At 38.4% G+C, this 288,358-nt stretch overlaps 1 protein-coding gene and 2 long non-coding RNA genes across 8 annotated transcripts; 2 read left to right on the top strand and 1 right to left on the bottom strand.

The window, feature by feature from the left end:
• The first annotated feature begins 4,260 nt into the window (after positions 1-4,260).
• Positions 4,261-196,227, top strand: IPO11 (importin 11). 5 transcript variants are annotated; one of them, XM_042987619.1, is made up of 31 exons: positions 4,269-4,487; positions 23,880-24,023; positions 27,602-27,702; positions 40,354-40,426; positions 42,021-42,224; positions 54,534-54,666; positions 57,333-57,391; positions 61,304-61,352; positions 63,011-63,081; positions 65,717-65,909; positions 66,571-66,723; positions 68,058-68,101; positions 69,528-69,618; positions 72,464-72,511; positions 73,313-73,418; positions 76,028-76,154; positions 80,388-80,421; positions 80,737-80,777; positions 82,129-82,245; positions 87,831-87,944; positions 93,225-93,340; positions 102,241-102,317; positions 110,106-110,185; positions 110,562-110,642; positions 122,975-123,070; positions 123,995-124,108; positions 131,409-131,530; positions 153,704-153,763; positions 163,178-163,273; positions 169,540-169,624; positions 169,869-170,028. In XM_042987619.1, exons 2-31 carry the CDS (start codon positions 23,886-23,888, stop codon positions 169,908-169,910), a joined length of 2,865 nt encoding a protein of 954 aa, XP_042843553.1. In that variant the 5' UTR covers positions 4,269-4,487; positions 23,880-23,885; the 3' UTR covers positions 169,911-170,028. The 5 variants fall into 5 exon arrangements, with proteins under 5 accessions (XP_015392061.1, XP_042843553.1, XP_042843550.1 ...); XM_042987616.1 differs by lacking the exon at positions 169,869-170,028 and adding an exon at positions 194,807-196,227 and having other exon boundaries at positions 4,300-4,487; XM_042987617.1 differs by lacking the exons at positions 4,269-4,487; positions 169,869-170,028 and adding exons at positions 6,548-6,860; positions 194,807-196,227.
• LOC122238859 lies at positions 48,853-75,162 on the bottom strand. Its single transcript, XR_006218021.1, has 3 exons — positions 74,922-75,162; positions 60,902-61,030; positions 48,853-49,187 (listed from the first exon to the last, which is right to left on the bottom strand). It is a non-coding gene; the product is annotated as an uncharacterized LOC122238859 (long non-coding RNA).
• Positions 196,228-211,450: 15,223 nt separating the features above from the next.
• Positions 211,451-233,282, top strand: LOC122231369. Of its 2 annotated transcripts, none has more exons than XR_006208576.1 (8): positions 211,451-211,571; positions 212,579-212,697; positions 215,335-215,607; positions 218,866-219,017; positions 219,623-219,712; positions 231,115-232,066; positions 232,298-232,519; positions 232,708-233,282. It is a non-coding gene; the product is annotated as an uncharacterized LOC122231369 (long non-coding RNA). The 2 variants fall into 2 exon arrangements; XR_006208581.1 differs by having other exon boundaries at positions 231,115-231,603.
• Positions 233,283-288,358: the final 55,076 nt, after the last annotated feature.

Genomic DNA, 288,358 nt, shown 5'->3' on the forward strand with positions numbered 1-288,358 from the left:
CATGACTTACCTGTAACACCCAAAGTTCATCCCAACAAGTGACTTTAACGCCCATCACCCATTTATCCCATCCCCCCAACACCCCTCCAGCAACCTCAGTTTGTTGTCTATAGTTAAGAATCTCTTATGGTTTGCCTCCATCTCTGTCTTTATCTTATTTTATTTTTCCTTCCCTTCCCCTGGATGTTCATCTGTTTTGTTTCTTAAATTCCACATGTGAGTGAAATCATATGATATTTGTGACTTATTTCACTTAGCATAATACATTCTAGTTCCATCCACATTGTTGCAAATGGCAAGATTTTATTTTTTTTGATCGTCAAATATATATATACATATATTTATATATATTCTGTGTCTCCCTCTCTGCCCCTCCCCCACTCTTACTATCTCTCAAAATAAAAAATAAACTTAAAAAAATTAAGAAAAAGACATTTATATTGTTTCAAGTTTTTAAAAACTCGTAAAACTGAATCCGCTACAAATATTAATATTATTACCAAGGGCAGATCAATTAGTTTCCCGAAGACTTATTTTCCTAACCTGGTTAACATTGATGAGTTTTTTGATAAGCATGTAATGAGAGCTATCTTAAAATAACAGAGTTGCCCAAGACCTAATTTCACACAAGTTGCATTATTAGCTCAAATGTAGCACACTGGAAAGCCTATGACTTGGAACATGTGTTAGTTTTCTTTTAAATTTTTATTTATTTATTTCTTAATGTTTGTTTATTTTTGAGAGAGAGAGAGACCATGAGCAGGGAAGAGGCAGAGAGAGAGGGAAACAGAATCTGAAGCAGGCTCCAGGCTCCGAGCTGTCAACACAGAGCCTGATATGGGACTGGAACTCACAAACTGTGAGATCATGTCCTGGGCTGAAGTATGCCGATTAACCGACTGAGCCACTCAGGCGCCTCATTTTTTTTTTTTTAAATTTTTAACGTTTATTTATTTTTGAATTTTTTTTTTTTAAGGTTTATTTGAGAGACAGAGACAGAGTATGAGCAGGTGAGGGGCAGAGAGAGAGGGAGACCCAGAATCCGAAGCAGGCTCCAGGCTCCAAGCTGTCAGCACAGAGTCTGACATGGGGCTCACACCCACGAACCGTGAGATCGTGACCTGAGCCGAAGGTGGACACTTAACCAACTGAGCCACCCAGCTGCCCCATTTTTAAAAATTTTTAATGTTTGTTTATTTTTGAGAGACAGAGACAAAGTGTGAGCGGGGGAGGGGCAGAGGGCGAGGGAGACACAGACTCTGAAGCAGGTTCCAGGCTCTGAGCAGTCAGTGCAGGGCCCAATGTGGGGCTGCAGCTCAGGAGCCTAGCTGTGAGATCACGACCTGAGCCAAAAGTCAGGGGCTTAACTACTTAACTGACTGAGACACCCAGGCGCCCCCATGTGGTAGTTTTCTATTGCTGCTGTAAAAAATTGGCACAAACTAGTTTAAAACAACACAAATTCATTATGTTAGAATTCTGAAGGTCAGAAGTCTGAAATCCTCTGCAGGACTGAGTTTCTTCCACAGGCTGCAAGGGAGAATCTGTTTCTTTGACTTTTCCAGCTTCTCTAGACTGCCTGTATTCCTTTACTCATGGCTTCATATCACTCCCAACTCTGCTTCCATGGTCACATCTCTCCCTGACACTCCTCCCTCCCTCTTATAAAGCACCATTATGACTACATTAGGCCCACAGGATAATGCAAAATAATCTTTCCATCTCAAGATTCTTAATTTAGCCATATCTGCAAAGTACCTTTTGCCATGAAAACTAATATATGCACAAGTTTTGGGTTATTAGGATGTGGATATCCTTTTATCCTACCAACTATAACGCATATATCTAAATTTGATTCTGGGTTCCTCCAGAATTTGAACCTAGACAAATGACAAATTCCCATCATCTAATCTGTAAAATAAGGAAAAGGATACTCTCCATATAGGGTAGGATGAAAATCAATAAAATTATGTGAAATGTCTACAGTTCAATGTCAGACACTTAAAAGACACTTAGAACTGGCACATAGGAAATATTTGGTAGTAGTTAGTTGTAATTATTGATGCAAAATGAGTTGCATTGTTGTTACACTTATTTGCATCTTGGAAACTACTTGAGATTGAGAGGTGAGTAAGCCAGTGTTTCTTTAGCATTTGCTTCCTCAACTTTCTTCTTTCTCTTCAGTTCTCAGGTATTTAGGGGGGAAAACACTGAATTTATATTTATATTTCAAATATATTCTGAACAGACCCAATGATTTAATTATTTGTTTGCCCTTTCCTCTAAAGAATCTGAGAATATAAGGACATAGCAATGAAATGCAGTAATATGAGGTTATTTATCTAGGTGTACATATTTCTCTTGTACATAGTATGTGAGTAGGTTTTACATTCATAACAGTTGAAGCTAGGACTTCCCAAGTGCATTTTATTGGGAGTCCGGGAGTTGTAGGCAAAATTTGTATGTGTGCATTTTTCTAAGTTATACCTTTTATTAAATTTCCAAAGGATCCATTATCCCATTTCATATATATATATATGTGTAGAATTTAAAAAATTTTTTAAAAATGTTTATTTTTGAGAGAAGGCGTGATTAGGGAAAGGGCTGGTGGGGTGGGGGGGAGGGGGCTCTATGGTGACAGCAGACAGCCCAGTGCAGGACTCGAACTCACAAACTTCAAGATCATGACCTGAGCTGAAGTCAAATGGTTATCTGACCGAGCTGTCCAGCCTCCCCAGAAAAGATCTATTCTTCTAAAGCAATTTCTTCATTTTAATTCAAATTAGGTTTCATATGTATATTTATACACATACACACACATATTTATTGCATATTCCTAATAAACTTGTTACTCATTGTGTGATCTTTGGACCAGTAGCATTGGCATTAACTGGAAACTCATTAGAAATGAAGACTCACCTCAAACCAACTGAATCAGGATCTGTATTTTAACAAGACCCATGTGATTCTATGCACATTTAAAACTTGACAAGTATTACCTTAAGTAAAATCAGCAGATACAATCAAGCAAAACAAATAAATAAATGAAACATGTCCACATTACCATTCAACTAGTGACAAACCTTGTTAACATTTTGGCATATATTTATTTATTTTATTTTTGGCCCCATATAAAAATGGGGCTATACTTAACCTAATTTTTTGTAAACCACTCTTTTCCCAATGCATTGTGAATGTGTTAGCATGCAACAAAAACATGGCAACATAATTTATATTGGCCAATTTGTAATTTATTATATATGCATGTATCATGATTAGGCATTCCTTTCTTGGTGGTTATTTAGATAATACTGTATTTTTACTTTAAAAACAGCCCTAATGTGAACATCCTTGTAATGTAGGTCTTATGATTGATTCAAATCCTAACAATGTCCCTTACTAGCTGTGTGACTTTAGGCAGATTACCTGACTTCTCTGTGCTTCAGTTTCTTCACCTATAACAGTAGCATAATAGCACCTCACAGGTTGTTTTGAGGATTAAAATACATGATCATGTTAAGATTTTAGAATTGTACCTGGCACATTCTAAATGTTCAGTAAATGTTTACTATTATTTTTTATTATTAATGTTTATGAACCCTCAACCATGTCTTTACAACTTCTCTTTCTAAGGAAACCTTAGAGGTGGCGCCTAGGTGGCTCAAGTCTGTTGAGCCTTAGACTCTTGATTTTGGTTCACCGTCCCTGAGTTGGGAGTCTGGGATCCGGCTCTGCTGAACAGTGCGGAGCCTACTTGGGATTCTGTCTTCCTCTCTCTCTCTCTCAAAAAATAAATAAAAATAAAAACTTTAAAAAAGGTAAGAAAACTTAGGTCACTAGCTAGTAGCAGAGGCAGGCAGAACTATACTTCCACTCCTGCTATCGTTCTGGAGTAGAGCGCCCAGCAAATTTAGGACTTGAAAAAAAATATTCACGGGAGGTTTGACCAATGGGAGTAAGATTATTTTAATAACTCATTTACGCTGAGACGCACTCGGAAAACAATGCAGTTTAGAACCGATATCCGGAACGGGGAAGGGAAAATGGTTCCGATTCAAGCAGGCTTCAATCAAACCAGGAGACAGCGATTTGTCCTGGGAATTGGGCTACGCGGGGTTAACGTTTCCATGGTTACAAATCCGGCTGGCTCCAGGCGCCACGCTCTGTAATGCGCAAGCGCAGATAGCTGCTTTAGCCCCCCGGCGCCTTCAGTTTCGAAGGGGAAGCACCTCCCTCCTCTTGTGCAGTTCTCCTATCGCCTTCTCACTTTGCCAATTCCACGCGTTCCGGGTGTCTGTGACGCAGTATTCCTGCGTCCGCGTCGTTTGGAGCCGCGACGCTGAACATGGCGCGTTCCTAGAAGCCGCTTTCGGCATCAGTAGGCGGCGGCGTGTGGACTGGAAGCGTGAGGCGCGGGACCAACCGACTTCGCTTCGTGTTGGGGACTGGAAGCGGGAGAGCCGGGGTATTCCGGACCGAACCAAACGGTGAGGCCTGAGAGCTACAGAGCGCGCGAGTGGAAGGGAGGAGTGGGCTGGGCAGCGGAGACGGGAGAGGCGAGGGAAGAACGTTGGGCTAGTCGGAGAGGAGACAGAGCAGAAACGCGGCGAGAGCGGCCTGCAGGCTTGGCTCTCTGCGTAACCCTAGGAACTACTTGCAGCTGGGGCCTGGCCGAGTCAGCCCTGGGAGGGGGAGGCTTGGTCGAGGAGGAATGGGGGTGCAGGAAGACGGGCTGGGTGCCAAGATGAGGAGAGCATAGGGTGCCCATTGTGGCTGCGGTTGCGGGCCAGGGTGGTGTATTTGCCCTTGGGGCATAGGTGATGCCCATTTTGAGAGAACGTGGTCAGTTTTAGTAGAAAGCCACTGTATATTGTTAGTGCACACAGCACATTGCTGCTAATAGCAATGCTGTGAAAGCTCTAATTAAACATTAGACCCTTCCTTGCCTTTAATGAACAGGTGCAGGAAGTTAACACATTTTCCGAGGAGCCGCTTGCTGAGGTATGGCCGCCAATGCTCAAGCTCAGCGACTTCTGCAGCTTTATATTGAGGGTATTTGTGATTCAGCAAAACTATTTTGAGGCCCATTGCATTTGTCATTCTTTTTTATTCTGTTGTTACATAGTGGTGAATGAGGGAAGTATTATTAGTTGAAAGTGATTTGAGTAAATTAGGTAGGAGTGGTAAATTGCCTGCAGGTGACAAGATTGCAATGGACATACCTTCTCCCCACCCGAGTGTGAGCGAGCTCGTTTGTAGTGCTGTAGTGCTTTTGAGAATTGGTTATTCTTCAGTGTAGGGTAAGAAAGAGCAGTTTACAGCCCTAATTATTTTTTTCTTTCTTTCTTTCTTCCTTCCTTTCTTTCTTTCTTTCTTTCTTCCTTTCTTTCTTTCTTTTTTTTTTTTTTTTTTTTTTTTTTTTTTTTTTTTGGTGTGTGTGTTGGTTAGAGAGTTCATGCCTCCGTTTTAACGTTATTTTAAACTTCTCTTTTCAGTATAGAAGCTTCAGGTTAAGGGTAGAGTGACTGTAAGGCTTCCATTGCATGACACCTTTTCTTCTATCTTGCATCACTGAAGATTGCTATGAAATTAGAATGAAAATCCTTGTTGGTTGTGATACGATTGTGGAATTTTTTCCCTCCTATAACCTAGTACAGGGAATAGTAGAAACAGTTTAATTAGAGCAATGGTTTGTGGCCATATATTATAGCCCTAGGTCAGCTGGGCTGTCTCTGTCCTAGTTACGCTTCCTGAAGCAAAAGAAAATTCTCATCACAGATGAATTTAGTTGTGGTAATAGGATTGGAGGTTCTAAACAAATGCATGAAGATTATTTGGTAATTAGTATAAAAATCTTTAAATTTTATGACATTTAATGTTAGTATTCAGAATCCAGAATGCAAAAGAACCCTTGTAGGCATGTGGCAGTTAGAATATACAGACTTGTCTAGAGCTAAATGTTTTTCTAGAAATAAAAATATTCATGTTTTGAGAAAGATAACATGGTTAGATGGATTTTGACCATTGTGTTGTGTGTATGTGCATATATGTGTGCATGGTGTGTATTTATATTGTTCTTGTTGAAGTATCGTTGACATACAGTGTTACATTGGTTCATGTGGTGTTCTGATCAGTTCATGCTGATTCAACACTTCTATACCTTATGCTGTGCTCCCCATGATAAGTGTCGTTACTGTCAATATACAGTGTTGTTACAGTATTATTGACTATATTTCCTGCACTGTACTTTTCATCTCTGTGACTTACTTTATAACTGGGAATTTGTACCTCTTAATCCCCTTCCCCATTTTCTGTGCATTGGTATTTAATCTTGCTTCTCCTAATACGGTGTTACTGATTCCAGTATTATTCATTTCTGTGCTAATCCTATCTGTACCAAATGATGACTATCATCAAGTTAATTTCAGAGTGTTTTAGGGAATGGCAAGACATACTTAGTGCAGGTGTGAGTCTGGAACATCTTTGTTTTTGTTTTCTAAATATCAGGCTGATTACAGATAAGCCCACAATTATAAGCTTTGTAGAGCTTGAGTTGGATCAGTGTTCTGCACCGTTCCTACTCTGAGTATGATGTATGGCATCACGTCAGTGTTTGCTCAGAATGCCCAAGCTTAAGCTTAACCCTAAACCTAATGAATCAGAACCTGCATCTTAACAAGCTTTCCAGATGATAGGAATTTATGTTAAAACTTGAGACACCCTACTTTGGTTGGGAAGAGTTGGAAGACTGAGGTCATGGGTAAAGCTATGTACAATTAGAGCATTTATTTTGATCTGAGGTAATCCTTTGCTGCTTATTGAGTCTGATTCATCTGGTTGAAGAAACAGACCTGGCAGTGGTAAGTAACTTGCCTGATGTTCATAACCCGGGTTCAGACTTACTCGAACGCTTTTCTTTTGCTATTTATTGCCATTTTAAAATGGAACTAAAGCTTTCGTGAATGAGAGCTAGGAATCCATTCCACAACAAACATTTACTGAGTGATGGGCAAGCAGTCCAATAATTCTGTGTTTCTCTAGAAACTGCTGTTTCCTATGGTGGTTATGAACCCACCACATTCCCTCCTTATTCTTTCCTGGATAATGTCACTTCTGTATGACAGAGGGGGGCACCTGGGTGGCGCAGTCGGTTACACATCTGATTTTGGCTCAGGTCATGATCTCACGGTCTGTGAGTTGAAGCCCCACGTCGGGCTTGTGCTGACAGCTTGGAGTCTGGAGCCTGCTCGGCTCCCTCTCTCTCTGCCCCTGCCCTGCTCACACTCTGTCTCTGTCTCTGTCTCTCAAAAGGTGAATAAACACTAAAAAATATTTACATGACAGAGGAAATGAAATACATTGGTGGCATTGGTTACTGTTTTTTGTCCTCTTGCACTTGCAAACATGTCTACTTCTATCTGGTCATCTCTCCTGGGCTCTGAGTTTTTTCTCCTCAGGGACAGTGTTTCCTTGGTGTATTATGTTGTTTTTCCAGGGCTGCTGTAACAGTACCACAGGCTGAGTGGCTTAAACAATGGAAAATTATTTTCTCACAGTTCTCGAAGCTGAAAGGCCACGATCAGGGTTCTAGCAGGAGTGATTTCCTCTGAGGCTCTCTCCTTGACTTAGAGGTAACCACCTGCTTTGTGCACTAGAATCTCTGGTATCTCTTTCTTATTAGGACATCACTTGCATTAGATTAGGGCTCTACTCGAATGACCTCATTTTAACTTAATCACTTCTTTAAAAATCTTATCTCCAATTCTGAGGGTCCTGGGAGTGAGGGCTCCAACATGTGAATTTTGGGGGAATGCATTCAGTCCATAATATTTGGTTGGTCCTGTTTTACTTTGAATGGGCACTAACTTATTAGGGTTTAAAAAAAATTCCTTTAAACACACTCTCACTCTAGATTCCTCTTCAGTTTCATCTGTAATTATTTCCTTTAAGTTTCTGGAAAAGTTACCTATATTAATTTTCTCCACCTCCTTATTATTTGCTCCTCCTCCCTCCCCAATATATTGAAGTCTAGCAGTCCAAGTCCCTGAATTTGGCCACCATTGATCGCTTTGTGGTGAAATCTAATGGAATCTGTGTCATCATTTGACATGTTGACATTTCTCTTTGAAATTCTCTTATGCTTCTGTGACACTGTGGTCTCCTTATTTGCATGTATGTTGGCCAGTCTTTTCCTTGGTGCAGTTTTCTGTCTTTGACCAATGTTGACCAGTGACGCACAGTCTTCTCTCTTCTGCCTCTACCTGCTCTTAAATGGTCTTATCTCTGATGACTTCAACTATTGACTTTATTTTGATAACTAGCAGATCTCTGTCTCTTTAGCACAGATTACCCTCCAACTGTGACACATTATGTGGTTGTCTTAAGATATATAAAGTTCAGGTAAAAAATTAGATATATCACTCTTTCTGAAGTTGCTTCTCTTCCTCCTATGATCCATGCCTGCCAGTCAGTTGGAGATGCCCCAAGTCTTAACTCTACCCTCTAATTACCCTTATGTACCACCCTGCCCCTAGTCATTTACCAAATCTACGTCTTTCATCTATTTTTCCTTGCCAGTTACTACCTTGGTTCGGATTATCATTAGTATGTGGACTTTGGTGTAAGCATTGTAAATAATTTCTTTGAATCTGAGAATGGATATAATCCCTCTAAACCCTTTCTTGTTTTGTAGACAGATTGTAGTGTTCTTCTGCCATGCAGGCTTTCAGATTAAAATCCATACTACCAAATTTAGGAAATAAGGACCTTAGTGATTTGGACCTTGCTTGCTTTCATCTTCTGTTTCCTGCCTCACATGATTCTGTCATGCTGAACTATTTGCAATTCTTCAAAAGTATTTGAATGTTTTTTAAAGTTGAGACATCAGTACGTTGTGTGTATTCTGCCTAGAATATACCTATCACCTTTTTGACAACACATACAACCTACTCATTTGGATAACTCCTACTCAGCTTTCATGACCCAGCACAAATGCTATCTTGTCCCCCTTTCCTGCCTCACCAAGCTTTCCCCAACCTGTTTAGGCTGAGTTAGGTCTTTCTCTTAGGTGTTTCCAAAACAGCTTTGTTGTCTTTTTTTCTCTTAAGACTGGAAAGCAAAGACTCTCTTGTTTGTTTGTTTGTTTGTGGACTAATCTAAGTTATTTATTTAAGTTATATCCTGCCATAACCAAAGGGATGGAAGATCAGTATACTGGTCATCATTTGAGGCAAGTAAGGAAGGTGCACTTAATGTCCCGTATACTTCTGGTCCATGTGCGGAGTCATGGTCCAAACCGCTGCTGTGGTCCCTGCTGGGTAGTGGTCCAGGTTCTCTTTATTCATCCTCATAGCCAGTTGGGAGTGGACTCACATGAGGGTTAAAGGATAGAGTAATCATACTCCCCTGGAGTAGGACTTGGAAAAGAACTCCCCCTGGAAAAGGACTTGGACTTGATGTGGAGTTGTGGGTAGGTGATGAACTCGGATCTCTCGAGCTCTCCGTGATCAACTTCAGGAAGATGTTCAGCATGCTCACTTTTACGTATGAGAGTGCTATAAAGTAGTGAGTGGAGCTCTCCCTGCTGTGGGTGCTACTTGACATGGATTGCTGTAGCTGTGCCCTGGATCATTCTAGCAACCCTGAAACCTGGGACCCAGCTGCAGTCATTTTTGAACTGGAGCTCAAAGACTATTTATGTTTGTATGTATGTATGTATTATGTTTAATTTTATTTTTGAGAGAGAAGGAGAGTGCATGCACACGCGGGGAGAGGCAAAGAGAGAGGGGGACAGAGGATCTGAAAGGAGCTCCGTGCTGACGGCAGAGAGCCTGATGGGGGGCTTGAATTCATGAGTGGTGAGATAATGACCTGAGCCAAAGCCGGACGCTTAACTGAGCCACCCAGGCACCCGACTCTTTTATTCATTCTTTATCTCTCAGAGTAATGCCTGGCCATTAGAAGCTGCTTCCTTGTTGAGTACCATGAATGCAAGTTGAACTACCAGAGAGTTTACGGGAGCCCGGGTGGCTTAGTCGGCACAGCATCCGACGTCAGCTCGGGTCATGATCTCAAGGTTCGTGAGTTCGAGCCCTGGGTGGGGCTCTGTGCTGTCAGCAGCCTGGAGCCTGCTTCAGAGTCTGTGTCTCTCTTTTTCTCTGCCCCTTCTCTGCTTGTGCTCGGTCTCTCTCTCTTTCAAAAATAAATAAACATTGAAAAAAAAAAAAAAAACAAGAATTACCAGAGAGTTGAAACAAAGTGGGATGTTACATACTCTGGAGGTTAGTTTGAATGGGCTTGAAAAGTCAGAGATGGGTTCAGATTTGAGACTTTACACAACTGTATGCAGAGATTGGGATTTAGTAATTGAATTCATTTATTTAACAAATATTTATTTATTCATCACTTTCATATGTGCCAGGTGCATTTTTAGATTCTGGTGATACACCTTTGAACAAAGGAAGTTCCTGGTGTCTGGACCTTAAGTTTTAATTGAGGGAGTCTGTACAATAAACACATAGATATTAGAATGTCAAATAGTAAAAAGTGTCATGCAGAGAAATTAAGAAAGATATCCAGAAAAGAGAGATTCTGGGTTGAACGTAAGAGGGTAAGATACTTTAGATTGGGTGGTCAGCAACAACCAACTTGATGAGTCAACAACTTGAGCAAAGACTGAATTGAAGTTAAAGAGCAAAACATGCAGGTACTTAGAGGCAAGAGTTTTCTAGTCAGAGGGAGCAAAATCTGTAAGATAGATTTGATGTATCTATTCCACTGAAGATGGACCCATGTTGTCTCTTTCTTACTATAGACAACTCCCAGGATCAATGCCCTTATCCTTGTCTGCTCTTATAAGCCTGTATAGGAGTTTCTTTGGTTATAGCACCAAGTGTGCGATTGCTGGGCCAAAGGATAAAACCTGTTTGGTTGTAGGATACACACACACACACACACACACACACACGCATACACATACACATACACTTTTAGGTTTTTTAGAGATGGCAGGATTGCTCTCCAGAGTAGTTGTACCAATGTATATATACTCTTAGCAAGCATAAGGGTCTCTCTTCCACAGGCTAACGTTGAATATTTTGGGGACTTTTTAATTTTTGCCAGTCTGACTAATTTTGCCAGTCACAGTCGCATGTTCTTCCGACTGAGCCAGCCAGGTGCCCCCACCAGTCTGATTATTGTAAAGTAATATATCTGTTTTTTTAAAAATTCCTGGGGCGCCTGGGTGGCTCAGTCGGTTGAGCGTCCGACTTTGGCTCAGGTCATGATCTCACAGCTCGTGAGTTCCAGCCCCGCGTCGGGCTCTGTGCTGACAGCTCAGAGCCTGGAGCCTGCTTCTGCTTCTGTGTCTCCCTCTCTCTCTGCCCCTAACCCACTCGCGTTCTGTCCCTGTCTCTGTCTCTGTCAAAAATAAACATTAAAAAAAAAATTTTTTTTAAATAAAAAAAATAAAAATTCCTGATAACTAGTGAGGTAGCATCTTTTCTGGTATATATAACCCATTTGGCTTTTTCTGTGAATTGTCTATATGCTTTGTCCAGTTTTCTTTTGTATTTCTTGTTGATTCACAAAAGTTTCCTGTATGTTCTATGTAATCTATCATTGTTTAGTCATTTAAAATATCTTCTAATTTTTATTTTGTTAATATTGCCAATGATATTTTCGTTAACTCCTTTAATTTTGGTTTTCAATTTTTGATGTAGTATAATTTACCAGGAAAATGAGCGATAGTTTTGATGTATTCCGGTTCTCAAGTTTAGAACTTTATAAAAAAAAATCTGTTAATTCCACTTGAGGTATCAATGGACAACACGGATCAAAAGGAAAATGTGGTAGTCCATGGAGTATTAGGCTGGGGTAGTAGACTTCTTTCTAGTTCTAGAAATGTCACTAATGAACCTGGGACTTAAGAGAAGTCACAGTTTATCTTCTTAATCTCTTTGAGACACAGTATCTTGGTCAGTAAAATAAAATGCTTAAATCAGATGTGCAGTTGACCCTTGATCAAATGGCTTTGAAATCTGTGGGTCCGTTTTCAGGTGTGTGTGTATTTTTTGATACATTATAGTACTATAAATGTATTTTCTTGTCCTTATCTTAATATTTTTCTTTAGCTTATTTCACTGTAAGGATATAGTATATAATATATACAATATGACATACAAAATGTGTTTTATTCAACAGTTTATTGTTAAGGCTTCTCATCAGCAAGCTATTAAATTTTGGGGGAGTCAAAACATTTAAGCATTGTTTGAGGGTCAGCTATATTTACTATTTAGAGAACTGATATGCATAGCTCCAAGATGATAAAAAATTATTTTAATGTTTGAAAACATTATTTTAATGATAAAATGTGTCATAGTTCCGAACGGTGGAGACATTACTGGTATGCATTCCATACATGTTTTAATGAATGAATTTTTATAAATGCAGTGACTCTTTAGGCTAGACTCTCACAAGAGAGACCCCAAGCAGTCTCCGCGCTGTTAACACAGAGCCCAGCGGGGGCCTCGAACTCACAAACCGTGAGATCATGACCTGAGCTGAAACCAACAGTAGGACACTTAACCTACTGAGACCCCCAGGCGCCCCTAAAAGAGAGTATTTTTAAGTCCTGACTGGTTTAGAAGGGTTTAAGCTTACTTGTAGTGTCTGTCACCAAGCAGGAATTTGTAGGTCCTTTAAAATTCTTAATTACATGAGATATTTTATCAGAGAAGAGAAAGCAGACAAATATCTTCTCTTTTCCGTGTTATGTATGTTCTGTTTCATATCTCTTATTCCAAAATAGATCAGTCTTTGACAGTCTAGCATGAGGTCTCATGGGGAATGCTTTAATAGCCTTGGTGATTTAAACTTGATGGTATTTGGACATATATGGAAGCATATCTAGTCAAAACCATTTCTAGGAAGTGTTATTAACATACAGTATACAAGGATGCTAAACAGCCTATAACATGTGCACAGGGAAGACTTTTCTTGTTCAAACTGAACTGACCTCTGTTGAGAAGTGTAAATGAATCCGAATGGTGCAGTATGGATTTGAATGAGGCTAGTGTCTTTGCTACCTCCTTGGTTTGTGTCAAAAATCTTAAGTCCTTTGATCTTGCTTTAATTTTTTGAAATAGTGGTGTTCCCTGATCTGAATTAACATCAGTTATGGTTGTTGATAGTCCAGCCACATATTTTTCATTTATTTAGTAACTTCCTTGTTTCTTGCTGATTTGGCATTTACGTAGGGCACTTAAAAGAAACAGCTTTATTAAGGTGTAATGCACAGACCATACAGTTCACCCACTGGAAGTGTATAATTCAGTTGTTTTTAGTGTATTCACAGAGTTGTGTGACTATCACTACAATCAATTTTAGGACATTTTTATCAACCCAAATAGTAACCATATCCCCATCAGCAATCGCTCCACCTTTTCCCCCAATCCTCTGGCCCTAGGCAACCACTTATATACCTTTTATCTTTATAAATTTGCTTATTTTGGGCATGTCATTAAAAGAGACACCTTGCAGTCTTTGTGACTGGCTTCTTTGACCTAGCAGGTCAAATGAATCAGGGTTCATTTGTGTTGTAGCATGTTGCAGGATTTCATTCTTATTAATTGCCAAATACTATTCTATTGGATGGAATACGACATTGAGTTGTTTTCACTTTTTGCTATTACGATATTGCTGGTCACGTTTTTGTAGTGTACAACAAATGTAGACCTAAATCTTCATTTCTTTTGGGTATATATACCTAGAGGTAGAATTTTTTTTCATATACTAACTCTGTGTTTAACATTTTTAGACCCTGACTTTTCCGAAGTGGCTGCACCATTTTACATTCTCACTAGCAAAGAATGAGGGTTCCACTTTTTCAACATCTTCACCAGTATCTTTTATTATGTCTTTTTGTTTTTAGTCATAGTAGTGGTTTTGATTTGCATTTCTCTAATGGCTAATAATTTAGGCATCTTTTCATATGCTTATTGACCATCTGTTCATCTTTGTAGAACTGTATATTCAAAACTTTTGCTTTTTTTATATATATATTTTTTTTTTTAGAACAGTTTTAGGTTTACACTAAATTGAGAGGCAGGTACATAGATTTCCAATAGACTCTGTCCACACACGTACACAATCTCCATTACCAACATCCCTCACCGTAATTTTTTTTTTTTTTTTAAACATCATTCACCATAATGGTGCAGTTTTTTTTTGTTGTTGTTTTTTTTTTTACCAGGATGAACCTACATTGACACATCATAATCACTCAAAGCGTGTAGTTCCCTTAAGGGTTCACTCTCGGTGTTGTGCATTCAGTGTGTTTGGACAAATGTTATAATGACATCTATCCATCATTATAATATAGAGTATTTTCTCCATCTTAAAAATCTGTGATCTACCTGTTCATCTCTCCTCCCACTCAACTGGTCTTTTATATCAGTTTTGACTTTACCATAATGTTATATAGTTAAAGTCTTATAGTATGCAGCCTTCTTGGATTGGCTTCTTGTACTGAGTAATGTGTGTTTAAGTTTCCTTCATATTTTTTCATGGCTTGATAATTTCTTTTTAGCACTCAGTAATCTGTTGTCTGGATGTACCATAGTTTATCTGTTCACCTACTGAAGGATGTCTTTGTTGCTTCTAAGTTTTGGCAGTTAGAATAAAGCTTATGTGCAGGTTTTTGTGGACATAGTTTTCTTTTATTTTTTAATGTTTATTTTTGAGAAAGTGTGTGCATGCGCACGTGAAGGCAAGCAAGGGAGGGGCAGAGAGAGGGAGACAGAGGATCTGGACCAGACTTCACACTGACAGCAGAGAACCCAATGTGGGGCTTTGAACTGTGAGATGACGACCTGAGTCAAAGTGACGTTTAACCGAATGCGCCACCGAGGTGCCCCTTGTGCATAGTTTGATCTTCTTTGGGTAAATACCAAAAAGCACAATCACTGCATTGTGTAGTAAGAGTATGTTTACTTTTGTAAGAAACTATTAAATTGTCTCCCAAGGATATTTTGCATTCTTTCCAATAGTGTCTGAGAGTTCCTGTTGCTCCACATCCTTGCTTGGCATTTGGTATTATCATTGTTCTAGATTTTGACATTGTAATAGGTGTATAGTGTTATCTTACTGTTGTTTTAATTGTCATTTCATAGGTGACATATGATGTGTATCTTATTGTTTCAATTTGCATTTCCCAGGTGACACTTGATGAACATCTTTTCATATGCTTATTTGCTATCTGTTTATCTTCTTTGGTGAAGTGTCTGTTAAGGTCTTTGTTCTCGAAATTGGATTCTTTTTTTATTGTTGAGTTTGAAGAATTCTTTGTATATTTTGGATAACAGTTTTTTTGTTTTTTTGTTTTTTAATCAGGTATGTCTTTTGGAAATATTTTCTCCCAGTTTCTGGCTTGTCTTCATACTCTTTTGATATTGGCTTTTGCAGAGCAGAAGTTTTTAATTTTAATGAAGTCGAGCTTCTTAGTTATTTCTTTCATGGATTCTGTCTTGGGTGTTGAATCTAAAAAGACATCACTGTACCTTAGAAAACCCATTTAGATTTTCTTCTATGTTCTCTTCCAGGAGTTTTATAGTTTTGTGTTTTACGGTTAAGTCTTTGATGCATTGTGAGTTAATTTTTGTGAAGGGGTTTAATTAACGTCTGTCTGGATTAGTTTTTTTGAATGTGGCCATCTAGTTGTTCTGGCACCATTTGTTGAAGACACTGCCTTTGCTCCATTGTATTGCCTTTGCTTCTTTGTTAAAGGTCAGTTGAGGGGTCTATTTCTGGGCACTCTGAGCTGTTGGAGTGATCTCTTTGTTTTTTGCTAGTACCACGCTGTCTTGATTACTGTAGCATTAACACTAAGTCTTGAAGTTGGGTAGTGTCACCCTTTCACCATTTCTCTCTCTTTTGGCTCTTTCCAACTGGAAGTTGGGTCTAGAGTCTTGGTTAATTAAGGCTGATGATATTTGGTATTTTAGAAGTAAGGTTGTATACTAATTGCATCACATCAGGAGGCACTTAAGGTCAAGTTGTGCAGCTGTTGTTGATACTAAGTTTGTTCTTTTGGTTGAGCTGGTGACTGACAGATCTCTTCATTTTAAAGGTCTGTTTGTTCACTGAATTTAGCAAGTCATTGGTGGGTGGTATTTGAACATACTGGGAATATTCTGTTCTTAATTTGTCGTTCTTTCATCTAATGGTTTTAGCATCCTTTGTTGAGCCATGCCTCAGTAAATTATTTCATTGAGGGAGGCTTTTTTGTTTTTGAAATTTTTCTTCAATTTTTATTGTATTTTTTTTCTAAGTCATTTCACTTACAGCTTTAATATTTAATAGTGGCGTGGAGTTATTGTTTGTGTGGCATGTTTTCAAACTAAGGACAGATACAGATAATGGGACAGCCTATTGCCTATGGTTATGGCTGCAGTGAAGGTCACTGCAGGCCAGGGAAATCTGTTTGTTGTTGGCAGGCAGAGGTGCTGAGTTTTCCCTTATCTAATTGTTTCTTTTAATGAAAACTAGAAAGTTTCCAACTGTAGGCACATCTGTATGTCTTTGGATTTTGGGTTTTTCCAGGATTTGGAAAGTAACTTCCAGGAATGGGCCTAGAAAGTCCATTTATAGGGTATGAGTATTTTTAGGCTCTTGGTCACTTATTTCCAGGTTATTTAGACTTAAAAGTATCAAAGACTACAACAAGTTCAGTGATGAATGAATTGAATTGACTAAATTGTAAAATAGTGAGAAGATTGAAATGCCTCCCCTTTTAATTTGCACCTTCTCTTTTCCTATTATTGTTCTTAGGGAAAAAGAATTTGCATTTAGATTTTTAATAATTCTCTTCTATAGTTTAGTTCAGAGCTAATACAGTACTCAGAAGCACTATCTTTCTTGCTTATGAATTTGAAGTTATGTGCAGTAACGAAAATCAGAGCAGCCTCATTGTGTGCATTATGTTTTTATTTTTTTAAGTAGGCTTTGCACCCATTGTGGAGCCCAGTGTGGGGCTTGAACTCAAGACCTGAGCTGAAATCAAGAGTTGGACGCTTAGTTGACTGAGTCATCCAGCCACTCCGTATTGTGTACGTTATTAATTAGGAAACCGAGGCATCCATTCTTTTAATACGGTTAGAAGATTTCTTTCACTCTGTATGGACATCTGTACTGCAGAGACACACCTGTGCTTCCACTGTGAGGGAGGGACTTGCTTCCCGGGCTTTCAGGCTTATCTGGTGATGGTCTCCAGGAAGATTCTTTCAAGTTCTTGGAGACATGCCTTTAGCTCTTCCCGCAACGTAGTATTTGTCTCTCCCTATTCCTTCCACCTGCTTCCCTCACTCCCTCCCCTTCTTCCCTTTTCATCTTTTGCTATTTACCGTCAAGTCTTCAGATTTTTTTTTTTTTTTTTTTAATGGAGATGAGCTATGTGTCTGGATCATTACCAGGTGGCAGTAACAGTAGCAACCCTATTAATTTCTGTATTCTAATTCCAAAAAAGGGTATTGAAGTGTAGTTTGCTGTGTGTACCACCCTCTAACCTGACCACCAGTCATCAGTAGTCATCTTTTTAAAGATTTTATTTTTATGTAATCTCTGCACCCAACATGGGCTTGAACTCCACAACCCTTCGATCAAGAGTTGCATGCTCTACTGACTGAGCTGGCCAGGTGCTCTGGTAGTCACCTATCTTTTATTCAAATAAAAGTTTATTTCTGTAGTGTTATGTTTGAAGGTCTCACTACATTATTCCCCGTTCTTTGTCACCATTGCTATCCTTTCAAATGAATTCTACAATTGAGTACTCTGTTAATATTTCCTACATAGAAAATGTGATCCTTTTAAATTATTAGGGATTCAGGAATCTTTTTGACAGTTTCTCCAGGAACCTATTAGGTGAGAACACGGTGTGTTTGTAGGTGTTCGGGAGTAGGGTGGTGTGGTGAGTGCATTTTATGTTACAGTAGGAAGAGCTTGTGTTCTAAAGACTTGGTTATCAGGCCTCACTCTGCCATATACTAGTTTGCTACCTGACCCTGGATAACTGTTGATAACTCTAAGTCCTTCCTCTTATAAAACAGTGATATTAATCCACATGCCAGATTTGCTTTTATAGGCTTGTTATGGCATCTTTAAAAAAGTTTAATAGGCTTTAGCATTGTGGTATTTTAAATAATCCATTATAGGTCTGTCATTCCTGAATCGTTATTTTTGATGATGCATTTAATCTGCAATTTAGGAAGTGATAGCTTTTTAAAGCTTCCTTTAAAAGTTAATTAGCACTTTGTAATCTTTCTAGCAGAAGTTCTGAATGGTGGTTTCTCAGGCCTAAAAGCCTTTTGCCCATGAAATAAACCATTCATAATATTGTTTGTGTGGAGGAAATACACTGGATTCCAACTGGTATTCTAGAATCTTAGTTTTTACAGTTAAAAAAATTTTTTTATTCATTTTTGAGAGAGAGAGAGAGAGACAGAGGATGAGTGGGGGGGGGTGGGCAGAGAGAGAGGGAGACACAGAATCTGAAGCAGGCTCCAGGCTCTGAGCTGTTGGCACAGAGCCCGATGTGGGGCTCAAACTCGTGAACTGCGAAATCATGACCTGAGCTGAAGTCTGACACTTAACCTACTGAGCCACCCAGGTGCCCCTTTACAGTTTGTTTTAGTGATTAGAATAGTTCTCTCTGCTTCACACCTCAGTATCTCCCAGAATTTGGGTAGAGAAAGAGACCCTTTTTGATTCTTAACCTAACATCTATTATAGTGCGTGGCACAAAATTGGTTCTCCAGAAGTATATGAACTGAGCTCTTTGTCCCAGACTGTATGGGCTTCTTGAGAACAAAGTTCAAAAGCAGGGGGAGGAAGGACAGAGTATATACTTCTGTGGAAGACCTGAATGGAGCAAGCTACTGGAGGGAGATAGGGATGGAAACTCTAGCAGCTTCCAGCAGAACAGGTGAATGGTGATGGTAAAGTGAAGCATAAAAGATACAAGTACATAGGCTTAAGGATTGCCTTGCTCTGAAGGTCCAGACAAGTGTGAAGCTGTGTATGTGTGTGTGAACACTCTGCACTGTCTTTGCTGTAGGTAAGAATTGCTCTGGAGGCTGACATTAGTCAGTGATTTTATTTTTCAAGTAGTAGTTCCCAAAATGCTAAAACCAGTAAGTGAAAGAACAACTGTTGAGAAACAGAATAGTTCCAGCCATAGATAATTTGCTGAGTACAATGTAGAAACAAACAGACCTTTAGAGTGAGGATGTCTATCAGTCACCAGCTCACCTAGGGACATGGCCTTTTTCTTTTTTGAGTTGGGTGGAGATGAGTTCTGCCAGAACCTTTTCTCTGTTATTTTTGAATTTTTTGAATTTTTATTTTTTTTTAACGTTTATTCTTGAGAGAGAGAAAGAGAGTGTGAGTAAGCAGGGAAGGGGCAGAGAGAGAGGGAGACGCAATCTGAAGAGGCTCCAACCTCTGAGCTGTTAGCACAGAGCCTCATGTGGGGCTTGAACTCAAGAGTTGTGGGATCATGACCTGGGCCTAAGTCAGATGCTTAACCAACTGAGCCACCTAGGCACCCTGTTTTTCTCTGTTATTATATTCATATATTCACATATTCTTCCAGTGACTTTGTTGGTACAGATGTAAAAGTCCAGACTTTTTTTTTTTTCTCCTGCAAGGTCACACATGATCTGTTCCTGTCTGCTTCTTCAACCTCATCTGGTTCCATTTTCTCCTTTTCTCATTAAGTGTCAATCGTATTGGCCTTCTTAAGTTTGTTTCTGATCTTAAGGCCTTGTTTTCATTTGTTTTCCCTGTCTGTCTGGAGCCCTGCTTTCAGATCTTTGCCTGCCTGGGTCTCTTGTCTTTCACGTCTCTTTTAAATGTCACTTAAGAGAAGCCTTCCCTGAAGACCCAATCTAAAGTAACACATTCAGAGGCACCTGGGTGGCTCAGTTGTTTGAGTGTCCGACTTTTAATATCAGCTCAGGTCATGATCCCAGGGTGGTGGGATTGACCGCATTGGACTCTGTGCTGAGTGTGGAGCCTGCTTAAGATTCTTTCTCTCTCCCTCTCTCACCCACTTGTGCACATGCACACTCTCTCTCTCTCTAAAAAATAAAAATATAAAATAACACATTCACTTATGGTCGATATTTAACATGATTGTATTTTCTTCATATTACTCCTTCCTCCCTCTCTCCCTCCCTCTCTCCCTCCCTCTGTTTCTTTCACAGAAGTACCTTTTTCCATTGGAATGTATGCAGCCTGAAGTTAGGGACACTATTTTGTTTGCTGCACTATTTTATTCTCAGCACCTAGAACAGTGCCTGGTACATAGCAGGCTTTCAGCAGTTTTATTGAATAAATCCATTAATTAGCTGTCATGTGGTACAGTGTAAAGTACTCTTTTGTTCAAAATTGATCACTTACTTTATTCACCAGATACCAATAAAGCATATATCCTGTATTTTGTTGGGCTCCTGGTACTACAAAGTTGTCAGTTTTGTCCCTGGAGGTAGACAGTATTAGATACTGATTAAGACCATTGGCTTTGGTGTTCAAGTTCAAGCACTGCTGCTTAGTAGATTGTGGCCTTGGAAAGGTAAGGTCTCTAATCCTTTAGTTTTTTACCTAAAATATGGGGATAATTGGGGAGCCTGGGTGGCTTAGTCGGTTAAGCATCTGACTTCAGCTCAGGTCATGATCTCACGGTTCGTGGGTTTGAGCCCCGCATTGGGCTCTGTGCTGACAGCTCAGAGCTTGGAGCCTGCTTCGGATTCTGTGCCTCCCTCTCTCTCTGCTCCTTCCCTCGCTCATGCTCTGTCTCTCTCTCGCTCTTTCTCTCTCAAAAATAAACATTAAAAAAATTAGAAAATGGGGATAAAGATATCTACTACATAGATTTATTACTAGGAATAAATAATAAAGCATTTAGTACAATGCTTGGCATATATATATATATATATATGTATATGTATATATGTATGTGCTCAGATTGGTGCTTTTTTTTTTTTTCCTTTTTTGTTTTTAAGTTTATTTACTTCTTTTGAGAGAGAGTGTGTGTGTGCGCACACAAGCAGGGGAGGGGCAGAGAAAGAGGAGGAGAGAGAATCCCAAGCAGGCTCCATGCTGTTAGTACAGAGCCCAATGCAGAACTTGATCTCACAAACTGAAATCATGACCTGCGCTGAAACCAAGAGTTGGACACTTAAATCAACTGAGTCACCTAGGCGACCCAGATACTGGCTCTTTTTAAGAAAAATTTTTATTTTGAGATGCCTGTGTGGGTCCTTTGGTTGAGTGCCTGACTTTGGCTCAGGTCATGATCTTGAGGTTCATGAGTTTGGGTCCCATGTCGGGCTGTGTGCTGACATCTCAGAGCCTGTAGACTGCTTCAGTTCAGATTCTGTGTCTCCCTCTCTCTCTGCCCCTGCCCTACTCATGCCCTGTCTCTGTCTCTGTCTCAAAAATAAACATTAAAAAAAATTTTAAAAAAGAAAGAAAAATGTTTATTTTAGCCAGGTGCTCTTCCATTAATTGGGGGAGAATCACTGAATTTAGTGTTTTCCATACCCTAGACAATTCCTTGTGAGAACTACAGATCAATGCTGGTCTGTTCTTCTTTTATAGGAATGTATGATCGAAACTACTGTACATTTTGACATCCACTGAGTTGCTGCAGAGCTGGGTTTTCAGGTGTACCTCAGTTGTAGATGTTCAAAAGTTGTATTTCTCATACTTGGGCAGTGATAAGATTTACCTAGAGAACTTACTACTAAGGCACTCATTTTTGACCCCCAGCCCCTATTTTCATGATGGAAGTTTGGAGAGAGACTTGAGAATTTTTATTTCTGTGAGGTGATGCTGGTATTTCTAAAGTAGGGCTTTTCAAAGTTACCCAAATACAGTAGCCACTAGCCACATGCGGCTATTGAGTACTTGAAAGGTGGCTAGTTCAAAATACAATGTGCTTTAAGTGTAAAGTACACAGGACTTTGTAGACTTACTATTAAGAAAAGCGTAAAATATCAAAATTAGTTTTTTCAAAATATTGATTATATGTTAAAAAGGTAATGTATGGGATATATCCAGTTAAATATAATATTAAAAATAATTCCACATCTTTTCACTTCTTAATGTGGTTGCTAGAAAATGTAAAATTGCATACATGACTTGCTTTTGTGCCTTGTATTATATTTCTCTTAGAAAAACATACTGCCCGTCTCTTGAAAATATCTTCTAAGGTCTCCATAAAGTAAATTTCTCTGAGATAGCCTGTTTTTGAAATCATACATTACCAACAAGCCCTCTAAATTGAGTGAAAATCCATTCACTTGTTTTCAGGTGGTAATGAACACAGAGACTTACATTGTTCAAGGAACTCCAGGTTAGGGAGGGAGGCAATATATATTTACAAGGCATCCTAGTCAGTTCTAAAGTACAGACCAGAACAGACTACTAATTTAAAATTTGAGTTTACTTCCGTTGCTAATTGGTAGTATTTTGTGTTCCACTTATCGTATCCTAGCCCTGCTTTACTCACACAGGCTTTAAAATTGTTGGTTTTCCTGGGGCGCCTAGGTGGCTCAGTCGGTGGAGCATCCAACTTCAGCTTAGGTCATGATCTCAGTCTGTGAGTTTGAGCCCCACGTCAGGCCCTGTGCTGACAGCCCTGAGCCTCAAGCCTGCTTCAGATTCTGTGTCTCCCTCTCTCTCTCTCTGCCCCTCCCCCACTTATGCTCTGTCTCAATCTCTCTCTCTCTCTTTCTCTGTCAAAAATAAATAAACATTAAAAAAAAATTTAAAAAATTGTAAGTTTTCCTTGAAAAGTTTAATATTTTGTGCCATTTCTTGTTGAGTCAGCATTTGGATCCTCCTTTTCATTAGTCTTTGCAGTTTAATTACAACTCTTAGGAATTGGTTGCTTTGGTTGTGTTTATGGGTTAATGACCTTCATACTTTTACTATCTGGAACAGTCTTCAGTTTTAGATAGAATTACAATCACAAGGCTGATTCTCAGTCACTTTTGCTTTGAGATTTATTTTCTGTTTTTAGCTTTCAATTTTTTGAAAATTGCTTCATATAAGCATTTTGTGTACATGCTTCATATAAGCATTTTGTGTACAATTATACGTACTTGGGTCAGTATACAATTGTACACTGTTTCGGGGGTGATTAGAAACAATGCTTAGAAAACTATCAATAAATTGCTAAATGTATTTTTAGAATGGCTTCAGATATTTGGTATAGGATTAGATGATCCAGTCCTTAAGGTTTATATTTTTATATTATATTTTATGTTTATTGATTTAGTTCATTTTTTCCCCACAGTATTTCTTGAATATACCTTTGTCTTTTAAATTTTAGAAAATACTTTGAACACGTGTTATTGATGGAATATAAGATGATGTTATGAGGTACTTAGCAATAAGTCAAAGAATAAATTTCTTTTTCATTTTTCTAACTTTGGTCTTAGTAGGGATAAAGTGGTAAATTCTTATAACACTTAATATTCTTCTTTTAAAAACTAGGAAGGTGTTATACTTAGCCTTAGGCAGACCGTGATATTTAATCAGAATTTAGTCCTTTGGTTTTTGTGTGTGGGTTTCTTATTTGCAATTTACTATTACCTTCTAATGGGACATTGAAGACAGTTTCCATCAGAAATAAGTTGATTTAAGCAGAAGTTAGTTGAATTACCAAAATTCTAAGTTAGAAATCCAGCAGAAACATGCGAGGGTAGGTGAATGAAGTACAGGAATAATTCAGATCATTGAACCTTTTTCTCCACTTATGTTACTGTTGATTTTTTATGTATAATGTTGATTCACATATGTTAACTTATCTTTACCAGGTGTCCATGGATCTCAATAGTGCCAGCACTGTTGTTCTTCAGGTCTTAACACAGGCCACCAGTCAGGATACTGCTGTATTAAAACCAGCAGAGGAGCAACTGAAACAGTGGGAGACACAGCCAGGTTTCTATTCAGTGTTATTGGTAAGTTGTTGTAAAATAGTTGATTACTATTTTTAATAAAACGAGACACCATTCATTTAATTGTTCTCAGAATCTACTTGTACTGGTGGTTTACTTTAGTGAAACTGATCCAGATGTTTGCCTGTCATTGCCACTGCCATTTATTAATTCAGGGCATGGCACTTGAGAGTGTTGAAATGTTTGTTGATTGTTGAATAGATAACTGAACAGGGTATTGGTAATGTCTGCTCAGAAGGCAGGACACTGCTGATACTCTGTTTTAGCATGTTCATGCTGACTTCAGGACTGTAGACAGTACACTTTCATGTTTTGTCTTTATTCTTGCCCCAGTTAATTTATGTTGTCACAGTTGTTCAGTCTCTCTACTGCAGCATAAGTCTTTGCTCAGTGTGTTGCTTTATTATTATTATTTTTTTATTGCTTATTTATTTATTTTGACAGAAAGCTTGGGGGAGGGGGAGAGAGAGAATCCCAAGCAGGCTCCATGCTGTCAGTGCAGAGCTGGCTTTGGGGCTTGATCTCAGGGACTGTGAGATCATGACCTGAACCAAGATCAAGAGTAGGATGCTCTACTGACTGAGCCACCCGGGGGCCCTTACTCACTGCATTGCTTTAAAACATGGTTTTCTTTTCCCCATCTAAAAATTTCATTTTCTTGACACATTTGATCTTATGGGTGTTATGGAAAATAGTCTAATAATTAGCAATATATGCTTTAACTAAACTTTTCTAGGAGTTCAAAGCTTTGGTTTATAAAAATTATTTTCTGAATGCCAGAATAAAAGAATGTCTTTTTTTGTATTGACAGTCTTCTTTATTCTTTTCCTTCTTATGAAAATTTCGCAACTCTGATGAGTGTTTTTTGCATTTGGCAAGGGCAGTAAGGCTGCCAATTGGATCACAATTTGATCCAGTTTTGAGACTTGGTTGTAAATGCCGAACAAACTCTTCACCATACCTTTTTTTTTTTTTTTTTTTTTTTTTTGGAGAGCATGAACAGGTAGGGTGGGGAGAAAGGTGGAGTGGGTGGGGGGAAAGAGAGAGAGAGAACAGAGAAAGAAAGGAAAGAAGGAAGAAAAGGACAAGAAAAGGGAAGGAAAGAAAGAAAAGAAGGAAGAAAAGGAAAAGGAAAGGAAAGGAAAAAGGAAAGGAAGGAGAATCTTAAGCAGGCTACATGCCCAGTGTAGAGCCAGACATGGGGCTTGATCCCATGACCCTGGAATCATGACCTGAGCCCAGAATCAAGAGTCGGATACTCAACTGGCTGAGCCACCCAAGCACCCCTTGTTTACTGTATCTTATAAAAATAGAAGATTATGAAAGTTGACATACATATTCTTGATTTCATGGCTAAAATGCTTGAGTTACTTGTTAAACTTAGGAAGATACTAGTCATACCTAGAATCATACTTGATATTCTGAATATAAGTGAAAGTTGGGTGTTTGGCCCAGTGGAAAAAAGGTAAAAAACATTGATTAAAAAATAAAAACAGATTGCTTTTTAAAGATACTGAAGATAATATTCTATCCTTTTTTGGATAACCCTACTGTCACGTTTGTAAAATTTGGGTACAGAATATTTCTGAGTATCTTTATTCTTCATATGTTTATTTAAATGAATATACTGGATAATTAGCCTTGTGTTTTTTCAGGTCAAAATATAAAACACTTGTGGTATTTCTAATTTGGGTTACTCCCAGACCCTAAAAAAAACAGTAGCTTGCTGATTAACTGTTTGCTTCTTGTGCAGTTATGAATTGTTACTTTTAAGTGCCTAAGCCTTTTGTTTTTATATTTACTAGCTCTACTTTTCTTCTTAGAGGGATAGTAAAATTTCTTTTAGATGGGATAGATTATAACAGATGGAGAAATTAAGTTACAGGCAGGAATTTTTTAATTTTCCCTGAACTCACTGTCTTGGTACTTTTAATCTCTTGTTGCCTTAGCTGTTCTTTCTAGTTTGGAGGTGGAAAATTTGCATTCCTGATCTTCAGACTTGTGTTCCTGTCTTGTTCTTCAAAGTACTTCAGGAATATTTCTACTTGGATTGACACCTGCAGCTTGACTTTTCTTGGTTCGCGAAGTTTAGGCGAGACAGGCAGATAGCCACCAACTTTCCACATTATTTCCATCCATTTGTTCATTTGCTCCTCAGGTATTTATGACTCTGTCTTTTGTGGAAGGCAGACATGTAAAGTGTTAAAATCGAATGCGATTAATGTGGTGGAGAAGTCCATTCTTTCTTTTGCAAAGGAGACCTAAAAGAGGGTCTCTGTCTTAGTTGTCAGGGGTATTAAAGAATAAATGGACATTACACAACTCTCTTTGTAAATTTTATTTCTGGTATGTACGTGGTTTTCTAAAAATGGGATATTTCTAAAAACATACCTGTTTTTTATAGTTTACATGTGATGTTTTTCTGTAGTAAGGAACATATGTCCACATCATTGCTTTTGGTTTTGAGGTTTTCCCACACAAGGTTGTGTTTAGGAGTTCAACTTTGGGAATTTGAGTAGTTTTTGGTCTGAAGTGTAGTGCAATTTCAGTCAGTTAAGATACTCCTCATTTCCCCTATGTAACCACTAACCTAGATAAGTTTTTTATAAAGAAACAAAACACTTTATGGGCACCTGGGTGGCTCAGTCGGTTGAGCATCCTGAGCATTCGGCTCAGGTCACACTCTTCATGGTTTGTGAGTTCAAGCCCTGCATTGGGCCCTATGCTGACAGTAGTGGGGGCCTGCTTTGGATTCTCTGTCTCCCTCTCTGTCTGCCCCTCCCCTGCTTGCTCTTTCTCCATCTCTCTCTCAAAAATAAACAAACATTAAAAAAAAAGAAATAAAACACTTTAATTCTGTGTTTGTGATGTCTTAGTGTTAACATTTGTTGTATTTTTATTTCCATATACAAGTGTTATGAATTTTTGTTAATTTTAGTAATGTTTTTGGTAAAAATGTATAAAGGTCACAGAACAGTTACAATTTTCTCCTTGATCATTAAGACCTTGTTGCATGCTTTATTTGCACAGTCATTTTTATGATCTCCTGCAGCTCTGCAAAGCAAGGACTGTCTGTACTTGAATTAATGTTCTGTCACATTTATTTGTAAGCTTGATTATTTTGATAAGAGAATACTTTGAAATAACTCCTTTCATAGGATGTGCTGATAATGCAGGGGCTTTGACTCCTTAGAATCTTTGAATGTATGCTTTGCTGGGTCTACTTTTTTTTTAATTGAGAAGATATTTATTTCAGTGTTTTGTGTGTAGGTTGTGGTATATAATTATGTTTCTTTTTTTCTGAGTTTAATTTTTTATTAGGAAAATTTTCAGACATCTAAAAGTAGACTAAATGGATCCCAAATATTTATTACTCAGCTTAAAAATGAACATACTTCTACCACGTGTGCTTTCTTACATGAACTCTGGAGCTCATAGAGATTTAGAAAACATGTTCTTTGTAGCGATAACACTTAAGTGAAACATTTAAAGTGTTATCCATATTTAACTATGGGTAAAGTAATTATACTTTAACTTATGACATGTTCATTTTAATGCTTTGTTTTTTGTTTTTTTTACAGAATATTTTTACAAACCACACTCTGGATATAAATGTAAGGTGGCTTGCTGTGCTATATTTTAAGAATGGAATTGATCGTTATTGGAGACGTGTAGCACCTCAGTAAGTTCTGTCACTCTCCCTGGCCCATGTAATCCTTTCCAGATTCGGGGCAGTATACAGATGTTCCTCTTAATCTTTATTCTTTATGTGGAAGAATGCATTTGTGCTTGCTTCAGCACACACATTAAGTTAGAACAGTGCAAGGAAGGTCAGCATGGTCCCTGTGTAGGATGACATTCACTTTCTTAAAGCGTTTGATATTTAAAAGAAAAATGTGTTAACTACTGAAGAAGTAAAGGGTTCTATATGTCAGTATTCCTATTACTGCTTTTCTCCCCGAGTTATTTTTATTTAAGGGGGAGGCTGTGGATTTCTTGCTGTCTTTTGCTTTTGAGGGTATCTAATTTTATGGGCACAAAAATGCTAAGTGAATGAATTAGGTTGCAAAGTTTTTTTGTTTTTTTTTTTAAGAGAAGTATGAGGTTAGGATTTTGAAAAAAAGTTACTGAGAAGGAAATCCCAGGTCATTTTACCTTCCAAGTCTTCTGCATAATTGCCTTTGTGGTGGGAATAGGGTCGTAGCCATTTGTCATCCCTTCAGATTGAGTTGTAACTGCTCTATAGATGGTTAAGTGAAAAGATATCTCTTGATAGTTAATTATATGTTATGTAATAGATGGAAATTAAATATAGACATGACCCTTGAATTCATTTGATAAAATAGAGTGAACTTTGCTAAAGAAGTAACTTAGTCTTTGTTCCCCAGTAGATGGCACTATAGCTCTTTATGTTCTTTATATTCATAAGTCCTTAAAAAAATAAACTTGTCAGAGTACTTCAAGGTGTGTATAGAATATGCTCTTGAATAATATTAGAAGCAATTAGAATATTTAAAGAAATTTTTTTTGATGTTTATTTTTGAGAGAGAAAGGGAGAGCGTGAGCAGGGGAGGGACAGAGAGATAGGGAGACACAGAATCTGAAGCAGGCTCCAGGCTCTGAGCTGTCAGCCCAGAGCCCAATGCTGGGCTCAAACTCATGAGCCATGAGATCATAACCTGAGCCGAAGTCAGACACTTAACCGACTGAGGCACCCAGGCACTCCAAAACAACTAGAGTATTGTAAGGCTGCACTAAGGATACTGTAATATAAAATAAACATTTCTCTTACTTTAGAATTCATAATTTTGAGAGAAATGAAGTAGTGATGAGGAATTGTGTATTATTGATTTACTGGAACCATTGCAGCACTGCACACCTTTCTATTGCTCTGTCCAATTAAATTTTAGATAGCTCTGAAAATTCATTCTGTTTTACCAGTTAATATGAAGAATATGGTTACCAATGACCATTTTGGAAGGTAGAATTAAAGGTAGATTCAATTAAAGGTAGATTCAATATTTCAGATCATACATTCACATAAAGAATTAAAAATGGGAATTTAGTTTAAATATGAAAAGTTAAAGGGGATATATGGTATTAGGTACTTAAATGCGAAGCTTTTTCTTTTAGTATAGATTGAGATATACCCTGGAATGGAGATGAATGTGGGGAGGGAGCAAGGATGGTAAGAATGTACTCAGAAACGCAGCAAGGGAGCAACACTCAGTTATAGAACTCATTTAAATTTAACACACTTAAAACATCTGCTTGTGTGTGTTCTTATCTAAGTTTCATCTTATGTAGTTCCTGCCCCTACCGCTATTTTCACGGAATGAGCATCAGTTTGAACTTACAGATCATTACTGTATATAATTCAACTTTAACTGGGTCCTAATTAATTAGATACTATGCAGTTTGTGCTTGGAAACTAATCTGAATTCATCTAATGATAGCATGTGCATGAAATTAAAGGTGCAGTGTTAACCATTAGTGGAGAATTGCTAAAGACATGAGTTTTCTCCAGGTTAATATCTAAGTTGGAAGTACAACACAATCATAAAAGGATTAAAGAGATCATTTTTCATGGGAAAGCCTAGACTTGCATTAGGCTTTGACTCTTTTTCACCTGAATGTTTATCTTAATCTTGTTTTCTCATTTGTTTACTCACCTGGTCATAGTTAAGGTTTATAGAGACTGTTATTGAAGTACAATATACAACATAACTGAGAAAGTGCACAAATGAAGGGTACAGTTTTAATATTTATAATGGGACCACATCCATGTAACTAGCACTTGCAAGTAGGTGGAACATTAGTAGCGCCCAGAAGCCTTCCTCCTGCCTGGCGGTCACCTGTGCACCCCTCCCCAGCAACATTTGACATCTCTTAACCATACATTAACCTTACCTGTTTCTGAAGTTCCACAAATGGAAATCTTATACTATGTTGTTTTGTGTGTCTTTCATTCATTTTTACATTTGTGAGATTTACCCATGTAATTGCCTGAAAAGTTTTCTCATATGTAGGAGGAAAATATTCCATGTTAGGAACATAGCATATCTATTTGTTCTGCTGCTGTTGGGCGTTAAGGTTGTTCCTAGTTTTTGTCTACTAATAGTAATGCTTCTTGAAAACTCTTCTGCATATCTTATTGCACATAAGTGCATTTTTTGGTCATGTGTAGTCAAATGTGTGTTCAGCTGTAGTAAATACCATCAATTTGTTTTCAAAGGTTCATACTAATTTACATTTCCACAGGGGCATATCACTGTTGACATTTGCTGCTCATTAGCACATTTGGTCTTATCTGTCATTTTGGTAAATTTTTCATTTTTCTGACCAACAATGAATATCTTTTTCATATACTTATTAGCCATTTGAATATCCTGCTTTTATAAAGGGCTGCCATTGTGCAAAAAAATGGGTTATCTTACTGATTTCTGGGACTTCATAGGTTTTGGACTTTTGTTGAAAATACACATTGGAGGGGCGCCTGGGTGGCTCAGTCGGTTAAGTGTCCGACTTCAGCTCAGGTCATGATCGCACGGTCCGGTCCGTGAGTTCAAGCCCCGCATCGGGCTCCGTGCTGACTGCTCAGAGCCTGGAGCCTGTTTCAGATTCTGTGCCTCCCTCTCTCTCTGACCCTCCCCCGTTTATGCTCTGTCTCTCTCTGTCTCAAAAATAAATAAATGTTAAAAAAAAAAATAAAAAAATAAAAAAAAAAGAAGAAAATACACATTGGAAATATTTTCTCTCTGTCACGTGCCTTTTCACTTTCTTGTGTTTTTTGAGGAGAAATTCTTAATTTTAATGAGGTTCAACTTAGCTATTTTTATATTTTTTTGGAGCCTATTATAAAATGTTTGCTTAGTCCAAGATTATGAAAATATTCTGCACTTTCTGCTAGAAGCATTGTTTTCTGTTTTACACTTAGGTGGATTATCTGTCTGGAAGTGATTTCTTTGTTAGGTGTGTATGCGAAGTGAGGCTGCAGCCGGTATTCCTTCTCTAACACATTTCAGTGGTTCCCTTGTATGTGCTGTTCATATATAAGGATCTGTTTTTGGATTCTTTGTCCTGTGGCCTTTCTGTCTTTGCTTTAGTTGTTACTACTTTCTTTACTTTTTCCAATTTAACTTGCTGGTTTCTAGCTTTTTGAAATGGAAGCATAGATAATTCACTTTTAGTTTTCCTTATATATGCATTTAAAACATTAGGTGTTTTCTTGTAATCTTAGCTTTAATTCAGTTTTATTACCACTCAGTTGATAAGATTTTAGAATTCCTCTTGTGATTTCTTTTTATACCCATGGGTTAATTAGAAGTATATTTCCTGATTTCCAGGATGTGGGGCTTTTTAGTTATTCTTTTGTTACCGATTTCATCCTTGGAAATGTGCTGTCTTGTGTTACAATCTCAGTGTATTGTTCTGTGTTAAATGTTATATGTGTGCCTGAAATGTTATATGTGTGCCTGTTACATGTGTGTTTTGCCATAATTGGTCAGTTATGCTATTCACATTTTCTATATCCTTATTGATTTTGTTGTTGCTTTTTTCATCATTTTCTGAGACAGATATGTTATCTCCAAATAGGATTAAGGATTTGGCCATTTCTTCTTTACATTCTGTTTTTGCTGTATATGTACAGGGACTATATTATTAGGATCATACAAGTTAAATGTTTTTACATTTTTGTTGAATTGACCTTGTCCTAATCATGAAATGTTCCTCTTTGTTTCTAGTAATGTGTGTGGCATCCAGCATAGTTTGTCTGATTTTAATAGAGGTACATCAACCGTCTTATGGTTGCGTGGTACATCTTGTTCTGCTTTTTTCTTTCAATTTCTTTGTTCTATTTAAAGCCTTTTTTAAATTTTTTTATGTTTTATTTTTTATTTTTTTTAATTTTTTTTTTTTAACGTTTATTTATTTTTGAGCCAGAGAGAGACAGAGCATGAACAGGGGAGGGGCAGAGAGAGAGGGAGACACAGAATCGGAAGCAGGCTCCAGGCTCTGAGCCATCAGCCCAGAGCCCCACGCGGGGCTCGATCTCACGGACTGCGAGATCATGACCTGAGCTGAAGTCGAACGCTTAACCGACTGAGCCACCCAGGAGCCCCTAAAGCCTTTTTTTTAATGCTTATTTATATTTTTTGAGTGAGAGACAGAGTGGGAAATGGGAGAGGATCGGAGAGAGAGGGAGACACAGAATCTGAAGCAGGCTCCAGGTTCTGAGCTGTTGGCACGGAGCCCTGTGTGGAGCTTGAACTCATGACCTGTGAGATCGTGACCTGCGCGGAAGTCGGATGCTCAACCGACTGAGCCACCCAGGTGCCCAATCTTTGTTGTTGTTTTTAAAAATAGTCCTTTTGTGGGGCACCTGGATGGCTCAGTCGGTTGAGCATCCGACTTCCGCGCAGGTCATGATCTCATGGTCCGTGAGTTAGAGCCCCGCATCGGGCCCTGTGCCGACAGCTCGGAACCTGGAGCCTGTTTCAGATTCTGTGTCTCCCCGTCTCTCGGTTCCTCCCCTGCTCACGCTCTCTCTCTGTCTCTCAATAATAAATAAACGTTAAAATAAAATAGTCCTCTTGTAAGCATCAGAGGTATTGGCCTGTTGTAGTTTTTTGTATTATCTTCATCTGATTTTGTTATCTGTACTCCTGGCCCCATAGGCTGAATTTGGAAACTTTCCCTCCTCTCTTTTTTGAAATAGTTTGATAAGAATAGGTATTAATTTTAATATGTTAAATTTGATGTTTACCTTTAAATGTTTGCTAGAATTTGCCTATGAAGCCGTCTGGTCCTGGACTTTTGCTTGTTGGGAGGTTTTTGACTACTGATTCAATTTCATTCCTGGTAATTGGTCTTCAAAAAATTTTGTATTCCTGATTCACTTTTGGGAGGTTCTATATTTTTAGGAATTTATCCATTTCTCATAAGTTGTCCGTTTTGTTGTCATGTATTTTTTCATAATATTCTCTTATAATACTTTATGTTTCTGTGGTGTTGGTTGTTATTTCTCCTCTTTCATTTATGATTTTGAGTCCTCTCTCTCTCTCTCTCTCTCTTTTTTTTTTTTTTTTTCTTCTTTTCTTTTCTTTTTTGGTCTAGCTAAAGGTTTGTCAATTTTGTTGATCTTTTGAAAGAACCAGTTCCTGGTTTCATTGATCTGTTCTATTGTTTTTTTTTTTTAGTTTCTGTTTGATTGATTTCTGCCCAAGTGTTTATTTTTTCCTTCCTTCTATTGGTTTTGGATTTTGTTATGTTCTTTCTCTAGCCCCTTTAGGTATAAAGGTAGGTTGTTTATTTGAGATTTTCTTGTGTCTTGAGGTAGGCCTGTGTGGCTATAAACTTCACTCTTAGAACAGCTATTGCTGTATCTCAAAGTCAAGGGCTTTTCATTTTCATATGTCTCTGTATTTTTTAAATTTCATCCTTGATTTTTTTGGTTGACCCATTCATGGTTTAGTGTATGTTGTTTAACCCCCTGTATTTGTGTTCTTTCTCGATTTTTTTTCATGTGATTGATTTCTTGTTTCATAGCATTGTAGTCAGAAAAGTTGCACGGTATGAGTTGAGTCCTTTTGAATTTGTTGAGGCTTGTTTTGTGGCCTAATAGGTGATATGTTCTGGAGATGTGTTCCATGTGCACTATCTTGTTGGATTGTTCCCTTTAAGGTTACCTAGTGTCCTTCTTTGTCTCTTGTTACAGTGTTTGTCTTAGAGTCTATTTTGTGTGATGAAAGTATTGCTACCCCATTTTCTTTGGCACTCATTTGCATGTTACCTGCTTTTCCATCCCTTTACTTTCCATCTACATTTGTCTTCAGGTCTGAAATTAGTCTCTGATAAGCAGTGTATAGATGGATCTTGCTTTTTTATCCATTCTGTCACGCCATGTCTTTTGATTGGAGTATTTTTTCCGTTTGCATTCAGAGTATTTATTGATAGGTCTATACTTACTGCCATTTTGTTACCTGTTTTGTGGTCGCTTTTGTAGTTTTTCTCTAGTCCTTTTTTCTGTAGCTCCTTTCTCTGACAGTTTGATGGCTTTCTTTAGTGATGTACTTGTTTTCTTTCTCTTTATTTTTTACATATCTATTCCAATTTTTTGACTTGTGGTTGCCATTAGATTTACATATGACATCTGCAGATAGCAGTGTATATTAAGTTGATGGTTGCTTAAGTTTGAACCCTTTCTTTACTACTCTCTCTTCCACATTCTTTGTATATGGTGTCATACTTTACACCCTTTTATTGTGCTTCCTACTTTTCTTACTCCTACTTATGGTCTTTTTTTTTTTTTTTAACTACGAGGATCCCCTTTAACATTTCTTGTAGGGCTGGTTGTAGTGGTCATGAATTCCTGTAAATTTGGTTTGTCAGTGAAACACTTTCTCTCTCCTGATCTGTGTGACAGCCTTATTGGATACAGTATTCTTGGTTGTAGTTTTTTTTCCCCCCCTTTTCTTTCAGCATTTTGAATATATCATGCCACTTTGTGCTGGCCTACAGAGTTTGTTGAAAAATCCCGATTATAGCCTTGTGGGGTTTCCCTTGTATGTAACTGTTTTTTCTTGCTGCTTTTGCAAATCTTTCATCACTATTTTTTGTCATTTTAATTACTACTTGTCTTGGTGTGGACCACTTTGGGTTGTTTTTTTTGGGAGCTTTCTTTGCCTCCTGGTTTTGGGTGTGTTTCTCTAGATTTGGGAAGTTTCAGCTATTTCTTCATGTACATTTTCTGCTTTCTTTTCTCTCTGTTCTCCTTCTGGGATCCCTGTAATGTGAATGTTATTATGCTTGATGGTGTTGCTAAATTCCCTTACTCCATTTTCATTTCGTATTTTTTTTTCTCTTGTTCAACTTGGTTACTTACTTTTCACTACTCTGTCCTCCATTCTTCCGCTTCCTCTAATCTATTTACTGCATCCATTGAATCTTTATTTTAAGTTACTGAGTTGTTCATCTCTGATTGTTTGTTTTTTGTTTTCTGTCTCTTTGTTAAGACCACTGAAGCAGTTCTCTCTTGTCAAGTCCAGTGAGTAGCTATGATCATTACTTTAAATTGTCCTATCGGGCATATTACTTACCTCCATTTCCTTTAGCTCTCTTGCTATGATTTTGTCCTGTTGTTTCATTTGGGACACATTCCTCTGTGTTTTCATTTTGTCAGACTCTCTGTATCTGTTCCTGTGTGTTAGGAAAAGTCAGCCACCCCTCCTGATTTTGAAAGTCGTGGCTTAATGAAGAAGAGATCCTGTAGTGCACTTTCCCATTCACCACAACATGGCACCTCAGTGATAACTCCTGTGTGTGTTGTATGCACCCTGCTCTTGTGATTGAGCTGTTTTGCTCTTAACTTCCCTCTTAGAACCACTTTTGCTGCATCCCAGAGATTTTGGACCATTGTGTTTTCATTTGTTTCCTTGTATTTTTTTTATTTTTTTATTTCCTGGTTGCCCCATTCATTGTTTAGTAGCTTGTTATTTAACCTCCATGTATTTGTGATCTTGCCAGATTTTTTCTTGTGAATGACTTCTAGTTTCATATCATTGTGGTCATATGTGTGGAATGATTATAGTCTTAATTTGTTGAGGTTTTTTTTTTTAAGGGCTAATGCGTAATCTATTCTACAGAATGTTCTGTTTGCACTTGTAAAGAATGTGTATTCTCCTGTTTAAGGATGGAATGTTCTGACTATATCTGTTAAATTCCTCTCTTCCTCTTGCTGATGTTCTGTTTAGATGATCTGTCCATTGATGTAAATGAGATATTAAAGTCCTTTATTATTATTGTGTTATTATGGATTAGTTCTTTTATGTTTGTTATTAACTGTTTTATGTATTTGGGTACCTGTATGTTGTGTGCATAAATATTTACTATTATTATATCTTCTTGTTTGATTTTTCCCATTTTTTTAAAAACTTTTTAATGTTTATTTTTGAGAGAGAGAGAGAGAGACAGAGAGACAGAGTGCAAATGACGGAGGGGCAGAGAGAGAGGGAGACACAGAATCGGAAGGCAGACTCCAGGCTCTGAGCTGTGAGCACAGAGCCTGATGTGGGGCTTGAGCCCATGAACCATGACATCATGACCTGAGCCACCCAGGTGCCCCTTTCCCATTATTATTGTATGGTGTCTTTCTTTTCTCTTGGTTCATCTTTTTGTTTTAAAGTTTATTATGTCTGATATAACCTTGGCTACTTTGGCTTTCTTTTGACATCCGTTTGCGTGATAGATGTTTCTGCATCCTCTCTTTCAGTGGTGGGAGCCCCTTTGGAGTATTCTGGCCCGTTTTGGGGCTGTGTGCACACTACCCGGCTTGTGGCACTGCTTTGTATGGCTCTAGCCAACGAGGTATTGTACGGGGCAGATCCTCAGGAGAATACCGGAGTGGGGCACACTGTTAGCAGGCTAGGTGAAGAGCGTTGGTGCTGACTGGTTCCATCATTTGTCTGCATTTCTAGGCTGTGGTTAGGGGAGGGAAATGGTGCCTGATATCTCCTTTGTTTTTGGAGAAGTCTCCCAAAGCTCCCTGCCTCTCCAGCACAGGCTTTGAGAGTAGTAAACAAATCTCTTTCCCATGTTTTTCAGACTGCTGCCTCTTTGCTTGCTGTTTGTTGTGCTGTCTCTTCAAGGGCAGGGACTCCTACCTTCCCAGCTTTCCCAGAGCTTGCCCAATGATTTTTAATGTTCCAGGGGTAAGCCTCACTGATTATGCGGCCTCTTTGGTTTTTAAGCCACATGTTACAGGGATTGGTCCTCCGTTTGTGTACCTGTGTGTGTCCTTCATGCCTGGGGTACCTGGTGTGGGGGTTTGCTCCTCTTCCCTCTCTGTGCCTATCTCATCCTTCCCTCCTTAGGACAGTCCTGCAGGTCTCTTTTGCTCTTGGCCGCGCCTCTGCCCAGCCTACCCTCTTCAGTATTGCCTCTTGTCTACATTTAGCTGTGAAGAGTCTGTTCTGCCATTCTTGGGGCCGTTTTCTGGATTATTTACACAAATGTGGGTGTTATCTCGTTGTATGTGTGGGAAGATGATTTAGGATTCTCCTTCTCCGCCATCTTTCCCTGAAAAGCCAGCAGCAGTAGTGCTTTACATTTATCTTTCTAGTGTTCTTCCTTTCGGTGGTATTGGGCTTCCATCTGGATCCATTTGTTTTCAGCCAAAGAATTGCCTTTAGCAGTTTTTTGGTGCACATCTGTCAGTGAACACCTTGAAACTAGAAATCTAGTTTTTTTTCTTCTCTTCTTCTTTTTTTTTTTTTTAAAGTAAGCTCTGTGCCCATGGTAGGGATTGAACTTATGGCCCAGAGATGAAGAGTTGCATGCTCTACAGACAGAGCCAGTTAGGTGCCTCTAGAAGTCCATTTTTCCTCATTGTATTTTAATCTGTATATTTTCTGCTGACTTCTCTTTAAGTTTGTTAGCTTTATTTTGCTATTTTTTAAAAAGTCAATTCTAGGATTTTCCTTTGGTATTTTTTAAAACATTGTTTTTAAAGTTTATTTATTTTGAGAGAGAGAGAGAGCATGGGCAGGGGAGGGGCAGAGACAGAGGGAGAGAGAGAGAAAATCCCAAGTAGGCTCTGGGCCTCAAACCCACAGACTGAGATCATGACCTAAGCTGAAACCGAGTTAGACACTTAACCTACTGAGCCCCCCAGGCACCCCTATTTTTGTTTTTTGTTTTTAAATGAATTCCAGCTCTGTGGTGAAATAGTACAGTTTTCACCTATTTTGATCAACTAATTAATAATTTTTTTAAAGTGTGATTTTGATAATTACAATGTCTGTATTTCCTGTGTGTGTGGTGTTTTTGTTTTTTCTTTTTTCTTTTTCTTTTTTTTTTTTTTTTCTTTTGTTTTGGCATGGCGCCCACTGTGGGACCTGAACTCAGTACCCTGAGGTCAAGACCTGAGCTGAGATCAAGAGTTGCATGCTTAACTGAGCCACCCATGTGCCCTGTGTATCTTCCTATTTAAAAAAAAAAAAACAATTTTTTTTTTTTTTTACATTTTATTTATTTTTTGAGAGAGACAGAGACAGAGCACAAGTATGGGAGGGGCAGAGAGAGAGGGAGACACAGAATCGGAAGCAGGCTCCAGACTCTGAGCTTTCAGCACAGAGTCCGACGCGGGGCTCAAACTCATGGATCGTGAGATCATGACCTGAGCCGAAGTCGGGTGCTTAACCGACTGAGCCACCCAGTCACCCTTGTGTCTCCTATTTTTATTTGTGTTTTGATTTTAATAACTTTTACCTGGTTTGTAGTATACATAGTCAGTTTTTGACTGAATGCTAAGCATTGTTGAGGGAAAATTGGAGAGGCTTGGAATTTTGTTATTTTTCTTTAGAGAAAATTTTAATTTTTTCCAGGCAGGCAAATAGAATATGACTTCAACCTTGACTTAGTTGAGGGTGATCTCTTTTTGGTTTACTTTTTTTTTTTTTTTAATTTTTTTTTTTTATATGTTTTTATTTATTTTGAGAGCCAGCAGGGGAAGGTCAGAGAGAGAAAGAGGGAGACACAGAATCTGAAGAAGGCTCCAGGCTCTGAGCTGTCAACACAGAGCCCCATGCAGGGCTCAAATCAATGAACCACGAGATCATGACCTGAGCCGAAGTTAAACCCTTAACCACCTGAGCCTCCCAGGCACCCCATCTTTCTGGTTTACTCTTAATCCTAATTTTTAGCCTTCTTCGGGTTTCAGCTGCAATCTTTGGGTGTTTACCAAAGTATTGCCTTACTGGTTCGCCCTGAGCGTCAGTTTTTGCCTTTTCAGCACTTGAGACTTAGTGAAATCTCTTAGCTCATTAGTCGTGTAGTTCCTGCTTTGATTTTTTATGGGCAGATAGCTCCAGGGGAAATGTTCTGGTTCATCACAGTTCCTCTCCCTTTTTTCTAGACCTTCATCTTTCAAGTCATGGCTGCCTACATTGTTTTAGATGCTGCATTAGTTTCTTCAGTCTGCCATAACTAACTACCAGAAACTGGGTAGCTTACAACAACAGAATTGTGTTGTCCCGCAGTTCAGGAGGCTAGAAGTCTAAGGTGAAGATGCTTGTCAAGGCTTTGCTTATTCTGAAGGTCCTCGGGAAAAATCTTTCCTTGTCTCTTTTTAGTCTCTGTTTGTGGTCTGCAATCGTTAGGGGTTTTTGGCTTGCAGTTGTAATCCCGATCTCTGCCTCCATCATCACATGGCCGCCTTTTCACGTGTTTGTTCCGTGTCTGTCCACGTTTTCCTTTCCTTGTAAAGGGCACCACCAGTCATTGGATCAGGGCCCACCCTAATTTGTTATGACCTCATTCTGACTTGATTACATCAGCAAGTGTCCAGTTTTAAAATAAGGTCACATTCAGAGATACTTGGGGTTAAGGCTTGAACATATCTTTTTGGAGGGACACAGTTCTACTCGTAACAGAGAGATGCCTTAATACTTAAAAAACAAAAAGTTGTGTAGCACTTTTATAGCTGATCTTACTGGGATGATTCGTCTGATACCATCTACTCTATCATAGCCATAATGGAAAACCTTAATATGGGGGCTTTAAAATGTAATTTTTAAATAAACAATACATTCATATATTTCAGAAATCAAAATGTGTATACTCTAATAGTGAATATTCTCCATCCTGGTCTTTTGCTCTTGTAGTCTACTAACTCATTTGCAGGCAGAATTGTTAGTATTGTTTTTATCCTTCCTGGAGGTGTAAAATGAAAAATTATAAATTAGTTGATTTTTTTTAATGTTTATTTTTGAGAGAGAGAACATGTGCAGGCGTGGGAGGGGCAGAGAGAGGTGGACAGAGGCTCTTAAGCAGGCTCTGCGCTGATACAGCAGGGGGCCTCCAAGGCCCCCTAAACTAGTTGATTTCTAATAAGTCTTGAATTGCAAATATCCTCTGATTCCTGATCCCTTCCCCTATAGAATAACCTCACTCAGATTTTATAAAAGAAGTCGGTGGAAGGCTAATATTTATTCATACACACTTTTTTTTTTTTTTAAGAAACCATTAATTTTTTTTAGGCAACTATTTTTATATTAATGAAGCAGATGTCACAGTACCACATTTGTCATTCTGGATTTGTCTTATTTCCTGTTGCTTACTATTTTGTACTTTGTATTCACTTGTGAAGGAGCTTTACACTTAGGAATTACTTGATGTGTCAATATACACGTAATGGCAATAATTCTATTTATTTACCAAAACTAATGAGTGGCCTCTTTTTTGAAAGGCTTTTTATTGTTAAAATTCAAAGTAGTGCTACCTATGTTTATTGTTAGGTAGCATCCTCTTGCATAATGAATTAATCTTTTTACAGTGCTCTCTCAGAGGAGGAGAAATCCACGTTGCGTGCAGGGCTAATCACCAACTTCAACGAACCAGTAAACCAGGTTAGTGAGAAAATGAATACTAAGTATGCTTTCTGTTCCCCTACTTTCTACTTCGTTTCCGAACTAATTTTGTTTTTTGGCAGGAAAAATGCAATTTTATCATGTCTATTTGTAATATTTGTGGGTTTTAAATTTTGAGGTTAATTTCTAGCTGTCAAGAATTTTCGTTATATTTGGCTGTTTTAAAATTCAGAAGTCATTTTAAGAAATACAGTATTGAAAGCAAGTCTCTATATATTTCTAGTCTTATTGCATAGAAATTAATTTTGATGATTTGTTATTCTCTACCTCCTTTTTAAAATTTTATTTGAATGTTTATTCATTTTTGAGAGAGTGAGCGAGCAGGGTAGGGGCAGAGAGACCAAGGGACAGAGGATCTGAAGCGGGCTCTGTGCTCTCAGCAGCAAGCTCAGTGCAGGGTCTAAACTCACAAACCTGAACCCATAAGATCATGACCTGAGGGGAAATTGGATGGATGCTCAGACCACCCAGGCACCCCATTCCCCTCCTTTTTTTAAACTACAGTATATCTTGTCTATTCCCGACACCCATGACATTTTCACTTCTCCCTATATACTGTAATAGATTATTCAGTTCCATTTCTTTCTTCCCTTTACAGTGAGATTTTGCGTGTAAGAATGTTTTGCATATGGATTCAAAAATTCGTAAATTTTTACAAGTTACTGTTTATTACACTTAATTATTTTAATTTGAATATTTAGCCTCACTGGATTTTGTGATGTATCTAATCCAGTTCTATCTCAATCTGTTCTACAGTGATCTTAGTTCTCTGCTTTGTAGTCCCTTGAAGGAGGTGAGGGAAGATTGGGATTAAAGAAGTATTTCTCACTGGGGCAGGAGATGGTTGGGAGGGGTTTGTGATAAACCATTGCTTAATATGTTCTGTCAGCCAGCATTTGGGAAACACTGATCTGTACAAATGTCATTATTTACAAATATAATATTTGATGTTCATTTCTACTCTTAGGTCACTGATTCTCAAACTTTGTGGTCTTATAACTTCTTTATCTAAAGAAATAGATAACTTCTTTATCTATTTATTTTATGCTAAAATAAAACGGCACATTATATCTTGATATTTACTGTTATCAATTGACACAAATTTTTTAATATTAATTAACATAAATAGAATTAAAAAAAAATGAAGCATAGTTGTTTCCCCCAACAAATACATATTTAAAGAGAAGAGTGGCATTGTTTTGCATTATTGTTTATCTCCATAGTGTCTGGATATTTAAAAGAAAACATCTAGATTTTCATATCTGCTGCTTCCTATACTCTGTTGCCAAGTATTATTTTAGGAAAAGTTACATGAAGAACATCTAGCATCACAGTGATAAATTAAAGAGAGACCTTGCAGATCCCTGAAAGGGTCTTAGCCCCCTTCCCCTCTTCAAGGGATTCATAGACCATACTTGGTGAACCACTGTCTTAAGAAGTTTTCAGTGAAATTGTATTCACTTTTGTCAAATGTATAACTGACCAGAAGGTAATTTTCAACTGTGAATGCATTCCTTATCTGTTGCTTTGATTATATACGTGTGTTTCTGATGACTACTTTGTTTCCCTTTAGATTGCAACTCAGATTGCAGTGCTGATTGCAAAAGTTGCTAGATTGGACTGTCCTAGACAGTGGCCTGAACTCATTCCCACTCTTATAGAATCTGTGAAAGTCCAAGACGATCTTCGACAGCACAGAGCATTACTTACCTTCTATCATGTTACCAAGACTCTGGCTTCCAAACGTCTGGCTGCTGATAGGAAATTGTTTTATGATGTAAGTGATTTAACATAGTTAATTTTGATTATGAAAACTACTTGTGTAGAAATGTTTGTAATTTTACTTCTCTATTGTATCGAAAGATTATGAATTCTTTCCATTTGACCTTAGAAAGTTTAGAATAATAGATAACACCTGAAAGATTTTAAACTGGATAGTGATGCGACCCATAAGATGGCTAGGTTGCCAGAAGTGGGGTATTGGTTGGTAGAGAACAGTCTGAAGGCAGAGACTGTTATGAGGGTATTGAAGTTCACATGGGAAAAAGAAGCTGCGGTAAAAGGGAGCATTTATGAGGGATAGAGCTGAAATTCAGAAAGTTAAAATTTTGACTTGCTTGGGTAATTGATGGATGTAGGTCAGATATAGGGAGGGAGTTTGACATAACTGGTGGGTGAGAGCCCTTTATTGGTTGTTTTAACACCATTTGTTGAAAAGACTTTGCTTTTTTCATTCACTTACTTTGACATTTTTGTATTTGACTGTTTTCACCTTACTAAAGTAGTGATTTTCATGCTGTTCAACCTGTTTTGGACTGCACCTTGTAACACTGGTGACTCTCATAGTATTTTTGCCTTTTGTAAGCCTCACTTTGACCATATAATTTGGGAATCTGCATTTTTAACAGGCTCCCCAGGTGATTCCTACGTACATCAAAGTTTAAGCCAGAATTCCATTAGGTTCCCTATACTTTCTTTAAAAAAAAAATTTTTTTTTAGTGTTTGTTTATTTTTGAGGCGGGGGGACAGAGAGAAAGGCAAAGATTCTGAAGCAGGCACCTGTCTCTAAGCTGTCTGCACAGAGCCCGATGTGGTGCTTGAACTCCCAAACTGAGAGATCATGACCTGAGCTGAAGTCACATGCTTAAGAGACTGAGCCATCCAGGTGCCCAGGTTCTCTTTACTTTTAACCTAGTGGTTTTAAATAGCCAATCTTAGATTTATTCAAGGATGTTGAATATAAGAGAAATTGTGTTTGTTGAAGATTGCTTTTTATTTTTTATTTTTTTAATTTTTTTAAAATGTTTATTTATTTTTGAGACAGAGAGAGACAGAGCATGAACAGGGGAGGGGCAGAGAGAGAGGGAGACACAGAATCTGAAATGGGCTCCAGGCTCTGAGCTGTCAGCACAGAGCCCGACGTGGGGCTCGAACTCACAGACTGTGAGATCATGACCTGAGCCGAAGTCGGACGCTCAACCGACTGAGCCACCCAGGCGCCCCGAAGATTGCTTTTTAGATCATTGTTGCTTTTGCTTGATAGCCAACTAGGATTTTTTTTAAAAAGTTTATTTTCATTTATTTTGAGAGAGAGAGCGTGCACACACACCCATACACACACACTATTTGGGGATGGGCAGAGAGAGAGAAAGAGAATCCCAAGCAGGCTGTGTGCTGTCTGTGCAGAACCTAAGGCAGCGCTAGATCCCATGAACCATGAGATCGTGACCTGGGCTGAAATCAGGAGTTGAACACTTAACTAACTGAGCCCCCCAGGTGCCCCAAAAGCCGACTAGGATTTAAAAACTGGACTGTTTATCCTCTTAGGTTTTTCTGTGAATTTCTTGCTGATTTTTCTCACCTTTATCCTCATCTTACACCTTTCCACTTAACTTTCATATTTGCTGTTTTCCGAAATCAAGTGTCTAAAGATTGTTACAGTTATTTTGTCAAAGAGTACCCTTCTGTAAAGTCTCAATTCATAGTTCAACTTTCCCGAGTTGTACTCTCATAACGTGTTGTTTTAGTTTTAGGTATAATTTATATTCAGCTTAAGCAGTCTCTACAAATTGTATTTTTTTCCCCCTAAAGTCATGCTCATTTATTTTACAAATTGTGCCTAATCAGAGGCTGTATTCTGAATAGCCTGTTTGACTTAGCTTTCTCACCCTTTCAACTTTCTTGGCTCATTTACTTGTAGTATGAGGCTGTTTCTACTGTATATGCAGTAAAGTATAGGTCTACCTAGCATCTTGTGTGTACTTTCAGCATAGTATCAGTTCCATAGTGCTGACTTTCAGTTGTTGACTTATCTTTCTTAGATCCCCTACACTATGAGTTTCATGAGAGAGGAATGTAAACCTTTATTGTTACAGTCTTCCTGTCAAGTTCAGAAAAATGCATATGAGTGGGTGGTGCTCAATAAATGTTAAATGAATATATAGAAGAGGAGACTTGTTCTACATACCTTCTAGGTTTCAAAGTGGCACAGTGCAAAACTTAAAAGAGCAGGAGTTTTGGGAAAATATGCAAAAACTTAAGATACCTGGAAAAAAATTCAGCTTAACGCCTTCAATTTAGATTGAAGTAGCCAAACCTGGAAACGTGGAGCATGAGTGAGTTTGGGCCCCATGTGCGGGGTCGGGGTGGGGGGGGGGTTCTGTGCTGACAGCTCAGAACCTGGAGCCTGCTTCAGATTCTGTGTCTCCCTCTCTCTGCCCCTCCCGCATTCATGCTCTTTCTTTCTCTTAAAAATAATTAAACATTAAAAAAAATTTAAGAAAAAAAAGGAACTTTGCTAGTTAATAATGTTATTTAGGTAATCTAAAGGTAGGAAAGTTTTCTATAATAATACTTTTACTATAATGCTAAGATGGTCTTCATGTACTAAATTAGTTTCCTACAGAAATAAATAAAATGTAAGCTCATAGCTGAGCTAGTTGCTATAGCACAGTATTGCAGTGTGCACTTAAAAGTGCAGCCTGCTTCTCTTTGTGTGCCAACAATTTCTATATTCTGTTTTTCTTTCACATTAAAATAATTTATGCTCTTTTCAGGGGTGACATATTAGAAAATCAGCAGTTGAGAGAAAATTGTTTTGCAGTAACAAAATTGAGCTTGATTTGACACACACAAGATTTTGTTTTTTATAAACAGTATGCTTTTCATAGAAACTTGAATATAAAAATGTTGATATAAAGTACTGTTAAAATCAAAATCTGGAGTCTATGAAAACAAGGAAACTTAAGGTACGAATAGTTATTCTAATGTAATTATAAATGTTTTAACCAAATAATATTTTGTAGACATGATGTGTAACTTGTAAAATTATATGCTGTGGTAAAGGAAGCAATCGAAACTTAAAAAGAGGAAAAGATCTTTTGAAAGCAGCAATATATTGTACTTGTTGTTAGAAGACAAGTGAACAGGTTAACAGGTGTGAGAAGAAATGTTTTCCAGTGTAGAATACTTTTCTGTACTGAACAGCTTTGGGATTTTGAGCAAGATACTTAAACTTGGTGATTCTTTAAAACCCTTTCAGTTCTAAAGTTGTGTAATTCTATGAATTTATTATCTCTATTACTCTAGGTTAATCTGTATAAGCACCATGAAAGTTTTGAGATGAAAATCTGAGTTACAGCCTGATTTAAATACAGATGTTAGTGTTTTTAATCACTGTTTTGGTCTAGAAGCCAAGACCTTTGTACACTTAGTTTCGTCCCAAGCAGGCTCTGCACTGTCATCATGGAGCCCGATGTGGGGCTTCGACCATGAGGTCGTGACCAGAGCCAAAGTTGGGACGCCCAGCTGACTGAGCCACCCAGGTGCCCCAGTAGTTTAATTTGCTGGAGCAAATCCTGACCTGTCCTTCCATTGAAAAGTACTTCTGCATGAATCTCTAAAAAGGACGTTTTCCATAATTTGTTTTTGTTAGGAATCTTTCTAGGCTGGAAGTTAGGAATTAATCTTAAAATTTTTCTGCTTAAGGGTCATTGAACAGATAATTGATTGCTTATCATGTACAAGAGATACGTCCAGTACTGAGGGAGATGAAAGACATGGATAGTCTTGTGGTGTTCATTGGGAAAGTCCTAATATACAAACTCTTAAAAGTCATTTAGTAAGCTATTAAAATCTGCTACAGAAGAAAACTAAACACTCTCTTAGGTTGTTTATGTGGTCAGGCTAAAACTTAGACTTTTTAAAAACTCAAGGGTTAATGATAAATAAATTCCCACTAAACAGCGTGTGTATTGTTTTCATGATGAGGGTAAAACAGAACTGAGACGAGGTGAAACCGGGTTACCAAATATAGTTGATTCTCTAACAACACAGGTTTGAATTGTGTGGATCTGTTTATACAGATAAATTTTTACAGTAAAGTTTTATAAATGTATTTTCCCTATGGCTTTCGTAGTAACATTCTCTTTTTTCTAACTTAATTTATTGTAAGAGTAGTATATAATACATATAAAGTACAAAATACACATGTTACTCAACTGTTCATGTTGCTGATAAGGCTTCTGGCCAACAATAGGCTGTTAGTAGTTAGGTTTGGGGGGACGTCAAAAGTTACTCATAAAATTTTGACTGAGTGTGGCGGTGGGAGTTGGCCCGAACTGTCATGTTGTTCATAGGTCAGTTGTACTTCAGAATAGTCTTCCCTCACTTGTTGGGATGAGCACTTGGATGGTATATGTAAGCGATGAATCACTCAATTCTGTTCTTGAAAAAAAATTTTAAAAAAGTGCTTCCTCAGAAGGAAGAATCCCAAGGATTCCAAGGGAGAGAGAATCCCAAGCAGGCTCTGTGCTGTCAGCATGGAGCCCAACTTGAGACTCAAGGTCATGAACTGTGAAATGACTTGAACAGAAATCAAGAGTTGAATGCTTAAAGGACTGAGCACCCAGGTGCTCCTTTTGGTGGGAACTTTTAAGGAAGGAGAGACTCAACAGGACTAGCTTGATCAAAAACAAAACAAAAAACTGTGTGCTGAACACTGAACAGGAGAATTTTATTTTATATATTTTGAGGAGTGAGGGGGAGAGAGGGAGAAAATGAGCAGGAGAGGGGCAGAGAGAGACAGAGAGAGGGAATCCCAAGTAGGCTTTGCCCTGACAGTGCAGAGCCCAATGCTGGACTTAAACTCATGCACGATCAGATTGTGACCTGAGCTGAAGTGGAGTCAGCCGCTTAACAGACTGAGCCACCCAGGCGCTCCAGGGAGAATTTTAGTATAGCATGGTGCTTATCCTTTCTGTAGTACACAATCTCTTACCTGACTCCTAGGAAAAGGGGCTCGTAAAAAGGAGAATAAAAACTCAGAAAATTTATTGCTGAAGTCTTTATAAGTTGCTCTTGAAGTAGTGTTCCTTGCTTTGTCCATCTGACAAATCCATTGTATTGGATGCCTGAGACACAGCTGTGAACAAAGATAAGGTCCCAAATGGGGAGGGAGGGTAGTTTCACCTTTTCTTCACTCCTAACGAATTGTGATACTTTGGATACATGAGAGCATCATGTAGGCACCAGTGGCAGAAGACAGGTTTGTGGCTGTGTTAGGATTAGAGGACTTTAGGGATCTGTAAGATGGGTCACAGCGACCCTTGTGGGCCTCAGTTATACCGGTGGCGTGTTTGAGAACAAAAGGAAAATGAGAGTTTGCTAAAAGATATGTAGGTAACATGTGTTACTGGTCTTTAGGAATGTCCTTCAGTGACAGTGAATAGGTATCAGTTGAGACATTGGCAGTTTGATTGGAAATTGTTTTTGAGGTAGATAGATCTTGTACCCACCAGAGTTTCTGTCGTGAAACATTTTGGTAATTTGAGATATATATATCTATATATATCTATATAGATATATATATATATATATATAGATATATATATAAAATGAGCAAATGGAAGCAAATTTTTATTTAAGCCTTATATTAAAGAAAAAATGATGACTACCAAAATAACTACCTTTTTTGTCATTGAGAACATACAGGTGTTTTTAAAATTTCTTGTTATGAAATACTTAATATAAATTGTCATGTACCCATCACCAAGATGTAGCAGTTTGCATTGTGTCATTTTTGTTTTATCACTTTTATCCTAAGGTATTTTAAAGTAATTTAAAGATTTCATGAGATTTTATTATGAAATACTTGAGTATTCATCTGTAAAAAGATTATTTTGTTTATTATCATTTAACTTTTACCAACCTAAGAAAAGTAAAAATAGTGATTTAATACCATTTGATACTTTCAGCACATTTTCTACATTGTTCTCAAATATAGTTTAACAAGTGGTTGGTTTGAGCCAGAAGAATGACTAAGGTGGATACATTTGGTTGTCTCCTAAGTGTGTTTTAATTTAGAATAATATTCATTTCCTTCCCCTTTTTTTTTTTCCATGCCACTCACTTGGTAAAAGATTTCGTTCAAATGTCTTACAGGATGTTGTACATTATGTATCTGTTGATTTTACGCCTTATTGATTAGAATGAGGTTAAGCAGGTTTTACCACTATTAGATTATGGGTAATATTTTGTGCCCCGCTATTGGTGATTAATTACAAGACATTGATTTTTAAAGTTTTTCAGGCTAATTTTTCTTGCGGGAAAGTTGTTAGAACAGTGGTCTTGAGGGTAAACAAGCATAAGAATATTTTAAATGCCAGAAGAAATCAAACGTCCTGTAATGGTTCCCTTTTGACATTCAAGGAATCAAGTCTTGGGACTTATCAGTTAAAATCACTCAGCAGCCAGTGGGTGGCGCTGTTTCTTGTGGTTTAGGAAAAGAAAATGCAAGTATTGATGGATCTTGTAAACCAGTACCTAAAATGTTTCATTAAATAGCTTATTTTCATATTGTCTTACTGAATTGTCTCCCTTCTGCCTCTGTGTTTTTGAGAAGAAAATGTAGAAGAAATATTTTTTATTTCACCTATTTCATTTTTTCCCCTTTTCCCACTGAGCCTTCTATAAGCATACATCAGTTGGTGTTTTCTGGAGCAGGTAGAAGCTTGAGTGTGTAGGATAGCTGACAGTGTTTCTTCCCAAGTTCTTTTGGTCTCTTTCTTAATTATCTGTCTTTGTCCTTTTACTGTTGGGCTGAGAGGGTAGTGCCATTGTTGCCTCTTCATTTCAGCCATCTCTGTGTAGAGACCTTTTTTTTTGTAGGCTAGTTAAAAAGAATCTTGAATAGAGCTTTGATAGATGCCTAATGCCCTTAACCACGTGCTTAGCTCCAGACCTGGAACATAAGACAAAGGAGAATATTGATTAAAAGTTTTCCCCATATACTACTGGTTTTTTCTTGATTTGTGCCTTAAATGCTGTATGGCTTCATTCAGCAATACACGCTGTGTGCCAAAGCTACTTAGGTGCTTTTCATATTTTATGACGATTTAAAGGGGCACTTTCATACTATTAACTTTTCAGGGCTAGAAAGAAGGAAGAATTAATAAATAAAGATCTGTGTCCTTAATATCTAAAAACCTTATGGCATTGTTTTTTTAGAAATGGGGATGCAAATTCCAAACGTTGTTGAAAGTTTCTTAAGGCAGAATGGTAGAACTTTGGATATTCTGAGTTACGCAACTTTCTTACACATGTTTAAAAAAGGAAAAGAGGATGATTTTATGGAGCAACATAGAATTTTATTAGGATGACTTTGATTCTACCATGATGAAATACTTCCTTTTGTTTACTTTTCTGACATTGAGAACCTTTGGTTCAGTATTCACAGTTGTTCTGTGGTATATTTTGTTTTTTGTGTTGGGTGTGAGTGGGGAGGATTTTATGTTTGGTATGTATATTGTAATTTACATTGTGCATATGCAGGTGGTAGCATTCTGTAAAGGGATATTCTCCTGGTAATAAGAAGTAGTGCCTGAAAAAACTATAACAGTAAAATAGTTATGCCATTTTGCTATTGTTCTTATAAAACACCTTTAAAAATAAATCTGACGTGTTTTTGCTAGCTAAGATGCAAGGAGAAGTTACTCAAAGAGGGCTAAAAGTTAACAGTAGAAGGAAGGAGGGGAAGGGACAAAAGCAGGGAAGAAATGTGTTTTGTTTTGCCAAACCAGCAGTTCTAGCCAAGGAGACTCCCAACTGGGTGTTGGATCTGAGAGCTCCTTGCTTTGTGTATCTCCCCTGATAGCCCCTTACATGAGTCAGTTTGAGCTGGGTTGGAGCTGAGGACCTGCACAGAAGCCCTTCGGAGTTGTCCTGAAGTTACATTTAGTTCATTATAATACTAAGGTCTCCTATGGGCAGAGTTTTCTCCCATTTTTTGAACATGGGATATATGCACTAGCAAGCATGTTGACATGCTGTGCATGTGTACTTGAACCAAGGTGTGTATGGGAGCTCCCTGCCACTGCCCTTGATACACTGAATAAAGGCTTCCTGCACTAACCCCACAGGGACCGAGTTCTTTGAGAGCCATCTCCCTGTCTTCTTACTTGTAACAAGTGATATAGAATTCATTACTTTCAACACTTCCTTGGGTTGTGTTCCATTTGATGCACTCCCAAGCAGTGGACCTCTCGAATAGGGTCACAGTTTGAAAATATGCTGATGGTTTAGGCTGACAGGTTATCATATATATATGATATATGTTTGTTTATTTTGAGAGAGAGGGACAGCGCACGCGTTTGAGCCAGGAAGGGGCAGAGAGAGAGGGAGAGAGGATCTCAAGCCAGCTCCTTGCTGTTATCACAGAACCTGATGCAGGGCTTGATCCCATGAACTGAGATCATGACCTGAACCCAAATCAAGAGTTGGACACTTAAATGACTGAGCTACCCAGGTGCCTTTCGTTATATATTTTTTTCTTGAGCTGGTGTCAGATTCCATTTGGTCAACTTTTTTGCTCAAGCTTAAGCTTATTTTTAAGGAACTAGGGAATGGTTCATTTACTATTTTCTTTCTGGAGTCTGGCATGTACTGTTTGAGGAGGGCATTGAGAATTAGAAGGCCCCATGACTCTTAGGATTAATGAATGGAACTTGCTCCAAATTTTATATGTATATAAAAAATATATAAGAAGAATGTTCAGTTTGTATTAGGTATTCCATGTAAATAATGGAACAAAAGTACATGTTTTTCTGTTGAGTGGTGTAGAAAGGGTGAGATTTGTAGAAGAACCTTAGGTGAGATTCTGATTCACACAATTTATTGTATCCATATTAAGAGCATTATTGATCTTAGTGAATTTGGGGATTTTTTCCTTTTTGTTATGACAATAACATTCTACCATTATTGAATTGTTATATAACTTTTGGAAAATAGGATATACTCTATTGACTCTGCCTATATGGGTATTAAGAGATATTAGAACATAGCTATTAAAAAGGTAATAAGCTCTGAGCACCTTCTTTGGTTTCATTCCTTCCTCTTCCTCTTAATTATTTATGCTCTTTGCTCTTGTGCAAGTTTACTTCATCTTTTTGTACCTCAGTTTTCTTATTGTAAAATGGGGATAATACCTACTTTGTAGGAGTTGATGGTTAAATAAGGTGATGAAGGTAAACCAAGAGCATTGCCTAGTGCAGAGTAGGGTTCAGTAAATGTCTGAATGTTGAAATGTCTGAATGTCTAAGTTATAATGTTAGCTTTGTTATTTTTATCATATAGTTAACATGATCTGCATAAATACTTGTTTTTTATGAAACAGAAAAGAGTTCAAGTGACTTCACATAACAGTGATAGAAAATTTTTTTTGTATAGACAGTCCTGCACATTAAACATTTTTTTTGTTTTAATCCCTATTTTTGGGAGGGAAAGAGGCAGTCTGAGCAGGGGAGGAACAGATAGGGAGACACAGCATCTGGAGCCAGCCAGCTGTGTCTCCCTCTCTCTGTGCCCCTTCCCCACTCATGCTTTGTCTCTCTCTCTCAAAAATAAATAAATGTTAAACAAACAAGAAAAATAGAGATGTGAAGGAGACTAGAAAATAATTTGTAAGCAAGAGGTTGGTTTAGAATGCTACTGTTTTCGTATTTGGAATTTGGGTAAGGCACCCGTTAGATCTTATTTACTAAAGAGAGTATAAAACGGATGTAAAAATTATAGACAAGGCTATAGACTTCAGTTAACCTGGTTGAAATATTTGCTACCATAAGAAATTTACCTTAAAGCTTTACTTTCAGATCTATGTACAATTCCTACCCTTTTCCTATCTCTAAATCTCTTTGTTTTCTTTCACTTTATTCTGGCAGATAAATACTTTGATGATTTATATGTTTGGAAAAGTATATGATGCTCTAACTTACAATTACACAGCAAGTGTAATAAAAATCAAAAAGATGTATTTTCTGATTCTTAGGCATATATTTTAGCCTCATGTTTTCAGAAAGGATTCGATTTACTAAGAAAAATACTGAAGTTCATTACTAAGAAAAATACTGAAGTTCATTATAGTTAGAAAATCTTACAAATTTTTGATTTTGGTTTTCAGCTTATATCCCTTCTGATTATTTACTTCTCTGTCATAGCAGTGTTTCATGAGATGATGTCAGTTTTAGATCCTTAATTTTTTTTTTTAATTTTTTTTTAACGTTTATTCATTTTTGAGACAGAGAGAGACAGAGCATGAACGGGGGAGGGGCAGAGAGAGAGGGAGACACAGAATCTGAAACAGGCTCCAGGCTCTGAGCGGTCAGCACAGAGCCTGATGCGGGGCTCGAACTCACGGACCGTGAGATCATGACCTGAGCCGAAGTCGGACGCTCAACCGACTGAGCCACCCAGGCGCCCCAGATCCTTAATTTTTTATGATACTGCTGCTTGTGCTGTAATATGGTGAGGTAATTATCACTACTATATTTTGGCGATCAAGAAATATTGGGATTAAATATTTTGATTACTTGAGAATATGTTGAAGTTACTTAATAAGTAGTCGTCATACCTGTTGTCGAGCATGTACACAAGGCAAGGGTGGGCCAACTGCTAGCCCTGACTGATCAGTTGGTGAAGATAGGACCTCTTTTAGATTCAGTCAGTTTGTTACTTAGAGAAAAGGAGTCAGAGATTGGTACCACCAACTCCCTGTGGCTTTTGATACACACCAAAAAGAATTACCAAAGCAATATGGGCGAATGACTCAGGTGCAAATAGTGGGATGCACCATTGCTGAGGAGCCAGTTCTAGACCATAACTGGTTTCATTTTCTACAGCTGTGTTTGAGAGAAATGGGTTAGAAAACTTTACATCTTACCAGAACCTAGGAGGTGAGAAGCTGTTTTATGACAGCTTAACTGAGGAGATAGGGAGGTGAGCAGGAGATGCTCTTGTAGCAGTTCCTTATAAGCCTTCCATTTCTTGTTTTTCAGGAGGATTGTAATATGTTGTGCTGATAATCCTCTTTGGGGTTCAAGCCTTTGTGTGGCCTTTGTTGGTACATGCAAAATCACTAGGGAGATTTGACAGAGCTCTTTGCCTATACCTGTAAGCACATGCAAGTCATTAAAATGACTGAATTAAGGGGCACCTGGGTGGCTCACTTGGTTAAGTGTCCAACTCTCAACAGCTCAGATCGTGATCTCAGGGTTGTGGATCAAGCCCCATGTTGTGCTCTGTGCTTAGGGTGGAGCCTGCTTGGGATTCTGTCTCTCCTCTTTCTGCCCCTCCCCTGCTTGCATGCCCACATGCTCGCTCGCTCTCCAAAAATAAATAAATAAATAAATTACTGAATTAAAATAACAGAAATGGAATTTGTTTTTTTCATGGAAGTATTATTTTGTTTGCAGGATTACATTCCTGACTGGTTTCTGATGCCTAATCTTATCACAAATCCAGTATTGAGTGGAAATGATAGACTTGTCTGGATTGAGAAAAACTTTTCCGAAGTGTGCTAATGATAACTAGTCATAAGTACTTTCATCTTATTTTTATTTAAAGTAAATGTCCATGTAGACTCAGTTGGATTACTCTTAGACCTTCTGGAAAAAAAATAATACAGGATACCATTAGAAATGGTTCTGCCTCAACTTGGGAGGCAGAGGCCAACTGCATCCCAGTGTGAGTCAGATGTTTTAAATACCAGTACAAAATCAGAAAGCAGCATGATAAGCATTGTGGCTTGTATGTTCCTGGCTTTTAAATGCCCCCAAACCACATGGGTAGAACTGGCAGGACACCGAAATCTTTTCTATTTCTTAGTATATTGTTTTATCTGCTGTTCTCACTGATAGTCTGTCAGTGTTATAAAGTTTTTTTAAATTATTTAACTAATCTGGATACCCATTGTGGGGCTTGAACTCATGGCCCTGAGATCAGAGTCGCATGCTCTTCCAACCGAGCCAGCCAGAAAAAAAGAAAATGTCAGGCTGCAATGCAGGCATGAGACTAGTGGTTTGAGAAGAACGAGTCTGTTAAGGTGTGTGTATGTGTGTTCATACCAGCAGCCAGCAAATGGTCCTTGCTGCTGTGTGTTTGGCTTAATACAGTTTGAAATGTGATAAGTGACTTAACTGTTTCACATCTTACTGAAAATGTGTGTTCAGGGTAAAAACTGAAATGTATTACTATATAGAGCTAATTGGTTACTGAAATCAATATTTTTTGTGAATTTGTTGATATTTCTTTGCAGTTAGCTTCTGGAATTTATAATTTTGCCTGCTCTCTGTGGAATCACCATACAGACACATTCCTTCAACAAGTTTCTTCTGGGAATGAAGCTGCAGTTCTAAGTTCATTAGAACGAACTCTGCTGTCATTGAAAGGTACTGTTCAATTTGACATGTTCATTTCGGAAATGACCTATCTCAGAAGAGTCACCAAATAGTTCCTCTGGTGGATTTTCTGCTCTCATTTGCCCTGGGAGAATGAGGGGTTAATCTCTCCCTCACAGACAAGGTGTTATTTGTGGTTGGTTTTTCTTTTGTGAGAATAGCTTTCTCTCTAATTTGTAAAAGTGTGGGATAGTTTTCTATTATATTCACATTACTGAGGTCTCATGGCTCTGGACACATACCTTTCAAATAATTGTACTTCTTTTTGCTTCTGCTTTAAACTTCTCTTTCTGGGTAGAAACCTTGCTTCTGCTTTAAACTTCTCTTTCTGGGTAGAAACCCGTTCTGCCCTTATCATTGTCATGTTAACTTTACTAAACTTCAAGCATTAGTTGAGTGCTATGTCCCAGCTCTGCCCTGAGAACTCAGCTTCTGTCTTTCTTGTTTGATCTCAGGCCCACCTGGGTTTTCAACGGTGCTTGACCGTGTGTCATCAGTTATCCTCGGTTATCCTGTGCTTTGCTTGTAGGTATTCTCTTAGCATAAATCTTCATTTTACTTGCCCTGAACTATTTATCTTGATGAAAGTATTCTGAGATTCTTTTCCTTGGTAAAACACTGTTTTGGCTCTTTCTCTGTCTTCCAGTCTCTCCTCTTCTGCTTACGCTCTTTTAGTTTGAGCTCTTCTTTCAGTTTGATCTCAGGCTGCCTTTAGTTCTCTTACTGTGGCTCATTTCGGATCCTTTTGCTTTACTTGTAAACCCTTTTATCCTACTCCCTTAGTACCTTAGGATGCTGTTGTACACTCTTGGTACTGTTCTCCTGCATCACGTATGTTAACTAGACAGTGGATGTACAGACTTCAGGTTGTCGGCACATTCTGGTGAACTTTGTAGACAAAAGTGGAACTATTTTAAGGGACTATTGACAAGTACAGTTCATTGTACTGGTGGTTCATTACACAAGTGAGTGGAGATGGTTTTGTGACCATTCTGGAGAAGAAATTAAAAGGGTCTAGAGAGAAACATTTATCCAGAAAGAACTAGAGAAACTGGTATAAGGTCATAAATACAAAACTTGTGTCAGTTTTGTGTTTGATGATTAAGGAATTTTCATGAGTGCTTTCAGTTGATTTTCTTGCCTTAGTGATTTCAAAGTGTACTTCCTGACAAAAGGGATGCAGCCCTACTCTCCATTAGCCTGCTTTTTAGCTTTTCATTACTTCCCTATCTCAGGGTCTTAGATATACACCTCAGCCTTTTTAAGGTATCCTAACCTGTTACAATCCCATAGTATTTTCCTTTAAAATATTTGTTCTGCCTAGCTGTACATTTCTGTGCCTTGAGCAATGCTTAAGACTACAGTTTTTGTTATATATAATCTGAATTTATACCTGTGTGCATTTAGTATCTTTTAGACACGCATATATTCATTATTTCATTCAATAAATAAATTAGGTGTTTGACACTGGGTAGACAGGCATAATAAAATGGTCATACAAATACATGTAAAGTCACTCGCGACAGTGGTCTTACAATGTCATGATAACTGGCAACATGGTCAGAAAGGACTTCCTTGAGAAAGAATCATCCTAGGGTAAATAGAAGTTAACGAGGTGATGACTGGAGAAGAGAGGACCTTCTCAGGTGATGTGGACCAAGTTCTTTTGTGGGAACGAGTGAATGCAGAATAAGGGACTCATTATGAATTCTATTTTCTCCTTTTGTGATGATGTAACTTTTGAGTTGTATATAATTGGATGTGTGAAACTGATGATTCTATAGAGAGTTGAATTCTAAACCTATTTTTAATATACTGCCTTTAGGCTGCACCTCATGAACACTAACTCTGAATTGTAAAGATCATGGTGGTGTCTGTGTTTTCCTAAAATGATGTGGCTTAGAATTTTGTAGTCTCATGCTGCCATCATTTTGTGTTACTGATTTGTGCTGAGTGTTTTACTCTTGAATCCTTTAATAACGCTGTGAAGTAGGACTTGTTAACCAGTTTACAGACGAGCAATGTGAGATCTAGAAAAGTTGTTCAGAAGAATGTAGTGGTAGACCTTGGAGCTAGCTTTTTAAATCTAGATCTGACTTCCATTTGTTTATCCTGCTCGTCTCCTTGTGTACACCAGTTACACATAAAATGTGATGCTTATACTTGAGCACTGTAGTCTATTCCAGATTTAGAAATAGTTGAGTTTTTATATCCCTTTTAGGTGATACGGTATTTTCATTAATGTAGCCTAAAACTAAATGAAGCATTTTGGTCACTGTTGAGACCTATTTTCAAGGTTGTGGAATAGAGATGACCATCTCAGTTTCAACCTCTAGGGGTTATTTCAGGTGAGAAATACTTATAATTAGAGAAGTTAAATGTTGCAATATAGTTTTAGAAACTTAAGTAGTTAAGATAAGTGAGAAGAACTCAGCTTTTGAGTTAAAAAAAACTTGGCTGTCATTCCAGCTTACCTACCTGGAAATGAACCAGTGACCAGGGATTACTTTTCTTTATCTATTATATGAAAGGATTAAGTTAGATTAACCCCCAGTCTTAATGAGGCTTTGTGATTCTGAGTCTTTATTATGATTATGATTTTAATAGGATAAAATGTGAGAAAATCAGATGCAGTAAAGCTCAATTTTACTTTTCAGTGCTGCGTAAATTAACTGTTAATGGATTTGTGGAACCTCATAAGAATATGGAGGTGATGGTAAGTGAAAGAAGTTGCTGATTGTGGCTTTGGGAAAGTGCTTGGTATTTTCCTCAGTGTTTTAAAGCTTATTCTTTTTACTTGGCATTGATTTGTAAGTTTTTATACAGTGACCGTTTACCATTTGTATATGTTACACTATACCTTTTTTGACTTGTGGCCTTTTTTCAGTATATCAAAGCAGCTCCTTTGTGAAGAGAAGGAAATAGGCCTAGGACAGTTCTCAAGGGCCATGATGATACATTGAGAGTGTTCATTTCAATCTGAATTTGGGTGAACCTCTTGAATTTGAATGCTATTAACAAATTTCCAGTTCCATTGTGGATATTTATATCCTTGATATTTCTCTTCATCTGATGTTATATATTTAAAATGAGTTTTTTTCTTCAATCATAACATACATCCGTGCTCTTTGCAGTCAACTGAAAAATATATCCAAGAAGGGAAAGCCCTCTTGATAAGCCCAACATTTGTGATTATATTCATGGTTGGTATAGCATCATCTGCTTTTTCTGTATACAAAAATATATAGCTGTATATGTTTATCCCAAAACAAAATGATACTATATTATATATTTACCCAGATCTATGTTAGTTTTCTCAGGAAAGTTCATGTTCGCTAAAATGTTGCTTTCTGTGGATTGCTTTGGGGGTACTGAACAGGAAGTTTGAAAAAAGTACATCGAATTGGTCTTTGGGTCTGACCTACCCTATTTGACTCGAGTTACTTGTTTGTTTGTTTTAAATCTTTAGTATGTTTTGTATGTCAGATTTAGATTGCAGTAATGATTTTACCGTTAAAAGAATTTAAAAGCTGGTAATTTGAATCATTCAGTGTGCTATTTTGTTCTGTAAAAGGGTTTACATGCTTTTTTTAAAGTTAAAAAGTAAGGAAATAATCATTTGAAAACTTGCTATCAGAGATCTTGGTAAAATTTGTAAGTATATGTTAAGACATTTTATGCTTTTCTCTCTTCCTCAGTATTCTGTAAAAGGTACCCATATGCTGTTTCTTCACTTGCTTTTTCCTACACTTAGTATGATAGTTTTCTTATGTCAGTAATATTATATGTTATGTTTTTAATGATTCTTTGGTAAATCCATGCATTTACTGTCAGCGAGCTAATTTTTTCTTTAAATTATAACATTAATATAGGATTCCTGTAAATTACTTGCCCACTTATCTGTTGGTGGATATGTAGGTTGTTTCCAGTTTTTAATTGTTGGTAAATGATGCTGGAATGAACACTTGGATGGATATGCGTATGTGTACATATATATTTCACTCACTGTTCATCCCAGAGCTTGGAACAGTCTCTGCCAGTAATAAAAGCTCAATAGTTATTTTTAAAATGAGTGAATATATTATATAGTAGAAACATTAGGTCACATGGCTCAGTAATTATTTTTGTATGTAATATTCTGAGTGTCATAAAATTATGTTAACTAAAATATTGATGATTTCATCAGGGTTCTTTTTGTTTTTTAGTAAAAATGAATTGTTGATTTGAATCACATTACCATAAATTGCAATAGTGGTTTTCATTGAAAACTATCAGTGTTTTGTGAGCCTTTGGCTTTCTCTTAGGAGTCTTTCTTCTGTCTGCTGAAACTGTATCAACTTTCACTCTGTTATAAATGTTGTCTTGTAGCAGTTAAGGTTATACTGAGTAGTTGGAAACAAGATAGAATTTTAACAAGTTAAGGATGGTTTTTCAAATAACATAAACATCTTAAAAATAAGATGGAACATAAACATCTTAAAAATCAGATGGAACTTAAAAGATGCTTTAGAAGCACTGTATGATAGTGGTGAGATTTTGATTTCTGGAGGCAGATAAACTTGGATTTGAATCTTGACTTGGGCTTTTCCTGGTAGCATGGCCTCCAGCTATTTTCTTATCTTACCTGGTACTCCCTTTCTTCTTTTGTAATATGGAAATGAAATATACTACCTACCTTACTGAATGTTGTGGGGAGTAATAGAGGTAATGATTTTTGTAACTAGTTTCAGCTAATTAAAGCACTCTGTAAATTACCATTTAATGATTAACTTGAGTTCTTATTCTGTTATTATATAAACAGAATAAATCATAAACTTATTTGTACTACAAATTAGTCCGCTCTCTCTGATTTTGTAAATTCCTCTTTCTCTTCTTCAGCTTACTAAAATTGATGGCTTTTATAGTTTTCTACTTTCTTCGGAGTACCCCTATTGATAAACTAATTTTATTTAAAAGTAATAGAATAAAATTCCTTCTATGTTGTCATTACTTTAAGGGACCATTGGACTACTGTATAAATTTAAAATGTGTATGGAATCTCGATGATCTTATTCTTCCTATAATGAAACCTTTTGCTCTTTTATCATCTTAGGATTTATTATTATTTTTTACCTAATATTTTTCAATTATTCTCAATTGTGGTTAAAAAGATTGAAATACTGTGAAAGTGGAAGAATGATGAAATTGCCAGAGGATGAAGCGGTAGTGAAATTGTCATCCTGTAGTTTTCTTACTGTGTTGTGCATTGCATTCCATCTTTCAAGAAGGAATAAAAGAAGACTGGAAGCACTGTCTTTTTATTGTACCTTCAGCTTTTGTGTAACACACTGAGAATTCAAAATTCATTTCCTGTCCACGTGGCAGAGAAGAAAATTGACAAGAGAAAGAGGTTTCATAATTTTTACATGAGTCAGAAGATGGATGCTTTCAGACAGACTGAGAGCAGCATTCTAGACCCTAAGTGTGACGGTGAAATTCTCCAAGTGAAATCTCTTTCTCAGTCTTCAGATGATGATATCCTAGTTAAATGGTCTCAAACTCACGACTGAATGAATGAAGAATATATCTCTAAGAACAAAGAGGAAATAACATTCTATTCTAGTCATTTGTAATTAAGGCCTTTATCATGTGGTTATTTTGTGACAAAAAGGTGGACCATCCTGTTTGTTGAAAGAACATGTGACATCTTGTATGATGTTTATACACCAAAATCTATGGAGCCAGAAAGTCTGAGATTTTTAAATTCTTAAAAATTAAAAAAAAAAACCTGTTTATTCATTTTTGAGAGAGTTGGGCGGGAGAGGGGGGCATAGGGAGAGGGAGACATAGAATCTGAAGCAGGCTCCAGGCTGTCAGCACAGAACCCTATGTGGGGCTCCAACTCATAGTCTGCGAGATCATGACCTGAGCTGAAGTCAGTTGCTTAATCGACTGAACCACCTGGGCGCCCCTTAAAAATTTTAATGAAGTTGTTTTTTACTATCCCTTTATATCTGTAAAATTTTTATAATATTTCTTAAATACCTATTAACAAATAAGGGTTGTTTAGATTTTTACCAGATGACAAATGGTGATACTTGTCTTATATCTGAAAGCTAATATATTTAATTATTATATAATTATATTTAATTTATAATTTATATATTAAATATAATATTTAATACTTGAACTTCAGAACCTCTCCTTTCAGTAATTGGTACCATTTATCCACATACTGTGTACTTACTGTTCCTGAATACTGCTTCTGGTTTCTGGGGTAGAGCAATAAACACAGACAAGTTCCAGTTCTCAGAGAGTGAACATTGTAGTGGGAGGAGGCACATATTACACAAACAGTATGTCGAGATTATATGAGCTGTGAAGATGGAAAAACAGGAGAATAGAGATTACTTAGAAATAAAATACTCAATAAATAATGTTTTATTGTAAAGTGATTTAGGTAACTGAAATGAGACTTTGGGAGATGAAATGTTCTATTTTCTTTGAAAGGTTTGTTTATAGTAATAGAATGTTTTTTACTTTATATAATTTTAACTTATTAAAATGATATAAATCTTAATAGTCTTGTAAAAAGTATAAGGGAGATGTTTACGATGATAAATTGAGACATTAAAAAAATCTTTCCTAGGGTTTTTTACATGGAATATTTGACCGTCTGAAACAATTTCTGGAATGCAGTAAGTACTTCTTTGACAGTAGATTTTACTTGTAGAATCTTTATTCATGGATTGCTTCTGCTCTGCGCTAAGAAATCTGGAGAGAGGCTAAAATCTTGTGTCTTGATGGTTAATTCTCTGAAGTTAAATTGGAGCTCATCTTTGTCTTGATACATCTGTCTTGTCCTGAGTATTGAGGAAACTTTTTTAAAATTCTGTTTTGTGTCCATTCTTTGTAGATGCTTTTACTGCTATTGCTCTTTTCCATGCAAACATGTACAACAGTCATATATTTAACAAATACTTATTAAATGTAGCTCCTCTGCCACATGCTGTTTAGACTTTGTATAGATTCTTTTTTTTTTTTTTTAATTTTTTCTTAATGTTCAATTATTTTTGAGAGGGAGTGAGTGAGTGTGAGCTGGGGAGGGGCAGAGAGAGCAGGACAGAGGATCTGAAGTGGGCTCCATGCTAACAGCATTGAGTTCAATATGGGGCTCAGGCTCACAAACTGCCTCATAATGACCTGAACTGAAGTTAGACGCTAAACTGAGTGAGTCACCCAGTTTTGTTTCTTTCAGTACATTTTACATATATGTATTATATAAATTACTACCTTAAGGGGTACTTTAATTTTGCAGATCTCTGGTTCAGAATTTTCATTGGCTTCTCTTTAGGACCCTCTCTAATTCACTACCCCACACAAGAGGATTTAACATCTATATTTGTGTTGTGTTATACTGTGGTCTTATTGTTAACCTTTTCTCCTCCTTGTGGTTGTGAACACCTTTGTTGAGGATAAACACACCTACAGACACAAAATACACACCCATGTGCTTGCATGCCCACATACACATGTGTACCTCCTGTATATATGTATGTATTTGGAGATTTAATACTCTGAGAAGATACTTTAGTGTACTCACTTTTAGGGAGTTGTTGATTATTTGATGTCAGTCATTTTCAGTAAAAGCATTGTTGAGTCTATTTCTAGACACTGTTCTGGGTATTGTGCGTGCAAAGATAATTAAGACAACTTAAATAAAGTAATTCATTTTAATAAAAGTCATTTTCTTTGGTTACCTTGTGGAGATGCAGAGGGAAGAGTAGGAGTCTTCCCAGGAGAGACTAACGTAAATGATGAGATGAATAGAAAGAATTTGTTTATAGAGCAGTTAATGGGCTAGTGGACAGTGTTCTGAATGTTCTGAATGCACAAAATTAATTATGCTAGGCAAATTATCCAAAGAAAATTGTCAGAAGACCTAGGAAAACTAATGAGTATTTTAATCTTTCAGTACTTCGTTTTTACTTTGCTTGAAAAATATTTCAACTATAACTAATTTAAATTTTGAGAATATGATAAGCTATTCACAGATTAAAATTGCTACTATCCTTTTCCTTTAACACGGACTTAGTTTGTATTTTAGGATTAATTTTGTGAACATGGCACTACGAATTACTGTGTGTGAAAACTATAAATATTGGTAATGCTTTTTAAGAACTTTAGTTTTATGATCAATTTTTTAGAGTTGGGAAAGCACAGTACAGGATTTATAATGCAAAATAGGTGAAAACATGCCTGACCGTATTTTTCCAGCAAGTTTTGCCATTGTTTTGATTGTGAATTTATGGAGTATTATAAACTTGTACTAGTATTTGGATTGTATTTTTAACAGGTAGAAGTATAGGTACAGATAATGTATGTAGAGACAGACTGGAAAAGACCATCATTCTTTTTACTAAAGTGGTAAGTTTTCTTTTTACCTTAAGTATGTTTTCTTACATAAAATATACATAACTCAGATTTGATAAGGAAAATGACATAAGCATGCATTCTCACTTTAGTGTAAAGTACCTTATTTTCTGACTACAGTAAAGCTAAAAAAATGACATCTTGAAGTATTTATTTATTTTTTTTTTAATTTTTTTTTTAACGTTTATTTATTTTTGAGACAGAGAGAGACAGAGCATGAACAGGGGAGGGGCAGAGAGAGAGGGAGACACAGAATCTGAAACAGGCTCCAGGCTCTGAGCCGTCAGCACAGAGCCCGATGCGGGGCTCGAACTCACGGACCGTGAGATCATGACCTGAGCCGAAGTCAGACGCTTAACCGACCAAGCCACCCAGGCGCCCCTAAGTATTTAGAATGAATGTAATAATTAAGTTTTATATGCTATATCAGTATAAGTCACTTTGATGAAAAAAAATAATAAAACAAAACCACAAACCTAATAAATAGTAGAGAGGTTGAGTCTTCTGAAGCTTATTATTCTCAAGCCTACTGGATGAAAGCAAAGATAAAGAAGATAACAGTGTAGCTAATCAGGAAATAGATCATATATAGCAGGCAGTATATTATCAGGAAGTTATTATATTCATAAAGACATTGTCATCATTAATATGAAACACCTTTTGAATAGAATTATATGAGTACACTGTGCTAGGCAATGTGTCTAAATTTCTGATAACACTAAATTTTATAGAAACTGATGTTTCTGAAATTTTGGGCTGAGGATGGTTGGGAGAAGTATATATAGTTGGGTTGTAGCAATCAGGAAGACCTGGTTTGAGAACCGCATTGAACTAAAACAGGTTGTTGAAGACAGCAGTATGTAAATTTGTAGCCTGTTGTCTGTTCCCTGGGAGGGGAGAAAAAAAGTAGAAATGAGCTGTTCTTATTGCTGTGGTTAAGTAGCAGTTACCTTTGGTTTCAGTTCTCCTTGTTTCCAAGTTATGTTCTAACTAGCCTCAACAGCAAAAGTCCACCTAATCTTCCAAGATCCAGTGTAAAATTGACTCAGGTATTTTAAGTTAAAAAAATACAAAGCAAAGTAAAATCACATCATGTGATTAGTGGGGCTGTGTGGTGTTGATGAATAATTTTATTTATAGAAGTTTTCATATTTATAATCTCTGACTTGATTAAAACTTTAAAAATTGGAACTTTCAAACATACCTCCAAGTAGAATTGAGTGACTTTGAGTCCCCATGAAGTCATCACTTAGCTTCAGGAATTATGAACTGTTTTATCTCTATACTTCTCTCTCCCCTCCTTGCTGGTTTCTTAAAAGCAGATCTCAGATACCATATTAGTATTATCTGTAAATTCTTGAATATTTGTCTTTAAGTGATAAGGGGTTTAAAAAAAGAATCTAACACAATGTAAGAAGTAGGAGTGACTTTTTGTTTATCATCTAAATATTTAGTCATTATTTTGGTTTTTCTCAAAATTTTTATAGTTCTTTTGTTTGAATCAGGATTTGATAGTGTCCAAATTCTCTTTCCATTTTTTTTTTTCGTTGCTATTTGTTGAGGTAATAGGTAATTTCCTTGTAGGATTTTCATGTTTTGAATTTGGCTTCTTGCATCCTAATATGTTACTTACCATGTTCCTTTGTCTCTCTACCCCTCCTCCTCCAATATTTCTTGTAAATTTGTAGAGGCTTGATCATATTGAGCTTTATTTCATGGAGGAGGGCGAGGACAGCAAGAATACTCCACGGGTGGTGCTGTGTATATCTTGTATTGCATCACATCAGGAGGTACAATGTTGAGTTGTTTAAAATGATGAGGGAGCTCTTTAAAGTTCCCCAGCAGCTTTTCCCCTATTATTTTAGAAGCTGTTCATGATCATGGCCTAGATCTGTTTTTTGGTAAGGGATTACAGAATGATGACATTCTATTGTATTTGCATTTATTAGCAGAAATTCTGTGAAGAAGAGATCTGACTCATCAACTTATTTGATAAGTTGAATCGAAATACAATTCATGCAGGAAAGGCAGGATAATTTTTTAATTTCTTGCTCTTACTACTTTTTTTTTTTTTTTTTTTTTTTAACATTTATTTATTTTTGAGACAGAGAGAGACAGAGCATGAACAGGGGAGGGGCAGAGAGAGAGGGAGACACAGAATCTGAAACAGGCTCCAGGCTCTGACCTGTCAGCACAGAGCCCGACGCGGGGCTCAAACCCACGGACCGTGAGATCATGACCTGAGCCGAAGTCGGACGTTTAACTGACTGAGCCACCCAGGCGTCCCTCTTACTACTTTTTAAAGTCTTATCTTTTATATACTTAGAATTTTTGTTTCATATTTACCCATTCTTACTGAATTAACTATGAAGTGGGTCTGTTTTGGACCCTCTAGTAGAAGTAATAGAAATACCTGTCATGAGATGTAATTTGACATAATCCACATTATATGATATACCCAAAGAAATCAATTACATGTGTATTACGTGCAAAACTGCATGTATGTGGACTTGTGACCAAGGTTCAAAACTTTACAGATGTATATTAGCAAGTTATAAGATGTACTTATGGATAATTATATTCCTATATGAATTTGGGGTAAATACACTTTAATTTTTTTTCTTTATAGCTTTTGGACTTCTTGGATCAGCATCCGTTTTCATTTACTCCTCTAATTCAGAGATCACTGGAATTTTCTGTAAGCTATGTATTTACAGAAGTTGGTGAAGGCGTTACATTTGAGCGATTCATTGTTCAGTGCATGAATCTTATTAAGATGATTGTAAAAAATTATGCTTATAAGCCATCCAAAAATTTTGAAGGTAATGCCTTACTGGTAGTTTTTTTTTTTTTTTTTAATGATTATTATTTCTTTATTTTATATGTGAAATAATTGGTATTCTTATGCTTTTTTTTGAAATCTTATTTAAGTCTGAAAAACGAAATGTTGCTGGCACATGAAATAGAGATAAGTGTTAGAGACTTTAATATGTGAGTGCCAGCTTTAAAGGCCATATAATGCACTTAGTAACTATCTTTTGTAGCACAAAGAACAGTTGAAGCCTGCCGGTTTAGGATTAATTACTCCAGTAACCATTGCAGTTAATGTTGTACTTATTTGCACAATTAAAATTTTTCTCTGACTTGATGTGAAGTGAGTTTACTTCTAGACACGGAATTCATTTGTGTGTGTATATACAAGATGAATGAGAAATTATCTTAGAGATGTATGTATATAAGTCACTGCACTGTGGTGTGTTAATACAGCATGGTAATGTACAGGCTGTAGTGAGAGGATGGCTACAAGATGATGTGTGTGGGGGGCAAATAAGAATTGTCTTTGAAATTTGCCCTTGATAAAAATGAAAATCCGTACACCACTTGCTCTTTTCCCCCAAGGGTATATTTTTAATTCATTTAGTTACATAATCCAATTTTGGTAAAATGTTTGTATGATTAACTTGGAAATTTTATGTTTTCTAGACAGCAGTCCTGAAACTTTAGAAGCACATAAGATCAAGATGGCATTCTTCACATATCCCACTTTGACAGAGATATGTAGAAGATTAGTCTCTCATTATTTTCTGTTAACTGAGGAAGAACTGACAATGTGGGAAGAAGACCCAGAAGGCTTTAGTAAGAATCAGTTTTTCAGTTTTCCCATGGCTTTTCTCCCCCTTTCCTAAATACATATTGTCTCTTTGAGTGATATATATAACACTGTATTTTTAATATAAAACTTTTGTTCTGAGAATCATGGCTTTTAAAAATTAATATATCCTCTCTTTATTATCCATTGGAACAAAAGCAGAAAATGATTTTTTCAAATATGTGGAGTTTTCTCCAGAAATAGACCTTTTAAAATTGTTAGATGTTCCTATGAACATATCATATAGTTTAAATCAAAAACACCTCCTGTCTCTATTACCAGGTGTGTGATTCATCCTGTCTTATACTTTATTTGTAGAAATTTTTATTTCAAAAATAAATTTGGAAAATTTCTGAATTGCTGAATGGATCACCTATTTAAATTTTAATTTAAAATGAGTCTTTTGATGATTAAAATATTTTTCCAGGAGATCTTTTTTATCTCTTTGAATTTTAGTAATAGAATAAATATATCTGAGTCATTCCTACAGAAAATCAAGAAATCGTCTGCTTAATAAATAAAGTACCTGGTGTGTGTCTGTAAAGTGCCTATGTGCAAATTACTTCGGCCATGGTCAAACATAGGCTAAATTTTAACCTTTTTTCATCCCTTTGGGTGACTTTATGTAGTTCTGTTCATGTTCCCTAATAATTTAAGAATGCCTTAAACATTTTGGAAGACCTCTCCCTCTTTTTGTTATGTAAAAATAAATTTATTTCATTTAGAAAATACAGCATTACAGTGTATCCTTTTGTGTTTTTGCTTTTTCTCTTAGCTAAAATCTTCTGTTTCATATTGCTTTCTTTGGGTAGTATATATAGTAATGTAATATGAATCATTGAATTTCTCTATCTGTAAAAGTCCCCTAAAGTATTTTATTTTTTCACAATTTTTCTTTAAATATTGGGAATTTTTGGAAAATGTGACTATTTTAATTTACAAAACATTGAAAAAAATTATTGAGATGAAATAATACCAGGATTATAGCTGTATTTGAATGCTTATACTATGTACAATCAGATGATATCAGATACTTTGAAAGTGACAAACATTTTGAGCTTTCCTGCATACAGAATTTTTAATGAAAGTGCAAATGCTATGTCAGCACTTGATAGGACACTGATATTCACAGATATGATCTGTAGTGTATAATAAATATGTGTAAGGTGTTGTGTTCCCAAGGATTTGCTTTCGGTAAAATGTTTAAAACCACTCATGGAAATAGACTGGTTATTTAAAATCTTGATATTCCAAACCTTGATTTTGGAAACATCATTATTGCATTTCTGGAGAGCATCATTGGTCATATTTTTAATTACAGCAGTGGAAGAAACAGGGGGAGATTCTTGGAAATACAGTTTGAGGGTAAGTATTGATGGAAAGAAAAATTGACAGGAAAATATTGTCAATTTCCTGCTTAAAATATTGTGCAAAAATATGCTTAATATTTCTGTAACTCTTAGTAGAGAATGATATTCTATTGATGATTCCAAGCATTAAACTAGACAAATTGAGAGGAAAGTACTTAATTAAATTATGAATTTTAACCTGAATTTTTTTGTTGTTAAGTTGGGGGTTGGAAACGGAATTTTTCTTTATTTTACAGTCATACTGATTGGAAAATAATTGTCATTGCAGAAATAAATGTTTTTGAAAATGAAAACTGTCTTTTTGGCTGGAATGATTTTTTCCCTCTCCTAAGTATTTCAGTAATTCTAAAGCTTTTTTTGATACATTGTTTCTTATACCACCTGGTGTGATTCTCAGAGACCAGCCTACAGTTTTTAATTTTAGAACGCTTTCTAAGCATGCATTATTGGTATGGCCAACATTTGAGAAAATTTGATCAAATGTAGTCTTTGAACTATTTTTTTAATGAAAACTTGTGTTTATATAATTTACATGATTTTTTAATTTTTCTAAAAATGTAAATGTTTTTAGTTATATAAGGTTACATGGAAAACCAGAGAGATTATTAGAAAAATTATTAGTGCTTTAAAATTAAAAAAAAAATTAACCACTTTAATTTTTTTAAACTTTGTATCCCAAACTTCATTTATTCGTCCTCAACTCATGGCTAGTCTTGTTTCATATAAGTAAACCCCCAACCCCAGTTGGATTATTTTAAAGCAAGTATTTGAGGTGACATATCATTTCATCTGTACATGCTTCAGTATGTATAGAAGATTTCTTTTAAAACACAAAGCATAGTACCTTCAAAATGTGTAATTCTTTTATATCATGAAACATGTAGTGATTCAGTACTTTTAAGAACCAAAAAGAATCATTCTTTTTATATACTTAACATTGACTTCTGTTACTGTTTGTGTCTATTAAAAGGAATGCTATTCTGTGTAGTGAATTGAACTCATGAGTTATGTCATTGCTAACAAAATTTATAATTTTTAATGTATTAATTCCTGGGTAGTCCGTTACAGCACTGAATCTGCAAATGAATGTGGCTTCAGATTGCTTTTTTAATTTAAGGAGTTGTTAATTAAAAATGTTATTTTCTCTTTGTAGTTTTACTTTTTGAATACATAATGCTAAATGATTCAAATAGCGAAATAAACTTTTTCTATGTTAGGAATCAAATTAAATTTTGATTCCCCCCCACCCCCCCACAGTATATTTATAAAAATTGTAATCTACTTTATGTAAAGATACCAGAAATTGGAAACATTTTTGGAGTTTTAGGATTTTAAGAATGGGTATTCTTTTCTTTATTGTAGAATTAATCAGTACAATATACCATTGTTGTCACTGGAAATTTGGTTTTTTTCCTCTCTAGCCTTGCACTGAAGTACTATTTATAGATATATTCCATGAATATAATCAGACTCTTACTCCTGTACTTCTAGAAATGATGCAAACACTTCAAGGTGAGGTATATTTTATGATACTTTATCTATTAATGTATGTTGACTTAAAATAGTTTGAATGCCTGCTATGTGCAATGCACTATTTCCTACACCATATAATAGAAATCTGAGAAAGACCCGAATGTGTTCTTTTGTTTTTTCTTTTCTTTTTTCTTTTTTTTTTTTTTTAAAGTTTATTCATTTTGAGAGAGAGAGAGAGAATAGGGGAGAGGCAGAGAGGGAGAGGGAGAATCTGTGGGGCTCTAATCCACAAACCATGAGATCATGGCCTGAGCCGAAGTCACGAGTCAGACACTTCACCAACTGAGCCATCCATGTTTCCCGCAATGTGTTCTTTTCTGTTGGATGGCTTTCAGGACGGAGAACAAGAATGGGCAACTGACGAAGGCAACCTTGAGATAGGCATTGAACGTGATAGTTGGATTTTGTTCTCATAAACACACTAGCCTCAGAAGCGGAATAGTGCTTTACATGGTCAAGTATATTGGATGGGGAAATACTCTACCTGGAGCGTGCTGTGGAAAGCAGTGGGGAAAAAAGATGAGAGTAACAAATGTTAGGCTCAGAATGGCGGTAGTGGGAATGGAAAGAAGGTAACGGATTTAAGAGAGAATGATGATGGGAGAATTTTGTTATTTGATCTTTGTTTGCAGCTACACAAGTAATTAATTACTTAATTATTAACTGCGATTTATCATTTTTGACTTCTCTGCTATATAGTAAATTCCGGGACGAGGGCACTGATCACATCTGTCTTGTTCACACATAATTCCCGGTGCCTAGTACACTCAGTAACTGTTTGTTGATTGACTTTTGGCACCTAATTGACTACTGAGCAGGGGAAAGTGATCAGACATGATCCTGAACTTTAGAATCTTAATGACAGGGAGACAGTTGTTAGTAGTGGTTAGAGATAGAGTTTTCCTTTTGGAGTGTGTATAAGGAGGCTTGGGAGAAGAAAAGCAAGTTCAAAGACTGAACACTGAGATTTTCACCTTTAGGCATAGGAAGAGGTGAAGGTCCTACAAAAAAGCCAGGTAAAAAACTAATGCAAAGATATAAGAAACAGTATGGGGGTGAATCCTGGATAGAAGAGCATGTTACTAGAAATGTCCAGTGATGGAAGAGGCAGAAGGCAGTAAAATCCCCTGAGACAAAAGATTATTTGAATTGTTGGGGCAGGAATCACATTGTAAGGGATGAAGGATTGAGTAGGTGATGATACAAGGAAATAACAGCAAGAGAAGCTGCCATAGGGAAGGAGATGCCTGATCTTGTTTGTAGTTGTGCGAGAGTAGCTCACTTTTCAGGCTTTTGTTCTCTCAGAAACCTAATAGATAGTTTTTTTCCCTTGGTTTATAATTTAAGCAAGAACACTATCAGTCAGGTTTTGAATTTGAGTGTTATTGTATTTTCATATGGATTGATTTCTAAGGTATAGTTATGAACTAAATTCTTAAATTTGATGGTATTTAGACTGCTTAAGTTACTTTTTTTTGTTGAGTTGAGAATGTCATTTCCATTTTCACCCATGCATTTATTATTATTTGTTTAAACCACTGTAGTAAAGTGGATAAGTTATTTAGGTTACCCTCTGATAAGTTGTTGGATGCTCGTAAGGTTTTCAGTGATTACTAAGTTTAGTTTTCTTCCTAGTTGTGGAGCAGTTTGCTTATTTAGGGCTGTATTTATTCCAGCGGATTAGCCTGGTGAGCTTAAGAATTCATACTTAACAGCAGAAGAGTGCTTTGATAAACTTGTTCAAAATCTTTGTATCCTAGAGCAATAGACTTACTAAGTAAACTGCTTTTCATGGCTTAACCATCACACACTCCTTTCTGGACAATAGTGTGAGACTGCCAACTTTTAAAAAATTTTTTCAATGCTTATTTTTTTATTTTGAGAGAGAGAGTGGGGGAGGGGCAGGGAGAGCGAGGGGAAGAGAGAGAATTCCAAGTGGGCGCCATGCTGTCAGTGCAGAGCTCAATGTGGGGCTTCTACTCACAAACCATGAGATCATGACCTGAGCTGAAATTGAGTTGGATGCTTAACCTTAAGACTGAGCCACCCAGGTGCCCCAGAGACTGCCACCTTTTTATTCTGAAGGTTCCACTTTACATGATGGCTCTCCTGTTTCTGTTTGCACTTTTCGTTGTGTTGTCATCCTTTAATACACTGTAATGATCTGACTTATTTCGAGCTGCTTGTGTGAATAGCCTGTGCTTGTTTGTTTGTTTTTTTTTAATGTTTACTTTTTTGAGAGAGAGACACATAGAGTATGGGTGGGGGAGGGACAGAGAGAGAGGGAGACACAGAATCTGAAGCAGGCTCCAGGTTCTGTCTGAGCTGTGAACAGAGCCCGATAGGGGGCTCAAATCCACAAACCGCGAGATCATGACCTAAGCTGAAGTCAGATGCTTAACCACTGAGCCACCCAGGTACCCTTGTGCTTGTTCTTTTTAAAAATTTTTCTTTTGTGGGATTCATCTTTTTATTCTTTCTTTTAAGAGGTTTTTTTTTTTTTGTTTTTTGTTTTTAATCAGGGTGTAATAAGGTATTATGTGCTAGTTAGCAATTTGTGGCATATACTTTGCTAGAATGTTGCTGACATAACATTTTTCAAATATGTTATAATGATTTTTAAAATTGTAATAAGGTTTTACATCTTGTACCTGTGTTCTCCATGATGATTAAAAACTTAGGCTTTCCATTTACATGTCCATGTATATTTAATATCGTGAAATTTTTTGTACTTAACTGAAATGGGAAACTAGCAAATTGAGTTGAAATCAAATATCTTTTAAAAATTAGTTTGATTTACCCTTGTTAAAACTTATTTTCACAGGGCCCACTAATGTGGAAGATATGAATGCACTATTAATCAAAGATGCTGGTATGTTAAACTAAAGTGATGTTAAAACATTTCTTGAGTAATAAATGTTTGGTATGTCTAGTTTGTGGCAGGTGTTACTCTGGGAGGTTGGGATACAGGGGTACCTACAATGTAGGAACTGTGTGGTGGGGGAGATAAGCAGACAGTTGATTATAACATAGTACCAGTTGATTAATTCTAAAATAGGTAGCAGTTAAGTAGTACATTGGAAGACCAAAAGGAGTTTTGGTATGCCTAGGGAAAGGCTCCTAAAGAAGTGTAATGCGAGAACACCAGGATCAGTGGGAGTTAGCAAGGGGAGGGGGCCTGTGTGAGAAGAGAGTTTCAGGCAGAAGGAGCAGTATGTACAAAAACTTGAAGAGAAAGGGAGCAAATGCAGTTAAGTTTTGAACTGGGAGTATTTTGGTTTAAACAGAACGGAACATAAAGCCTAACGGTTTGTGCTGAGAGATGAGGATGGAGAGAGGTAGGTATGTAGGGACCAGATCATAAAATACTGTGACCCTTTGGAAGCAGATGTTGCTTTTTAATTTTTATAATTTGATTTGAATAGTTTTAATTGAATGCAATTTTCTGTTTGAAAGCACTAAGGGCTGTTTAGGAAAAAGTGTCTAAAGAAACTTTAATCTTTCTGAAATTGCTATTTAAGTGATTTGTCTGATTAACATTGTAAATTTTCCCTTATTAGTATATTACATGTTTTAAAGTAGTTCCTAAGGATTAGTTTCTTACATAGGATACTTAACATTTGGCCCAGCATCTGAAATTAAATTTTTTTTTTTTCTCAAATCTTCTTTGTAGTGTATAATGCTGTTGGATTAGCAGCTTATGAGCTGTTTGACAGTGTTGATTTTGATCAGTGGTTTAAAAACCAACTTCTTCCAGAATTACAAGTCATTCACAATAGGCAAGTATAAAATTTGGTGTTTATGATATACTTATTTTACTTTTTAATTTTCTGATGAAGACAAGACATTAAAATTGCATAAAATTTTTAAAAAGTTATAGTATGACTTAGCTGGTAGTATCAAGTGTAAAAAAAGACGTGCTGTTTACAGCTAAGAAAAATAAAGACAGTTATGTTATTTTACTTCACATGTGAATTGTAACAAGTATGAAATGTTTGTTGTTAGATAAGATACTTTGCAGGAGGAAATTTTATGCAAAGGTAAGGGAAGATGGAGGTCACTGAAATGTAGGAAGAAAATGTGTACAAAAGAAAGCCAGTGGGATACTTAGCCTGAGCTGAGCCTGGTGTGACTAGTAGTCTAGCACAAGGGGTAGCCCTGAAAAGTGACTGACTGTCTTGGGACCACACAGCATGCTGCAGGTCTGGAAGGGGGTGGATAGGATGAAGGGACACCATGGCGGAAAGAATTTGGACACCCTTTAGGGCTGTGTTGTGTTGCCTCACTGAGTAGGACAGACCTTTCTGACACTTAGTAGGACTTTTCCCAGTTCTTAGGTTTCATATACATTTAAGTACTTGACTACTTGATTTTAGGTACCGAGTGACCAAAATGTAAGGGAAAAGGACTCTCATAGTTTCTATAATTTTTTTCTTCTGCTGATTTATTTCTGTAGATGCGGTACCTATCAGAATGTGTTGCATGTAGTCTTAGATCAGATAGCGTTTTTTAACTACAATAATGAATGAATAGAAGACATCCACGTATGGCTCATTTTATAAATCTTGAGAGCCATAGAACTGTAGAGTTGGAGATGCTTTAAAAATAATTTTGACAATGGGTGGCTGGGTGGCTCAGTCGGTTAAGGCTTCCATGTTGATTTTGGCTCAGCTCATGATCTCACAGTTCATGAGATCGAGCCAAGCCCCAAGTCAGGCTCTGTACTGGCAGCGTGGAGCCTGCTTGGGATTCTGTCTATCCTCTCTCTCGCTCCTTTCCTGCTTTCGCTTTCTCTCGAAATAAACATTTTTTTTAAAAAGTAATTTTGCCCAATAAGTAGCTATTTATTGGTTGAGTTAATCATTTATTCAGTCATTGAATATTTTCAGTTTGCCATGAATTTGCTATGCCCCTTAAAGTGTATGTTGAGTACGATGTATTATGACTCTGCCCACAGGAAGTTAGTGAACCTTTGATCTAGAGAAAGCCTTCAGTAGAAAGACACATGTGTGCTTTGATTTTCCTTAAAGCCTAGAGGCTATTTACTCTAGATCTGTGTTGTCAGGTACAGTACCTGCTACATATGGCTAATGAGTAGTTGAAATGAATTTAATAAAAGTGATGAAATGACTTTAAACTGAAAACCTGGGGAGTGTAAAATATGTATTGATGTTGAAATGATAGTATTTTGGATATATTGAGATAAATAAAAATATGAAAATTTTACTTTTTACTTATTTTAATGTGGGTAATAAAAAATGTAAAATCACATATTTACTTACATTATATTTCTTCTGGACTGAGCTGATCTAGACCAGTATTTCTCAAACATGCGTATGAATCTGTTGGTGATCTTGTTGAGATGCACGTCCTGATATAGGTTATATTTTAGGGTCTGGGTCAGATTGTATGATTCTGTCACGCTTCCAGGATAATGATGCTGCTGGTCCAGGGACCATATTTTGGGGAATAAACTAACTGCTAATTTTAACTCTGCCCAGAAGTGACTGTGATCTAAGTGAACTTAGAATTTGACCTTTCTAAGCTTCCTTCTGTGTATCCGGAATAGAATGTTGACTGTAGCAGTCTCGGAGATCTCAGTTCAAAATTGATGGGTCTATGGTTCCTCCATTACACTGTATACAAGTCTTGTTTACTTCCACCTCTGTGACTTCGTTTAAACAGTCCCCGTCCCTTCAAATAGCATCTTCTCGATTTTCTACCCAAGTATTGTTTAGCTTAAAGGCTATTCGGATCCCATTTCCCCCACCCACTCCTTTCTCTTCCTTTTCTGAAATCCTAGTATATAGCTTTACATTCTTTAATTCTTTTAGGTGAGTTGTAAACGTTTTGAGGGCAGGGAATACTTAAACAACTATTTTTCAACTTTAATGAGCAGTTCTTTCTATGTGCTTGGTCATCATAAAATTTTATAATTTTCTAAAAAATGTGGAATCTTCATTAGCTTATTCCATTTATGTACAAAACAGTTAGCATCTCGCCACTAAAATTTATATAGTATCAGTAAGAGACTTTATGGGTAGAATTCTTAAACGTAATTGTTTATAGCTTTGTGGGGTTTTTTTTCTTGCTTTAAAGAGCCTTCATTTCCTTTAGAAAAGATGATCATAAAGAAATGTGTATAATGTTACTGAAAATGGTTTACAACTTTAAAAATATCATTATTTTTGAGGATACTTAAATTTGAGAGCTTAGGTGGTTTTGTAGTATGTGTACTGTGGTACATTTAGAAGTGGCTTTTAAGTTTTTATATAAACAATACAGATTGCTTCCTTACTATCATTAAATTTAAATGATAAAATACACTAAATGAAATATACTTTGTAGAATATTTACCATTTTAATTTCATGGTTTTTCCCTATTCAGATATAAGCCATTGCGACGCAGGGTGATTTGGCTCATCGGTCAGTGGATTTCTGTGAAATTCAAGTCTGACTTAAGACCCATGTTATATGAGGCAATTTGTAACTTGCTTCAAGATCAAGACTTAGTGGTATGTTCCTTAAATGTTTTAAGACTATTTTTTATAAGTTTAATTTATGTTAAGCTTCATATTCAGGAATAGTTTATAGATTTAGCATGTTGGTAACCTTTCACTCTTGTAGTTATTCCTTGGCGAGCAGTTTGACTTAAGGGAGGGAAGTTCTTTGATTATTATTTACCCTTATCACGAAGAGTCAGTGAAAAGACGTTTAACTAAACTCTAGTTTTGTAGAGTCAGATGACATTTTTTTTAAAGATTCGTTTTTAGCTTACATATTTTTTTTTCTTATTCAGTATGGATTTTGTCATTCTCATACTTGAGGTACCACCATCTAGTTCATCTTGACTGTTAATTTTTTCTTTGTCTCTCATTTTTGAAGGGATTTTTGGTGTGTGTGTGTGTTTTAGCCTTTGGAATTGTTTCCTTTATAATAAGTGTTGACATAATATTCTTTTTTTTGGTAGAGTCAGAGAGGGCACAAGTGGGCAAAGGGCAGAGAGGGAGAGAGAGAATCCCATGAGGGTCAGAGAGAGAGGAAGAGAGAGGGAGAGAAGAGAGGCTCACTCAAAGCGAGGCTCAGGCTCACCCGAAGCTGGGCTCGAGCTCACCCAATGTGCGAATCAAACTCATTGAACGGTGAGATCATGACCTGAGCTGAAGTCACATGCTTAACTGGCTAAGCCATCCAGGTGCCCTGATAGAAAATTCTTGATATTTCGTCACTGAAAACTTGCTGATGGCTTCTTGGTTGCTTTATTCCCATAAAAGCAGTAAGTTTGCTGTTTTAACATGTGGGTCAGTTACTTAGAGTTGTGGGTTTGTTTTTTTTGTTTTTTGTTTTTTTTTTGTTTTTGTTAAGAAGTTGAACACTGTGTGGAATAGTTGCTTCTTCCTTGTGGTGCTTTATTTTATGCCTGAGTGAATATATTCATGACTTACTGTATATATTCCTTGTGTTGGGCTTAGACTGGACCCTAGCATAGTCTTGAAAAGATGGAGTTTAGTTGTCTTTTCCTCAGTTTCAAGTTTTTTTTTGTGTAAAATTACGTGACTTTTTTTTCTGCCCCCGAATTAGGCTGAGGTCTTGTTTAATCATTTCTCAGTATACTCCTTTAAAAAATTTTTTGAACCCATTCTATCAGCCTGTTTTTCAGCAAAAGCTTGGGCCATCCTTTTCTCATTTCCACGTGTGTACATGAGCTACTTTCTGTGTTCTGTGTGTGTGTTTGTGTGTGTGTGTGTGTGTGTGTTTTAGCCATTGGAATTGTTTCCTTTATAATAAGTGTTGACATAATATTCTTTTTTCTTTTTTTTTTGAAGAGTCAGAGAGGGTCAGAAAAATAATGTTCTGTGAAGGAAAACATAATTAGGAAATGAATTAGAAAAAGGAAAACATAATTAGAAAAAGGAAAACATACCTTCTGTGAAGGTAAACCTGTCGGCGCTCCTGGGTGGTTCAGTCGGGTGAGCATCCAGCTCTTGGTTTCAGCTCAGGCCATGATCCCAGTGTTGTGGGATCAAGCCCTGGATTGGGCTCTGCACTGTGTGTGGAGCCTGCTTAAGATTCTCTCTTTCTCTATTGCTCTCCCAATTAAAAATAAATAAATAAATAAATAAACCCATTGTAGAAGCTCAATGTATTCCAAAGGCAGATAGAACTGTTATTTGGATTTGTCACTTGGCCATTATCTACTTTGTGTAAATAGTTGGGAATTTACTCTAAATATAATGCTGTAACTATTAAATAGTTTAAACATGGGAAGTTACAAGGGAATCCAGTTTTATTTTACCATGTCTAAATTCTTAAAAGTTTATTAATAAAACTGTTCAGGGGCGCCTGGGTGGCTCAGGTTAAGCGGCCGACTTCGGCTCAGGTCATGATCTCGCCGTCCGTGAGTTCGAGCCCCGCGTCGGGCTCTGTGCTGACAGCTCAGAGCCTGGAGCCTGTTTCAGATTCTGTGTCTCCCTCTCTCTGACCCTCCCCTGTTCATGCTTTGTCTCTCTCTGTCTCAAAAATAAATAAACGTTAAAAAAATTTAAAAAAAAATAAATAAAATTTTAGATTACTATTTGCTGGAATGAGTTTACTTTTTTAATACCTTTAAAGTATTTATAGGTTAAAGTTTTTCTTTTCCCACTTGGAAACATTTGCTCTTTTCTCAGAGGTATCAGAAGACATTAAATGTTTTATGAAAGTATTACAAAAGGATTAAATTTCACTTAAGTTTTCTTAGGGAAATCAAGAAATTTTTTGAATCTTTTACTCATTTTTGAGGTATCTGTTCAGAAAGAAATAAGAGAAATTTAATTCTGCACTTTAAGAGTGGAACATTAATTACATCCCAATAAGTATTACTGGAGAAAAAGGGTTTCATGGCTGGATAAGTTTGGAAAACACTGGGCTAAATATTCCAGTAGTCCTCTTTGCTTTAGGACTGAGGAGAACCTTTGAAACATACATTTGAATAGTGACTGTCCAAGATGACACATACACTAATATCTAAGGAATACTCTTAGAGGGAATGCTGTTGTAGGTTCAGCTTTTGCCCTTTTCCTGTGTGTCTTCTGGTGATTTCATCTCAGTTTTACATCTTCTACACTTGTTTGATCCTGCCACCGATATTTTGTTGATACTTCTTAAGACTTTGTTTAGTAAGGTACCAAGTTAAGGTTGCACACTTTGGCCTTCTAGTGTATATAAGATCTTTAATTTCAACTTGTGAGAAATGCTGGCTAATGTGGGAGGATACTTTATACACATATTTATGTACACGGCAGTATACAAACATGTAGATATGTACATATATATAGATGTGTTCATGTGTGTATATATGCATGTGCTTATATAGATACTGCTGAATCTAAATGTTCTCTGGCTTTCATAATCTACATTATCTTGCTTGAGTGCTTTTACAGGGTTGGGATAGATTTAATCCTGAGCAACTACGGTTATCTATGTGGCTTCCTAATCTTATAACCATGTCATCACAAGATTGGCTGCAACAGAGTAGAGATAGTGCAGGTGCACCTGGGGCACCTGGGTGTCTCAGTCAGTTAAGCATCTGACTTTGGCTCTGGTCATGATCTCACGGTCCATGAGTTCAGTCAAGCCACATTTCGGGCAAGCTTGAGCCACTTCGAGTTCTACGTGGACAATGTGGAACCTGTATGGAATCCTCTGTCTCTCTCTCCCTCCCTCTCTCTCTGCCCCTTGTTTACTTGTGCCCCTCCCCCAAAATTAATAAATAAATGAATGAATAACTGAATTTTAAAAAGGCTAAATCTTTACAAAAATATATAATGCAGTTACTGGAGAAAGCAACTTCTCAAATAGGACTCCATAAATTTTATAGTATCCAAGGCCACTGGGTGGAGTACATCTCTATCTCTGATAGTTGCCTGACATTTTGACATTGTCATTTGATCTGGGGGAGTATAATGCATATTGAGTGAATTTCTTTCCTTTAGTTGAAACATAGTAACTAGATATAGAATTTAATCATGGCTTGAGTTCATGTTATGTTTTGTGGAAACTCTGGATATTGTAGCCTGTGCCAGTTTAGCTGACCAAATCCCAGATAACCCTTGAAAGAGAGCGATAGGGATGATGCTGTTGTGGTGTGATTTGCCCGGATAACATGCTGACACACAAAGAAATTAAGATTTGGAAGTGTCAGGAACCTGTACAAATCTTTGTGTATTTGTGAACTTTGGAGTTTAGAAAATCTCAAAATAGATCTTTGGATATTTCACGGATTTCCTGTAATTGTGGTTGCAGATGGGAATGTGTGTTCTTCCTTCTCCCTCCTCTTTCCATTTTCTCCTCCCTTCCTCTTCACCAAACATCTGCCAGCTTCACCAGCCTCACCCATTTGCCTGTCTCTCATCTGTGATCTCAGCCTTCTCTCCCCGTGTGGCAGCACCTTTGTACTCTTCTCTTAGTCCCACCCTTGTCTCACACTTAGGGCAAATTATCCATTTTCCTGGAAGCACCCCCTGGATTAAAGACTGTTGAAACAAATTATGAGAAACTGAGAAGGGTGGGAATGGACACTAGTTGACTTTTTCAAGTCTTGTTGCAAAATAAGAGGAATATTCTTTTATTTCTAGATGTTAATAACCTCTGTGACTTTAATATTAGCAAAAAGTAAAAGTGATTTGGAATAAATTTCCTGCCATTTGATATTAATGATATTTAGTAGTTTCAGAATTATTAAAATCTCATGATGTACTTTCTTTTAGGTCCGTATTGAAACAGCGACAACACTGAAGTTAAATATCCTTTAAAGAATTAAAAATACTTCATTGTGATGGGGTGCCTGGCTGGCTCAGACAGTGGAGTGTGTGACTTTTGATCTCAGGGTTGTGAGTTCCAGTCCCATGTTGGGTGTAGAGATTACTTAAAAATAAAATCTTTAAAATAAAAAATATTTCATTGTGAAGAATTTTAACATTATTTTAAGTAACTGATTTTTTTGTGAAATTTGTTAGATCGCTTAAAATATAGTTTTTGAGTATCATATTTGGGTTTTAGATCTATTTTATTCTGATTAACCTCATACATCCTCAGTATTCCTTAACTGCTCTTTACCTGTTGATGATTTTGAATTTAGAACAGATCAGTTTCTGCCGGTGAGAATATTTTTAAGATTGATCACAATCTGCTATGTCTTTTGCAAATTAAGTGTTATTTTATAAATGAAATTATATGTATGTGATACTTATTGAAGCCAAATTTAAAAGTACATTAAGATGATTTTGGAAGTTTACTACCTTTATTGGTAATTTTTTAATTCATAACTGTTTACTTATATTCTGCTTTTTTTTTTTTTTTTTTTAGCTATCTTAACTGTTTTGGAGGTGACTGTTAAACCTTTTTTTTTTTTTTTTTTTTTTTTTTTTTTTTTACCTTTTTTCCAATTACAAAACATCTAGTAACTTCGTTTTATCTGTGTCTGTTACTTATAGTCCTCAACTATTTCTTTGTGTATATATGCCTGTATCCTGCATAAATTGTAAATTACTTGAATAGAACACCAATCTTTTTATCCTTCATTTAATTTCCAGAAGCCTACATGGTGTTTCACTTAACAGGTACTCAGTAAGCACTTGTTAAATATGTTAATAAGACTATGGCGGTAGTATTTATTCTTAGGAAGACTAGGCAAGAAGAAAGTTACATGATAAAGTGTCTGTGTGTACTTCTTGTGGAGGTCGTACATGGACAAACTTGTAGAGAGGATTTTCATTAGGAAAAGAATCATTAGGTATTTTGGGATGAAATAAATATGTTTTAGAAATCTGCTTAAAAATGAACTATCTGAAAGATCAGATGTGTGTTTTATTTAAATATGTGGCATTCTGTGACCTATTAATCCCTACTGTCATTTTGTAATCTAGGCGTTAACAGCCAGACATGGATATTTGTTTCCTATTTCCTAATAATAAATATTCGGTCATTCTTTGAATAACATATATCTATGGAAAGTGAGATCTCCATGCAGCGTATCTTAAGGGCCACATCAGAGAGCTGGTATGCGAGTATACTTACTGGTATTTCTTTTGTTTCAATGAGTAGACTTTGCAAAACAAAGTATCTTGTGATTGGCAACAGGCACACAAGGACACTGACCAGACAACGTTAGCAGCTTAGTTTAGCGGTATAAAATTTAAACACAAAATTTAGACATGGTTTTCCACTGAAAACATGATTCACTTTGTGGATGAGTTTAATTCTAAAATGGACCAATTAAGGAACAATAAAGAAAAGAAAATCCCTCCCCCCCCCCCCAAAAAAAAAAAGAATGCGATTCCTAAATGTTGGCAACTTGAACAATTTCAGCTTTCTTTAGGTAATGCTGGAGTTCTGGTTGCTGATCTTTTATTTATTGCTTTGACATTATGATTTAATTTTGTTATTTCAGTTTGTGAAGATGTTTCTATTTCTCTTATGACCCTTTGTTTTTTTTCTGTTTACCTGCAGTATTTGGAAACCATGTTCACACTACTTTTTCAGCTGCTGCAGCAAGTTACAGAATGTGACACAAAGATGCATGTTTTGCATGTCCTTTCCTGTGTGATTGAAAGAGTCAATATACAGGTAATTTTAATGTAAAACATTCAATGTCAGGTGAGTGGAGTGTATGTAGGATTGCAGTAATAGCTTTGCTTTATCTACATTGTTTAAAAGTTAACACATTAAAATGCTTATAACCTATACGGTTGTGATTTCGCTTATATTGACATGTGTACTTGCATTTTAAAAAAATGACTTGAGAGGGGCGCCTGGGTGGCTCAGTCGGTTAAGCGTCTGACTTCGGCTCAGGTCACGATCTCGCGGTCCGTGAGTTCGAGCCCCGCGTCAGGCTCTGGGCTGATGGCTCAGAGCCTGGAGCCTGCTTCGGATTCTTTGTCTCCCTCTCTCTCTGCCCCTCCCCCGTTCATGCTCTGTCTCTCTCTGTCCCAAAAATAAATAAACATTAAAAAAAAAAAAATTAAAAAAATGACTTGAGAATATTAAAATCTAAAATATAAAAATTTTAAAATGGGATCAGTAATGTAGAGGGGTTCAGAATGCAGAATTTTATCTGTCTTAGTAGATCCAGTTTATATTTAATAATACTTCTTAAAATTCAGTGTGTTTGAGGACATAGCCACAAGTGTGTCAGCAAATGCAGCTATTTTCAGAGGTCGGTTATATTTACCTTCAAAATTTAATGTGTTTTGCAGTTGGGTCCACATTATGTCCATGTTTAGCTTAATATAAAAATGATATGTAAAGTTCTCAACAGATATTAAATGTTAAGTTAGTTATTCAGCTTCCCTATGTCTCCTAATTTGTGTGAAAAACTAATAATCCAAGAAACTACCTTATAATTAATTATCCTTGTGGTTTCTCATATCCTAGTTCACCACTTCATATCCTTGTTTGAAAAGTACTGAAGTAAATCTGTGAGTTACTAGGGAAAGATAACTGAATTCATGTCCACAGATTTGGAGTTTGTTCCTGTGTCTTTTAGTGAATTCTGATTGCTTGAGCTTGTTCTAAAGTAATTGATGAGAATTGCTAACAATTACTGAATAATACTAAGTTACCAACTTCCGTGCTAAATAATTTGCATATATTTCTCATTTAATCCTCACAAAAACCTTTGGGTGAGGGTTGGAATTTATCATCTCGAACAGTTTGAGATTTTAAGGAACTTGTCAAAGTACATACATCTTTGTGGTATTACCAGCCTTCACAGTCAGCATGCAGCTCCAGCGGCAGTTTTGAGTCACTGTTAACCACTTTGAGCAGATCTGGGTTCGAGTGTCTAAAAATAGTGTTACCTTACAATTTCCTTAGTGTTTGGGATTCTTATTACGTTAGTTACGTTGTTTCATTTTGATACTTGTTTATAAAGAATACTGAGAGATTTTGATCATCCAGATAGTTAATTGAGACTCTTTTAAACTCCTTTCAAGTGCCTGTGTCTCCTGTGTCGTTTGGGTAAGGTCTTCAAGTTTGTGTCCTTGTGTGTGTGTGTGTGTGTGTGTGTGTGTGTGTGTATACACATACATTTTAATGTTTATTACTGAGAGACAGAGAGCGCACGCGCGCGCAGGGGAGGGGTAGAGAGAGAGGGAAACACAGAATCTGAAGCAGGCTCCAGGCTCTGAGCTGTCAGCACAGAGTTTGATGTGGGGTTTGAACTCACGGAGTGGTGAGATAATAACTCACGGAGTGGTGAGATAATAATCTGAGCCGAAGTCAGATGCTTAACTAGTCGAGCCACCCAGGTGCTCTGTTGTGTCTAAAATAATAAAGATAATTCTGAAATCACTTGACTCACAGGTGTCTTAAGTATGAAATTATTACACATATGCAGTATGCTTTAGATCATTATACAAATGCAGTAAATTATAGTTCATTAAAAAATTGTAGAAACAAGATATGACCATTTTTTGTAATCTTATTTAGATACCATCTCGCTAACGGAAATGTATTAAAGATTTCTTTCTGTGGAAATGAATTTTCTTACCTACATCCTCCCAAATCTCTAAATCTTTTTAATCCTAGGTTGAAATTCCTCATGCTTAGTAAAATTTAAAGTTTATTTAAATTTAATTAATTTATTTATAAATAAGTTATAAATATTTATTATAATTTATTAAAATATAAATATTTCTATTTATAAATTTATTTATTATTTATTTTGAGACAGAGAGTGTGTGCTTGTGTGTGCGCAAGTGTGGGGGAATGGCAGAGGGTAGGAGAGAGAGAGAATCCCTGTCAGGCTCTGTACTGTCACTGCTGAGCCTCACGTGGGGCTTGAACCCGTGAACCATGAGATTATGACCTGAGATGAAACCAAGAGTTGGACACTAAACTGACTGAGCTACCCAGGTGTCCCCTCATGCTTAGTAATTTTAAAAGTGCTTTTGTGTTTTTATCCATATGCACTTTTTAGAACACAGATAGCCTAAGCAACTCAGGTGACTCTGTCACCAGTAAATAGATAGAGTTAATCCAGTAGTATTTTGTGTTTTCAGAAATCAGGAAATCATCATGAAAAGTATTTTCAGTAGTCTGATTCTTTAAATTTCCTATGTTAAAAAAAAAATAAATAAATAAATAAATAAATTTCCTATGTTAACCTTTGAACAGTCCTACCGCTTATATATCATTCACCTGTCTTTCATATGCTAATTTGATTTTTGCCCCTTGGGTTACAGACAGTTTGAGCCATCTTAACAACAAACAGTAAGATAACACATAATGGTTTAATTTTGAAGATTCAGTGAAGTGTCACCATTTTTATAATATAATGTACAATTATTTAAAGATTATATTTTCTCTACTTTTTGAAAAAGTAGTTGATAAATTATTCCATTGTGGCAGTCCAGTAAATACACAGAAGAAATAGGTAATCATCAGGTTTGGATGTCAGGCAGATAGTCTTTGAACTTCTGCATTTCTGAAGAAAAAGAACAAAATTAAAGGGCCTGTGTGAAGTATTAAATATTTTATGAAAATTATATCTAAAAGACGAGGTGTCATTGGTACTTACTTTTTAAAGTCCCCATGTATGGAAAATCTTCTTAGAACATTTCTTAGGCTGTCACATACTTGATTTTCAGTAATGTGTTATGAAGGAAAGTGGATACCTCCCTGTATATGATGACTTAACTCATATTCTATTTTCTTTTCTTTTTGAGTATAGGTGCCAAAAGATGAGTGTATTTGGTGTACTTTTTCATCTCATTTGTGTTAAGCTGATAGTTTAATATTTTATAGGGTTGTTATTTAGCCCACTGTCTAGTAAACATTGCTAATTCCATGTGATTTTTTAGGTGTTGACCAAATAATTGATATTGGCCTACCGAAATAGCCCATAGATGGTAATCATTTTCAGGATTGTATATGAGCAATATTTTTCCTGAAGTCTTTTCATTGAAATATTTTGAATGTACAGAAAAGTTACAAGACATCAACACCCATATATCCTTCACCTAGTTCTTTAAGTTTTTAATTTTTACTGAATTTTCTCTTTTTTTAATCTGTGTGCATATACAAATTCTTGTTGTTAAACTCTTTGAATTTTAGTTTCAAGCATCATGGCACTTTGTCCCAGAATATTAGACTTCTCTTCTTAACATAACCATGATTAGACTCAGGAAACTTACATTAATGTAGTATTATTATCTAATATCAAGTCCATATAAGATTTTCTCAGTTTTCCCAATAACATACTTTTTAACCTCCTCCCTTTCAGCCTCAGGGAACATATTTTGCTCTCATGTTCTCCCTCTGTTTTCTTAAAGTTTATTTATTTTATTTATTTTGAGAGTGAAAGAGAGTGTGAGCGGGGGCCGGGGGGGGGGCGGCGTGCAGAGAGAGAATCCCAAGCAGGTTCTGTGCTGTCAGTGCCCAGAACATGAGATGAATTGTGAGATCATGCCTGAGCTGAAATCAAGAGTGGGATGCCTAACCTACTGAGCCATCCAGGCGCGCCCTCACTGTTTTTTGATCTCCAGCTCTGCACCCTTGTTTTGGGGGTCTGTCTTTTGCAACAGTAACTCTGGGTGATTATTGAAATTCATTTTTGAAGCAATAATTTAAATTTAGAATATCATCAATTCCAGTGTACAGCTACGTTTGGGATGTAAATATTTTCTGACTTTCGAATGTACTCCCTTTGTGCCCTTCCTTGGAAAGTGTTCTCACTTGAATATTAAAACCAAAATTGGTTTATTTTCCATGTCAGTAGAACATGCTGTTATACATTGTTTTCAGTTAAGTATGAATGAGCTAGGTACTTTAAAACCTGTGTTTTTACGTACTAGTTGGTGTGTTTTATAAGCTAATTGGAGTGATCTCTGAGATAAAGAACACTTAGCAAGATTAAGTGCTCAATAAATAATAGTGTAATTAAAAATTTGAAGATAAGGTGATATATAATAAATAGGCTTGTAATATTTTTTCAGTTTTATTTCGCTTAAATATTTGGGCAAATACTTAACTTGTCTTTTGTAACCTTCCTCGCATCCCCAAGGGCAACAGATTCTACACCTTTTTTGCTCCCTGTTTAGTGTGTGGCATTTTGTAAGCAAAAATGGGAATCTCATTTTTCTGGGAGTAATTTTTAGTTTTAATATGTGGGATTGAAATAGCTATTGCTGAAGTTGTGAAGGTGTAGTATTTCTGTTTGTCATGAGCCTACTCTTCATCAGAGCAATTCCCAATACAATGACCATAAACCAACTGAGACACTGGAGCGCGGTCCAGCTTCAGTGTAGATCCCTTTTATTTTTTAAGAAACTCACTGTCAAGCTGTGCTGTCTCTCAGGGCTTATTTTTAAAGAAATATTTTTATTTTTAATTTTTAAAACTGGTTAGCTTAATCCATGTGGTTTTAAGAATCATATCTTTTAAGAAGGATTTTCTTGGGTTGCCTGGGTGGCTCAGTCAGTTAAGCGTCTGACTTCAGCTCAGATCATGATCTCTTGGTTTGTGAGTTTGAGCCCCGAATCATGCTCTGTACTCACAGCTCAGAGCCTGGAGCCTGCTTCACACTCTATCTCCCTCTCTCTTTGCCCCTGCCCTGCTCACTCACACTCTGATGTTTGTCTCTTTCTCTCTCTCAAAAATAAATAAACATTAAAAATTTTTTTAAAGGATTTTCTTCTGTGTTTTCATTATACCTCCTGTACACCTTTATAATTATACTTATCTTTTTTCATTGTAAGGGTTTGTAAGTGTACCTTTACATTCTTTTCTTTCTGGTGCCTTGTCCTCAGGGCCTGTTACTGGAGGATGCCATCAGATAATTGTTGAATGTATGAGTAAATGCTGACTTTTTAAAACAGTGTAATTTCCAGTTAGGTAAGCTGTTTTATTAAAAAAGAACTAGGGTATAATAATGTGTTCTGTTAAGCTCTCGATAACTGGCTACATTATGTTGTTTTCCTAAATTTTATTTCATGCAGTAAATTTGGTACTTATTTTAAATTCTTGAAAAATCATAACCGTAGAGCTTTATGTCTCTGATTTATTTTTAAAAAGATAGATGCATAATATATTTCATCTAGAAAATATTAAATACTTCCTTCCTGGGACTTAATGTTCTGTCATTGTGTCTTGAAGGAAATTGCCTTCTTTCCTAATACAGTCTTTTGCTTCCGTTCCTTCTGTTGTGATAGATACGACCGTATGTAGGATGTTTGGTACAGTATTTGCCTCTTCTTTGGAAGCAGAGCGAAGAACACAATATGTTGAGATGTGCTATTCTGACAACACTTATTCATCTTGTTCAGGTAAGTTACTTTCCAGTTTCTGAATTTAGTATATTTCTTTTTTTTATTGAAGTCTGATTAACATACAGTGTTCTGTTAGCTCCATGTGTACAACAGTTGATCGGACCGTCCTGTACGTTACCCAATGTTCACCACAAGGGGTATAGATGCCCCTTGTCACCATACAGTGTTGTTAGAGTATTATTAACTGTATTCCCTGTGCTGTACCTCTCATCCCTGAGGCCTCTTTGTTATATAAATGGAGTTTTGTACCCATTAATCCCTTTTTTGTATTTCACTGATCTTCTCCCTCACCTCCCCTCTGGCCACCACCAGTTCTCTGTGCTTAAGATTCTGGGTTTTTGCTTTTTTTTTCCTTTTTACAAATTTTTCATTGTTTTCATGTGCTTTATTTTAATGGTAGTGAAAGGCCTCCCGGTTATGTCTTTTTCATAAATTATCTTAAACAGTTTTAAAAACTACTTTAGTGTGTTGGCTTTGGACATTTTTTGACATGTAGGAAATACTCTCTCCTTTTTAAAGACGTTTCTTTCATTAGATGAAGTGGTCTCTCATGGTGATAGACTCATGATTTGTGCAGTCTGTTATACTTTCCATGCACTTTGCTTGGTATTCAGAGCTTTTCTGTATAAACTTGCTCTTCATTTTCACCCTTTTTTTGTGATCTAAAATCAAAATTTTACTCTTTCATAAAGTGAGAAGGTAGACAATCAGGTGAGTTACTTTTGAGGGAAGGAGTGAATATGGTTTTCGTCCTCGTGACTTTGAGGTGTCAGGGTTGTGCAGCAGGTAGAGAGGAATCTCAGATTTCAGAGAGTGATGAACAGGCTGTAGTTGTCATTTGAACTGTTACAGTGACTTACAGTCTGACGGCGAGAGGACAGAAAGGTAAGATTTTAATGCCAAGTCTAATATCTGCATCCAGGTATGCTCAACTCAGTTTTACTGGCCTTGCCCCAAATTGTGATAGATTGTCCAATGGAGAGAGCTCTGAGTTGATAGTTACCACTCTCCATTTTTTGAATAAGTTAAAAATAGGGGGGAAAAAACACGTGAACACGAGTTTTTAAAAAACCTTTCTCAGACATCCTTTTTTTGAAATGCAATTTTTTTTCTTTCAGTAAACCTTATGGATGAGTTTTATAGTTAAAAAACCTACGTAAGGCAGTTTCAAATAAATGAATAGTGATACAAAATTCCTGTGAAAGCACCTTCTTTTTAATAAGTGTCTCATGTAGCATCTCTTCTTATCTACTATTTAATTGTTGTGATCTCTTGCGAAGATTATGTCCCTTTTATAGAAAAGGGTACAAAGGTTAGGATAAGGTTACTGACTGTCCTGAGATTGCCCTCAGAAATAACAGAACAAACTGTGATCCCACCTCTTTTGTGTTACATCTTTGCCAAAATGTGTTCTTATTAGACTCCTTTTGAGAGTTTTGTGAGGGAGGTGTGAAAAAACCCAGCTTCTCTGTCTCCTTAGGTAGGATTACCTCAGGAAGTCTGAGGAAGCCACAGTAACCTGCTTGGAATGTTTGGAGTGGATAGGGCCTTTTCCTTCCATTGCAACCCATTCTCACTCTGTATTTGTTTAGGCCAGAGGTGCAGGGTTCCAGCCAAGTGCTCATCGCCTTCTTGGAGAAAGCATACGACGTTTAATATAAAGTTGAGATTATAGCTTAAAATGTGTTTTTCAGTCATTTGAGAAAATTATACTAAGGGTTATTGTTAAGGTTCATTTTATAGAAAACACTGCCATCTTTGGGCTTTTCAGATTTGAGAGGGAGATAATAGTTTATTTGTATGTTTTTGTTTTCATTTTTTAAGCTCTGGGAACCCAGACTAGTAGTCTCTGGTTGAAGAGATCATCTCTTGATCCTTGATTGCCTGCTTTTGTTATTACTTTTTAAGTTGTGAAAAATTTGAAGCATACACAAAAGGAAGAACAATATAATCAGTCTTTAGGTAACTATCACCCAACTTCCAGAATCATCAATATTTTGTCAATAAAAATTTAGGGCACTAAAAAGCTAATTGGGGGGTTCCTGTGTGGCTCAGTTGGTTAAGTGTCTGACTCTTGATCTCAGCTCAGGTCTTGATCTCCGGGTCATGAGTTCATGCCCTGCACTGGGCTCCAGGCTGGACCAGAAGCCTACTTAAAAAAACAAACAAAAAAACAAAAACGCTAATGGAGAGAGTTGAAAATGTATGGGGAACTTACATTTACAGTAGTAAATTGCAAATTTTTCCTTTTGGATATAATCTAGCTGGGTAGTTTTGTAGGGGAACCATCCTTGTTTTTGATGTCTTTTCTTAGTAAAAGATCTTTCATTTTCCTGTCTCTTGCATGTTACATCTCCCTTTTTTTTTTTTTAATGTATCCCTGCTTTTCATTACCGGGTATCTCCTTGTCTTGAGATAATTTGTTTTACGTTATCAGAGAATCAAACGGGACCAGTTGTTTGTGGACTTGGATGAGATCTTGGCATCATGCTGCTTTGTAAAACTCTAGAGGCCCTCTTAGTTTTAATACCTGACCTTGAACGTCACCCTTCCCAAAGTACCTGGTGCTACCAGTTCCTGTGTCTTTTGGAGTTTCTGTAATGTAAATCAAGTTGCTTCTTGACCTTTTCTTACAGCTGACTTTGAGCTTGGTTTTCTAAGTTTGCTAAGTTACTGCTTGTCTTTTCAGTCCTTATCTTTTCTTACGTTATCTTTGTACTTATGGTTATGGAATCTTTGTACTTATGGTTATGGATCTTTTAAACACATCCGCCTATATTCTTTAAGTGGATCCTGGCAGAGAAGAGTAGTAAATGCATGCGTTAAATCTGTCCGCTTCCTCCAGATTTTAACATTGTGATTGATAATACTGAGTTGTATGGTGTGGCCGGAGCATAGTACAGAACATGGTTATAGGGGCCTGGTCAGGAAGGCCACAAGAACATCTCTTCAAGTTCAGAGCAAGGAGTGTTAACATTTTTATTTTAGTAAGGTAATCAGGGTGCCAGTGGAGACAGGGTTTGGAATGGAGTAAAACTAAGGTCAGGGAAAGTGGTTGGTACGTTTTCTGTTAACCATGAAAATAGATGATGCAGTTCTGAAGTAAAATGCATGGAAAGAAGGGGAAAGATTTGAAAAATAGTAGAATAAAGGATTGTTGAGATGTGCGGTGAGTAGGAACAGGAACTAGGAGGAGGATGAGAGACTGTTTACCACTAAATAGGTAGTCGTACAGGTCACTTGAGTTTGGAAAGGCCGGACAGGAACTGTTTTTTAGGAAGACTGAATTGGTTCAGTGGTCACCTTAAAGAGTTTGAGATGACTTCTGGGTGATGATGTCCTGTAGTTATTCAGTGTCTGGAGTTCAGAGATCTGTGTTTGGAGATAATATTTTGGGACATTTTCCGCATGCACATGACACAGGAGAAGGCAGTCAAATACGTTATCCTGTGAAATGCCAATATTTAGGGGGTTTTATTCTTTTTTTCCCTTAACCAAAAAAATAATAATAACCTTATAAATTCACTGACTGTTGCAAAGATAGTACAGAATACCCTTCACCTCATTTTCCCTTCTGTCTTATGTAATTATTATACAATAAGATTTCTGCTTCTTGAAGCATTTCTGATCATTTTAATAACTGATGAATTTAATTTTGAGCTTTCATACTGTTGTAGAAAATGTGTTATGTGATTTTTTTCATAATGTTGTAGACAATGTCTTGTAGTTATGACTGTGGGCTGAGAGAATGTTCACATTTAAAGTTGTATATCTGAGATTGCACACATTCTTCAGGCCATTAGACTACAAAGGTAAATGTCTTCAGGCTTTGGCCGAGAGTCTTACATGTTTAGCAGAGGCTTTAGTTTTGTGAAAGCTAGCATCTCATGCTTCTTGGGATGTGCACTAAGTAAGTAGATAGATTTTAATTTTTCTAGGAAATTTTAAGTCTACTTAATAATCAAAATGAACTTGACTAGTTTATCTTAATGTTCCTTTTCTTTTGTTGTTGTATTAAAGATTGAACTACAGAGAGTGAAATTGAACTTAATTTTAAGACACAGTGTACTACTTTATTAAGTGTGACATTTTAATAACTATCTTCCTTTAAAAAGATCTTTAATAAGGTCTTTCAACTGATTTTTAGTTTTAGAAAGAACCAAACTTACTTAAGGATAAGCTTTATGCATTTCCATTTAGGTATCTGTCCCACTAATAAAGATTGAACTCAGTATATATATGGCATGAGAAGATGTATACATACGGATTTTGTTTTGCTTAACATAAAGGTATTCTACCATTAGCTATTGATATTTGAATTACTTCCTAAATGAGGAGATGTTTGATATTTATTGGTTTCCTTTCTGTGTTTGTCAGATTACAGAGATTATTATGGATTAAAAATTGGCTTCTTATCCTTTATGTTTCCTTTCAGAGTGCTTGGACTTAGTGTGATACACTGAGTCAATCTCCATAAAACAATAATTAGGTAAACTAGAATTTTAGATAAACCCCCCTCTTCTTCCTCCATTTTTTGGGTCATTAAAAATACTAGCAAAAATTGTTCATTAAAAAATTTTTGTGCATTTTTTTAAAACAAAGCTTAAGAAAAAAATAATTTTTACATTCTTTCAGCATCCTTTCCCCCTTCCCATATTTAATTAGTGTTAATTTTTTCTGTATACTCCAAAGAAACATTTTTATGTGTATATCTCTTTGCATGTGGTAGGTATGTTTAAAAATTCTTGGGTTTTTGCAGTTGTTATATACACACTTCTTCTGTACTTTTAAATCCAGTTTGTAATTATTTTTGAGATTGTTTTTATTCCATGCCTAATACTTTTTCATTGGCTAGTCTCTATTCTGGAATATGAATGTACTATGATGTAATTATCTTACTAATGAACATTTTGATTGGGTTCATTTTAGATTACTTAGGTGAGATAATTTATGGAATTTAATATAGCAGTGTTAGTACCACTTTAGTAGTCAGAGGGGAAGATACATATGGAATCTCTTAAAACAGATGTTTATACCATTGGTGTATATGATTCTACTACCACTGGGCAATTGAATAGTATTTTTTTGCTACTTGCTGTTCAATTGTAAACAGAACTAACCTTGTTTTAGTAGTGCTTATAGTTAGGACCATCCCAGAAAATCTTGGATTTATTTTTTATCAGCTCATTTTAGGACATTTTTATACGATAGGTTATTTTTTGGTGGGGGTGGGATCTTAGAGTGTCTTATGTTAAGTTTTATTTATACTTCCCTTAGGGATTAGGAGCAGACAGCAAGAACCTGTACCCTTTCCTGCTCCCAGTTATCCAACTGAGTACAGATGTTTCCCAGCCTCCACATGTTTATCTTCTGGAAGATGGTTTAGAATTATGGTAAGAGGAAAAATTTGATTCCCTGGATTTTTTTTTTTTTTTTCCCCTGGCCTTCCCTACTCTCATGCCAATAAAGCAAAGGTCATGTAACAGGCCTTAAAAACCCAGTATTTAAAAACAGAAACATAAAACCGTTTTCCCTGAATTGGGTAACATCATAGTTCCATCTATTCTTGGCAGCTGTCGCTCAGTATAGGCTCATAGTAGTCAAAGTTGAAAGGGGAAATTTCAGTAACGACTCAGCTGCCTTTAACCTTTGGAATTTGAAATGTAAAATGGGGAGAGTTCAATAAAACTTCAAAACTAAAAATGACTTAAAACTTGCAGCCTGTTAAATGAGATGTTTTGGGGGATGTTGACTCATTTTTCAGCCTCTTGCTACTTCACCTATTACATACTCAGATAATATATCTCAGCCCCAAATGCTGAGGCTTCTTGGCCTTGACTAATTATTTTGCCAAGTGAGTAGTGTGTCGTGTTAAAAGTTAAAAAAGAAAAACTCTGTTTCTGAGGCAGCTCACTGCTGCAGACCTTTATTGACTGCCCACTGTGTAAGGAACTGTGCTAGAAAATCCTTTGGCTTTACTAAGCTTATCTTACTGATGACAGCAAATTTCTGCAGGTCAATTATAATACAGGAAAGGCTCCAACATTGTAATATATAAACTGACTATTGAAATTAAAAAAGAAAATCACAGAAATTAAGCATGGAAAAAATGAACATTTCTGGTTTCCTTTTTTCTTCCTTCTCTCCTTCCTTTCCTTCTTGCCTTAGTTTTTCTTAGATGTTTAGGAATGAACATTTTTTTTTATTTTTTAGAAACTGTCTTTGGTGCAAATTACAAATTAATGATCTGTAGCAGACTACTACATGAATGATTTTAAAATGTTAGGTAGATACTCGATTTACAAGTTAACTTTCTGATATTTTCTAGGTTGTGTTGTTGGAACCTAAATGACTTTGGGTGGTTTTATCATAAATTAGCATGTGTTGAAAATACATATTCATGTATTTTTGTGTGTACAGGATGGATTACTCGAGATCAGATGTTGGCAAATTTTTTCTGTAAAGGGGCAGATAGTAGATATTTTAGGCTTTCCAGGCTGTGTGATGTCTTGACTATTGACCTCTGCTGTTTTAGCATGAGAGTGGTCACAGACAATATGTAAAATGGTTGTGTTCCAGTAAAACATCATTTATAGAAATTGAGTGTGGGTTGAATATGACCCATGAACTCTAGCTGGCCAATGCCTACTCTAGATTACAAATTAAGACACTAGTCTTTGGGGGCACCTGGGTGGCTCGGTCGGTTAAGCATCCGACTTCGGCTCAGGTCATGATCTCACGGTCCGTGAGTTCGAGCCCCGCGTCGGGCTCTCTGCTGACAGCTCAGAGCCTGGAGCCTGTTTCAGATTCTGTGTCTCCCTCTCTCTCCGCCCCTCCCCTGTTCATGCTCTGTCTCTCTCTGTCTCAAAAATAAATAAACATTAAAAAAAAAAAAAAAAAGACACTAGTCTCTGACTAGTGTCAGACACATACTTTTCTATAAATATGTAGACAATATATGATGTTGACTATTAGAAAAATTAAAAGTATTACTTACAGTAAAGAGATAGACTCTGATACTTAACAGTATTATAGACTTAGCATATTAATGTGTTTATTAAAGGTATATAAATTTTTTAAGGATTACATGAACAGGCAGTAATAAATGTACATTGCTCTGTTGTTATCTCTTGTTTTCTTAGCCTTTAGTTTATGTAAACAAAATGAAATTATTAGAATACCTTTTTTCTTTCTTTTCTCTCTCTCTCTCTTTTTTTGTTTTTTTGTTTTTTTTTTTTTTTTAGCTCAAATGCTTAATAGCTTAGATTCTTTAAATTAGAGTATACGGAGTTAGAACTCATCTTTTGAATCAGATATAGGTGCCAGTCCCAATTATGCCACTGCATGAGGTATGTAATCATCATCTATGAGCCTGACTTTCTTAATCTGTAAAATTAGGAAGTATAATTCCTACCCCACATGGTTGTGAGGATGAGATAATGTGTGTTAAATGGTTAGCTCTTTGCATATGAGAGTCTGTAAAGTTGCCTAAGAAGGAAGGGCAGATGTGGAACATTCTGCTCCTAGCAGAATCCCAAGGAACTTAAGGCATTTGTGAGGTCACATGGGGGGCGCCATCAAGGGTGACAGAGTAGAGCTGTCTGTTGATAAGAGGAGGAAAACAAAGCCAAGAAAGAATATTTCCTGAAAGAGTGGTCAGGTACGTCAAACGTTGCTGATTATTCTAGGTAGAATCGTACAAAGAAGTGAATTTGGCCACATGGAGATGATAGCAAAGGTTTCAGTAAAGTAGTAAGAACTGAGTAGAATTGAAATTAAGTAATTACAGACTGTGACAACATTGGGAGCACTTAACAATGAAGAGGAATGTCGAAATAGGGCAGCAGTTGGCTGGTGTGGGGAATGCAGAGTCTAGAGGGATGGATGAGGTTCTAGAGAACGACTAATTGGAGGCAAGAAGGGATGCGATTTAGCATATGTAGCTGTTTGTTGGTTTTGGTTTTAAGTAACATCAGTGATACTTCATCCATTTTAACTGGAGGCAGGAAGATGGATTTTTGTATTATAGTGAGATGTGATAGGAAGGGGTTGGGTCTAATAGATTCTGTTTTCTCAAATATGAAGCATAGTCATCACTTTAATATTATTGGCTGAAATGGAAGTACATAGAGGATAGAGGGATTTGTGGAGAAAAAAGATTTAAATAGTTATCTTGGAGAATGGGAATTTGAACTTACTAGGGGATAATTAGTAGTAGGAGATGTTTGAGGTCCCATACACAGAGGAAAACTTTTTAGAGTGATTATGTGTTTTTTCCCCCATGTTCCCCTCCCCCCATCCCCCTTGATCCAGCTTGCTAGAGATTTGCCAGTGTTACTAATCTTCTCAAACAACCACCCTTTGGCTTTCTCTTTGTTGTATTTTTGTTACCTATTTGTTAGTTTCTGGTCTTATATTTATCATTTCCTCTTTTTCTACTTAAAGTTTGTTTTTGTCATTTGACTTAATATTCTGAGATTTGGCTCAATAATTTTTCATCTTCTTTCCTAATATAAACCTATTACTATAAAATATTTTTAAATAGAATTTGAACAAACCTTGCATTAACAGTTTTTTTTGTTTTTGTTTTGTTCTTTGTTAAAGGAAGTAGGATCAGGTAATGGATGCTGGTCCACAATAAGCGTGGGCTATATGCCATTAAGTGTAATATGGTCTTCATCATTAAAAAACAACAACAACAACAACAACAACAACAACAACTGATGTGACTGCCTTTTGCCATCTACTCAGGAGATTAGCATCTTAAAACCTCAAAATCTCTCTTTTTAAAGAGCTGACTTCTGAGATAAACTTTTCTTGCTAGGGTGAATTCTACTTTTGATAAATTATACAAATCTTTTCTGTTGTTCTGTGGTATTTTATCAGATTTTATTTTTTCCTGAACTCTTAAGATCTTTTGTCCATATTTTGTGATACTGTCTGATTTCATATCAGTGTCATGTGTGTTTTACCAATTCACTATTTTAAAAAATGTGGGTTTTTTTCCATACTGGAATGATCTCTGTGATATGGTAACTATTCTTTGGATGATTTGAAAATTGAGTAGAAAAGGGAACTGGAAATGGACTCATGGCAGTGGCTGGGAAGTTATTCACAGTTTGGTAATATTTTCAGGTTGTTTCTTAGGTGTTAGTTTGTACATACTTTAGTTTTGATTTTCCATGTCTGTTAATTTTGGTACTTCCTCCCTTAAGATACTAATAAAAAAAAAAAACATACAGGTATGTGCTTTATCTCTGTTACTTGTAGTCTTATTTTTGATTTATCTCTTTTTAAGGTATATTTATTATCTCTTTTAAAGTACATATATTAGTCAGGCAAAGATGTAGAAGCAGCACTTTATATGCTAGTACGGATTCATAATTAAAAGGTAACTGGCAAGATAAGTAAAAGGTAACCAAGAGAAACATTCTGTGCTTTGGGCCCAGTACCATAATTAGGTTCAACACATGCCTTACCAACTAGAATAGAGTATGCATCAGGTATTGCATACTCTGAATGTAATGAAAATAAATTGGGCAAAGCTGGTGGATGTTTCTGATAGGCTTTGTTATGAAAATGGCTACTCTCTTTGCCAATAAAAATTAGAGATGTAAAAAAAAAAAAGTATATTAGAGATTTTTCTTTTTATTAATATGAAAGAACTACATGTTGCATTTTATGAGTTCTCTGTTTCTGCCCTTTGTTACTTTACTGCTGCTTCATATTTTCTACTTCCTACCCTTAACTGGGTGTATTTTTTAAAGCTATAAAAAAATAGTTACTTCATTACCTTTTCTTAAGTGCTAAAACATTTAAAGCTATGAATTTGCCTTCCATTGTAATGGCCTGTTTCCCTTAAGTCTTGTTATTTTGGTAGTAGCATTAGAGTTTTTTTAATGTCTTCTTTGACGCAACCTCATTTATTTTTTGCTGATATTAAAGCACATGATTCAGGTCTGGATTTATTGCATTGTAAATACAACCTGTCACTTGTACAATTTTTAAGTTACTAAGAATTTTAATGACTCGAGGCTGTCTTTTTGTAACAGTCTCAAATAGTGATGATATTAAAGATGCAGACTTTATATATATCTATTCTTTCTAACTAATAGGTTGTATGGTTCAAATCAGTGTTTCACTTCTTAATCTTGACAGTGATTTATTAAAATATCTATTTAGTTTGCTTTGTGTCAGTGTCCCTTTTTATTTCTATTTCTTTTTATACTTGAATGCTAGAAATAAAATTATTATTCACTGCACAGAGTTTTGGTATTTTTCTATATTGTTTTAAAGAATTTAACAAATAAAACACAGTATTTAAAATTTAAAATATTATGAAGTGTCATTTGATACATGTATGTATTGATTAATTTTTCACCTTTTAATTGTTTTGCATTTAAATTTTGATACTAATATTGTCATATGGTTTATTTTGTTTAGATTTGATTTTTTTTGTTCAACTTTTACATTTTAGCTTTTCTATTAGAACTTTAGTTGTATCTCCTATACAGAGAAAATTTTTATATTTTGTATTTCACTTAACCAGAGAGGCTTTGCCTCAAAAGAATTTTCATGCTCTTATATTTATTTGTTGAATTGCTATGCCTGTGTTTTTACTTAATGCTCTTTGTTTTCTGTATTTTATTTAGAGGGGTAACATTAAAATTTACATTTCTCTAGCTAAAGATGTTGGTATATACAACTTTGTCTAATTATTCATCAGCATAACTTGTCCCTTAACTTTCCATTAGTGCCTTGACTTTGTTTCTCTTTCTTTCCTTTCTTAGCATTCAGTTGTTTAATCTGGAGTGGTCGCCATGTCATAGTACTTTTAAGTACTTTAAACTCTGCAAGATTTTTTTGCCTTTTTGTTTTTAAGTTTATTTATTTTGAGAGAGTATGAGCGGGGGATAGCCAGAGAGAGGAAGAAAGAGAGAATCCCAAGCACGCTCCACATGGGGCTGTAACCCACAAACCGTGAGATCATGACTTGAGCCAAAACCAAGAATTGTACGCTCGACCAACTGAGCCACCTAGGCGCCCCAAGATTTCTTCCTTTTTAGAATAGTATGGCTTGTATTTGGGAAGCTAGCATAGGTAGGTAGTGAGAGTGACAATGACCTGAATGCTCTTTTTACTAAGATAATGACAGTGGGAGGGAAAGAGTCACATGGAGTCTTAATTTGGACCCAGTGACAGAGCTTCAAACGTATTCTGAGATTTAGAAGATGCCCATCAATTGTTTTCTCACTGAAATATCATGACTGGATTATGGTTTTTCTTTTGGTTTCATTTTTATTTTAAAGGGGAATAGGAAAGAATTTTAAAAATCTTTTCTTTCATTTTATTCTTGAGAAATGGAATCATGGAATCAAATCCTCTTCTTGTTGATCAAAGTATCTAAAGCTACCACTGCTTGTGTGTGTGGCCCGTACTTCATTTTGTGGGTGGCTGCTTTCTTCTATGTCCCCCTTCTTCTTCCTAATTTTGATATTTAAGATTTGTGAAATAATTCATAGATACAAAGTAATAGGGAAGTCATATTGTTTGTAATTATTTATAACTTACATAAAATGAAAATCCATTTTCTGTACCCTGGTGAAGCTGTGGGAGAGTAAGAATGTCTGTGAAGCCCATGGTGTGGGATGTTTGTTGGATTCTCCTGTTTTCATTACAGGGATGAGCCGGTGTGCCAGTATTTTTTGTTTTCATTCCTTGGTTTATTTTCTTGTGGCTTGCTGTTTTTACAATCACGTTTGTATGTGACTCTACACAATGTATCTTACCTTCATATAAATTTTACAATAGGTGTTCTAACTTAATTTTTTTAGCTCCCTGTTCTAAGATTCACCCATATTGCTGAGTTTAATGGTGTGAATGTAACAGTTCGTTTACTCATATGCCATTTTGTCGGATGTTCAGATAATGCACCCTGAACATTTTTGTACATGAAAAAGTATGCAGATGTATGAGGCCTTATTCATGAGGTCATAGGTGTGTGCACATAGACATATTTCACTAGTTCAGATAATAATACTTACTTTCCAAGTCTTGATACCAACTTCTTCCTGTCAGCAGTGTGCAAGAGTTTTCACTTTTTTATAGCTTTGCCAGTATTTATTAGGTCAGACTGAAAATCCTGGTAATATGGTAGGGGTAAAATTGTACCTTGTTTTGCTTATAATTTGCATTTGTAATTTTGGCTGTGATTTGATTACTGGTTGGGTACAATATCTTTTTATACTTTTAATAGTCAAGTTTATTGCCAATTTTTGTATCCTCTGGATCGCTTGTTCGTGTTTGTTCTATATGTTTTTCTCTTTCTAACCTCTTTTGTATATTCCTTTGAATACTGTTCCCTTTTCAGTTATATATATTAGAAACAGTTTTCTCCCACCATGTGACTTAGATTTTGACAATTTTGAGACATCTTTTGACATAGAGTAATTGTTAACTTTAATGTAGTCCTATTCATCTTTTTCTGTGGTCTTTCTTAAACCTAAAGCTATAAGTATGTACTGCTAACATCTTATAAAATAAAGACTTACACTTCTCATATAAATACTGGAATTAATTTCTGTATTTCGTGTGGGGTAGAGGCCCGGTAGCTTCCCACCAATGCCTGAGTTTTCCAACCTTTCTTAACCTAGGAACCGCCTCTGTCATAAATGAGTGGGTCTGTTTCTTGTGGTATTCTTTTTATGATATTAAATACATTAGTTTTAGAGTGAGTCATAAAGCAAGTGCCCCCCCCCCGCCATATGTTTTTTTTCTTGATAAATTTCTTGTTTATTCTTGGTCATTTGCCTTCTAAATCATTTTAGGATCCATTTTCCTAATTTCTAGGGGAAAGTCTATGGAGAGTTGAAGTTTTATTGATTCTCTATAACAGTTTAGAGAGAATTGACATCATTATGATGCTAGATGTTTGTATCAGTGATTCTTAAAATAACATCTATTTAAATACTTTGTTTCTAAGTTTTATTTGAGAGAGACAGAAACACTGTAAGTGGGGGAGAGAATTGACATGATTATGATGCTAGATTTTTGTATTAGTGTTTCTTATAATAACATCTATTTAAATATTTTTATTTTGTTTTTAAGTTTTACTTTATTTGAGAGAGACAGAGACCTTGCAAGTGGGGGAGAGTCAGAGAGAGGGAGAGAGAGAATCCCAAGCAGGCTCTGAGCTGCCAGCACAGAGCCCGACAGAGGGCTCAAACTCACAAAACTGGGAGATCATGACCCCAGCTGAAAGCAAGAGTCGGACACTCAACTGACTAAGGCACCCAGGTGCCCCAACATCTATTTAAATCTTAAGTATTTAATGTTTTGAGTGTAGAAACTGAGTTCATTTTTGTATGCAGTGTATTGATATTTACAGCAGCCTTGTTGAAGTCGCTTAGTGATTAAAATACTTCATGAATTCTTTCTCTCTTTTCTGTCTGTCACACCTGTTGTAAATAAAGCCTATTTAACTTTCTCTTCTCACCCTTGTGTCTTATTAACTTAGTTGGCATATCATGTGAGGAACCGTCCATATATACACTCAGTAGATGGGAAGGTAGGCAAGGTAATAGAAGAAATTTTTTGAGATGTGATTCTGTTTTTCCAGAGAATGGCTTCAACATATCATTAGGTGTGTTTTCTTTGAGTGTTGGATAGGTCCTCTCTTACCAGATTAAGGATTTACTTTCTGTTTGTAATAGGATAAGCGTTTTTATAATGAATGTTAGATTTTGAATAGGATCCCCTCCTACTCCTTTCTTGCAACTATTGTGACAATCATGTTTTTTTTCTCCTTTAACTTCTTTGGGTGAGGGGTGAGGAGGTAAACCAAATGCACACTTAGGTGATAAACCACAACCCATATATATTTTATTTTTTATAGATTTATTCTTTCATATTGCCCAGTGTCTTGTTGAAAGGGCACATCAGTTACATGTGACAGAACAATATAAAAAGAACAAGACAATTTTATGTTTCCTTGACAATTCCATAATAATCATGCTTTTGCTGTATCATTAAAATTTTATTGTAAAGACATTTTGTAGTTGTAAATATTTTAATATGTAGTTACTTCCCTTACTATTTTTGCTGTGTATATAGAAAATAATAATGTGCGATGTGTAGATACGTTTTTCATTTGATACAGAAAGATAACTTTTGTAACTTGCTGTATTGTTCATTTTTCTTTCTTCCTTTAGATGGGACAGTTTTTTAGTAAGTTGTATTGTTAAGAGCTTAATGGCTATAGAAAGAGATTCAGCTATTTGTTTTTTCTTCCTAGGTTAGTGACTTTGGAAAACAGCCCATGTGTTACACCGGAGTTGCTTCGCATATTTCAGAATATGTCCCCCCTTCTTGGTATGTATTAAAATGTAAACTTAATACTGTTTTTGAATGCAGCCCTCCTTTGGGGCCTTATTGGGTGACTTTAAAAATTTTTTTTTTTTTTAACGTTTATTTATTTTTGAGACAGAGAAAGACAGAGCATGAACAGGGGAGGGTCAGAGAGAGGGAGACACAGAATTTGAAACAGGCTCCAGGCTCTGAGCTGTCAGCACAGAGCCCGACGCGGGGCTCGAACTCACAGACCGCGAGATCACGACCTGAGCCGAAGTCGGCCGCTTAACCGACTGAGCCACCCAGGCGCCCCTTGGGTGACTTTAAATTATACCTTCCATTTTACACAAGTCCCTGATACTCACAAGTTTAATAGTGTTTTAATAGTTTGTGGATTTTTTTTCCTATATAACTTTGTAAAACCATTTCTACTTTGTGAAGAGTGAACACTAAATTTACTAAATCACTAAAAAAAGTCTTCTTGGAAATCTAATTCTGTGTTTAGTTTTAACTTTGTTAAAATTTCTGTGTTTCATAGCAGATTCTATAAAGTATTTAAAAGACAATATTATAAAACTGCATCTGTATACCGTGGTTTCATCCAGTTTGTTTTACAAAGTGATTTTATGCTGTCAGATTTATGCTATCACAAATGAGCTCTGTACATATTTTTTTTTTCTTTTTTTTAATTCTTAAATTTATTTTGAGAGAGAGACAGTGTGAGTTGGGGAGGGCAGAGACAGGGAGAAAGAGAATCTCAAGCAGGCTCCCAGCTTCCAGCACAGAGCCCAGTGTGGGGCTTGAACTCATGAACCGTGAGATCATGACTTGAGCTGAAACCAAGAGTTGGATGCTTAACTGACTGAGCCCCCATACGTGTTTCTAATTTAGCCTAAGGAAGCAACAATGTGAAGACTGTTAACTACTGGCAAATATTTATTGTTTGTTGATGTGTTACTTATGTATAGAGATGTGACATCATGAAGCTTAGTGTTCTTTTTGTCTTTTAAGGTTTATTTTGTGAGAGAGAGAGCATGCGAGCAGGGGAGGGGCAGAATGAGAGGGAGAGAGAGAATCCTGAGCAGGCTCTGAGCTGTCGGTGCAGAGCCATTCGTGGGGCTCTAGCTCACAAACAGTGAGATCATGACCTGAGTCGAAATCAAGAGTTGGATGCTTAACTGAGCACCCAGGCACCCTATCCCGAAGATTGATGTTCCTGGAGCATCACTTGTGGCACATGGGATAGGGGAACTGGACACTCTGCAAGGAATGGGGCCTTAGTTTCTTTCAGCCACCTTGAATGAGATCTAATTGTTGTTCTGTTTTTCAATCTGAACATGGATTATGATGATAATTCCCAAGGAAATAAATACTTTTCTGTTAGATATCACTACCATTCACAAGTATGTAGTATTTTACATTGAAAAAATGAATAATTGTTTATGGAGATTTTACTTCGTGAGGGATTTTATCATTGGAGATTCACATTTTTTTTCTTTCCAAGATTTCATTTAAATTCAGGTTGGTTAACATTCGGTGTAGTATTGGTTTCAGGAGTAGAATTTAGTGATTCATCACTTACATATGACACTCGGTGCTTGTCACAACTGCCGACCTTAATGCCCATCACCTGTCTAGACCATCTGCCCACCCATCTCCCCTCCAGCAACCCTCAGTTTTCTGTATTTAAGAGTCTTTTAGGGTTTGCCTCTCTGTTTTTATCTTATTTTATTTTTCCTTCCCTTCCCCACATATCATCTGTATTTTTTCTTAAATTCCACATGTGAGTGAAATCATATGATATTTGTCTTTCTCTGACTGACTGACTTCAGTTAGCATAATACAGTCGAGTTTCATCCACATCAACTCATGGAGTAATACAAGGATTGTATACGGTGCTATTTAGTTGCCTTTCTGGTTCTTTTCCAGTCTGTAAAATACTATCATTTATTTATAAAATGTAAAAATTTTTTTCCATTCATAGTATTCTTCAAGCATCTTTAATTCCTTCATTAGAACTTTGTATACACTAACTGAATATTGTCAGGAGAGGGCATTTATGGCAATATCTGAAGACTTTTTTCTGGGAACTTATTTGTAGTGAGCAGTTTTATTAGAGGCAGAAATATTGAGGTACAATGATGCACTGGAAAAGTAGATAAACTTTTTGAAAGTATCAACAAATGTGGATTAAAACACTATTAAAACTGATTAGAAAACATCTCATTTGCTGGGTGGTATTAGTGGGCAGATAATATAACTAGTCCTTTGTGTTTTTTTCTGAGATCTTCTGTTATCCTGTTCTTCATATAAATCTCAAATAATACCAAAATACCCATTGTTTTCCATTATAGAGCCACTTGCCATTTATCATAAAGTGTCCTTATAAAAATGTTGAAAAAATTCCCAAAGATGAAGACTGTGTCAATAGACCACTTATTGCTAGTCTTGTAAGAAAAGTTGTGTCTGTCTTTAAGACACCACAGAGAAATAGAGTGGGAATCCTTTCATTTCCCTTAACTCTGGCAGAGGCCTTTTAGCTCTATTCTTCCTAACTTGGAGACCACATACAGTGCCATTCTGGGTAATCCACAGTTGTTCTTTATATTTGACCGAGGAATAGAAACCTCAACTGGAGCCATTATCAACGTTGTCATGAACAGGATTCAGACATTTTCCTTTATGGATATCTTCCTAAGTAAAAATGGCTGACTCCTGTTCACGACAAAGTGGATAGTCACAGTGATTTCACTTTACCTGTGTTCTTTGACCCCAAATTCAGCATACCTGACCTTTACAGTATAGCAGGAGAAGGGTTGGTACACTGGAAAAAGAGACATAAAAGCATTGACTAACCCTACTGTGATTTTATGACAGTATTTTGAGTGTAGATTTAGGTAAACACTATGGTACAGTTTACCATAGAAAGCTTTGTAGTTGATGCATAGTCTTTCCAAATCAGTAAGGACTTCTCTGTGTTAAGAACATTCTCTGGCACATACTAAAGATTATTTAAGTATTTTGCAATTATATGTGTTACTGTTAATATTACTGTTGTTTTAAAAGAAAAGCTAACCAACCTTTTTAGAATTTGTTACTTAACTGGATCAAAAACTAGTGAAATTGTAGAGCACCTGGGTGGCTTAGGCGGTTAAGCATCTGACTCTTGATTTCAGCTCAGATCATGATCTCACTATTGGTGAGATCAAGCCCTGCCTTGAGTTCAGTGCTGACAGCACTGAGCCTTCTTCGGATATTCTCTCCCCCACCGCCCCCACTCTCTCTCTCTCTCTCTCTCTCTGTCCCTCCCTCCCTCCCTCCCTCCCTCCCTCCCTCCCTCTGCCTCTCCCTCTCCCTGCCTCTCCCTCTCCCTGCCTCTCCCTCTCCCTGCCTCTCCCTCTCCCTGCCTCTCCCTCTCCCTCTCCCTCTTTCCCTCCCTATCTGTTGCTCTCCCCCACCCACCAAGAGTACTCATACATGCACTCTCTGTTCCTCCCCCACAAACGCACGCCCTCTCTCTGAAAATGAGTAAACATTGTTTAAAAAAGATAGTGAGATTTCATCCTTGTGATATTGATATTTGATGTAAACTTTTTTAATTTTCAAAAGTTTTAAAAATTCTGTATTTTACAGATAGTAGCAGTGAATATAGATGATATAGATGCTTTTGAATTAGTTTATTCCCTGCTTTTCTCTTTGAAAGCAAATATTATGTGTAATTTGTTTTATGTATTATGGTATGTATATTTGGTTTGGTAATATGAAGAAATCATGTTTACACGTTTAGTAACCTTGACATCAGTGTTAACTTTTTTTTTGAGTATTGTAAAACTAATTTCCACATACAGCATTTTGCATATACATTCTTTTATATGAGGTTTAAAATTTACTTTGAAGTCCAACCAGAGTATTAATTTTAATCATTTAAGAATACAGATCAAAAGAAAACTTGCTTATCTTATCAGTGAAAACACATTCTTTCTTTTTATATCTGTGATTTTTATTTATTTAAAAAAATTTTTTTTAACGTTTATTCATCTTTGAGAGACAGAGTAAGACAGAGCATGAGCGGGGAAGGGGCAGAGAGAGGGAGACACAGAATCCGAAGCAGGCTCCAGTCTCCGAGCTGTCAGCACAGAGCTCAGTTCGGGGCTCGAACTCACAAACTGCGAGATCATGACCTGAGCCAAAGTCGGATGCTCAACTGACTGAGCCACCCAGGCGCTCCAATATCTGTGATTTTTAAAAAGTTACTTAGTCAATATGATAGCTATTACATTTTTATAAGTAGAAATAAAGCTATTGGCAGGAATTTTCTCATTTTCATTTAAAATCCATAAAACCAACAATATTGAATATTATTAGATGTTTAAGTTAATGGTTTTTAAGATATGTTAATTAAGTGTGAATAAATCCAGGGCTAAAATTCATTTTATATCCTTTTTCCTAAATATATGTAGAATCAGAGGAATTTAAAGTAGAACCAGAGGCTATAATTAAAAGTAATTCAGATAATGTAGTTCTAAAGGCTTGTTTTTAAAATCCTTTAAATCTATTTTATAGTGTTAACTTAGTATTCTCATTACTTACAAGATACATATCTGACTGGCTCTTGTCCATGTTACCATAAATGTCAAACTAATGTTCCTTGACCCATCAAATTTTTCTCCTGGTAACTTGCTTTCTAATTTGGAAGGGACTTTTCCCTCTCTAACTTCATGATAATGTAGGCTCTTTTACACATTTTAGCCCTCATATATTATCACAACTTGAAATAAAAAGAAATTGTGATAGTCACATTTCCAAACATAAACATTAAGTAGTATGGTTAGAGTTTTCTACTCAATTTTATTAACATTATTCAATAATTTGTTCTCTTTGTCCTATTACAGAGACTTTAAGAAAATAAATAAAACATAACATGAAGGTGCAGATTACAGGAGCAAAAGAATAGAGGGGGTAAAAAAAAGGATTTGCAGAGTATAAATTATAATTAGACTAATAGATACAAATCATACATGGACATAGCACAATTAGATACTATGGGTCAGAGATTTGCCTCTGATTTCATTCACAAGCTATGAGAGAAACACTTGACCACTTAAGTTAGGCGTTTTCAGTGTGGACACTGTTGACATTTTGGGTCAGGTCATTTTTTGCTTTGAGGTGCTGTCATGTGCATTGTAGGAAGCTTAGTTGCCTCCTTAACCTCATTCCACTAGACAGTTGTAATAACCAGAGTTTCCAGCCCTTGCCATGTATCTCCTGGGAGGGCAGTAGCCCCTGCTTGATAGCATTTGATTTAAATTATTCACAGGGTCTGAAAGTAAATACAGGGCACCTGGGTGACTCAGTCGGTTGAGTTTCCAACTCTTGATTTCAGCTCAGGTCATAATCCCAAGGTTTTGGGATTGAGCCTTGCTTGGGATTCTCTCTCTCCATTTGCTCCTCTCTCCTCGGGTGTGCTCTCTCTTTATATGTATATAAAATAAAACAAATAAAATAAATACGATCTCTTGCATGGTTGAAGTATGGCTCTTTTTTTTTATTAAAAAAAATTTTTTTAACCTTTATTTTTGAGAGTGAGGGAGGGAAAGAGCAGTGGGAGAGGGCTAGAAAGGGGGAGACGGAGGATCTGAAATCGGCTCTGACACGGTGAGCACAGAGCCTGACGCGAGGCTCGAACTCACAAACCATGAGATCGTGACCTGAGCTGAAAGCAAGAGTTGGATGCTTAACTGACTGAGCCACCCAGGCACCTTAAAGCATAGCTCCTTCTGATATTAGACTGGACAGTAATTTTTCTTCAGAGTGTCCGTAGGAACTCATGGATATAATGAATAACATTTGTTATACTTTAAACTAGATAAATTTATTAATTTTAAGTGTATTTTTAATGTCAGTATTTAATACTTGCTGATAATAGCATGTCCTAGAAAATTCAGTCAAAGCTAACCTTGGCATGATAGAGGCATGGAAAACAGTATGAAGTGAACTAGTCACTTGAGTGTTTGCCTCTCTAGATGCACCCAGGAATAGTGTTTAAAGTGTCTGCAAGAAGAGATGGACACTGTGGTTTTGGAAATTAATCCTTCTTAAATATTGTTCCCTTCATCGTATATATTGATAAGATTTTAGATGTCAGTGATTTAGAAATTACATTCCCTGATGTGCCTGTATTGTGGCCTTTTTAAGCTCTTATTTAAGCAAGACCTTTCTGCCTTACTTGTAATCATTGCCCATCTCTTTTTCAGGGTGGTCTGCTAAACAGTGTGCCCAAGTCCAGACTTGACTTTCTCCTTGAGGAGAAAAAGACAATGAATTTCTTGTAAGAATTATTTTATCCAGGGGTGCCTTGAGTGGCTCAGTCGCTTAAGCGTCCTACTCTAGGTTTTAGCTCAGTTCATAATCTCACCGTTTGTGAGTTCGAGCCCCATGTTGGGCTCTGTGTTGATAGCTCAGAGACTGCTTGGGGTTCTCTCTCTCCCTCTCTCTGTGCCCCTCCTCTGCTCCCACGTTCTCTCTCTCAAAATAAATAAACTTTAAAAAACAACAACAACAACAGCTTTATCCAATATAAAGGCGTGCTCCTTTATCCAGAGATTTTGTCATCTTACGTGAAAAATATTTAGATGATAGCTTTTATTATTTCTATGTCTTTTCATTAGTATGGTAACAATTTCATCCATCTCTGTCCCTTCCACTTTTTTCATTTTAAACTGGTCTGTTGAATCCTAAAGTATGTACTGAATGTGCCTTTAAAAGACGTTTTGAGCTGGAAGTAAGATGGTCCGATACTTTTGAAAGTACATGGGAAGTTCTCATCCAAATAGAATGTCTTCTCACTTTGCTAGGATGGGAATTAATTGAGTGCCAGAGCCTAGGCCAATATTTTGTCAGAAAAAAAAATCTTTTTTAATCGTATTGTAAGTAGAATTTTGAAAATATTAGCAACAAAGAATGGCAGATGTTAAAAGTAGATTTTGGGGTCATGTTTTGATCTGTATAATTATATACATAAGATCTGTAGTCTGTTGTATTATACGTGATAAGATGTAAAATAACACTATGAACATTTGATGATATACAATTTTAATAAAATAGCTTTCTACTCGAATAGCTAAAACACAATATCCTTGTGCTATTCTGGTAGTTACAGTTTTTTAAATTTATTTATTTTGAGAGAGAGAGCTTGCATGAGCAGGGTAGGGACTGAGAGCGGGGGAGAGAGAGAATCCAAGCAGCCTCAATGCCATCAGTGTGGAGCCCAATGTGGGGCTTGAACCCATTAACTGAGATCATGACCTGAACTGAAATCAAGAGTTAGACGCTTAATGGACTAAGTCACCCAGGTGCCCCTGGTAGTTACATTTTAAGAACATCTTTTATGTGTAAGTTCTTATAGGGGAGGAGATTTGAAGATGATCAAGGATTGAGAATTATCTAAATGGTTTAAGTTTTTGGAGTGTAACAGGGACTCTTTCCATAAGTAGGGCACTAGCAGTAGAAATGTAGTTTGAAACAAAAGGTTGGTTCATTTGGTTACATAATTCTTTTCTGAAGGGAAAAAAAGCCTGGTCCTTAATATCTTTTTCTGAATTGTTTTAACTAGTGGAGGTGTAAGAGAAAGTACTCAGGTATAGGTTGATGTCAGTTTTTAGATAGCTATCTATATCTTAGTAGTCTGAATAGCACTCAGAAAAGATTTGTAAAGAAGGGTATATAACTTAGTTCTAAATAAATTGTTTCATTTAAACTGATTGTGAACATTGAATTAATTTGTTCTTTTTCAAATAAATTTATTGGCAGAACTAAGTTCAGAAAACCTCAGAACCTGCTTTAAGATCATCAATGGTTATATCTTTTTATCATCAACAGAATTTCTACAGGTATGGTTTAGTAGTTTCTGCGTTGTAAAAATTTATGTAGTTATTTGATTGTTGCTCATTTGAAATCAAGAGGTACCTTTTACAAATTTTAAAGATCGCTCTATTACTTTAAAGAGAGAAAAAAACTTTGTAAGCCCTGTAAGGCAGATAGGATGCAGATAAATGTATCCTTATATTTCTGTAAAAATCAGTAAAGCAGTGAACTGTATTTTTATTTTCTAAGCTTTTCCTTCTTAAGAGTTCTAATTGAAACTTTATATGATTAGACCTTAAGTATATAATGCACAAATAGGTGATAGTTCCACATTGAATTTTTGCCTTTTTTAATACTGCAAATGTATTCATATGTATATTTTGACTTCTGATTGAATTTCAGACATACGCAGTAGGTCTATGTCAATCCTTTTGTGAGCTGCTAAAGGAAATTACTACTGAAGGTCAAGTTCAAGTGCTCAAGGTATTGTCCTCTGTTAAATGAATATTGTAAGTTTTCCATCTGTATTTTGCAAAATTGGACCTTCATTTGGGTTTGGATGATTGGCAAGAAGAGTACTAGACAGTTTTTTCTTTTAAAGTTATTTAATTTCTCTGACACCTCTGAACCAGGGATCTCAAACTTGAATGTGCATACAGATCTCCTGAGGATGTTGTTAAAATGCAGATTCCACGTTTCTGACAAGGTCCCTGCTGATGGGACCTTAATCAAGGCCCATTCCTCCTCCCCCATTCTGAAACCTTACTTTGTGTAGCAAGGCTTTAAAATGTTTATGAATTGTAAACATATATTGGTGGCATGTGATACGTCTCACTGCTCCAGTTGGTTAGCCTACTTTTAGAAAGAAATTTTATTATTATAATTTAGAACTTTTAATTTGTGTTGGCTATCATAGTTACACTACTAACTTGTATCGATTGTGTATAATTTACAATGAATATCAAATCATTGTGTTGTATACCTGAAAGTAATGTATGTTCTATGTCAGTTATACCTCAATTAAAAAAAAAAAAAACTTTAAAAATAAACTGAGTTAATCTTTATGCCTTATATCTTTCCAGGTTAAAGATCTTTGTACGTTGCATATAATTTTGTATAATTAAGAACAGGCTCCGAGTTGTATATATTTATGTACTTAAGATATAACTAGTTTCAAATATATATATTTATAAACACATATGTGTTTATAAATATATAGTGAAATATATATATTTATAAACACATATGTGTTTATAAATATATAGTGAAATATATCTTTACATGTACATGTATGTGTGTGTATATACATAACGTTCACATGTGCTCTGTTTGTACTTCACAAGAATGTATATCCCCTTTTTATCCCCCTCATTTCTTAGCTGTGTTCTAGATCAGATACGGTCAGATATGCGAGATGGTTAGGTGAAGTGTTAATTATCATAACAAAGTATGATTTATTGTATGGAAACCATGGCATTTATTTAGGTCCTAAAAACTATATGATTTCCCCCCAGTGAAATAAAAAGTGTTTGCTCAAAGAGGTCCATTTTAAGAAAGGTACAATTGACCCTTGAATAAGGCAGAGGCTTAAGTTCGTGATGCTCTGCACATTTGAAAATCCAGGTTTAACTTCTGAGTCCCCATAAACTTCTAATAAACCCTGCTGTTAACCAAAAGCTTATGTAAATAATCCATTAACACGTGTGTTTTAAGTTTATCTGTATTATATACTGTATTCTTAAAGTAAGGCAGAGAAAAAATGTTATTATGGAAATCATATGAGATAAAATGAAAAGACATGAGAAAATGCATTTACTGTACTGAAAAAATCTGCATAAAAGTGGAACTGCACTCTTCAAACCCATGTTGTTCGAGAGTCAGCTGTATGTAACTAATGAAAGTAATTGTCATACTAATCCACAGTGTAAATTATGGGGGCGTACTAAGCGGGTAAATGTGCAGATGGTAAAATCCTCTGTATTAACCACTGTGATAGCTGCTATGCATCGAATAAGAGTAATTATCAGTGTGAATTTACTGAAGCATCATAATATTTAAAGTGTTCTTCAGACATTTATTGTATACACGCACTTATAAAACTCCAGATATCCATGTTAATATGCTTATTGATTTTACTTTCATATTGGTTGCATTTGATATCTTTGGTGATTATTCATTTATTCACCAAATGGGTCAGCAAACTTTCTGTAAAGTACCAGATAGTAAATATTTTAGGGTTTGTGGGCCCATAGAGTCTTTGTCTCAACTATTTGTATCTGCCATTATAGAATTGAAAGCAGTTATAAATGATATGTAATTGAATAAGTGTGGCTGTATTCCAGTAATGCTTTATTGATAGGGTTATGGTTCATGGGCATAGTGTGCCAACCCTTGGTATTGGTATTTATTGCTTTCTTCTACTAGGCATAGGTGATAGGAAAACAGTTTCTGCTTTTAACTCATTTTGTTGGAGGTGAGTGGCAAGTAAACAAAACAGTCCCTATTCAGTGTTATTTAAATAGTGGCTTTGCATTAGAGGTATCTCAAAAGTTTAGTAGAGGTTATGGTTTCCAGATAAAACACAGTTTTTTTATTTGCAAATTATGGCAACCTAGGTTAGGATGAATTAGACAAATACCAAGTTAAATATCACAAAGAAGTGAGAAAGACTAAGAACAGAGAAAATACTGTGATGATTGTCTATTGAAGGTGAAGATAATGGTGGTATTTAAAACATATAGTAACTATAAATTGGAAGGTGTCCTATGCCGTAGTACTGAGGGTTTCACTTATCAGATGATCAGACAAGGGAGGTACCGGATCATATCATTAAGGACTATATATATTTCCCAGGGCCACTATAACAAAGTACCACAGTGTGGGTGACTTACAACAATAGAAGTCAACGTATAATAGTAATTACGTTTCTCATAGGGTTCTACGTACCAGAAGTCTAAAATCAAGATGTTGGCGTGGCCATGTTCTCTCTGGACTCAGGGAGAGAGTATGTTCCATGTTTTTGTCTTAGCTTTTGGTGATTGCCAACAATCTTTGGCTTCCTTAGTTAGTGCATGCATCATTTCAATCTCTGCCTTCCATTGTCACTTGACATTCTCCTTATATCTCTTTTTTCTCTTCTAGTAAGAATACCAGTCATAATGGATTATGGGTCTATCCTAATTGTATCATCTTAACGTATTTATATCTGCAAAGACCCTGTTTCCAACTAAGGTCACATTCACAGGTGCCTAGGATTAGAACGTATTTTTTTGGCAGGAGCAATTCAACCTGTAACATTTACTGTTAAAAAGATGTCTTTTGTGTGTGGAGATGCAGCAAGGAGAACTTGACCTGAGTGTTTTGTAGATGAAAGTGACCCAATAGAAGGAAGGATGGCTCCAGATGATAGAAGGGATTGGGATTTCGAATCTAGAGCGTTTGTGGAAAGATTAGCTTAAAGGGGGGGGGGGGCAGGAGTTTGTTTTCTGAGAGAGTTGGCAAAATGGCAATAATAGAAGATGTAGATAATAATATTAGGTGAGAAGTGTAGCAAACTGACATGTGACCTTGGTGTTTTCAGTCAAAGAAGAGACAAGGTTAGAGCTGCCTGATGCCTGTCACTCTTGAGGCAGAGATATAATTGCAAGATGATGTGTATATTTGTACTTTCTGGCGGGGTGGGGGGCTATGAGTATTATTCATCTGACCATTCTTAAATGAATTACACATTGCTGATGTTAAAATAGATACAAATGGTTCATTTATATATTAGAACAATGTCTTTAGGCTTTAAGAGAATTCTTATACTATAGAAAGGCTTTTAACAGGAGTTGAAATAAGAAGATCTTTGGTTAATTCTGATTCTTCACACAAAGTCCCTTTATCAAACGCATTATTTTCTTCATCGCACTGTCCAATTTTTGCTGCTCTGGATTTGAAATCACTATAGAAACTGAAAGCCAAGATAATGTTGTAAAATAAAAATAGGGCAAATAGAACAAAAATATGGCAGAACTCTGGTTTTAATTTCATATTTATTTTCTTTTTTAGTATAGGGTTAAAGGGTGAGAATGTGAGCCACAGTTGGAAAAGAAGCATGGGGCTCTGAAGGGGTAATTATAGGAATCTGTGGCTTATAGAGACCCTGGATGCCTGAGGCCTGGTCTGCTGCCATGTGTTTTCTCAGTCCTCATTCCCACTACTTTCAAAGGATTCTCTCAGCTGCAAAGATTTTAAGTAACACTGGACATGTTGTGTACAAAAATGTTCTTGCGAATTTTTAATGCATTTATGCCCTTACCAAACTGATGTAGCAGCAATATATAATTTTACTGAGAAACTTCATCTGTCTTAGGTAATCCTAGCCTCATCTTTTGCCTGGGTGATAATTTCTTCCCTAGAACTAGAAGATATTTAAAAAAAAAAAAAAAAGTCAACACTGGGCCTTAATTCTACCTGAGGAAAAAATGACTGGCAATATAGGAGTGAAAGAAATTTGAAAGGAAATTGCCTTCTCATTTTGATGGTATCTTTATAGATTTCTCCCTCTCTCTCTCTCTCTCTCTCTCTCTCTCTCTCTCGGAGTGTGTGTGTGCGTGTATCTATCTTTCTCCTCTAGGAGACTAAGCTTTTCCATGGTCCTAACTTCAATAAATTATGTATTCTCTTTTCTCTGAATGCATACAGTGTGTTTTGGAAGCAAGGGAATCCATAATTCTTACGTTAAGGATTGCACAGTGATTATCCCTATGTCCAGCAGAAATACCAGCTGAAACATACCAACATTCCCTCTTGGCCTGTGCTTTGCACATCCATCTGGAGTATATTCTGGGCCTAACTTCTCTCATTTGTTAATGTAAGGAGTTGTGCCACATGAAATTTTAATAATTTGTAACTGCATTATCTGAAGTCCTCTGTGCTAAATTTTAATGGATATATTTTAAGTGGTTAAGAAAAGAAGTTGTTTCTTAGTTTTAAACACCTCCCAAAAAATTTGAATTGGAATGTTTTTGCTTTTTCCTGCTTTGTCGTGGTATTAATAATTTCTGAAGGACAAATTGTTCTGAGCCATATGGAATGGGTATTGTGAAATTCATTTGAAAAATGATGCAGATTTTTAGGATGTGTCATAAGGGGAATGTTGACTATTTTTAATTCTATTCTTAACGAAATAATATAATTAAAGCGGTCTAGCATGGTGGGTGAGACTCCAGATTGAAGTGAAACTTGCCAGGGTTGGAATATTGGCCCTGCTCCTTCACAGCTGTGGAAGGTGAGCAGGTTACTGTGTTCCTCACTTTCCGTCTTGAAAATGGGCAGGAAAACTACCTGTATCCTAGAGTTGAGAGGAGGATCACATGAGCGTACATGTGTGAAGAACTCACCACAGTGCCTACCATGTAATCAGGTAGTATAAGTGTTGGCTATTTTTACCTAATTATATAATTAAGTACTCGTCCGATATCTCCCTTTGGAGAAAGTTAGGCTACCAAACTTGTAGGCCATATAATTCATTTGGTTAAGATTTTTGGCTGTAAGAAAACCAAAACAAACCAAGTTATTCCACCTCTTCTATTGAACATTTCTTCTAAATAAGTGTTTATTTAAAGTAAAAAATACATTAGTTAAAACTTCAAAACCAAGGCTATTTACACAATGATAAAGCTTCATTTTTTATCAAGAATTATATATCTCAGCTGGCTCTTTGAAATTAATTTTATTTAATTCTTTCTGGCTTTCCAAAATAGTAGCATAGTCTTTTAAAAAATTTTTATTGTGGAAATTACCAAATTTACTAGAAAAAAATTTCTTTGCCTCTCCTTTTTCCTTTCATGTGAAAGGTGATATCACTATTGGTTTTTTTATTAAAAAAATTTTTTTTAATGTTTATTTTTGAGAGAGAGAGCGCAAGTGGGACAAGAGCAAAGAGAGAGGGAGACACAGAATCTGAAGCAGGATCCAGGCTCTGAGCTGTCAGCACAGAGCCTGACACGGAGCTGGAACTCAGGAACTGTGAGATCATGACCTGAGCTGAAATCGGACGCCCAGCAATTGACTGAGCCATCCATGTGCCCCTGATATCATTGTTTCTTAATTGTACCTAATAATATTTGATTTAGTAATTCAGCACAAATCAGTTATCATGCAAGTGTACGTTAAAATATTTGTACCATTTAACAAAAGTTAAAGATTAAACCAGTTTCTTCGGACATACAGCGACAGGAGTTCCTTGATAGGATATGAGTACTTGAATTAAAAATTGGCCATCTCATACAACATTTAACACTATTTTTGTGTAAACATTGCTATAACTAAACCTGTGTATTTTATTTGAAATCTCAGAGGCTAGATCTTATTTAATTGACGATAAATACTAGGAGTTTGGCAACTAGGAATAAATTCTTTGTGTTTTTTAAATGAAGGAATATTTTAGGACAATGGTGCTTTTATGCCTGTACCTGAAAACTGAGAGAGTTCTCAAAATTTTTGTCATTTTCCTATTCTCAGAGTTCCAGTAAAGCTATAATAATATTTAATATTAGCTCATTATTTTCATTTTTAATACCTCTAAGATACTGTTTCTTAATATAGTAAGCCATATAACATTTTTAATACATTTTTGGCTAAATGTCACTGTTACACTAATTTCTGACACTATCTAGAAGTAGCTGCTTTATTCTTTGAAGCAGAAAATTATAATGTTACAAAAATTGGCTAGAGAGACAAGTATACCTGCTTTAGAAGCAAATGTTTAAGAGCAAAAATAGACTTTATTATATTTTGTGACTCAGAACAAGTTATCTAGGTGATACAATTCTAAAAATACTCAAATTTGAATTACTAACCTCTCTTTAATTTGAAATTTGTCTATATGAATACATATCATTTTGAGTTTAGAAACTCTCTTGTCATGGTCTTATCAACCAGTAATGAGTCATGTTGCTTTCATTCACTGTAGTAAGACTTAAGATGGCACAAATATTTTTAAGGTATAATTTATTCTGTAATAATAATAATAATAATAATAATAGATCTAATATTAACATATATACTACACATTGCTAAGCACATAACAGTCCTCACATAAACTTATGATGATAGTACTGGTTTTTTTCCCCATTTTACAGATGAGAAATTAAATCACAAAGAGGTAAATACTTTGTCCAAGGTCACACACCTAGTAAGTATTGGATCTGTAATATAAACATAGGCATTCTGACTTGAGGATCCATGCCTTTAACCACTGTGTTTGCAGTGTAAGCCTAAAACAAGAAAATGGTTTGAGTGGAAGATACCAGCTAAAAGCCTGCATTTTTTTGACAGATTTAAAAAATATAGTCTGTTCCAAGTATATTCAGAAAAGGGATGGATTAAAACCAAAGTGTAGAAGTTTAATTTATAATAGCAGAATGATAAAAAATAATTAGTAATAGGTAATTAGGTGATTGGAGATACCCCAGCTTATTAAACCACATGGAAAAGTACTGTGCAGCTTAAAAAGGAATGAAGATGACCTCTGTATAATAGTGTTCAAATGATTTTGAGATTATAAGCGACGACTAGTGTCTGGAATTTTCTTGTTTCAAGAGTACAACATACAGAACAATGGACAAATAAACCAAATTAATAAAGGTGGTTATGGAGTGGGAAGAGGGAGAGAGGGTAAAAGGTAGATCTTTCAGGTTGTATGCCTGTTGTTTGCTTTAGGTTTTGGAGTCAAATAGATGCTTTACAGGATTTAAAATAATAAAGCAGAAGTAGTTCCTAAAGATCAAAAACAGGTAAAACATTTGCATCTATTATTATGTTGGTGCCATAGCCATCTGAGAAGAATATTTCAAGTAACTTTAGTACATAGTATTTTACATGTGTATCCCTGGTGGGATACAATATTAGACCAAAAAGAAACACTCGGAAATTATAAATTGCGTTCAACAGTGTTATTGTCATTAGTAATTATTAGTATGGTTATTTTGAAACCTGTAAGTATATATGTAGAATCTTGTATTTATTAGTAAGAAACAAGTTAATGTTATTACAATCTGAGATTTTTCACTGTAAGAGAAAGATGGAAATACAAAATCAAAGAATTTATGTCAAACACTATAATGTTAGCTGGAGTTGGTGAATTTATGGTGTATACTTTTCAGAAGAGAAAACATTTCTTAAAGCTGTCTAAGGGAAAGACCTAGAAGCAGTGTTAATCCAGTGGCATAGATTGTGGCATAGAATCCTAGAACATAGATTGTGGCCTGTAAATGTTGTTTCCTGCTGGTTGGCTCCAGAGTTGAGACAAGAGATACTCAAGATAAAATGGAGAGATCTCTTTGTGTCAGAAGGAAGAGAAGGTGGGAGTCTATGAAAAGGATACAGGAATCAATTTGAAGGAGCTCCTACTTGGCTAATGATGGGACAGTTTGAGCATCAGAATAAAACTGAACTGATTAAAACACATCACACAAGCTAGAATTCCTGAGAACATAATGATTCCCCTCCTAAGAAGAGTAAGTTATGATTTAAATTCTATTAATATCTGTATATTACCTTATTTTAAAGTATCTTTGATTACTTTAGTTGTCTTTAGAGTTATTTTCTTCTGTTTGGCCATCTGTGTGTACCTGCATTTCACTTGATATATACAGAATTGTTTATTACCCCTGAAATCATTAGATGGATTTTTCAAATTTTTTTTAGAATGGAAGGCAGTGCTGCTGATCAAAATGTTCGGAAGGATTTTGATCCTAGGTTTATAGAGGTGCCTTCTTCAGTGGAAATAGTCATAATTTGAGCTCTGTGGCTTTTAAGTCAAAACTGCTTTATCTTACTTGGAAAGTGGACTGTGAAATGTCATGTGTGGAAGTTAAAAAGGACCATTCCATGGATTTTCACTTCTGAGGTTCATCATGTCCACAATAAAACCTCATTATTATTAGCAGGACCACAATTGTACCATTGGTCAAACATGAAAACTAGGATTAATTCCAGACTTTTTCACCTTTGGTTAACTTGTTCAATTGGTTTTCTAAATCTTATCAGTTCTATTTTTTAAATTTTCTCTTGATTCTGTTTCACAATCCCTGCTCCAAGTCTCATAATAGCATTTTGGTACATAATTTTTCAGAAACAACCTCATCTTCCATAGCTATGGTTCCTAACCTTTTTGAATACAAAGATTCCATTTTAGTCCTGAAATATTTGTGTGTCCTTTATGCAATAGTAACTGTCTTTATATATAAAGAAAATGCATACTGACGGCTGGTTTGTACTGAATGATACATTTAAGTGAATTTATACTTTGAAAATCATAACGATCTAAATGTGTGATTACTCCTTTTCTGCACACGCTTCTGTAATCTTTGGAATTAATAATTTTTTTGGTGTAATTTTTTATATGCACTACTTTCTTTGCCAGTAGTTTATGCTCAATACATTCAGATGCTTTGACCCATCAGGTATTTTATTACTTTAATTTTCTTGATGAAGTCTCTTCCAGAGCTATCCTCACTCCCCGGCCTTCCTCTTCTGCCCCAGGCTTGTAGCTGCTTCTTGTTCCCGGTATCCCGAGATTTTACAATGATGTGCCTTGATGTCAGTTGATTTTAATTTATTGTACTAGGCACTACTGGGGTCTCCTAGTCTGGAAACTCTTTTAGAGCCTTTCAAGATAATACACTGTCTTCCATGGGGAGAGAGATGGTCAGTTGCCCAAGATGTGCAGATTTGGGAATATCGGGCAATCTGTTCCATAAATAGACTTTCAGTCAGTCTTAGTTTTAGCTTTTTCTATACTCTATTTTCCAAAGGAGATTCTGCTAATTTCTGTGGGTTTTGATGAGAGGTAGCAAGAAGATAGATGGTGTAAATTAAGTTGCTTCTCCACTCTGTCCATTGCAACCTTAGGTTTTTAGCTCTTTGTGACCTGATAAGTCAATTACTTTTTTAATTTTTTCTTTGTGTCTTCCAGTGTTCATCTCTCATCCCGTGGTCCTTTTAAAATTATGCTCCTTCCCTTTAAAATCCTTGTACTGTAATCATAGCAGAGTATCAGGAGGGAATGAAGTTATATGTTTGTCTAACATCAGCAGATGATTTATTTTCCATTCATAGCTAAAGTAGAGATTTGGTGGTAGCATCTACCTCTGAGATTCTCGCAGTTTACTAGTTTATCTACATATTTCCCCATCTTTATTCCAAATCTCTCTCTCTTTTTTTAAATACACTTTATTGTGGTTAGATTGAATTATCTTCAGAATTTCATCTCTGGTTGCTTTTAATCAGGAGCTGTGATATCTTTTATCCTACGTCTCTTAGTAGATAGAATATTGCTTGGCCCACAGAGTTTTTGTATTTTTAAACTTTTCTTTGGACATTCCCTTTACTTCTTGCTCAAAATTAGAGCATCCATGGGTACTATTTGCTAATCCTGACAATGTTTCAAAATGCATGGAGATGTATTTGATTGTGATCGTGTTTGGAGTATGCTCTTGGCAGATAATGAACAGAAACCAGAGATGCTAAAAGCCCCTCAATGCATGGAGTAGTCCTGAACAGTAAATCCTTATCCCACTCAGAATGTCAGTCATCACGTTTGAGAAATAATGCTACAAGTTTTAAGGGCAGCTTGGCTCTGCCTTGAGTCTACTACCTGCCCACAAACCTCTCAAATGGTGTCTGGTTTCATTCTTACCTCTCCAGCAGTGGTACTATAAGCATGGGAAATTCCTTCTTGGTCCTCATTGCTGCTTCCTGACTATTGCCCTTCTTGCTCCCTAAAAAATATAACAAAAGTAAACAAACAAAAAATCTCACTCTACTTTGAATTTCATGCTACCTATCTTTGTTATAGAGGGAACCCATTTCACTCACACTTCAAAATTTTCACCTGTAACAATCAGTGTTGATGATTGGTAACTTACATAATTATATTATAAATGAAATAAGATTATTTCTCACTTAATAAATATACAGTATGTATGCAACAAGCCTTTTTTGTCTAATTTATTGATAAACTTGGAAGGTGGATTCACCTTTGGAGAGTGAGTATAGTTTTTATTAACTTCCCTTTTCTTGCTTAAAAGCCAATACTTTTAAAAATAATTAACATACATTATTTAGGTATATAATATAATGATCTAGTAGTTCTGCACATGACTCCGTTCTCAGCATGAAAAGTGTACTCTTAATCCCCTTCACCCTATATCACACACCTTCCCACCTACCACCTCTGGTAACCACCAGTTCTCTGTATTTAAGACTATTTTTTTGGCTTGTCTCTTTTTTTCTTTGTAAACTATTTTGTTGCATAAATTCCACACGAGTGCAATCATATGGTATTTGTCTTTCTCTCACTGACTTATTTCATATAGCATAATACCCTCTAGATCCATCTGTGTTGTTGCAAATGGCAAGAGTTCATTCTTTTTTATGGCTGAGTAATATTCCATTGTATATCTGTACCACATCCTTTTTATCTTTTCATCTGTGGATGGCCACTTGAGTTGCTTCCGTATCTTGGCTATTGGAGATAATGCTAGAATAAACATAGAATAAAGCGTATGTCTTTTTGAATTAGTGTTTTCATTTTCTTTGGGTAAATAGCTAGTAATGGGTTACTGAATCATAAGGTACTTCTAGTTATAATTGTTTGAGGTCGCTCCATACTGTTTTCCACACGGCTGCACCTGTTTGCAATCCCACCAACTGTGCAACAGGGTTCCTTTTTCCCCACATCCTCAGTTATTTTAGCCATTTTTTGGGTGTGACATGATACCTCATTTTGGTTTTAATTTTTATTTCCCTGATGATGAGTGATACTGAACATCTTTTCATGTGTCTGTTGGCAATGTATATGTCTTCTTTGGAAAAATACCTATTTGTCATCTCATTTTAATCAGATTATTTGTTTTTTGGGGGTGGTGGTGGTATTGCATTGTCTGTTATTTATATGTCTTGGATATTAATCCCGTTTCAGATACATTATTTGCAATTATCTTCTTACACTTGGTAGATTGTCTTTTTGTTGTTGATGGTTTCCTTTGCTGTGCAAAACCTTTTTATTTTGGTGTAGTTCCAATGCTTGCATTTTGCTTTTGTTTCCCTCACCAAAGGAGACTCAAGTGTTTCTACAGCAGACGTCTAAGACATTACTGCCTATGTTTCTTCCAGGAATTTTATCGTTTTGGATCTCACATTTAGGTCTTTAATCCATTTTGAGTTTGTTTCTGTATATGGTGTAAGAAAATGATCCAGTTTCATTCTTTTGCATGTAGCTGTTGAGTTTTCCCAGTACCATTTGTTGAAGAGACAGTCTTTTTCCCATTGCATATTCTTGCCTCCTTTGTTGAAGATTAATTGACCATATAATTATGGGTTTATTTCTGTGCTTTCTGTTCTCTTCCACTGATTTATGTGTCTGTTGTTGTGCCAGTGCCATACTGTCTTAATTACTACAAAAAAGCAAACACTTATGAAATGCCTTTTGCTGCCTCTGTTGGTGTGACGTTTTGTAAGGGTTTTTTATAATGCAAATGTGATACATTAACAGAATGATATCTGTTATTAGAATGTGATTAATTATTCTATGTGATATGTGTAGCTGTGTCTATATATTATACACCTTATATCACTTTTTTTATCAAATCGATTTTTAATGGATTGTAAAAGTGCATCTAGTGTTGGAATATTGAATATATCATGTGTTTGTGTATTCTGAGATTTAGCGTGTGTTCTTTAATTCATTGTTTTCTTTACCTGTATTTGCATGAAGCATTTACTTGCATTATTAAGTATTACCAGTATGTCTTTCTGATTTTTAGGTTGTGGAAAACGCCCTTAAAGTGAACCCAGTATTAGGCCCACAAATGTTTCAACCAATTCTACCCTGTGTTTTCAGAGGTATTATAGAAGGAGAGGTAAGATTTTCCTTAAGCTTCTAAGAGTAGTAGTATTGGATTCTAGGATTCTACTTTTTTTCTTTAAGTTTTATGTATGTATGTATGTATTTATGTGTGTGAGAGAGAGAGAGAGAGCGTGCGCGCATGAGTGGGGAGGGGCAGAGACAGAGGGAGAGAAAGAGACTCTCCAGCAGGCTCCACACTGCCAGCACAGAGCCTGACGTGGGGCTCAAGCCCACGGAGCTGCAAGATCATGATCTGAGCCAAAACCAAGAGTCGGATGCTTAACTGCCTGAGCCATCTACTTTTATTTTCCTTCTTCGTTGGAAAAATACTTTTTCTTTATTATTACAGATAAACAGAGACCTTTTCTTATAATTGGAGTGTTTTGAAGTATATCAAGTAATTTTCAGGGTAGTTATCCAACTTTGCATTTTCCTTCTCCACAAAGTATAGCTTTTTTTTTTAAACGTATGTCTCTTATTCATATGCATGTGTATTCATCCACAAAGATTTGAAGCAGAGGAATGGAAAAGAACAGTGCTAGTTGTAGCACTTATTAAATATATGCAAATAATGCTTTTTTTTTTGAAGTCACTCTTTTAAGTTGATCCATGTAACTATGTACTTTTGGAGTATTCACAGTAATATGAATAAATAAGCCATCGGTAAATATTCTTTCTGTGTTTCTGTTTATAATCCATATAACATATATGTAACACATTTATTTGACCTTGTATGACATATATTTAGTAAGTTACTTCAAACTCAGATAATACTGGCACTTTATCCTAAAGAAGGGATTTTGATGTAGAATGTTATTGTATATCCCTGTTGACTGTTACTGTGTCCGTAATTGTTCTTATTTATACTCCTACCTAATTTTGACTCCTACCTATACTCCTGACATAATTTTATGTGTGCTGTCATTTATTTTTACAGAGGTATCCTGTCGTGATGTCAACATATCTTGGAGTTATGGGTCGAGTCCTGCTACAAAATACTAGTTTTTTTTCTTCGCTTCTTAATGAGATGGCACATAAATTTAATCAAGAGGTAAGAATCAGTTTAGTTAAATTAAAGAAATTCAGTCTTTATTCAAATAAGGATTGGAAATAATTTGGTGATATAATTCTATAAAAGTCTTGTAGTATTTAAAATTTTATATTTAAAATCTTTAATAACTTACATTATACCTGTAATTTTGAAGAAGAAGGAAAAAGGAATCTGTGAATGGCAACTGAAATTTACCCTTGTTCTCTTCATAATAGACACTTGTATTCTGCTTAGCCATAGGATGGAATTTTCATTTGTTTATGGTTGCAATTTTTATTTATTCATACTTGAAGCGGAAATACTTGACATAAAATTATTTGCTCTCTTGCAATGTCATGCAGTGAGTTTCCTTCGTAATTATTGTGGGAAATAAGGTTATCAGCAAAAGCTTACTAAAAAAATACTGTAACTGAAACCAGCCACCAGGGCAAGTATGGAATAAGGTTCTTAAGTGAGTTGGTTACTTGAGACTATATACATTATGTTAAAATATGGTTTTTGTGTTTTAGGTCCTTAATCTTTTCAGATTTGTAAGATCCAGAAGGTGGAAAGTACTTGAACGATGTCTTTAGAATGGAGGCAATTTGTAAAATCTCTGTGAAATAAAACAAAGAATAACACATGTGTTATTTCCACTTAAAGGAAATCTAGATCAAGGAAGTGCAAATTTGAGAATGTATATGGCTTTTCCAGAATTTCATTTAGATATTATCACTAGATAATATCTAAATATCATTAGAACTCCTAGCCTTTGTTTAGATGAATAGATACGTAAGATTTTTCATTACCTTCATTAAATTTAGCTGTGATGGGATAATATTAAAACAGTTAAAGGAGTTTATTTAGTTCAGTTCAGCAAAATTTGTTGAGTGATTTTTAAAATAACAGTATATTTAACAACAATATAAGTGTCATGTATTATATTAAATCCTTACAACAACCTATTGAAATAATAGTATTTTTATTTCCATGTCTCATATAAGAAATCTGAGGCTTCCAGAAATTTACGAGCTTGCTTAATTTTACACAACTAGTAAGTGATGGAGTTGCTGTGTATACTCCAGCAACCTAACTTTGGAGCCTCATCTCTCAGTGAACACTCTACACTGCCTCCTATCCATCCTGGATCAGACACTTTTACACTACACACTGGAGACATTTGTTTTGACAAGCTTAGAGTAATCTTAAGGGAGAGAATACTTAAATGGGTAATTTCACAATAATAGTGTGAGCACTATGTTAGAGATGTGTTCATTGTGCTGCGAGAAGAGAGCTGTCTACTACATTTTTTTTCCTTTTTTGTGTGTGATAAAATACATATAAAATTTACCCTCAGTGATTTTTAAGTGTATCGTTCAGTGGTATTAAATATATTCATAATGTTGTACAGTCATCAGCATCATCCATCTTTATAACTCTTCCAGTCTTATAAAATTTGAACCTCTACACCCGTTAAACCATAACTCTCCTAGCTGCTGGCAACCACCATTACACTTTCTATGCCTGTGATTTTGACTACTCTTAAGTACCTCATGTAAATGGAATCATAAAGTATTTGCCTTTTTGTGACTAACTTACATCACTGAGCATAATTTCCTTGTTGTAACATAGGTCAGATTTTACTTTGTTTTTAAGGCTGAAAGATATTCCAATGTATGTGTATGCCACATTTTGCTTATCTGTTCATGCTTGGGTTACTTCCACAATTTAGCTACTGTGAATAAAGCTACTATGAACATGGCTTTACACTTACCTCTCGAAGTCACTGTTTTCACTTCTTTTGGATTGGTATCCTGAAAGTGGAATCCCCGGGCCATATGGTAATTCTATTTTTAATTTTGTGAGGAACCACCATACTCTTTTCCCCAGCAACTGTGCCATTTCAAATTCCTGCCCACTGTGCACAAGGGTTCCAGTGTTTGCCAACACTTGTTGTTTCTGTTTTGTTGTTGTTGTTGTTTTGAGAGTGTTCACCTTAATGTGTGTGAGGTGGTATCTCCGTGTATTTGTGAATGAATAGTGATGTAGACTGATGAATAGTGATGTAGACTGTCTCTTCATATGCTCATTGCCCATTTGTGTTTTTCTTCTTTGAAGAAATGTCTAGTCAAGTTCTTTGCCCTTCATTCAATCAGATTGTGTTTTGTTGTTGAGTTTGAGGAATTATTTATGTGTTCTAGATATTAATTCCTAGATATTATGTGTTTTAGATATTCCAGATAAATGATTTCCAAATATTTTATCCTGTTCTGTGGGTTGCCTTGTTACTTTGCTGATAGCGTCTTTTGCTACACAAAATTTTTAGTTTTCAAGAAGTCCAGTTTGCCTTTCTTTTCCTTTTATTGCCTATGCCTTTCTGCCATATTCGAGAAATCATTGTCAAATCCAACATGGGGAAGCTTTTTTAACTGTGGTTTTTTTTTTTGTTTGTTTTGGTTTTTTTAACGCGGTGCATTAAAAAGTCGTACAGAAAATTTTCTGTAATTTCCTATCTATGTTTCCATGTTATCTCAAATAATCATCATTTAAAAAAAATAGATGAGAAGAAAAGGCCACCTCCACGGTGTTAAATTTCATATTAAAGAGAAATCACAAACAGTGGCTATTGCTGGGACTGTTGGAGCCCGTTGACAGTGTGAAAGATTGAGGAAAGAGCTGTTATTATTGGTTCAGACTTCTTTCATTCCTGGTATTTAGAGCGTAAGCCTTTTATGGAACCCTTCTTATCTTTTCTCTTTTCATTTTTCATGACGAAGAGGGCATTTGTTTTTCCTCAAAGAATTCAACAAAAACATGTCAAGCCATCATGTTTGAGCGTAGAGACGAAGGGAATGAAAGTGAATAAAATAGTATTCCAGTTCAGATGGCTGCTTTTGACTCTAAGCAGTTTTGAAGAACATCAAAAACACATGCAGGAATTAATTAGGGCTAGGCAAATGAATTCCAGTAAATCCAGATAGCTTTGAAGCAAGCAAGGGTTTTGGAGATAGGTTTGTCTCTTCTCAACACTTGAGAACAGTATGAGATAGTAGAGTAGGCCAAGTTAAACTAAGAATGATAGCGTATCTTTGGGAAAGGAGCTGGGTTTATTGCAGAAGCCACCATTAGAGTACTTTTTCTTCTAAGCATTTGTTGTGCAAAGTCTCTCAGGGTTACTTGTTTATATTGAATGAATGATGAAAACTTTTTAGACTAATCACCTAATTTAGAACTTAGAACTTTGGGGATATTGCGTGGTCTAGGGAAATTTACTAGAAAGTCACAGTATTTGTAGGTGGTTTGTGTTTGTTTGTTTGTTTTGTTGTTTTTTTGTTTTTTTGTTTTTTCTCCTGAGGGATAGCCTCTCTTTTAGTATGAACAACTGTTGTGGAAGTCAGGGTGGGGGAAAGGGCTTTGCCGGTGAGAATGTTTAACCATTCAGCATCTAGATTTTCATTTAAATTCTCTGACTTTATACCTCACCTTGCCTTCCTCTCTTCTTGGTTTCTTGAGTTGGAGCTTCTCTGATTTTAATTGTTCAGATTTTGTGTCTCTGAATTATTTCAGGAGTGGGAAAGGGGATCTACAAGGTTCTGATTGTTTCTTATACATATTCTCAGCCAGTTTTCCTGTCTTGAGCTCTGTGCCTCACCTCTGCCTTCTTTGAGGCATGATGATTGCAGGATTCTGAGGACCACATCTGCTTACATTATTGTTATTTCCTTGGCAGGCAGCTTGGCTTCAGGCTTTGCTGTTCTGCCCAGTCACTTAAGATTGTTTCATGCACCGGCCATCCTCCAAACACTGTTGCTGTCTTTACCTAGTGTAGTTTCTCCTCTTGGACTCTATGGGATTAATCCTTTGCTTTTTATATTTCTTTACTTTCATTGTGGGATTTAGGGGAGGGGGGAGTCCAACAAATGCCTATGTTCAGTACTAATTGATAATACTACATTATGAAAATAAAATGTCCATATGCTTCCAGGATAGGTTTGCCTACAAAAGCTTACCATAATCTAGTTCTTGACTCCTTTAGCCTCATCCCTTAGCCTCCTTTTGGAACTTCATGATCAGCTATTCACTGCGCAGATCACTTTTCACTTTCTTGAGAGCACTTACCTTCCTCTTGCTCCAGAGTACTTGCCTACAGGCTCTTCATTCCCTCTCCCTCAAACACCCCGTCCCAGTTTCTCACCTTCCTTAGCTTGATTCTTCATCTTGTTTCCTTCTGCCTTAAAACTAAAATCCTCTAGGGGTTCCCGGGTGGTTCATTTGGTTAAGCATTCACCTCTTGGTTTGAGCTCAGATTCTGATCTCACAGTTCATGGGTTTGAGCTGCACGCTGAGGTCTGTGTTAACATTGTGGAACCTGCTTGGGATTCTCATTCTCCCTCTCTCTCTCTCTCTCCCCCTCTCTCTCTCCCCCCCTCTCTCTCCCCCCCTCTCTCTCCCCTTTCCCAGCTCACACACTCTATCTCAAAATAAATAAACTTAAAAAAAAAAAAACAAAACAAAACTAAGCTCCTCTAGGTAACTTTGCCTTAGTCTCCTAAGCTTTAGTTGGGTCTTTCTTGGGTATTCCTATAGTATTGGGAACTACGCATTTATCATCAGGGCCAGGTTTGGATGAGGCAAGTGAGGTGCTGAGAGTGAGCACCTCCTTAAATTTTGACCCCACACACTTTTTTTGCTTCATCCTTGTTTTGGCTCTATTGATGTGTTCACAGGGTCAGCAGACTATGTATGGCCTATGGCCCAGATTCAGTCTGCTGCTTGTTATTGTAAAGTCTATGAGTTAAGGATGGTTTTTATAGGTATGTCTATAAACTGGGTGGCTCAGTTGGTTAAGCATCCAACTCTTGGATTCGATTTAGGTCATGATGTCACAGTTCGTGGGATTGAGCCACATGTCAGGCTCTGTGCTGACAGCTCAGAGCCTGCTTGGGATTCTTTCTGCCTTTCTGTCTTTCTCCTGCTTACACTGTCTCTCTCTCTGAAAATAAACAAATAAACAAAGAAAAAGAATGGGTTTTATATTTCTTAATGGTTGAAAAAAGAATAGTAGTGTTTACTGACACATGAAAGTTTTCCAAAATTTTGTACTGGAATACATCCATGTGCATTTCTTTACATATTGTTTACGACTAATGTTGAGAGTTGAATATTTATGACTGAGACAATAAGGTCCACAAAGCCTTAAATATTTACTAACTGTCCCTTTACAGAAAAAGCTTGCTGAGCCCCTGTGTTCGAATTGCTTATTTAATTAAAGTCCCCACACATTCACTGTTTTGTGCTGTTATTATTTTTGTAATCAAGGAAATAAATGTATAGACTACGGAGACATCTGTCTTTGCTGATTGCATCCTTATTCCAACCAGATACTTTATTGTAGTTTTAGTTGTATACATTACATTTCAATGTTAACTTGATATTTGCTTTTACAATGGTTATGGTTTATTTTTTAAATCTTGCTTACTAGGTATTAATTGTAGGAAGTCTAGAGAGCCTCTCTACCATTTGTTTCCAAATTAAATGTGACTTGAAGACAAGTGATATATATCAGAAGTTACCAAATTGTCATGGTTCATGGCGCCCTTAGTGTGTCTATAATATTTTCACAGTGCTCATAAGCCAGAAGAAATAAAAATATCTCATGGTTTCTTTTATTAACTGGTTGGCTCCATGCAGCTTAATATGTACTTTAGTCCTACTAATTTAGTAGTTAACTGAAAAACAATATATAAGCCTAAAGAAAGAATAATATATTTATTTCATTCTTAAATTGCCACAATTACTTACTAATGGAATATGTATGCTTATTGGGCACCACTCAGATTCTCAAACTTTGGAGTCAGATTGGACACCTGCAACTTCGTTTTGTTTTACCTGGATTTCTGAGTAGTACTTCCCAAAGATAGAAAGTCATCATAAAGAAGAATTCCTGTGGTATCTGACAGATATTTCTCTGTGTCTCTGAATAATTATAAGCCTTTTGTGACTTCATTGCATCCTAGGATGCAGCACACAGTTAGCAGAACTCAAATATAAGTAATTGTCTTGAACATGTGTTTCCTTGACTTTATTACTTGTACAAAGTTGAAATATTTCTAGGAAAACATGTAGAGGCATATAAGAAGAACAGTGTGGGAACTTAAGGTTGATTTTATATTCCCCAAATCCATGAAGTAGAGATGTTGATAGTAATTGCATTTTTTCAAAAGTACTGTAAGTGGACAAGTGTTTATAAGCAAACCCTGAGATTGACTTTCAGTCACTATGATCAGTACAGTTGGTTGTGTTTTCCTTGATAGGTTCTAACACTTTGAGTCAACGTTCTCCAGAAAAAAGAGAATCTTTTGTGTGGAGAGAGATGTGTGTGCATGTATACACATCACACACACAAGGATGAGAGAGAATATGAGACAACGGAGGGGGAGGAGGCAGGGAGGGAGTGATTCTAAGGAATTGGCTCACTTGATTGTAGGCGCTGGTGAGTCCTAATTTTTTAGGAAAGGCTGAAAATTGAAATAGGATTTCTGGGTTATAGTCTTGAGGCAGGATTTCTTCTTTTCTGGGAAACCTTAAGTTTTGCTCTTAAGGGGAAATTCCCCTGATTGAATGAAGCCCAATCCACATTATCTAGGGTAATCTCTCTTTTCTTTAAAGTCAACTCTTGGTACATGTTAATCATATCTATAAACTGCTTTGACAGTAACATCTAGACTAGTATTTGACCAGACAATTGGACACCTTAGCCTGGCGGAGTTGAAAGGTACAATTAACCAGCACACTTAGCAATTCTGTATTATGTTGATTATTTTTAATGTAGCATATAAATGTCCTGGAAACTGATTTATTTTTCTTTGAAATACTGCAGGTTGAGGTTACAACCTATCCTTTCCTCTAAAAGTAGCAACAAATCAGTCCAGCAAATTACGCTTTAAATATTTAAACATCTAATCACCCAAGTGAATAACTATAACCTAAGTACAAGTTGACAATTTTGAAAAATGAGTGTACTTTTTTAGTGCGCCAGGAGTGTATTGGATTGGTGATTTATTAAATGAAATTACTAAAATCTAAATCTATTTAGATCTCGGAATAAGTTGGCTCTCAAGATTAATGAGAGTCATTTTCCGGTTTGCTCAAATTATTCCGTTCCAGCTCCAGGCTTGCCCCAAATTCTTGTATTTCAGTTCTGTCGTTTGCTGGAATTGAACTTTAACCACACCTTGTGAGGTCTTAGCCTTTACCAGTAGTGCTCCACGAGTAAATAGCATTTCACCTATTTTAAGATGCCTCCTGCTCTTTTTTTCAGATGGATCAGCTTTTGGGAAATATGATTGAAATGTGGGTTGATCGAATGGACAACATTACGCAGCCTGAAAGAAGAAAACTTTCAGCTTTGGCTTTGCTTTCTCTTCTGCCGTCTGATAATAGGTGAGGAAATGCTTTTTAATACTTTTGTTTCTTTAAAGCATCAAAATATTAGCACTATCTTTGGCCTTTGGTATTGCTGCATGTTGCTGGGCAGTGTTGTATTATATATATGTGTGCTAATTTTGTTAGTAGACCGTGATGGGACAAGTGTTGGTCTAGATCTAAAAAAGATGTGAATGGGAGCGGTGGGCACTTCACTTCAACTTGGTCATGTTCATTTCATAATTTATGTCACTTTTGTCTGAATTTTCTTTTTTTTATAATCAGATTTTATTACTTATTTTAGGTCCTCTTTTTTGTATAAGGTCAACGTGTAAAATTATGTCCGTAGCACTTTATAAAGTATCCTCCTGGTAATTCAAAAGAATGTTACATAATTTGTTGTTACTTATTGTGGATTATCTCTAAAGAAGCTTGCAATTTCTTTTTTCTCTTTGCATGGCTAAAGTCATTTTGTTATAGTTTACACACTTTGTTAAAACTTTCATTTCCATAAAGCAAATATAAAATCCTTTGATTTGGACGTTAAACACCACTATCAGTTTTTTTTGTTTTTACCCCTTGTCATTGTGGAGTTTGGCATTACCTGCTTGCTTCTTTCTTTCTTTGTTTCTTTCTTTGTTTCTTTCTTTGTTTCTTTGTTTCTTTCTTTCTTTCTTTCTCTCTTTCTCTCTCTCTCTCTCTCTATTTATTTGAAAATTTTTTTACTTAGAGAGAGAGGGAGGGAGAGCACAGCAGGGGAGGGACAGAGAGAGAGGGAGAGAGAGAATCCCAAGCAGGCTCCACACTGTCAGCGCAGTGCCCAATGTGGGGCTCAAAGTCACAAACTGGGAGATTATGGCCTGGGCCGAAATCAAGAGTTGGACCCTTAACTGACTGAAATACCCAGGCACCCCTGGTTTTTTTGTACTTTTAATTTTAAAGGTGTAAAGCAGGCCTTAAAATTGATTTTGTGTGAGAATAATAAACTAGATCATTATGTCTTAGGGAACTTTAAGAACACTTGTATCCTAATGATAAGTTAGGATAAACTAAATCCTATAAATAACTGAAATAAATCCACTTAGCAGGTGTTGTTTATTTCTGATAAGGTAGTTTGAAATAAGCCCACAGGTAGTTGTTTTGTCCTAACACCATAGCAATAGATAATTGTTGAACACATACTGTAATGCTTTATGTCTTTATATATTGCCACATGTTTCACATTTACATCTCATTCAATTTTTTTTTTTTTTTTAACGTTTATTCATTTTTGAGACACAGAGAGACAGAGCATGAACGGGGGAGGGGCAGAGAGAGAGGGAGACACAGAATCGGAAGCAGGCTCCAGGCTCTGAGCCATCAGCCCAGAGCCCAACGCGGGGCTCGAACCCACGGACCACGAGATCGTGACCTGAGCTGAAGTCGGACGCCCAACCGACTGAGCCACCCAGGCGCCCCTCACATTTACACCTCATTCAATTTTTAATACAGTCCTGAGGTATAGGCGTGAATATTTTCTTTTTATAGAGCAAAGAAATAACCTGAAGATGTAAACTAACTTTCCTTGTGTGTGGCATGTGGCATAACATAACACAAGGCAGATTTTGAGCTGGCCCCACTGGATGCCAGGACTTGCTCCTTTAAATACAGGGTGGTGCTCTTTCTTAGGTGGACATGCACAAGACCAACATACTTCCTCACTCTGAAATTGAGTGGTATCTTACTGATTTCTGAAGACCAAATTCCAGCTACCTGTGTTTCTACTTCTGTTTTCCTTTCTTACCGGAGAAACAGTGACTTGAGAGTATTTAGGCCTTTAACATGGAAGTGTTAAAGAACCTCGTCTTGGACAGTAGCCAACACTGTAAACATTTGTTGAATAAATTAATGAATGGAAAAAATATTAAGGTTAATAAAGCATGTTAGAGTTTTCTCTAACCAAGTACTGAAATTCTTGAGGGTAAATTAGAGATAACACACGTTAAATGCAGAAAGATACCAGTGAACCTCTAACCTCCAGTTTAGAATCACTGCTTTCAAGAATGACCATTTGGGAAACTGTTAAACTCTCCTTTACCCTAATCTAGTTCTGGTTGAGAAATTTGGTAAAAACTATAGACTTCGGAACTACATTGAAATCTCATTGCTAGTAGTGACTTGCTGATGACCATGACCATCTTACTTGACTTACCTGTGCCTACATTTCCTTGTTTTTAAAATGCAGATACGTTCCTAGTGAGATATTGTAAAGATTAAATGAGTTTATATATGTAAGGTCAGGCTATTTGGATAGATGAGGCTAGCTGTTCTTATTTCTTTCCTTTCTTTCTCTCTTCTTTTCTCACCTATTCATCCATTTACTGCAGGAAAGAGTTCAAGAAGCCTAAGTCTCTGTGTGTACATGCACTCATTTTTAATTAAGTACATTTTCAGGTCTATTGAGTGTCTGTATTCCTGTTCATTAATTCATTTTTAAAATGTGTATCAGTGACATATGTTCTAAGGAATGTTACTTTCTGCTTGATGATGTTTTATAGTACTCTGCCTTATCCCCAGCTTAAGGATATCTGCTGTGTACATTCTTGTTCTATTGTCTTGATCACCTTCTTAACATAGTGCAATCTTTTTTTTTTTTTTTTTTTTTTTTAAACTTATGCAGTGCAGTTGTCTTGAGTCGTTTTTGTTTCCCTCTTCCTTTCTTTAGCTGGAATAATTCCAGGTTTGAATATCCTGCCTTTCTTAGGGTCATATTTATATGTAGAGGAAGCAGTATTTTCTTCATTTTTATATGACCATAACATTATTTACATATATCTCCTTTAATATTTTCCAAAAAATTTTCTTCCAAAGTCATAGATTAAACAAAACTACTACTTGGAAATGAGAATAATCAAACTTCACTTTGACTATCTTCTCTAAAATAGCAATTCATCTTCCACCTTCAAAGACACGTTTTTATAATGCGATTCTAAGCATTTCAGATGTAAGTGTTCTTTGAGAGCAAGTATTGCACGAATTTTGACTTTTATTTTTAGATTTAAGGAAGTCACCAATGGGGAATATTTAACATAAGCTAGTTGAATAATTAAAGAGATTGGCAAAGCTGCGTGGTTTGTAGGTATGATAGCTTGCTTTCCAGGAGAAATTGCCTTTATAATATACTCTTCTGAGTATCAGATTTACTAAATCTGCTTGGATTTGATACTTGGTACCTCTCCATAATTCTCGTTTATCTCAAAAATAGTATATATAATATCTATACTTGAACATTAATTATTTAAGAAAACTTTAATACAGTTTCTAAGATAAGTCATTTTACGACTTTTAAAACGTTAGACTAGTTGAATCAAGGTAACAGTTTCCAAAGAGTACTATTTTGGTAGTTTAAACATATTTAAATTAAAGGCAGTTTACAGTTTTTAAGTTGTAGAGATGTTGCTTTACCTGAGTTATATTTGGCTTAAACTGACCATTTCTAAATGAGTATTTAACTTTATAGAATTTTATTTTCATCCCTTAAAATAGGATGTGTTTTTCTTTTTTACTTCTAGGTCATATATTTTTTTAATATTTTATAGTATTTTCTTTTATTTGCAAATCGTTGGCCTAAGATCTCAGTAGCTTTTCTATAGTGAAAATCAGTTCTCAGTTTTTTGTCTTTCCCAAGAAAAATGTCTTAGAAACATGTGTGGGGGGGTGGGGTGTAACAACTTTATTGACATGTAATCCATAGACCATACAATTCACCCACATAAAGGGTACAACTCGGTCGTTTTTAGAATTTTTCACGGAGTCCTGCAACCATCACCATAGTTGATTTTAGAACATTTTCATCACTCCCATAAGGAAGCCTGTATTCTTTTGCAGTCTTGATTCTGTCATCCCCCCAGCTCAAGGCCTTAGAGCAAGGGCGGTGAGGGTAGTAAGGACAGAGCTGGGTGGAGAGTAGAACATACATCCTAGAAAGACAGGCCTGCAAGGTACCGTTCACTTTTCTTCTCTGCAATGAATCATGCAGTTAATAGTTTCCATCTAACAGTATTGCTAAACAATACTGTTAAAGATAAGCTACTCATTGTCTTGTGGGGATTTTTTAAAAATCCATTTCACTCCTGCCCAACTTGTCACATGCTGAAAATGCTAGGATTCAGGTCTTGAAATTGCGTTCTAGTGTTTGCTTGCCTGTTTGTTGCCAGCATTCATGCTTTGCTTATTCAATCATTTATTGGTCCAGGAGACATTACTAAATATGAGTGCATTGTTAGTAGGTCCTGAGTGCTTTAAGTAAAGTGCAGGTTTTATTTTTATTTAGATGTGGTGAGGCCATCAGATCAGGGGAAATGGCCATTGAAAGATGGTTTGTCTTTAGCAGTTCCCAAGGGGAGGATGCACTCCACACCACACAGAACCACAGGGAAGCACCAGGTTGGTCTGGAGGCACAGGGAGTCGGGGGACAATGTGGGCATGAACCTTTCTTGTGGTTTCCATGGGAAGGAATGGGAAAGCGAGGGCGAGGAGGTTTAGGATGGGAAGTTTAGGATGGGCTAGTTTAAATAATTTCAGTAGGCTCTAGGGTGTAGGCACTTTTGCCACTTGTGTGTTACCTGGCTCTTTGGTGATTAGAGCAGGGGGATAGTGGCTCTAAGTCTAAGAGCCTGATGAAAGAAGTAGTGGAGTATGGGCTCTGGATCAGATGGTTTGCGTATGAAATGTATGTCGGAAGGCAGTCATTTACTATCTCTAGGAATTGGCTAGCCCTGGGAGGGGCATTCTTTCCAGGGTCATCAGGATCGCATCCGTCAAACCATCAGCATACAGAAAATAACCCATGATTAATACACTGAGTATGAATCAACTTTTGTTCTCAACACCATGCTTAACACCTTAAGGGGTACACAGTAAGTTTATTGAATGAATGAAGAATGAATGTAATACTTACACTACAGTCATGGGCCATTTTTTCTCCCAACTAAATAACATTTTTCTGAACTTCCAAAGAACGTCTGTGCTTGAAAAATTGGGCTAATTTGATTTCTCAGTTTGTCAGTCCTGGTAGGAAGTGTAGCATACTTTTTGGTCACTGTATAAAGTACTATTTGAGGTAGATAGATGATTCTTCACTTTTGCCCTATTAGCACACCTAATTTAGCAGACTTAAAAAGGAAAGTTTGTAGATTTGTAGATTTGTTGTGTTGTTGCAAATTAGGGGTTCTTTGAATGGAGCTGCTTAGGAATATTTTAATGTGTTAAATTAATTGTATATATAAATTTTGTTATCTGCCTGTCAATACCCTTTCCAAGAGTATAAAATGAATCTAGATGTATTTACTTTGAAAAGGATGTATATTTAACATTTAAATTAGTCATTTGAGCATTAAATATGTTTTTATAAATTCAGAAAAGCGGTAGTGTGAGATTGTGGGATTTGGAATTAAGGTTTCATTCTAACACTTGGGAGAAGTGAGTCTCTCTGAAAACCAGTTTATATAACGAATAAGATAATTTATACTGTTCTGTAGTGCTACAATTAAAATATGCATATGATATACAAAGAGTATAATTAAATTCTAAGCCATTTAACAAACATTAAATAAATGCTGAAAATCTTTGTGCATCGTTAATTGTTTTCATTGTAATGCTAGTTAATTTTGAAATGAAAAGCTATTAGTGGACATGTTTGTTTATACTAATTATCTGTGTCAATTTCAAAAAGATGAGAGTCTTCAAGATTGATTGTTTCTAAAGTTGATTAATCAAAATCTCAGTTGCTAATGGATTGCTCATTCTATTGGGCTGGATTAGAGTGATGGGTAATTTTACTTATTTATTTATGTATTTATTTTGAGTGATAGGTAATTAAAACACCAGATTCCTATACATTGTAAAGGTCTGATTTTATAAATGGGTTCCTGATAGTAGGTTGAGCTATTATGGGAAGTCAAGTTACCAGTTAAAGTTACATTGTCTCTGTTGCAACAGAAAAGCTGTGTAAGTTTCTGTGTCAAACTCTACAGTCCAGATAAGAGAGGCCAATTTGAGAAGACTAACTGATGGGAAACATACTTTTCCTCTACTTCTTGTGTGAAATTGGTAAGATGATCAAGCGGTGGTATTTCAGGTGTGCATATTACACTAAGTTCACAGTGGGACTGGCAGAAAGCACCCTTAGTGATAACTCTACCCCTTAGAGTTGAATGATTATTCTCCCTCCCTTTCCATGAAATACTTAACTGAACATCTCTGCAATGCTAGACGGTGAGATTACCGTGAGGAGCAAAACAGATGCAGTCCTTACCCTTGTGGAACTTAAAGTGTAGGGTTTTCATTTTGTGTGTGTGTGTGCGAGTGATGGTTGCTCTTATTATTAATTTTTTCGTCAAGATTTGCTTGAACTGATTTCTAACGTAGTGTGTATTATCTCAATACCATATAGAAGTTTGTGCAAAGGGCAGTAAGGTGTCACTGGGAAAGTTGTTTAGAAATTTTATATTGTCAGAGTCGAACATAAAATGAGCAATCGTTATAGGATGTATTGAATTGGTGACTCTTTACTTCTCTCTCATTGTTAGATAAGGAAAATAAAACATGTGTAAGAGTACTTGGGAATTTCAGGACCTTGCCTGGTGAGGTTCTACTCCCTGTCTTCCCTTTGACTATATGGTTTACAAATGGGTTAGATACCCTTGGCTTTTCAAAAAATAATCTTTGGCTTATGAATGTTTTCCTTTGTATGCAATCCAGTATAGTTTGTAGTAATGACTGGTTATGATCATTTCATTTCATCTGGGAAAACCCCTCTGTGATGCAGCTTTTAATGATTTTGTAATTTGACTAGGCTGTGCATATGTATTTTTTTGGGTCTTGCTGTGAATTTATAGGCTGGTTTCCTTTGCAGACATAAATTGAATAAGATATCTACTTTTGAGCTGATTAATATTCATAAACTGAATTTTGTTAGCTGTAATCTAGCAGAAGTTGGAGGATGTAGATACGGTGGTTTAGGAAGATGAACGATGGATGCCATAATCGCAGGTTCACTGCCTTTATCTGTATACAAAGCAGTTTTGAGAAAAAGGAGGTAAATGACTTATTCTTGGGCTTGCTGATTTTGTTGTTGTTGAAGGGTTATAATCCTTTTAAAAACTTCTTTTTTAAAGCTAAACGTGAATTTGTTTTTCTGTCAGTGCTTCGAAATCCCTTTGTCCCTCCCTTCTTACCCCCAAAATATCCACCCTTTGTAAAGTATTTTGAAGTGTTTTTGTCCCCTTACCTTAGAATTTGAATGGAAATAGTCCATTTTGGTTTTTGTTTCCAGTAAAAATCCACTTTACTCTTAAAACATAGCAGAAGTAAAATGCCCCCACCTTCCTTTCCTGATATAAAGCCTGTGGTACTGATAAAACAAACATTCAGCAGTATTTTTAAAATTCTGATTATGTGCTGGAGCACCCTGCTGTGCAGTGGTGATAGGTGCCACTGCACCTTGAGGGTGCTGGTGGGCGTGCTGGTCAGTGTACCCTTGCACCTTAGAAGGACTCTTTGTGTCTTCTGTTTCCTGTCCTAACTACTAGGGAAAGCTCTTGAATGCTTGTGAATATGGGACTACACTCTCCATATCTTCTGTATCTAGGACCAGTGCCCTGTCTACAAATTAAAGGTTTCTGACAAACCGGTTTCATAAGGTGGCCCTCATCTCACACTCAGTACTCTTAACTGATCAGCAACCATTGTATAGCAGTAAACTTATTTTAAACATCACTCGCAAGAGACCAAACTATAGTCAAATAAGAGGACTCTAAAGGTGCAGGATCTCAAACTGTTTTAGAATGAGATTAAGAGAAGTTTGTGAATGAGAATGAGCTATTGGGTGCAGGCCCTCAAAGTGGCTGAAGCCTTAAAGGAAAATAATTGTCCCAGAGCAGCTAGCTCCAGCAAGGGGACAAAAGGAGTACAGTCACGAGTCCTGTGTACTTCCTGGTGTTCCTTGTGCAGCCAGTATACCTCTGTCGCTTGAGGAGCATCGTACTTTGGCGGATTCTTTCCTTGAACTGCTTTCACTCCATACAGCAGTTTCAGAGAGAAAAAGACATGGTGTGATGGAGAGGAAAGCTAAATTTGGGTTAGGTGTTTGCTCCACCTACTGTTGATGTGACGTCGGACCCGTTTTCGCTTTCTGGTTCTTAATTTTTTTCATGTCTCCTGTGCGGCAGTAGTACTAACCGGCAGCTCTGGGTTATTTGGAGTCTAAATTGGACATTGTATATACCGTGCCCATTAAAATGTTGAAGGCATAGGAGAGTTAAATGGTAAGTGGTGAAATATTAGTCTTTCAATCATTGCTCTAATCTTATCTATTAATACTGCTAATACTAATTTTATTACTATCAGTCATTTTGACCAAGTGTGTGAAGGTAGCAATTTAGGCTTTCCTGAAGCTGTCCATCATTTACTGTGTGAGGCTTTCTTCCATTCGTGTTGTTTCCATGTGATGCCTGCCGACACTCTTCATTTTTCTTGTTCATTCGTCATTGCTGTTGCCTCCATTTCACCTTTCAGAAATTGGCAGGCTTTCAGCCAGGAAGAAGCTTTCATTGGCCCATCTTTATGCAGTGGTTGTATAGAGTTGATCCTCAGTTTGTATTTGCGAGACATTTACAATAATCGTTGAATGTGCAGCCAGACAGCAGCATGTGCTACTTCAGTTAGCACTCATTGGTGATGGAGCCCTTAAACCCCCATATTTATTACAAGTCATGGCAAAAGGTTTAGAGTAGAGGCTATAGGTTGAAAGGAAACTAGAGAAAGAGGGTAGAATTATAGGTGGTAAAAGGGCCCCAGTTTGGTTGCCTTACCTGAAATCTTTGCCATCCTTTGACATTTTTTATTTGTCTTCCATTTTTTTTTATTTGTGAAACTCCTTCCACTTTCTCTGTCTACAGGTGATTTCTGCCTTCTTGAAATGTTTTTACTGAATCATACATTCATTGTTGTGTACTCTGCTTCTATGCTTGCATTTTACATATCTCACCTCCTGGGCTTTTTGGAGGTTAGGCCCATGTGTTGAGAACATACAGTGAAAGGCTTAAGGTCCAGGCCCTGGGACCACACTGGGTGGATGTGAATCCTGGCTTTTGGATTCACTGTGTGACCTTGAACAAGGTATTTGACACATTTCTATCCTTACCTATAAAATAGAGCTAAACTGTTGGATTGTTTTGTGTGTTAAGTGATCTGATACATGTAAAATACTTAGACCAATGCCTAGGAAGTGGTATATACTCAGTAAATCAATTCTGCCTATGGTGATGATAATGTTGTACACGTTTTTGTTGTTACTGTGTTTTTTTTTTCTGCTTAACACCAGACATAGGGTACTTGCTTACAGAATAGCCTACATGGTATTATTATAACGAGTATGTCAACTGAACATTCATTGTCTTATAGGACCCCTTTGAGCTCCTTCAGATCAGGGACCAGATGTTGTTTATCTTCAGTACCCTTATAATCTAGCACAATGTTTGACACATTAGTGGGCTCTCAGTAATTTACTGAATTGGATATATTTGATGGGGATAATGTAACCAATTCACTGTGCTCTGCTTAATATTGGACACTTCTGAACACCCAGTTACTCATGTCAGAAACTTGGAAATTGTCTTTGATAACATTACCTCTCAGCATCCTCATTTAATCTGTCACCAAAGCAGTAACTTTTAAGATCTATACGATCTATAAGACCAGAACTTTTAAGATCTATAAGATCAGTAGCTACATAATATAGGTGGTTATATATTGAAAAGATGGTAATAGAATAATTGTTCTTTTATTTATGCCTTCTTGTAATGGAATTTCTAAATGGAAAAGAAAATAGATTTGTACTGATACCTGAAGTAGGAGGTTATTTGAAGGCAGTATTAATGAAGGTTCTACAAGAGGTGTGAGAGGAAAAATCATTCATTGAGTCAATTTCCTGGGGGGAAAAAGGAGGAAGCCCTTTTAGGAGGCTGAGTGTCCCGGTCAGCAATAGTTCTAATGAAAATCACTAGGAATCAGAAAAGGAATATGAGGACCCATTTTGATGTATTATTCTAGAGCAAAATCAAATGTCGCAGTTCAGATTGGGGAGGATTATTATCCCTTGGAGATGATATGAAGATTTCACCAGAGGATTGACAGCTAATGAGAAGATTTTAAATTACCTTAACAATATGAATTGGCTGTGAAATAATACTAATTAAAGTAGGGGGAAATATACCTTCCAGTAAGTGCAGTGGGAAGCTGGGAAAGTTGAGTTCTAATCTAAAACTTTAGTGGCCAGTTTTGCCATTAATTAGTGATGTGCTCAATACCAAGTAAGATGAGGAGGTCTCTGAATTCTGTTACTCTATCACCCTTTTGTGAGGTTTTGATTTCTGCATTCTTCTGTAGGTGTGATCACTTGTTTCTAACAGCTGCAGCCCCTATGAACAGAAAGGCTATAAACTTTTTTTTTCTGGATATTAGATTTTTGCTGGATATCATCCTGAGACCTATGATGTATTGTTTAGAGTTATTGTTGGTTGTAGTCACTTTAAGTTTACCTCAGTTTGCACAATATGAGAAATACAAAATGTATTTTATTTTGTCACTTTTATTTAGTGTGTAATTTGCATTTTATTTCTAAGACCTAATAAGAATAAATAGTTTTGTCTGCTTTGGATATTTCTGGAATGGAGGACAAAAATTAATTAATGTTCTGATCTTATTACCTTGTAATTTTTCCTCTAAATTTTTCTTTGATGTCGATGGACCATTTCTCTGACTTCTTCCAAACTGTAGGAGAGGAAAAAGTTTTCCTCCATTGTCTCATACTCTGTGGCTGCATTTGAAAATTAAACTGACAAAGACAAGATAACAGGAGAAAAGCATACAAATTTAAGTTTTTCATGACATGGAAGCCTTCGAAAGGAAATGAAGATCCCGAGGGATTTGTGAAACCTATGTGTTTTTATGCTAGATTTGATGCAGAGTGGAAAGTTGTGGAAAGATAATGATAGGGCACCGGGTATGAAGTGTAGCAAACTGGAAATTTTGCAAGGCCTGTTTGTTTGGATTCTTCTCACAGTTCCCTTTGTCTTTGGAGATAAGGATGCTCCTTTTCTCCCACCATAGTGGAGGGCACCTCTCAAATGAAGTTTTCATGACCTCCTCCAAGAGTGAAGGACAGATGATAATGGGGTGTGACTGGGTGTAGGGAAGGTCACAGAGAGTCCTTCTTGCTTCTCCCTTTTTCTCATACTCCTTCAGTTTAGAATATTTAGTATGTCAGGTTGCTGTATTTTGGGATATGGTGTCCTGAATCCCATCCTAACTCTTTAAGTTGTATGACGCAATTGAAAACACCATGAGATAGATGTACCTCATTGTACTTTGCGTGTTTTGGAAAATGCTAAACACGAAGCAGACTTGAGAAATCTAGCTCTTATTCCATCTTTACCTCTAATTCGTGTCATCTCTCTGTCATTTGGAATTTTTGGTGGTGGTTTTCTAATTGCTTTATCCACTCAATAGCAATAACAATAGCCAGCCACAAAAGATAGTTGTGAGAAATGTAAATCATTTTGAGAAAAAATCTGTTACCCAGTATTGTTACAGGATTTTTTACCTCAATTCCCGGCGTCCGTTGTTTTGTCACTTCAAAGAATGAAGAGGTGGACACAAGATGAGCAGCAGGCAAAAGTTTATTAGAGTATAAGCTCAGAAAGGAAGAATAATAGGAAAGTTCTACAGGGAGGGGACATTCAAAGGTGAACAACCCACATCTATAGGCAAGGGTCCTTGTTTTATAAGGTTCTGGTCAGCACTCCGTTTTCTTCCACCTCGTTCATTCTCAGATTCTGTCCGTGCTAGCTGGATAACTCTAGGCACTGGGATGTCCATTCCTGATTGGCTCGGCTCCATTGTGTAAGGAGTTAGACTGGTCATATTGTCCCATGTATAACGTAAGTTTTATGGTTTAGCTAGGTATTTTTATTGTCAAATTCCTGAGGGGAACCTGAGGGGACCAGGTTATATTCTTAAGAGGGACCTTACACCCTTAGGGGTTTGCTGTGGTAAACCGCTTCCAGCATTGTTCCAAAATATGTGTTTTTCCCCACCCAGGGGCCTCAGGTCCTAACCTTTCCCTCTCTGCCTATTTTATCCTATCTTTCCCTATTATAGTATATATTTATATTCCCTATTATAGTATATACTATCTACCTATCTATCCACACTATTAGGTATATATTTAATATGGAAATAATTCATATTATTATATGAAATAATTGTCTTGATCTGAAAAATGGTCTAGTATCAAAAGGGAGTTAGAGTTGACAACTATTACTACTGATTTTTGAACTGTATCGTCAGAGCATTGGTAATATTAATGACAGAGTTAGAAAATCTAAACAATGAGCTTTATGGAAAATTAATGACTAAACAAATAATATAAACAATTTATACTTAATTCTTTATATTTAATTTTTTTTTCATGTTTATTTATTTTTGAGAGAGAGAGAGAGAAAGAAAGAGACAGAGTGCAAGCCGGGGATGGGCAGAGAGAGAGGGAAACAAAATCTGAAGCAGGCTTCAGGCTGTAAGCTGTCAGCACAGAGCCGGACCCAGGGCTCCAACTCACAAAGCGCAAGATCATGACCTGAGCTGAAGTCGTACACTGAACTGACTGAGCCACCGAGGTGCTCCTATAGTTAACTCTTTAAATCATTACCTTAAAATATTACAGTATACATAGATTTTTACTGTAAGAGATTCACACTATTTCAGGGGTGTGTGTGTGTTTTGTGTGTGTGTGTGTGTGTGTGTGTGTGTGTGTGTGTGTGTGTGTGTGTGGTTGAAAAGTCATTAAACGGCTTCTTTCAATTTCCCCAACTTTTCTTGCCAAAGGTAATCTTTGCCAGTAATTTGGTATGCAACTTTATATCATTTTTCAATGCAAGGCATATACCTTAATAAATTAAGATGCTAGTTGGTGGTATTCACTATTCTTTATACCCAAAAATCTCTTTGAAAAATTAAAAAGGAAGAGCACAGAGGTTAGTGTAAGGACATTTGTGTTCACCATTCTAAATTGCTTAATTGTTTTTGCTACCTGTTTTTTTTAAAGGAATAAAAGTTGAAGTCTGTAATATGTATTCAAAACAATGTAAATATTTTATGCTAAATTCACCAAAATCATGTTAGTCTGTTTACATCTTACCTCAACTCACTTTTCCTACTCAGTAGCTATCTGTTGCTAATGCCTGAAGTTTGTTCATTTTGAATATTTACAATTTTCAGATATCCTTTTAAAAAACATTTTTTTAATTCTAAGATGTTTAGGTATGTGCATTAGTAAATCTCAAATTAATGGTTTCTGAAAAAAATAAGTTCCTGAGATTTTCTTTCAACAATACCTTTGAAACATAGATAAAATTACTTCCTGTCTCCCAGTTTCCTGTATCCATGGTAACTTGTTTTACTCACTGACTCTGGAGGAACCCATGTGAAGAGTGGTGTTTCCTGAGCAAACTGTGACTTAAAAAAAAAAAAAAAAAAGTGGAGTGGGGGGAGGTCAACAGTGCCACAGAAAGAGATGGAGCTTAGAAATGTCGCTCTTCAGATTTAGAAAGCAAACCTTGACTTGAATCAGCCGGGTGTCAATAATATGAATTTCCTGTTCTTGGTAAGATTATTTATTTAAATATGAACTTTTAGCTGAAACAAAAAGTAATTTGATTTTGTGAAAAGCTGTAGTTTTGTTGTTTTGTAATGAATTTGTATTTTCGTAAATTATAGTGTTATTTAATTGATATTACCTTAATTTGAAAAGGGACATATTCTTTTCAAAGACCATTATCCTTATGTCATCATTTGTTATTTTTGTTATTGTTAATTATAATATTTTAAATTGGCTTAGCAAACATTTTGCAGTTCGTTCAATTTGAATTACCATTTTGTCAAGCAGTGGGTTAATGGCCTGGAGGTATTAATTCTAGAACCCACTCCAAACTCATTATTTTATGCTATCACCATAGTAGGATTTATGATACCTAGTATTATTGGCTGATGTTAATAAAAATAAGTAAGATACAGCCTTTTTAGTATTGTAAAACTTTGATTTGGAGAACTTTTTGATGATTTAAAGTTTTACCTTCTTTTTTTATAGCCAATTCTGATATGAACAGAAAAACCAAGAACAGGGCTATGTGTGGATTACATTTTTCTCTGCCTTGCCTACGACTTATTCTACTTGTTACCTGTTATCTTGTATTATTATTCCATAAAGAGATTCTTGGATGTTCGTCCATTTGCCAGCTCTGCACTGGGAGACAGATTAACTGCCGTAACTTAGGCCTTTCAAGTATTCCTAAGAATTTTCCTGAAAGTACAGTTTTTCTGTACCTGAGTGGAAACAATATATCTCATGTAAATGAGAGTCATTTAACAGGACTTCATTCTCTTGTAGCGTTGTATTTGGATAACTCTGGCATTGTTTATGTATATCCAAAAGCCTTTGTTCATTTGAGGCATCTATATTTTCTATATCTAAATAATAATTTTATGAAACGCTTGGATCCTGGAATATTTGAGGGACTTTCCAGTCTTCGTAATTTATATTTACAGTCTAATCAAATATTTTTTGTTCCAAGAGGAGTATTTAATGACTTAGTTTCAGTTCAGTACTTAAATCTACAAAGGAATCGCATCACTGTCCTGGGGCGTGGTACCTTTGTTGGTATGATTGCTCTTCGGATACTTGATTTATCAAATAATAAAATTTTGAGGATATCAGACTTAGGCTTTCAGCATCTTGGAAACCTGGATTGTTTGTATCTAGGAGGTAATAATTTAACAAGAGTACCATCAAATGCTTTTGAAGTACTTAAAAGCCTTAAAAGACTTTCTTTGTCTCATAACCACATTGAAGCCATACAGCCCTTTGCATTTAAAGGACTTGTCAACTTGGAGTATCTCCTCCTGAAAAATTCAAGAATTAAAAATGTTACTAGGGATGGGTTTAGTGGAATTAATAATCTTAAACATTTGATCTTAAGTCATAATAATTTAGAAAATTTAAATTCCAACACATTTAGCTTGTTAAAGAATTTAATTTACCTGAAGTTAGATAGAAACAGAATAATCAGTATTGATAATGATACTTTTGAAAACATGGGAGCGTCTCTGAAGATCCTTAATCTGTCATTTAATAATCTTACAGACTTACATCCAAGGGTCCTTAAGCCATTGTCTTCACTGACTCATCTGCAGGCAAATTCTAATCCTTGGGAATGTAACTGCAAACTCTTGGGCCTTCGGGACTGGCTAGCGTCTTCAGCCATTACGCTGAACATCTCGTGTCAGAATCCCCTATCCCTGCGCGGCAGAGCACTGCACTCCATTAAATGGACTGAGTTTACAAATTGTGTTACATCTTCGACAAATGTATCCAGAGCTTGGGCTGTAAAATCTCTTCATATTCATCACAAGACTACAACGTTAATGATGGCCTGGCATAAAATAACCACAAATGAGAAACATTTGGAAAATACCGAGAGTGTTACTCTCTGGGAACGAAGTCGTACTTCTCCTGCCAGTAGATTCTTTCAAGAGAATACCTTTGGTAATCCATTAGAGGCTACTGCAGTGCTGCCTGTGCAAATACAGCTTACTACTTCTGTTAACTTGAACTCGGAAAAAAACAGTGCTCTACCGATCGATGCTGCTTCTGTGTCAGGGAGAACATCTCTTATTTGTGCACAAGAAATTGAAAAGTTGAATGAGGCTTTTGACATTTTGCTAGCATTTTTCATCTTAGCTTGTGTTTTAATCATTTTTTTGATCTACAAAGTTGTTCAAGTTAAACAAAAAGTAAAGGCACCAGAAAACTCAGGGGAGAACAGACTTGAATACTACAGCTTTTATCAGTCAGCAAGGTATAATGTAACTGCCCCAATTGGTAACACTTCCCCAAATTCTTTAGAGAGCCCTGGTTTGGACCAGATTCGACTTAACAAACAAATTGTTCCTGAAAGTGAGGCACAGGTGATTCTCTTTGAACATTCTGCTCTATAATTCAACCTAATATTAGCTGTAAGAAAACTTTGGTGCCGTGGACATGAATTAAACTAAAGCCTCCTTATAGAATATAAACTTTACTTGGAAATATAATGAGTTATATGAGCTTAGCATTAATAAATACATGTTTTTAATAATTTGTGAATATTGTATTCATTCAGCATACATCTCCCTTAATAGTTGCCATATGAAATAATAATAACAGCTAATATTTCTGTGTACCAAGCACTATGGTAACAAATACTTCACATATCACTTATAATCCTTCTAAAGTAGTTGTACATTTTATAGGTAAGGAAACCTAGGGAGATTGAGTTTAAGAAACGGTCCAAACTCTCACTGCTTTTGACACATTTTAGGTCTGTCTGATTCCAGAGCCCATGCTTTTAATTTCATGCTATACTGCTGCCTGGCGCTAATTGTGAATGACATAGGCATGGTTTGTCTTCTCGGTAAAGCTTGAAATCTAGAGGAGACACATGGTTTCTGTACAGGTTGGTAAGTATTGTACTTGCAGGGTACTGTTGGATATAACATAAGTGGAGGTGAGAGATAGCTTTATGAGAGAAGAGACGTTGTGACTGGATCGTGAAGGGTAAATAGAAATGAAGAAAGTTTAATAATACTTAAAGGTAACATCATATCATAGGAGGTGAAGAAAGAAAGAATCCTGCATTTCATCAACTAACTGTATTCACTATAGCCAGAGTTGTGAGTGGTGATGTGAGATTTACAGTTGGAGAGAAAGATCAGATGATGAAGGATGTTGTAATTTCACGTTTTTCCTTAAGGCAGCAGGAAGCCGTGGAAGGATTTTAAACAGTGGAGTGGCATAACCAGATTTACTGTTTGGAGAATACGTTCTTTCTGGAAGGAGCAACGAGAGGAGAGGCAGGGTTAATGGGGCAGGAATATGAATCACCAATCCAGAGGAGAGGTACTAGAGGCCTGGGCCAGGACAGTGGCAAACAGGACGGATGGGTTCTGGAGCTACTTTGGAAGTAAGATGAACTGCCTTGGTGATTGGCTATGGGGTGGTAAGCGATGGGTATGTCAAAGATGGTAGTTTTTGGCTTAGCTATCTTTGTGTTAAATTTACTGAGCAAAGGAAGGAAAAGGAGTGGGGATATGGGCAGGGACAGAATAATGAGGTCAATTTTAGGTACATTGAATTTGAGGTTCATATCTGGTCTCCCAAGTGGAAATATCCTGCAAGTAGAAGATTCGGAGAGATCTGTCTGGTAAAGGTCAGTAATTTGTAAACTTCCATCTGTCTCGTACACCGGAAGTATATGATACTTTCTTAACAGTAACATCAACCATTTGGGCCATGATTTTGGGAGACAGGTAAGTGAGGAAGAATAAGATGAAAGAGCCCCCAGGAGACATTAGTAGCCTTGACTGAGAACCTTTAGTGTAGATAGATGGTAATTCAAGCCATGGAAACTATGTCATGTTTTTCTTTATTAGCTGAATTTCTACTTGTGTAGCGCTCTGCAGAATGTTGGGCATATATTAAGTGCCCATGCTTGATCTTTTAACAGCGACCTGAACCACAAATATATCTTAAAATTTTTCTCTTGAGCATTATGTATTTCATGTTTGTGCTGTCCTTCCTCTTCCCTCAGATTTCTGTTTTTTATTATTTAATACTTTGCATATGAAATTAGCCTGAAGCAATCCAGGAGTGTATAAATCAAGTGATAATTACTGAGTTTGTGTTGTGAAACTGAAGTAACTATAAGAATGTGTTACGTTGTCCAATGTACTTGCACATGGTGCTTCTCAAACTCAGAATCAACTCTGCTGTTAAAGCACAGATTGTAGTCCCTCACCCCACCCCACCCCACCCCGCCCCCCACCCCCTTCCCAGAGTTTTTGATGCAGTAGGTCTGGAGCGGGGCCTGTTGAGTGTGCAGTTTAACAGGTTTGCTGATACTGCTGGTCTGGAGACCTCGACTGGAGAGCTGCTGATGTAAGATACTTGAAAAGCAGAAAAGGATCTAAGGAATGGTTTTGAGATGCACTAGAGATTGCAGAGAAATTACAGCCACACCTCCCCTGCCCCTGCCCCTGCCACCCCAAGAGTTTTCACTCTTCTGCTTTTCCCTGCCTAGCATAAAGTTTTGTCCTTGACTGTGATTTTAGCAGAAAACCTGAATACATTTTAAATAAATCTATTCTTACATAAATTGTTTCATTGTAGAAGAGCGTGTGGTATGTTTCATCCTGAAAATGTTTTTAATAATACTCTTGTTGTGTTTGTGTCCTCCCAACTCCCACAACTCTGATTGTTTTCACTAATTACTAAAAGTACATACTCTTTGGAAACAAGAAGAATTCAAACAATAGGGAAATAATTAAAGCTAGGGGCGCCTGGGTGGCTCAGTTGGTTGAGCATCCGACTCTGGCTTCCGTCATGGTCCCATGGTGTGTGCTGTCAGTTGCAGAGCCTACTTCGGATCCTCTGTCTCCCTCTCTCGCAGCCCCTCCCCTGCTTGTGCTCACTCATTCTCTCTCAAACATTAAAAACATTAAAAAAATCTTTTAATGGAATATTCAAAGTTAAAGGTAAAAACCCTTCCATGTTCCCCTTTCCCACCACCTAAACCACGTCCTCTTGAAGACGTTAGAAGCAGCATACGTAGCTATTTGAAGTTAGGAAATATCCGTAAACAGTATTTTTCTTGACCTCACAATAAAATTTCCCCGAAATCAAAGTAAGTAATTTAGTAATTTTATCAAGAATTTGTTTTTGTTTTTATGTGTAACTTCTAATTGATGTAGGCTTAACTAGAAATTGTTAATATCAATTTATATATAGAACTGTGGTTGTGCACAGTGGTATGTATTAAGTACTAGTTCTCCTTTCTGTCAGCAGCTTTTCCTTTTAAAGATGTTAGCGTGTATGACACTCTTACACTGTTTAAAAACTTATTTAATGTAAAATTGATTCAAAGTGATACATGCACAGAAACTTCTAGCACTATAATTTGTGCATTTGATTATTTCACATTTTAAGCAGCTCTACCTGGAGCAAAACAGCAAAGTTAAAGCTAAGTAATATTCTAAATTAATTCAGCTAAAGGAACTTTTCTTAAGATTTCTGTATTTATCTACCATTGACTAAAGTGTTTTGAATAGAGCACTCAAGAATAAAATTGTTGTGTTTCAGAAGGATAGTTTTAGGTACAGATCCATTTTTTCCATTGACTTTTGTAAAAGTTGGTCAAGGTTGTAAGGCATACCAAAAAAGCTCCCCCCCTCAACCCTCTCCCATAACAAATGAGAAGTAGAGAACTCAACTACAATTTTTTATGGTACTGTACTTTGAGAATACATTGAAAATTCCAGTGTGTTCAGAAATATGAATCTCATTTCTAGGAACTTAATTGGGAACTTACCCCCAATTCCCTCCTAGCATCAGAGTAGAGAGATTTGGTGTTAGATTGTCTTTGAGGACTTGATCAGTAAGTACAAGACACTTCAAGAGTAGGCAGGAAATCAAGGTCACAGGTGATGGAGTGGGAGCCTGGAGTCAAGGAAGACTGAGGTATCTCATGGGCTTCTGCAGGTGAGGGGCGGACAGTGTTGATACCTGGAGACTAAGTGGTGGGGAGGGGTAAGGGTGGACATTGTGAGGGAATGAAGGAATTGGGCAGAATTCAGTGGTAGTTGGGAAAGAGGATTTTTGGATACCTCTTTGTTCTCCATCACCTTTTTTCTCTCAGTGAAGTCCTCGACTTTCTCATACGTGAAGTTCTGGGGTTATGTTATTGATCCATTGCTCCTCATACCTGTGTCTTGAGTCAGCAAAAGTTGGACAGATTTTTATTCTTTTTCCAATTGTCTTTTATTTTAGGGGTGCTCTAAGTAGCGTAGAACTTAATTATATCTCACCGACACTAATGTTAATACATGACACATATTTGCCCTTAAACTACCCACACCCATTTTTTAAGACTTTTATTGATACATAAAGCACCTACAGGAGTAGACACGCTTGTGTAGCCACCATTCACATCAAGAAATAGAACCTTGAAACATGACGTATATGTGGACATTTCTTGAACTTCTCAATTACATAAACACCAAAGTATTTAAGCTTTGAGATGGAGGAGGACCCACATGTACTTAGGGCATTTTTACTCAGTTATCTTTCCTGCATCACAACAATAACAATAAAATACGCTATAGTTGTTTTTAAGGGGTGCAAAAATGGGAGAAAAAAAACCCTGAGGAACCTTTTACAAGGTTCTGAAAAACAGCTTTAATGCTAGGCCTTCCTACCAAATTGGTCCCCCAGACACTTAACCATGCCCTGTTGGACTTCTTGTTCCTTGTTAGAAGGATCCCTTTACTTGCTTTTTGTTACCAAAGCCCTCTTTTGATCACGTATCAGTTTTCTGGTGCACATTATCTTCATTTTGGTCTGAGCTGTGTGGCATACAGCACTTTTGCAGGAATTTAACTCCAAGCCACAAATATCTTTTCTTATAACTTTAATGACAGCACATTGGCTTTTTTCACATGTCTGGAAGGTGTGGGTGTGTGTGTGTGTATTCATGATTATATTGTATAGCTTTATCATTAACAGTGTCTAGCATTTACAATAGGCAGTCATATCCCCAACCACATAATTCTGAAATCTCTATTAAATTATTTTATACCCCTTTTTTAAAATCCAAAACTGCTCTGTCAAGTGACTCATATAAGCATCCAAAAGAAGCATTGCTGGGAGTTTTTAGCCTGATGTTTTTCCCACACAGTTCTGTACCATCAGTCATCATCTTTTTATGGAAACTTAGTGTTGTCATTGCATATTGTTTTTCAAAGCATAGTCTTTCTCTTGAAAAATCACAGAAGGTGGCAGTTTCTTCTCATGTCATCATATGTAGATCATTATAGTTATTTCTTACTGTCTTAAAGATAATGGGCCTTTTTGTTTTGCTTCTATATGTGCACTCAAAAAATTAATTGGAATAATTTATAATATAAAAAGCTTTTGTAAAGATTATTGTTGGATGTAAAAATCCAACTTTCATTTTAAAATAACTTCGTGAATTTCCACTAAGAATTTTTTATCCTATTTCCTTGCCAGTATTTGTCAAGGGAACTAGATTTATTAACACTGTTTTCCATGATCATGTAGAGAATTGCTGTGTAGAAAGGATATATGTTTCCATTTAAGTGACAAAAGTATTTGCAGCTAGGTCCTGGAAAATATCTAGAGAGGAAAAAAACCTTAGTATAAAAGTCACCAGTTTTGTATCCTCTAGTGTGGTAGAAATTCTGAGATAAGACTGATTAGTAAGGGCTTTCTTCTTTTGCCTTTTTCTTTCAATAAACTGCTTTTCTTTGCTTAATCCTATTAAACTATTACCAGAGAAGTATAGTTAGGAGAATTTTTTATTTAGTTGTGCCTTATTGAAAGCTTAAAGTTTATGAGTTTCTTAAATTACCCTAATAGCTTCTTTGACCCCCTGTATTTAAGGTATAAGAATGCAAGAATTACTTCAAATATTATTTGTGTGTGATAAATAGTGTAATTGTGGTCTGGTTAGATCAGAGAAGATGCTAGAATGACTAAGATTCTGGTTTATTTTTTTCTTGGGCGTTCTATGAAAAGCTATTAAATCATCAAATTTTGATTATAGAACTATTCAGAAAAAGTAACTGATAATTTTGTGTTTCTGCATGCCTGTTTTCTTGCAAGGTCCAAGGAGATGAAGATATGATAGAGATATAAGAGTCCATCACTTAACAGAGTTTGAAACACATGGCCCATGATGAATAGATCATTTGAATGAAAAATAGAACTATAAAATACTCAATACAAAGATGCTAATAAAAATTGGCTAGTTAGAAAGAAACTGTTCATTAAGTCTAATATTTGTTGTTTAGGGTAATCAAATGAATATTATAAATTTCTTTTGTACCTTTGGGGATTAAAACTTTCATTTTTCAAAGACTGTGTTTTGAACCCGTGTAGTCGGGTTCATAATAACACAAAAGTATAGAAGTAATCTTAAACCAGCATAGTAAACACATAAAAAGATGGATTGATTTTTTTTGTTGTTGTTGTTACCGATTAGTTTTCAGAGGCAAAGAAAGATCAGTCTGCGTGAAGTTCCTGCAATTCACATACTCTACAGGTACTTTTATATACCCAGAAAATGCCTTAAGATGCCATAGCTTTAGAAAATACTAAGACAAGATTAAGAACTATAGTTTTACTCATGTGTCTTTAACTGAAAAAGATGAGTTTATTGAAAGCTATGTGGAATTGTTTTAAACAGTCAAATAATATTTAATACTGTTTTTCATGCTCTCCTCTATTTAATGTTTATATGTGTGTAACGTCATTTATAATGCACTTAAAGAACAAAACAAGTGGATGTTTAAAAAAGCCTGTTTTCTTTTCTGGAGTATATTTGTAGTTTGTGTCTGTGTGAATAAATTACTGTATCTACCAAGTATGTGAAATAAGAAAAGGAAGAGTATTTGTGACAAATAAAAAGGAAAAAAACGTTCAGGTTACTAATACTTTATCCCCTTTGGTTTTACTTTCATTCTCCTCTTTCACCCATGATGTTAACCTTTCTTTGCATTTTCTGAAATGAGTGTTTCAGAAATAGATTCCAACACAGCCCTGTCTATTCTCTTTTCTGCTTCATGTTTAGTGTAATTAATTGTAATGTGTTATCTATAACTCAACTATCCATACTTGTAATTTCCAAGAAAGATAAGTAAAAATAATATTGCCAAAAGAAAATGGGGAGGGCAGTTCTTGAGCTTTGGGGGATCATCAATTCCCATGATTATTGAGTGTTCACGTTATGCATAATGTCCTGTGGGACATAGAAAAATATAACACATGGGCTCTGCTTACAGTTAACTTAGAGCAGACATGTAGGCATGAAAAATTAAAGGACATTGGGAGAAAGTAATAGATGGCACAGGAGTTGTGTGTAAATGAGACGTGCAGACGTTTTATGCTACTGGAAATTCCAAGGACAAGGCGCTTACTTACAGTGAGTTAGAGTGGCCAGGGAAGACCTCCTGAAGAAGGAAGTGTAAATTAAGGTGAATAGAAAAGGGAGGAAGAGCCTTGTGAGGAGCAGGAAGGGAGTAAGCAGATCTCTGAGCAGCTTTTCTATTCAGGAGATGATGACTTAACTGCCTGAAAGCCACGGAAGGAGGAGTAATGCAATATAACTTGGGAAAGGCGGGTTTATTAGAACTTGAAGTTCTTAAAGAGAAAGAATGAAATGTAAGAGACTGTAATAGCAGGCACGCATTTGCCTCCTTGAAGTCATCATAATAAATGAGTTACATCAGTTGGATCCCACTTAACGTTGTGAAATGAAAATAAATTTATATCAAAATTAGGGTTTTTCTATTGACGAGGTGCAACTATCCTAATGATATCAGTGCAAAATGAGTTAACTTGAAAATGTTAAGATCTCAAGTGATGGGAGTGATAAGGATTCTGGGGGTCAGTGATGAGAATTGGAGAGGGATAATTTGCCACTGCTTCTTTAGCCCTGTCTGTCCATGTGACAGGATGCTCTCACTTAAGATAAATGCGACTTAATAAATCAGAGATACCTGTAAAATGGAGAAAGACACTGAGGATATCATAATTTGATTAAAAAGAAAAAAGGGTGGGCACCTGGGGGCTCAGTTAAACTTCTGACTTGATTTCTGCTCAGGTCATGATCTCATGGGTTCGTGAGTTTGAGCCCCTATTGGGCTCCAAGCTGACAGAGGGGAGCCTGCTTGGGTTTCTCTCTCTCTCTCTCTCTCTCTCTCTCTCTCTCTCTCTCTCTCTCTCTCTCTGCTCCCTACCCCCCCCCCCCCCGCATGCACATCCACTTTTTCTCAAAATAAATAAACATTAAAAAAAAAAGAACATCTCATTTGTTGCTTGATTTCTTTGTCCTTCCTGCAGACTGTTAGTCAATAATGAGCTTTTGCACTTACAGCACAGCCTTTCTCAGTCTTTTCCTCTGAATTAGAGGACAGGTAACATTCAGATGTGCAACACATGATCCTGTGAGCATTCAGAGTTATCTGCTTACTTTAAAGTTAAAAGCTTCCTTTAGTTTCTGAGTTCCTTGTAGTAGCCATCTTTTTCCCCCCAATATCAAAAGCTTTTTTTTCTTTTTTAATTTTAATTCCAGTATAGTTAACATACACTGTCATATAGGCTCCAGTGTGCATTATAGTGATTCAGCAATTTTAGAGATTACTCAGCTCATCTTGATAATATACTCTGATCTCCTTCACATATATCACCCATCCACCCACCTACCTCCCCTCTGGTAACCACCAGTTCTCTATAGTTAAGAATCCGGTTTTGGGGTTGTTTCTTTCATTTTTCCTTTGTTTTGTTTTGCTTCTTAAATTTCACATAAGTAAAATCATATGGTATCTGCCTCTGACTGATTTCACTTAGTGTTATATTCTGTAGATGCATCCATTTTTTTTCCAAAGGCAAGATTTCATTCTTTTTCATGGCTCGGTAATAATCCTTTGTGTATATATACCACATCTTCTTTATCCATTCATCTATGGATGGACACTTGGGTTGCCTTCATAATTTGGCTATTATAAATAATGCTACGGTCAACATTTGGGTGCATATATCATTCTGAATTAGTGTTTCACATTCTTTGGGTAAATAGTAGTGTAATTACCAGATCATATGGTAATTCTGTTTCTAATTTTTTGAGGTAGCTCTAGACTGTTTGCCGCATGGCTGGGCCAGTTTGCATTCCCATGAACAGTGTACAGGGGTTCCTTTTTCTCCACATTCTCACTAACACTTGTTGTTTCATGTGTTGTTGTTTTTTTATAGCCATTCCGACAGGTATGAGGTGATGATGTCATTATGGTTGTGATTTGCATTTCCCTGATGATTACTGATGTTGAGCATCTTTTTATGTATCTATTAGCCATCTGGATGTCTTCTTTGGAGAAATGCCTGTTCGCATTTTCTGCCCATTTTTAATTGGATTGTTTTTTGGGTGTTGAGTTATGTAAGTTCTTAATATATTTTGTATACTAACCCTCTATTGGATATGTTATTTGCAAATATCTTCTCCCATTGGGTTGGTTTTAGTTTTGTCGATTGTTTCCTTCACTGTGCAGAAGCTTTTTATTTTGATGTAGTCCCACTAGTTTATTTTTGCTTTTGCTTCCCTTGTCTCAGGAGACTTATCTAGAAAAATGTTGCTTTGGTTGGTGTCAGAGATACTACTGCCTGTGCTCTCCTCTAGGATTTTTATGGATTTAGGTCTTAAATTTAGGTCCTTAATCTCTTTTGAGTTTATCTTTGGGCATGGTGTGAGGAAGTGGCCCGGTTTCATTCTTTTGCATGTAGTTGTCCAATTTTCCAATTCCGCTTTTTGAGGAGACTGTTTTTTTTCATGTTACGTAGTCTTGGAGGTAGCCATTTTTTCGATCTCCAGTGCTTATCATGATGTCTAACACATATTAGGGACTCATAAAATGTTTACTAAAATGAATTCATTTACTAAAATGAATGTTTAATAAAATAAATTAGGGACTCATAAAATGTTTACTTAACTGTGGTGATCCATTCACCAGGAAAGGTCGGCTAGGGTAAAATGACTTACTCGAGTCCTTTTTTTTTTTTTTTAATTTTGTTTTGAAAATAAATTGGTATCTTGGTATAAGCCTACCTTTTATTTATTAATACTCACTGAGCCAGTCTTCTCATATCTGCCCTAGTGATAATAGCAAGATGTCAAGTTTTGTCCAGAGTCAGCATTTTAATTTTTTAAAATCTCTTAAGTATTGTTTTTTCTGCTCTTCTGGTGTGCTGTGGAAGCTGTATACAGACTAGCATGGAGTTTAGCTATTCTTTTAAGAGTCTAGATTGTTGCATCCTTGTTCATGTGAACTGTCCCTTCTTGGTAAGCACGGGTTTAAGAGATTAAGAACAGAGTGAGATCTAAAATTACATGGTGAGGCTCCTGGGTGACTCACTGGCCTACTCTTGATTTTGGCTCTGGTCACAGTCTCATGGTTCATGACTTCGAGCCCCATATCAGGCTCTCTGCTCACAGCAGATCCTCTGTCTGTTTCCCTATCTCTGCCCCTCCCCCACTTGCTCTCTCTCTCTCTCTCTCTCTCTCTCTCTCTCTCCCTCCCTCAAATATGAGTAAATGTTTAAATAAATAAACACACCTGGTTCACTCTAGCTACCTTCACTTCTTCCACATTATATGCTAGGTTTGATACTACATTTGAATGATGTGCACAAAGGACATTAGACGATGGCACACTGAGAAGAATACTTATGAAGTGCTAAATATAACTAAATGTGTAGCTCAGAGGAAAGAAAAAACTCGGCTGTTTTTCACTGGGGAAAAAAAAAACCCAACTAATTGTTGTCCTTTGCTAGAGAGGTTATATGTATAAGATTAAGTGAGTGCAGTGCCTTTTTCTCCCTTCTTTTCCTCCTCCAAACCTATTTTTCTTTCATTCCTGGCTTATAGCTCTCATTTGATTTGTTTCTATTTTAAATGTCTAATCACATTTTAAAGCATTTAATTCAGAAAGATTGTCTAGTATGGAAAAAAAAGATTTGTCCTTAATTTGTAAATGACAAGGGCTGAGAGAGTATTGTGTGAGTAAAAAGCGAAGCAAAGTGACAATTTGATGAATATTCAAAGATTTTTAAAAATACTGTAGGTAAAATAAATATTTTAATTAAAAATATTTTTTTTAATGTTTATTCGTTTTTGAGAGAGAGAGAGACAGAGCACGAGCAGGGGGAGGGGTACAGAAAGAGGGAGACACAGAATCTGAAGCAGGCTCCAGGCTCTGAGCTGTCAGCACAGAGTCTGACACGGGGTTTGAACCCATGAACCGCCAGATCATAATCTGAGCTGAAGTCGATGCTTAACCGACTGAACCACCCAGGCATCCCAAGAAATCTATTTTAGAGGCTTTGTTTTAACATGTTACATTTACGCATTTGGAGGTCATGTTTTTATAACAGCTTATTACAAAGGAGAAAAAAAATGATGACTTCTTAATGCTTATTTTTTTTTAAATAAATATGTCTTCTGCGTGCCAGTAAGTGGAAGCCTCTTTTGGCTCTTTGTTATCCCTAATATTTGGGGGTACTTTTCCCAAACTGACTCTTGAGTGGTAATGGCAGTACATCTTATGTGTTTGTTTGTTTCTTAACTTGAACGCTTTGAAAACAATTTTTGTGTAAAATAATTTCTGTTCCTGACCCCAGGACACGGCATGGATACTTCCATTTCCATTCTTCAGTCCTTCCTTTTCTCTCTCTTTTTTTTAATGTTTATTTTTGAGTGGGGGTATTGCAGAGGGAGCAGGGGATCTGAAGTGGGCTCTCCACTGACAGCAGAGACCTTTTTTTATTTTTATTTTTTTCAATATATGAAGTTTATTGTCAAATTGGTATCCATACAACACCCAGTGCTCATCCCAAAAGGTGCCCTCCTCAATACCCATCACCCGCCCTCCCCTCCCTCCCACCCCCCCCCCCCCCCCATCAACCCTCAGTTCTCAGTTTTTAAGAGTCAGCAGAGACCTTTTTGAGAGTCCTCTCTTCCCATTCAGAGCCAGCCCATGTACCTTTCTACTCTGGGCTTTAGTCATTTTTCTCTTTTCTGAACTTGTAGTCTCTGGTCACCCCATCTTGGCACCTAATAGGTACTCCAGTGCAAGTATGGTTTTCCTGGTCTGTTGGAATTTAATCCCCCTCCCATTCGTAGGTCTCTGCCTCTTGTGTCCTTTTTGTGCAGAACGAGTCACGTTCCAGTGAAAAAAAAAAGTGACTGCCCACTGACTGAGGTTGCCTCACTTCACTTACCCCTACTAGACAGTCTGCTGGTAGAGCTGGATATCCAGGTGGGGACAGCGGAGGGAATAGGGAGGGTGAACACCACTGATTGCCAGACTGGCTTCTCCTCCAAGCCTGAATAAGCACGTGCAAGCTGAGCGGAGTTTGGACCTGTATCTTCTGAGCTCTGTCCAGTCTTCTTCTATGGGTATCATTTTCCATTCTTCTAATTTTCTTCTTTATCTCAGTCATTGATTATTTCTAGCTCCTGGCTTCACTTAAATCTCAGGTTCCTGAACTCTGTAGATTTCTCTCAGAACTTTTCAAGCTTCATTTTGGGTCCAGGAGTGTCATCTAAACAAACTCAACATTCATGAGAAAGAGGTGAAGTGATGCCTTTTGGCAAGAATTGTACAGTCAGAAGTTGACCCTATTCATGCAGCAATGTGATTATCAGCCTTGAAGGCTCTGTCCTCAGCCTTGAATGCTCTCGTGTAGTGAATGTGCATGTCCACAGAGGCTCAGTACTCTAGAACTATATCGTTTATTCACTCTATTGCTAATTACTTTTTTTATAATTATGGCAGAGATAGAACTTCCTGCCTTCTTCTCAGAAACATGTGCCTGTGCTGGTAACATCATCACTGATGAATATGATAATTTGCAGTAAAACCTATAATGATATGAGCTGGTTGTCAAATATATACCATTTTTTTTTTCTCTTCCTTCTACAATTCCCTCCCTCCTACTTAACCTCCACCCACCAGTAGATCATGTTCACATTCAGATTGCGAGATATCTGTTAGGAAAATTCATGTTAAGTCTTTTGAGAAAGTACGCAGTACTCAGAATTACATTTCATTTTCTGGCAAAATTACCAGTTTTCCTAGAACGTGTTGGGGTTGATGCTTGTAGGTGATATGAGTAGAGAAGGCAGCTGCTTGCATGGGTTGTCCCTCAATAATGCTGGCATAAAGGCCTGGTAATCAAGCTTGAAAGCTGTAGTCTGGAGGATTTTTGTCTTTTTCAACTAATCAGTTGTTGCTAGCTTTCTGGAATGCTCCTGTGTGAAAAAGGAATCCCAGAACCTGCCTGCCTTATTAGCATTCTATATTGGATCAGGGGTGATTTACTCTGCAGTCAGAAGTGAAAATGTCTATATTCCCTCCATGTATCTGCCATCCTTGAGTTCAGCCTTCCATTTGCAAACAAAGAGACCAATACTTAGAGAAATGAATTAACTGCAGTCGGATCACACAGTTAGTGGGTGAAACTTTAGGCACAATTTTCGTTTTCTAGTTTTGTTTTGTTTTTTTCCCCTAGGGGTTGTTCCCTGAACTGAATAAGGTAGATTGTATGTGTCTTTCTTGAGAGATTTTTTTTTAGTTCTTATATGACGGAAATAGAGTGACTTAAAAAAATACATACTCCTGTAATAGGGTGTTAATATGTACATTAAAATGTATTAGAATGACATCAGGGGCGCCTGGGTGTCACAGTAGGTTGAGCGTCTGACTTCGGCTCGGGTCATGATCTCACAGCTCATCAGTTCGAGCCCCGCGTCGGGCTCTGTGTTTACAGTTCGGAGCCTGGAGCCTGCTTCATATTCTGTGCCTCCCTCTCTCTCTGCCCCAACCCACTCGCATTCTGTCTCTGTCTCTCTCAAAAATAAATAAACATTAAAAAAAATTTTTTTAGAATGACATCAGCTAGTTATTACTTTTGCTTGACTGTTGACTTGTCTAAAATCTGGTCCCATTTGAATGTGCAGATAAAACATTTGACTTTACAAAGGCAGGAACATGACCCAAAATATGGTTACTTGGTATCTACTTTACTATACATTTAAAGCAATCATTCATGTTAATGCAGAATGAGAAACACGGTATATCTCTTATAGAAATGATAGTAGAAGTTCCCTGGTGATAAACATTAGAATTTATTCAGTTAGTTTTAAATTCCAATAGTATAATTGAGTGTTTCAGTGGATGGTTATGGACTTCTCCCTTTTAAAAGTTGGATTCATTAGGGACGCCTGGTGGCTCAGTCGGTTAAGCATCTAACTTTGGCTCAAATCACAATCTCACGGCGAGTTCGAGCCCTCTGTCAGGCTCTGTGCTAGCACCTTAGAGCCTGGAGCTTCAGATTCTATGTCTCCGTCTCTCTCTTTGCCCCTCCCCTGCTCATGCTCTCTCTCTCCTTCAAAATAAATAAACATTAAAAAAAATTTAAAAGTCAGAATCATTAAAGAAAGTATAGTTACATATGGTGCACCTGGGTGGCTCATTCTGTTGGGCATCTGATTCTTGTTTTCGGCTCAGGTCGTGGTCTCATGGGTTGTGAGATCAAGCCCCATCTTGGCTGTTTGCTTGGTGTAGAGCCTGCTTCACCTCTCCATGCTCGCTCACACTCTCCCTTTCAAACAAACAAACAAACAAACAAAAACCAAGAAAATATTAAAAAAAAAATACAGTATCAGAGTAAAACTCCTTTAAGCTTTAAAGTGTTCACAGTTGTACACGCTGTATATAGAACACTCCTGTCACCCCAAAAAGTTCCCTTGTGTCTCTTTCTCTAGCAACCACTGAACAAATAATTTTACCTTTCAAGAAAGTCACATAAATGGAGTCCTATAATATGTAGCATTTTGAGTCTTTTATTCTCTTAGCATAATGTTTTTGAGATTTATCCAAGTTGTTGCATGTATCTTTAGTTTATTTTTATTGCTGACAACTTTCTTTGAATAAGCTTCCTACAGTTTATCCATTCACTAGTTGATGGATATTTGGGTCATTTGTAGTTGGAATTATTATGAATAAACCTACCATAAATGTTTACATTCACATCTGAAGGTACTTGTTTTGGTCTTGGGTAAATACATAAGAATGGATTGCTGATTTGCATGGAGTGTGCTAACTTTATAAAAACTGCCATTGTGGTTTCTAAAATGGATACCATTTTTTCATTCTTTGCAGCAATGTGTGTATGACATTGTTTTTCATCTTTGTCAGCACTTGGTATTGTCGCTCTTCTTAATTTAACTTTTAATCAAAATGTCTGAGGTTTTAATTTGCGTTTCTTTGATGACTAATAACACTGAACATATTTTCAAGTATTCGTATGCCATCTTTATATCTCTAGTGAAGTGTCTCTGAAAGTCTTTGCCAATTTTTAAATTGAGTGGCTGTCTTCTTGAGCTTTTAGAGGTCTTTATATGTTCTGGATTCAAATCCTTTATCATATGTTTTACAAATACTTTTTTCCCAGTCGATGGCTTGTCTTTTCTTGGCATTGTCTTCAGAAGAAAAGAGATTTTTAATCTTAAACATTTTTGTTATCTTTATCTTTTTAGTTATAAAATCAGCATAGGACTATTGTAATAAGTTAGAGAATATTAAAGTATATCTTTCCCATCTCTTTTATAAATACTTTTTATAATACTTTTATAAATACTTTTTATAATTTATACTTTTTATAAATACTTTTATAAATACTTTTTATAAATAAAAATCTCTTTTATATATACTTTTTTAAAGTATATCTTTTCCTATCTCCTTTCTATTATAAGAAATATTTTGGAAGTTTGCTTTCCTTTTTTATTTTACTACTAAAATTTCTCTTGATGTTTAAAGGGATAATTAAAAAAGAAAAGAAAAGAAAAAATAACTACTGGTTAAAATACTCCAGTTTAATTTGTTTTGCTCTTCTCTTATTTTAGTGTCATCCAAGATAAATTCTGTGGGATTATAAACATCTCAGTGGAAGGCTTACATGATGTCATGACAGAAGATCCTGAAACAGGAACTTACAAAGAGTAGGTGGATCATTTAATTGTACTTGAACTTGAGGAGGGTGGTAATTAATTATATCCTGAATCATTTTTGTTCACTACTACTATATAAGCACAGTGTGGTAGCTTTCTAATTTTGTCTTTCATAAAGAAAAAGTGGGGGGGTTACTTGGGGTGGTTACTTGGGTTAAGTGTCCGACTTCGGCTCAGGTCATGATCTCACATCTGTGAGTTCAAGCTCCGCATCAGGCTCTGTGCTTGCAGTTCGGAGCCTGGAGCCTGCCTCAGATTCTGTGTCTCCCTCTCTCTCTGCCCCTCCCCGACTCACGCTCTGTCTCTCTCTGTCTGTCAAAAAATGAATAAATGTTAAAAAAAATTAAAAAAAAGAAAAAGTAGATTTCTTTTGCTTATAATTAGTTTGATCTTGAGATCAGCTTTACTTTGTTAAAGTGAAATGATAGATTGGACTTCTTTGGTCCAATAATCAGTTCATGATGTGGCATGAAGTTTTTAAAAAATAATCTATGTGTATGTTAGCATATAAATTCCTTTTTTTAAGGTGTTTTGAATATGTCCTTTTTTTTTAACTAACAAAGTTCCCCTGTCCATTAGGCAAGTTATGAGGGAAAGATGATTGAAAAGCATCCTGTATTTGTTGTATTTGTCTGGTAGAAGTACCCCTGGCACCTTTAAATATTAGAGTTATCTGGTACTCTACCAGTTTTAAAAGAGAACGGTTAAAATTAATTTTTTATGAGAATAGTTAAAATCATTTTATCACAAATGCTGACACTCTCATGTAACTACAAATTGGAAATTTCATTTCATTGTATCCTTTGAAGTTAATAGAATTGCTATACCTTTTCTTGTTATTAATAAAGGGCATGTGTTTTATGATAAGTAATACTTAATGAGCTTTAAGACCGCTAGACTTTATGTCAGTAATATATTGAGTCAGTTTTCTTTGTTCTTTATAAACAATCTATAGGTAATGGGAACGGTTGCCATTGAATATTTTGTTGAAAAACATGGAAAGCAAATCTACATTGTTGAATCTTATTCAACATACGTAGACATAATGGGTTTGGCATGTAAACTTGCTTTCAAGAATGTAGGAGTTCAGATGAAGTGGAACGTTCAAACTTTTGTGATCACAACCAAAATAAGAAACCATGCGTGTAGGCAGGTTTTTTTAAAGTTAACATAGGGTTTATGCCACATGACTATAAATATTGTATATTTATGCATAATATGTGACAAAGTTTGCAACTGTTTATGAAGTGTTCAGGATATAAACAAATGTTCCTTGTCCTCTTTGGAATATATAATTTAGTTAGGGGGAGGGTGTAAAATGGAACACTGGTAATGAGTAAAGACCATTATATCTGTTTTGAATAAAGCACACAAAATAGTAGAATTCTGGGTTGTGGTTTAATAGGAAGACAAGGAAAAGGCACTGTATGTTAGAGTCTTCAGGAAAGGATAGGACTTAGGGTATAGGAAGTGGACATTATGATAGAATGGTGCAAATGGAAAGGATGAGGGTCAGGAACTTGTTAGGAATAACGTTTAGAAATTGGTGTAATTTCATTATTTTAAAGATTAGGTTACAGAGACTCAGAAAAGTGCAGTGACCCAGCAGTTTAGTGGAGTTGTCAAAACTAGAATCATGCTGTTCTGACTCAAGATGTCCACTCAGCCAGGAAGAAGGTTTTGGTTTGGAAGAGGAAAGTGTTGAACGTAAGGAGGGCAGACTGACTAGGACACTGTTATGGGGATCCAGACTAGAAAGGCCTAGACTTGAGGGCTGGGGTGCCTGGGTAGCTGGGATGTAAAACCCCTGTTTTCTTCCCCAGAATTGTCTGGTCGTTGCCTTTTCCCTGGGGCTGGTATTTGGCATGTGGAAGCACAGTGTAGAAACTGTTTTCCTAACTTTTCTAAGTTTCTGAGAGAGGTTAGACAAGATCTCTGATAATCTTCCTATTCTGTAATTCTGTGAATTAAATAGAGTTCTAGAAATTACAGTTCATTCAACTGTAGGGTATAAGTAGACTTTCAGAAAATGGCACGTGAGAAACATGAAATATTTACTTCTGTAGCTAACTTAGCCTCCAGCTTCCCTTCCTGTTTATTGGAACAGTTTATCAGAACAGTTTATTCAACTTTATTTGATATTTTTAGTTCTGTTGAATTCCCATTGTAGTCTCAGTATAGAGTAAAGTAGAAGGAAGAAAGAAAACCCTGTTTTTTTCACCTCTGCAAGTAGTATGTTAGTCGGGGTTTTCCATATAGACATAACCAATATATATTAAAGGGAGAGAGAGAATGCCAGAGAGACTTACATTTATTGTTCTATGCTTAGAATCACATAAATATCAATATTATAAAGCATTGGTTCATGTGATTTTGGAGGCTGAGAAGTCCCAAGATCCTCATTTGGCAAACTAGAGACCCAGGAGGGCTAATGGTATAGTTTCAGTCCAAGTCCAAAGTCCTGAAAAGCAGGAGAGCCAGTGTTGTAAGTTCTAGTCTAAGTCAGAAAACCAGAGAAGACTGATGTTCCAACTAAAAGAGAGTTTGAATTCTCTTTTGATTAGACATTTTTTTTTTGTTCAAGCCTTCAAGTGATGGATTGAGGCCCACCCACACTGGGGAGGGCAATCTGCTTTACTCAGTGTCCACATTCATGTGTTAATCTCATCTAGAAACACCCAGAATAATATTTAACCAAATACCTGGGTGCCCTTTGGTCCACAGTAAAGAAGCCTGGTTGCCACCTCATCTCTTTATTCAGACTTGTTTATGGCAGGCAGTGTACTGTGTGAGGAAGCACTGAGGCTCTTTCCTGAGAGCGTTCCCTGCCTGGAAGGGGAAATGGTAACCTGTGGAGCAGTACCAGCTACAGGTGAAGAAGGGTTCTGGGGAAACTGCGAATAACTCCAGAGAAAATGTAGTGGATTAGAACCAACTAGTAAAGTAACTTGAAAAGGATTTTAGAGTAGCTTGTGTAGTTAGTGGAGGTTCATTGGCAGTGCTGAGAACAGATGTATACTTCAGAAGGGTCACTTGAGTGCAGTGTAGAGGATGACTGGGAGGGATGGAAAGACTCAAAGTGAGTGGTCTTAGATCAATGAAACATCCTGGGATGCTTGTTAAGATAGCACACTTCCCTTCCCCAGTCCAGACCCATTATATCCAAATTCCTAGGGCTAAGGCAGTAGAACCTGCATGGTAAACAGGAACCTAGGAGAGTCATATGCCCTGTAAAAATTGTGAATATGTTGCCAGGGAGATGGGGAAGCCCTTCAGGTAAGTGTTGTACTACTCCTGGTGAGCACTGTTGATACGAATTTGAGGTAGATTGTAGAGGAAGGACTGGGAAGAAATGATGACAGGTATTTTGTAACTGTAAGTTTGTATTATTTGACCCCCGTGACCCATTTTGGTCCACCCCTCACCGCTTTCCCAACTCTGGCAACCACCAGTCTGTTCTCTCTCTGAATGTTGTTTTTAGTTTGATGTAGACTTCCAATTGTGTGTTTTTGCTTTTGTTGTCTTTGTTTTGGAGTTAGCTCCAAAAAGAGTCATCATCCGAAGACTGATGTCAAGGAGCTTACTTACCACTTACATTTTCTTCTAGGAGTTATGGCTTCCGGTCTTAACATTCAAGTCTTTTATCCATTTTGGGTTAATTCTTGTGTCTGGCATAAGATAGTGGTTCAGTTTTATTCTTTTGCATTTCTTTATTTGTTTGTATTTTAGTGGAAATAATTCATTAAACCAGGAAAATATATTACTGAGGCTTGAGATTTGCCTTCTACTTGTCTTTGGTTAGAGTGCTTTCCCTTTTGTTCCTGAAAAAATACTTCATTTTTAGGCACATTTGGAAATGAAATTGACACCCCCTTGCCAAAGTTAGGAAGTAAAAAGAACGACAGGATTCAGCCAGCATTTTCATATAGAATTGGCTAGAATTTTTTAAACATGCTTCTATTGAAAGACCAGGGGAATAGGACTGCTGTGATTGCTTCTGGAGGCACTGGCTCTGGGATCAGCTTTTATTGAAGCAAATGGTGATGTCGAAGCATTTAGTGGCATGGAAGAAGAAGATACTGGACAAATTCAGGGTTCTTTTAGGAAGGAGACATAATCAACCAAAGTGTCTACTCCAGAGACCACTTGAATAATATTGTCAGTTTGAGTTTCATTGTGACTTTTTACAAGTGAGTTTGCTTAGATTAAGTGAGTTTGTTTTATTGCATGTACCTTTTAAATTAGAAATGATTTAAAGGGTTCCATGTTGCATGCTAACATAATTGGTTGTATTTCATTGGTTGGCGTTTCTTACCGGGAAAGTTTCTGATTTAGTGGTCTACAGTGCCTGAATGTGTTCAATGAGGGGGTGGGCGCTGTGAGAGGTGGCTGGCTGCCTGTTTTCTCATATTAGGTCTTCCCTATTTTAGACTGTTACTATTTTATTACTATTATTACATTCTTGGCCCACATGCCTTTTATATAAATCATGATTCCTTATCCTTAATCTTTGTCAAAAAAATAAGATTTGACTTTTAATTAGAAATTTTCCTGCAGGAAAGAATTTCATCTTTGGGTTTTTCAAATTCACTTTTTTTCCCCACTTTACACCTTCCAGAGACCCAAATGAATACAGTTTGCAGAATTGCAAAGGAAAAATATTCTGCCCTCTCAGTAATTTTTAGTCAGTGGAGAGAAAATATATGTGTAAATGTATGTTTATATTCAGAATATACTCCATTATTTATGTGATAAATCATTTAACTTAGAAAAGAGAGAGCAGAGATTTTTTTTTTTTAAGTTCATTTATTTCGACAGCGGAAGAGGGGCAGAGAGAGAGAGAGAGAGAGAGAGAGAGAATCCCAAGCAAGGTCTCACTGTCCGTGCAGAGCCTGATGCAGGCTCTAACTTAAGAACTGTGAGATCATGACCTGAGCCTAACTCAAGAGTCTGATACTTAAGCAACTGAGCCACCCAGACATCCTGAGATTTTTTTACTCTACAAGTGAATGAGCAGATTTTGGAATATGATGAAGGAAGGAGATCCACATTCATTGCAGTTAGAATTCAGATCTGCAGCAGACATAAAATAGCTAGTATAGGAACTCCTTTTTATTCAGTTCTAAAATACAAACTGGGATTGAGATTGTTTACTACACATTTCACTTAACTGAATCGTGTTTGGGCTGGGATAATTCATAATTTCTCACTTTGTGCTAGGGTTCCTTGGCCAACTAGTTGTGTTACATCATAGTATATCATGGTGGATGAAAGCATTGCAGCTTCAAGAGGTTAAGACCATGCAGTCAGTGAGTTAGAGATTAAGCTCTTGCTGTTCCTGATTGCAGTTTAAGGTTCTTACCATTTTATCGTACCGGTGTGCACTGACTGGGTCATAGGTAGTTGTTGCAAAAATTGTTTTCTTTAGTGGTGAGGAATGGGAAGGGAGACTCATGTCCCCTGCAAGAGTGAGCCTGATCAAGTTTCTGGTGTCAGCACTTGTCTTTAACCTTGAATTAAAGGCTATTTATACAACTGAGTTAAGAATTAGGTTTCTTCTGTACATACTACAAGATAGAAGAGAAACCAAGCTTTCTTTGCCCCAGTTTATTAGTTAGAAACCTATGACTGATAAATTACTGAATTGTACTATTCTAAATTAGGAAGCAGTGAGGTTTATTCCATCAGTTTGATTCACTAGACAATATTTATTTCTTATCTCCCTGGAAGAGAGAAACTATTAACTGAATAGGAAACTATATTTCTATTATCTCTGTTAATGGTGAAGAGCAGTCGTGCAGATAATCAAAATGAAATGATTTATAACTGTCCTGCATGTACAAGTGCCATCAAGGGCAAGTTCCTTATAGCATAGTAATGTCACTTGAAGAGCAGAGTAGTTTATTGCATAATTAGTATTGTTTAAATGATGGTATTGTTTAAATTACTGCTATTATGACAAGTGACGTATGGTTTAAAAATCATGTATATATAAATTCCTTGCAACTTGCTACCTTAAATTCTCAAGTAAAATGTTCTACGGTATTTTTGTGTGACCCTTTTTTTTTTTAAAGTGAGGTGTATTTTTGTAGTTAAGTCTTTGTGTGCAGTTAAATATTTTTTAAAATTACGAATCTAACTTATCTAGCTATTCCTCAGATTTCGGACATAGAAACAATGTTCTGAGTGATTTTCAGGGTTTGTTTTAACATGTTATGGACATTTTTGATTTATTTAAAACATTTTTTTTAATGTAGCTGTATGTTAATGTCTCATCTTGAAGAACCAAAAGTAACAGAAGATGAAGAACCACCCACAGAACAGGATAAGAGAAAAAAAATGGTAAGTTACCAAAGCTGCTTTTAAAATTTGGGAGAGCTATATATTATCACATTCTTTAGGTCTGAAAGAAACTGTCTGTTGGTCCATTCATCCACCTTTCGATCTCTTTTTCCATCCCTTACTGTAGAATTAATGTAAGCTGAGCTTTGAAATTTGGAGTGTACTCCTAACACAGATAAATTTTGCTCCTCGTACATGAAGTAGAGTTTAACTGTTAATCTGAAATCACTTTTTCTTGTCTTAGGAGAACAGAAGATTTACTCTTTCACTTACTGAAAACCTGTGACCCTCGACACATTTGTGATGCATGTTCTTCTGTTTTTAGGAGAATTACTGAAATTGCTTCATGAATTTTCGCAATGAATTTTTTCTCAGATAATCACAGGCCTTTATAAAAATTACCTTAAATTAACTGCTAGGTAGGAAAATAAATCAGAAACATCTAAAATATTTTGCCTTTAAAATTATTTATAATCTTGAACTTCTAAATATTTACTGTGACCCATGAATATAAAAATTGCTACATAAGTAAACTTCTTCCCATTTCCTCTTGGAATCCATTCTAGTCTCCTGGCCTCACCAATATTAATCTTGTTGTGCCTTCTTTCCTCATTTGTACTTGAGAACGACGCTAATATCCCTCGAAAGTAGAGTAACTAAATTAATATATGAAATGGACATGGGATGATGCCGAACAGCTAGTAATTAGGGGTGTCTCATTATTTTAGCTGTCATTATTTCAGGCTGCTTGCGATGTTCCCTCCTCGAATTACTTACGCCACACTAACCCTCAGGGGCTTCATCTTCAGTGTATAGCTGGTGCTGCGCTGCTCTGACAGCCTGCTTTTAAACTGTGCTACGGTTTAATCCGTTTTACTTGGCATTTTCATTAGGGTGACGATAGCCTTTCAGTATCATCTAACAGTTTGTCTTTTCTCTTTTCTCACCTCCGCTATTTTAAGCATTAAAAATATAATTGGTGTTACAGAAAAATATAACGTCTTCCTTCATAGGATTCTAAACTTGTAATGAGTAATGGGTATTCTGCTTCTGTTCATTTGTCAGCTTTTGTGCACACTCTGTTAACATCCTGTAGTCTGGTAGATCTACTCTTAGCACATTAATCTACTCAGATCTGTTTTTCATCCTGTAGGAATCCTCAGTAACATCATATAGTACTAATTGTAATCCTAACTTGATTTTGAAGGCAAGTGAAACATTATCTTAAAGAGCAGTGTAAGAGCATAGTTTCAGAAATAGCACTTTAAGTTCCTTGATTCGGTTTTGTGATTTTAAATACTGTTTGAGAGCTGATTATTTTACCATTATTGTTCTAATCATAGGCAGTAATAATTTACAGAAAAATCATTATTTTTTCAAATGTTTGATTTTGTTTGAAATCAGTCGTCACAGTAGCTTTTCAGTGTAGATTTATATTGTCATCTCTACTAAGGTGGACTAAGCTATATCTTAGTCTTAATGCTGAGGATACCACAGCATTGATGGTTAATGCTGGGATCACATATCTTAGCCTTGAATAAGTCTAATTGTGAATACCATGAGAATTTTTCAGTAACTTTTCAGTAACAATATTAGTTGCACTGTATCTTCAGGGTTACAAGTATAAATAATGCATTTTCTTTCAGTAACTATATTGTTCGACTGTGTTATGTTTATCATAAGAAATCTTTTAAGAACTAGCTAAATGTCCCTTGGTTATAATTTTAAAAAGTGGAGGTGTTTGCTGGTAAATGATTCTGAATTATTATTTAAAAGAAAAACCAGTCTAGTGTCAAAGGGTTTTTCATATTAAGTGAAAATATTTACTTACAAGGAAGAAAAAGTACAGCTGCTTCGTTCCAAGACTGCATGATTGAAAGTTTGATTCATTAACTGTCATTGTTGTCTTCAAGTGGTCCCTAAAATGTGGTGTCTGCCATTTCAGTAGCTGCTTTGGCAGAGGATAGCCGGCAGTGATGGAAATTCAGGAAAGTGGTTGATCAGCTTACATCGAATTATGACCATTCTCATGGTTCGTTTTATTTTTTTAATTTTTTTTTAATTTATTTTTTTAACGTTTATTTATTTTTGAGACAGAGAGAGACAGAGCATGAATGGGGGAGGGGCAGAGAGAGAGGGAGACAGAATCGGAAGCAGGCTCCAGGCTCTGAGCCATCAGCCCAGAGCCCGACGCGGGGCTCGAACTCACGGACCGCGAGATCGTGACCCAAGCTGAAGTCGGACGCTTAACCGACTGAGCCACCCAGGCGCCCCTCTCATGGTTCGTTTTAAATAAGGATGGAATTGCCATTCAGGAAAGCTATGAAGCTGTCCAGACTTTTTGATTTTGTCCACTTTCATTCATCTCCTGTCTATACTACCTGTTTGGGGGAATTAACAGAAGATCAAATGCAGCTCAAAGCATTTCATTTAATTTCTAAGGTCTCTCTGTATCTGGTATGCTCTAGGAGTAGAATGACAATTTTGTGACCTCTTCCATAAAGAATTAAGCTAGTACAGGGGTGCCTGGGTGGCTCTGTTGGTTAAGTGTCCGACTTCAGCTCTGGTCATGATCTCGCCATTTGTGGGTTCCAGCCCTGCGCTGGGCTCTGTGCTGACAGTTACAGCCTGGAGCCTGCTTCAGATTCTGTATCTCTGTCTCTCTGTCTCTCTGCCCCTTCCCTGCTTGAGCTCTTTCTCTCTGTCTCTCTCAAAAGTATGTAAACATTAAAAAAAAAAAAAAAAAAAAAGTTAAAAAAAATTAAGCTAGTACATTAGCATTTTAAGTTGCTTATAATTTCTTTTCTGTGATGTGTGACTTACTAGGCATTTGTAAGGTGTACTTTCCAAATTGAAGTTTTTGAGCATATTAATGTTTTCTGGCTAGTTGATGGAAGTGGCTAAGAAAGCATTAAGGAAGCATTTGATATATAGTAAGTAGCCTGTGTTAATGAGGTATTTCTGATCATTCTTTCATGTTAAGTATTACTCAGTTTAAGCCCCAGAAATACTTTGGTGATCTGCTTCTGTATGTAATAATCTAATTTTATATATACTTACTAGATGCTTTAGTTGATATGAATAAGTTTGTCAATATAAATAAGTTTGAACGTTATTAAAACTGCACTAATTTCTCATTTACCTGTGCTGATAGTGCGGTAGCACAAATAACGGTCTATCCAAACATCATTGTTTCACGTGACTTTGAAGTAATAATAGTAATACTGTATCTACATAACATTATCCTTTTTTTCCGAAGTAATGTTTTAGAATCTCATCTTATTTACCCTTAAAATAGTTTAATGACCAGATACTGATGAGGAAACCAGGCCACAGAGAAGTAACCTCTTACTCAAGAGTTACAAATTTAGGTAAAGCCTGAAATTAGAACTGAGCTTTCTTGACTCCTAGCCTGAGGCATTCTTTATGATTTTGATTTCTAAAATTTCTGTAGGTTTTCTAAATGTTTTCAGAAATCCCACATACCATTTTGCTAAAATTGCAGAATGCATGAGAACTGCACGTTTGAGGGGAAATTTACCAGCTTCAAATACAGCTCAGCTACCATAAGTCACTGGAATTGGAATTAGATCTGTAGAGTTAGTATAGTTTGTCATGTCTTGTGGTAGGCATGGCTAGGAAACAGGTAGTTAATTAATTTGTACATTTGCTTTACTTTGACAATTAAACGTAGTTTGCAGTTATTGACACAACTGTAACCCAGAGCTAAAGAAATGACTGTGAGGAATGCCCAATTTCAGGGAGGACATTAATGATAATTCACACAGATGGTAATTATTTTGTAACAGTGAGTATTTACTATATTTAAATATTAAATCTTTATGTACTTGTTGAGTGCCCACTACATAATACACTATTCTTGAAATTGAGGATATTGGAGTGAACAAAATATATAAACCCTAAGGGTAATGGAGCTTATAGTCTTAAGAAATTATTTATGTATATTAACAATGTCAAGTTTATGAAGGTTTATTAGATTAAGTAATAAATATTACAGTAGTTTTCTAAATTTGTAGCATGTTCATGAAACTTGGAAGTTCTGTATATATAGTGTTCCTAAGAAGTATTTTTTACCCTCTTTTAATAAATCAGTTAAAGAATGTAGCTGGGGTTTTGTCCCCCTCACTTCTTTGACAACAACTTTTTTCTCTTTTCCTAGTGTTAATAGATGTTTGCAGGCCTCCTATTTGATTAATTTTTTCAAGAGAAATACCATTTCTCTTGACCAACACTTTTTAAGATCATTTATACTTGCAGTGAGAGTTTGATCTGTTTTTCATCTTTTAGGTACACTTATGGGACTATGTCTTTTTTTTTTTTCTTTTTTTTTTTTTTTTTTTAGTATATTATTTTGAGAGAGGGAGAGAGCAGAGGAGGGGCAGAGAGAGAGGGAGATCAAGAATCCCAAGCAAGCTCCACACTGTCAGCTCAGAGCCGATGCAAGGCTCAGTCTCATGAACCATGAGATCATGACCTGTGCTGAAATCAAGAATTGGACACTTAACCAACTGAGCCACCCAGGAGCCCCCTGTATGGGAATATATCTTATATCTTAATGTATTTTAGAAGAAATATTTAGAACTATCTTCCCTCTAGTCCAAAAATATGAGCTATTGTTTTTCCATTATTTGTCTCAAGAAGTATATTAGAATTGAAAACATGTATGCCATATTACAAACCAGTGAAAATATCATTTTAACACATTGTACTTTTAAGTTGCTGTTTGCTGAATGAGCTCTGCACGTGACGTTTTTACTGGTTTGTAATCAAGTCTTTAGCTTTTGATAGCCTCAAATTTTTATGTGACTATCAGAGTTTTAAATTTTAACTTGTATCTTGGGGCACCTGGGTGGCTCAGTTGGTTAAGTGTTCGACTTCGGCTCAGGTCATGATCTCACGGTTTATGGGTTCGAGCCCTGTGTCAGGCTCTGTGCTGACAGCTCAGAGCCTGGAGTCTGCTTCAGATTCTGTGTCTCCCTCTCTCTCTGCCCTTTCCCTGCTTGTGCTCTGTCTCTCTCTCAAAAATAAGAAACGTGAAAAAAATTAAAATACTGAAAGAAAACTTTTTAAAATTTTCTCTTTACTGAATCTTTTAGAATAAAATTGAAAGTAAAAACTATTTTGTTTGTATTTACTCAGTAGTTAATTTGTAAAGTTAATCAAATTTTATTTTGATGACAGTGGATGATAGCGTTCTGTCTTCTAGGTGTTTTTTTTGTTTGTTTTTGTGTGTGTGTGTGTTTTTTTTTTTTTTACTTAACAATGCAGAGTATTTATAGAGCATTTGCGTAATCCATAACAGTATTGTAGATGACCACAGAAAATCTCTGATAGTGTCAGATTTATCTTACACTACTGGGTGTATTTCATGCTACTGCTTGAATGAAGCCACAAAAGGGTAGGCATGAGTGCTTTATTTATAACCATCAAAGGAGAAGTACTCACATTTGTTCCCTTCCATTTTGCCCTGTGATTCCTTTTTCACTTCAGAATTGCTGAGATGACTTCAGTTTTTTCTTCAGCCTTTGATACATAGTGGTCTTTAAAGTCTGTAGATCGATAGTAGGAAAAAGCAGTCCTATTCAAGAACTGATTTTTTACGAACATCAAGTAGATCCCAGTTGTGAATTGTGACTGTTTTTATTGATGTCTCATGAAGCTGTTATGAAGAGGTACAGTTTGTGTTTGTGCCCCTGCCTCGTAGAAATTTAGTTTTTAAATTTTAATATTAAATAGCAGTTTGCAGAGTTCTGATTACAAATTATTGCTTCCGGTTTTGCAAAGAAAGCATTTGTACTATTAAAGTAATTTTTATCCATATGACTTATTTGCTGTCACTTCTGTGTTGGTTGTCACCCACATATTTTGAGCCAAATCTGATTATAGAAGATCTAATTTATTAAAATTGTGTGCAGATCCTCACCCTTCTGCATTCTCTTGAAAACACTTCTGTTAACTCTTTGTCAAATACTATATTCCTGCCTGCTGCAGTTATGCAACTGTTTGCTCTTGACTTCAACACAATGGCAAGAGTACCTTCTTCAAAATGGATGGTTTCTCTTTTGTGTTTATTCAACATACATTTTTGTATGCTCACCATGTCCAAAGTTTTGATCATTATAATTAGTATTTCCTCTACTATTATGTATACCCACAGAACCTATCTTCTGGTGTATATTGATTGGTAATAAATACATATTCTTTACAGACATTGAATACCATTAGCTTATTACAAAGCCGGTTTCGTACAATGAGAGGATTTCCTTTTTATGTATGTTTCTCTCTGAGTCTGCATTCTCTAAGTTCAATTACCTGACTATTAATGCTGTTGTTAATGCATCCTTATCTTCATTTCCAGATGATGCTGAAATGTAAAAAAGGTTGTCCTAAGGCACATAACTTTACCTAAGGATATCTGTATAAAATATTTCAAAATTGTAGATTGAACGTAGCATTCCTTATAAGTGAGATGCTCAAAATCAACGTTAAACTTACCCAAATCTTAGTAATACACTGTTTTAATAGGTAATTCAGCTCTTACAAAGTGTATGCTTGAAAATGACATTAAAACAGTTCAAAAGGATGGGCAACAATGAATTGAAATAATTCAACAGAGATGTAATAAAGACACAAATTGATAACCAGGCATCCTCCTGAGAAAGCAGTTCTTTCTGTGATCAAGCTAAAATGTTAATCAAAAAATAGTTTGAGATACAGAGGTTGAGATCTTTCACAGTAGGCTACATAATCACAATCAAAAGATGCTGGAAAAGAAAGTGCCATTGAAAATGCCCTTGAAACTAAATAAAGTAATGGCTTCTGAGTTTTTGTTTTTAGATGAGACTTCAGATTAATTGCTTGTTGACCTCAATATTGTTCTTGAGTTTTAGAAAATAGGCAACCTCATTGCTTCTTGAATTTATTCAAATTGAATTTATTTACCTGAATTATTGCTAAAAACCTTAACCAAAAATAGTTAAGTAACTTTGCCAATGTGCATTTGGAAATTTTGGCAGTGTGGTATTAGACTCAACGCTAAGTAAAGTCTTCGTGTTTATCCATGAAGAATATGGCCTCCCTTCGGAGAATGCATTTTCAATAACTTAGGTAACATTCCAGTGAACGTGAGACTATTTTCTTTCTTTTATTCCTCCTTTTTCCTTCTTCTTTTTATTAATAAATTATCAGTAATGCTAATTATGTTTTTAGAAGGAGCCTGTCTTTTGAGGGAGGGGAAATTAAAGAGCCTTTACAAAGAATCCTTCTGCGTAGCAAGTTCCTATTTTGAAGTTTTGTGTTTTTTTTGTTTTGTTTTGTTTTGTTTTAATTTTAGAGTGAGAGTAGTGGAGAGGGGCGGAGGAAGAGAGAATATCTCAAGTAGCCTCCACACTCAGCGCAGAGCCCCAGGCGGGTCTCGTTCCCACAACTATGGGATCATGACCTGAGCCAAAAATCAAGAGTCAAACACTCAACAGACTAAGCCACCCAGGCACCCTGAAGATTTTGTTTTTAATTGTAACAATAACCTATACTCTTTTAAAAACCACAAAATTAATTATATGATATGAAATCCCTTTCCCCAAGATAGCCTTTTACTGACATATTTCTTTCCAAACATTTGCATATATAAACATCTGTATGTAGTTCATAAGTAAACACTAAAGGGGCGCCTGGCTGGCTCAGTCAGTGGATTGCACAACTCTTGATCTTGGGGTTGTGAGTTCAAGCCCATGTTGGGTGTGGAGATTACTTAAAAATAAAATCTTTTTTTTTAAAGATTATGCTGCTTGATTATTTAAAAAAATATTTTTAATGTTTATTTTTGAGAGAGAGAGAGAGACAGAGCGTGAACAGGGGAAGAGCAGAGAGATAGGGAGACATGGAATCAGAAGCAGGCTCCGAGCTGGCAACACAGAGCCCGACATGAGGCTCAAACTCAAAAACTGTGAGATCATGACCTGCGCCGAGGTCGGACGCTCAACCGACTGAGCCACCCAGGCGCCCCTTGATTATTTTTAAATGTGGTAAATGCATGAGCATATTTCCATATGCATACATTTAGATTTGCATCATTTCTTTGAACAGCTGTATTTGATCACATTCCATTGAATGGATCTCCATCATATGCGTTTCTTGAGCAGCACTTTTTTTTTAATTTTCTTTATCAAGTTTTTAATTTAAATTCCAGTTACCATACAGTGTAATACTAGTTTCAGGTGTAAAATTAAGTGATTCATCGCTTGCATACAGTACCCAGTTCTTGAACAGCACTTCCAAAGGTAGTTTGCAAACAACTAGGGGCTCAAGAGTATTCTTTTTTTTTTTTTTTAATTTTTTTTTAACGTTTATTTATCTTTGAGACAGAGACAGAGCATGAACAGGGGAGGGGCAGAGAGAGAGAGGGAGACACAGAATCCAAAGCAGGCTCCAGGCTCTGAGCCGTCAGCACAGAGCCCAACGTGGGGCTTGAACTCACGGACCGCGAGATCGTGACCTGAGTTGAAGTTGGACGCTTAACCGACTGAGCCACCCAGGTGCCCCAAGAGTATTCTTATTTCATAAGTGATATTATGTATCAGTACTATGAGTGATGACAGTATTTGCCATTCTAAGATAGTATTTTTCTTGTCATCGTGTGGGCATTTGCACTGGTTGTGGAAAAACAACATTCCCCACCCAAAGGCAGGTATAACAGCTGGCCCTTGAGCATCAGTAAAGGCGATGGCAGCAAACTATGCTAGTAATCAGCCTCTTTTTTACTACCGTATACTCACATTTTGTTTGTTTTTTAAAGCCATTTTCATTGAGGAATGTTCTTGATGAAGTAGTACAAATGACCAGTTTCATTACATCACCACTCTCAAGTATGCATTTTTAAATACTTTCTGTGTCACGAGGGGAATGTTCTCTGTGACATCGGTTGTCATGAGGAAAAGTACTTTTGCAATAGAGTTGTGAGCTAAATCATCCGTCTTTGTCATGCAATACCATTTGAACATTGAAGAATGGCTGACAGGGAAACATGGTGATTTAGACTTGGGTATTTGACATACATTTTCTCAAAAGCCAGGCTCTCACTTTAAGGAAAAACTAAGAATTTAAAAGTATGTGCCCATTGGTGGTATGAGTTATTCAACACCCTGGACAATATGCTAGAAAGCAGTAACTTGTTTTTTAATGTACTTTTTCTAATTATGAACAAGGCTGAGCATTTTCCAGATGTTTATAGTTCGTTTATATTCCTTTCTTACCTTCTTCACCCCAGTTTTTCTATTAGAAATTTTATTTGATTGTTCGTTTTTTGCTTTAAAGTAAGAGTTCTGTGATACATTGTATTTTCCAAGAATGGCCATAATACTATGTCCCATTCCACATGCTGTTTTGGCAGGGTGACTTGCACGCTCTCTGGGTCTCTATTTCCTTTCCTTGAAGTTGGTCAGTCTTGCTGATGCTTTCTGCCCTCCGAGTCAAATCATAAGATCTATCTTCTGCCTTGTTCCCAAGAAACATTTGTTCTTGGAACCCAGGTACCAAGTGTCCACAAAGAGAATGTGAGTCTTGTTTTACGCAGTGAACATTAACTGCTAGACACACAAATGAGTAACGCTATAGATGATTCCCCAGGAGAGTGTCATTCCCCTCCAGCCTTCAAGTCTTCTCAAGTGAAGCCCATAGATCGTGGAGAAGAGACTCTTCTCCACAGAATTCCTCAAAATTTAAAAATTAGTTTTATGCCACCTAGTTTAGAGTATAATCAGAAACCTGAAGAAGCTCATTAGAGATGCAGAAATCAGCCCTTCATTCTTCATCCGTGTTTCATTCAGTTTGGTTTTTGCTTTTTGTTTTTTAAACCAGGAGCAGAATTAAACTGATGAACTTGTTGTTGCAGGGGTGAGTGCACACTTGGTGGCACCATGAGTTGTGTCTCAGTGGGTAAATCATGGAGGGGTTTTATCAGATTGAGAGTGCTGGAGTTAGTCTTAGAATGGTCTTGTCAGGGATTGGTCAGAATTTACAAACCATTCGTGTTACAGGGACAGTCAGTGGTCTTAATTTTAAGTCCTTAAGTCCCAACTGACCGTGAGGTCAGTTCCTCACTTGTCTTCGCTTGGAATGCATGGACCTAAATGAGTGGTCTTAAAAGACTGAGCAAGATAAACATTGCTTGTCTTGCGTATCATGGTTTAGGGTAGTTTTTCTGTTTTCTGAGTCCTGGTAAAGTTCTGCACATTGTGGTCTCTCCTGCATTTCACAGATATTCCCTTAGAGCTATCAGGGGGCTTCTCACTCCCACGCGTACCCCCACACCTACTTCATCAGACTCATTTTTGGAAAGATGAGCTGTTAGCTTTTGGGCGTAAACAGTGTAGATTTGCACTGCCCTTTGAGAGGGCTTCATTGTGTGAGTGAGTTTTCAGTGGTGGTAGTTGTCATCTTCTTTAATCGTCAGCAGTTTGTTCACTTTTGACTTTGTTTTCTCACTTTGCTTTTGTTTTATCTGGTTTTTATGGAAACACTACCCCATGCTCAAGAACATCGTTTCTCATGTTTTTATTTCGTGTTATTGATTTCATTTAAATCTTTAATCCAAGTGGAAATGTTTTTGATAAAGGAGTGGAGGAGAGTGTCCATTGTTCTTCGATACAGCTCTCCTGTGCCACAAAACTAATCAAAAGTGTATCTTTTTTCTGCTGTTTTGAAATACCACCTTTGTCAGATAGTACAATGCCAGATTTGCCTAGATTTATTTCAGAAATCCATATTTGTAGTCCCTTGACCTTACTATTTTAATTACTCCAGTTTAACAGTGTATTTTTTACACATTAATGATGTTTCTGAGGTTATTTTACTTGAAAATTTATCATTATATAATTTTTAAAATAAACTGAACACTTTTATTAAAGAATTGTTTAAAAATCTCAATTGTAAATGGGAGTTAATGCTAATTAGAAAACACCAAAAACCATATTGTTTGAAAGTCAGAGACTTAAGACTTTGGCTATTTTAATGCTAAGAATTGCAGGTTTATTTTCCTTCTAGGATATTTTGTAGATCAATCTCATAATACTCCATCTTGTTCTTTCAAGCATGCATTGAAAACAATTGCTTCTTTGTGGTCTCAGCCTAACTGAAATAAAAGACATACCTTGTATCAAAAGCTAGGGTGTACTACCGTGATTCAGGGTCAAATGAAGAAAATCAAAGAACGTGTCTATTTCCATTAATTTAAAACTATCTAAAAATAGTTTAATTCTCCTGTATACAGTGATATGTTCAAAAATGAAACATTACTTCTGCTGAAAGGGGATTTATTAAACTAAGGAATTTACTTATTAAATGGTTTGGATGTCACTATATCCTAGCCAATTTTTTTTTTCAGTTTTATTTATTTTGAGAGAGAGAGAAAGAAAGAGCACAGCCTGGGGGGGGAGGGTGAAAGCGAGGGAGAGCGAGAGAATCCCAAACAGACTTCTCCACACTGTCAGCGCAGAACCCAACACTGGGCTCGATCTCAAGAACTGTGGGATCGTGACCTGAGCTGAGCAACCCAGGCGCCCCTCTCCTAGCCACTGTCATTCATTTTTACATGAACCCAAGCAAGGTGAAATGATCTGTGACAGACCTTAATACTGCTTTTGCACAAATCAGTTGATACTTATTTTGTATCTCACATGTGATAGTCTATGTGAATATCCTATGAATAAGTCATCCAATTTTTCTTGGATTGTCCCCTTAAAATAAAACACTTTAAAGTAAAACAAATAGAAAGGGAGAAGGCTTTTGTTATAGAAACTATTTAAGTGTTGAGACTTTCTTTCAACTTAAAGCTGAATTAATTTCTTCCCCACCACTTTTTTTCTGACCTGGAAGAAACTGCAATGAAGAGACTAATGAGTTTCTTTACTAACCCATTACAGTGAAAATTACTTTATGTCCTTGTGCGAGTTACGCAGTTACATTTGCTTCTAATGCAAACAGTGGGTCCTTGTAGAAGAGTGATTCTCAAGTGATTGTTATTTTATTCCCCCACCCCCCAGGAGACTTAGAGCATTGTCTAAAGATATATTTTATTGTCACAAGGCTGAGAAGTACTACTGTAATTTAGTGGGTGGGAGCCAAGAATGCTGCTAAGCATCCTACAGTACTCATAACTGAGTAATAATTCATTTTATTCCACTGAACATTGGGTAGTTGGAGGAGTGTCTCTTCAGAAACATTGATGTAGTTGCCTACTGTGTACCAAATAGCGGCCAAGTTGTATAGGGCCCGATATGCCAGATAAGTGTGGTGGGAACTATAATCCCTTTCATCCCCCAAAGTATTCCACGTCCTAATCCTTAGGTCCTGTGAATAGGTTACATCCCCCTATGGATATGTTTGGTTACGTTGCAAAGTAGAATTAAGGTTGCTCATCAGGTGATTGTAAAGGAGATTATCTAGGTGGTGCTGTTGCTTTGAAAACAGAGGAAGACAGCCCCTAGAAGCTGGAAAAAGCAAAACAACAGATTCTCCCCTAGAGCCTTCGGGAAGGAAAGCTGCCCTGCTGACGCACCTTGATTTTAGCCCTGTGAGATGGTTCTGGACTCCTCATGTATAGAACTATAAAATAATAAATGTGTGGTAGTTAGGGCAACCATAGGAAGCTAGGAATTTGGATTTTGTTTGGTTGGAATAGGCAGCCATCAGAAAGTTGTCACCAAAGCAAAACCACAGTAAGACACCACCTGTCAGGGTGGCTAGAATAGAAAGACAAGAAATGACAAGTGCTGGTGAGCATGCGTAGCCACGCTGATAGGGTGGGAAAGAGGCAAGCTTTCAGTGTTGCTGGGCTTGCTGCTACTTAAGAGAATTTTATAGCATTTTCCATTTCCAGGATCTTAGCCCCCTTCCCCATTCACTTCACTACAAATTAACTGCTTCCACTCAGTGATTACTGATGCCATTTGATATGTCCACATGTCCAGCTAGCTTTCCTTAAACCTGAGTAACTGAGAGAAGTATCTTCTGTTTCTTGTCTGTCCTCTTTTCCTCTCCACACATTCTCCCTTTATCTCCCCCTGTGTGTGTGTGTGTGTGTGTGTCTCTCTCACACACACACACACACACACACACACACACACACACACACACACACACTAACTACCCCATTCCAAAAAGCAGGTGATGCAGCAGCCCTTTTACCATTTAATATAAAAAATAGTGTTGCACCACTAATTTTCATCTTACCTTAACCTCCCCCTTTCATTGCGTTTAGCATTACAAGGACCATGATTTATTTTATCTTTGAATCCCTGCACTTAGAATGGTACAAAATGGGTTCTCACTAACTTTTTGTCGAATTAGATGTTAGTGTTAGCAAATTTCTTAAATCCTTAAGTCAGCAGTTAACATGAGCTATCTACTACTGGAGATTTGGGTGACCTTCATTCAGGAAAGATCTGGCATTTGGTTACCTCCATGTTAACTCACTGCTTTGTAATTGGTTCTAAAGCTCTCCGTGTACTTATTTCACTATGGATGTATTCCTTGAACAAAAACCAAAGGTAACCCTCAGAGATTGGTACATGTTCATTTATAGTTCTAAATCTCACGGGTGTTGTAGATGTTCTGATTGTCGTTTATTTCATTTTTTGTGATCTAAACGTTAATAGGTTTAGTTCTCTGAGATTTAAGTAAACTATACTGGTGAAAGTGGGGCAGATATTTTGAAATGCTTGAATTGTGGTGTTTTCTAATTATTTGTCAGTGTGTTACATCTTTGTTCGTGCAACGGTGGTGTTTTGTTTAGTTTTCCATTTGGCTTTTATGTATCATTCAGTAGTACAGGCACCGGCTGTGAGTTCCTTGTTTTGCACCAGGCCTCCTTCCACAAATAAATGCACAACATAGTTTATTTAAATCATGCATGAAATCATTTCAAGTACTCTAGTCAATTTAGGCTAAATAGCCACAGAGAACAGTATTTCCCTTTCCAGAACTAGTGGGTTAGTGCAGGTCTTAAAATACTGCAATTTCTTGAATGATTTTGCTGTATCAGCAGACGGTCATGATGGCAAGTTTTTGTGCCCTCATTCATTCCCATCATATTCTGTCATTTTTATAAATTATTGATGGTTTACAATTTGATGAAGTGATCATCCCAGTTTTTGAAATAGATTGAGAGCACTGACTCGTTATTAAACTTTATTGCCTTTACAGGTTCCCTTTTAGCATTTCTTATTTATAGCACTTAACTTTTTAACCTTTCATTTGATAGCTTGATCTTGTGAAGCATTTTATCAAAAGACTTGAGATTCTCCTAAGATGTGTTCAGTGATCTCACTTCTTGGAACCAAATAGGCAGTTGGAACAATAAGGAGACATAAGGAAGCAGGTGTGTCCTGTGTGAGGTTGGCTTACACTTGTGATGTTCCCATCTCTCAATACCTTTAATAACAGTGTAGGCAAAAATAAGTGATATTCAGAAAACTTAATCCAAGGTGACATTTAAATTGTAACTAGAAATCTCATCTGGTTTTTCCTATTTCTCTTTGTCCTCTTTCCATTTTCTGTATCACCTGGAAACTACATATAATTGGCTCAATGTCTTATGGAATATGTTTGGTTTTATAGTCTATTGTCTCACAGAACGGGCAAACAGGAGTAGTGATGACATTTCTGGAAAGGAAGTAGAATCAAAGGCAGTGCTGAGCACTAACACACTTAGATATGTCTAGGAGGCTGCTGTTTCTTAATTTAGGAATACTGATCACACACCCCTAAACATTCTGTTACACTTTGTTATATAATCATTTTTACTTTGATGATAACGTGAACGGAAGGAGGACATGTTTCTATTTATTATTTCTATTATTTCTATAGAATTTATTATTAATTTAGTTATATATTAGAATTGATCTTTTTTAATGTTAGAGATAACTCCATGAAGATAGTCCTTAATTTATTGCTATGATTGGTTTACAGGAGAAATGCTTTTATAAAACAGGTAAAGGTTCATTTCAAAAGGCAGCATATTTTTATAGGATTCTAAAAACACACCTATGGTCATAACTTTTTTATTGGTACAAAACTTATTCTCCTACACATTACCATTTTGTGGTATCTTATCATCCCTCTGGCCTTCTGAGTAAACTGGTGCTAAGGATAGCCAGTGGTGGTCTTGTGATCTCTAGGTTTAGTTGAACCTAAGACGGTCTCCTACTGGGTATATAATGACAGAACTGAACAATACTACCAGTAAGCTTAATTTAGTTCCTGTAAATAAAAATTCTATCCTATAAATAGAATATGCCTTTTTAAAATGTTCATGAAATATGAATAAAGAGGAGGTATGTGGGGGGGGGTGAACATAAATATAAAATATTAGGTAAAAAGTCACATATAGCTTCAGGGATTATACATGCAGTTCCTGGCTAGTCAGTGGAAAATCTTGTCAGAATGGACAAGTTTTTCATAAAATATAATTGCCAAACAAGTTAACAATTAAAAATCATGAAAGAAAAGTTTTAAGTGGATTCCCCATTTTTCTAAAAACAAGCAAAAATTTTTCCATTAACAATGTTTCTTATTTGCTCGTTTTCTAAATGGTTTTACTAGAATGTACTATCAATTTACAAAAATGTGTAGTTTAATGCATTTAATATTGCTAATGACATCCTTTCAGCAGCAGCTTATCTTCTCTCTCTCTCTCTCCTCTCCCCTTTTTCCTTTTTCTTTCTCCCCATTTTTCCTTCAGTCCTTTTTTTCTTATTTTTGGGCTGTCACATTTTAAGGAAAAGATAGAACTTAAAAAACTGTGGGAATGTCAGGAAAATAATAAACAGAAGAAAGAAAATAGTAAATTTTTGTATTTATGAAAATAGATGCAGAGAAGTAAGTTACCATTAGCAAATTTAACCCAGCATTAAATTCACCATTTATTCCTGTAAAAACTCTTACTGAATTAGGAATAGAGTAATGGGACTCTTTAAAAACAATGTTTTAATGTTTATTTATTTTGAGAAAGAGCAAAAGACAGCAAGTGGAGGGGCAGAGAGAGGGAGAGAGAGAATCCCAAGCAGGCCCAAACTCCCGAAACGTGACATCATGACCTGAGCCAAACCAAGAGTCGGATGCTTAACGGACTGAGCCACCCAGGGATCCCTAAAAAAAAATATGACTTTAACGTGATGTTTTAAATGACTGTTTGAAACTAAACACAAACATACCACTGTTGAGAATGATCAAAGTGAGAGTGCCACCTTCTAGAACAGACCCCTGGAATCTCAATATAATAGTTTGTTGTTTTTTTTTTTCCTACTCAGGGAAAGTACAAAAAGAAGATTATGAGTGGGTATGTAATTCACAGAGTCATTCAGGGATGACCCAGATATATTGATGATTCTTCTGTCTAGTTGGAGAGAAAAAGAATGGGTTATGACACATCTTTTTTGTTCACATTCTCTTGACTGGGAGTTGTGGTCTATCTGGGTACCTAGGAAGCAGGATAAAAATTTTCAGTGATAGTCTGTCACATAGAATTTTTAGCCAATGTGATGAGAACAAGCAAGGGTGTATTTGAGTGAGTGTAGGTATTAAGTACTGGCAAAGAAAAGGCGAGTCATTAGTCATTTAAATGAATGTTTATGCCAGAAAAGTCCAGGAAAATCAACAAACCAGCTATGAAGAGAGTTTAACAAGGTAACCAATTAAATGATAAACATGTAAATGTATGTTGGTGTTACTAGCAAACCAGTTAGGAAAAGCAGGCAAAGTCCAAATCCTTATAGTGTGGATTTTTATGTGATTTGGGGAATCCTTTGGAATTCTAGAGTCAAAAGTAAGGCTCAAAAGAGGATTAAACTTTTGGATGGTGAAGGAGTCATACAGTTTGGAAAAAAAAAAAAAAAAGGATCCTGACTTTCTCTGTTTTGCATACACTAAAGCAAAAGGAACCCAAAAATGTCTCATTGAAACCAAAGGAGAAAGAAAGCCCTGAAGAGCATGTAGAAGTAGGTGGTGGTCTATGGGAATCAAGTCTGTAGGGCTTGGAAGTACCAAAGAGTTTTTAAGTGTCATGTATTTTATTGAGTCTGTTACTTGCATTTATTTTAATGAATATGAAGATATCTATAGAGATTTTTGTTGGGTTTACTTGAAATCTTAGTCCTCAAAACCATTTTTTCCAAATTTTTCTTTAGCACTCTTCCTCACTCAAATATGTATCAGATTCTTAAGAGCTTTTAAAAATTCGAGTGCCTGAAACCAATTACATCAGAATCTCTAGAAGTGGGACTTAGACATCAGCAGTTTTTAATATTCTACAAATGGTTCCCAGTGTGCTGCTAAGGGTGAAAAACACTCTGTAAACATATTTAGTTATATTGCTGTGGGTTTCCTTTTCTCTTTAGAATTTCTTATTTTGAGTTTTAAATGAAACAATCTTATGTAAAGGGGCACCTGGCTGGCTTAGTCATTTAAGGATCCAACTCTTGATTTTAGCTGAGGTCATGATCTCAGGCTTCATGGGGTCAAGCCCCGCTTTGGGGGATGAAAGTGCAGAGCCTACTTCAGATTCTCTCCCTCCCTCTCTCTCTCTCTTTGCCCCTCCCCCGCTTGCACACATACTTTTTCTTTCTCTCAACATAAACTAACAAAAAAATGTACATAAAAGGTTTAGTCTGTGCCTAGTACATGCCCTGTTTGCGGTTGGAGTTTAGTAAATGTAGATAGAATATTTTGATTGCTGTTTAATCACTCTGATGAGGAACATTCCCTACGGAAACAAATGTGAAGAAATAAGATGTTCTGTTGCTCATATCTGGGCTTGGCATATTTACTTTGGCTCATTGATTAAATTGTGTGTTTTGCTCACGCTTACTTTGTAGATTTAAAGCACCTTGGAAGGCGTAACCAAAATAAGACTGAAACTAGAGTAAAAATACCCAATTAGTAATGGTCTGGGACTGATGGAGAGAAAAAATAATTATATCAGAAAACCTCGGTAATAAGCTAATTGCTAAATTGCAATTGCATTTTTGTCCCTGAGACATGTATGTATGCATTGTTACTTTTACCTCATGACGTCTGGGTTTCAGTCATTCTAGACATAGCAATGTAAAATAGCTCCTTTATTTACAGGTTCGTCAAATAGAAATTGTAGTCTAAATTCCTCGATGGACAGCTACAGCAGGGATGATAAAATCTCACTCGCTGCCTTGGAATTTGGATTGCACACTGGGTTTAATTAGTGACTGAATTTGCATTGTTGAGCCTTATTGATGAGATGGGCTCTGGTTGGCATCTACAGCACTCAAACTCCTTGGTAAGCCACTGGTTAGGAGAGTTTATATCCCATAGATTCTAAAAATTTAAATGTAGATGATTTCAGAAATTGACAATTCCCTGTATGAAACAGAGGTCAAAAAAGGGAATTTCAAGCCAAAGATATTTTAATCGAACTAAGAACATTTGAAGACCACAGGGTTAAATACATTGTCATAGGCAAATTTTCCTTTAAGATTTTTGGTCTGTTGCGTTGCTAGGGTGGTTATACATAATCTACCAGGTTTCATGGAAAGTATATCACTATTCTTACAAAAATCTTCTGTAATTTTCTAGGGTAGGAAACTTTTTCTCTCTAGCAAAATTCCAACCGAAATAACTTTACAGTAAATAATTTCCAAAAAATTATCGTGGGTCTATGGAGGCTTATAAACTGAACAATAATATGAAAGGCCACATGACCTAAGAAAAAGAAAGGATTCAGCTGTCAAATTCCTGCTGGGTGAAATTGCTGATTAATGCAGTGAAATGTTTTTTCGTTTTAAGGAATCAAAATCTCAAAGAATAAGAAATGGACATTCTGGTAAGTAGCACCACAGGAGCTAAAATCTTGTACCAACTCTAAAGACTAACCACCTTATGGTTTGAAGCAAACGTCAGAAAGCTATAATTACCAACAGAGGAATCTGATACACAGTTCATCCAGAACCATTCTTTCTTAAAGTAATAATTTCAAAGTCAAGGAGTACCAAACTACTTGCTTATTAAAATCCAATGTATGGACTTTTGAAGTGAGTCAGAATATTAGCACTTAATTTATTTGGCATTGTCTTGGAGTCAGGAATTCTGGGTAATTATCTTCTAATATCACAAATCTATTAAAAGGGTTCTAATTTTATCTTAACCATTTTAATGGAAATATTTAAATATTATGTCCTTCCTTGAAGGGTGAGAGAGCGGTTAGGCATATGGATGTAATGGAAAGAGAACAAAACCAGGAATTTGGAAGTCTGTATGCCAGTTCTCCTGTTGTCATTAACTTCAGAAAAATCAACCTTGAATGTCACTCACAGCCTAGGGACATCATTTTTTCCTCATTTCAGAAATGAACTTGCCCGCCTTGCTATTTAGATGCTCTATAATTGAACACTTGGGTAAGTTAATTGAGGCATCCAGAGCAGGTTGTCCTCGTACCAGATGGCCACAGAGGGATGTACTTTTTTAGCTTCTTAGTACCTCTTTTTTAATTTTATTTGTATTTTTAAATTTTTTAATGTTTTTTTTATTTTTGAGAGAGAGAGAGAGGCACACACACAGAATCCGAAGCAGGCTCCAGGCTCTGAGCTGTCAGCACAGAGCCCGATGCGGGGCTCAAACCCATGAACCATGAGATCATGACCTGAGCTGAAGTCAAATGCTTAACTGACTGAGCCACCCAGGTGCCCCTTTTAGTACCTCTTTTTAAATATATTATAAAACTTGTTTATTGTAGTCTCTCTTGTCAGTTTTCCTTTTGTTGCCTGTGCGTTTAGTGTCATATTTTTGAAATCATTGTTATGCCCAGTGGCATGAAGCTTTTCCCAAAATTGTGGGTTTTTTTCCTAGGAGTCCGAGGTCTTATGTTTAAGTTTCACTCATTTTGACTTGATTTTTTGTGTGGTGAAAGAGAAGGATTTCATTCTTTTTCATTTGGCTATCCACTTTTCTCAACACCATTTGTTGAAGAGACTGTCCTTTCATTGTTTACTTTTGGGTGCCCTTGTTGAAGATCAGTTGACTATATATGTGTGGAATTATTTGTGAACTTCCTGTTCTGTCTATTGCTCTGTATACCCAACATGGTACCTGAAATCCTAGTCAGAGCAATTAGGCAAGGAAAAGAAATAAAAAGAATCCAGATGTTAAGGTAGAAGTAAAACTGTTCCTTTTTGCGGATGATGTGATCTTAGGTATAGAAAACACTAAAGACCTATTTAAAAAAAATTGCTGGAGCTAATAAATTAAGTAAGGTTGCAGGATACAAAGTCAGTATGCAAACTTCAGTTGTATTTTCTGTACTAAATGAACTATCTGAAAAGGAACTTAAGAAAACACATCCCACTTAGAACTGCATCAGAAAGAATACAATAGCTGAGCATAAATTTAACATAAATATAACAATTGAGCATACATAATACACTTCAAGGAGGTGAGAGACTTGTACCTTGAAAACTACAAAACGTTGATGAAAGACATTAAAGACACAAGTAGATACTCATATTCATGGTTTGGAACACTAGATATTAAGATTTCCATACTACGCAAGGCAATTTTCAGAGTCTGTGCACTCTGTCAAAAATTCCAGTGGCATGTCTTACAGGAATAGAAAACACAATTCTAAAATTCATAGGAACCAGGAAAGACCTTGAGTGGCCAAAACAGTCTTGAAAAAGAATAAAGCTGGAGGCATCACACTTTCTGATTTCAAAATCTATCACAAAGTAAATAAAACAGTATGGTACTGGCATAAAGACAGACACCCTTTTTATTTTGGAAGAGTTTTAGGTTTTCAGAAAAGTAGCAGAGGTAGTACAGACCTTTCCTTCTCATGTGCCCCTCACTCCTTTTCCGTAATGTCAGCATCTTACATCAGAGTGCATTTGTCAAAATTAGGAAACCAACATTGGTATATTATTGCTAACTAAACTTCAGGTTTTATTGAGATATTGCTGGTTTTCCACTAATGCTCTTAGTTGCAAGATGTGGTCCAGAGTACCAAAAATTGCGTCTCATAAAAATTGCGTTTTTAATAGTTTTGTGTCTCTTCCCATTACTCCCAGTATTTCTGTATTGTCAGCTGGGCCTCAGTACTGTTGGCTTTGTTTTTTCTGTAGAGGGTTTTTACCTTCTCATATTTGTACATCTGAGCAAAGATAACCACACTTGTTAGATGTGTTCCAAAAAAGAATAAACAATTTCTGAATTTGTAAGATTCTTCTGTGATTAATTTGTTTGAATTTGGGAATGTGGATTACCAAACTGTTTGGGTCTTTCACCTCTGGGAAATTAATTCCATGCCTCCCAATATATTCTTGGTGTCTGAGGTTGCCAGATACTGAGCTCACTCTGGTTTGTGATGTGTTGTTGTCCATGACCCCTCAGTGATAACATCTTGCAAAACTGTAACATCACAACCAAAGTAGTCAGGATATGGAACATTTCCGTGGCTGCAAAGACTCCTCATTTTGCCCTTTTATAATTAAACCCACTTCCCTTCTGCCTCTGATACCTCCTTTAGTTATGAATGACTTTTTTTTATTGAAACCTGGATATTTTTGGTTTTATTAGACTGAATCTTACTGCAGATTCTGTTTTAGCCACCTTCTTTTGACAGTGCTGTGGCAGAAGTGGCTGTGCCACTTTGTTACTGTCAGGTGGGTGCAGAAAGCCAAGTTCTCCACTCGGCCCCTCTCCCCGTGAGAGGAACTGAGAGTTCAAGCTCCCCAAGTGTCGCCACACACACGCTATTGGGGGATGGGTGGTTCAAATCCTTTTAACAGCCTGGTGTGAGTAGAGGTGGGGCCATAGTTTGGTCTTGGTGTTGGGCTGAGTGAAATAGACTAGCTATCATCTAAAGTTTTCTGTCTTGCTTTGTGGTCCCTTGGGTAGAGAGCAGGCTTTTTGTTGGAACCTTTTTTTGGTCTACGTTTGTTACCATGTCCAGGTTGCTGGCTTCTTCAGGCCCAAATTTGGGGTATATGATGCAAGAAGAAAGCCTGGGACTCAGTACTGTGTCATTCCTTCAGTTCTGGGTGTCTCCACACACACACACACACACACACACACACACACACACACACACACACACACACACACACGTACATAATGTCCAGGAGTTTTAGTTGTACTTACCTGAAAGAATTAGAAGAATATTTTACTCTGTTATTTTGGAATTAGAAGTCTACTTCACATCTACTTTTGCAGTGTGGTTTTCCAACAGCAGAGTTATCTTCCTAATTATAATTTGCTTATTACACTATAAAACTAATTATTTTCTCAGGAGCATACCACCTGATGAACATGTAAGCTTTCTGTATTTTTTCACGTTAAATCATATAATTGAGTTTATTATGTAATGTGGGCATTATTTATATAGTATATATGTATTAACTGTATAAAAGCAACAGTTGTGAAAATGATAGTGACTTTAGTGTTTTTTTTTTTTAATTTTTTTTTTTTAATGTTTATTTATTTTTGAGACAGAGAGAGACAGAGCATGAACGGGGGAGGGTCACAGAGAGAGAAGGAGACACAGAATCTGAAACAGGCTCCAGGCTCTGAGCGGTCAGCACAGAGCCCGACGCGGGGCTCGAACTCACGGACCGCGAGATCGTGACCTGAGCCGAAGTCGGACGCTTAACCAACTGAGCCAGCCAGGCGCCCCAAGTGTTTTTTAATTCTATTGATGGCACTATAACATTCAAAGAAATGATATCTGGAGTTTTAGTGGGTATGCAGCAGTGATTTTTCTCGAGAGAATCATTTTATTAATGTATTTCAAAAAACTTATTCAAAAGAAAGTATTGGGGCACCTGGGTGGCTCAGTCAGTTAAGCATCTGACTTTGGCTCAGGTCATGATCTCGCGGTTCTTGAGTTCAAACCCCTCATCTGGCTGTGTGCTGACAGCTTGGAGCCTGGAGCCTGGAGCCTGCTTCAGATTTTGTGTCCCCCTCTCTTTCTGCCCCCTTCCCTGCTCATACTCTCTTCTGTCTCTCTCAAAAATAAATAAGCATTAAACAAATTAAAACAAAAAAAGAAAGTATTCATAGCTGTGATTTATGACTATCTACCACAAGCCAAAATACACATTTATTTGCTTACATGATATTTTTAACTGAAGAAAATAGTTGTTGTGGTGGTTGTTTTAAGATTTTTTAAAGATGTGCATTTGGAGATCTTGTGTGTTTTGTTTTCCCTTCCTTCTCCCTTCAACAACTTTTCTTTCAAAAGAGACTAATGGTTTTTTTAATCTTTGCATGACTCGTCAATATACTTTAAAAAATACTATACTGATGCCTTGGTGGGATTTAGTATGGCAGTAGTTTTCCTTTTTATTAGTCAGTTGAAAGTTAAAGGGTGGAGATTTGATACATTAACTGTTTGCAGTTTTTTATAGCAGATTGAAACAGCATTTAAACTACTCTCCTAAGCTCATTTCAGTAGTTGGGGTAACTTATTTGAACATTAATTTCCAGCTCAGCTCTGTTTCCCTCATATTGTAGCAGATGGTTTTAGTTACAGATAGTTCATGATATTTCAACAAAGTGCACATCCTCTTTAGCAAAAAATCTATTTCATAGTAATGAAAATAATATCGAACATAACTGCATTTTGCTTAAGAGAACATTTACTTTTAAATGTTCGTCTTCAATTTCTGTGCTTTTTGTACAGTGATATCTTCAGGCTTGTGAAGGCAGGGGTTTGTGTTGAGAGTTCTTTTCTCCTGTTCACCTGCAATGAATACTGAATGTATCCTTGCCTTGGATTTATCATGTAGCTCTGGAATGGTCACCTAAGGGGTCTCATTTCAAATTCATGCCATGTATGTCTCTGCCTCTCAGATTTTCCATTTGTGGTCATTATTTTAAAATTTCTTTAAATTGCTTAAACAGCAGATGTGATTCAACTGTTTTATCTACCTAAAATTGAATATCCGTAAGGAAGGACAGGAGTTTCTGTGCAGCCATATTGGGCACACACACTCATGTATTTTACTGACGCCTTGCAGATGTTCACCTTTATTGATAATGGGAGAAATGTACAGCTTAAAGTAGAGTGTATTATTTTTCACTTCTTAAATTATAAAGCATTTAAATAATGGTAATTAATACCAGTGGTAAAGACAATGTCACAAGCTGAAAACTCTCATACCTTTTACATTTGTACTAACTGTCGGAAAAACAACTTGATAATGTGTATCAGGAGTCATAAAATCGTCTGTGTCCTTTAGTAATTCTTCTAAAATAGAAAAAGGCATAAGGGAGTAATCTGATATGTAGAGGAACAGTGCTTGTGATAGGTTATTCAGGAAAATTAGTTAAAATTGTATTTTAACTATACCATGATCATTTCAACACACCTATAACCAAAAAGATGATAACATATATAGATTTAGAGTTCTTAAAATGTGTTAGAGTAGAATTTTCATGTGATATACAAATGCAAAGAGCAGCACTAATTGTATGTATTGTGATATTGTGTTTTTGTGGATCATGTGCACAGAAAAGCAAAGGAGGCCACAGTGTTTTCTGTTGTGATTGTTAATTGTTAGGAAGCAGAATGATGGGTTATTTTCAATTGTATTTCTTTTGTTTTCCAAATATCCCAGTGGGAGAGGAGGGGTATGTGCTTGTTTTGGTTTTATAAATGTTTTTCTTTATTATTTCTGTCTCTGTCTCTCTCTCTCTCTCTGTTACCAGAAGCACGTAGGTAAGTAGCAGAGCCGTCCAGGATAGGGCGCTTTCCTCTGTCAGCCCCGAGGGCCTCCCTGAGCTGCCTCAGTAGCACCTTATCTTCCTCAGAGGAGCCCTGGACAGTTGTGTTGAAATGCTCTTCGGCATGTTCTGTCTAGAATACTTTGTACCAGGTTTCAGTTCTTTACATGGATGAAGCCTGCGCTGTTGAAGAGTTGGGCTAATCAGGCAACTTAGGCTCAGAGGCCCTAGGGAACCGAGGATAGACAAATTGAAATTTCCTTCGGCAGACTTTGGCACAGTGTGACTATTTGAGGATCTCTTGTGAGAAGGGAGGCAGAAGCAGTCGTGCGGTTGCGGAAGAGACTACGAGATTTGTAGTCCCGTGTAAGGGGGAGTTGTGTTTGCCTCGTTGACGCAGTGTGGCTCCTCTCTGTCCCATAGCTGGCTCTGAAGGACCCGGTGCACACAGTGTCGCTGCAGCAGTTTATCTACGAGAAGCTGAAGGCACAGCAGGAGCTCCTGGGAGAGCAAGGCTTCCAGTCCCTCATGGAGACCGTGGACACGGAGATCGTCACCCAGCTGCAGGAGTTTTTGCAGGGCTTCTGAGAGCAAGTGGCGTGTGGCTGCCTCCCCTTTCTGAAACAAGCCAAGGACCCCAGCCTGCCATTGGTGTGTGCCAGCCTGCTGAGAGGATGAAGAACTCCCTCGTGTATGCCTATAAAGAAGTGAAGACCATACATTTTTACTACCAAAATGAGTGAATAAATGTAAATCCCGCACAACTAAAATCACAAACCTATTCCTCAAAAGAATTTAATTTTATATTTAAGAGGGGCCCCGTGTTTACTAGATATAGATTTGATGACACTAGCTGCTTAGTTTTCTGTTAAGAGAAGACACCGTTTGATTACCTTTTAATCATGTGCTCTTAACGCTTGAGAAGATGAAGGTTAATGTCTGCTGTTTTTCTGCAACCAAAATTAGTATTAATTTGGCTGCTGTATCCCTTTTTTAAGCTAATGAAACTGCAAGTTTGAAAAATGGCAAAGCTGTTCAGATGATGCAATTAAAGAAGGGTGTGCACCGGACAAAAATATAAATAGTGCAAATATATATTACTAAGGTTATCTTGCAAGGGATTTGCTTTCATCTGACGTAGAAAATGTGTTTTATCAAATGCTTTTATTTTCATTTTAGTAATTGGATACAAAAATTAGTGAAGGGATTTTTTTTCCTCGTTTTATTTTCAGAAATTACCTTTAGTGTTTAAATGCATCTTGTAAGGCCCGCGGAAGGGAACCTGTGGTACTGCGGCCCCGGGGGAGATCTCTTGCCCCTCTGTTACTCCTGGAGGCCGGGAGAGCGCCGACAGCGGCCGGCCACCCGCACGCCCTTCTGTGCTGCCCTTACCACCCCCCCCCCCCCCCCCCCCCCCCCCCCCCCCCGCCCTACCCGGTCCCAAGGTCCTTACCCACCGCAGGGCTCCCGTGGGGGCGCAGCCGCAGTGTGAGGGCGCGCCTCCGCACAGTCAGGATCCCCCGGGGCACCACACTGTTAGGACAAGTCTTCCTTCCTTATTCCTCCAACACGCAGTACCAAAAAAGGGGAAAAAGGAGAAAATAAAGCCTTACTGTTTCACTTGCCATTTATTGTAAGAAACCTTTAAAGCATTTTTTAGGAAATACTCAAAGCAAGGTTGGGAAATGTCTGATCTTTCTATAGAAAGTTGGGTACAGTATATGTAACTGCAGGAAACCCACTGCCCCTTTGTAAGCTGTGGAACCCAAAATGTACGGAACTACTTGGTGTTTTGAGCAAGAGAAAGAAAATATGGTCCAAATTAAATTTTCCAAAGATACCTACCTTTGATTTGTCTGACTATTTTTCCTGCTCCATGAAAAATGAGTTGGTAAAAATTGCCCCGTGGATTTGAAAGGGATGTTTTCTTCCAGACCCTGGTGTTGGTCCTGTCCTAGTAGGTGGTGGTACTGTGTGTAGTAAATCCTAGCTACTGTTTCACTTTCTCTTTTCATTTAAAGACCAAAAGCTTCTTTAATGTGATCGTTCTTAACCATTATTACTCAGTTCTCAGGACTGATGTAAGAAGAATTTCTTTTTGTTGATGTAATTATTTTCATTTAAGGCATTATTCCCAACGTTACCAGAAATTCTAAACGTGCCCCAGCTTTTCACTTATAGTAAAATAACTTCTCTTTCCAATTCCTGACAGATTTCATTATAGTGTTATAGCAAATTTTACTAAAATAGCTACCTTGCAGAAACAGTTAAAAACTTAACCTCAGGGAAAGAGTTTGGTTCATTTTTTTAAAAAACTGAAATGTTTAAAATAGGCTTTAAGTAGGAACACTAAGTAACATTACTTAAGGAATATTAAGTAGGAAATGTTTAAAATAGGTCAGAAAAAAATCATGTATCTTGAAATTTTAAGTGTTCAATTAGAGATAAAATACACGTGTTAATTTACAGAAGTCTATTCATTAATGCAGCCTAAGGCACACATTTGGACAAAATGAGTCCTCTCAGCCAGGCCGCTGGTTGAACTGTGGCTCCTGATCATTTCTCATCCATAAACGTAGCTTTTTTTCTATTTATTTTATGTTCCAGACACTTCTCCCATTCCTCTAACAAAGGCCCGTGTGGCCAACAAGGACATTTTCAAGTTTTCATGATAAGTGGTCCCTTGTCCATCTGTCTCCTACCAGTCATTTTAGAGAAACCACATCTTTACATGTTAAACACACTTATTGTTTCCCTGGAAAAAGCTTCACCGTAGATCCTTATTTACCGATTCCTTTATTCAACTAGTATTTGTTGAGTTCCTGTTTTGTGCCATGGTGCTACACTGAATTCTGGAGTTAGAACAGGGTATTTACCTTACTAAAATTTTATAAATCAGTGGGAACACATACTTGCCAACATGGTATAAAAAAAAAAATAGTGGATCTAATGGAAACATATGTCCTAGAGCAGCAGGGAGTGCAGGGCAGGGAGATCAGATACAGAAGAATGATCCTGGCAGTGTATAATTTGATAGTTATTTAAAAACTCTTAAACAGTGTAGTTTGGTGAGGTTATGGAGAAGTCACTGGCACTAGGCTGGACTCGGGACCCTGTGATGTCAAGCTCAGAAGCACTTGAAATGGCTCTGACATGCTATCATCCCTGAAATTTTGGAAATATTGGAGTTCGACAACCTCGCAACTGATCCCTCATTCCATGAATTGAAACGTAAGGCTCACCTATTGGGGGTAGTGGTCTTCTGTTCTACAAACCTTATAAATCCCACACAAAGAGAAATTTGTAAGCTTTTGGAGAACTGATAAAAGAAAGACCAGAGGTGTCTCTCATGAAAAACAAAAATACTTTCTTCCCTCAATTTTAGGAAAAACATTTTAATCTACAGAAGCATTGAGAGACTAGCATAATGACCAGTAGTATATCAAGTATATCCTTTATATAGTAAACCAAGTATATCCTTTATCTGGATTCACCAAATTGTTTAATTTTAACACATTTATTCTCTCCATACACACCCCCACATATGTATAGTATATATATACTTATGCTGAACCTTATGAAAGTAAGTCAGAGACACTCCATTCCCCCATACTCCAGTGTACCTCTAAGAAGGGCATTTCTCTACATAACCACCAATACATTAGAAGGGTTATGCAATCACGTCTAATAAGCAGTTCATATTCCAGTTTTCCCTAATGCCCCGAAGATGTCTTTTATATGCTGCCCATTCATTATATGATCCAGGATCCATTGAATGTTTATTCATTGCATTTGGCTGTTCAATTTTTAAATCTAGAATACTTTTAACATACCATTGACTTTTTTGAAGAATCCCAAACAGTTGTCTAGTAGAATGTCCATTATGGTCTAGTGTTCTAATTGTTTCCTCATAGTTCGATTCAGATTAACATTTGTTGGCGATGAAACTCCATCATTAATGTTGTATACCTGCCCTGACATCACATTCTGAGGCATGTAACGTCAGGTTGTCTCTCCATTCGTATTATAACGAATGGTCATAGCCAGGCCTCCCCATTATAAGGATAAGTTTTCAAAGAGAACCGTACAGTCCTAGAAATTTCCAGTGGTGGTTTTGCTTGTTTTGTTGGTTTTTGTTTTTGCCCTGGAGTCCTTAACCCACTACCAGCTTGCCTTTTCATTTACAAAAAGTTCTGCAATTTTATTTTAACCTAGGGAGGTCATGCGGCTGAGCTATGGAAAAGGTATATTAAACCTAGTATGAGTTTTATCAACCTTTATAAGTTCTGAAAATCCATTATTGTTACGGCATACCTGTCAGCCAACATCTACTTCTCCTTCCTTTTTTTTTTTTCTCTCTTTCTTCCCCTCCACTTCCTCCTGTTTTTGAGAGGTATGTAGATCTTAGTGAATACCAGTATAACCTGAACTCACACACCACTGAACAGGAAGAAATCAAGACAAGCACTGCCTTCCTATTTCTCATTTGAGTTTGTAAGCTGTTTGCCAAGAGACAAAAAAAAAAAAAAAAATTTTTTTTTTTATACTTTACAAATGCTTTATCATGTTTGCTCTAGGCCTAAAAGGCAGAACCATTCCAGACTTTAGGGAGTTTTCTTTTAGTTTGGTTTAGGATGAGAAGCACTTGTACGTTATCAGCTGGCAAAATGGGGAAAGAAAATGTAATAATCATTTCTGGAAATGTGAGGCTTTGATCTTGGTACCTCTATAAGACTGTGACATCTGAAAGAGCAGTTTAAGGTCACCTTTTTCTCCTTAAGAAATGCACTCTGTCCCGATCACATCGAAATTCTACAGATCCTGACGTCCCGTGAAGGGGTGTGCAAACTGATCCATCTAGCCCTGGAAGTTTGAACTTATTCCACAGCCAGTGCTGTTTTCTGAGTTGAGTGTTAGAGGCCTTGGGTGAATACCCTAATACCCAGGGCTGTAGCTATTAGTCTGAATTTCTCCATCTTTACTTTGGGGCAGTTGAATTCCTGGCCTGAGGGACTCCTTATGGTCTGAAGCACTTGGATAAAATTCAAAACTGAGACGCATTGGCTACATTTTCTCTTGAATTCTTTCTTACCGTAACAAGTAGAGTCCCCAATTAGCCAAAGATCTTAACAAGCAAGATTTTGCTCCTAGTTCCAGCTAATGCCTGCAGCCAACTCATTTGGGCCGCTGGAATTGATTCAGTCCAGTGTGCTTTGAAGAACTGTCTAATCCAGGAACGAATGTATCGATGTCTGGTCATTCGGCCCTCTTTCCCTTCAAAATGAAGTATTGATTTTCATGCCACTTTAATTTCCCAGTAGGGCAGAAATGGAATGGAAGTAACTGCCAGAACAGGTATGAGTCCAGTGAGGCTTGGCACCTTTATATCTGTCTGGCACCGGGCACATGGTTTTAAATTTGGAAATTGGCTTTAGGACGAGAAGTCTGCCAGTTGGGGACTTTTATTGCCAGGGGTTAGAGAAGAAAAGGCTGGAGATGAGACTGTGAGTAGACCTTGAAGTGAGCTCTTCATTTTTCTCAGTAGCTTGAACCAGAAGCAAGATCACTGTCTCATTTCAGAAGGGGCAGGCCATTTTCCCAGGGCTCTCCAGGCTGGCCCAGAGTGACTCCCCTCCCCACCCCTCCTTTTTAGTGAACTCTGCAATTTAAGCAGTAATCCAGAAGAGCAACACTTTTTGATGGACAGGAAGTTGTAGCTCATAACCACATACACCGAGCGCAGAAGTGTATTGACAGCCAGCCAGAGCAAGAAAGTCTATTGACAGATCTGGATGTAATCACAAACGAAGCATGAGCTCTGTTTAGGCAAGGCAGGCAGCTTGGTTTATTTCTTTTTTGTATTGAAAGGCACATACCTCATGCCGTCTCAGGCAGTGAAATCAATACCATGAAATGGCCTTTTCCTTTCAGCCTGGTGGGTTCTTTACTTCTGGCACAACGCATTGAGAAATGCTGAACCAGGTGAGCAATAGTAAGTTTCCTGTCTGCTAATTCTAGTAGTTTCTAACATCTGTGACATATTTTATAATACTTACCAGATAAGCCTGCTGAAGGCAACTCACAGTATGGAAATAGGGAAACCCAAACTTACTGAAGTAATAGATTAGGGAACTGATTATTTTAACAGACTTTTATACTTATAAAAGTTCCTCTTTGCAGATATCACTCCTCATAGATAGATTTATAGGAAGCAGGTGGGCTATTTATTATTTTTTTTAATTTATTTTTTTTTCCTTTAGTCACAGAATTTAGAGCTGGAAGGGAATCAGGAAGACATGACCTATCTTAACCTTAATATTTCACAGATGAAGAAATGGGCCCAGAAGTTGAGGCATACAGCCTTGGGTCCCTGGTGTCTCTTCCAATGTACTTTCAATTATATATTTAAAAAATAATAATAATAATAAGTGGTTGCCCAGGTTTACACTGTACATTTTTAACCTAAGCCTACCTTCATATAACACTATTCTTCATGTGTAGTGTGTATAGTATAGATACCTTGGAGCAAAGTATTCCCAACCCCTCCCCCATCCCTTCCGATATTGCTATTACTTGTTTAACTCAATCCAGATGCTATAATCACCCATACACTGATATTATTAGTTACCTTATAGGTCAATTAAGAATTTTAAAAATCAGAGATTTGATTTTATCTTTGTTTCTTCTCCAGCCCCCATCCTTTCTTCATGTAGACCCAAATTTCTGATGTATGTGATTTTTCTTTTAACATTTTTTTTTTTTTTTTTTTTTTTGCAGGGTATAGGTCTTTAGGCGATGAATTCCCTCAGTTTGTCCCTCAGACAAGTTTTTGCTTGTCTTAGAAAGCATCTTTAAATTTTGAAGGTATTCTGCTGCATGTAGGATTCTAAGTTGGTGGGGGTTTTTGTTTCAATGTTTTAAATATTTCACTTCATTGCCACCTTGCTTCCATGGTTTCTGAAGAGAATCCCACTGTTCTCCTTATTCTTTACATGGGGATTCTATAAGTAAAATGGTTTCCCCTCCCTCCTTCCCTCTGACTTCAAGGTATTTTTGTCTTTGGTTTTCTGTAGGTTGAATATGATACTCCTGGATGTCTTTTTAGTTTCTAGCATTTACTTTTGATTCTTTCTCTTAAGAAAGTTTGTTTATTTTTGAGAGAAAGAGAGTGGGGGAGGGACAGAGAGAGGGAGAGAGAGAATCCCCGGTAGGCTCCATGCTGACAGGGCAGATCCCAGCGTGAAGCTCAAATCCACAAACCACGAGATCATGACCTGAGCTGAAATCAAGAGTTGGATACTTAACCAACTGAGCCAGCCACCCAGGTGCCCTATTTTTTATTCTTTCTTAGAATTTCCATCTGTCTGCTTAAATTACCCATCTACTTTTTGGCTGCTTTTTCCTTTGGAGCCTTCAACATGTTAATGATTGTCATTTTAAGTTTCTTGTCTGAGAATTCTGTGTCACATATGAGTCTCATTTTGATGCTTGCTTGAGATGTTCTCTAATTTTTTACTGGATCACAGAACTTGATCTGTGGGTTTTGTTTGCTTTTTAGCACACTTTGTAATTTTTTACTGAAAGCTGGACATACTGTATTAGGTAATAGGAACTGAGATAAACATTTGTCTAGTGTGACCATCTGTATTCATCTAAGAGTTAGGCTATGATTACTGTGTGCTGTAGCTCTTGATGTCCAAGGCTTCACATTCTGGGGTTCTTATTTCCTTCCTTCGGACTTCCCTAAGTACTCCTCCGTACAGAGAGCCTGTGTCTTGCAGCAATCCGCCATTTTACTGGAGCCCTCTTGGTGTGTGTGGTTCTCAGGTGTGTGGAGAGAGTTTCTCTAATCTTAGGATTAAACCTCAAGTCTCTTAGTGAGCTTGAGTCTCTGGCCTGCCACCTGTGCTTGTGTTTCTTCTTCTATAGCTTCCCCATCCCTCTGAGGTGACAGGAAGGTGAGAAGGTGCTGTAGTGAGAGGAATGCCATTCTCTCAGGACCTCAGGGCGAAGCCTTGTTGTAAAGTCTCTCCCCCACCCCCCTCACCCCCTCACCCCCCTGCAGGAGTAGACTCTGCCGAGTCCAAGAAAAGTCACTGCTTTTCAGTTTGTCTAGTGTCTTGCTGTAAGGCCCTGAGTGATGACTTCTGAGCCCTTTATGTGGTGGGGCTGGAGCACTTGGTCCAGTGTACTCACCATACACCCTTCTGTTACATAAATATAAAGGATGAACGTTAGGACAAGCAAAATTCCCCAGAAGACTAGCAACTTTGTCCCTGAAATAATTCAGAAATAGCAGTTGAAAAGCTGGTAAAACACCAGAGAAAGCTTTGAGCAAATTACATGTCCGTTGCTTTTTAATAAAGCGACTTTCTTCCTCGTCATAAAAGCAGTGTGTGCTCATGGTAAACAGTTGAAAATACACTGAGGTATATGGAAGGAAATAGCAATTGCCTATCATCTTACTCCCTAGAGATAAGCAGTTGTCATTTTGCTGTATTTTTTCTTCGCTATGTGTGGATAGAAACACATACCCCCAAATTGGGATCATATCAGTGTCCTTTTGTTAATCTGCTGCCCTTTTCATTAGGAAGTGCTCTATTTAACCATTTTCTCCTCATTTAAATATTCTTTAAAAATACATAATTAGTGTCTGCATAAAAAATTCGCTGTAAGGATGTATCAAAATTTGATTATCTAATCCTAGTACTGTGGTGAATATCATTCACAAATTCTTGTGTACATGTCTTAAAATTTCCTTACAATTATGAAAAAACAGAATTACTAGAGGAAGAACTATTGATACGGAGGAAATACTAATATTCTTGCACTTTTGATATAGGCCGATTGCTCTTGGGTGGTAAAGGTTTTCTCACCTTCAGTTAGCACCACGGGGATGCTACCTTTGATCGCTCCTCTGACGGTGTCAGCACAGAATATCTTCTGACATTTAAGTATGATATTACGAGAAATAGAGTACACAGGGAAGAAGATGAGCTTTCCAAAAATCAGACAACCTGGGTGAGTCTCTGATTATCTACAACTTAAGTAATTTAACTTCCCTGAGCTTCTTAATTTCTCTCATTTGTAAAATGGGAATAATTGCTTCCTTTCCAGGTGGTCGTGAAAATTAAATATTCATCCAGCTTTCATTGAACAAATAATTGAGTGCCTGAATATGACGTATGCTGGGTGCTAAGGATACAATGATAAAAACACATAAGCCTGGTCTTGTTTTGAATTTTCAGTCTACTGGGGAAGACATCTATCAAATAAGCCCACAAATAAATGTAACAACGGAACTGTGGCCTTGAACTCTAAGAGCATCCGATAGGTGGATCCGACCTCAGGAGTTACGGAAGGCTGGGCCACTCTGTGAAGGTGATGATGAAGGGGCGGCGTGAAGAATGTGGAGGTTGCATGGCATGGCGTGTAGGATGACAGTGAGTGTTCTTGTCAGAGGAGCAACATAGGAAAAGGTTCCTTGGCAGCATGAAGGAGGGATTACATGGAAAGGCCCACGTGGCAGGAGTGGATCTGTCTCCCTTTTGGTCTTGTTGGTCAAGTTTAGATTCTGTCATTATTCTAAGAACAATAGGAATTCCAGGGAGAGTGGAAGGGTAACAAGAACAGATTTGCAATTTTCAAGTCCAGAATCCTGAACGTTGCCGGAGTGCAACACATGGGGGGCAGTGGGGTCAGAGGGAGTTGATGAGTGCCTGCAGAAATTATGGCTAGTCTAGGAGAGAGATGATGGTGGCTTGAATGAAAGTGGTACTGAAATAAGTTTCTAGCCCCAAGATGGAGGCGCTTCTGCCTGCGGTGCTTAATCAGCAAGCTTTCATGAATGTTCCTGTACATGCTCTGCTTGACCAGACACAGTATATCAACTCAGCCAGTGCCCAGACATCAAGCCAACTCGGGGCTCTGTGCCTACTTCCTTGTTCCTTCTTCAGTTTCTGTTTTTTCTCTTCCTTGTTCCTTATTTATTATCCTGTAAACGCTTCCTGCCTTCCACCCCATTTTGCACTTCTCTGTACCTGGAAAGGGAGAGTGCCCCCTTCTGGAACTTGAATGCTTCATATTAAATAAAGTTTTTCTCTGTCACCTAAATTGTCTTCTCTAATCATTTTTCACAGTGGTAATGGTCAAAGGAGAGGGAAGTGAGTAATTAGATAAATATTTAAGGGCTGATATGAGTAGGAATTGATGAACTCAGACAGAGACTAAGCTCTCTGGTGCGCGGCTCTCCCCAGCGATGTCGCGCGGCTTCCCTGCAGCCACTGAGGCAAGTTTGGTGCAAGGATGCCCTGATTGTGGGCCACGTGATGCACAGTGGATCCTAAGATGGATAAGAAGGAAGTGAAGATAGGGGAAGGCCAGGGAGCGGTGAAGAGGGGATTCGACGGACTGCAGTGAAAACAGTGGCAGCTGGAGAGGTCAATAAGCAACTCGGAAGGACGGGCAGGTGGAGGCAGTGAGAGAGGCACTGTTCCTGCTTCAGAAGGAGGAGCATGTTAGGGATGACAAGCATCTTTGTGGGACCAGGGAGGACAGTTGTACCTGCTTGTGTTAGGCATTCCTCTCCTCCTACCCTCTGCAGGAGGTCAGAGAAAAATGTTTGTTTGTTTGCTTGTTTTCACTTCACAAAAGGGAGGAGTAATATTCTGGAAAAGTTTGTACTTGGTGCATGGTGGGTGCTCTACACGCAAGCGGGTCCTCTTCGGCCTGTGGGCTCCCATCGCTGAGCTGTCTCCTGGGCCCATGCTCTCAAGTTACTTTAGAGCTTCCTGAAACCAGGCTTAGAAACACCTGTGAACTTTATGATGTATAGTGTTCTGGCAAGATTTCTGTGGTGTGGTTTAGATAACATGCTGTAATTAAAGTCCTTCTCTGGGACCCCATCTCTTGTGTTTAAGTCCTATCCTGATCACTCTTTGGTCTATATCCATCCACCTGTTCTGAAATAAAGCCATTATGTCAAGTGAGACGAAGAAGTTGTAACATCCCAAGAGATGGTATATATCACTTTGTCAGCGCTGCCAGAGCAAAACCCCAAAACTGGGGGACTTCAGTCGATAGCAGGTGATTCTCTCACAGTTCTGGAAGCTAGAGGTCCAAAACTGAAGATTTGGTGTGGTAGGTTTCCTTCTGAAGCCTGTAGGGAGGAGTCCTTCCCTGCCTCCTCTACCTTCTGTTTGCTGCATGCTTGGTGTTCCTTGTCTTATAGATGGGTCACTCCAATCTCTGCCTCTGTCATCACCTGGGTGCCTCCTCCCCCTGTGCCTCTTTCCTCTGAGGAGGAAACCAGTCATCTGCAATGACCCCGTTTTCAATTAAGACTATATTCTGAGGTACTTGGGGTTAGAACTTCCGTTCCTTTTTCGGCGGGGAGACATAACTCAACCTGTAACGGATGAGTGGAAAAGAACTCACTTTAAATATTCCCGTGTTCATACTGTCCTGATGATGTGTCTAGAAACTATAAGCCCTACTTTAGTGCGTGGAATTGCTACTCACAAAATAAAGCCAAGTTCTGCATGCACTCACGAAGTGTAGAGTGAGTTCTGGCTCGTTTTCAGGGCTAAATCTCTGTAGGCAGGAGTGCCTGGCTGCTGTGGCAGTGGGGAGTCTAAGTGATGAGGTGATCAGAGCCCCTTGGTAGTCATCAAGCTTTGTGCCAGGGAGTTGAGTGTTCGAGGCTCATTTACTAATCTTGCTTCAAAGTGTTTGCTTGGAAGTATACGTAATTCACTGCCAAATCTTAAAGATATCCCTTGGTTTCCATCTTATTTTTTAGTTAGGTTAAATAACGAGTAGGAACGATAGATATTTGTGCCTTTTCCCAAGGTACTGCTGTTGCACAGAAGGACTGGGCTTCAGTGAGTCTAAGGAGAATGCAAAATGAAGTGCAATAAACAAAATCCACTTCAGCCCTATTTTAGTTCACTTTAAGATGATAATGGAATTCAGGCTGTGCTCCATTCTTCATCCGGTCTCCAGGAAACACAACAACAACATTCAATTTGGCTGCTTTTTGAGTTGTGTACTGGAAGAAACGTGGACTTTGGAATCAGATCTGAATTGGATTCCAGGTTCCAAATCTTGGTTTTCCTACCGTGACAGGGAGAATAGTGGCCCCCAAAACATGTCTGTCCCCTAATCCCTGGAAACTACGCATGTGTTAATTTACATAGTAAGAGAGATTTTGCAGATGTGATGGAAGTTTCACACCTTGAGACCTGAGAGTGCCATGTAGTATTCAGATAGGCCCACAATAGTTAGTGAGTCCTTAAAAGCAGAGGTGCTTTCCCAGCTGTGGTTGGAGATGTAATGAAGGAAAAAGGGTCAGAGATGTTGGCTTTAAAGTTGGAAAATGGGGGTGTCTGGGTGGCTCAGTCGGTTAAGCGTCCGACTTCAGCTCAGGTCACGATCTCGCTGTCCGTGAGTTCGAGCCCCGCATCGGGCTCTGGGCTGATGGCTCAGAGCCTGGACCCTGCTTCCGATTCTGTGTCTCCCTCTCTCTCTGCCCCTCCCCCGTTCATGCTCTGTCTCTGTCGCAAAAATAAATAAAAACGTTAAAAAAATTTTTAAAAAAATAAAAAAAAAATAAAGTTGGAAGATGGGATCGTGTACTGAGGAATGCAGGTGGCCTCTGGAAGCTGCACATGAAAGAAAATACATTCTGTCCTAGAGCCCCTTAGAAGGAACAGATTCTGTCCTTGAGTCCCCTAGGGCCAATGCCTTGATTTCAGGACTTCTGACTTCCAGAACCTAAAGATCATGTGGTCTTTTGTAAAGCAGCCATAGGAAACCAATACACCCACTTACTGTATGACTTTCTGAGTCTTGGTTTTCTCATCCATAAACGATAATATAATAATACTAATCTTGTGTGGTTTATTTGTAGATCTGCTGAGGTGATATATGATCACATCCATTGTTAATCACTTCATGACTTAGGAGTCCAGTCCTGAGGAGTCTGACAATTTTCTCTTTTTCTACTTAACTCCAGTTTGGGCCCAGCTGCCATCACATGAGTGGCTGTATCATGTTCCATGGTCTGTGCACATCACCACAGGGTGATGTGTGGTTCAGGAGCATCAGCGTCATCTGGGAGCTTGTTAGAATTACTGAACTTCAGTCCTCACCCCAGATCCATGGGGTCAGAATCTGTATTTTTTAACAAGATCCCCAGGTGATTCATGTGCACTTTAAAGTTTGAGGGATACCAGACTGGTGGTTCTCAAACGTCCTAGATGCCAACAGAACACATGCCTGGGCCCAGAATTTATGGGGGTGGTGCTTCACTATCTGTATTTTTAATATGCTTTCCAGTTATTTCTAATGCACGGAAGGTTATGACTACTGGAATACTTACTTAGAAATGCACTTTAATATGTGAGATTCAAATCGGAACTGTAAAATTTTGAATTAATACCTTTTTCTCTGAGGCAAACAGCCATGCAATGTAAGTATTGCTGAGTGCTACATTTTAAAAAGATATGTAAAAGAGAAAACATCACAGAACAGCAGAGACACTTTCTCACTGTCCTGATGCCTATTCTAACTTTATCGTGTGCACTTAATTAGACTTCTTCCGTAAGACTCATCCAACTTTGCTTCACTTAGAGGGAGTATTTCTTAGATAACTCTATGACTGTGCAACTTTGGCATTTAAAAACTCTTGGCTGTTTTCTCTTTAGCAAGAGAGATCTAAAGACTTCTTACTATTATCAGAAGACCAGCAAATGTATTTGGCAAGCTTTCTTCATCGTAGGAGCACGTGCACCCCTTCCTCCATAGACAAAAGCATAAGGAGGAAGCTCGGCAGTTCCATTAGGGCAGCCCAGCCACACTTGCAGGTGGCCACGACCCCGAGCACAACGTTGCTTTCCAAGAACCAAAACCAGCATGGCTTCTCTCCAGCACACCCAGGGCAGAAGAACCAGAGACAGCGTTCAGATTCAGACTCTTACCCGCGAGCTCCCAATCCAAACATCTGGATGAGGGCTATAGACAAGGGTCAAAATCGAGAATGAGGAGCTGAGCACAAACCAGGGCACAAGGGCTGTGGGGTAGGAAGACAGTGACAAGCTGCCCACACAATTGCCACAAATAGCTCTGGGGAATTCGAGCTTCCACCATGAGAAGCAGAATGAACTGGGACCTACGTCCAGCCAATGGGGCCTCAAGAGAAAACTCACCACCGTAGCCAGCGAGGGCTCCGCAACCCAGCGCGCTGGCTACAAGAACTTCTGACAACCACGCTCCCTCGAGGATGTCCCTGCTCTGGAAGTGGTCCTGTGGGGTCCCCCCAGGCCCAGCTCACCAGGAACCTAACAGCTGTGCCCACGGGCAAGCATCTGTGGGAGAGTCTGGTAATGCAGTCCTAGGCGAGCCTTTCTGGGATGGCCTCCCCCGTGAACATAAAACCCTGTGACAGCCTTTTTATGATCAGAAATGACAATTTTCCATTTTTGCTAGAAGAAAAGTAACAAGACATACCTCCTTCCACACTTCTTTCAGAGTCCTGACGTATGTATATGATACCTATTCTTTCATTAGGGTTGCTGTTTCCCTCAATAAGCCACTTAAAATGACCTGTAAGAAACCCCATGTGGTATGAAAATGAAGATATAATCTGGTTTTACCACAGGCTGCAGGGGCTGACTGGACACTTGACTGAGTTTTATTCTGTGCTACTGGCTGGCTGTGGCTCATGGCTAGTCAACTCAAAGTCTCCTCATGACGCAGGTTTGGGATATTTCTGCTATTCCTCTCTTTCCTTTCCCTTGTCTCTCATTTCTACTGCCCCTTCCCCTGTCTCTTCAGTCTTACATGCCAAGTCCAAAGTCACTCTTGTCTAATACCTGTAAATCATATCAAATTACACACCACCCCCTCTGTAACTTCCTGTACGATTCCAACAGGTGCTACCAGAACACCAGGCGCCCCAGAGGTGGGGGTTGTCAGTGCCATGGGGTCCAGGGGAGAGAACCTTGGGCCAACACAACAGGGCTCTCATCACCCTAGAACCCATTTTCGGAGCCGGTCCCTTGTTGGAGCACAAACTATATAAAAGTTAGACTCTTAAGTTTGAGAGCCACTGCCTAGGTGTCCTCTTAAAGAATACCTTTCTTCACTCTAGATCCACGATTATAACCCAGCAATGAACAACAACAAAAATAATTATGACAGTGGTACTATTTAATTTGATTCTCACAATACCCTGAAGAGTGCAGTTTCCTCCATTTTCTGGGTGAGAAGATAGACTTAGAAAGGCCATGCAGTCTGCCCCAGGTCACATGGTCACTGTTGTCCGTGGTGTTAACCAGGCTGCCTGACATCTGACGTGCCCTTCACCATGTCACACACCCCCTTTGCTCTCCATCCACGGTCTCTCTCCCCTGCCTCCCCAGACCCACCAGGCCACCAGCCCTGCCTTCCTTCTTCTGCCACGCAGCCTTCTCAAACTCTGCCCTGAGCTGTCCTTCCCCCGGCCTTCCCACACATCCTCTCCCAGGACGCCCATCCCTACGCACATGTGCAGTCTCTCTCTAAGGTTGTGCGTGATCACGGGTTGTCTGAAACAAAGTCTGGCCCACCAGAGCCCACCCTGGCTGCTTCATGGGTCTGTAAGTTAAAAACTCCCAGCAATGGAGAGGTGCTTCTTTCTCCAGCTGCTGAGCCCACCCTTGCCAGCGTTCACACCACGGTGTGCGGGTGTACACGTGGCCCGCCAGGCCTGGGCTCTGGAGGGCTGCCCGCTCCGGCTGCCCGGCTTGTCTCTGCCCACCGAGACCGTCTGCATTTCACCACTGTCCAGGCCCATGCCCAGAAGGGCACGATGCCAGAACTGTGCTTCCTTCCAACAGGTAAAGGATCCTGTTCAGGTCGCCCTGCATTCCCTTTGCACTTGCCAGGTCTGTGTGATTTATGCAGATGGCCTGATCTGAGTTTGTTGGAAGCAGATGTTCACATATGCAGAAAAACCCCTCGTGAGCAGTGACCTTCCTTGTCAAGCCAGGAAGGTCTGTTCTTTGACGGGAAAAAAATAAGACTGAGCAATTAAAAACGGTCAAGCCAAATTTCTGAAAAGCAATCATCTCGGGACCCAAGTCAGGTAGTCTCTTCTGAGGTCGCTGGGCCTCCTGACCTGCTAAAGGCCGCTAATGTCATCCCCCTGGACCACGCGGGGACAGCCTGCAGGTGAGGTGCAGTGATGATGAGTGGCACATTGGTTGAATCATTTGGACCCTCTACAGACGCAGCAGCAGCCCTCACGTCCAGAGACTAGCCTTGTTCAGTGAGTAATTATGGCCTGGCACTTACTGTGTGCCTCTGTGCCAGAGACAGTCCTAAAGTGCTTTGTATGTATTAAGTTACTTACTTTTCATGAGACTACCCCCTCTGTAGAGAAGACATACAACTAGTTAAGTGATTCGCTCAAGGTCACACTGCAAGTGGCAAAGCAAAGCTCTGAAGCCAGGCTTCCAACTCCAGCATCCACGCAGAGAAGGATAAATCAGGATCCGTACGCTTCCTGTCTTCTCATCGCTGCAGACAGCAAACACCACAGGATAAAATATTATCGAAGCAAGGCGGGAGGAAATCAGGAATGATTGGAACCAGGCACCGACACTCCCTCACAGGTGGTGGGCCTTTGCGTGTTACGTAAGGAAAATGGTGTTGCATACAAGGTATTTTTTTGTGGCTGTACTTGAGACAGAGTATGAAGTGTGCCCTCCTTCTTTCATGACCGGCCCCTTCAAATCTCTGAGATCAAAGACCCCACAGATGATTAGGTGAGGACAGCAGTGGATCAAACCAGGGAGCAGCCTGGAGAAGGTGCCCGAGTTTGTGGGTGGCCCGTGGGTCCCCTCCTGTCACAGCCTCTCCTAGAAAGAGAAGTGAGCTTCCTGAAGGACAGAGGTCAAGTGTGTGGGAGGGGCTCTTTGCCACCCCCCACCAAGAGCAGAGCCTGGGGAATTCTCTCCTGAGGCTCGGGTGATTCTAGAAGCAAGGGGGCTAACTGTCTTCTGTTGGAGGTCGGGTGAGGCCAGGAGCAAACTTGAACCACTGATCAAAGAAGTGACTCTCACCTTCCCCCAGCAGCCATTGCTGCCCAGTGATGGGCAGGGGCAGGATTTTCTGGTGATTTGAGGTGGACCAGAGGAGGGAGGTGGTAAGGTAGAGTTTGATCCAAGGGAGCACTTTCGGCTGGAAATGCAGCCATAGCAAAAGTACCTCAATTTGAATATTTACCCAAGAAGGACTACATTTTCAAACAGTCACTAAAAAAAAATACCATTGTGTTTGAATTTCCCGGATTGGGACAGATTTCATTTTCCCATTGCTTAGTGGGAGCAGGGCTCCCTTTTTAAGGAAAGACCACACAGTTAAATAAAAGAAGTTTCATGTTGGCCGACGGAAGATTTGACAATGTCAGTGGGAGACAAGAGTAGGTGGGGTAGCTTACCTCTTGAAATTTCAGGTAGGTTTCTCTGGGGACCACTTGTTACAGAACATATTCACAAGGGGAGACCATCAGAAATAGTTTTTACACACACACACACACACACACACACACACACACGCAGGGTTGCTAAAAAGAAAGATTAAGCTGTGTATGAGGATTAAAAAGGCTGAAGCTGGTGGCTTGTGTTTTAGAAAGGTTGGTCAGGGACAGCTGGTGATATTTAAGCAAATATCTGAGTGAAAGGAAGCACGGCTAAATACTGTTTGAAATGGGTAATGAAATTGGGGTGAATTTTTTGTGTTATGGACTGAATGCTTGTGTTCTCCCCCAGTCTGGGTGTTGGAGCCCCGCCCCCCACAACATGGGGTATTTGGAGGTGGAGGCTTTGGGACATAATTAGGTTTAGATGAGGTTGAAGGCGGGAGCCCCTCAGGAGGGAAGTCGTGCCTTTATAAGAAGAGACCCAGAGCTCTTTCTTGCTCTCTCTTGTGAGGACACAAGGAGGCAGCTGTCTACAGGCCAGGATGAGGTCTCTCACTGGAACTGAATCTGCCGGCATTTTGATCTGGGACTTCCCAGCCTCCAGACAGTGAGAAATAAATATGTGCTGTTCAAGCCACCCAGTCTGTAGTATTTTGTTACAGCAACCCAAGCTCACTAATATAGTTTGACTTTTGTCTTGTTGAGTTAATGTCTGCTCTTACTCATTTCAGAACTTGTTGGAGATAAGCTCGAGAAATTATCCCTACAGGTCTGGAAGGCCATCTCCCTAGCTCCAGGAAGATAGATCGTAGCCGGGACATGAGTCAGAGAGGTAGTCATACGGGGAAAGGTAAGAAGTATACAATGCCCTCCCTCTGTTACTTGGCGTATAGGTAGGCCACTGACCAACTGCAGCGACCAAGTCACTATAGGCCAAAGCAAATTACGAAGATTATGGAGATTATGAAATTATTCATATCTATGCCAGGGCGACAGCTAGGAGCCAGGACTGTTGGGGAAAATTGGAATTCTGGCTATGCTAGTTTATAGTTCCTGGTTCCACGATAGATGGTCCTAATCCAGCCCTGGCTCTTCTGTCACGAGTTCCCCAGGGGCAAAGTTACCATTGCTTCAGACTTGGGCGGCAGGCTGGCGGTAGGCAAGACCTGTATTTAGGTTTAGGGGAAAGCACAGTCTTTCTTAGGCCTCATTCCTAGATGTCAAGTGATAAAATGATAATTTGGAAAAAAAGGTATTTTGCCTTTGTTACTTGTAGATGTACTTCTCTGAGGGGATTTACAGTTCAGGGTGGAAGAGTTTTGGGGCAGCGTCCTCACATTCCCACAACCCATCCTTTTTCTTCATCTTGATACCATTCAGAGCACTGGAGTGTAGCTGTTAAGAATGACAGCTCAGAGGTGCCTGGGTGGCTCAGTCGTTAAGCGTCCGACTTTGGCTCAGGTCATGATCTCCCAGTCCATGGGTTCGAGCTCCGCATCGGGCTCTATGCTGACAGCTCAGAGTCTGGAGCCTGCTTCGGATTCTGTGTCTCCCTCTCTCTCTGCCTCTCCCCCACTTGCACTCTGTCTCTCTCTGTCTCAAAAATAAACATTAGAAAAAAATTTAAAAAAACAAAAAAGAATGACAGCTCGGCCACCAAAGTGCTCAGGTTGGAAACATGGCTCTGTCACCTTCTAGTTGTATGACATTGGGCAAGTTACTGAACTTCCTGTGCCTTTGTTGCCTAAACATATTTTAGAACACTATCTTCCTCGTAAGGGTGCACAAAGGTTAAATGAGGCCATTCATGGACAGGACTTATGCAACGCCTGACATATATTGAACTCCAGGGGTACCTGGGTGGCTCAGTTGGTTAAGCATCTGACTCTTGATTTCAGCTCAGGTGATGTTTCACAGTTCGTTGAGTTCGAGCCCTGCACTGGACTCTGTACTGACAATGCAGATCCCGCTTGGGATTCTCCCTTTCTCCCCCTCTCTCTGACCCTCCCTTACTTGTGCTCTCTCTCTCTCTCTCTCTCTCTCTCTCTCTCTGAAAATAAGTTTTAAAAATGCTCCACAAATATTGCCTCTTACAATTATTATAATTAACATAACAATGTTAATAACATGTTTTAAGAGCTAAATCTCTAACAGATTATTGTCCTCCTTCAGGGATAGGGAGTCTGAGTGCAAGCGTGGGTTGTTGTGGCCAGAGAAAATGGAAAAGATCTGAGCCAGGTCATGGAATATGGGCCAAGGTAGATGGCTGAACAGGAGGAGCTAAAGGAAGCCAGGCGGGGAAGAGTCCATCCGTGGAGTCAGGAGGTTGCTTGATGTGGTCTGGGCACAGCCGTGAGACCAGTTCCACTGGAGATGGTAGATTGAGCTGGAGGACAGTGGGAAAGAGGGCATCCTATGGTGAGGATTATGGGACAGAAACCACAGAGAGGGCCTCCTACAGCTAACTTTCCCTCCTGGCTGCCTGATGCCTCCCTGTATCCAAAAATAGTTGGATATTTACCAGCAGGTGTGAGCAAAGGGCTGCCTGGGGTTTGGGAGTCCATGCCATCTCTCTCTTTGGTGAGGCACAGCCTTTGAATTAAGGCTCTTACATGCTGGACAGGTACAGAGAATCTGAGAGTCCCTCCCCGTCTGGGGGCCATCCCACCTCCCTGGCTGAGATAAGTTTCTTTGAGCCTCAGCTACTGTTTCTCCATTGGTTGAGACTCTCTTGGTTTTGAGGATTCAACGCAATTCAACCTGGCTTAAGAAAAATGGGAGTTCATTGATTAGTTTAACTTTGTTAAGAGATGTTGGCTTCAGGTATAGTCTGATCCAAGGGCTCAGACAGTGTTGTGAGGATCTGCTTTCTTGCCACTTCTTGACTGTTTTCTGTAGTGTTGGCTTCCAGGGCAGCCCCACGTATGTGTTATCTTACTTACGGCAATTCCAGTAGAAAAAAACCAAGATCCTTTTCCTTGCTGCCCAGCAGAGGTCTTGTCATATCTCATTGGTTCTTACTAGGTCACAGACTCAACCCCGAACCAGCCACTGGGGCCAATGAACGTAGCGTTCTGAGTCTTCAAGCCTCCATTTAGAACTGGGGCTAAAATCATGAGGATGTGGACTGAATGCAGGGGAGGAAACTGCCAGAAGAAGGGCAAAACCAACAAAAAACAAATAAAATAAAAGTAGCTTCTTTGTACTGAGCCAACAAAGTGATTGGTAAACATGAGATTTGTGTGTCTGGAATACAGACCCAAGTGATGTTTAGTCTTAGTTATATGGGAACAGCTTTCTTCTTACTTGCTCTAGCATTCCTCAGACTTTGCCAAGCGGCCCCTGCTCACGCTGCAGTTAACGTATTTTTAAGCCCGACCACTTATGGCCATCAATCTTAAAACACGGTATGCCAGCTTCATTTTTCTAATTGAAATTATGTGACATTTACTCTCCTTTCTTGTTCCTTTGACCTTGCATTCTCCAGTGTCTCCCTCCTATTGTGCTACTGGCTGAACAGAAAGCTGTTCTCCAATGACACAGGCCTGTCATCTCGTCTTATCCCAACTTGACTGATGTTTGAGGATACAGCTTTAAGATATTTCCTCATTTGGCCTACCTGGAGCTGGAAGGCTGAACTGGTAGATAAACTTCCGTGATCTATGAATAAGCTCTGTGATGAAGGGGACCTGTGTCATTTAATTCGTAAATCTTGCAGAGGCGTTTGGGCATTTCTAAGGAGGACTAAAGCTGCCACGATGTAAGTGCTGTGAATTAATTCTGTTACAAATGTTACAAAATGGTATACAAACAGATAAGTAAAGGGCTAGCCAATGGAGAGCTGTCACAGCCAGGCCAGCGTGCCTGGACTTGGGTCCTTTTCCACTGGGGAGCCCTTGACTTTCTTTTTTCAGGTTTTATTTTTAAGTAATCTCTACATCCAACATGCGGCTCAAACTTACAGTGCTGAGATCAAGAGTTGCATGCTCCACCAATTGAGCCAGCCAGGCACCCCGACTATTTCTGAATAGGAGGGAGACACCCCCTCCTCATGACCACTGTGCATTGAACACATTCTAAGTGTCCAGCCCATACATATCTCCTTTACATATGTGATTCTATTTTATGGCTGCAATAATTCTGCAAGAGGAGAATCCCCTTCTCAAATGGCACCTCCTCACCTGAAAGCACACCTTATTCCTGGCAGGAATCCCTAAAAACATAAAGGACATACAGAAAACCAACCATCCAACCTAACTCAGTGCACCGTGGGACATGGGCGGCTGGCGTGGTGTCCTTTCATTAATGGAAGCAGCCTTGAGGGAGGAGTTCATCGCTCCCTGTTTGGCAGGGCAGCTGAGGAAGGCATCATGCAAGGGTTAAAATAACAGGAAATGATGCAAAACACTCTCAAATCCCTTCCTTCCCCCTTACTTGCCTCTTGCTTGTTCAGAGTGGAGATATCTGAACCCCTGCATTTGCATTCCTTCCTCTTGGCTGACAGTCCCTCTCTCTGTCACTGATTTCTGTTTATTTCGTATCCCCTTTACCCAGTCTTCACATGCTCACTCCCTTCCTCTGCAATGGCCCTTTCCGTCATGGAACGGCTGCTTTGACTTGTTCCGCTGTCCCCCAGCCCATTCACTTTGTGCACATCTGCATCACTTTATCTGTTTGTCTTTCAGTGCACATTTAGTGGCCTTTGCGTGACATCCTCCCTTGTTTTTTGTTCTTTCTTTTTTTTTTTTTTTATATCCTCTTGTCTGTTTTGACTGATTTGCTCCCCAGTGAAATCGCACTTTCCGTGCTGCTTATCTAGCATTGTCCAACTTTCATTTCCGTCAAGGACAGCCACTGTGTACCTGAGCTGCATACTTGGATTTTGGTCTTTTATTTCTCCTTTGTGACTTCCTGTGTTCAAACTCCAGCTCCACTAAACACTGACACTGTGGCTCTGGCAGAGTTGCTTTACCTCTCTACCCCCGTGCGTCCTCCTCTGTTAGACAAGGATGTTATCCGTACTTCTTTGTAAGATTCCTATGAAGATTGAAATGAGCTATTTAATATATGGAAGGTGTTTAGAACATTGACTAGCGCCCAAGAGTCATCTGATAAGTGTCAGTTCATGCTTGTGTTGGTGGCCGTCACATTGTTCTCACATTTTGATTCCCTGGAGTTCCTCAAGAACAGCAAGTGCAGAGGTGGCTCCATGGTGGAGGGACAGAGGGCAAGTTGGATGGTGGCCAGGTGGAGGCATAGTGTGTGTGTGCCATGTCAGCTTATTGTTCCCTGATGTACTTTTTGCAGACTGGGGAGGAAAGTTATCTGTCCTTCAAAGACGGTAAGACACCACTCTTGCTCACAGAATAAGCAATAAAATAAAAAATAAAGGAGCTTGGTTAGATACAGCCTTGGTAGAAAATTCTTTTAAAACATAATGAAGCTAAAGCAAGCAATGCCCAGTAGGATTGGCACTCCATCTGCTTTGTTCTCTTCTGACGCTCCATCAAGACTCCTAAATGCAGTCTGGATTTTCAAAACATCTGTAATCAGCCAAGCACAGTTTTGAAGCTGTTTAGCAGTGACATTATAATCTGTATTTCTTGCTACTCAGCTGTGCCTGGCTACCGTGCATTAACCTCCAGAGAGGACACCAGCCACTGCACTCCGTTCAGATGGTGTCCAACTTCGGGGGGACTTGACAATGCGTATGGGCACTTTGTGTGTGTGTGTGTGTGTGTGTGTGTGTGTGCGCGCGCGCGCACGCACGCACACACGTGCGCACTTTATTTTTGTTTCTGGTTATAAAGGTAATAATGATTATTATTGAACCATTGGAAAATAAAAGGAAAAGGGTGTAGAAGCAGCAACAAACATGTATAATCCATTCAACTGGAAGTAACCGTTCTCAGTGTAAAAGATTTTATTGTGTATGTGTACACATTATGTGTATGTGTAAAAGATTTTATTTTTACACACACACACACACACACACACACACACACACACACACCCCTATTGCTCTATATCTGTATGTCCTTTTTTTTTTTCTTTTTTTAAATGAAAACCAAACTGGGATTGGGGCACCTGGGTGGCTCACTCGGTTAAGCTTCCAACTCTTGGTTTCAGCTCAGGTCATGATCTCATGCTTTCATGAGTTCAAGCCTTGCATCGGGCTCTGTGCTGGCAGAGCGGAGCCTGCCTGGGATTCTCGCTCTCTCCCTCTCTCCCTGCCTCTCCCCGCCTCTCCCCCACTTGTACTGTCTCTGTCTCTCTCTAAATAAATAAATAAACAAACTTAAAAAAACTAGGATTATGTTGTATATACATTTGGGATACTGGGATTTTTTGACAGCATCATATCCTATTTTTTCTATCCTTATGTATTTCTTACAAATACAGTATTTGACAGTTGCCCTAATATTTGTTGAATGTTGTCAGTTCAGGCCCTCCAAGAAGCAGATGCCAAGGTAGGACTCACTGTATGGGAGCGTATCAAGAGCAGTCCCTGTGAAGGACAAAGGGAGAAGGAGCAGGAAAGGCTGGGTGTGAACGGAGAGTGGAAGGAAGGTTTGCGTAGGAAGAGCAGCATAGTTCTGAGAAGGTCTTGCCCGGGCTGGTGGGGAGTCGTACCTGGGCAAAGGTTGCCCATTGGGCCATTCTTGTATTGGGCCAGCATGGCCTGGATCTAGCACACCCACCATGTTCACTCAGTGACTGAGGGCAATGGGCAGGAAGCATGGCGTCCACATGAACGCTGATGTGGATCCAAAGGGATGGCAGCTGGAGGCTTCTGGTCAACTATGCTACCCCCACAGGAGATTGTGTTGAAGAAGATCTGAATGGAACAGTTCACTGTCACCGCAGAGGTAGCAAAAATTCTTGAATTAACCCTTTATTGTTAGCTATTTTGACCGTTCTCATTTGTTGCCGTTATACATTATGAAACAATAAACGTTATTCGACATAAATCTTTGTGTTCTTCATGATAACTTCCTTGCAATTAATTAATATGCAGGCTTCTGGATGCACATGGTACATTGCAAATACAAGTTTTTCACCTCAGTAAAAAATGCAGAGACCAACAAAGTCAAAAGCTACAAACTTAATCCTAGAGGCAACAATGAATGAGACTTTCATGGACATTTTAGAAGATGGAAAAATATTAAGGTAAATGTTAACAGATCAATCAAAGGGAAGAACATCGAAACCTAAGTTGCCTGCAAAGGAGGAGGCCGGTAAACTTGGAAGCCCTGCAAACTTTAGGGATTGGAGGTGTCCCGTGTCTTAGAGGAGTGTGGGGGCTGAGAGCAGGAGTGCTTGGAAGCCTGTATAAGAAGTGGGACCTCTGGATGACCGCCACCATCCCAGGTGACCACTATCATCCAGGAGATGGGAGCTTTAATCTCACAGCGGCTGGCGACGTTGGCCTGGGCGGAGGACACGAGCATGATATATAAACACAGAGATTACATGAAGGTCTATATATGGCCCCTGGCCCCTTCCTCCATTCCACTTCTTGGCTTCAGTTTTTCCATCTTACTGGGGTTAGGGTAATAATAGTACTTTACCATCCAGTGTTGTTTTAAGGATAAAATACATAAAACATGTTGAACAGTATCTGGCACCTAGTAAGCGCTGTGTACCTATCTGCTATCGTTGTTGCCTCCACTGAGCTTTCTCTTTTTGTCCCGTTTATCCGTTTTTCTATTCTCAGGTTTTATCATACTTTTTTAAGTCTCATAAACCTCTATAATTTGTCTCTTCTTCTTTAGGATGTTTCACTTGAAGTTAACTTAAACATGTGGATTAATTTGGAGAGCACTGACCTCTTTACAAGATACGGCCCTCCACTTTCAGAATGTGTATGTCTGCTCATTTATTTAAATATTCTGTGTCCTTCAGACATGTTTTTAGTTTTATTATAATTTCTTCATACTTCTCCCTAATTTTGTTCCTAGGCCCTTTGTAGTTGTTGCGAATGCAAGTGGAAATTTGGATGCCAAAATATTTTTAAACTAGTAAATACTGATATTTAAGAAGGCTTTACATAATTGTTTTGTAGTGGGCTAACTTAATATTATTAAATATTTTTAGTATTTCTAATAGCTTTTTGGTAGATCCTCTTGGTGTTTTATTTAACAGTGTATTCATTCACCAAATATATTTCAAGTTGGTACTAGGAAGTGGAAACACAGTGGTTAATGTGACTGACAACGGTTGCTTCCTTTATGAGCTTACAGTCTGATAGGGAAATATACAATGACAGGTAATGATGAGAACAGAACTTGTCACCTAAGGCTTCTGGGAATGCCGTGGCAGTGACTACAGTCTTACAGAAATGGAATCAGTAGTAAAAGTTCTACAGTCCTCCTAAACCACCTGTGTTATAGGTGAATTCTGCCAAATATTTGTGGAACATAATTCTAAGCTTGAACCAATTCTTTAAGAGCACAAAAAGGTAAGTGTTCCTTAATTCACCTTATAAAATTAGTATAATCTTGGGATCCAAACTAAAGAAGTCAGATATGAATGAAAATCCAACAGTTTATGATGTATGTATACCTATATGTGTAGCTAGAGCTTTCATGACCTGATTTCATTTAACGTAAAAATGCAAAGATGGTTGAATACTAGAACAGCTATTAATGTTGTTCATTCATCATAATAGGGCACGCGGGTGGCTCAGTTTGTTGAGTGCCCAACTTAGGCTCAGATCGTGATCTCACGGTTCGTGAGTTCAAGCCCCATGTCGGGCTCTGTGCTGACAGCTCGGAGCCTGGAGCCTGCTTCGGATTCTATGTCTCCCTCTCTCTCTGCCCCTCCCCGACTCACTCTCTGTCTCTCTCTCTCAAAAGTAAATAAATGTTAAAAAAAAATTTTTAAAATGTCATTCGTCATATTAACAAAAATGAAGACAAGGTGAGAGAGGAAATCTAGTACAGTAGAGTCATATCTTAACTTCTACAAATTCAAGTATATGCTTTTCATGCCAACAAAAGCAAATGGTCAAGCAAGACATGCTAGATTTTCTGGAGCTGTGTTCACAGGGGAAAACACATGCAGACAGGAGTAGTAGAAAATGTGTCTGTCTACTCTTGACCATCTAGGTTGGGCCTGGTGATCTGGCAGGATCAGGCTCGAGAGAGGAAAAAAAGCTGTGGGCTTTTAAGTTCCATGATCAGGGAATCACTAGCTCTTCACTGATGTGGTAGGGAGAGGGGCCAGGGGCCAAACCTCTTGGAATGTTTGTGGCCAGCTAACAGCAGGATTAGGCACCTCAGCCCCATCCTGGCAAGATGGTGAACTGAAGTCCAAACCTTGTGCTTGACCAGGATATACTGCCTCAAGCAGTGGGCCTGAGCCAGTTTTCTCGAGGCTCTGCAGAACAGCAGCTCTTTTTCTGGGAGGTCAGCCTTCAGAAGCAGTCGTGAAAAAAATAAACCCTTAACTGTCAATTCTTTAAGTATAGAAGGAAAATAAAATAACAAAAATTGAGAAAGATGTGACTCAGGTAGTCCATATTATATGCCATATATTCTTATATACAATATACCCTTTGTTTTACATACTCATTCTGTACAGGGTTGACTATGTCAAATCTTACATTTTTATTTGTAGGTGATTCAGTGAGATTTGCAAGGATTGGGACATATGCAGGTTTTTCTTTTCTTTTCTTTTCTTTTCTTTTCTTTTCTCTTTTCTCGTTTCTTCTTTTCTCCTCTTTTCTTTTTTTAAAAAATATATTTTAATGTTTATTCATTTTTGAAAGAGAGAGAGAGAGTGGGGCAGGAGCAGAGAGAGAGGGAGACATAGAATCCAAAGCAGGCTCCAGGTTCCAAGCTGTCAGCACAGAGCCCAACGCAGGGCTCAAACCCCATGAGCCGTGAGATCATTACCTGGGCCGAAGTTGGACGTCTAAGCGACTGAGCCACGCAGGCACCCCTGAAGATTTTTCTTTTAAGGGCTGATTTTAGAACCTAATTACCCATATGAGTTAAGCCACTAAAAATTTTTTTTCTCTAAAGGAGTTCCTATACAGACAATACATAAAAGCACTTAAAAAATTACTTGGAACAAACAAGCATACAAAATTATGGCTGGATATCAAAGGCTCTCAAGTCAGAGGCATGCATTCCAGGTCAGACACGATGGTGCTGGATCACAGCAATGTACGGGCACAAGAGGATGGAGATGTGCCCTGTAGAGTAAGAGTGCCAAGTGGTTTCCTAATGAGGAGGAATTAAAACTAATATGAAATGTTATTCTTTGTGGTTAAATGTGTGTAGTAAAGTAAATAGGCAGTGTACTTAATACAGGGACAAAGTCCAGTCATTCTCAACATTTTAATTTCCTTATAAAGGGGTGAGTTGAAGAACCATTTGATGCATTGTTATAGGAATTGGACAGACTTTAAATGATTTTATCAGAGTCAGAATTCTAGGTTCAATTTAGCAATGTTTTATCAAATACCTTCAAATGTTCTAAACTTGAACATGAGTTAGCGACTATCCTAACTAATATCAGATAGATGCACAAGCATTTCTATTTATAGATGTTTGTATAGTTAGGATAGGCTAATAATCTAGTGTCAGATAAGCCACAAAATGTAGAATGGCTCCTTCCTGCTCATGAAACAGTTTGGAGTGGGATTCCAAGCTGGCAGAAGGCTCCCCTCCATGAAGTAATTTGGGGATCCAACATCCTTTCATCTTGTGGCTCCTTTGTTCCCTAGGACCTTGTCATCTTTTACAACTAGTGGGAAGAAGGAGAAAGGGAAAGCATGAAGACACCATTACTGAAAAGCCTTGGCCTACAGATGCCATATCACCTCCACTCATGTTCCATTTGCTATAACTCTGTCACATGACCACAACTAATTGTCACGGAGCTACGAAGTGTAGTCAAGTTGTGTGCCCAGGAAGAGGAGGAGGATGTGGATTTTAGTGACTAGCTAGCAGTCTCTGCTACAGTGCTTATCATTATTTCATTGGTAAAAGTGAAAAAACATAAGTAGTCTAAATGAACAGTACTTGGAGATTGGATAAATAAATTATGGGATATCAGTATAACCTACATGGCATCTGAGGCTTCCCGATCCATTGGGATGGAAGTGAATTTGGCTTGAGCTTTCTGACAGGCAGTGGAGATGTCAATATCCTCTCTGGGATTCATGAATTTCCATGGTTCAATTCTTATGGGTGTTCTCAGTGGTGAGTTCTGGCTCTATCAAAACTCAGGCTGTGTGGCAGCCCAGACACTCTTTTCTTGGAGTGTCCTCAAACCATGCTGGTAAGGCAGCTGGATATATAACAGCCTCCACTCAAGGTTGGGGATGGGTATTCCTGTTATGTTAGCAGCACTGTAGACTCCTGAAAATTTCTTTAACTCACTCCAGACCCCCACATTATTGTTCTACCTCTTTCCCCTTCTGTGACTCTAGCCCTCTGCTTGTAGATCCAAAGACTCACAAAGGATCTGTCTCCTCTGGGTTCAAGCTCTTTTGTAATGCAGAAGGGATTGGGAGGGTTTGATATGACCTTCTAGTTCTCCAACCAGTCTCTGCAAAAGGCATAATTTTCTCCAAAAATTATGTAATCTCCCCTACTTACAAGGCAGAAGCATCCCCTGTCAGTTGTGTTTTTTTGTATATTTATTTTTTATCATGCTACTCCTTTATGATTTCAGATAGCCATTATATATGACACTGTGTTATTAAGTGAATAAAAGCAGGCTATTGAATAATCTGTCAATTTTGTATTAAAAATTTATGAAGATACATCGAAAAAAAGATGAGCAGATATTCACAATAAGGTTAACTGTGGTTGGTTCTATTGTGGCTACCTATTTTCTTCTCTCTCTATTTTACCATATCATTTAAAATATCTATAAAGAACATGTATTACCACTATAATCAGGGAAGGAAAGATTATATTTCAAAAAGATCTGTTGCCTAAATGAGCAAAACCCAGCAAATAGGTACTTTACCAAATTCTCCCTTCATTGAATCTATTATTTCACAGATCATATTGTTTGTACATACAAGTATTTGCAGAATCCCTCCCTGTGGGTTCAGAGGAAGGAAGGATCCCTAAGAACTAGGAATGGTAGGGGAAAATTTGGGACCCTGGCAAAACCAGGCCTGGCCCTTGGATGCTGAGGAGGACCGCATTGTTTAAGCGTGTGTTCTGAGATGGCCCACCCTGGATGGTATTTGATCTTGTCCACCTGCCCTTTCGTCTCATTCCAAATCCCCTGGGGTATGTTCTCAATGCTGGACTCACAGAAGACAGTTGTAAATCTGCTTAATCCACAAGGATCCATCAGGGCTTATGTAACACGTGGGCTGATGATAATGGCTGGAGGATTCTGAGCCATTCTTAGGCAGGATACTTTGAAAATTCTACGTCTGAGACTTTTTTCCCTCCTATAAAATTCTCAGCTCTTGGTTGAAGAGTTGGTGAAGGGAGTGTCAGATGAATAGTCTAGACCATCGCAATCAACTTGGAGCTACACTGTCTGATATTGGGTCCTGACTCTGCCATTTGTCAGCTGAGTGGCCTTGAGGAATTATTAACCTCTCACTGCCTCAGCTTCGTAATCTGTAAAATGAGTATATACTACAGTAAAACCGTGGATTGTGAGTAACTTGTTCTGTGAGTGTTCCATACGACGAGCAAACATTTCTAATAAATTTTAACTTGATAAACAAGCGATGTCTTGCAATATGAGTAGTACGTGGTGCTGAATGTCACATGATCACAACTGCGCCAGTGGTTCTTGAAATTTGCTTTGATATACAAGTGCTTTGGATTACATGCATGTTTCTGGAATGAGTTATGCTCGCAAACCAAGGTTTTACTGTATTTTCTACATCCTAGGGTGAAGATTAAATGAGTCAAAAGCAAATGACTATAGGTGGTGATAACTGCTACCCTAGTGAGGTATGGATCTCCAAAGGCAGATCCTCTGCCTAATTCTCCTTTGGGGAGCATGTGGCCCTTGCTAAATAGAGCATAGAGCTGCACCTATACACTGCATCAAGTTCCCCAAGATGGGATAAGAGTTCCCAGTTTCATGGGATGTCACAGCCCAGTGGTCCTCAGAGCTGTGGTTCAGCCCCTTCATGTTGTGTGTTGAGAATCTGGGCCCCGGGGGAACCTTAATCATCCCTCAGCTCCACCCAGCTGGTCAACTGGCAGGGCCACAGCCCGATGGCCCCCTCCAGACACATTTTTACATTAAGTTGAAATTACTTTCCCCCCTCCATGAATATCTAATGCAGCCAAGCATGCATGGGATTGAGTTAGAGGAAAGAATTCATGAACGAGCATCTTTCTGAATAGTTTCTATTCACGAGCATGCTTTCAAATTACAGCTGATCTAATTGTTACCCTTAGTGAAAGTACTTGATGGCAAATATGAAGTGCAGCTCTGGGAATACGAACTATGTTGTTGGTGAATCTTGTCTTGGGCTAGTCCGTCTTTCTTCTGCCTTTAGTCTTCTTCTCACTCCTCCTCTCCTTCTCTTGGTGTGGAATGCCGCCAAGTAGCACCCCTGTTTTCACTGGTATTAAGTTAAAAATAATCTATTACCCTAACACATCTGCTTTTGTCTTTGAGTATTATCTTTCTGTTCCCGTTCAGATGCACATAGATTTTTGCATAGTCCTATCCCTACTACTCCTAACACTTTGAGGTCTGCTTTTCTCAGCTAATATTATGTACAAATATTTTGTATATCTACAATTTTTCTTATGGATGTATAATACATTGTAATCAAACTCATCACAAAGCTCTGAAATAATTTTTCTGTTACTGACATTTGGGTTGCTTCCATTTTAGGATATTGAACATGGTTCGACAATATGTATGTATTTTTTCTTCTTTGATTTCTTGCCGAAGAATGTAGCCTCAGGATTGGAATTACATGATAAAATGAATGGTTTTTTCTAGTGGCAGTGCCCCCAGCGGTGTTCAGATCTACCGTCTTCCCTGTACCCTTGTCAACATTGAGCACCTGATGGCTTTTACTCACAAACAAGAGCGCTTGTCCCAGGACAGTGTTCACTTGAGTGATGACAAATCATCTCTGAGTGTAATGTGGAATGAACTTGATCGTTTCCCGGGTTGCAGAATTTCCCTGTTTTATTTCACACTCCGTTGGTAAAACCTAGAAGCACCATGACCTGTAGTTTCATAGAATGCCTCCCAGAGTGGGTATCCAGTAACTTACTCATTTAATTTTGTGACCTGTAGCAGTAGTGCTATTCATCCTATACAGAGGCCATAGTACCTACAGTAGGAAAAAGGAAAGTAAATGGGGTGGTTAAGTGAGAAAATGTGGAGGAGATGTTATCAGATTTCCCAGGAGGGCAGCACGTCCCCAGAGGCAGGGTCAGAATCCTGCCCAGTAGTGCACTTGGCATTATAGAGTCTGGCCATGTGTACTCCTGGGCTCTAAACGTGGATCTCCTTCCCTTTCCTCCTCCCAGCATCTCTCCTGTGTCACCTTCCCTTCCATCCCCTGTCCTCCAGGCTGGCCTGTGCTACCTGCACTGACCTACTTGGTGAGGTGTAGGGCACCATCCTCAGCTTTGCCAGGAACCCAAAGAGTACACAGGTGTGAGCCCTGCCTTCCCAGAGTTTGAAGTCTGAGAGAGAAACCATTTAATTTTTTTTTTTTTTGAGAGACAGAGAGAGATAGAGCATAGCTCCAGAGAGAGGAGGAGCAGAGAGAGAGGGAGACACAGAATATGACGCAGTTTCCAGGTTCTGAGTGGTCAGCACAGAGCCCAATGTGGGGCTTGAACTCATGGACCGCGAGATCATGACCTGAGCCGAAGTCGGACGCTTAACCTTAGACTGAGCCACCCAGGCGCCCCGCGAGAAACCATTTTTAAGAGGCAAGACATCATGAATGCCCAAAGAAAGCTTCCAATGAGGTCCTTTGGTCCCTTGGTCCTTTGTTTGAGGCAAGGTGTTTGAGGCAACTTTACAGAATTCATACGAGACTGGATTCTCAGGAGTGGAAAGGATTTGGACAGGGGAATCTGATAATGTCCCCCAGCTTCTCAGGGTCCTCCGTTTCCTCCAGATCCTTAGGGCTCCAGTCACTAATCCACATACTCAGAGAGCTGGACATGCCAAGGGGGATGCCAAAGGGTAAAACATACCTGGCCTATTTCCCTTCCAATTTGAAAGATGGTTTTGATACTTCCTTTTCTAGGAGCATGAGACAAATTTTTTAAAAAGTGAATGTGCTTGAGCTGGGTGAAGCAGGACAAGGGCCACCAGTGTGGAGCCCAGATATGTGAAGGAAGACAGCTGATTGGGGGCCGCCTGGAGGTTGAGACTGGCAGGGCTCTGGACTGATCTATGCCTGCGCCTTACTGGTCTTCGATTGTGTTTTATTCACCACTGCCTGTGCTTGACCAGTTAGGATTTTCAGTCATGATCCCTGGGAGAAGGGACACTAGCATTTCTTATAATTTAAGAAGAATTGAGGTGCAATTTGTGATGTTGGGCTCTAGAGCCAATCATGGAGCCTCATGTCAGAGAAGAGTCTAGGCTGTGGATTCTCAGCATATGAAAATTGGATCATTTGCCTCCTCACTTGCTTGTTATTATCTTCTCTGTTTAGTCCTCCTCCAAGCCAAGCCAAGCCTCCTCAACTAGTTCCCTTTTTTTTCATTGCACAGCTCTGTCAACCTATGTACATTATAAAAAAAATTTTTAGTGTTCATTTATTTTTGAGAGAGAGAGAGAGAGAGAGAGAGAGCGTGCATGAGTGGGGGAGAGGCAGAGAGAGAGAGGGAGACACAGAGTCCGAAGCAGGCTCCAGGCTCTGAGATGCCAGCAGAGAGCCTGATGTGGGGCTCGAACCCATGAACCGTGAGCTCATGACCTGAGCCAAAGTCGGATGCTTGAGCCACCCAAGCACCTCACCTGTGTACGTTATGGTTGACCTTTTCCCCATTTTCATCAGATTTGTCAGGCTGGGAGGGTATTACAGATTTAGAGGGATGTCACCCCAAATGATGTCGTGTCAGAGGAAGAAGCTCAAACCCCTGAGGACTTACACATGTTTCTAAATGTGTGTTTAGTTTCAGTGTTCAGAATACTTGTAACTGTTGTACTGTTATGATACAGTATGAACAAACACATTTATCTGCTGCTCTTTACAATGCTAATTATCGTGATATTGAAGCTGACACTCCATCTCTCTCCACCTACAAGGAGACAAAAGGCATCCCAGGGAGTAGAGCCCACTTAGACTCAAATGAAGTGTCTGCCTCCCTGAGACTCTCCACAGAACGTGGCATCTGGAACTTTGGTTTCCAGGGTTTGATCAAGGTGTTTCCCACTCATAGTCAGAGAGCTCTGGATGTGAGAATAGCATGCCCTTCAGGGGATGGTTGGAGTGGAGTCAGGTTCCTAGTCAGAGGGTCTGTGGTACAACTAGAGTATTTCCTACTCTCAGTCTCTTCATGTGAAAGGGGGCTCCTCCCTGCTCTTCCGTTTGGGGGAATGGTGGGTGGTCTACAGATTGGGTCAGTGTCCAGTGGTCCTGAGTAATGAGTTTTATTCCAAGTAAAATAAAAATAGGCACACTGAATACCTTACACCTACCATGGGACTTGACCTCCTTTCCTCCCACCAAGGCTCCAGAGTTGGGGGTGACATTGGGCATTCATACAATGGTCTTTGAGTTTTTTTTCCTGACACTTGGAAAATGTGGATCTTGTCAAAGAACTCTCTCTTAAAAACAAGGAGTTCCTTTTTGGGACATAACACTATAGTAATTCCGTGTTCCTGGGACACTCTTTTAAGAACTCCATGATATAATCATTGAATTCTGATTCTGGAGCATGGATGCACTCCACTGATGATTTTGGCCTCCCAAGAGTTCTTGTGCATTTTCAAGCAAGCATTACCGTTTGAATAAATCGGGATGGACCTGCATATGTTAAAGATAAATCCTGAAGTCTCAGTGGTGTGACTCAGCACAGTGCTGTTACTCACTCAGGTGAAGTTTAGTCTAGACTGGATGGCCCCCCTTAATCTTACAGCTCTACCATCTGGTCTATGTGTATTTCAAGGTCACTGCTAAAAGGCAAAAGAGGAATTGAGGAGGCATACTGGCTTCTAGTGTTTCAGCCCAGAAGTGATATAGTCCATAGCCGGAACTAATCCCATGGCCCCACTATAACTGCAGGGAGGTGTGGAAATGTAGTATGCACATGGGACATTTAATGAGCGCTGACCAGCTTTCTCTGCCACATCATTCTTATCCTAGAGTGTTTGTAACTTGCAAGGCAAAAGCTGTTCATCTTGCTCTGAAAGCTTCTCAAGTTTTGAGAATAGCAGGAGGTCTCTTTAATGGTGTCCCCATCGTGGTTTTCCTAGAACAGCAAGTGATCTTCATTCTGACTGCAGATCATGTTGACTGACATGCTTGGCACCCACTGGCACAGTCTTGGCTAGTGGGGTCCTCTGGAGGTATTCTTGTTCACTTCTGTTCCCACCCCTCGGGTGTACATTTACTGAGTGTGAAAGACTGTTGAGAAAACATGTTCACGATAAACTCTCTTCCTGGATCTGTGCCTCTTTGCAACGTGACTCTGCAGTTTCTTCCATCCAGAGGTGACATCCATTCCCCTGCCCTTGAAGTTTGGCTGGCCTTGGGACTTGCTTTGGACCACAGGATGCAAACGATGTGACACGTGCCCTCAAGAGGGTTTGTACACTGGGGATCTTAGAACAAGCCCAGGTAGTCTGCTGGATGATGGCCCAGTGACGCCTTTCGCCTCAGGCAACACTCTACTGTTCCCAGAAACAGAGCTGCTTGGCTGACTTATAGCTGAGCCTGGAAGGCACTGAGCAGAACCCAGCCTGAAAGGCTGGTGGTAAGACATGTGAGTTGGAGGATGGTTTGCACTCAAGCAGTGGCAGATACACCAAAGGTCAGCATGGGCCACAACATGTGTCTGCCGGCTGTGTTGTTATGTGATTAAGAATTTAGTCAAGGGGCACCTGGGTGGCTCAGTCAGCTAAGCGTCAGACTCTTGATTTTGGCTCAGGTCATGATCTCACAGTTGGTGAGTTTGAGCTTCACATTGGGCTCTGTGCTGACAACATGGAGCCTGCTTGGGATTCTCTCTCTCTCTCTCTCTCTCTCTCTTTCTCTCTCTCTCTCTGACCCTCCCCTGCTTGCCCTCTCTCTCTCAGAAACAAATAAACTTAAAAAAAGAATTTAGTCCAATATTACTTTAAAAGGCTGAAATATAAGCATGAAAATGAAGCAAACTGTTTCTGTGAAAACTAAATTGAAAACTAAACTTGGTAAAAATAAGTACTTTAAAAAAGGCCAAGTAAGATGTGGTGAGACATTTGTAAAAAATGGAGGGAGAGCCATTAAAATATGATGGTTTCTACCCTCAGAGTGTTTCCTGTATATATATATATTTTTGCGTTTTTAGTCCAACTTAACAAATTGAAATGGACACCACAGATGATTGAACTGTGGAGGCAACACTAAGGCTGGTGAACAAAGATGCTTCATAATAATTCCATGGTTCACAGAAGATCAAGTTTTATGTGCTTGTTTGCTTTTTTACCTAGTAATCCATGGCGAGCATTCTAGATCATTTCCTAGCATTCTACGGAAGTCTGTGCAGGCATTCAGGAGTCCAGTTTTTTCATCATTTTGACCTGTGTGCCCTTAAGATCTGTTGTTATCTAAGTGGTTGCAAACCTGTTACAGGTTCTGGAATTGGAAGAGGCAAGAGAGCATGGAGAAAAGCCTTGATGTCTCTGCAGACACTCTATTGACACAAACTCAGTCACGTGGTCATGCCTAACTGCAAGAGAGACCAGGAAATGTATGGTTTGGGGCCAGAAACACAGTGAACTCCAATCCCTTTCTTATGGAGTGAGAGAAAATAAATTTGGGTAAAGAGCCAGCAATCTCCACCAGAGTGATATGTCTTTTTTATTTTACTTTATTTTATTTTATTTTATTTTATTTTATTTTATTTATTTTATTTTATTTTATTTTATTTTTGCAGAAAGGATAATGGGAAGCTTTAATTAATAGACCTATATCCAGTGGGAAGGACTTAGTGAGGTGTTGTGCATGTCTGTATTTTAAGTTAAAATAACATGTTTATGGTAAGATGTATCTGTTTTCATGATTTATAGCCTTCATTCCTTAAAATTAATGGACCAGTTAGACATGAGGACTTTGCATTCTTTCTTTTTCTAGGTTCTTCAATATCCCTCATTTTCCTTTTATATTCACTTTTGGGACTCAAGAATATGGCAGACTACTTGAGTGCCCACAAATCATTTTGACGTTACATATGTATTTCTGAGGTACTGTCCCAATTTAAAAGAAAATGTAGAGTTAGCTCAGTGCTTCAGATGTGGCCAACTGATTGAGGTAAGTCAGGAAGACAGTAATATCTACATTTACCTACTCCCTATCCGGTGCCAAAAGAAGAAAAGGCTAAGATTAAAGATGATGAGAAGGTGCTTCCCAGGTCCAGTTTTGCTTCCACACAATGCCTGCTACACAAGTCCAGATGACTCCATTTTACTTGGAGACTCAGCACAAAGGAGCTAGAATTCTGGCAAGCCGGTGAGCCACTGGAAGTCCCTGTCAGAGTGGCTCTCAGTAAATGGTCCTAGTTGGTCCTTCTGCATCGGGAAGAGCCATTCTGATGAACTGAGGAAGTGGATGCTGGCCCTGGAGGTGAGCGCTTGCCATTTAAAACTCCTGCAGTCTGACACAGCTGTCCCTGCTCGTCCCCAAGCCCAGCAGACCCAGGCCCCAGATGCACCCTCGTTTGGGTGTCCACAGCAGACCCTTCTTCTCTTTGACTTGGATGCTTCTTAAAGGGTTCTTAGCCTCATCATCTCACCTCCCTGCTCTTCTCTATCAGCTCACAGTGGCCCGCCTGACTCTGGAAAAGGGCTTTGAACTAGAAGAACCTTGTCGAACTTGAGAGGAAGTCGCATTTTTCTTCGTTTGCCTACCAGAGTTTTCTGAAAACTTGGCTTAAAAGTGCTAACGTTGAAGAGTCCAGATAGATGCGTAGCAACAGGATATTACAGACACTTTCAATTCGACAATGTGTGAGAGAGCTGGACTTTGGCGTGTCAGCTTCCTGATAGTGTCCCGTATCTGCTCAGAACCAGTCACACGGTGCTGATCTGTGAGATACTGTTTATTAAATGCAGGATTTTTGCTTTCTCACTTGTTAGATAAGGAGAAACAACAGGGCATGCTTGCAGGAAGCCAGAAATTCCAAGTTGCTATGTTATGTCCCCTTCCCAGGGTGGGTTTGGATCATGGAGGGACCGGTAGCTCCTCTTCCTGAATATCTACTGTGTGCCAGATGGTGAACTAAAGGTTCTGCTCATATCATTTCCTTCATTCTCTGCAGCAATCCTGTACTCGTCATCATTAGTCTACAGACCAGAGATGTACATTTCCAGAGCTGTTGAATGACTTTCCTGAAATCATCCAGCTTTCAAGCTACGGAACTGATATTCAAGTCCAGTTTTCCTGTCTTAGTCACAGCACAGTGTGAACGACCCACACAGTAGTGTTTATTCTAGAAAACCGAAAAAGGTGCACTACAGGATTCGGCATTCCCAGAAAAGAGGTTGGTCTGTATGGCTCATTTTGTGGAGGATGCTTGGTAGGGCATGGAAAAAAAAAAAAAAGGCAAATTATACTCGCTGATAATCTGAAAGAAGATAGTTACTTTCCATTACTACCCATTTCCTAAGAATAAGTAATATTTTGTAGTTCAAGATCTGAGCATGCTCTTGTTTTCTCTGATTTTTGCAGTGTGCTCCTTGGCATCCATCTCTGCTCTGGGAAGATACTTTTCCAAAGAAGTTTCTGCCGTGGCATTTGCTTCCTCCGTGTAGATGGTACCAGGCACCCATTTTGTCAGCTCATTCACTATCTTCAAACCCACTCGGAATGTGTCATTTCTGAATTTCCGTGTAACCTTGGGGTTTAGGAATGTCACTTGTTTTTTCCTGTTCTTTCTGGAAGCCTCTGTTCCAAATCAGAGAGGAAAATGCCATTCAGGTGTTCACAAGATTCATGAAAAGCGCCATCTAGCTTTGGAAAAGGATTGCAAATGAAGGTTAAAGGTTCCCTTAGGACCCAGACCCCATAGCCACAAGTGAGTGATGACTGGGAGTTACAGACGTGAAAGTGAGGAGGACAAGGACTGAGGTGGGCAGAAGAAAGAAAGACATGTGCCCCCCAAATGAAGAGTGGGAGCGCCTCTGCTGTATTCTTGTAGTATTCTGCATTTCCCCTTCTGAGGCATTAAAGTTGCTGGTTCTCTTGTCTTCCCCTGTGGATTGTGACCCCTTGTGAGGTAAATGGTACCTGCCATTTATGAAGTACTCAACAAATAATGAATGAATGAATGAATGAGAGTTCTGATCTCCAATTCAAGCTAAATAAGTAAATAAATAAATATCTCAAAACTAAACTTTATCTTCCCTTCGAGAGTGGAACAAATCTGGGAGTAAGGTCATTGGAGTTGATATTTAAATGCCTAGAACTGTACCTTCGTGTTATGTTCTAATAAGGTTTTAATTCCTGGCTCTCCCTGTGTTTCTAACTTAATTGGCCTGGGGTGGGCCTACAGGAACCAGTATTATTTTTAAAAGTCCTCAGGTGCTTCTCTTGAGCAGTCAGGGTAGAAAACCACCATTCCACGTACTTGGAGGAGTAGTACCCTACAGCTGCTGGAGCACGTGGATGGCTCATGTCCAGCAGAATCTGGGCCTTGTGGGGGAAAAGATAATGGCTCCCCAAACCATTTACCCAGAAACAAAAGACGAGGACATTCTCTGGAAGCTCATCTCAGGGGCTCAGCTCTGCTAAGGTGCTCTGGTTAGGTAACTGCTCATCTGTAGGACGTCTCAGCGGGCATTTAACTTATGCTGGAAGTAGTTTCTTCCAGGAGCTTCAGCATCTTTCCTACATCAGCTTTCTCCTTCCCATATTCTAGTAAGGTCAGTGGCTTATCTGATAAACCTGAGAATGAGTTAAATGTGCAGATGCAGCTTCCTGGTGGAAATGCTGCATTGAAGACAGAGGGATTAGAAACAAATATAATCTTTCTTGCCTTGAAAATGGAATTGTGAATGGTGTTAAAATGCTAGGATGTCTGGAAAGTTCTGTGTAGGTAGCCAATGGAGCAAGAATTGTAATTGTTTTTCTCAGGCTGTCATGTCAAAGGCTTTAAAAAGTATTTTGGCTTCATTTATTTTTGTTGTTGTTGTTAGATTTTTTTTTTTTTTTAGTGTTTATTTTTGAGAGAGAGAGTGTGTGAGAGCGTGCGTGAGCGAGCGGGGGAGGGGCAAAGAGAGGGAGACAGAATTCGAAGCAGGCTCTAGGCTCTGAGCTAGAGTCCACTTTGGGGATCAAACTCACCAATCGCAAGATCATGACCTGAGCCGAAGTCATTCAACGACTGAGCCACCCAGGCACCCCTGACTTCATTGATTTCTGAATCCCTGCGCCCCAGTGATGGAGTGTGTGCACAGGGCTGCTCAGGTTAACTTCCTTTCTGATGGGTGCTTGGGCTGGGCTGGGTGTTGTGGGTAGCAAAAGCAGAAAGAGGGCAGACCAGCTATATTTTCTCGTGGCTTGAAAGCTCTATGTTCTTACTATATTTGTATCTAGCCCACCATTTCCTGTTTCTCCAATGATTTGAAAAATGGATTTGGCCCCATACTTCTATCCCATGTCCCTTAAAAGAACAAGAAGGATGTGTACAGATGTCCCCACCCTGGAGTTTCTGGGAACAGGGACATCATGTGCTTTTCCAGGGTCAATTGCAGAGAAATGGACTTTTATAGGCACTAAGCAGCATCCCCTATATGAGTTTGGCTGATAGTTTTATATACGGGAATTTTGGTTAGTTGGTTCTCAGGAACTGAGAAAGGTCTGAGATTTGGCCCTCTTGTAATTTAACAAGTTAGTCTGCCACAGCGTCGTGGATGCTGGCAAAGACCAGAGACTCCCGAGGGGGAGACAAAGGCCTTTATTACACGTGGCCATATGGGCAACTTTTTGCACCCCCAAGCCCCAGCCTTCATGGGTGATACAAATAGGACCCGGTGATGCCTGCCCATGCAGTGGGATGTGTCACAGGAGAGGACCTCTGAGCTTAGGGATCTCGAATCTTTTACAGTGTGCTCTGAAGGGCCTCTCCCAAGGCTGTGCACTAAATAGAAATCCTTGAAAAGATATTCCAGAACAAAGACTGATTGGAAGTCAGGTGATTCCAGTACCACTGATTGGAAGACAGGTGAGCCACCTGTAGGAAATTGCCAGTACCTCCGGAGTACGTCAGTAATAACAGGGAATGGTCCTGGAGGTGTGGATAAAGCTGAACACTGAGGGAGACCACGGGCTTTATGACATTTTCTAGGACCCATCTCCAGTTTAACAAGTGAGTACCCACTGCCCCCACGTATCAGTGAACATTTCTATCTAACAAATGCTCCAACAGCTTAGTGGTTTAAAACAACCACTTATTTAGCTCAGGAGTCTGTGGATTGACTGAGTGGTTCTTCCGGGCCTGACTCAGCTGGCTCAGCTGGCCTCAGCTGGTGGAAGCGGTGGTTGTTAGACTGTTGGACAGGACCACGGGGGCGACTAGCTAAGTGTCTTCTGTCATCCAGTAGGTGGGTCTGGGTGTCTTCACATGCTGGAAGTCCCAGGTCCTTAGGAGTAGCAAGAGAGTGAGTCCTGACAGGCCCATGCTTTTCAAGTCTCTGTATGACGTTTGCTAACACCCCATTAAGAAAATCAGGTCTTATGGCCAAAGCAGGCATATATTAAAGTAAGATGAGGAAATAAGGTAAAAATACATTTAAAGTTTTTAGTGTTTATTTATTTTTGAGAGAGAGAGAGAGACAGAGAGAGCACGAGTGGGGGAGGGGCACAGAGAGAAGGAGACACAGAATCCGAAGCAGGCTCTGGGCTCTGAACTCTGAGCTGTCAGCACAGAGCCCAGCGTGGGGCTCGAACTCCCGAACTGTGAGATCATGACCTGAGCTGAAGTTGGATGCTTAACTGACTGTGCCACCCAGGCACCCCAAAAATATATTTAAAAGTAAAAAAAATACATTTTTTTAAAAATACGTTTTTTAAAAGTAAAAAAAATAACGTTTCTCCAACCACAAAGCAAGCTCTTAATGGCAATAGCTTATCTTCAGCCCCCAGAGAAGTACCTGGACTGAGTAAGAGTCAATAAATGTCTGTTAGCCGAAACACTTCCAGGACAGTGGATTTGGCCACCTTTATGGGAATGGAGAGGCAGAACCATGAACACATAAACCAAACTCCTGCCCTGAGACCTAAAGGCAGGAGGGCTCTGGGGTTGGAGGTTTGGGAGAAAGGCATGAGCAGAAGCCAGGGAAACTCAGTCATCAGATCTTTTTATTTGCTGGATGATAGAAACTTCCAGATTGTGACTGTGTCTTTTCCTTCAACTGAGGAATGATTCAATTGTCAGGATTCAGCCGATTATTACGGGATTCACTGGCATTGTAATGAAAGCAGCCTTTTTTTTTCCTCCCCTGGGAGGAGAGCATGCTACATTTCTAGGATTTAGAGGCTTAGAGAAAAATAGCTACTGGATTTGCAATTGCTTTCTCTTTACAGTATCATTTAGCCTTGATATAAATCACTGCAATCTTGCTTCAAAGCCCCAGAAATGATGATGTGAGGCTGTTCTCCTCTCCTTTATTCTCACTTTTGTTTTTGTTTCATTTCATTGCAAGTTTTAGATTTGTGGACCTCAGGGAGCCCTGAGTATATAAGGCAGGGTTGAACCGTGACTTCTGTGTGCAAACCTCACTCCTGGTACCAAAATCTGTATTAGTCAGAGTTCAGCCAGGGAAGCAGAACCACATGTAGGAGATTTACAGCTATATATTTATGCATCTGTATATCTGTTTATCCCTATATTTGTATCTATATTCTTCATAGCTGTATATCTATTCATCTATCATTCATTCATCTCTTTCTATTATCTATCTATGTATCTATCATCTATCAATTAGCTAATTATCTATCTATTCATCTTCTTATTACAAGAAATTAGCCAGTGTAATTGGAACTGGCAGAACAAGTCTGAAATCCATCAGGCAGGACCCCAGGGCCTGGAAGATCCTGGACAAGTTGGAACCCACAGCATGAGCTGATGCTACTATACAAAGGAAGATTTCTTCTCTTTTTGTGAAAGACTTAGTCCTGCTTTGAAGGCCTTTCAACTGATTGGTCAGATCCACCTGGATTCTTCAGGATAATCTTCCTTATTGGAAGATCAATTGATTAGAGACTTCAGTTATATCCAAAAAATGCTTTCCCAGCAACACCTAGATTAAAGTTTGACTGAGTAGCGGGGACTTTAACACAGCCAAGTTGACACATCAGAAAAGCCATCCCACTGGGCTTGGATTATTTGGGTTCTTTTTCAGATTTTGATAAAATATGGGTAGCTCTGTGGAGGCCTCATTGGGCAGGAAGGGCCCCCATTATCTGGAGATATGAGAGTTGAAAGGCACAAGAAAACTGAATGGAGGCATCACCAACACCCAGCAGTTTGGTTGAGAGTTGGCCCACCCTATCCATAACACAGAAGTTTCAGGTAGTTTTGCTGACGCACATTTTTTTCCCATCCTTCTTCAAAAAACAGTTATAGCAATATCTATGGCCAGTCAAATCTATGTTATTTTTTTCAAGATTTTTTTTTTTAAGTAATCTCTACACCTAACCTGGGCTTGAATTTACAACCCAGAGATTAAGAATCGCAGGCTCTACCGACTGAGCCAGCCAGAGCCCCCAGGTCCATGTGATTATCGTGCGCTTATTTCAAAAGGGAAATTGGTCGTGAGCACAGCTCTTCCTTCTCAGCCTGTAGCTTCCAGAAATAAGTATAAATAAATGCTGGTATGGGACTTTTTTGGCAAAGCCATTCCAGGATTTCCTTAGGGGACAGGAAGAGAGTTGAAGTTCTCAGAAGGTAACCTTAGAGCAAAGGAAGCATCCAGCTTGGCTGGGTGAGGGCACCAAGCCTCACAGAGGGTCATTCTGCATTTGTAGCAGAGTCTGCTACTTTGAAGTGTGGTTATGAGCTAGTCATTGGGGAGTGCCCTTTAAACCATATGGCCCTATGGGGCGCCTGGGTGGCTCAATCAGTTGAGCGTCCGACTTTGGCTCAGGTAATGATCTCATAGTTTGTGAGTTTGAGCCCCACGTCAGCCTCTGTGCTGATGGCTCAGGGCCTAGAGTCTGCTTTGGATTCTGTGTCTCCCTCTCTGCTCCTCCCCAGCTCACACTCTGTCTCTCTCTCAAAAATAAATAAAGATTAAAAAATTTTTTTTAACTATATGGCCCTGTATCCACATCTGCAGTCCCTGCAGGCCCTGCAGTCATGTTACTGAATGAAAGTTCTTTGGAAGATCATGAGAAAATATTTTTTTCAGAATCAAATGTGAAAACCCATAAAACAAAATTAAAAAACATCTCAAAGGTGGAGCAGTTGAAAAGAGCTTCGGTTCTTGATTGAAAACAAAAGTTCAGGAGAGCTCTTCAGGATAAGAAAGAATGGTGAAAAGCCACCGAACTTCTCTAACGTTGGAAGTAGATCAGCTGACTTGGGGCATTTGTCACAAGGTGTTTACAAAATAGTTGTTTCACTTTTTGGAGACCACTCGTGCTGAAGCACTGCACAAAGGCTTAATTAAGTGATATCTCAATTTATTTACACTGCTATTATTTAGGAAGCCTAACCTGTGCAATGCCAAGGCTGGTGCTGTCTTCTGGGCCCAGCGTCCTGACAGTAAATGTGGCCAAAGTGGATCCTTGCTTCAAAAGAAGTCTTCCCTGGTATCTCTAAGATTCATGATATGATGTCTGTGTCTGTGTCTGTGCTCTTCCCTCAGCAGAAGGCCAGAGAGCCTCTGCCCACTTATGGAGGCTGCTCTCTTCCTTCCGGAAGCTCTAAGCCTTGAGAGTGGAAGTCCATTGGGGGAATGGTCAGGGGGAACTCCTGCTATTGAATTCCTTTTAAGAACAGAAAGTGTATACAGAGGGGCCCTCTCACTTCCAAGGCGCTCTGGTGTACTCAGTCTCTGAATTTCTTATTTATGTTCATGAAACTCTTGGTATCATGGATCTCTCCAAATCCCATGGGTTTGGGATGTCACTGGAAAGTGCAGAGGTGGACCCACCTGTTCATCGGCATCCTTGACAGTGTCTGAACAATGCTCCTGTCTTACTGGCTCCAGTGTCTGGAGAGAGGACAGGGTGGCCTCCTGCCCCATGAAGGCTGAAGGCCCTGGAGGCTGTGTTGATACTTTCTTCCCCCAGGTGGCCTTGACACTCAGAAATGTGCACCTGTTATGTCTGAATACGGTCAAGGTGAAAAGGCATCACGTGGATTTCAGAAGGCTAACTCTTGTGCTAGTGGGGTACCTACAACTAGAATCATGGATTCACTGGAAACCTAGAATTGGAAGAGCCTTGGAGGTCATCTAGTCCAATTTCCTCTCATACCAGTGAGGAGACAGAGAGGTAAAGTGATGGGTCGGGGGTGCCTAGCAGCAGAGAGCAGAGCAAGGACAGGAATCCGGGTTTCATCGGTCTAATTCTGGGGTTCCCGCTCACTGTGCCACCAATGCTGCATTATTTGTGTTCACTTTCCATTGTTGTCACTGTGTTAATAACATAGAATTTTTAAGGCAGATTGTTCCTACTTCTTGTTCTGCCCAAAGCCTGTAGGACACACGTTGTAGGCCATTACAGATATATTTGTTTTCTGCCCCGGGTGCCCGCTACAGAAGTTACTAAATCTGTTGCTTTGAGGCTAATGCTAAGCCATGGGATTACGTTTTTGGTGAATCCAATGACTCCATTCCTTGGGTGCAGGGCTAACTCGGGTGGCTGGAAATAGTGATGATGACCACAGTGATGGTCCAGTGAGGCGTATGATGGAGCACCAGGTTCCGCTAGCCTCACAGCATGAAAGTAAAAAGCCATGTCTTGTTTGTGCTTGAGGCGGTCATGTCCAGTATTACTGTCTTCTGTTTGTCAGCATGCCAGAGATTGGACCAAATGCTATTGACAGAGCACGTTAAAGTCTTCAACTATAAATTCAACCTATATATAGTATTCTTTTTGCTCAGTTAGTTTTAGCCACGTATGATAGCAATTTTTTCCACCTCACACAGACTGAAATCTAGTCAAAGAAATTCAATGACCTAAGAGACTTATTTCTTTTATAAGTAATCCAGACAATGATGGTACTATTGCTTGGGATTTATGTTAGTGCTTTTCTTTCAAAAAGCCCTAAGTGCTTTTAAGTAGACCTGTTCACCTTCAAACACCCCTGAGAGGGATTACTGTCAACAGAATGTTTTCCTGCAGGAGGAAGTAAAACAAAGAGATATTGTCTGAAATCACAGGAGGTCAACCACAGTTCCGGGATGAGCTTCCAGAAGTCTGCGTACCAGGCCAATAAACACTGTGTCACTGATGTCTCCACCTTGAACGGGGTTGGCAAGTATATGGCCCTGGGTGCTGCTGTGCCTCTGCTGATCTATCATGGTGTTCTTTTACATTAAGGCGCTTTGTAGCCTCAGAATCTTCCCCAGCAGTGCCGGCCAAGCCATGAATTCCATCAGTGTTTGCAGCAGATAGGATTGCCATGTATGATCCAGAGGTTGGGCTAAAATGTTAGCAGGTATTGTCTTCTGCCTGAAGTGGCTCTGCATCACAATCCCGGCGTGGCTCTTGAAAGGTAACATCATTCTGACCTGAAACCTTGCTGGAAACTGTCATGGAAAATAGAATGATATGGGGCAGATTGGCAGGGGAACCAGATTAAGCAGGACTTTGTAGCTCCTATAAAATGAGTGAGGTCAGGATTGAAGTGGGAGTTGTCCCACTGGTTCAAGTGAGCTCAGACATTTTCTATTGCCGTTGTCAAACACTTTGGGTTGTGTGTGAGGGTCAAGTCCCTTGTGTCAGCTTTCATGTTGGGCTGAAGCTGTGCAAAATCGGTAAAGCAAAGTTTTCTCTTTTTTTTGTTAGACAGTCAGCCTGGAGACCTCAGAGGTCAGGGTTGAGCAGGAAATCCAGGAAGTGTAACCACCCCATGTGCCCCTCAGGAAGGGAAGGAGTGAGTTTGCTGATTTCACAAAGAGGAAAGCAGCAAAGATTTGCTCAAATCAAGGATATAATTAGCTGACAAGTTTTCTTGAGAGAGGCAAGTTCCCCTTCAACAGATTTTGTATTCCTGATTTTAGAAGATGGCAGAAGAAAGTCAAGATCGTTTGAAAAGGACTAATTATAACAGCTTCACCTTTGAATTGACACTAAGTGGGTGGCAGAGGTGGAAACACCCTTATAGCTTCAATATTTTCAGGTCTGTAATATGGCAAAGGGGAGTGAACATATTTTTAGCACTTAGCATGTTGACAGCCACTGGTTTTAAAATAAGTACGGATTGCGAGTCCCACTGGTCTCTTGATGTCTAAGACAAGAGCTTTTCAAGTTATCTAAACAGCCTTTGGCTTTTCCTCAGGGCCTCTCTATGAAAAACTGTAAGGGAAATGAAGCTTCCTACTCTTTTATGATGTGCCAAGCCCTGCAACATTCTATGAATCTTGCTCTATTCCAGGTCATCTGTTTTCTCCCATTATCACCAGTAACCCACTCTCACCTCATGGTTCCTCTGTGGTCCTACCTCTTTTCTTTCCCATGTGTTCTCTCTCCAGCCCCTCTATTGTCACCACCTACCTGATGCCTATGCTCCATTTTCTTGGGTTCTTGGATTTCTGTGACACCACTGATGGCTTGCTGTGTTCCACCTCTAGAGCATGGCTCCATGTCAACCCTGGGCTTGTGGACACATGGAGGTGGACAGATTCTGCCCAGTAGAGGTTTTAGCGAGCTGTTATTTTGGGGACTTCTCCAAATGTTGGTAATTGCCCTCATCCTTCACCAAACTGGGCTAGTCCTCCCTTCTTTCAGTTCAGACTATAGCTCACACATTTTTTTTTTTAATTTTTTAACGTTTATTTATTTTTGAGACAGAGAGAGACAGAGCATGAACGGGGGAGGGTCAGAGAGAGAGGAAGACACAGAATCTGAAACAGGCTCCAGGCTCTGAGCTGTCAGCACAGAGCCTGACGCGGGGCTCGAACCCACGGACCGTGAGATCATGACCTGAGCCGAAGTCGGACGCTTAACCGACTGAGCCACCCAGGCGCCCCCATAGCTCACACATTTAAGGCACAAGGACCCGTAGCAAGTACAGGAATACTCTGGAGATACTGCGGATTTTGTCCCAGGCCACTGCAACAAAGCGAATATTGCCATCAAGCAAGTCAAATGAATTTGTTGGCTTCCCAGAGCGTATAAAATTTATGTTTACACTATCTTATGTAGTCCATTAAGTGTGTAATACCGTTTTGTCTACAAAAATGTACATTCCTTAATTTAAAAATACTTTGCTGCTAATAAAAAGCTAACCATCATCTGAGTTTTCAGTGAGTCATAATCATTGATCACGGATAACAAATATAATAATAATAATGAAAAAGTTTGAAACGTTGTGAGAATTTACAACATGTGACACAGAGAGAGCAAATTTGCGAGGAAAAATGGCGCGGGTAGATTTGCTTGATGCAGGGTTGCTGCAAACCTTCACTTTGTAAAAAATGCAGTTATCTGTGAAGCACAGTAAAGTCAAGTGCCACACCCAGAAGTGTGCCTGTAGTGCCTTGGCTACACTTAAATGGTGAAAAAGGTTGGAAGCAATCGCATGCTGGCCCTTCTACTCTGTAATTTCATGGTGAGTAATTAGACGTGTTTCTGCTCAAAATAGGGGCTCATTGAGCACTTGCTGCACAGTTAGACTTCACGACCACTGTCAGGCGGTGATCTATCATGGCTCCAACACTTCTCCTTCCAGAAAAGAAACCTCATGTTTGCTCTGTGAGGTCCCTAAACAATACCGGAGTGGGAATGGGTGAGAGTAAGCTGACTGATGCCATCTTTTTTCTTTCATCTTTGCTTAGAAGCCTCCAAATGGAGATTTTCTTTAAGGAAACTGTTATACAATGGAATATTACTCAGTGATCAAAAAGAATGAAGTCTTGCCATTTGGAACAACATGGATGGAACTCGAATGTGTAATGCTAAGCAAAATAAGTCAGTCAGAGAAAGACAGATATCATATGATTTCTCTCATATGTGGAATTTAAGAAACCTAACATAAACATAGGGGAAGGGGAGGAAAAATAAGGTAAAAACAGAGAGGGAGGCAAACCATAAGAGACTCTTAAATACAGAGAACAAACTGAAGAAGGTTGCTGGAGGAGAGGAGGGTGGGGGGATGGGCTAAATGGGTGATGGGCATTAAGGAGGACCCTTGTTGGGATGAGTACTGGGTGTTATATGGAAGTGATGAATCACTCAGTTCTATTCCTGAAACCAATACTACACTGTAGGTTAACTAACTTGGATTGAAATAAAATTTAAAAAGTAAAAATACAAATAAAATAAAAAAAATAAATTCCATCAAAAAAAACACCTGTTATCAGATGCTTGAATAAAACTTTAAAATAGCTATAGCATATAAAGGATTCCAATGGCATTTGTCACTGTGTATTGTAGAAGGTAAAGCTTTTGACCAGAAGTCAGGGGACTTTGCTTCTTTAAGACCTAACTCACCCACTACTCAGCTGTGTGATTCTAAGAAAGTTACTTAAACGCTCTGTTTCATTATTCATTAGGTGTTAACCCCTAAACACATTAATTTCCTGGACCCTCTATGGTAGACTGAATAATGTGCCCTCAAGAGATATTTTAATCCCCTGAACCTGTGAACACTACCTTGTATGACAAAAGGTTGAATATCACCTTATATGGCAAAAGATATAATTAAAGTTAGGATTCTGAGATGGAGAAATTATCGTGGATAATCAGGGTGGGCCAAAAATGCAATCACATGTATCCTTGTAAGAGAGAATCAGAGGGAGATTTTATTATACAGAAGAGAAGAGGGAGTGTGACCGTGAAGACAGACCCAGTGGTGATGCGGCCACGGGGCAAGGAAGACAGAGCCACCAGGAGCTGGAAGAGGCAGGAGCAGAATCTCTCCTAGATCCTCCAGTGGGACTGTGGCCTTCTTCATACCTTGATTTCAGTCCAGTGAAACTGGTTTTGGACTTCTGGCCTCCACAATGGTGAGAGAATAAATTTTGATTTTCTCCCCCTGCAAAGACCCACTGAAGCTGGGTTGCTTGCTATGGGCTGCCCTTTCGCTTCTCCCCAGCCTCATAGTTTTGCCTCTCCTCCAAATTGCTCACCTCCCTTTCTGACCCTCAAGGGCAGTAGCAGGGGGTGGGTGAAAAGAAAAGGCCAGGAAAATTCACACTTGACTAACACTGTCAGGAACTGGCATTTTGTTCTCGGGTCTGGTGGATGTTTAAGGTGGACGCTTTCCTTAGCTATACTTTTTAGGCTCTTTAGAGACCTCCTCTTCCTCTCCCGCTTCTGCTGGTGATCTCTCACCTGCAGTTTCTTTTAGTGAGGGTGATGTTCTCACTGTGGTTGGTTGCTTCCTCTTGCTCAGCCCGAGGCATTTGGTGGGACCCCTGGCATCTTTCTGCGCAGGACTACTTGCCTCTGTAGGCAGCCATCTTGGAGAGAATCTAAGAAGCCTTCCATTGGTTCCCTCACGTGAGTCACCTGCATCTAGTCCAAAAGAATGTGTTCAGGCAAATGTGCAGTGGCCTAACACCCTCATCTTTTGCTCTGCCATTGAAGCAGTCAGCCAGATTTTCCATGTGGGAGTCACAATGTCCCCTAAACTAGAAGACACATATCAGGCTCTCCAAGTGGTCTTATTGTGGTCTCTTTCCTTAGGCTTGAAGTGAGAGACCCCTGACAGGATGTCTGGACTCAGAGTAGCAATAACTGTCTCATAAATGTTTCCCCTAAATCTAACATTAGTCTTTTGTTTGAGAAGGCTAGATGTGAGACAGAAGAGGGGTTCATGGTTAAAAGGCAGAAAAACAGACTTTGATCACCCACTAATGTAAATCCTACATGATGATAGTCTCCCATCCACTTTTGAATGTGGCATTTTTAGTTCTGGTGCCCCAGCTGTAACTATTTCACATCTTCACGTCTCTTTTTACCCGAGGGACCAGGTACTGGGGCCATTACTCTACAGTAAAGGTAGTTCTGTTCTATTCCTTCTGAATAGTAACATGTTCTAATAGTCTGTTACACTTGTGCTAAAAACTGTCCACCTTGGTCTTACGGAGGAACTTTTTCCAATGGAAATATATATATTTTTGATTTATAGTGCAGATCAAATGGACATTTGGGTTTGCTTTAAAATGTAATTTGGCAAGTCCATCAGTCCATACACACAAATTGGACTTTGGAGAATTCATGGAAGAGCTGAAGCTGTCGCATGATGCATTTCTCCCCTTTCAAGGTAGCATGGTGAATGGAAGAGGCATAGGGACCGAGCTCAAATTTCTGCTGACCCTTCCTGGACATGTGACTTTGAGTAAGTTGAATAAACCTTGTGAACTTTAGTTTTACATATGTAAAATGGGATATTGAGTAAATTAAACAACTTCGTATGTATCTGAAGCAATTGGCACAATTTCCAGGATGGAGTGAGCCCTCATTTGATTGAAGTTATCCCTATGATGGCATGACATTCACGGTGATAGGCAGTGCTGGTGAGGAGATGAGTAAGACTCAGACTGCCTGAGATGCGGAGGGGAAGACAGACAAGAAACCAGGAATGACAGCAGGCCTGATGGGTCCATGAGGAATCAGCCCCCAGCACAGGGGATCCCCACTGCCAGGAGACAAGGGGACTCCCTGATTTCTTGTGTGTGTTCTCATTGTCTGACAGCAGATGCCTCTTTTTTTCCAGCCTCTATGAGTAGAAAACAGCAGTCCTTTCTCCAAAAGGAGGTGGCTTGACTCAGTTTTGTACCCCTAAGGTGTTAAGCCGAAAGACCAGGTAAGTCTATTTGGGTTTCACAGAAGATATCATTTAAAATACGGAAGGGTTCAAAATTGCCTTCAGAGCAATTGGTTTTTCTTTTTTCTTTTTTTTAATATTTATTTTGGGGACAGTGTAGCTGGGGGAGGGGCAGAGAGAAGGGAAAAGAGGATCTGAAGTGGGCTCTGCGTTGACAGGCTGACAGCAGTGAGCCCAATGTGGGCCTTGAAGTCGTGAACCGCGAGATCATGACCTGAGCCGAAGTCTGACATTCAACCGACTGATCCACCCAGGTGCCCCAACAATGGGTTGTTCCTTAGGGAGTAAGGAGAAACTGCAGACCAATTTGATCATTCTTCCCTGGAGAAAAAGAAACAAGATAAGGAAGGAATTCCATAGACCTGCAAGGGAATAGGGAGCAGAGTGCTGCTTCTTCCGAAATTCCTTTCAAGGAAACAGCTCTGCTCCCTGTTTTTCATCTCCCTCCAATGCAGGCTTGATCACCAGAGCTGCAAAACTTGAGCCCCAACTGTGTAGCCACAGGTTATAGGATCAGAGACAAATGCCTTTAGATATCTTTCTGTCGTTGGAAGGAGTTAAATTCTCACCTTGTCAGACATGTGACAATAGCTGCTACAGACACTCGTACTTCAAAACCATCAAGGGAGGTATTGGCACTTCGGGGTGTTGAGAAACTAGAGTCTTCTCTACAGGATATTTGTCAATAAATCCATCACATTTTGTCTTACCATATTTGGTGCGCAAGGAATGGCCAAGATGGAAATGAGACAAATGCCTCTGCAGTGTCCCTTGTCTTGAATCGAGTTCCATGTGGTGGCTGCTGAAGTGCAGACTTTATGAGGAAGGTCTGACTTCCCCAGGCTGTGTCAACACTGCTTCCCCATGACAACATGACACCTCACGACACTGTTCACATGTCTTCTAGAGGAAGGAAGGGACAGAGCTGTACCTGCTCCTTTTCTCCACATTCTACTCTCTTCGGCTCATCCCCCACACTCCTGCCAGGGAGGTCTTTCTAGGTACCAAAGCTCGTTCTAGGATATCTTGTCTGAAAGCCTCCATGGGCTGGCTTCCTCCCCTGCTTGCTAGAGGATGCCTCACTTCTCACCATGTACCCTACTCCAGCTGATCTGAATGCATCCTGTTCTTGCGAGAGCCCCCACGTTCTTCTGTTGACATATGTTGCCTTCTCCCCTGCTTCTTGCCTAGTAAGTCCTGATGCATTCCACACCATAGCTCGGATGTCAACTCACTGTGAAGACTTCCTTGGCTCTTTCAGGATCCATGAGTCTCCCTTTTGGCTTCTACAGCCCTTGCACACGCCTCTTCGACAGTCCTTTCCATGTTGTTTTAAAAATGATTTTTTTTTTTATGTCTCCCACTCCAGACCTGGAGCTGTGTACCTGGCATCAGTATGTCCCAGTGAGAGGTTACTGATTTGAAGCATAACCAAGAGTGGGCTGGCATCGTTATGCTTTTCCTGACTTCCGTTATAAAGGTTTTGTCTCATATGACTGCTTGTGGTAGATCTGGCCTCACAGAGATGCTTTAATGATACCTGCGAGCACATATGATTAATATCCTCTCATTTTGTTATTTTGCACGTAAATTACCAAATGGGAAATGGGTGTTTTTTTATTCTGTCTTAGGGAGGCCTTAGACTTCATCAACATGTGTTGGGGGACTACTCAAGGCTAGCTTTGAGCTTTGGAAAGTCAGAAAGAACTATGAGAACAACTCAGGTCTTCTCAAAGAATTCAATTCTGTCTGGAGATAATAGGAGTCGAGTAAGTGCTGAATTGTGGGTAAAGAGATGTATCATGTGTACACAGTAGGTGCTCAATAAAGACTGGCCCACTGAGACCCATGTGAAATGGAAAGACAACTGATGAGAGATGGTTATTTATTTCCGTGTCTGAAATAACTCCAGCCTGTTAGATGTTCAGCTTGCTGTTTCATACAAAGAGAAAACCAGGTTCTACCGATTTTGAGGCTCAGGGGGAAATTTCAGAAAAAATTCAGAGAATTGCTTTAGTATCTCTCAGAGTCACCTGTCATGGAAAGGCATTTCTCACTTCTTTGAAGGAGACTGTTAAATTTTTATAGAATCTCTTCTTTGACGAACTCACAGTACCAAGCTTTATGTATGTAGCAAGGACATGATTTTATTTGCATATTTTAAATTTGTAATTCTCTTGAAAATGGATCAGGGACCAACGTTTTCTATAATTTAATGTTTAGGACCAGGAACAGTTTTCCCTGGAGGACTTCATTAATCTCTGGGGATTACCCCATGAGGCCAGGATCAGACTCAGGCTTAGGAGGTGGGTCTGAGGACAGAGTATGCAGACGGTTGGCATGAAGGAGGCTGGAGAAAGCCTCACCTTCCTTCAGGGGTCCACAGGCTGAAGACCTGGGCCAGTCAGGGAACTGGAAGTTGGGAGGTCTAGACACTAAGCAGCAGGGACACAAAAGAAGAAAGAAATGGAAGGCTGTTCTACTTCCCAAGGTGTTTGCAGCCCAGCAGGGAAGACAGACAGAGAAACAAGAGGTTGGAAGGCTTTGGATAGCCATAGGCTGATTCGAAAGCTGGTGTGGGTCTTAGGTCTGCTTCCACTTGTAATGCTCCAACTCTACCCCGTTCAGCCTACCTTACATACAGGGAGGCTCTATCGAGCTTTGGAGCAAAAGCCACAAGAGAAGCCCACTTAAGGGCTCAGGGATATTGATTTCCAAACAACTGAGTCGCCACACCTAACAAGTTTGAACAAAATGGTAAGACAGAAGGTGGAAAAATGGCTTCCCCCACCTACTGTGATGTGAACAAGTTAGGGAGGGTTGCTATAGTTGGAACTCTAGAAAAGCCTTAGATCAATAAAGGAAGGGTAAAGAAGAGCTCACCTGGGATAAATAGCTCATAGTCGTCTTTTTATTTATTTATTTATTTTATTATATTTAAAATTGTATTTAGGTCCAAGTTACTTAACATATAGTGTAGTCATGGTTTCAGGAGTAGAATTTAGTGATTCATCACTTACATACAACACCCAGTGCTCATCCCGACACTGCCCTCCTTACTGCCCATCACCCATTTATCCCATCCCCCTACCCACTCCCCTCTCCAGCCACCCAGTTTGTTCTCTGTATTTAAGAGTCTCTTAGGGTCTTAAGAGTCTCTTAGGTCCCTCTCTGTTTTTACCTTATTTTTCCTTCCCTTCCCCTATGTTAATCTGTTGTGTTTGTTAAATTCCACATATGAGCGAAATCATATGGTATTTGTCTTCCTCTGTCACAGTCATCTTTTCAGTCAGCTTGTAACAACTGCAAATAAGAGGTCTCAGGGAGACCACCAGCACCCCGCTGACTCCCGGCTGTGTCTCTTCTTTTCCCGGCACATGACTTATTTCCCCCTCTGGACACCCTCAGAGCTCCTCAAAGCAGGTTTTGCCCCCTGGCCTCACAAAAGCTCTCCTGGAACGTAAACCCCAGCTGTTCCAGCCGCCCTGACCAGTCTAGCATCTTCTTGTGGCAGCCATGCAGTGACGCCTTGTTAGGTGTGAGTATTATGTTCTCTTATTCTGGTTGCATTTGTCTGGTTCAATGGATCTGAGGCCTGGCTTTGCATTAGAAACACCCAGCATCATAGGGGCACTTGTACGCCAATGTTTATAGCAGCCCTCTCAACAATAGCCAAATTATGGAAAGAGCCTAAATGTCCATCAACTGATGAATGGATAAAGAAATTGTGGTTTATATACACAATGGAGTACTACGTGGCAATGAGAAAGAACGAAATATGGCCCTTTGTAGCAACGTGGATGGAACTGGAAAGTGTGATGCTAAGTGAAATAAGCCATACAGAGAAAGACAGATACCATATGGTTTCACTCTTATGTGGATCCTGAGAAACTTAACAGAAACCCATGGGGGAGGGGAAAGAAAAAGAAAAGAGGTTAGAGTGGAAGAGAGCCAAAGCATAAGAGACTCTTAAAAACTGAGAACAAACTGAGGGTTGATGGGGGGTGGGAGGGAGGGCAGGGTGGGTGATGGGTATCGAGGAGGGCACCTTTTGGGATGAGCACTGGGTGTTGTATGGAAACCAATTTGACAATAAACTTCATATATTGGAAAAAAAAAAAAAAAAAACACCCAGCATCTTTAAACAGGTACTGATGGCTGAGTCCCATCCACAGTAATGGAATGAGCATCTCTGGCAGTGGGGCCTAGTGATTCTGATGCATGGTGAGGGCCCAAAACTACCAGTCTCGATCCTCTCTCCTACCCTGTTAGATTATAAAGTCCCGGAGGTGGAGGCTTTGGTGGTGGTGTGATGGAGCCTTCTCTTTCCTTGACTCTCTTCATCAATGTCGGTGAACTCAGTACTCATGACTTGGTGCTGTGACTTCCCTGAAGGCTCGTTGGACCTGGGTGGCTCTCCAGGGGCCTTCTCATCTTCCTCAGATGTGGAGCAGTGGGTGCACTTCCCACGTCTGCCAGGATGAGGCAACATTGCCCTCCTATCTTGAGAAGAAGGGTGCTATCTCAGGCCAGAGAAGGGAAAATCCAGAAAAAAAGGATAAATTGTGAACAGGGGCCTAGATGCTTCCAGATCGAGATGGAAGGGGGTTTGAGTCTGAGAGTAAGAGATTTAAGGTGGGCCTGAAGGGAAAAGAGGCCCACATGGCAAGTCTCTACTGACTGTGTCTGAATCCAAATAATGAATATTTTTCACTGAGGTAGGAAGCAAGTCCATGAAAGCTAGTTGGATTAGCTAAAGGTGTCAGCCACTCAGAGAACTCAGCCAGACCCTGAAATCCAGCCAAGGATGCTGGGCCAGCCTCCGACTGTGATTTCAGAGCGGGTATATTAATTTACTTTTACTGTGATTCTACTGTGAATGTGATTTGTGCTTTCAAGAAAAAAAAATTATATTAATCATGTGTGAGGGGCCTGGAAGTGACACTGGACTTGGAAGACACAGATTAGAGGTTGATCTTGGTTCCGATTAAGTGACCTGCCTCTCAGAAGCTCAGTTTACTCACCTCTAAGTTGGGTTGTGATCTATGCTCCACTAAGGGGTAATGTGGAGATGAAATTCATGCCTTTTCCAGAAGGTGGCAGCACACACTAGAAGTCAGCCACCAGCTATTTTCCTATAACTAGGATCCCTTGAGGAAAGTGGAGGAAAAGTCAGGACATTCTCCCACCTGGAGCTCCCTCACTTCTTGACCAGGTGATGGTGTTCCAGCCAGGGCTCTAGCAGCATAAACTATCCTGTGGCTGTCTGGAAAAATCTTCCCTAGTGGTCTCTTATTCTTTCAGCTGTTTCTTCCCACGTCCCCCTTGGTGCCCTCCCCCTTCTCCCCATCCCCTTAGCTTGGATATCAGACTGTCCCCCTTGGCGCCCTCTACTAAAGGGTAGAAGTTATGGGTCTTTTTTTTTTCTTAATTAATTAATTTTTTTTTAGTTTACATCGAAATTAGTTAGCATACAGTGCAACAATGATTTCAGGAGTAGATTCCTTAACGTCCCTTACCCATTTAGCCCAACAGATCGGATTTTTTAATGAAGTATTTACAGGCTTTCAGGTAGGAAAGAGAATGCTTCTAAGGGAAGTTTCCTTAGACTAGTAGCCAGGGATTCTATGTCCTGTCAGAAAAATGAGGGCCATTATGTTATGGGAGAGAGTTTGGCACTAAGGAATGGAACTGATTTTATTTGTCCAGATAAAAGACAAATGAGGATATGATATCCAGCTGTGGTAAAATCAAAGCAGAAACTCAGATTTTATTCTCATAGCTCCTGATAAACCTAGGAAATCAAACACGCGTGGTGATGCCTTCCTGGCTATGGCAGCTCCATAATGGGTACTTGAATGGGTCCTAAATGAAAAGGCTGTTCAGTACAGTCCACTCATTTGTTATACTGTCTTGACAAGGTATCACCATGGGATCAGTGAGGTTGGGGAACAAGTTCTTTTTTTTTTTTTTAACTTTATTTTTTATTTTTTAACATTTACATCCAAATTAGTTAGTATATAGTAAAGCAATGATTTCAGTAGATTCCTTAATGCCCCTTACCCATTTGGCCCATCCCCCCTCCCACAAACCCTCCAGCAACCCTCAGTTTGTTCTCCATATTTATGAGTATCTTTTGTTTCCCCCCCTCCCTGTTCTTATATTATTTTTGTTTCCCTTCCCTTATGTTCATCTGTTTTGTCTCTTAAGGTCTTCATATGAGTGAAGTCATATGCTTTTTGTCTTTCTCTGAATGACTAATTTCACTTAGCATAATACCCTCCGGTTCCATCCACATAGTTGCAAATGGCAAGATTTCATTCTTTTTGATTGCCGAGTAATACTCCATTGTATGTATATACCACATTTTCTGTATCCATTCATCCATCAATGGACATTTGGGCTCTTTCCATACTTTGGCTATTGTTTATTTATTTATTTATTTATTTATTTATTTTAACGTTTATTTATTTTTGAGACAGAGAGAGACAGAGCACGAACGGGGGAGGGTCAGAGAGAGAGGGAGACACAGAATCGGAAGCAGGCTCCAGGCTCTGAGCCATCAGCCCAGAGCCCGACGCAGGGCTCGAACTCATGGACTCACAGACCGTGAGATCGTGACCTGAGCTGAAGTCGGCCGCTTAACCGACTGAGCCACCCAGGCGCCCCACTTTGGCTATTGTTGATAGTGCTGCTATAAACATAGGGGTGCATGTGTCCCTTCAAAACAGCACACCTGTATCCCTTGGATAAATGCCTAGTAGTGCAATTGCTGGGTCGTAGGGTAGTTCTATTTTTAGTTTTTTGAGAAACCTCCATACTGTTTTCCAGAGTGGCTGCACCAGCTTGCATTCCCACCAACAATGCAAAAGAGATCCTCTTTCTCCACATCCTTGCCAACATCTGTTGTGGCCTGAGTTGTTAATGTTAGACATTCTGACAGGTATAAGGTGGTATCTCATTGTGGTTTTGATTTGTATTTCCATGATGATGAGTGACGTTGAGCATTGTTTCATGTGTCAGTTGTCCATCTGGATGTCTTCTTTGGAGAAGTGTCTATTCATGTCTTTTCCCATTTCTTCACTGGATTATTTGTTTTTTGGGTGTTAAGTTTGATAAGTTCCTTGTAGATTTTGGATACTAACCCTTTATCTGATATATCATTTGCAAATATCTTCTCCCGTTCTGTCAGATGCCTTTTAGTTTGGCTGATTGTTTCCTTCGCTGTGCAGAAGGTTTTTATTTTGATGAGGTCCCAGAAGTTCAGTTTTGCTTTTGTTTCCCTTGCTTCCAGAGACGTGTTGAGTAAGAAGTTGCTGCGGGCAAGATCAAAGAGGTTTTTGCCTGCTTTCTCCTTGAGGATTTTTATGGCTTCCTGTCTTACATTGAGGTCTTTCATCCCCTTTGAGTTTATTTTTGTGTATGGTGTAAGAAAGTGGTCCAGGTTCTTTCTTCTGCGTGTCTCTGTCCAGTTTTCCTAGCACCACTTGCTGAAGAGACTGTCTTTATTCCATTGGATATTCTTTCCTGTTTTGTCAAAGATTAATTGGCCATATGTTTGTGGGTCCATTTCTGGGTTATCTATTCTGTTCCATTGATCTGAGTGTCTGTTCGTGTGCCAGTACCATACTGTCTTAATGATTACAGCTTTATAGTATAGCTTGAAGTCTGGGATTGTGATGCCTCCAGCTTTGGTTTTCTTTTTCAAGATTGCTTTGGCTATTTGCGGTCTTTTCTGGTTCCATACAAATTTTAGGATTATTTGTTCTAGCTCTGTGAAGAATTCTGGTGTTACTTTGATAAGGATTGCATTGAATATGTAGATTGCTTTGGGTAGTATCGACATTTTAACAATATTTCTTCTTCTTCTCCAGGAGCATGGAATCTTTTTCCATTTCTTTGTGTCTTCTATTTCTGTCATCAACTTTCTGTAGTTTTCAGTGTATAGATTATTCACCTCTTTAGTTAGATTTATTCCTAGGTATTTTATGGTTTTTTGTGCAATTGTAAATGGGATCGATTCCTTGATTTCTCCTTCTGTCACTTCATTGTTGGTGTATAGGAATGCAACTGATTTCTGTGCATTGATTTTATATCCTGTGACTTTGCTGAATTCATGAATCAGTTCTAGCGGTTTTTTGGTGGAATCTTTTGGGTTTTCCATATAGAGTATCATGTCATCTGCAAAGAGTGAAAGTTTGACCTCTTCCTGGCCAATTTGGATGCCTTTTATTTCTTTGTGTTGTCTCATTGCTGAGGCTAAGACTTCCAATACTATGTTGAATAACAGTGGTGAGAGTGGACATCCCTGTCTTGTTCCTGACCTTAGGGGCAAAGCTCTCAGTTTTTCCCCATTGAGGATGATATTAGCATTGGGTCACTCGTATATGGCTTTTATGATCTCAAGGTATGCTCATTCTATCCCTACTTTCTTGAGGGTTTTTATCAAGAAAGGATGCTGTATCTTGTCAAATGCTTTCTCTGCATCTATTGAGAGGATTATATGGTTCTTGTCCTTTCTCTTATTGATGTGATGAATCGCGTTAATTGTTTTGCGGATATTGAACCAGCCCTGTATCCCAGGTATAAATCCCACTTGGTCGTGGTGAATAATTTTTTAAATGTATTTAATAATTTTTTTAATGGTGAATAATTAGCTGGTTGTCTAATATCTTGTTGAGGATTTTTGCATCCATGTTCATCAGGGAAAGTGGTCTATAGTTCTCCTTTTTAGTGGGGTCCCTGTCTGGTTTTGGAATCAGGGTAATGCTGGCTTCATAGAAAGAGTTTGGAAGTTTTCCTTCCATTTCTATTTTTTGGAACAGTTTCAAGAGAATAGGTGTTAACTCTTCCTTAAATGTTTGGTAGAATTCCTCTGGAAAGCCATCTGGCCCTGGACTCTTGTTTTTTTGGCAGATTTTTGATTACTAATTCGATTTCCTCACTGGTTATGGGTCTGTTAAAATTTTCTATTTCTTCCTGTTTCAGTTTTGGTAATATATATGTTTCTAGGAATTTGTCCATTTCTTCCAGATTGCCCATGTTGTTAGCATATAATTGCTCATAATATTTTCTTATTATTGTTTTTATTTCTGTTGGGTTGGTTGTGATCTCTCCTCTTTCATTCTTGATTTTACTTATTTGGGTCCTTTCCTTTTTCTTCTGGATCAAACTGGCTAGTGGTTTATCAATTTTGTTAATTCTTTCAAAGAACCAGCTTCCGGTTTCATTGATCTGTTCTACTGTTTTTTTGGTTTTGATAGCATTAATTTCTGCTCTAATCTTTATTATTTCCTGTCTTCTGCTGGTGTTGGGTTTTGTTTGCTGTTCTTTTTCCAGCTCCTTAAGGCATAAGGTTAAGTTGCATATCTGAGATCTTTCTTCCTTCTTTAGGAAGGCCTGGATTGCTATATACTTTCCTCTTAGGACCACCTTTGCTGTGTCCCAGAGGTTTTGGGTTGTGGTGCTATCATTTTCATTGACTTCCATATACTTTTTAATTTCTTCTTTAACTGCTTGGTTAGCCCATTCATTCTTTAATAGGATGTTCTTCAGTCTCCAAGTATTTGTTACCTTTCCAAATTTTTTCTTGCAGTTGATTTCGAGTTTTATAGCATTGTGGTCTGAAAATATGCATGGTATGATCTCAATCTTTTTGTACTTACTTAGGGCTGATTTGTGTCCTAGTATATGGTCTATTCTGGAGAACGTTCCATGTGCACTGGAGAAGAATGTATATTCTGTTGCTTTAGGATGAAATGTTCTAAATGTATCTGTTAAGTCCATCTGGTCCAATGTGTCATTCAAAGCCATTGTTTCCTTGTTGATTTTTTGATTAGATGATCTGTCCATTGCTGTGAGTGGGGTGTTGACGTCTCCTACTATTATGGTATTACTATCGATGAGTTTCTTGATGTTTGTGATTAATTGATTAATATTTGGGTGTTCAACATTTGGTGCATAAATGTTTACAATTGTTAGGTCTTCTTGGTCTATAGAACCCTTGATTATGATATAATGCCCTTCTGCATCTCTTGATACAGTCTTTATTTTAAAGTCTAGATTGTCTGATATAAGTGTGACTACTCCAGCTTTCTTTTGTTGACCATTAGCATGATTGATGTTTCTCCATCCCCTTATTTTCAATCTGTAGGTGTCTTTAGGTCTAAAGTGGGTCTCTTGCAAACAGCATATAGATGGGTCTTGTTTTCTTATCCATTCTGTTACCCTATGTATTTTGATTGGAGCATCGAGTCCATTGATGTTTAGAGTGAGTACTGAAAGATATCAATTTATTGCCATTATGATGCTTGTAGAGTTGGAGTTTCTCGTGGTGTTCTCTGGTCCTTTCTAATCTTTTGTTGCTTTTGGTATTTATTTATTTATATATGTATATAATTTCATCTTTTTCCCCTCAGAGAGTCCCCCTTAATATTTCTTGCAGGGCTGGTTTAGTGGTCACAAACTCCTTTAAGTTTTGTTTGTCTGGGAAACTTTTTCTCTCTCCTTCTATTTTGAATGATACCCTTGCTGGATAAAGGATGTTGGCTGCATATTTTTCTGATTCAGCACACTAAATATATCCTGCCACTCCTTTCTGGCCTGCCAGGTTTCTGTGAATAGGTCTGCTGCAAACCTGATCTGTCTACCCTTGCAGATTGGGGACTTTTTTCCTTGCTGCTTTCATGATTCTCTCCTTGCCTGAGTATTTTGTGAATTTGACTATGATATGCCTTGTTGATGGTTGGTTTTTGTTGAATCTAATGGGAGTCCTCTGTGCTTCCTGGATTTTGATGTCTGTGTCTTTCCCCAGGTTAGGAAAGTTTTCTGCTATGATTCGCTCACATAAAACTTCTACCCCTATTTCTCTCTCTTCCTCCTCTGGGACCCCTATGATTCTCATGTTGTTCCTTTTTAATGAGTCACTGATTTCTCTAATTCTTAACTCGTGCTCGTTTGCCTTAATCTCCCTCTTTTTTTCTGCTTCGTTACTCTCTAGAAGTTTGTCCTCTATATGGCTGATTCTCTGTTCTGCCTCGTCCATCCTTGCCACTGCTGCATCCATCCGTGAATGCAGCTCAGTTATAGCATTTTTAATTTCATTCTGGCTATTTTTTACTTCTTTTATCTCTGCAGAAAGGGATTCTAATCTATTTTCGACTGTAGCCGGTATTCTTATCGTCGTGATTCTAAATTCTGGTTCAGACATCTTGCTTGTGTCTGTGTTGGTTAAATCCCTGCCTGTCGTTTCTTCATCCTCTTTCTTTTGGGGTGAATTCCTTCGTTTTGTCATTTTGAAGGGAGAAAAGGAATTAATGAGGTAGAAAAATTGAAATTAAAAAAATAAAAAAATATTAAATTTCAAAATTAAAAACACACCCACACAAAAATTGAATAGATGATGCTAGATCCCAGGTGTGTTTTGGTCTGGGTGTAGAAAGTGGTTTGACAGATTAGAGAAACAAACAAACAAACGAAAAAAGGGGGGGGAGAGAAAAAAAAAAGGAAATCGTTTGAGAATTTGAAAAAATGAATACACTAAAGTAAACTAAAATACACAAAAGTAGAGAATATAGTAGAAAAAAATTATAGAAAAATATTTTTAATAAAAATTAAAAAGAAATATGAATTTTTTCATTTTTTGTATTTAAGAAAAAAGAAAAGAAACGAAAAAGAGAAAAAAAGATAAAAAAAGAAAAAAGGAAAAGACAAAAAAAGAAATCGTTTGAGAGTTTGAAAAAGTGAATACACTGTAGTAGACTGAAATAAAATGATGGGACTACGATAGAATTTGAAAAAATTTACATAAAAGCAAAAAATATAGTAATAAAAATTAAATAAAAATATTTTTAAAAGAAATTGAAAGTAAAAATGAAGTCTTTCTCTTTCTGCATTCAAGAACATGAAAAGAAATGAAAAAGAAAGAAAGAAACAGAAAAAACCAGGAAATTGTTTGAAAATTTGAAAAGGTGAGTACATTGAAGTAGACTAAAATAAAATGATGGAAGTAAAGTAGAATTTGAAAAAAATTACACAAAAGTAAAAAATATAGTAATAAAAATTAAAGACAAATATTTTTAATAAAAATTGAAAATAAAAATGAGTTTTTTCTCTTTCTGTATTTAAGAAAATAAAAGAATTGTAAAAGAGAAAAAGGAGGAAGAGAGGAAAAAAAATTGAAGAGATAAGCCTGCTAACAGATTGAAGTAGGACTGAAATTGCTTTGTTTCCCCTAGAGGTCAGTCCATGTAGCTCTTTATAGTGCATAGATTAAGCCGGCAGTGAGGTTTGTGTTCTTGAAGATCGAAGTTGGCCCAGTTGGGCGGGGGTCGGTGTAACAGCTCCGCTCTCCCCTAGAGGGCGCTGCTAGCCTACTGAGGTGGATTGTTGCGGTGCTTGTTGGTGTGCATGCGCGGGAGCGGTGAAAAATGGCGTCACTCAGCCACCCAGTCTTTTCTCCCAGATCAGCAGTCGCATACCGGTCCTCCGTCTTCAGCTCTCATCCACTCCCCGCTTTTCACTCTCCCTGACCAGGCCCCAGGCAGTACCTCTCTCCCAAGTTTTGTCTCAGATGCGGCTGTTTTCCCCGGCCCCTTACTTCCGAAGGACTTTGGCTTTGACCACACTGCCCCTCTGCGGGAGGGTCTCACCGAGCAATGGCCGCATGTCGGCTGCACCTAGGAACGCTTGCTGGATCCTGCTGTTGCCTGTGCCCTGAGACTGCGGCCAGGTGCCAGCCTGCCCCCCAAAAAAATCGAGACTGTGTAGCCTCAGCGTTTCAGGGACCATGGAAAATCGCAACCCACATCTGGCACCAGGCTTCACCCTCAACAACCTTGCCCCAGCACCAGCGAATGTGGCTGCCTTCCGGGGTCTGCTGGGACCAGGTGGCTTCAACAGTCTCTACCAAATGTCCTTCCAGCAGTGGAACCGCTTTTCCCCGTGTGGCCCGAGAACCTCCTGGACCCCACTCTGTTCCTGGGGATTCGCCTTTCCAACCAGAGCACCGCCAGGTATTGAGCTGCGGAGTTGCAGCCTTTGCGCTCCCCCTTGTTTACAGTCTTAATGGGATTTAAACCCTTTCCTTTCTCCTTTCTCCCTTTTTAGTTTAGTCCCTGCGGCTGCTTCCAATTTTCCACTTTCTCTCCAGCTGCTTTTGGGGAGGGGTGCTTTTCCTGTATGATCTCCCCCTCCCCAGCCTCTGTCCTCTCTCCGCCCTTTTGTGGGGTTCCCTACCTTTTGGGGCTTCTTGCTCCCCAAGTTCAGTTCTTCGTGTCGCGTACCTGCTGAATTCTGTGGTTCAGGTTGTGCAGATTGTTGTGTTAATCTTCCAATCAGTTTTCTAGGTGTGTAGGATGGTTGAGTGTTGGTCTGGCTGTATTTCATGGATGCGAGACCCACAAAAACCTTCCATGCGTGGCTCCTCTGAAGTTATGGCTCTTATTCACTAGGATGCATACACTTCGCGGTAGAGAAGCACGTGGTGTAGATACATAAGGAGATTGTGTTAGGGTAGTTTCTGATACGAATGGGAAGTATTCTTACTCCCTCACTTAAGGACAGGACCCTGCCGACAGGCAGGCTCCAGGATATGACCATGTCAGGCTTCCATCTGCGAAGGTCCTCTCTTACATAACAAACAGAGCCATCTATGGCTAACCTCAACCCCCTGCTTAGAGAGCAGTTCTCCCACATTTGCATCTCAGTCCCTTTACACTATTAAATATTACTGAGGATTTTAAAGAACTTTTGTTTTATCTATCCATCTTTATCATAATAGAAATTAAAATACTTGCAATATTTATTTAAGTATAACAATAATAAATCCATTGCATGTTAACATGAATAACAGGTGTTTTATGAAAAGTAACTCTTTATCCAAAACAAAAAATTGAGTGAGAAGAGTGACATTGTTCTATGTTTTTACAAATCTCTATAATGTCTGGCTTGAAGAGAGATAACTGAATGGTACTCTGTTGCAATCTGTTGTGTTGGTTGAAGCGTATGAAGAAAATTTGAACTTACCTGAATATCTGTTTGGAAAAAGGACAACTATTTTGTTAGTCTTTTCAGATAATTGTGAATATTCTTCTTTGATGTTCACCCACAACTCAACCATAGTAAGAGGTAGTGTCTTCACATTGAGTTGCAGTAGAGAATCTGAGAACACATCAATGAATTTTTTTTTCCACCGCACATTAAAATCCATTGGTCTAGCTTGCACTTTGTTTTTTCTTATTTTATCTTTTTATTTTTTATTATTGTTATTTGTATCTTGCACTTTGGATGGATCATTTTTCCATACATGATTTTATAGCATGATGCATTGGTCATTTGGAAAATATTAGGTCACTAAGTTATGTAGGTCTTCCCAATGCTGACACATTTTGTTATATGGTATCAGAAAATCACAGATGTTTATGTCACCATCCATCTTATCACAGAAGTTTTTAAGCATTTGGAAACTGTTCATATCATAGTGGTAGATAGAAATTTTTCAAAATTCTATTATTATTATTATTTCTTAGAGAGCATGTAGTGAGCATGGGTGGGGGAGAGAGAGCCTTAAGCAAGTTCCATGCTCAGCACAGAACTAAGCTTGATTTCATGAGTTCCTGACCTGAGCCGGAATCAAGAGTCAGACACTCAACCAACTGAGCCACCAGGCACCCCCTAAAATTCTAATTCTTGCTTGAGAGCTCGTATCTGTATTGTTGCTAACAAATACTGTTACTTTTTCTTGAAATGACAGGCATACTTGATTTGTTTTTGGAAAAATGTCCACCAACCAGTTTGTCTGTCAGTCATTCCTTCAAGTAAGATGTTCCTTGAACCAAGTGGTTCAGTTCTAAACTCGAACAATCCTACAATTGCTTGTCCTAGAGACCACCCCAAGATAGCTGAAGTGCTGTATGTGCACTTCCTATTTTGACATGATCTTATTAAAAAGATGTGTACTCAGGGTTGAGATGAATAAAATTGGTATTTCTTTAACTGATTCATTGAGATTTTTAAGTGAAACAGACTTTAAAAAAATTTTTTAATGTTTTATTTATTTTTAAGAGAGAGAGAGACAGAATGTGAGCAGGGGAGGGGCAAAGAGAGAGGGAGGTACAGAATCTAAAGCAGGCTTCAGGCTTTGAGCTGTCAGCACAGAGCCCAACGTGGGGCTCCAACTCATGAACTGTGGGATCATGACCTGAGCCAAAGTCGGATGCTCAACCGACTGAGCCACCAGTCGCCCCCAACAGACTTTTGTTTTGTTTTGGTTTAACTGCGAATATATACTCCTGAAGAATACAGTGAACTTTAGTGCACGTTGGGGCTGCTGCCTGCCTCGGTTTGTGTTAAAATGCCAGCAGTTTTAATTATCACTGCATTTGTAAATGTCAAACCACGAAGAAAGCAAATGATGTCAAAAGCAAATATAATTAAGAAATTTCAGCCTCATGGACCACCTGACAGGGTCTCAGGGACCCTGGATGCTTTGTGTGCTAGACTCTGAGAACTGAGACTTGGAGTATTTTACTTGCCTCAGATGATATGCAAAAGTCGTGGAATCATGGTTTTCCTTCAGGCCTTTTGATGCTGAGCACAGGTGAGGAACCAGATACCAAGATATCTAGAAAAGTCAGGATCTTTCATTGCTTAGGGACAAGGCACAGATGCTATGTGGTACCAATGAGAAAATGCAAAGGATCTCTAGAATATTCTAAGTGAAGGTTACTAGAACCAGCCTTTTTCTATCTTTCGGTAATGTTGTATTTCTTCTTTCCCCTGGTGTGGGTGCTTATGATGGTGTCCTGCCCTTGGGAAAGAGATTTTTGTCTTGTCTTTCTATCTCCCTTTCCTTCATGTTAGCTTGGTTCAAAATAACCTGGTTTTTGAGCTGTGAGGGAATCTTCTTATACAAGAACCGTGACCTAAAGATCAATCTCCAGACTTCTCTTTTCTTCTTATAAGTTACTTGCAAGCCTCAAAGGACCAGACTGTTTCAAGAGGGATCCTGGCACTGGCCAAAATAATTTAACCATGAGCATCAGTCTGTTTAGTATCTGAAAGACCTGTGTCAGAGTTCAAGAGGAAGGAGTATTCCTGAACACTAGGGGGACACCTGGAGGTGGTGATGTGGTTCTGAATATGAAGGAAGGATGATTGGAGGGAATAGTCTGGCTGTGAGACTGGCGGGAAGATGGTCCCACTCAAATAATCTACTGACTCCTCAGCAAATGCTTGGCTGGCAAGGGATTGCAGACTACCATAGTCTCTTTACAGGCTGTATGTTAAGGTCCTGGTGCTTCTTAGGTCCTAGAAAAGGAAGAGGAAGTCTATCACCATGTAGAAGGTACTCAGGTTCCTTACCTTCTGTAAAGGCTTTGTACATCAGTTCTAACATTTACTAGCCCCCCGAACTTGGGTGACTTTCTCTACTATTTTATGTTACATTTTTGTGTATAAATTGAGATTATGAAAGAGGTTAGAGTGGGAGAGAGCCAAAGCATAAGAGACTGTTAAAAACTGAGAACAAACTGAGGGTTGATGGGGGGTGGGAGGGAGGGGAGGGTGGGTGATGGGTATTGAGGAGGGCACCTTTTGGGATGAGCACTGGGTGTTGTATGGAAACCAATTTGACAATAAATTTCATATATTAAAAAAATAAATAAATAAATTGAGATTATGCTTACCATACAGGAGGGTGAGGATTAAATGGGTTAGTACATGTAAAGTGCCTGTTTAGGAACAGTACTGGCCAGAATAAGTGATCAATAAAATGTAAACTGTTATTAATTTCATTTCATTGAATCCTCTTATAACCAAAATAGATAGAAGTGATTACTTTCTATCTTTTTTTTTTTTTTTTTTTTTTTTAGTGTTTGTTGATTTTTGAGAGGGAAAGAGAGCGAGAGAGAGAGGGCACGAGAGAGCACATGAGTAGGGGGAGGGCAGAGAGAGAGGGAGACACAGAATCTGAAGCAGGCTTCAGGCTCTAAGCTGTCAGCACAGAGCCCAATGTGGGGCTTGAACCCACAAACTGTGAAATCATCACCTGAGCCAAAGTCCGATGCTTCCTTTAGTAAATATTTAGTAAGACATGCATGGATGGCTTACTCAGTTAAGTGTTTGACTCTTGGTTTTGGCTCAAATCATGATTTCACAGTTCAGTTCATGAGTTCGAGCCCCACGTCAGGCTATGCCCTGGCGGCCCAGAGTCTTCTTGGCATTCTTTCTTTTCTCTCTCTCCCTCCTTGCTTGCACGCTCTCTCTAAATAAATAAATGTTTTTTAAAATTTTGATAAAATTTGTCTACTTTTCTCCTGTTAATCAGTCAATCTCCTTTGTCAGTTTAATTTTCAGACCCAGCCAGGACTTTAAGAGGGTCAAGGAAAACTTTCTTTCCCAACAGGACACAAATAATTTCTATATAGTGGAAGATAAAACCACCAATATTATGGGTTTTAACCCATACAAAATACCCAGCTTCAGAATACCCAGCTTCTCAACTGCTCTCTGAACTAGTGTTAACATCTTAATGGTCCTTTCATTAATTAATGAGCTAACTACAATCTTTGATATGTGTTCATTTTACATTTGCCTGAAACTCATGAGATTATGTATGTGAAATTATGCCTTAACAGAAGTAATCACTTGGGGGAGTCTCGGTGGCTCAGTCAGTTAAGCGTCCTACTTCAGCTTAGGTCATGATCTCATAGCTCATGAGTTCCTGTCCCATGTCAGGCTCTGTGCTGACAGCTGCTTTGGATTCTGTGTCTACCTATCTCTCTGCCCCTACCTCACTCACTCTCTCTCTTTCAAAAATAAATAAACATTAAAAAATAAAAATAAATAGATAAAAATTTGCAGGTTAAACTCTGCTCCTACAGAGTTGAAAAATATTCCAGACAATAAAAAGGCCAATCCAGAACCACACTGAAAGAACATCTAGTAATCCCTTTGCCTATTTTGAGATTTTGGATAAATTTTCCAAGAACTTCAAGGTATGAATAGGGAAACTGAGTCTCACGGGAGCTAAATAACTTGAGCAGAGTTGTATGCCTAAAGATGGCAGAGCCAGAATTCAAATGCCCACACATGACTAGATGAGTAGATGACTCTAGATGACTAGAGTTTATACAAGGAGCTCCTGGTCTTGGAGGGATGTGGGACAGATCAGGGAAGAGTTAAATTAGCAAAACATATTAGCAAATATATATTTCTTCTCTCTTTCCTGCTTTTTAAAATTTTCCGTGAGGCAAAATGAATTTAAAGGCACTGTGGGAGTCTAAGTATGTGTAAAATCCTTTATAGGTTATTCCTGGATTGGAAGAAAATACCTTTGTTACTCATTTAATAACTCAATATAAATTCTTCATATACTCTGTCACTACAATTACTTTTGAATAGGAATGAAAACTTTTTATTGTATTTAGAAAAACAAGATTTTCAAATTCATGTAAGCATCCATTTCCTGGGTTGTTATTAGCAAGAATAAAATTGAACTTCTTAAGCTTGAAGTAAAGGCAGTTGGTTGCTTCGTATTCCTTTTTAACTTTGTCAGAATTTGTCAAAACATGATATAAAGCAAAAATGCATGGAGTAGGTGAACCAGAGTAGGTTTATTTATAAGCAGGAACTCGAGCCAAATGCAGCAGTAAACTAAAAAAAATGGAACAAATCACATTAATTGGTTCTTAAAAATAAGGAGAACGAGGCAGAATTAAACAAAAAAATAAAGAGCCAGTTTTAGCCAGATCTGAATAGTATTGGGGTGGAAAACTTACCATCTTAGTAATTGGCACCAGAAGGCATCTTAGGGAGGGCATTGTCTCAATTTGGGAAAACCTTTGTGAGCCATTAGGGGAGGAAGGTGATTCCCTGGAATTGTGAGCTGGGAGAAGTAGGATCATCGATCATTGTAGGACACATACCTTGTGTTGGGGTGGGTGGTGAGGCCACAGCGTAGGAGCTTGGAGCCTTGGAAGGGGTGGACCAAGAGGTCTTCCCACCAGAGGAGTGGGCAAGCCCTTTTAAGAGCAGGGATTTTTTTATATTCACTTTAACATTATTTTTTGTTTGTTTTGTCACATTGCAAACCCCTCGGAACTCTTGGAGCCTTGCCCTGCATGTGCTAATGACTTGGGTGAGTGGGTGTTTTGTATTTGTTTTGTATGGGTGGTAGCAATGTCAAAGTTGCAGGGGAATTGAAGGGGAAATGAGTAATTTCCAAGAAAACAGCCGTCAGAGGGATGTCTACAAGAGGTGGAGGGTCTCTAAGGAAAAGAACTTGAGGGCTGGTGGTGACCTTGGGAATACAGCCCCTGGAGCGTGGGGCGTGTGGGAAAAGGGACCTGAATTAACGTGTTTTAAATACCAAAGGACAAGACAGTATTTTCTAGTGAGTTAGACAGTGAAGGGAACAAAGACAATATTAAAATTTTCTCTCGATCAAACTTCCGTTTCCCTGAGTTCCCGCAGCTTTGTCCCATCAAAGATTGGTCTAATGATGCTTTTGTTAAGAAATCAAGGTGACAATAATGAAGAGTTTTTCCTTGTCTCTGATCCTTTAAAGGATGGTACCTCTGGGCTAATGATGATGAGTTGGTATGACTTAGTGCTTCTGTTTTTGTAAATAAGTGATAAGGAAGATGTGGAGACCCTTCTTGATACAAGAAGGGTCTTGTATCTGTGAGCCCACAAGCTAAGGGAGGGCCTGGCGGTAAGCACAGATGGCCTGGGGCTGATCCGTGGTTCAACGGTCCACCAGGCTTGCACCCACAACTACTTGAAGGAATCTGAGGTGAAAACTGAGTGGGGTTCTACATGTTCAAAGTCTCTTTCTTCTTTAAGAAGCCTCTCATCTGGTTAGGAAGTCACTTTTCTCTCATTCAGTTAAAATTCTTTTCTGATTCTTAATATAAACTGTTCTTTTTCTCATTCTTAGAGCAATGGTTATAAACCTATAAGTAATTTGTGGAAGCAGATATGCTGCAATTTGTAAGAGCATTTTCTCATTGGAGGTGGGCAAAGAACACAGAAGTGCTATGATAGGAAGTGAGGTATTTTGCCAGGAACTTTTCAGTAAAGCACAGATGTGAATGATTTACTCATGGTGTCCTCTGTCCCAGCCTTTCTGAATGTCTTCATCCTCAGGAGATCCCAGGCATTCTTTTTTTTTTTTTTTTTTTTTTTAAATTTTTTTTTAACCATTTATTTTTTTGAAAGAGAGACTGAGCGAGAGCAGGGAAGGGCAGAGAGAAGAGGGAGACACAGAATCTGAAGCAGGTTCCAGGCTCTGAGCTGTCAACACAAAGCCTGATGCGGGGCTCAAACCCACAAACCGTGATTATGACCTGAGCCGAAGTCAGATGCTTCACCGACTGAGCCACCCAGGTGCCCCTGTTTTTTGTTTTTGTTTTTGTTTTTAGACTTAATTCAACAACGTTTATTGAGCAACTACTGCATGCCAAGCATTGCCCTGGGAACTGGGAATACAGTAGTAACTAAGACAGGCAAGAGTCCTGCCTCTAAAAAGCTTACATTCTTGTTGAAAGAGACAGGCAGTAAAGAAAGAAACATTCGAAGTATTGCCTGTATGGTTATACTTAATATTTTTGTTTAAATCACTGAACCTTTTGACTTAGAGACATTTATTTTAACAGGAAACTTTATAGCACTATTCTATGTGGAAAACAAGTAACCTTCCAGTTTTAGAAGACAGGCATAAAAATAAATTTGTTGCTCCTCCCTTTGAAGCCGACCCAGCTGAGCTTTACCATTTGCATCCAGCTCCTTCCTTTCAGCCTGTTTTTTCTTTGCTCTGCATCAGGCCAGTGTTGGCAGGCAGCTTTAGTAAGCCTTCGTCCCTTCAGGATTCTGTATGAGCGCGTCATGGCTGCCATAACAAAGTACCTCAAACTGAGTGGCTTAAGTAACAGACATGTATTGTCTCATGAGTCTGGAGGTCAGAAAGCCAAGATCAGTGTGTGGGCCGGGCCATGCTCCCTCTGCAGGCGATGGGGAAAGGATCTGTTCCAGGCCACTCGCTTTGTTTCTGGCAGTTCCTTGGCTCGTGACAGAATGCCAGTCTTCACATGGTGTTCTCTTGTGAGTTGCTGTGTCTGATTTTCCCTTTTTTATGAGGACACCGGTCATACGGGAGTAGGGGTTTATTCTACTCCAGTGACACCTGAACCGATGACAACTGGAGCAACCCTATTTCCAAATAAGGTCACATTCTGAAGTATTGGTGTTAGGACTGCATGTGAATTTTGGGGGAACATAATTCAACCCATAACAGATCTATACAGAGATTTCTTTTCCTAACATACCCCATCCATTTTGGTTCTGTGGGGTCTCTAATACTTAGAGATTTGTGAAAAGTCCACGAATTCTGGGAAAACCCAGAGTATCTTTTTTTCAAACAAATCCTACTCACCACCCCTTCTGAGCAGGCTGATTCCTTCCAAAGCACTGATGAACCCAGGGCTGCACTGAGCAAGGGTTGTCCTGAGGAGTCTCCTTTGTACTCTGGTCTGAGCAGCAGGGCAGAGTGGGGTTCTACATGTTCAAAGTCTGACCAAGTCTGAGTGTGTTCCCTTCATGGAACATGCCATGCCTGTCCCCTCGAAATGCTCCTAGAGCATCTGAGGTTTTCTTCACTGCCTCGTGTGTGTTAGGTTCTTACTGCTGCTATAACAAGTTACTACAAAGTTGATGGCTTAAAACAACAGAATTTTTTTCCTGCTGGAGTTCTGTAGTTTGGAAGTCCAAAATCAGTGTCCCTGAGCTAAAGTCAAGGTGTGGCAGGGCTGGTTCCTTCTACGGGCCCTAGGGAAGATCTATTTCCTTGTCTTTTCTAGCTTCTGGAAGCTGCCTTGACATTCCCTGGCTGGCATACCCTTTTCCCCATAATTCTCATCTCTGGTTTCTATTGTGACAACTCCTTCAACATCAAATCTCCATCTTACCTCCCTCTTCTTCGGACACCTTTGATTATGTTTGGGGCCCACCAGATAATGCAGGATATTCTCCCCATTTCAATATCCTTAATCCTCAATCTCCCTGCAGATTTTCTTAAGGAATACTTTCAGGTTTTTGGGCTCTGCACGCGGATATCCTTGAGGGCCATTACTCAGCCTACCCACTGCTGGTTTAAAAGTGGATTTTCCCAGTCTGGCCTCTAAGTGCCTCTCTTTCTTCGTAAGGACATTCCTTTCTTCCTTCAACTTCATTTCCAAGTCTTCTTCAAGTTGCTTTTGCTCCCCCACTTCTCCCTTTTGATTTTAAAATCCCAGTTCCTTGAGTCTAGGGGACAAATTTGACCCTCTAGATAGGAGTTAGGCTGGGCAGAGGCCATTTACATCTTTCTATAACATTACTACTACAGTTTGAAGTCAAGCAACATAATAATAGAAAAACCCGTTAGTTTCTGGCTAGTGTTCAGTTTTCCAGAAGCTTCTCATTAGAGACTTGCTGGTGCTTACCCTGGCCTTCATAGCCTCTAGTTCTTAGTGGAGAAAAGCCTGTTAGGCTTGTGGGATGGTAGCAGGGGCTGACCTAAGACAAGTAAGTTGCTCTAGCAGTAATGCTGGTGTCTGAGAGAGCATTTGTAGGGGCGCCAGTTTGCAGTAGGCTATCGGTTTCCCCAGTAGGACTTAGTTGCCACAGTATAGATAGTAAGAAGGCAGATAGCATGTTGATCTGGGTGTGGTTTAGCCCAGCAGCTGGGGCAGAAGGACAAAGGGCGTGCTGGGGAAGGTACTGTTTTTGGAAGAAAACATTTATTTAACAAATGTATATAATGACCACACGGTGCTAAGTGCTTTATAGTTGATAAAGCAGTTACCAGACTGGTTGTCACACAACCAGTTTGACAGAGTTGTTGCCCTCAGTTTAGACAGGGGCAGGGTGGAGGTGCAGAGGTTGAATAATTTGCCCAAGGGCACATAGCCTTTAAGGGGCAGAGGTTAGGAGTAACCTCAGGGAGTCTGCTTTCCAGAATTCTGTTTCTTACCCCCACCATGTCCTTTGAGGACAGGAGTAAGTAATGGCGGTGGACTGGGAGGGAAGGGAAGCCTCTGGGGACTGAGGGTTTTTATAAAGTCAGAGGAATGAGTAGACGAGAAAATTAGAGTGGAGACACGGAGTGGGGTGTTTGACTTGAGATGTGGACTAGTTTGGGGTTATGACAAAGTCTCAAAGGTAGCCGTGGGTGTGAGCGGCAGAAATGGGAAAGAACTGAAGGTCACTGGAATTCAGAGGTCAGCACAGTCTGAGGGCAGGTGTTGGCTGGGACATCACACACCCCTGAGATGATCCTGTGTGGAAGGGATGGAGGTGGAGAGCGAGAGCGGGAGCCAGCTGTGAGCGTCTGACAGATGTGGGGGGACGTCTAGGGTGTGCTAAGCAACATGAGGGGAGAAGGTGGTATGAGTTCCAAGAAGAGGGCATTTGATATTTGGAAGTGTCGTTAGTGAACAAGGAAAAATGCCACACTACCGTTTGATCCTGAAGTTCTCTGCAATGAGGATGCTTGAAGGTAGGTCTGAATTTTCAATTTTGAATAATTGAAATTTTACAATTGACACTGATTCAGTCACTGGCAAACCTTTTGTCTGTGTCGAACACCTTGGATGTGTGAATCTACTTTTCCATTACAGATTATATGAAACTTAGCTAAAGGCCAAGACATTCCTACGAAAACATAAACATCCAAACAAATATGCTGTAAAGGTAAAATACACACCAGACTCTGAGGAGTAAGTGGGGAAAGAATGTAAAACGTCTCACTAATGATTTTCTTCTCTCTCTCCTTTAAAAAAAATTTTTAAGTTTATTTATTTGTGAAAGAGACAGTGCAAGTTGGGGGGGGGGTGGCGGGGGGCTGAGGCAGAAAGAAAGAATCCCAAGCAAGATATGTACTTCGAGTGCAGAGCCCTACATGGGGCTCCAACTCACAAAACTGTGAGATCATGATCTGAGCAGAAACCAGAGTTTGATGCTTAACTGACTGAGCCACAGGCGCCCCAATTTCCTTCTCTTGATTCATGTTGACCCCTAAATTGGGATACCTTGAGCTAAATGAGATGTGTTGCTTATGTTAATCTTACCCATTTCTTTTTACGTTTGGAATGTGACTATCAGAAAATTTAAATTTACAGATATGGTTCATGTCATGTTTCTTTTGGGCAGTCCTGTCGAGACCAAGGAGGACAGGGATAGGCAATGCCTGCCTGAGGTCTGGAACTCTCTCGTCATCATGAGGAAGTGAGAGCAGACTAGGATGGTGAGAGTGTCTGGGGTGACAGGGTTGCAGGCTTCATGAAGTCCAGATGGGATGGCAAGTGTGTAACTGGATTCAGGAAAGGTGATGGCATTTTGTTTGTGGGAGACATTCATGTGTACCAATGATCCATTTTCTAGGTAGAGAAGTATTTTTAGAAAATGGCTGGATGGAAAGAAAAATAAATGTTTTAGAGAGTTGGAGAGGGGAAGGAGCCAACTCATGGAGGAGGAGGAAGGAGAGAGTAGCAGAGCGAGTGAGAGTTTTGGGTGCATACAGGTGGGTCAAAATCCTTTGTACCAATCTTGGAAGATGCAAAACTTTGTGAGACAGGTGTCACTTGCACGTCTAGACAGGAGACGTTAGTGGGCCAGGTAACTATGCAAATTGAGGAAACCTAGGTTCTTAGGAATCAGTGCTAAGAGTATCTTTTTTGCTTCAGAAAACTTTGACTCTTAAGAATGGGAACAGAATTCTTTGGCTTTGCTAAGCAAAATGGTTCTTGCCATGGTCAGCCTATAGAGACACTGTAGATCTCAACTTTCACCAGTGTTTCCCTCTGGAAGTGTAGCACTGTTGATAAGAACTTCTCATAACATAATTAACAGAATGAAGACTTGTCAGTTTTCTTCCTTCCATGTGTAGCCAAATGCCTAGAGGGAGGCAATGGCTGTCAAGAAATCTCAAAGCTGGCTTAATTTGGGATTCTCATTCCCAAGAGATAAATGCAGGGATGATCCAAGGTGAACTGTTTAGCTTTGAGTCTCTTGACTGTTTTAACATCCCTGTTCCCCTCCCCAGATCAATCTTTATCCTTCCATTGCAGAATGTTCTTAGGTATAGAGACCACGTAACTGATTCATGTGGCCTTGCTAATCGTCAGTACCTGTGAATGATGTATAACATACTCCACCCACTTCTTGTTTTCAGAAAAATTCTTCTAGGACTCTTCTCCATAAAAGGATCAAAATAAGGACTTCCATTTTTGTGGTGATCAGAGTAGAAGATGTTTCTGGTCAGGCCATCTATTAGCCATGCCCATCAAATCAGAACAACATGGGGACTCCCTCCCAAGCTGCTCTTTCTGATCCAAAAGCCCCTTGGGATAACCCAGAATAGGAATAAGGTAGATGGAAGGGACAAAGGCCATCAGATCTGAGTTCCAATATTTCTTCCAGCGGTGAGCATTGTTGTGTGCTGGGTCCACTCTCTGGCTGCCCCTTCTGTGGCACTTGATTGTGTGGAATTAGAAAACACAAAAATCTGGGAAGACACCTGACTCACTCTGCTTTGAGATAAGACTAGTTGGCAGTGACATTGGTTTAATCAAAACTTCTACATTATTAGTATTTCTCCTTAGTACATTTTTAGGCTGCAAGGGCGTTTCCCTTTATAGTCACATGAAGCTGAGAAATCAGGATTCTTTCTAAAGGTCTATTGATTGGCCTACATTGATTTTTATTTTTCAACCCTTTAGTGTATAGTAAAGTGATTCATCAAACCAACACAGGTGCACGTTGAGGGGGTGGCAAGAGGAACACTGAGCTTCTGTGTCTGGGGAACCTGCCTGTAATAAATCTACACAGTGAAAAGGAACAGGAATCCAATACAGAGCTGGCCTACTGGAAGGCTTGACATGTGGCTAGTACGTTATACCGACTCCGCCCTGGAAATGCTCTATTTCTCAGCTGCTGTCCGTACACATGGAAGAGGCTTGAGAAAGTTTTGCTGTTCCAGTTACCCCTTGACTTCTTAGAAGACGTCCTAGATGGTTTTCCCCTGTTCTAAAAATTCTCCTGAAAAGGAGATCTCATGGGCTTCCCTGAGCAATCCAAATTCAGCCTGTGAGAACGCTACTTGGAACTCCTTGTGTAAATTCTGTATGTGCTATTTTCTGGCTGTTTCTTCCTGCTCTGGCTTCAGTGATGTAAGTTTCTTGGTTTTAACTCTTGCTTAAGGAAAGTGAGTTTTAAATGATTTGTTTTTTAAAAAGCTGAGTGTGAGAATTTGCCGTAACATGGGCTGAAATCTCATTTTCCCTGATCATCTGCATATTCTCTATTCTTTATAGTTGTACTGAAGTCAAGCCTATTTTAAAAGTCTTGAACTCATGTTGTATTGCTCTGATACTGAGTTACGTATATCTTTCATGTCTGTCTCTCTTCTTCTCCCTAGAGCCTTTGCTTAACTTTTATATAAAGAGATATAAGGTGTGGTTGAGTGGCTCAGTTGGTTGGGCATCCAACCCTTGATTTTCAGCTCAGGTCATGACCTCGCGGTTGTGGGATCAAGCCCCACATCAGGCTCTCCTCTGGCGATGCAATGCCTGTTTAGAGTTCTCTTTCTTCCTCTGCCTCTGCCCATTCCCTGCTCTCTCTCTCTCAACATAAACAAATACATTTTAACAGCCCCCCCCCCCCAAATGAAGAGATGTAAGTTGAGCTAGCTGCATCAGTATCTTGGCATTGCTGGGTTAGAGCTACCATAAGGATGATATAGAAACTTTTAACTCCAAAGATATTCTCACCAGAGACTCGATCATTCTTTATAAATAAAAATAAGCCACCTATTTAAAAAATATTTCTGAAAAAGATAAATGGTTTTCTCCTTCAAATCTGAAACTTCATTGAAACAGCACACAATTTTAAGAATTTGAAAACCACTTTCATCTCATGAAGGTTATCATCTTAACTGACAAAGGGGATATTCAAACTCACAAGCCCTCTTGAAATGCCTGATTTCATGGCCTTGTGTAGTGGTATGTTTGGCAGGAAGTAATTAGTGTCCTACACTAAGAGTTGGGGATGGGAGGATAAAAGAACAGAATTTAGAGATTCCTGAAATGCCTGAACTCAATGGCTTACTTAGTGGAGAGAATAAAACAAAAATATATGCAGGTTCAAGACAGTTTCAAAGAGACTGAACATTTACTCCTAGAACCTTCTATCTTTTCTTTTTCACTGTTTTGTTTCCCAAAAACCCTCAGACTAAGCCCTCAGCACCTCCACCTGTGATTGGCTGTGCCGCCATTCCTGGTACATTACCCTATTGTGTGATCACTTCTCCACACTCATGATTATTTGTTTCTATCAAAAGTCAACTACCTTACATTTCATTCCCATATGGTCCTGTTGTGTGCTTTGGAATGGATGAATCTAGTGAGACAAAGGTACTTTTCATTGATAGTGTATTACTATATCTTCTTATCCAAAACCTATTTTCATTAAGCAGCTGCCTTCAGAGCTATAATCCAAAGAAGTTAATGATGACGAGAAAATGGGTCTGCCAGTGCAAGGGTTTTGGCTTCTTGAAAACCTCTCCACCCCTCTTCCTATCAACTGAATGGACAACTTTCTCTCTGACCAGATCTTCACATTGACCCTAATGATGAAGCAGCTTTTGCACTAGACATGGCACAAGTACAGGCTCAGTATACACCTAGGGCTCTGCCTGACCTGTGAAGGACCCACACATTTGGGAAGGAAAAGAGGGAAGAGCTAATGACAATGGAAAGCGTCTAGAACTACACTGTCCAATGTAGAAGACACTAACCACATTTCCATCATTGCACTAAGTTTTACTGAACAGTGCCTGGCTAGAAAGGGAAGAGGACATAACTAAAAGGGGGTTGATTGTTCCCAAGAAGACACTTCTTGGGCATGCCAAGATCTCTCTAACTTGCTTATAGACCTTAGGATTATGATCTCTAATGGGAAAAAGCTACATACATCATTATGATGGATCCCTATTCTAGAGAATTAGCTCTTAGGAAGGAAGACTGTAGCTTAGGAAGATTTAGTAATAGTAATGAATATCTTTCAGTGTTTATGTATTTATATTTTAAGCATTTAGCATACATTCTTTCTAATGCAGTGACTCTTCAAAGTATATTAGTTTGTACTGTACATGTTGTAGATAATGAAACTGAGTTTTACGTAACGTAAAGGGACTTGCTTGTTTGGAAATGAGGGAAAAGCTACCCAGTGAGTCCTTGAAGAAAACTGCCTCCCCAAGCCTCTCTTTCAAGCATTTGAGTGTAGTGAAGGCCGTCCAATACAAGCTTCCTTGATGAGCTCATGTAGTCTCTTTAATTTTTTTTCTTTTAGTTTATTTTTGAGACGGAGAGAGATAGAGTGCGAGCAGGGGAGGGGCAGAGAGAGAGGGAGACACAGAATCCGAAGCAGGCTCCATGCTTGAGCTGTCAGCACAGAGCCTGATGTGGGGCTTGAACCCACGAACCGTAAAATCATGACCTGAGCTGAAGTCAGACGCTTAACCAACTGAGCCACCCAGGCGCCCCTTATGTAGTCTCTTTAATGAATGGCTCTTCATAACATCATTTCTCAAGTTGTGGTCCACAAATACTGGGTTATGTGAAGTAGGATTCCAAGGTGAAATAAGTTTGGCAAATGTTAGGTTAAAGAAAATTAAACATGCTCATTTATCGCAGAACTTCTCAGAGCCTTTAATGTATTAATATACATTATGGTTCGACAAGAAGTGACATGCTAGGCGGGGTTTTCCAAACTTACTTGACCTCAGAATCATTTTGCAGCAGAGTATTTTGAAGGGTAAGTGTTCTTTGGGACACACTGAGAAATGAAGTTCTATGCAAAGGTACTCAGGGGAGAGATGTTTTAACTGGAGAAAGTGCTTCTCTGTTGCTGGTAATCTCATAATGCTTGGCACCTAAATGCTCAATAAATATTTTAGAATGAATCTTTGTTGAATGAAAGAATCTTGAGTTTAGGCCTCTTCTGTGCTGGACCCAGGAATCAGGGCTGATTTCTCGGTTTGTGGGAGGGTACTGGACGCCATGTGTGGTGATGGAGGTGATGTTTGTGCATTTGCTTAGCTTATCTATAAACGACAGTTCTTTTTTAACCTTGGTAATCATTTTCATAAATACTTAATATTATTCATTTTGTTTGAAGTTATTCGCAGATAGAGTGGTGAGTTTGATGTTCAGAGCAGGAACTGAGACAGCTCATTGCCAGTGGGTCCAAATGCCTGCCAAGGGGCCTGTGAAAGTAAGTGGTCACTCATACATTCTTCCTTGTCACAAATATTTCCTATGCCACTGTGACCTGTTGCAGAGGCTTCTGCTGTGTGGTCCATCTTTAAACTAGCTTGCTGGGTGGGGTGGCCCCCTGGCCAATGTGCATGCGTATCTGGCTGAGTGGCTCTGTGTTCCTCGGCACATTCTGAGGCAGTTTTCTCTTTCCCCATTGACTTGTTGAAAAAAAAGGTGGTAAAACAACACAACCCACAAAACAGAGTGTGACAAGCCTCTGACCTTTCACACTAGTCCCCAGGCTCTTTGTTTAGGTGGGCCAATATCAGGTGGGACTCCAGCTTTGATGCTCTATGTATCCCTCCAAAGAGTCAGGTCCCTTCCATCAAATCTCATCTCATCATATCGCTCATTTTTATTCATACTAGGTGCTTTTCTCTTTTACAAAATTCCATCTTAGCAAAATAAACCTACTGAGCTGTCCATGTCATTCTTTTTTCTGCCCGAGCACAGTGATGATCAAGTTCTCTGTGGACCATAATGTTTCTTCTTTCGACTCTGGAACGAATCCATAGGAACAAAAGATACTGCAGTGTATCATTCAGTAGATATGAGCTAGATAAATAAACAATCCCCTGGTGGGGAACACCATTTATTCATCTTTGTCAGTAGTTGAAATGCAGTCAGTTAGGTATCCAACAGAAAAGTGGTGTATATGTCACCAAAACATATATAAGCATTATTGGCAATAGCCCCAACCTCGAAATACCTCCTATCTTCATCCACAGTCCATTCGGTGAGTTGTGGTATATTCACACAGTGCAGTGTGACACAGCAGATGCTGAACACTTGAGAGCCACAGACAACAGCATGGTTGGTCTCACGGCCAAACAACAGTATGGTCTCATGGCCGGAAGTCTAAGCAAAAGAAAACAGACATAGATTGTAGTTATATACCTTTCTGGGTCAGGCTAAACTAATCTGTGGGGGAGGATGAGTAACATAGGACACAAAGGATTTTTTGAGGATATTGGTAACGTTTAATTTCTTGATCTAGATGCTGGTGTTATGTCTTTACTCAGTACAAATCCATTGAACTGTATACTTGTGGTTTACTCTTCTGTGCGTATGTTATACTCCAACGCAGAGTGTTGTTAAATAATGTAAAAAATAGAATTAGGGTTCCTGGTAGTCTGTTCCTATATTTCAGAGAGTTTATAGCTGAATGCAAGTAGACAAAGGTAGAAGAGTATGGTGAGGCTTCTTTCTTCTTGAAAAATCCCCCACTGAAAGGAATGAGTGAGAGTATGGGGTGAGGGAGGTGTTTCATTCTAGGGAAATATCTCCTTAGGACTGGGGGAAAATATTCACCAACAGTGTAGATTGCAGTTGTGTTTGCTTCCAAATGCCTTACTTAACTCAAAGGAATGGCACAAATTTGGCCTTTCACATTAGCACAGTATGTATTTTAGGATCTTGACTTCTGAGGGGAGCTTCCTAGGTCATCCACATAGGTTACTAATGCCTGGAGACACTCCGTTGGAATGGCCTTTCCCATTTGGCACATCTCACTGGGAACTGATGAACCCCTCAAGTGATCAGAGATTCACAACTATGTTGTTAATGGTTTGTGGCTGCACATCCATCACCAGCTAAATTATATATTGATTTCCTAGGAAATTGGAGAGCCCAAGTAATATTTGATTAATGAGAATTTATGTTGGACAGTTGGCTTCCACTCTGTATATGTTGATGATATATTAACTTATTAACTGATCCTTTTGGGGGGATGGATACATTTATTAAGCAACGGAAAAATTTTACAAAGAAAATGAGCAATTTTCTTTCTTTCTTTCTTTCTTTCTTTCTTTCTTTCTTTCTTTCTTTCTTTCTTTCTTTCTTTCTTTCTTTCTTTCATTTGCTTGAAACACTTAAGAGAGAATAAGCACCCTTGGAAGTTCTTTCATTACAGTGCTATCAAGGAGACAGGAATAGCTTAAAATAACTAGAACTCCTGTTTAAAATCACATATTCAGCATTCAGCATTGTCAAAACCCCTCAAATACACAGTCTTGACTATCTAAGGGGCCTCAACCTTAACTTTGTCAAACATGGATTTGTAGGATATGCCTAATTTGCTAGAAATGATTGAGTTCAAAGAACATTCTTAATTGAAATTTCATTATGTATAAAGTTGTTCAAGTCTGGTTCAAATATTGAAACTCTGCAGTTTTCCAGCTGTGGATTGAGGAAATAAAAAAGCCTGACAGTTTTAAATGAGAAAACCAAGGCCAGGTCACCATTCAAGGCCAAGCTAGGGCTATTTAAATTTTGGATCATTAAGCAAACAGACTTTGGAAACTTATTCATTATGAAGAGATGACACTTAACTGTGCTTCAATAATGATTAATTACATATTTCTGGGCAAAATTATTTTGTAAATTTTGTTTCTAGATATTTTCCCCCCATGATATGTCTTTCCTTTAGTTTTTACTTTTCTTAGGCCCCACCCCCAACACAAAATTGCTCTCAGCCTGTGCTGACTCGAACATGTATGTTCTCTGTTCATTTGTTCTTCACCTCATTCCTTCACCCCTGTGTCCATCTACTCAACATATAGGTTTATTTAGCATGTGCTATACTAATGGAATAGAATGAATTTTAAGAAATATATACATTTCATTTTGGGCCTTCTAGAAATGATATCTACCCTTTTGGGATTTTATCTGTTAGTGATTATGAAAGGAATTTGAAATTGGTTGATTGAAAAGAAGACAAAGTCAGCTGATGGGATATGTTTCAGTCAACTTCTAGTGGGCTTTGGACTTGATTGTGGAAAGAGGTTTTTATTTTCCTCTTCTTTCAATATCTGATGTGTTTCACAAAGAAATGTGCCATCCATTTAGTCATTGGTTATGTACTTGCTCAAATGGCCTTCCTCAGGACAGCTTAGTCACCTACTTAGAGTCAAGACCCTTATCCAGGGAGGTGCCTCGTGGTCTGTGCTTTGTAGTGGGGTGTAGGTCTCTGTGACTTTTCCTTCATCTCTCACCCGTGAGTAAAGCTGACTAGAAGGCAGATAACAAAGAGAGTCACTAAACAGAGGCGGTCAAGCCAGTTTAGATTGTAGGAAGCCCCAGCAATCCACAACTATGGAGTGGTCCATTCTGAATGGACTTTTAGCTCTCTTATCACCTTCAGGTTCTAAAGGCTGAGTTGAAGGTCAAGCTTCTGTTCTGGTGATCATGTTGCCAGTCACTGTAGTAGTTTCAGTAGTTTCATCTTGGGCAGGTTCTATGTCTTCAGTCATTTTCAGATAGTGGAATGTTCGATCTTATTTGGTCTATGTTAAAACTTGAGTCTCACATCCAATTTAGTGCTCACCTCCTCCTTGACTTAGAGCCACCCTGACCGCAGCTGGAAGGATTTGTATTGATGGTAAAGAGGTCACTATCTACCCTTCCTCCCTTCCTTTCTTCCTTTTCTGCCTTAGCTCTTTCTGGGATGGATGGACCAGATGAGAGAGATCTCAGAAAAGAGCCAAAATCTTTTGCTTTCACAGCTGCTATTGTTGTTCATCCCTGGTTGTCCATGGCTGCTGTGTGGTTGGTATACAAGTGCTGGTTCTTTTGGGGGTATACGAGTGGGTCCTTTGGGAAGCATAGCAAGTTGCATTTAATGCAGAGTTCCCTGACCCAGGCTTGGAAAGAGAGGGGGAAAGTGGAGCATTCCCAATAATCCAATATTGTTGAACTCCAAAGATTTTCTTTTTCTTTCTTTAACATTTATTTATTTTTGAAAGACAGAGAGAGACAGAGCATTAGTGGGGGAGGGGCACAGAAAGAGGGAGACACAGAATCTGAAGCAGGCTCCCATGAACCATGAGATCACAACCTGAGCTGAAGTCAGAGGCTTAACTGACTGAGCCACCCAGGTGCCCCTCTTGTGTTGAGAACTTTTAAGATATACTGTCAGCAAGTTTTACTTATGCAGTACAGTATAGACTGAGATGTTTAAAAATATATACTGGGGAGAATGAGAGGTTCTGGAAAACTCAATAGACTTTTTTTTTTCCAAGAAAGAAGGGAAGTTAATATGCAAACTGCAGTCTGGTGATCTCATTATCAATTTAGACTAAATTATTGAGAGGGTGGTTTGTGAATGCTTGCAAAAGTAATGGTCTCTGGCCAATGCAGTAAAGCAAGGAAAAGATATAAAAAAATTCAAGGACTGGAAGGGAAGAGACAGGAAACTTAAGACAACCAATAGACTATTAAAACTAATGAAAGAGTTCAATGAGGTTAATATATAGAAAACCAACAATAACAACAACAAAAATATCAACAGAGTTCTTCTATACTTGCACTAACTAAAAATATAGTGGAGAATATGATGCCTTTCATTAAAGCAACAAAACTTGAAATATCTAACTAGAAAGTGACCTAGGAAAATAAAGAAAATACTTCTGGAAAAATAATAAAGCTCTATTAAAAGACACAAAGAAACGTGTCTAATTGTAATCACAGCTTTTAGAGAACCATTTAAAACATGGCAAGCGCTGAAGAGTTCACCAAATGAATGAATGAATCCCAACAAATGGAGAGAGATACCCCTCTCATCCATGGAAAAGTTAAGACTGTAGAGCCCTCAAATATTTTTCATTTTTTCAGTGCAGATTGAATGTGGTGGGGAAGCTGTAAGGAGAACGGGACTGGAAATGGGGTATCAGGAAGAACAACAAAAAAATAAAAATAAAATAGTTGGCGGGCAGGTACTGATGATGATAGGATGCCATAAACCAATCATTCAGTAAAAGGTGCCCGAGAGGCAGGAAGGGCAAACAGGCCATGAGATTATCAATTATAGAAGTTAGCAAATGATGAGATGAAGCTGGAACATATGAGATGAAGCTGGAACATATGAGATGAAGCTGCTTGGCTTGATAGCCGTCACCATCTAAGGAGAGCTCCATAAACGTATCGATATGTTGACCTGAACAAGGCAAAAGGAGATAAGCCAAAGGAGAAAGTCTTGTTCACAGGTCCATAAACTTAATGGCAAAAACACAGCTTAAAGACATGTGCCTTAACAACATCACACGTGAAAAAGATGTAAGAGTTCATTTTAAATTCAGTGTGTAACTCCAAAGATTCTTAATCATCTGTTCTTGTGGACCATTTGCTCTCCATGCTGGCTGCCTTGAGGAGCCTTTGAAAGAATACCAGTGTGTCTGGGCCCGTCCACAGGGATTCTGAGTTGATTGATAGCGTGCAGACCTGAGTGTTTTGGAAAAGTTCTTCAGCTTATTTTAACGTGTAGCCGTGTTTGGGAACCAGGGATACAGTGAGAATGGAGGGGAGATGGTGTCATCACTCACTAGTGAATGCCATGGGGATGTGGCTGGTGTACCCTTGGTGGCTGCATCTCTTGAGAATGTGGGCTATATGAAGTCATTATTGCTTTTTGCTTTGCAACCATAGCTGAAATTTTCATCCTACATTCAATTTTGCTGTGATTTTTGTGAGTCTACCTGGCTTTCCTGTCTTGATGTCGACATCTCCTTCTGTGAACAGAAGATACACAGAAAGAACTGCCAGTTGCCTTTTACTGATAGTGGCTGAGAGGCTCTGACAGGTAAATTCTGTGAAACTGTACCTCAGTCCCGCAATTCTGGAGCACCGTGGAGGAATCATGAGCTCATGACACACTTTTAGTTTCTAACTCAGATTTAACAAAGGTTTTCCTCAAGAAACCACAGACACATTCAAGTGACATCTTCTTTCCTCTCACACCCATCTCCCCTTTTTCTAACACATTTTACTAGCAGCTTCAATGTGAAAATCATATTGTTGTTACTGAGATTCTCGTCAGCTCCTGTTACTTAGGCTCTCCATGAACCCAAAAGACCCATGGTCTTTTGACACCACATAATAATTCCCATAGCAACAAATTGTAGCATCAGAAACTGAGATGATGACTTCAGGTGAAGGATAAATAACAGGAACCACTGAAGTTGGTGCAGAGAGGGGACCAAGTATCCTCTTTCAAACACAATGAAAGTCACTCTGAAAAAACACGATTCAATACTGAAACAGAATCATCCCTAAATAGAAATTTCAGTTTTTTCCCCCATGAGTCATCAGTGACTTTAAATTCAGTCCTTGTTGGCAGTAAGTTTGCACAATAAGTTTTTGGTATAGGTGCTGCCAAAAAGGAAACGAGTTGTTGGCTAAATGAAGAGTATGTGGTTCAAGATGGGAGTGTGCTGACCATTTAGTTACTCTTTTTTAAGTATGAAAGACAGAGGCCTTGCTGATAACTTGTCATAGTGGGAATGGGAAGTCAGACCCTGATCATAGGTATGTGCAGAAGTCATCAAGTGCTTATGGCATCATTTGGTTAGAATGTTAAATTCTCTTCCCCTCCATCTTGTCTTTGAAGAGGCAATTCTGAATTTCACATTGTGACTGGAAAGATTTGGTCTCTGTGTTTTGGTAAAAACCAAACGGGTGAACTTGAGTTTCAGTGGGAGAGTATCTGACAAAGCATCAAGGGATCCTCAGATCCCTTTCATTTTTTTCCCCTGACATCACTGGGTTTTGTGGTTTATGGAAGCTAACCTAACCTCATTGGAGTCCTTTCTTTGTTGTAAAATGAGATGAACCAGCCAATTTTACCTATGCTTCTTCACAGCTTGAATGGTGTATGAATTTCTGCTTGGTCCCTTTTCCATCACTGTATATTATGCAAATCATGATTGAGTTTATTTTCTGCTCCTTCTCTGTACCCCTTTCTCAGTTTTGGCCCTCATCTTAGCAGATGAGAATAGTGGCTGAGAAGATAAAGTTTAATTTTGGATTCTCTATGATTTGGTTGCAGAGATGGCTAATTATTAATCAAAATACATGCTATACTTTCCATAGTATAGAATTTATCATTGCTCCTACACTTAAGTGAGGCTCTGTGACTCTTTTCTGCTGCCAGGGTATAAGAATTAATAGATGCCACTGTTCAGCCAAAGTGGAGAGGAAGGGTTGTCCCTTCTCCATTGTGTCTTCCTCCTTCTCTTGGCTTGGATGTCATTACCCAGAGTGATTTTGGAAGCATAAGTTTAAAACACCTGATCTTTTGTTAGCCTTGTTCCTTGAATGACTGGGCAAAACAGAGCACTATGCCCACCAGGAAAAAAAAATTACATAGGTAACTTATATATATATATATGACATATATATGATATATATATATGACATATAGATGACATATATATATGACATATATATGTCATTTTGTAAGTGTCCCTTGTAAGCTCATGATCTTTTGTAATTTGTATGTTTTACTTACAAATATGAAGTACATATTTAAAAGCATTGTGATTTTCCTTTTTTGTTTTCTATATAATAAATGTTAACATTTTATATTTAATGTAATTTATTATCATTATTATTATTATTTAAACCCTTTCCCCCTTACACTAGAGAGCCAATCTGTAAACTCTCCTTAATGTTTTTGCAACCATAGGAGTAGTTATCTCCTGCTGTTTGTGTATATGTGTTTCCTCGTCATAAATAAATGGTAACATGTTGTTCCAGGCCTCCAATAGTTAGTGATGATTTTTAATGTTTGATAAACCATCTGTTAACAAAATTATATTTATTTTTTATTTTCTCTCTCTCTCTCTTTTTATCCTCCTTTTGACTCCCTTCACCCATTTCTCATACGCCTACACCCCCCAGCTCAGTCTATTCTATTTATGGGATGTTTTTTGATTCCGCATATGAGGAAGTTCCTACAGTGTTTGTCTTTCTCTAATTTCACTTAGCATAATGCTCTCAAAGTCCATCCATGTTGTCACATATGGTAGGAATTTCATTCTTGTGTATGATGAATAATACTCCACTGTGTCACACACACACACATATATATACACACACACACACGTATATACATACATAGATACATACACACTGTGTTAAACCAGGAATACTGGGCATTTATTTCTCATAATAACTAGTGTTACCCTGACCAGTATAGTTTGAAATGTTATTTCTTATAAGATTTTTCTTCTCTTCTCCACAACTCTGAGAGAAGCCTTTGTATTTTGAAGGTGGCATATCACCCTTATGATCTGGTTAAATTGTCTAACAGGGTTTATTGACAGGAAATTTTATGTTTGAAGGTTGGGGGATGGCGGGCCATTCTCCAGAGGCATGCAATTAGTTTCCCTGAGATTCCTATAGGATTGGAGTGGAATTTTGAGAAGCTGAGGCGCTCTAATGCCACCAGAAGAGCCCCCTCCTCTCAGAGGAGGCAAAACATGGATTGGGATGGCACTTGGGGTACTGTCAGCCTTTGAATGCCATGAAAACCTGAAGCCTTCTTGGTTTCCTGGGCTATGTAAGCTCCAGTGTTTTTGTTTGTGTGTTTGTTTATTTGTGTCCTTGTTGTTTTTGGTCCCTTCTTACAAGGTATTACAGGCTTCTGATTGATCTTGTTGTTGTTGACAACCTTGGGCAGTTGAAACTTGGGTGTAATTTTACTTTAAAAAAAAAAGCAACATGATATTTCTTGCACTCAGGGTGTCATTGGTACCAGTTATAAGTGGACTGATAATCCCTGTGAATCCATTGCTGGTATATGAATAATGCATTGCATTCAGTTGTGGAAGGCTATAGTCTATGAGGTGGTTTTAGTATCTCATAAGCTAAGCAAATAGTCACTTTTGCTTTCTAGATTAGTTCAGGACATGTTACATTCCACATACATATTTTTCTCTGGCGTTAAACTGTATGTATATAGCTACATATATGCTATATATAGATGCTGATGGTGGTGGTGGTAGTGTGTGTGTGTGAGAGAGAGAGAGAGAGAGAGATAGATGTATGATACTTGGGTCACTTTACCTCGAAATCCCCAGCCCCATTTTTTAAAAAAAATTTTTCAATGTTTATTTATTTTGGAGAGAGAGACTGTGAACAGGGGAGGGGCAGAGAGAGAGGGAGACACAGAATTCGAAGCAGGCTCCAGGCTCCGAGCTGTCAGCACAGAGCCTGACGCGGGGCTCAAACTCTCAAACCGCGAGATCATGACCTGAGCCGAAGTTGGATGCTTAACCGACTGAGCCACCCAGGCGCCCCTCCCCAGCCCCATTTAGCATGTCCTGTGGATTACATACTCATTTTGACATCAGCTTAAGAAAAATAGAGTTGTTAAAATAAATTGACCGATGCTATATACTGTATCTGAACAAAGATTTCACAGTGCACACTAAGTCAGACAGAGATAACTTTTAGGGTTACTTGTATACCTGTTACCATCTTGGTTTGCCTAATTAGGCATCAGCTATACTTAGAAAACACTAAGTGCAAAAAAGATTAGAAAAGTGCACATCTTAGGTGTTAAGTAGGAGAATACATATTCTGAGATCCAAATACTTTTATCTTTTAAACAGATAGTATTGATGAGAAAGAAAAGCTATTATATTGGAAGAAGGGATGGGAGGTATCAGGGCTAAGCCAGACAAATAGAAACTGTAAAGTCAGTAGATTTAGGGATACTGGTATAGGTACCATGATTTTATATGTAGGAAAAATAATTGATATATAGGAAAAATAAATGAGGAAAGAAGTCAGGTGTAATGGTTTGCATTCTACAAACCACAATAATAGACGAATAAATGTAGCTCACCACCCACAAAGCAGAAGACTTAGCTGAATGTCTTCTTTGGGCCTAGAAATGGCCTTCCTACTTTATACTAATGGATTTACATTGAGAGCAAAAACTATATTTTAATGTAGTTAGTCAAAAGTCATCAGAAGTGGTGTTGCACATAGTCTAACTATATCCATCATAGGGAAAGATCTGGGGAGAAGCGCTGGCTGGGTTTGTAGATAGAGAAAGGAGGTCATGAAAGGAAGGGCTTTGGGGTTGTGTACTTAAGGGTTACCTTGGGCCCAGCATGCTCCCTCTTGGTGCTCTGGAGAAGCTGGCCTAGGTTTCTAGCAATCTAGGCAGTCTCCTGCTAAGATTGTTTTACTTATTTATACCATGGAGGTAGGACTTGTTAAAACAGCCACGGACAGCTTGCATTGTTTTTCAGGGTCAAGATGCCAGCTCCTCTTTAAGAGAAGGACTTAACTTCTTAACTTTTGTGTCCCCCTAACACCCAGTACAGTACTGGGCATATAATACGCATTCAATAACTTTGAATGAATGAACATGTGGCTGGATGAACCACTGATGTACCTGGGAGAAAAATGGGGTCTATTATTTATTTATGAGAGGGAGAAGGAGAGGGAGAGAGGAAGGTGGAAGGGCAGAGAGTGGCAGAGAGAGAGGGAGAGCAAGAATCCCAAGTGGGCTCCTTGCTGTCAGTGCAGAGCCCAATGTGGGGCTTGAACTCACCAACTGTGAGATCATGACCTGAACTGAAACCGCTTAACTGACTGAGCCACCCAGGTGCCCTGAGATCTGTTTTTTGGTGTGTGTGTGTGTGTTTCTTGAGGTACAGATATCTATGTTTTGATATAAACTCACCATTGAGAAAGATAAATCATGAATATAATATTATAAAATCAACTCTTGTTTTCTTCTGGACTCTGCAGAAGCATTCTGTGAGTCTCTTTCTTTTGTCCTCTTGAATGAAATTTTTACATAGATTCTGTAGGCTGTCTGCTCACTCTTGTTACTAAAAGGCTTCTGGCCTGTTGAGCACTCAAAACTGGTGCAGTTCACTGAGCTTTGTCTGGTCCAGTATCCCAGGTGAATTTCCTCTTGGTGATTCAGCAAGGGGGAAGTGGGATGGCTAGTTGTACTGTATGTCTCTACTCTTCCCCCTGCCCACTGGCTACACTTGGAGTTAGTATTTGAAGTTGGGCATGGGATGATGCTAAGAGGGCAGGAAATTAATTACTTGACTGGTAATGTCATGATCTGCTATTGGTGCTCTCTGGGCTAACAAAGTGATCAGAGCTGTCTTTTTAGGTAACAATTTTGGGGTTCTTCAAAGACTTGCTGTGTCATTGTTGGGGATCTCTCACAGTTCCCTTGAATTGGATGAATGTCCCTGCTCTGACTGGTTGCTTGGGGTTTTCTTAGGGTTTTCTTCCCAGGCTATGTGACTTTTCACTTTCAGCCTCTTTCTGCTCATCTTCCACACCTTCCAAGATGCCATTTTGAGCAGGATCCAAGATAACTTAGTGTTGCCTCTCACTCTCTCAGTCTCTCTTTTCTTTTCCCCTTCTCTCTCTCTCTCTCTCTCTCTCTCTCTCTCTGTTTCTTCATGTTTGATCCACATGAGATATGCATCTTTCACCTATCATTGGTGGGAGTTGACTTTCCAAAAACAGCACTTTTGTCACTAATTCCCAGGCAGGCAGCTTCAGCCGCAGCCACTTTTCAGATGTGAGTGAGATCCACATCCGTTGTGCCTCAAGTTCCAAGGAGGGCATATCACAGTCACTGAGAGATTTCCACGAAGACCCTGTCTCTAAGCTTGAGGTAAAAACAAAACACCCAATCCATTCCCCTTTGAAGATGGAGGGGGGTGGGTAGAATTCATACCTCCCCCTGATCTCCTTCAATATAAACCTTCTGTACCTCAGTGTGAGTGTGTCCAAGGGGCACAAACTCTACCTTTGTCCATCCTGCATGATGTCTACACAACTGATTTTGCGGTGTGAGAATAGTTGGCTCCTCTCATCTTGGAGCTTCACATGAAAGTAAGCTGTGCAATTTATTGCAGGTCAGTTATTTCTCGATAAATTCATTAATGACAACTTTTATAGGTCTTCGGTCCAAAGGCCCCTTAGTCCCACTGTTAGAGTCTGAAGTCCTCAGCTGGTCTGGTGAGTGCCTCTTGGCTGTTAGCTGTTGTTGGCACATGATTGCCTGGAGAGAATAGGGCTGCTGCCTGATGGAATGAAGGGTGCTCGGTTTCCAAACAGGCTGTCCCTTGAGTTCTCCAAGTGGAGGGAGTGGCATGCTTGCTTAGTCCATCTCCTGGACTCATGGTTTTCCTTAGACAGAGACTAATGAGCAGAATGTTCCAGAAATCCAAGGGCATTTGAACCCTTTTTACATCGGCAATGGTGGAGGTGACTGTTGGGTTGGTCTGTAGGAAGAGGGCATTGGGAACCTAAGTGAGTCATTTTAACTGACTCTCTACCTCCTGCAGGTAAGAACCAGGACCCAACAAAAAACAAACAAAAAGGCAACAACAAAAATCAATTCCTGCAAATAGAATCAAGGATCAAAATTTAGTTTAACCAGAAAGCAATTCTATAGTCTCTTTGGCTTGGAATGGATGTGCTCTTTTGACTTGGTATATGTAATACTTATTCACTTTTTTTTTTATTTCCTCTTTTTCTGCCTTTTTTCTGACAGTATTCTGGTGATATTTGAATTATTTATTAAAAAAGATAATTTCTTGTATCTCAACACATTTGGAAATCAAATCTCTGACTCTTCTATTCATATTTTAAGTGCCAAATGATTTTTGGGACCAATTTAAGTGACCTAATTTTTTTTAGTCTTTGGTAAGAAATAATATCTCAACAGTTCTTGAGGTTCAGGACCCATATTCTGAAGTGTTAATGGAGAACTGTGAACTCATATAGGAAGCTATTCTATTTTGACATAGTCGTTTTAGATGGTGGAAGAGCTTTCAATATTCTTAGTGAAGGAAACCTTAAAACCTCCCATCTGAGATAAGCAAGCATGTGATTTATGGATATGGGTCAATTTGATTATATATTTGTATATGTGAGAAGTAGCTTTTTTGTGGAGATTTAATTGGATTAATTAATTTAAAAAGTATTACTCAGTATCTATTATTATGTGTGAGGCATTGTTGGGGAGGCTTTGGGCATAACCATGCTTAGGCTGCAGTCCCTATATTATTCTGGTTTATTTGTGTGTCCTTGGATTTTTAGCTGGAGACAAGAGGCTTTTCATTTCATGTTTAAACATTCTTGGGGGTGTGTGTTTGAAAGGAATATGGAAATAAGATACATATTTTCTGCAAGTGAGAAAGTTCAAACAGGAGGCTAGAAACTCAGATTTCAGAGTTTCTGTATCCAACAT

This window comes from Panthera tigris, chromosome A1, assembly GCF_018350195.1.
Source record: "Panthera tigris isolate Pti1 chromosome A1, P.tigris_Pti1_mat1.1, whole genome shotgun sequence".
Lineage (NCBI taxonomy): Eukaryota > Metazoa > Chordata > Mammalia > Carnivora > Felidae > Panthera > Panthera tigris.

Excerpts from the sequence above, each read along its gene's own strand:
- IPO11 (XM_042987616.1), top strand. The coding sequence starts at position 23,886 with ATGGATCTCAATAGTGCCAGCACTGTTGTTCTTCAGGTCTTAACACAG. Across the intron at positions 40,427-42,020 it reads TCAACGAACCAGTAAACCAG|ATTGCAACTCAGATTGCAGT; the intron begins GTTAGTGAGAAA and ends GTTTCCCTTTAG. Across the intron at positions 42,225-54,533 it reads ATAGGAAATTGTTTTATGAT|TTAGCTTCTGGAATTTATAA; the intron begins GTAAGTGATTTA and ends ATTTCTTTGCAG.